General features: G+C 42.7%; 4 protein-coding genes and 2 long non-coding RNA genes across 19 annotated transcripts in view; 4 read left to right on the top strand and 2 right to left on the bottom strand.

Moving 5' to 3' along the window:
• Window positions 1–27,484, top strand: part of LOC147366568 (uncharacterized) — a 37,088-nt gene extending 9,604 nt beyond the window's left edge. The window contains exon 2 of the long non-coding RNA XR_015169384.1: window positions 27,420–27,484. This is a non-coding gene — a long non-coding RNA (uncharacterized LOC147366568). The remainder of the gene's footprint in view (window positions 1–27,419) is intronic.
• Window positions 5,078–115,066, bottom strand: SAP30 (Sin3A associated protein 30). Of its 10 annotated transcripts, none has more exons than XR_015169380.1 (8): window positions 114,439–115,066; window positions 112,776–112,901; window positions 112,159–112,257; window positions 92,468–92,530; window positions 75,628–75,732; window positions 55,854–55,934; window positions 27,311–27,484; window positions 5,078–5,194 (listed from the first exon to the last, which is right to left on the bottom strand). XR_015169380.1 is itself a non-coding variant. In XM_086414655.1 (5 exons), exons 1-4 carry the CDS (start codon window positions 114,751–114,753, stop codon window positions 92,513–92,515), a joined length of 558 nt encoding a protein of 185 aa, XP_086270781.1. In that variant the 5' UTR covers window positions 114,754–115,066; the 3' UTR covers window positions 89,762–90,223; window positions 92,468–92,512. The 10 variants fall into 10 exon arrangements, 2 of the variants coding, with proteins under 2 accessions (XP_086270781.1, XP_086270780.1); XR_015169379.1 differs by lacking the exon at window positions 55,854–55,934 and adding an exon at window positions 47,825–47,861; XR_015169378.1 differs by lacking the exons at window positions 5,078–5,194; window positions 55,854–55,934 and adding exons at window positions 23,707–25,364; window positions 47,825–47,861.
• Window positions 63,851–92,876, top strand: SCRG1 (stimulator of chondrogenesis 1). Of its 2 annotated transcripts, none has more exons than XM_086414658.1 (3): window positions 63,851–64,042; window positions 89,980–90,235; window positions 92,648–92,876. In XM_086414658.1, the coding sequence occupies exons 1-3, from the start codon at window positions 63,988–63,990 to the stop codon at window positions 92,700–92,702; spliced, it is 366 nt and encodes a 121-aa protein (XP_086270784.1). In that variant the 5' UTR covers window positions 63,851–63,987; the 3' UTR covers window positions 92,703–92,876. The 2 variants fall into 2 exon arrangements, with proteins under 2 accessions (XP_086270784.1, XP_086270785.1); XM_086414659.1 differs by lacking the exon at window positions 63,851–64,042 and adding an exon at window positions 85,370–85,559.
• Window positions 115,067–139,170: 24,104 nt separating the features above from the next.
• Window positions 139,171–141,519, top strand: HMGB2 (high mobility group box 2). Its single transcript, XM_086414653.1, has 5 exons — window positions 139,171–139,270; window positions 139,625–139,808; window positions 140,062–140,207; window positions 140,292–140,466; window positions 140,961–141,519. Exons 2-5 carry the CDS (start codon window positions 139,659–139,661, stop codon window positions 141,117–141,119), a joined length of 630 nt encoding a protein of 209 aa, XP_086270779.1. The 5' UTR covers window positions 139,171–139,270; window positions 139,625–139,658; the 3' UTR covers window positions 141,120–141,519.
• A 7,318-nt stretch (window positions 141,520–148,837) lies between these two features.
• On the bottom strand, window positions 148,838–284,823 carry GALNT7 (polypeptide N-acetylgalactosaminyltransferase 7). 4 transcript variants are annotated; one of them, XR_015169374.1, is made up of 12 exons: window positions 284,632–284,823; window positions 215,120–215,580; window positions 175,317–175,483; window positions 170,701–170,831; window positions 170,381–170,460; window positions 167,422–167,936; window positions 164,498–164,615; window positions 162,946–163,068; window positions 158,876–159,094; window positions 156,502–156,600; window positions 155,505–155,633; window positions 148,838–151,264 (listed from the first exon to the last, which is right to left on the bottom strand). XR_015169374.1 is itself a non-coding variant. In XM_086414651.1 (12 exons), the coding sequence occupies exons 1-12, from the start codon at window positions 284,755–284,757 to the stop codon at window positions 151,127–151,129; spliced, it is 1,974 nt and encodes a 657-aa protein (XP_086270777.1). In that variant the 5' UTR covers window positions 284,758–284,823; the 3' UTR covers window positions 148,838–151,126. The 4 variants fall into 4 exon arrangements, 3 of the variants coding, with proteins under 3 accessions (XP_086270777.1, XP_086270776.1, XP_086270778.1); XM_086414651.1 differs by having other exon boundaries at window positions 167,754–167,936; XM_086414650.1 differs by having other exon boundaries at window positions 167,422–167,604.
• Window positions 245,410–249,579, top strand: LOC147366564 (uncharacterized). The gene is made up of 2 exons (XR_015169375.1): window positions 245,410–245,608; window positions 249,346–249,579. It is a non-coding gene; the product is annotated as an uncharacterized LOC147366564 (long non-coding RNA).
• Window positions 284,824–288,358: the final 3,535 nt, after the last annotated feature.

Genomic DNA, 288,358 nt, shown 5'->3' with positions numbered 1-288,358 from the left:
TTCCTGGTATAGGAGCCTGCCCTGTATGACACCAGGCATATCAACCAAGGTTCTCTTTTTCCACTCCAGATACTTGGATTGGTTATCTGAGCCAGACACACATTGGATGTGGCCTTCCTTCTCTGTCTTCCTTGCATTCATGCTGGTCATGACTTTAACCCTATCTCATGTGGTCAGCCAGAGGGAAAGAGGACATAGGCTTAGACTTTGGGGTAATGGACGCTAGCCCAGGCTCTATCTGAGCCTGACCCGGACCTCTGCTGAGGTATGTGCTGTGTTCACCACTGGTAATCTAGTGGGCCTTGTTTCTACTTTCTATTGCTCCAGAAATGCCTAATTTCCAACTGCAGGGGTTCTCAAACTTCAGGATGCAGCAGAATCAGCTGGAGGGCATTTTTAGGTTACAGATTACTGGGCTGCACTCCCACTTTGATGCACCAGGCCTGGGGTGCATTTCTAACAAGTTGCCAAGTGAAGCTGATGCTGCTGGCCCAGGACCAGACCTTGAGAACCAGTGGTCTGTAGACTCTTGGGAAGGGGGTTGGGGGAGAAGGTGACTGGCAGAGCAAGATGAAAGCCCTCCTGAGATCTTGTCCTTACCACCTTAATTCCATGAACCCTGCTCCACCCCCCGACCCCAAGCCAATCCCCTAACACTCAAGGCTACTGGGGCGATCAGATCTGGAGGAGGGTGACTCAGTAACACTGGCTCTGAGTGGTGTATCTGGGGACTCTCCATCTTGAGAGGACTCCGGAGGGTTCCAGACATCTTCCTCTTGGCAGGCCACTAAGAATGTGGATGACTGTCCCTGGAGGAGAGCCTTGCCCATGCCTGTGGTACTCCTTGTGCTGGGGACCCAGGGTACACGGTCTAGAATTCCCAGGACATCTGCAGCAAGAGGCAGGATGCAGGGCAGGTTCTGATAATGAAATGCATTCACATGGCATTTGAAAGGCAGACAAGAGGAAAATACTTGTCTTTCCTCAGCTGTGGGGGTGCCTAGGAGGGCTCTGGAAGGTGGGCGTTTGGGCAGTGGCCCCATCCCATTGCCAACTGCCTGTTCCCCAGCCTAGAGGGTGTGGGGGCTCTCATGGTGGCTGTTCCTCCAGCCCTTCTATGTCTACGCTACTTAAGAGACTGTATTTTTGATTTTCAGCCTGAGGCTAAACAACTAGTTACTTGAGCAAGTTGGCCTGGCTCAGTGTGAACTGGTTGCTAGATGGACGATGCGGATCCCAGCCACAGTGGGGCTGCTTCCTCTGTCTACCTTGCTGCCTAAGCCCCACCCTAACACCCTGAACCTGCAGATAGTATTCTGGATCTGATTCTCTGGCTCAGCAATTCTTCCTGAGCACAGGCAAGACTGAATCTGTCACTTACTAATTTTTTCCAGAAGGACTTGGTTGCTCTGCTACCGTCCCACTGCTCTTGGGCACAGTGCCTCTCCCTATAGGGGGAGACCTCCCCACTGTGCCATGCTCTGGTGTGAACCTGTGAACTGGCTCCTGCCAGTGAAGTGGGAGTGGGACTGACTGCCCTTGATCTTTAGTCCCTCTGACTGCAGGTCAGCCGTGATGCAGATAGAGGCGGCTCCCCACCCAGGGCCCCAAAATGATGATGCTGCTGCAGGAACCCAGGAGGGACATGGTGCTAACACTCTCAAAAAATACTAATTCTCTAGTAGTTAGTTGAGTTCTGTGAAGTAGTTGGGATTTTAGAGGCCTCATAGGTTGTACCTCTCACCCCAGCTAAGGTTTGGTCCAAAAGAGCCAGTGGTTCTTCCAGACACACCCATGGGCTAGGTCAGGAAAGGGCAGGGAGTTACTCCAAAGGCAGTCCTGTTACCTGAAAACTCTGGGGTGGGGAAATAGGGGTTTCCAAAGGGATTTCATGGCTGTAGAATTATATCACTCTCAGTATCTGAAAGGATTCGCCAGAAATAGAAATATAAGGAGAGGCTATAAACGCGTTAATTCTTGTCTCATTTTCATTCTTGCATATTTGAAGGCCTAGGGAGACCATTCAAGTGACGGATCAAGGCATTAAATAAAATTTTAAGCAACGGTAATCCTATCCAATAGAGTTTCAGCTCCTTACTAGGTGAACTGTGGCCGGAACATTAACAGGGTGGACTCTCTGCCAAGACATCCCTGGCTCCTCGTTAACTGAGGTCTGTGGCTCCCAGAACAGTGCTCTGCCCTGGCTGCCGAGACTCGGGAAACTGGGTTGTTTTGAAACCCAGTGCTCTTAATGAAGCAGTTCCTGGCCCTGAAATGTGCGGAAAAATATCTAAAAGTGCGACGAAAAACTGGTCTGTTGAAAAGCTAATGACCTTTCCAGGGTTGATTTTTAAATAACAGATTTGTTTTATTTGACACTTTGGTAAATGATTTAATAAAATATAACAAGGTCAGAGAAATCGCTCAGTGCATTTCATGTCCTGAAGCCTGGAATATCTGAACCCTGTGCTCGCAAACGAGCATCATTATTAGTGAAAATTTTGTTGTAAAATTTTGCATGGACCGTTTTGGAGTGTCAGACTTCTAGGCGCTATCACAGAGTTGGCAAGGTTCAAGAGATCTTTTTTTACTGACTTAATAACATTTTTCTTTATTGTCTCCATAATCACCTGCTTTATGAACTGTGGCTAGAGCAGATGTTGCAACTGGTAATTTTCTTAGAACCCAAATGCATTTATATTTTTCCATCTTTTGATTTTCATCATTTCTGGGAATTGTTAGTAGATGGAAAAAAAGAGAATACATTATAAACAATTCAAAACACTAAAAACAAAATTCCTTGGACCTTTTACAGATACCACACATGCAAATAAATGTGGCTTTGCATTCCAATGACATTTGAGTGGGGATTACATTTTCCTCATTAACCTCTTTCTTAACCAAACAGTATTGTTTTTCAAGTCTGTTTTATTGAAATCAAGTTTGACATTTTAAATTAATTCACATTGACTCAGTTCAAGTGAAGAGGCAGAATGTCTTCTTTTGATCCCAGTCATTTGTGCAGTCCTGGTTGAACTGTGCAAAGTAGGAATGCCTCCTGGTTTAGGATGAAATTGGGAGGTTGATTGTATTGCTTGCAAAATCAAAACATTAGGGTACTAAGTATGTTTTTTTCTCATCCTACTAAGGAGAGAGGTAGAAAAAGCAATCATGGATGCACACCTCAGATCTGAGGTGCTTATTTTCTGAAAGTGAAAGTGTTAGTTGCTCAGTCATGTCTGACTCTTTTTGACCCCATGGACTATAGCCTACCAGGCTCTTCTCTCCATGGGATTCCCCAGGCAAGAATACTGGATTGGGGTGCCATTTTCGCCTCCAGGGGATTTCCCAACCCAGGGATTGAACCCAGGTCTCCTGCATTGCAGGCAGATTCTTTATCATCTGAGCCACTGATGGCAAGCTATTTGTAAGATTAATATACTTACTTCTAATCGAAGAAGCACCCAATCTGTCTTCCTTTGGTCATAACCAGTGATTTCTCTGCTAATAAGTGGACTTAATTTGAAACAGTGGGAGTCTTCTCTTTTCTCCAGGAAAAGTCAACAGAGTTGTTTAGAAAGACTGCACAATTTCGGTAGGAAGAGAAATCTAACGAAGTTTTATTTAAACTTGTATAAACACTTAGGCATGTATCTGCAATTCTTGCCCTGACATAGAACAAAGGTATACATCATTTTCAGTGTTGATATTTGGCAGTAGATGGTGAAATATTTTGGAGTAGGAAATCACAACCCGCTCCAGTACTCTTTGCCTGGAAAATTCCATGGACAGAGGAGCCTGGTAGGCTACGGTTCATGAGGTCACAAAGAGTTGGACGCAACTGAGTGAGCATGCACACACGGTGAAATATTTGTGGGTATTTAGGTATTCTAAGTAAAATGAGAGAGGTTAAAATAAGTCTGGGTCTGAGACACGCACCAATTTTAGGAAACCCTGTAGCAGTTGTCTTCGCTCTGCTGTTTGTACTCTCTTGTTTTGTCAGGGTTTCTTTTTCATTCCTCCATCTTCTCATGCATTGTTTTTAGCTCCTATAATCCTAGCTCAAGATGGCATGAGTTAGAGTTGGAAAGAGAAGCAACAATAGTTTTCTTAGTGTCCACAGTTTCAGAACACACCCTTTCATGATATTTGACACCGTTTTGTACGTGTGTGCTTTCTCTAGTGGAAAATACATTATTGAGAGTTTGTCAGATGATACCGTATTGCAAAATGTTTGCAAAACTGAATTGTTGACAAAATGCATGTGATTCTGAAAGGGCCTGCTTGATTGAAAGCAGTTGATTTCAGCATGAGAATACTGCTCATTCTTTTCTGCTGTTTTTCTCTTTTGGATTTTACAAAGCATACCCCTGGACTTCTGCTGGCCACAGATAGCAGTTTCTACACTGATAACTTAGAACAGATTAGAGCTAAGGTTTCAGAACTCTCTATGCCTTCTACTCCTGGAGTGAGCATTCAGGAGAATTGCTCTCCTACGATCAACTCTGGAATCAATCTCCTATGACCAATTCATAGGAAGCTGAATTCCCCTGCATGCCCGCAGTGTCTCATACCACCTACTGAGTGGCGTAATCATGAGAGGGTAGTCCTAGCATGTGCTTTGGTCATCATGATACAACTGTGCCCTCAGTAGGTCCTTTGAGAGATGCTCATTCAGAACTGATTTGCTGTTCACACCTTAGCACCCAACCTGGCTGACACTTAGCCTATGTCTGCGAATGAAACTAGAATCAGTTCTGCCACTAATTATAATAGAAACAAGGCAATTCCATCATGAAAGCACAATAGCCTCATGAAAAATTGCATTTGAATACTTGGGGATAATAATTGGGATGTTTAAAAAAATTTTTAAGCCCCAAAAAGTAGTGTATGTGATATATGGTGAGAGAGAATTCTTCAAAAGTATAATGTATTTTACATCTCAGTTGTCTTTTGGCTAACAAAGAATTAGCATCCTGAAAACTGACCAAAGAAGGAGAAAAAATATTGTTATATTTTTTCATTTTCAATACACTTTGTCAAATTACTCTCTTAATTAATAAGGAAAACCATCCACAGCAGTGTAGTTCATCTTTATTTGGAATTTCAGAAAAGTTACTGTCCCCAGCTGTCTTCTGAACTTTTCAAAGAACTTTTTTGCTGTTGAGCTTCGTCTTGTTTAAAGATGTTAGAGCTGCATTGAAATTAATATCAACAATCAGAAAGTAATATCACAGTTCTGGTTGTCATTATCCTGTTTAGACATGCTAGAACTGGATTGCCTGTGTTAGCTTAATGGGTTAGAGAAAAGAAGCATTAAGATTCATCATGATGGGGGCTTCAACTACCCTGGCATTGCCAGATGCCTCATTTTCTAAGCTCAGAACAGCTGATAAATTCATAATTCACCTTAATTACTGTTCTCAGCCATATCTGGCTGTTAGAATTATCCCATAATTTTTTTTTAATGGGTAGGGTAGGCCCCACCCATTCTAATTAAAGCAGAATCTCTAGGAGTGGGGCCCCAGACATTGTTTGTTTGTTTTTTAAATGTCCCTGCCCCCAAGTGCGGAGAAGGCAGTGGCAACCCACTCCAGTACTCTTGCCTGGAAAATCCCATGGACGGAGGAGCCTGATAGGCTGTAGTCCATAGGGTCACCAAGAGTCAGACGTGACTGAGCGACTTCACTTTCACTTTTCACTTTCACGCATTGGAGAAGGAAATGGCAACCCACTCCAGTGTTCTTGCCTGGAGAATCCCAGGGACAGGGGAGCCTGGTGGGCTGCCGTCAGACACGACTGGAGCAACTTAGCAGCCCCCAAGTGATTCCAGTGTGCATCGAGGTTGAGAATCACTAACCCACATGATAATTCCATCTTTCAGAAGGGAGAGGATTAACACTCTGCTTCTAATTCTGGCCAACTCAGAGGCCCTGCATGGAAAATCAGAAGTGACAGGAATCCTGGAAGAGGGCCACCTGGCCATCAGAAAATTCCAGAGGGATGTGGTCACTGCCAGACACACTCAGTTAGTTTGAGTTTTAAAATATCTCAGGAAATTATAAAAGCTTGACTTTGACCCTTTGGTCTCCCCTGGTCTGAGAGTCCAAAAAGAAGCAGCGGAGAGTCCTCAGAATGAAATTCTGATGCTACAATTGTGAATGATCCAAAGCAAGGGCTGGGGGCCAAGGGGAAGAAGAGAAGAAAAGGGAAGGGGGCAGCCAAAAAGATTTACTATTTTTGTGTAGGAAGCTGGCTGCTGAGATCAGATATGTTTTTCAATAGTGTATATAAATGTGAAATATGATCTGAGAAACAAGCATGGATACAAAAAAATCTGTCAAGAACATGTGAGAAAAGAGTCAGAAAGACTAAATCCAGAAGGAGTCCACCATTCCCGATGATGAAGAGGGTCATTTGACAAAAAGCAACTTCGGGAGCCACACAGGGCTGGATGGCATTTCAGCCATGTTATGTCAGCAGGAAAGGCACAGGGTGACCACACCCTCAAACTGTTTCACACTTTAGAAAGGATGGGACAGAGTTTGGTTAAAAGGGGTTGAAGAATAAGATCACTTGAGAGCAAATGCTTGCTGACCTAAATAAGTTCAAACACTTGTATGGAAATAACAAACTGGAATATTAATATAATTTTCAGATGAAATTGCTTTAATCTTTAAAAATAAGAATGTAAGATGAGCCTGAGGACTGTTCCACATTTTTTTAAGAGGAAAGTAGAAAACACCTTTGAAGTATACACTCAAAGACCTGCTGATTCTTCAGTTCAGTAATTCTAGGACGTACTTTAAAATGCAATTTGAATACATGACTTGCCACATTAAATCATACCAATGATGTAGTTAACAGAGCAGAGACAAGGAATTATAACCTTTTAAATAATCGAATTCAAATTCAGAGGTTCAATAAAGAGAATTTTATAAAAGCTGAAAACCCTCTTGGAATAGTTAAATAATACATTACAACTGACCACCCCAAAACTCTGTGGCTTATAACACTATTAATTTGCTCACAATTCTGTTTTCCTGGGCCCAGCTGGCTAGTTTTGTCTGGTGTCCATCAGGCAGCTTCAGTCATCTTCAGCTAGACTGAGGCTGGATAGACCAGGACAGCTTCAGCCACATGTCTGGTGGTCATTGCTGGCTGCCAGCTGCACTACAGCTCTGCCTCAGGGGTGCAGGGCTCGTTTACATGGTGGCAGCCTTCCAAGAGAACAAGGGCAGAAGCTGCAAGGTCAAGGCTTACAGGTCACATACCATCACTTCTGCCTCATTCTGTTGCTCAGAGCAAGTCACAAGGCCAACCCAGACCAGGGGACAGGGAATCAGATAATACCCTTCAATGAGAGTTGTTGCAATTTGTATGTCTTATCTACCATTCTCTCCTCAGAGAAATGCTTCTACACTAATATGCAGGAAATAGTTTACTTTCAGGGGATCCACAGACCCTTGCAATCCATGTTAAGGGTCTTTATTCTAACCATTGGCCTACTTAAACAAGGAAATTAAAGTCCAAAGACACTAAGGACTGTTTGTATAGGACACAAGCATTGCAGAGTGGGCTGTCACATAAGTTTCATAACTCCCAAGCCTGTGCTATTTTCATCCTGCCCAGTTGATAATCACCTCATTATTATCGGAAGGGAATTTTAGTGATTTCAGAAGTCAACTTTGACTCCCAAATCTGGACAACAATTTTACTGAAATGTATACAGTAGAATGTAAGTATTGAATATTTGATCTTATATTCTACACGTACATCCAGGGAGGAAAATTGACTGGCTAAAATAGATGTGGGGATTGAATCTGCCTCCAGTGCAGGAGACTTGGGTTTGATCGCTGGGTCTGGAAGATCTCCTGGAGAAGGAAATGGCAATCCACTCCAGTATTCTTGCTTGGAGAATTCCATGGACAGAGGAGCCTAGTGGGTCCATGGGGTCACAAAGAGTCAGACATGACTGAGCAACTAACACTACACCACTATGCTATTATTTTATTAATTTGTAAACTGGCATAACTTTATAAGTTATGGGCAGTTCCTTACATGTGGTTCTTTTTTTACTGACAGCTGTTCTTTATGCTTCAACTTACTCATGATGAAAAGTTGATTACACAGATAATTTGAGATTAGCAAGATTCTTTTCACTTTTACACCATCTATTTTGAAATGCACTCATTAACAAAAACAACACATTTTCAGTTATATTGATATTTACCAGGCACTGTTACCATTCAAGTTTTTGTTTTTTCCTCATAAAGACAATTAAAGGGAAGTTGATGTGGTTTAAATTACTGCCTTTTGTTGTTGCCAGTGGATGACTTTATGTGAAAACTGCAGATTTTACTTAAAATTTATATTAACCATTAGTATTTTATTTATTATTTTATTTTTTGGTAAATTTGGCAGGTGGATCTGGTCCAGATGGATGGAGAGAAATGAATTAGTTTTGAAACATCTAATTTTCAGAAATTATTGACTCATGAAGTTATGGGTTTTTTTTTTTTTAAAAAAAAGCTTTTTATCATAAAATATTCAAGCATGAAGAGAAATAGTAAAAAGTACAATGGACACTCATAATCCCATACTTTTAATCCATAATTGTCATTATTTTGCCATCTTTGCTTCATCTGTGTTCTGTTGTTATTAGGCCATTTTAAAGTCAGTCACCCCCAAGCACTTCAGCATACATCCCCCCAAAATGAGAACATCCCCTTACATAATCCACTTAATAAGTTAATTCCCATACCTAGTCCATATTCAAATTGTAACCTGGGCTTTATAGAATTTTTTTTCCAATTTAGAATCCAATCAAAGAGCACATGTTGCAGTTGGTCTGTCTTCAGTTTCTTTTTATCCAAAATAGCACACACACACACCACTTTCCCATGCTCCTGACTTTTAGAAGAGGCCACGCCAGTTGTCTTTTAGAATGCCCTAATTCTGGGCTGTTTGGATTCTTTCTTCATGTGGTTTAACACATTCCTTCATGTTCAATATGTCCTGTAGAGTCTCTATGAGGCTCAGGTTACACATTTGAAGAATACTCCACACACGCGAGCATGTGCCGCATCGTGCGTGACGCCAGCTGGGCACTAAGCCTGGCCGCCACGCTATTACTGATGTCCGGTTTGACCCCTGAGTTAAGGTGATGATAGTCCCATCTCTCTCTATTTGTAAGGTGGGTTTTCTCTTTGTCAATTAGCAAATCATCAGTGGAGCCATGAAAATATCCAGTTCCCTAAAGTTAGTCTTTTTTTAAAGCATACCTCACTGTACTTTCTATTTTAATAAAGAATTATATTTGGTTTTTCAACACTTTCATTGAGTTGGTATATTCACTTAAAATTATGAAAACAAATCAATGTCTGCATTAAGCCAGTAGGTAATTATTCATTCTCTCCCTCCTGTCTTTGTCATTCTTGGCACCATTCTGGCTTTCAGTGGTCATGCATACCTGGGCTAGTACATTGGCCATCATTTGGTTCCCGGAGCTGAGTGTTATAGTTTCTTCATCCACTCTTGGTATTTTATGGTTGCTCCATGCCTGTGTTCAGACCTAGAGCAATGTAAACTGCTGTAGACCTGAATGACATGTCCTGAGTAATGAAATGAGATCCAGGCAGGACCCAGTGACCAAGAAGGTGGGCTTTCCTGAAGGTAAACGATGGCTGCTGGACTCTGACCATCAGTGAATTGAGCCACACACTGGATTTGAAATGGAGGTCCCTCAAAGTGACTTCTTTTTTTTTTCTAACAAGGTCAAAAGACATGAATGAAAGCATAGCAGTAACCAAACATGGGGGTATGAAGCCTAATTAGGAATAGAAAATGATTTCTAAAATCTGTGTCTGTTCATTCTCTTTCTTCATTTGTTTTTGTTTCACTCTCATCTGTGATCCATTTGCCTTTCGTCATCTTCTACCATGGCTTCTGCAAGAATATCCATCTTGAAATGTCCAGCACGGCTCGCACCCACTTCAAACATTGTTTAAAATCTCATTTATTATTTTGTACTGCGGTCTCACTTAAAAGCCAGGTTACTGAAGCTGCAGAGCACATACCTTTAATTCCCAGGGTTAGAAGGAGAAAGAGAGAGCGTGGGAGGAGGGGATGAGCTAAAGCTGTGAGACGTTCCACAACAGACATGCCAGGAAAATAAGAAAAGTCAGAAGCCTTACAGGCAACTAAAATCTCTAGATGCAAGGAAACTGGGAAGTGCTCAAACCTGGGCTCAGTAGAGTATAGAAATGTGATGAAGACCAGGACTGGTATTTTTTTTTTTTCCCCAACAAGAGGTTAGTTACTTAAGGACCACATTCCCAGGATTAGAAGGATTTGCCTGAATAGCCAAGGGAACACTTATCTGCAGTTGAACTAGTGAAATGAAGATGCGGATTCTGTGCAAGCTGCCTGTTACAGGAGACTATATTTAGAACTTGAAATTGGCACTGGGAATAATCATATTAGATTGATATGAGCAGATGAAAGCTATATTAAGTAGGAATTATGTTTTGCTAATTAGCTTAAATTTTCAGATACTAAAATCCAGGTGTTTGGGGGAGCCATTAGGGTTTAGCATTTCCTCTAAAGAAAAACAAACACAAGACCATGTGGGGACATCTCAGGCCAGGAACTTAATCATATTCATTCAGCTTGGTTCCTTCCTTCGTGCCCAAATAGAAAACAGGGACCTGCAGTAGAAAACTGGGCTTCTCTGGTGGCTCAGTAACAAAGAATCCACCTGCAATGCGGGAGATGTGGGTTCAGTCCCTGGGTCAGGAAGATCCCCTGGAGAAGGAAATGGCAACCCACTCCAACATTCTTGCCTGGGAAATCCCATGGACAGAGGAACCTAGTGGGCTATAGTCCATGGGGTTACAGAGAGTCAGAGACGACTTAGCGACTAAGCAAGAAATATATAACATTGCATTAGTTCTCAGGTGTACAGTAGAATGATTCAATATTTGTATATATTGCAAAATGCAATATATTGCAGAATAAGTTCAGTTAGCATCCATCAACATACACAGTTACAATTTTTAAAAATTTAACTATAGTTGATTTATAATATCATGTTAATTCCAGGTATAAAACTTCAGCTTCTTTTCCACTACAGATTATAAGATACTGAATACAATTCCCTGTGCTGTACAGTAGGACCTCGTTTATCCATTCTGTATATAATAGTTTGCATCTGCTAACTCCAAACTCCCAGGTCATCCCCCTCCTCTCTCCTTGGCAACCACAAGTCTGTTCTCTGTGTCTTGTTGAGTCTGTCTCTGTTTCACAGATACGCTGATTTGTGTCGTATTTTAGATTCCACATATAAGCGATATCACATGGTATTTGTCTTTCTCCTGTTGAGCTACTTAGTACGACAATCTCTAAGTCCATCTGTGTTACTGCAAATGACATTTCATTCTTTTTTGTCACTGAACAATATTCCATTGAATATTGGTCAAGATTATTGGTCTTCAATGACCAATTCATTGAATATTGCTCAAGAAAAGCTATGAAAAACATAGACAGCATATTAAAAAGCAAACAATACTTTGCCGACAAAGGTCTGTCTAGTCAAAGCTATGGTTTTTTCAGTAGTCATGTATGGATGTGAGAGTTGGACTATAAAGAACGCTGAACACCAAAGAACTGAGGCTTTTGAACAGGTGTTGGAGAAGACTCTTGAGAGTCCCTTGGACTGCAAGGAGATCAAACCAGTCAATCTTGAAGGAAATCAGTCCTTAATATTCATTGGAAGGACTGATGTTGAAGCTGAAACTCCAATACTTTGGCCACCTGATGCAAAGAACTGACTCATTGAAAAACACCCTAATGCTGGGAAAGATTGAAGGCAAGAGGAGAAGGGGACAACAGAGGATGAGATGGTTGAATGGCATCACTGACTCAATGGACATGAGTTTGAGCAAGCTCCGGGAGTTGGTGATGGACAGGGAAGCCTGGAGTGCTGCAGTCCATGGGATCGCAAAGAGTTGGACACGACTGAGCAACTGAACTGAACTGGGAACTGAATATTCCATTATATGTGTGTGTGTGTGTATTTGAATTATAGCTTTGTCTGGATATATGCCCAGGAGTGGGATTGCTGGATCATATAGTTTTAGGTTTTTGAGGACCTCCCTACTGTGCTCCATAGTGTCTGTACCAGTTTACATTCCCACCAACAGTGCAGAGGGTTCATTTTTATCCACTCCCTTGAGCTACTTCACTTTCACTTTCACTTTCCAGCATTTATTGTTTGTAGACTTTTTAGTGATGGCTGTTCTGACCAGTGTGAGGTGGTACCTCATTGTGATTTTAATTTTCTTCTAATAATGAGCTATGTTGAGCTTCTTTTCATGTGCCTATTGACCAACTATATGTCTGCAATTAAATAATACTCAGATTAATATCATTTTCTTGTAAGGAAAAAAGACAAAGCAAAAGATGCATTTCAATCAAGACGAAAAACTTTGGCTATACCTCCCCACAAACAAGAACACAAACAGGCAGCCGTCTAAGAGAAAATACATAAGAGTTGAATTGATAATTTTTTTTTAATTTATAAAATAAAAATTTTAAAGTCACTGACAGCACCAGATGGAGTCACAGGTGAAGGAAGACCAGCCACATTATTCTGGAGCTTCCATGCAGGAGTCCTTGCCTGCAGAGTCCCTGCACCAAGACACTCTTTACCTCTGGGTCCTTGCTATGTGTGGTTTGCAGCAGTTTCCGAGAGAGGGCCTCCTCAGCCCAAGAGCTGGGGAGCCTGACAGGGGACTCAGAACTCTCACTCCTCTGGGAGAAGCTCTGCAATATAATTATTTTCATTTGTGGGTCACCACCCTGCAGGTTTGGGGTTGAATTATATTGCACAAGTGCCCCTCCTACCATTTCACTGTGGCTTTTTTTGTGTTTGGATGTAGAATCTTGGTTTGGTAGGCTCCAGGCGTTTCTGTTCATGGTTGTTCAGTAGCTAGCTGTGATTTTGGTGTTTTTGTGAGGGCATGTGAGCTCAAGTCCTACTTCACCATCTTTTCTCTACCTCCATTCTAAAACTAACATGATGTTGTATGTCAGTTATATCTGGGGAAAAAATTAAAAAATCAACTTTACTTCCTAATTTATGTATTTGGCTGCCTCACCTGCTGGGCAGGACATTAATTCCTGGCTGACAGGATTGGGTTTCTCTCCTTTGGCGTCTGAACACCCTGCATCTGGCACAGCGCCTGGCACAAAATACATACTCAACTGAACATGTGCGCATGGTTGATAGATGATTTAATGAACTAGTTCAGTCCAGTTCAGTTCAGTCACTCAGTCGTGTCCGACTCTGTGACCCCATGAATCGCAGCACACCAGGCCTCCCTGTCCATCACCAACTCCCAGAGTCCACCCAAACTCATGTCCATCGAGTCGGTGATGCCATCCAGCCATCTCATCCTCTGGAAAAGACCCAGCATCAGGGTCTTTTCAAGTGAGTCAGCTCTTCTCATCAGGTGGCTAAAGTATTGGAGTTTCAGCTTCAACATCAGTCCTTCCAATGAACTGATCTCCTTTAGGATGGACTGGTGAAGTAGTTAAATAGTGGCTAATATATGTAGAATTGTTTTTGGTGAAACAATAGTTTTTCAGGGAACACTGAAAAGGCCAACTAATTTTCCCTTAAGATGGCTCATTGAATCTTCAAATGCTCTATAACTGTATACTTGAACTTATGTTGCAAGCATAATTTTTTAAAGTAAATCTATCAATACTCATTTAATCTTATAATTGAATCTCACTTGCTGTGATGGTTAATTTTTTGTGTCAGCTTGACCGGACCAAGGAGTGCCAGACATTTGGCCAAATGTGGTTCTGGGTGTGTGCGTCTGTGAGCAGGGTTGAGAATGAGATTCACATTTGAGTCAGTAGATTGAGGAACACAGTTGGCCCTCCCTCATGTGGGTGAGCCTCAACCAACCAGCTGAAGGCCTGAGTGGAAGAAAAAAGTCTTGACACTCCTGTGAGTGAGAGAGAACTCTTCCTCTCTGACCACCCTTGAGCTGCTATATCAGTTTTTTCTTGCTTTTGAACTAAAACCGAAACATCAGCTCTTTTGGGATGTCAGACCTGCCAGTTTTTAGACTGAGATCCTACCATCAACGTTTCTGGTTCTCAGGCCTTCAGATTTGGACAGGAACTGCATCAGTTCCCCTGGGTCCCCAGCTTCCTGCTGCAGATCTAATAACCTCAGCTTCCATGATGGTCTGAACCAGTTCTTTATAATAAACTTGTACGTACACACATGCATGCATGCACGTGTGTGTCCTGTTGGTTCTGCTTCTCTGGAGGACCCTGGCTAATACACCGGCAAAAGGAAATCTAGTTTTGTCAGGTTCAGCCATAAAGTATCACAAAACTTCACATAAAAATAATACTTCTAAAGTTAATGTACTGGAGCTGCAACTTGTAGAGGAAAGCATATACAATAAAGATAAAATATCCATGAGCAGCCAAGCATTAGACATTAAATTTTATTTTTCTCTTTTCCTCCTTAAAAGAAAGATTCTTCCATGATAAACTCTCCATATAACAAATGAAAGCTTTTGTTGAAATTAAGGAAGAAGCAGGGAAGAAAAGGAAGAAGCAGAGGTAGTAAGAGGTCAGTATGATTTCCACTTTCCAAAGTCATTTCCCACCCCCACCTCCAGGAGTTAGTGCCTCTCGTGAGCAGGGGCTTGCAGAAGCTACCAGGGTAACCAGGGCACTGCAGTAACCAGGCAAGTCAATCCAAAAACTGGTTTGCCTGATTTTTGTAAACTCTCAAATGGCCACAAAAACTTTTAAAATTGATGTTAAATACTCATTTGAGTATAAAATAGTGTCTTGTTGAGGGAGGGTTTGCTTAAGAAGAGACTGTTCCAGTTTTCATATTGAGCTGCCCTGTGGATGGGTGATTCTCATCCAGAATCCAGGTCAGGACGCATAACTACAATCAAGAAACCAAGAGGAGGGACTTCCCTGGCAGTCCACTGATTTAGACACCATGCTTCCACTACAGCAGGCACAGGCTCAGTCCCTGGTCAGGGAGCTAGATCCCACATGGTGCATGCTGTGCCCAAAGAAGAAAAAAGAAACCAAAAAGAGTCTAAAAGACTTTCTAAGCATCCAACCTAAAAGTGCAATGTTTTGTCCCAATGTACCCAATATTTATTAAGAACCTACTATGTGTTTGACATTATAGAGGCTGATTTTAATTCTTTGCCTTCTCATGAATTTGGAATTTATTCCCCTAAGTTCAATCAGCTGATTTCTTTCTTTTTTTTTTTTTTTAATTTCCTTTTCTAACTGAGTCTGTATTGCATTTCAAATCTCAGTATCCAGGACAACTAGACTTTAAAAACTTTGTGTGTAGTCAATATTATTTCATCACATGGGCCAAGTTGCAATGTTTCTTTTAATTTTCATAATATATATAACATCTTCAGCTTTTATTTCTTTGTAAATACTTAACCTTCAAAGGTTAAAAATCATCACAGTTTTGAAATTTGATTTTAATCTTACCTTTTGACCTTTGGGAGAAAATACATTTAAAATCTGTTGCTCACAGAGGTTTTTATTTTTAACGCCATATTTCCTAGAGTCCACTGATACTTCATGAGATTTGTTCATTTTAGTCACGTTTTGGTATTGAACTATGGCTAACTTTAAAAGCTAGTAAGTAAGACTTCTTAATAAATGGTTAATAGGGTAGTTGTTTCTAAAAATTCACATAATGCTACAAAGTAACAATCAAGGTGCCAAATCCAGATAATTTGAACTATATTAAAAAGAAATAAAGACAAAAGTTATAGGGTTTCTTTAATGTTGTATAATGCAAAAACTCAGTAAGCAAATGTTCTTATGAACTACATTTAAAATAAAATGGTTTTCCCAGCACCACTTATTGAAGAGGCTATCTTTGCCCCATTGTGTATTCTTGCCTCCTTTGTCAAAAATAAGGTACTCATAGATGCGTGGATTTATCTCTGGGTTCTCTGTCTTGTTCCATTGGTCTATATTTCTGTTTTTGTGCCAGGACCATACTGTTTTAATGACTGTAGCTTTGTAGTATAGTGTGAAGTCAGGAAGGTTGATTCCTCCAGCTCCATTCTTCTTTCTCAAGACTGCTTTGGCTAGTCAGGGTCTTTTGTGCTTCCACATGGATTGTGAAATTTTTTGTTCTAGTTCTGTGAAAAATGCCATTGGTTATTTGATAGGCATCACATTAAATCTGTAGATTGTATTTGGTATTACAGTCATTTTCACAATATTGATTCTTCCTACCCAGGAACATAGACTATCTCTTCATCTGTTTATGTCATCTTTGATTTCTTTGATCAGTGTCTTGTAAGTTTCTGTATACAGGTCTTTTGTCTCTTTAGGTAGGTTTATTCCTAGATATTTTATTCTTCTTGTTGCAGTGGTGAATGGTATTGATTCCTTAGTTTCTCTTTCTGATTTCTCATTGTTAGTATACAGGAATGCAAGTGATTTCTGTGTATTGACCTTATATCCTGCAACTTGTATTGCTGAATTCACTGGTTAGCTCTAGTAATTTTCTGATAGTTTCTTTTGGGTTTTCTATGTAGAGTATCATGTTATCTACAAACAGTGAAAGTTTTACCTCTTCTTTTCCAATCTGGATCCTTTTTATTTCTTTTTCTTCTCTAATTGTTGAGCTAGGACTTCCAAAACTATGTTGAATAATAGTGGGGAGAGTGGACACCCTTGTCTTGTTCCTGATCTTAGAGGGAATGCTTTTAGTTTTTCACCACTGAGAATAATGTTTGCTTTAAGGTTCATATATGACCTTTACTATGTTGAGATAGGTTCCTTCTATGCCCATTTTTTGAAGTGCTTTTATCATCAGTGGATGCTGAATTTTGTCAAAGGCTTTTTCTGTATCTATTGAGATAATCATATTGTTTTTATCAATAAGTGGTGCTGGGAAAACTGGACAGCTACATGCAAAAGAATGAAATTAGAACACTACCTAACACCATACACAGATAAACTCAAAGTGGATTTAAAAACCTAAACGTAAGACCAGAAAGTATAAAACTCTTAGAGGAAAGCATAGGCAGAACACTCAATGACATAAGTCAAAGCAAGATCTTCTATGACCCACATCCTAGAGTAATGGAAATAAAAACAAAAATAAGTAAGTGGGACCTAATTAAACTTAAAGGCTTTTGCACAGCAAAGGGAAGTACAAACAAGGTGAAAAGACAAGCCTCAGAATGGGAGAAAACAGTAGCAAAGGAAACAACTGATAAAGAATTAATTTCCAAAATATGCAAGCAGCTCATACAACTCAATACCAGAAAAGCAAACAACCCAGTCAAAACGTGGGAAAGGGAGCTGAAGAGACAGTTCTCCAAAGAAGACATACAGATGGCTAACAAGCACAGGAAAAGATGCTCAACATCACTCATTATTAGAGAAATACAAATCAAAAATACAATGAGATACCACATCACACTAATCAGAGTGGCCATCATCAAAAAGTCTGCAAACAATAAATGCTGGAGAGGTTATGGAGAAAAGGGAATGCTCTTGCATTGCTGGTGGGAATGTAAACTGATACAGCCACTAGGAAAGACAGTATGGAGATTCCTTAAAAAGCAAGGAATAAAACCACCATATGAACCAGCAATCCCCTCCTAGGCATATAACCTGAGGAAACCAAAATTGAAAAAGACACATGTACCCCAGTGTTCATTACAGCACTGTTTACAATAGCTAGAACATGGAAGCAACCTAGCCGTCCATTAACAGATGAATGGATAAAGAGCTATGGTAAATTTGTACAGTGGAATACTACTTAGCCATAAAGAAGGAACACATTTGAATCCATTCTAATGAGGTGGATGAACCTAGAGCCTATTATACAGAGTGAAGTTAAGTCAGAGAAATATAAATATCATATACTGACATATATATGGAATCTAAAAAGATGGCACTGATGAATTTATTTTCAGGGCAGCAAAGGAGAAACAGACCTCGAGAACAGACCAATGGACATGGGGGGAGGAGAGGAGGGGGAAGGGGAGAAGTATGGAGAGAGTAACATAGAAATTTACCGCACCATATGTAAAACAGCCTGTGGGAATTTGCTGTATGACTCAGGGAACTCAAACAGGGCTCTGTGACAGGCTGAAGGGTGGGTGGGGAGGGAGACAGGAGGGAGGGAACCTGGGTGTGCCTATGGCTGATTCTTGTTGAAGTATGACAAAAAACCACCAAATTCTGTAAAGCAGTTATCCTTCAATTAAAAAAATTAAAATTCAAAGGCAAATTCGGAATGGTAAAGGCTGGAATGGCTCTATGAACTGTGAGATGTCAGGATGATGACAAGGATAAAATAAATGTCAGGAACTTCTCAAAAAAAAAAAAAAAAAGGTAAGTGATCCAGTTTGGATCTTCGTTATTTAACAGTTAGCTTTGGTTGAAAGGTAATTTGTATTTTTTTGTTGTTGTTGTCTTCGCTTGCTTCTTTTTTCTACAGTCTTTACCATCACTTGCTTAGCAACCAGTCTACCTGACACATTAACATGATTTAAACACCAAATCGCCTGTGAGTTGATGTCAGTCATTTAGACTGTGAATGCCAAGTGGGAAAGACGGATCAGACCCATTCATCTTGCACCTCACGTCCCTATGACCAGCATGGTGGAATGCTTATACACTGGAGACACTCAGTTAAAAGCCTTTTAACTTCTACTATAGACAGAGTGCCTGATGAACTATGGACGGAAGTTCATGACACTGTATAGGAGACAGGGATCAAGACTATCCCCAGGGAAAAGCAATGCAAAAAGGCAAAATGGCTGTCTGAGGAGGCCTTACAAATAGCTGTGAAAAGAAGAGAAGTGAAAAGCAAAGGAGAAAAGGAAAGATATACCCATTTGAATGCAGAGTTCCAAAGAATAGCAAGGAGAGATAAGAAAGCCTTCTTCAGCAATCAATGCAAAGAAATAGAGGAAAACAATAGAATGGGAAAGACTAGAGATCTCTTCAAGAAAATCAGAGATACCAAGGGAACATTTCATGCAAAGATGGGCTCAATAAAGGACAGAAATGGTATGGACCTAACAGAAGCAGAAGATGTTAAGAAGAGGTGGCAAGAATACACAGAAGAACTATACAAAAAAGATCTTCACAACCCAGATAATCACGATGGTGTGATCACTCACCTAGAGCCAGACATACTAGAATGTGAAGTCAAGTGGGCCTTAGGAAGCATGACTAGGAATAAAGCTAGTGGAGGTGATGGAATTCCAGTTGAGCTATTTCAAAACCTCAAAGATGATGCTGTGAAAGTGCTGCACTCAATATGCCAGCAAATTTGGAATACTCAGCAGTGGCCAGAGGACTGGAAAAGGTCAGTTTTCATTCCAATCCCAAAGGCAATGCCAAAGAATGCTCAAACTACTGCACAATTGCAGTTATCACATGCTAGTGTAGTAATGCTCAAAATTCTCCAAGCCAGGCTTCAGCAATATGTGAACTGTGAATTTCAAGCTGGATTTAGAAAAGGCAGAGGAACCAGAGATCAAATTGCCAACATCTGCTGGATCATTGAAAAAGCAAGATAGTTCCAGAAAAACATCTATTTCTGCTTTATTGACTATGCCAAAGCCTTAGACTATGTGAATCACAATAAATTGTGGAAAATTCTGAAAGAGATGGGAATTCCAGACCACCTGACCTGCCTTTGAGAAATCTGTATGCAGGTCAGGAAGCAACAGTTAGAACTGGACATGGAACAACAGACTGATTCCAAATAGGGAAAGGAATACGTCAAGGCTGTATATTGTCACCCTGCTTATTTAACTTAAATGCAGAGTACATCATGAGAAATGCTGGGCTGGATGAAGCACAAACTGGAATCAAGATTGCCAGGAGAAATATCAATAAGATATGCACATGATACCACCCTTATGACAGATAGTGAAGAAGAACTAAAGAGCCTCTTGATGAAAGTGAAAGAGGAGAGTGAAAAAGTTGGCTTAAAGCTCAACATTCAGAAAACTAAGATCAGATCAGATCAGTCACTCAGTCATGTCCAACTCTTTGCGACCCCATGAATCGCAGCACGCCAGGCCTCCTTGTCCATCACCAGCTCCCGGAGTTCACTGAGACTCATGTCCATCGAGTCAGTGATGCCATCCAGCCATCTCATCCTCTGTCGTCCCCTTCTCCTCCTGCCCCCAATCCCTCCCAGCATCAGAGTCTTTTCCAATGAGTAAACTCTTCGCATGAGGTGGCCAAAGTACTGGAGTTTCAGCTTCAGCATCATTCCTTCCAAGGAAATCCCAGGGCTGATCTCCTTCAGAATGGACTGGTTGGATCTCCTTGCAGTCCAAGGGACTCTCAGTCTTCTCCAACACCACAGTTCAAAAGCATCAATTCTTCGGCGCTCAGCCGTCTTCACAGTCCAACTCTCACATCCATACATGACCACAGGAAAAACCATAGCCTTGACTAGACGAAACTTTGTTGACAAAGTAATGTCTCTGCTTTTGAATATGCTATCTAGGTTGCTCATAACTTTCCTTCCAAGGAGTAAGTGTCTTTTAATTTCATGGCTGCAGTCACCATCTGTAGTGATTTTGGAGCCCAGAAAAATAAAGTCTGACACTGTTTCCACTGTTTCCCCATCTATTTCCCATGAAGTGGTGGGACCGGATGCCATGATCTTCATTTTCTGAATGTTGAGCTTTAAGCCAACTTTTTCACTCTGGTAAATATATATTATGGTGCTTACCAATGATAAACAGATTAGAGAGAGAGACAGAAAGGGGAAAAAGAAAGGAAATGGACAGATCACTAATATGAACTGTAACCCTGTTCCTAACTCTTCCTTGCGTCTCCATGTGGGCTGGGCCAGATGCTCACCCTCCCGACGAAGGTAAGACCTCTGGAAATGCTGTCTCTCATGTGCTAGAGAGACATGTGTGCAGGCACAGAGCCTTGGCAGCTACAAGGCAGCATAAGCAACACATATGCCTCTTGCAGAGTCCGTTGCCATGTGTAGACAGTCAGGCTGCAGGAGCGAGCCTCCCCCTGGGTTGGAGGGCAGCTCTTCCCTACCTACACCCAAAAGGCCAGACTCCACGAGCCCCACCCCACCTTCCCCCGCCTCTCCTTCCTGCAGGCTGCTTTGTTGGTGTCTGATGCTGACAGAGAAATTCGCAGGTAATAATTTATTATTCACTCATTTATTCAGCATTTTCCCTCCAGTGAGAAGAGAACTGCTCATATCCAAAAATATCTAATCCCAATAGGGAGTTTGTGTCCTATCAAAGCAAAATCCTCAATACATGAAATCTGAGATCTCGCCCATTTAATGAATTCCTTATAACTTTTAAATAGCATATATTATTTTAATGCTTTACCCAGTTGGAAAGTCACTGAGGGATAAATTGGCAGCACCTCTGTTTTCTTTTGAGAAAACAAATTCATAAAAATAAAGGGTTCAACATTTATTTTGTGTTATTATTTTGGCAGCTTTCTTTTTATGACCAAATTCTGAGTCGTCTTATGTTGTCTGAATTCTAAAAAGATTCAATTGATCACAGAAAAATTTTCTTAAAGATTTGCTTTGCCATTTTTTTCTCTGGCTAATCCCTGGGTGGTTTTATGCAGTACTTACTATTTAAAGGACCTAATTTATTTTTTATGGCCCATCACTAATATCCAAGATAGTATCCAATTCCTTAATTCTGAACTCTGCCTTGAGTGACAGCCAAACTAAACGAAATGAAAATATCTTGGGCAGTCTTTGTTTACATACGGTGGCAGAATTAACTCTAAGTTACACGGATCACTGCACTGGGGATACTCCGAGTCGCTGCTCTGTATGTGCCTGCCAGAAGCCTTCTACTCCCAACACTTCAGGTAAAACAAGACATTGTGAGCACCTGCTCTGAGCAAAACATGGTGCCGGCAATACACAGGTGGGTCAGGCTCAGTGCCTGATTTGACGGGCCTGCTTGGAATAGGGTCTTGACCTGTGCTGTCCCTGCTTACTCTGTCTCTGGGGGCAAAGAGTTCTTGCTCTTGCTGTTGTTCAGGAGACAGACTCCTATTCTTGTCCAGTACATCTATTAAATGTTTATCTTCGTAGGTCTGTCTGTGTTGCTGCAGATGGCAAAATTTCATTCTTTTTGATGTCTGAGTTATTTCCTACTGTACGTATATATGTACCACGTCTTCTTTATCCATTCATTTGTTGATGGACATTTAGGTTGCTTCCATATCTTGGCTATTGTGAATAGTGCTGCCCTTTCGAATTAAGAGTTTTGTTTAGATATATGCCCAGGAGTGGGATTGCTGGATCATACAGAGTTTTAAGGACCTCCACACTGTTCTCCCAGAGAAGGCAATGGCACCCCACTCCAGTACTCTTGCCTGGAAAATCCCATGGACAGAGGAGCCTGGTGGGCTGCAGTCCATGGGGTCACTAGAGTCGGACACGACTGAGCGACTTCACTTTCACTTTTCACTCTCATGCATTGGAGAAGGAAATGGCAACCCACTCCAGTGTTCTTGCCTGGAGAATCCCAGGGATGGGGGAGCCTGGTGGGCTGCCATCTATGGGGCTGCACAGAGTTGGACACAACTGAAGCGACTTAGCAGCAGCAGCAGCACCATACTGTTCTCCATAGTGGCTGTACCAATTGACATTTCTACCAACAGTGTAGAGGGGTCGGTCCCTTTTCTTTGAATTTACTGTTAATGTACATATAGTACAATTCATTTTGTGTGTGTACATTTCTGTACACTTTGAGAGATGCACAGAGTCATAGATGCACCACCATGAGGACCCAGAAGCAACCACTCCATCCCAGAGAAAGCTCCCGCTTTCTCTGCCCTTTATCGTCAGCTCCCTCCTTCCCACCGACCCCTAGCAACTGCCTCCTGTTCTCCGTTACTGTTGTTTTATCTGCAAAGTTTGTGTTTATCAGTGGGTTTCAGAAGGGAAGCATCCACTTTGAAGTCATGCTTTGTGTCGTTAGTGTGCTGGGCTCTCCACAGTCAGGGTCGTTCTCTGATGTCTGTCAGTTGGAAAGGGGAGAGCCATGGAATACTCTAAGGGCCTTTTAAGTTTCAGTCTCCTTCTTCTGGATTATGTAAGAGTGTCAGTGGGAGAGATGCGAGGGCACCAGGTGGCTGTCCATGTCTGGCTGGAGCTCAGAGAATGGCTCTGGGAGCAGGGCTATCGCCCTCACACAGAGCATTGTCTGGATACCCACCCACGTGCTTGGCACATAGCACACACTATGGAAAGGTTTTCATCAGTGAGGGATAAGGGGGAGGAGTTTGTGGGCCTATTGGCCTAAAATATGTAGGGAGCACTGACTTACATCATTGAAATAATCATTGATCACTATTGATTTTTTAAATAATTCCATTTTTACAAAGCCTTAGTTCCATTTGGGTTCAATTATTTGGGGAGAAATCTCATCTCCCACCTTCTTGTAATTAAAAAACATGTTCTTTTTAGATGATTTCAAAATGTTCTTCTCCAACTCCCAAGCTTGCTGGCTTGGCTGACTTGATGTGACTCGGCATCACTGGAATAGAAGAACATGTGTGGCTTTGGGAATTCAGGTGAAGTGGAACTGGGAGCAGATTAAGGCAGCATAGAGACACTGAACCTTGGAGGACCATTTTAACAGGAGTGTTTTAATGCTAATACTTAGCTCCAGCTGGGAGGGGTTACAAGAATTATAGGCAAATGTCCAAGTTATCGTTATGAAATTGTTGGCAGGGTTCTCCCAAAATAATCCAAGGCAAAAAAATTCTGGCCTTTGGTGACTAACAGTTTTTGTCAACAAATTCGAGTTTTTCCAGCTTCCTCTCAGTCACGTGAACCCAAAAGGCAACAGCTGGTAGGTCATGGGTCAACTGCTGTGCACCTGTGCTGGCTTGTCTCCTGGGTGGATTCACTGACTTTTAATCTGTAGAGACTTGAGTAGTCAATTAGGTTAAATTCTAGTGATTCTTTTGCATAATACAATAATGCCTAGATTCTAGACCAATGCCAAAAACTGGGTCATGTGATTCTTTAGTACAACAGGAAAATACCTTTTGTTAGTAGCCTGTTTACTCACATCCAAATAAAGAACAGACTACATTAACTTGATAAATTATAATTAAGAAAAAAATTTTAAAGCATTGTTTCAATTCATTGCATATTCCATGAGAAATTTTTTGTTAGTCCACATGATCCAGAAAATTCCCAGCTTCCTGGAATTGTAGATACATATGTGTATAGATACTACCCTTCTGTAGTATTAATATCAGGCCCACATTTGGAAGAGGGGGACAACTCATAGCTGATAATAGTTCAGAAAGTAGAGAAACTAGTTTATAGGCTCAGTTCATTTTTCCTACTGTGGACATTCATGGTTAAGGGGGCTACATCAGGTCTGTGAGTCAAATAGAATACTGGCATTTCCTTAAAATCTTAGATAAAGTAAAAGAACATCATATTTCAGAATTATACATCTTAAGTCTGTCATAGCCCTCAAATTGATGTTCATTTTTCCCAGTTCACAGTGTACAATTCCATTCACAATATAGAGTTCACTGCGTTTTTATAGTTTTGCATGTTAATCCCATTATTTTGTCACATATTACAGAGTTGAATGCTAAAGCATCATTAGACCAAGCACTTATCTCAGGTGCCTGGGACAGGGCTGAGTTAAGCCTTTGCGCTGTTCCATGTCTGTGTCAGGCATTTACCAGGCCTGCCTTGTTGTTTTTTCCGTCTTCTTTACCTTCTGAGCCACCAGGGAAGCATGCCCTAAGTGAATGTCTTGTACCAAAACTCAAATTGCCTTCTGATTGGAATCTGAGTCTCTCCTCACACCAACACAGTGTTGGGTCCCAAATTGTATACCGTTACAGTCCTAATTTTTCCATTTGACTACATCTGTCTAGGTGGATCTTCCCTGTAACTCAGATGGTAAAGAATCTGCCTGCAATGCAGGAGACCTGGGTTCGATCCCTGGGTCAGGAAGATGCTCTGGAGAAGGGAATGGCAATCCACTCCAGTATTCTTGCCTGCAGAATCCCATGGACAGAGGAGCCTGGCAGGCTATAGTTCGTGGGGTCCCAAAGAGTCGGACACAACTGAGCAGCTAACACTGCTACACTGCACTGCTCTAGGTGGAAGATGATGGAAAAATCTTGTGAAACTCCTAATGAAAAGCCTTGGAGGTTTTTACTCTCTGCACACTGAACAACTGCTTGCTGGGAATTGTTCCTTGGATTCCGTTCCTGGGATAGAATGTAACATATTCCAGCTGGCACTGTTCAAGGCAAGAAAATAGATCATGATTAAGTCGATGAATGACTCCGAACCTCTCACTGCTTCTTGGGAATTCTCCCTTTGAGCACACTGCCTAGGACAAGTCTATGTACCAAGTAAAGAATTTGTTCCATTTGACCGCAAGTGTAGTGTGTTCTCAGGGAAGGCGATGGCACCCCACTCCAGTACTCTTGCCTGGAAAATCCCATGGATGGAGGAGCCTGGTAGGCTGCAGTCCATGGGGTCTCGAAGAGTCGGACACGACTGAGCGACTTCACTTTCACTTTTCCCTTTCATGCATTGGAGAAGGAAATGGCAACCCACTCCAGTGTTCTTGCCTGGAGAATCCCAGGGACGGGGGAGCCTGGTGGGCTGCCGTCTCTGGGGTCGCACAGAGTCGGACACGACTGAAGTGACTTAGCAGTAGCAGCAGTAATGTATTCTGCAGTGTACAAGGTTTTCTCCTCCTCCTGCTTCCTCTTCTCTTTTTAACCTGTCTCCCCACAACCTCTTTTTTTTTTTTTTTTTTTTAAACTTCAGATTGGCCATTTCCTCCATAAATGTTCTTTATGCCAGCCGGATATGGGCCTGGCTAAGGTAGCAAGCACCAAGTCTCCCCTATAGCTGATTTTCCGGTGCGCAAAGGAAGATGTGAGGAAAAGAAAAGGACACCCTACACACCTGGGAAGACAGAACACTTGCCCCACACACAGAAGACAAGGTCAGGACAGTACATGTATTGTCTGTGTCAAGCACCACTGACACCACACACACACACACCCCCCCCACAATCTTGGACTAAGCCTTTGCTGTCTGGTATGGAAGCCGCAACCTTCATATAGTTATTGAACCCCTGAATGTGACTTGTCTGAATTGAGACTCACCGTAGGTATAAAATGCATGCACACTAGGAAGACTAGCATAAAATGTGAACTTTTTCCCAAATAATTTTATATTGACTGCATACTAAACTGATCACATTTTCAGTATATTGGGTTAAATAAAATATAATGTTAAAATTAATTTAACCTATTTTTCATATTGCTACTAAAAAAAACATTTATGGGTTTCCCCAATGGCTCAGCAGGTAAAGAATCTGCCTGCCAATGCAGGAGACACGGGTTTGATCCCAGGAACATCCCCTGGAGGAGGAAATGGCAACCCACTCCAGTATTCTTGCCTGCGAAATCCTGTGGATAGAGGAACTTGGTGGGCTACAGTCCATGCGGTCACAAAAGAGTCAGTCACGACTCAGCAACTACATACTAAAACATTTAAAACTCCATACATGACTTGCATTTTACTTCCATAGGACAAGTGGAGCACTAAACAGTTGCTTACCTGCTTTTGTTTCCCTGACTGGACTCACTTGTACGCTTTTAAACTTCCCCAAAACAGGGTCAGCTCGGCTGTACTCCCCTGCTACACCCCAGCCCCTAACAACCTATTAGGAGCACTTTCAGCTCTGAGCTCAGGTCACCTCAGTGAGTCCTGCCATCCCGAGGGCTGTGAGGGTTCCTGAAATTCTCGTTCCCCTGAGGGAATCCAGGGGCATCCAGTCCCAGACCAGCAGTGGTCTGTCCCTGGTGGGCCCTCATGCCCTGCCAGGGAACCCTCGCATCCAGGGCAACCCATGGCCCCCTGAACTGAGAAACACAGACCTTATACAGGAGATACGCTTTCACTCAGGGCACAAGAATTCCTTCAGGGAGACGAGAGGATGCTGAGGGGCGGGACAGAGGGCCGACAGGACGCACGGGATGAGCAGAACCTGACTCCATCTGTCCACGGAGAGTAGGTGTAACTTCCACATACTCCTCAGGACACGGGCAGGTTTGTGAAGCATCGGCCCCATCTGCACACCGGCACGTGGGGCGGAGCCTCTCCTGGCTCGAGGTCCAGCCTCGCCCCTCCCTCCCCCAAGCCCCCAGAGCTCTGCCCACTCACAAGAGGCCGGGGAGTGTCTGGTGCTTCTTTCCTGGTGACCCGCTCCATGTGTACTGTGTCACATTGGTCTTTGTTCCCCACGGCCTCTCCTCTGTCTGTCATCTTGCAGGCAGAGACGCTGACACCGGTGTTCTGGATGGACTGTCTTCACAAGGGTTCCTCACAGTGGACGGCCTGGAAGTACAGAGATGGAGTTTCCCTCTGCAGAAGGCCAGCAGTCTCCCTTCCCACCAGACAACCCTTGCCTTCCTTGAGCTCACAGTGCCTTTCCTGTAATGTCAGCTGCTGCTGTGCAGCTGTCACCCTATGGGGACTGAGGCTGGGAGCTGCCACAAGGAAAGACTGGCACTCAGACTGTTGCTGTAACTAAGCCTTTATCTCTGACCCAGGGCCCTGTGTCTCCTGCCAGCACTGAGAACACTGGCATGCTGGCTCCTCACTCACAAGTAGGGGGAATCTCAGACATTCCACAGTTCTCAACAGGACCTGAATGCTGGAAATCTAAATGCACGTGGGCAAGGAGCAAGTGTGGGAGCCTAGGGAACAAGGTGAAGGGAATGGGTTCCAGAATCCAGCTGTGGTATGTAGACTCCTAATTGCCATTAAATATTTGTTCTCACTTTTTTCTTTGTAAAAATAATCCTATCGTTTTAGCTGAGAACATTAAAATCATACATTTCTGTCTGTTTTGTAGCCACACCTGGCAAATCACGGAGTTCTAGCTGAGGAGACATAAGTGGAAGTGGAAGAGAGTGTTCCTTCATTCTTGCTCCCTTTTTCTTTTTGCTCCCTGGACTGCAGGTATAATTGTTGGCACTCCAGCAGCCATAGTGGGCCATGAGGTGAATTTGAAAATAGAATTCATGCATAGTGAGTAACAAGATAGGAGGAGCAGAAGCCCTTGACACCAGGAAGCCACCAAACCATCCATGACCATCCTGACCTCTTTTCACGAGAGAAAAATAAACTATTTTCTTTAAACCAGTGCTGTTTTGGATCTTCTAGCAATCTAATCCTAACTAATACACAAACAATTTTCAGTAAGAGTAGAGTATATTATAAATCACATTTCCTAGGAAAGGTGCCATCCTATGTCTGTTTGACAGTTAAAACGTTGAAAAGTGAGGGCAACAATTAAATCACGTGCATGTCTCCATGCAACCCAAGAGCAAACCCATTTTAAACAATTGAATTCAGTTCTATTTTATGAAGAACTTACTCTTACACATGTGAATAGTATGTCTTAGCAATACTTACCTCAACCTACTTAGGAATGGCTTGTTTCAAATATTTTCTAACACTTTGAACATAGACATTTTATCACCTTAAAAAAGATTTCTTAGGTACTTTGAAAATGTTTCATATCACTGCATGCTGCCAGCACTGCCCAATTCAGGCTGGGCCTATCAGCCAAGCTTGGCATCCGTCCTGTTGTACCCCAGTCAGCCCTGATTTTAATTTCTTGGGCCAACCCCACCAGCACCACACCCTAGGGCCTTGCCTCCAGGTGACCACTGCTGCCGTCGGCTGCCTTGTGCAGAAGCGTGGTCCTCAATAAACCCTTGCGTAGGATGTGGAGAAGGAGCAGGGCGGAGCAGCGCTAAGAGCACGCGTGTTCTAGAGTCTACCCCGGTCCCTGGGGTCCTAACCACGCTGCTGTCAGGAATGCATGGGCATTCTGTCTCCATGCCCTCACCTGACAGAGAAGGAATGATACACGGGCTTTGAGGTTTGACTGAGTAATTCATGAGGAAGAGCTCTGTAACTAGAAGGGCCGGATCGTGTCACAAGCTGTGAAGTTGGGATTCCTGACAGAAATCCAATGGGAAAAAGGCAACCAAGGGCTCAGCCTGCTGGGCATAGATTGATTTTATAGGGGTGTCAGCCTCTATTACCAGTGACTTCCTGGGGGTCTATCAACCCAAACCTACTAGGATCTTCCTTGGAGAAGGAGAATCTCAGAGGAACTATTTCCTTCTCAAACACCATGAGGAGAACTTAAATGTTTTCCCAGAGTTCCTGGTCAGGACTTTAGAGAGAAGACCAGGGTTCTGACACAGGGCTGCCAACGTCACACGCAGGGGCTCCCTGATTCGGGCTGACTCGCCAACCCGCTCACCCCTGGTAGGTGGCTTCAGTTTACATCCCATCTTTGCTGTTCACTCTCACGTGAGCCTGCTTCCATAACCAAACTTCAGTTTCCTCATCTACAAAATGGGAATACCAAAACATACTAGATGCTTGTTACCCTCAATCCCATTCCTCCTAGTTTGTCAAAAAAAAGAATATCTACAAGATCAGAGACCACTGGTTCATGTGCTGGAGACTTGGGGACTGGGCCTCACTTCCAGCATCCTCGCAGGGCCAGGAAGAGATTGAAAGCTGATTTAGAGATGTGCCCTGGAGAAACAGCTTCAAACATTGTGTAGGATGGGACTCTTGGATGACCTCAAACCAAAGAGACCGGATTGTGAAGTAGACAAAGTCTGTTTTTAGTTCCTTTGTCTCCTAATTCCAGGGCCCTTCTCCCTCCTGAGAAGGTGTCCCTTCTTGGACACCAAGGGACTTGGTGTCCCTTGGCTGCTCGTGGAGGCACTGGATTGTCTTCCCCTCCTGCAGAAGCCCAGTGGGCAGGGTAGGTCTCAGCCCCAACCGTCTCATCTCACCCATCCTCATCACAACTTCCTTATGCCCAAAGCTACCCTCAGTTCAGATGCTTCTCGAGGAAGTTAAGGAGCTAGTAAGCTTCTTGGACTTTGCCTGTTCAAGATAGTTTGCAGTTCCTCCTGTAGGAGATTTTAAGGCTAAGGCACCACCAAGAAGCCCTTTTCCTATCTTTCCTAATCCCATCTTGAACCCACATGTGAGAAGATTTTGATTTGCCAAAGAGGCGAAGTAAAAAGCAGCCACTCAGTGCTTGCCATTGGCTGAAGCCACCAGCACTGCCTGAGCCTCACTTGAGCTCTGTCGGTGGCTTGTGAACCTGTTACTAGGTTTCTGAGATTAGCCTTCAGGAATTTCTAACTTAAAAAAAAAAAGGATTTTGAAAATAGGCTGGTATGGTACCGTTTTTTTAAGGCTATAAACTATGTAAGGGTCCACTTAGCCTACCAACAGGAGAGGCAGATCTTAGCCCAAAGCACTGCCTCTGCATTCCCTGGTCTAAGACAGGAGATGTTGAGAAAGCAGGGGAAGTCCTTTCAGCCCTAAAGGTTGGGAACAAATCAGTGCTGAAGTGGCAAAATAAAACCACCCATCAAGAAAGCTGCCAAAGGACCCAGCCCACCTCAAAGGCCTCTCCCCCCACCCCCTGAAAACAGTGTAGCAAGAAAGCTGGCCCCCGCCTGCCTGCCCAGCATGGGCACATGGGACAGCAAGCACCCAGGTAGGAGGGGAAATCCCTGGTCACAGGACCCAGGGAAAGATGCTCAAGAGTGGAGATATTTGTGGGCCATTGGAGCCAAGGGGATGATGCCAGGGTTGCTGGGTTGCTGCAGATGGAGTCCTGATGCTCTGTGACAAGCTGAGCTGACTGCTGCGAGGCTCCCCCCACAGACCTCACACAAGCTTTCCATGCCCCATCCCACACCCCACCCCACAAAAAGCCCTTATCGTCTGTCACCCGGGTATTTTCAGCCACACTTGGCTACAGGGAGGAACACACAGTATCATCCTTGACTACAAAGGACATCAGGGCCAGAACTCAGGCCTTTGAGCTTGAAGATAGCCTTGTTAGCTACTGTGGAGGCCAGATCCTCTATTGTCAGTAGAGCTTCTCAAGTTATTTATACCTGCGGTGACTCACATGACATCACACACCCCCACCCCCATGCTCCTGCTTTTGGCTGCTTCCCTGTGACACCTCAGAGTGAAAGTGAGCCTGTTGTGCACAGTGGCACTTCCAGCATTGGCTGGATGACCACTGTGGGATTGAAGCCTTGCATTCTGGCAGCCTCTCCACCTCAGCCCATCTCTAATTCCCTGGGGAACTGAATCCATGGCACAGAACACTATCTCATCCTTCATTATGGAAACTCTGAAAGCCTCCCAATAGGATAAATCACTCCGTGAGACTCCTTCAACACCCAGGCTCGACCATGCCCACAAAGAGTCTTGAAGAACCTGCACAAGGAGTCTGTTGTAAGCATGTACAAATAGATGACACAATTCCAAGGCTTACACCCTCCGCCAAGTTAAACTGCTGCAGAGCAGCTGTGCAGATGTGAAGTGATGCCTGGCACCTCCGGAGATCCATAAATCAGCCCCAGCGCACTTTCATCCAATTAGAAGAGTCTTAGAAGAAAAATCCGCAAATTAAGATGTGTCTAAAACATGGAATGACATCGCCCTCCCTCTCCAAATGCAAAAATAAATACTAATAAGTCTTCATTTTGCTGGGGCTTCTTTTCAAGGGACATGAGTTTTCCAGCACCTGAATCCTGGCAGAAAACCTCGTTCTGAAGAGAGTCGCATCGGGCAGGTTGGTTTATCTTTCTGTACGTTGCAGGCAAAAGAGAGATGATTCAACCTGAGAGGCAGCTGTTCTTCAAAAGGAGTTAACGGGTAAGCCAGAGGCCAAACTTTCCGTGAAAATTATACGTTCAGGGCCCTGTCTCTGCGCAGTCTGTCCCTTTGTTCTGACTTGTTCATCTGCAGCACAGTGATACATGGCAGAGGTCAGATGGCCAGGCCAGCAGATGCCTCTCTCCAGCTTTGGTTGGCCTTGGGTGAATAAGCTTAGCTGGAGAAGTCAGGTCAGACTAAGACGGAGTGAAGTTGCATTATTAAGAATGCTGAAGTGGTCACCGCAGTAGGAGACTGAGTTTTAGGTTACTGGGGAAAGCGGAATCATCTTTGAGTCTAAACAACCTGATAACTCTCAGCTTCTCTTTAGCTGAGCCATGTCAACACAGACAATCCAGTCCACAGCCTGAATGACCCTAGGATGGCATAGAGGCTGCCACTAACATAAGTTAATTGAGCCTTTGCTTTGTGCTCAGTATGGCACTCTGTACTGAGTAGGGATAAAAAGGAAAGTGTAATTAAGTCCTCATTTTATTAAAAAAAAAAATATTTGTATTTATTTATTTGGCTGTGCCAGGTCTTAGCAGCAGCATGTGGGATCTAGTTCCCTGACTAGGGATCAAACCCAGGCCACCTGCATTGGGAGCACGGCGTCTTAGCCCTGCAGCACCAGGGAAGTTCCCCTTGCTTTCTTTTAATTCTCCTTTGCAGAGTACAGCCAAGTAACTTAGGCTAGCTCCAAAGAGACTTGCTTTTATAAGGAGACTGGGGGCTCTTCTGGGCTCCTCCCCTGTAGGTGGCCTTACCGTCTTTCACAACAGCTTTCAAGGTCAGTGTCAACAAGCATATAAACTGTTAGCTGAAGCTGTTAGAGGAGGGAGGAGAGAGAATGCTGTGTCTCTATAGAGAGGAGATCCATTTCTTCTGTGGCTGACTCTTCATAGACAGTTCTTCAATTTGTTGTTATTGTTTAGTCCCTCAGTTGTATCCGACTCTTTGCCACCCTATGGACTGTAGCCCACCAGGCTCCTCTGTCCATGGGGTTCTCCAGGCAAGTATACTGGAGTGGGTTATCACTTCCTTCTCCAGGGGATCTTCCTAACCCAGGGATTGAACTCAGGTCTCCTGCATTGTAGGCAGATTCTTTACTGTCTGAGCCACAAATGAAGTCCAATTCTTCAATAGGAGCCCCCAAAATGTCATTTGAATAAGTTTATTACCTCCTCAGGGAACTACCAGAAAGAAATGCTTTTATTTGATTTGGGAAAGTTTCTTGATTTAAAAATCTCCCTGTCTTAGAGTTGGGCACATTAAATCCTTCTACACAACTATAAAATGAAAACATGATGCTCTTTTGGTGGCTACCACTATTAGAAGCAGATAAATATATGCTCTGTGGTTGGAACCAAAATTCTATCCTTCCCGATTACAGGAGCAAAACATTTTATTGTAGAAAAGTTGGAAATTTTATGAACATAAAACTTAAATCACCTAATTATTATTATTTTATGGTTTCATCCTATTCCTTTTCTGTGCACATATATTTTCACATCGCTGGAGTCACTGTACCTGCATTTCAGCATTCTGCTTTGTACCCCTGACATTGTGTTTCCAGTATTTTCATGTTTCCTGAAGCACATTTTCAAGTTTGTGTTTCTGGACCCCTTTACACTCTTTAAAAATACTGAGTACCCTGAAGAGGTTTTGTTGGTTGTATTTATTGACATGAATCATATTAGAAAATAAAAGGGTGAAATTTAAGATATGTATTTACTATAGGAGTTCCCTGATGGTTAGGAATCCCCGTGCCCATGCAGGGAACACGGATTTGATCCCTGCTCCAGGAAGATTCCACATGCTGTGGGGCAACGAAGCTCATGAGCTGCAACTACCAAAGCCCTGCACCCTAGAGCCTGTGCTCTGCAACAAGGGAAGCCATCACGATGAGAAGCCTGCACGCTGCAACAGAGAGCAGCCCCTGGCTGCAACTCGAGGAAGCCTGTGCAGTAACAAAGACCCAGCACAGCCAAAGAAAAATAAAATGCCTCTGCAAGTTTCCTTAGTGTCTGACTTCATGGGAGGCGGCTGGTTCTACTATCTTCTTGGGTGATCAGTCTACTATGATATGTTGTTTGGGGGAAATATATGAAGAAAATCCATCCTCTATCAGATACATCATTGGCAAAGGGAGAAGTGTTTTAACAGCCATCTCAGATTGTTGTAGCTCTTCTTCTCTGACTCTGAACCACAACTGGGCAAGTGGTGTTTGCTTCAAGTTTACATAATGTGATTCTAAAACCCTTCAGTGGACTTTGCATTCCTTCCAAAAGCTGACATGTTTCACAGTGCAATATCCAAAAAAAAAAAATCACAGTAATTAGTAACACCACTGACTCATCAGAAATGCCTCCAGTATTGAGACACTATCAAGCTCTCACAGTAGCAGACACATTTTTCAAAATTCAAATTTTCTCTTGAAAGCACACTGTCACTGGCAACATTCCTTGAAGTCACTGGCTCACTGGGTTCATTTGAAAGAAAAGATATGCCAAAACTCAATCTGAATAACTGTAGTCTGTCTTTCAAGTAAAAACTGCTTAATGAAAAAAGAGGTTCATTTATCTTGGAATGTAGATAATGACACAAATGTTTATCCTTGTAGGACGTCACATGCAGAAGTGGTTCATGTGTCACAGAATATTATGCATGCTCAGAGTTGAGACTGAATAAAAGTCACAATTTTTACTAAATCTTCAAGAACATGCTTAATTAAAGTGGGCTTTTTTGGGTTCCTGTGAATGCACGGCGATGGATAATGCAACGCTGACCAACACAGCTGGATACGCAGTGCAGTTCCACACTAAGGGACCAGCAGTTTTACCCACTGTTGCCTTTGTGCCATCGGTGCAAACATCAATGCAGTGAAAAAGCAAACAATGCGTTAGCATTATTATGACCTCACAGATCCTCTGAAATATGACAGTTACATGGCCTCAGCCTAATCACAAAGAAGATAAATACTAGTATAATCCTCAGCAGCATGAAGCGGGAGCATCTTTATTCTGTATTGTCTGAGTTTTAAGAAATAATCCTGTATGACTTTTACAGTTAATACAGTGAAAAAATAATTGGCTTAGAAATACCTCCATTAAAAAAGTGCGTTTGGGGCTTCCCTGGTGGTTCAGTGGTAAAGAATCTGCTTGCCAGTGCAGAGACATGGGTTTGATCCCTGATCCAGAAAGATTCCACGTGCAGCGGAGCAACTAAGCCTGTGTGCCTCAGCTACTGAGCCTGCAGTCCTCAACAAGAAAACCCATCGCGGTGAGAAGCCCACATACTACAGCTAGAGTAGGCCTGGCTCTCTGCAACCAGAGCAAAGCCCGTGTACAGCGACAAAGACCCAGTGCAGCCAAAAATACATAAAACTATTTTTAAAAAGTAGGTTTGCATGATGTCTTAATTTATCATGTGGGCCCAAATATCCTTAAAAGTCTCCTCAAAGAGTCTTGTGAAATGTCCCCTAAAAACCCCAGTCGGTTCTGAGACCTGCAAGAGTGCTTACTTCCTGCACTGAACACAGCGGAGGAATTATGAAGGTGGAAGACAAGAACTACATGTGATACATAGTCACAAGAATTTGAATTTGAAGAGACTGGCTCTATTCTGTCCTAATTATCAGTTACATGCTCTGTAAAAACAACTTTCTAGAAATACATCATATATGTTTGACTCAACATGGCATTTTTAAAAAATAATTTCTATAAAAGTTGGATACTGGGTTCTTTATCAGAATTGTATTATGAACTGGGACTTCCCTGGTGGTCCAGTGGCTAAGACTCCATGCTCCTAATGCAGGAGGCCCAGGTTCGATCCCTGCTAGGGGAACTAGATCCCGCATGCCACACTAAGACCCGGCACAGACTAATAATAAATGGTAAAAAGAAATGTAATATGGAGTATATAATATTTCTTCAAAGAGAAGCCAGATTTAATTTACATCAATTTAACATCATTTTAAACATTTCAGAGATATAGATATGTCAATTAATATGCTTTCTTGCAAGGAAAAAGGCTAACTGGTTTACCTGAGAAGAACATTGATTAATTCGTGTAGTTTGGAGACCAGATCAGAGTGGGCTTGGTGAGGCACGTCAGGGGCTCTCTCGTCTCTGGATTCCCTCAGCCTTGTCATCCTGCCAGTTCTGGACTGTGCTCAGCCAGGGACTCCTGGTGCAGACCTCGGGGGAAGGCTTCCCTGACTCTAACACCCTGCCCCTTGTTTTCCTGTGGACCTTGCAGTGTCGGGAGCAGCCATCATGCACAATGACTGCTGCAAGTCAGCATGGCTCTAAAAACATACTCTCTGTCCTCGAAATGCAGAGAGAAAGCTGATGGCATATCAGCACACTGCATGAATCATATGAACTGTGCATCAAGGTTAAAGCACAGAGTCACAGACGTAGAGACCAAACATACAGACGCCACGGGGGAAAGGGGGTGGGCTGGGATGGACTGGGAGACCGGGGTTGACATATACACATGACTATGTGTTAAACAGATAATTAATAAGAACTTGCTGTACAGCATAGGGAGCTCTACACAGTGCTCTCTGGTGACAAAAAGGGGGATATATGTATATATACAGCTGGTTCACTTTGTTATACAGTTGAAACGAACACAACATTATAAAGCAATTATACTCAAATAAAAATTAATTAGAAAACCAAGAAACATGAGAGTTCAGAGGAGAAAGTCATCAATAAAGGCAAGGCAGAAACATCTCCCCAGGGCACGAATTCTCCTCTAGCTGTCTGGAGACGCAACACAAACCCCACTCTCTCCAGGCTCCCTGGGTCTGGGGGCTTGCTCTCCAAAGACAGGTGACCAGCACCTGCAGGTCAGTCTGGACCACCGGCACCACAGCTATAACAGGATCATCCCCTGTTACAGCCTTAATCATCCCAGGATTCTAGGGCTGATTCTAGATAAAAAATATGGAATTTCATCATTGTTGTCCGACTTTGTTGATACAAGTCCTGGATCATTTTCCACCTGTTCTGTGGTAATTCCTTCTTATTCTCGACTATTAGTATGTCTTCTAAGGGGTCTGAAACACTCTTCATAAGAGGTAAAACTAGAAGCCTCATTCCAGTCAAGAGGTTTTACATTGAAAGAGATTAGAAAATCCTCGAGCTGAATGAGAAAGGAATTTGTGGGTTCTTCTCCCTTCTCATCAAAACTACCACTTTTAGGCACTTTCTAACCTGATACTTTATTTATTTTTTAATATAAATTTATTTTAATTGGAGGCTAATTACTTTACAATATTGTATTGATTTTGCCATACATTGACATGAATCAGCCCTGGGTGTACACGTGTTCCCCATCCTGAACCCCCCTCCCACCTCCCTCCCCATCCCATCCCTCTGGGTCATCCCAGTGCACCAGCCCCAAGCACCCTGTGTCATGCATAGAGCCTGGACTGGAGATTCGTTTCACATGTGATAATTTACATGTTTCAATGCCATTCTCCCAAATCATCCCACCCTCGCCCTCTCCCACAGATTCCAAAAGACTCTTCTAGACATCTGTGTCTAAAGGATGCATATTGAAAGGATCCAAAAATATGGAGAAACAGCCTTCAAATTCCTACCACATCTGCCCTCCAGGACTCCTCAGAACACGCAGACTGAAGCTGAGGTGACGACTTCAGATTTCTCATGAGTTTCATGAGGTGAAAACTAGATGGGAAGCAGCCATAGATTAAACACAAGGAAAGGATGCCAGACTGGTTGGTTTTAACATACACCGCGTGTGTGTGTGTGTGTGTGTGTGTGTGTGTGTGTGTGTGTGTGTTGCTCTGGGTGTCTTACATAGTAAACTGTTTAAAGATTATTCAGTAACAAGACTGCATGCTCTGGGAAGCTCAGGGCAAGTTTGCTTCTTTTCTAAAGTAAGTGGGCAGAGAGCTTACAGTAGAAAGAAGATGGTGAAAGCCGTACTTGATGTTAACACAAGACAGTCTGTCCTTCATGTTCTCCTGGATTCCATGGAGAGGAATCTTAACCTCATTACCGAGCCATAGACATTCCTGGTGAATTTGGGTGTGTGGGCAGAAGCGGTGGAGGGGGGAGTCAGCAGCAGGCCAGGACCCTAACTAATCACAGGTTTTGGAGATGCTTAGATGAATGAGGCTATTAAAACCAAGGCACAAGATACACACACTACTATATGCTCAGCAGCAAAGAATCTGCTGGCCAATGCAGGAGACGTGGGAGATGTGGGTTCGATCCCACATCTGGGTCAGGAAGATCCTCTGGAGGAGGAAAGGGCAACCCACTCCAGTATTCTTGCCTGGAAAATCCCACGGACAGAGGAGCCTGGCAGGCTACAGTCCATGGGGTCACAGAGCAGGACATGACTTAGCAGCTAAACAGCAACAACAAATATACAAAAGAGATAACCAACAAGATCCTACTGTATAGCACTGGGGAAGCATAGTCAATAGCTTATAATAGCCTATAATGGAAAAGAATCTGAAATGTATATATGTATATATATATACATATATATATATGTATATATATATCTCAAAGTGATTCAGTTATGTAATATAAATATTATATATAATACACATGTATATATATAAAAAACTGAATCACTTTGTTGTACACCTGAAATATTAATAACATTTAATATTGTAAATCAACTACACTTCAATTTTTAGGAGGGAAAAAAAAAAACCAGCCCATGAAGGCAGGCTGGAGAGAAAACTGGAGAATGGTGCTTCATGAACATGCAAGCCCAGAAGCAGCGCGGCCTCTCCGTGCCGCCGTGAAGGTGCAGGTTCCGCCCGCGCCAGGCGTCCCGCGCACCCTGGCACGCGGCCCGGTGCATGCTGCGCACAGTTGCCCAGATGTGCGCACAGCTTCAGGCGCACCCATTACACGTGCAGATACTTCACGCACGTTTGTGCGCAGCATATACATTGAAGAAAACAGGAGTGCACAGAGCAGGATTGTGTTTGCTTCGGTGTGTAGGTGAACTCTGATGGAACTTGGTAGAACTCAGAGCGTTTATGAGCATGATGGATGACCCTCCGGGGGCTCGTTTCCCACCCTCCCGGCTGCGCTAGAGCGCAGGCCTGCGGTGACAGCACTGGGTACGGAAGGGACGAACAATGGGTCCTGTGAGTTCGCGGAGCTGGGGCTGCTCTGCCTGGGTGGGAGGTCCGAGCATCCGTCTTGAACAGCACATAATTCAGAGGGGAGTGGAGGGGTTCTTGTGGCATGTGGAAATAGCAACGGGGTAAAATGAGAGCGAATCATGAAAGTGCACTCAAATCACCCAACGTGCTGAGGATTGTTCATGTCAACAGATCCCCCCACTGAGAAGCTGCAAGCCTGGTGAGCTTCCCGATCAGATCCAGGGCCCATCCGTGCTAAGTCCCCAACAGCATCACCCAGGCTGGGAGGCACAGGTGACCAGCCGGCTCAGTTAGAAGATATGTAGCCTTTTCATCCCTTTAAAAACTTGTTCACTTGAACTTTTAAAATGCTAATACAGGTAAGTCAGCAGGACTGGTTGCTTCAGCTGCAAACCCAGAACAGGGCTGCCCCCTTGCTCCGCCTTCCCTCGGTCTGTGACAGTCACAGAGCCGCTGCACCCAAGCCCCCACTTCACAGGATCCCTGTTTTTCTTGATCTTAACAGATCTGGCGTGCTTTCTTCTGGCTGTGTGCAAAAAGTTCCTGACATCCTCAATTTTGTGACAGGTGGCAAGGAGGTAGCAGGAAGAGAGGACACCCTTTTGCACACTTCCCTTAGGAAGCGGTGCTTTGTTTGCTTCCTTGTTTTTGATGCTGAGGCTGTCCTCTGCTCTAGATTTCATTTCAGAGTTACAAAGCAAGAAAACTGGCCCAGCTAAAGGTCAGTGAGACTCTTTCTTGCTGCTCACCCTGGCTATGTTCTTTCAGATGTTCACAGGCAAATCTCATATGCTGGACAGAATATTCGTAAGGCCTTACTATTTTCAGAAACTATTAACAATGCAATGTAGATGGTAATTCTATAGACCTTCTTAGGAATGGTATTACTGCGCCTCCCTTGGGTATCTATTTTACCGACTGCCAATACAGAGAGTATTTGGATCCAGCCTAAATCCTTCCTTCTGCAAATCAAACATATTTCCTCTTGTTCTATTCTTAATGGAGACCAGACTTCTTAAATAATCACCCTTCTTTGTGATACTGAAGACGTACCCTCCCCACCACACATTCCACTGCACTGTGTTAGTTACCCGGCCCAACAAGGATATTCTGCAGGGAACAGGGTGTCTCTCTTTATGAACCAAGTTCAACTTTCTCCTTTCTAGTTTTATTAGCAGTAAGAACTTCTCTTCAAATAATACACTGAAGTGAAAGGTGCCACAGAAAATGCACCACTTTCAAATCCCTCAGGGGCTTGAAACTGTCACTCTTGTAAATATTTTCCAAGTAATGCTGTTTGTAGGATAACTACAGTCTGAGTTTTTCTGTCATCAGAATCAAGTGACTGGTTCTCTGATGACTTTTTTCTGCTCTGAAAACATAATGATTCTGATTGTTTCTGGCAGATTGTCTAGTCCAAGGGTAAACTTTGATTCTCTTTTTTCAAAGTGAACTAAAATAGAGTGTTCATCAATTCAACATCAGTCAGTCTGTATAATTAAATACTATCTCCTCTATTCACCGTCTATCCTACATCCTTGCTCTTTCTCTACTCTAACCACATACAGTAACATAAAGTCCTTTATTCTCAATATTTGATTCTTATGCCTAAGATTTTCTGGCTATTTATACATTTTCCCCACCAAGACCTTCTATGTTTATTGTTACTGCTTAGTTGCTAAGTCATGCCCAACTCTTTTGCGACTCCATGGACTGTAGCCCACCAGGCTCCTCTATCCATGGGATTTCCCAGGCAAGAATACTGGCGTGGGTTGCCATGCTGACCCAGGGATTGAACCCATGTGTCTACTGCATTGGCAGGAGGATTCTTTTAACACTGGGAAGCCCGACCTTTTATATGCTGCTGCTAAGTCGCTTCAGTCATGTCTGACTCTGTGCGACCCCATAGACAGCAGCCCACCAGGCTCCCCCGTCCCTGGGATTCTCCAGGCAAGAACACTGGAGTGGGTTGCCATTTCCTTCTCCAATGCATGAAAGTGAAAAGTGAAAGTGAAGTCGCTCAGTCGTGTCCGACTATTAGTGACCCCATGGACTGCAGCCTACCAGGCTCCTCCGCCCATGGGATTTTCCAGGCAAGAGTACTGGAGTTGGGTGCCACTGCCTTCTATATATGTGTCCACTAATCCCAGAGAATAACCATGTACTCATAAGATCATTATAAAATAAGATAAAACTCTTAATAACAACCACAAAAGCTGCTATTTGTTAAGTATTTCTTATAATCCAGTGTTTTTGTTAGGTGCCTCCTGTAAATTACCATATTCCATTCTTTCAGCAAAATGCTGTAAGTTGAACTATGTTCCCTCCAAAAGATACCCTGGAGTCCAGACTCACAGTACTTCAAAGTGAGACCTTATTTGGAAATAAGGTCTTTACAGAAGTAATTAGGTCAACATAATGTATCAGGGAGAACCCTCATCCAATATAATTTGTGTCCTTAAAAAAAAAAAAAGGAAATGTGGTCACGGAGACACACACATGAAGAGCGCCACGTGACTATAAAGACAACTGTCTACACCATCTAGAAACTGAGGACAGAGGCCTGGAGCAAATGCCTCCCTCACAGCCTCAGAAGGAACCATCCCTTGATCTCAAACTTTCAGCCTCCAGACCAGGAGGTAACATCTTTCTGTTGTTTAAACCACCAACTTTGTTACAGCAGCCCTAGAAAATGAATGCACAACCTTACAATAGCAGTCTTCTTCTCTTTTTTAAAATGAGAACTCTGTAGCATAAGACAATTAAAGACCTTCCCCAGATCCTACAGGCAGTAGTCGTAGGGCTGTTATGCAACAAAGATCTGTTCTGTTCCTAACGCTTGCTACTCTGTCTTGCTGCCTCCAACCTAAGCTTGCACATGGGCTTACTGTGTATACCTACAATTGCACAATCAAGGGATTTTTAAATTGCTTACTCTGAGGAGAACTTTCTGAGGACCCACTTCCCTATGTTTTGGGAATGAGTTATTGCAGAAAGCTTGAGAGGGAGGTAGAGACAGTGATCTGGTTTGGGAAAGGCAAGGTTATATAAACAAAAAGTGGACTTTCCTGGTGGTCCAGTGGTTAGGACTGGACTTCTAATGCAGAGGTTGTGGGTTCGAACCCTGGTCAGGCAGCTAAGACCCCATGTACCTCTTGGCCAAAATATCAAAACATGAAACAGGAGAGATGTAACAAATTCCATAAAGACTTTAAAAATTTGTAGTTGTCCAGTTGCCCAGTTGTGTCTGACTCTTTGCAACCTATAGACTGCAGCACACCAGGCCTCCCTGTCCCTCACTTTAAAAATGGTCCATATCAAAAACAATCTTTAAAAATAAGTAATTTTTAAACATAAGTACCTCTCATGCAATATTTGGGACATGCTTATATTAATTTTTTCCCTTGTTTAATGTGAAATTAAAATCTCGCTGGTATTTTTGTAATTCTATTTGTTAAATCTGGCAATTAAAATTCTACCCCAGAACTTTTAGTTTGGGGCCTCAGTCCGCGAGCTGGGAGCGATGGCATAAAAGTGTCAGCAAAGGTGGGGACACTGAGCCTGCTCTGCATGTAAAGTCCTTGAATTGCCTGGTAAATGCTTGGGAATGTTCAATAAATACTGCCTATTTTTATTATGGGGGCTTCCCAGGTGGGTCAGCGGTAAAGAATCTGCCTGCCAATGCAGGAAATGCAGGTTTGATCCTTGGGTCAGGAAGATCCTCTGGAGAAGGAAACAGCAACCTGCTCTAGTATTCTTGCCTGGGAAATCTCATGGACAGTGGAGCCTGGTGGGCTACAGTCCATGGAGTTGCAAAAGAGTTGGACATGACTTAGCGACTAAACAACAACTATTATTATTATAGCAATTGGGAACTACCCTCGTAGGTCTCAGGAGAAGATGCGGGGGAAGGCAGAAGGCAAGAAGATAGGAGCTGTTATTATTGTTCCAAGGTAGACTGGCACTGGGGGCTTATATAATGAGGTGAGAGACTGATGAGATATGCTGCTTTAATGTCCCATATCTGTTCTTCTTGTGCATCTCATTGGGCATTGAGCCAATGGAATGAAAAAGCAGAGAGTTCTGACAGCACAGAGGACTAGGGCCTGCAGACACAGTGGCCACTGTACTGACTCCTGAGGGGATGCAGGAGAGATTCAGGAGATGTCTGAGATACATGGGAATGGATGTCGTTTAAATTAAGTGTATTATGGCACTGGAAAATTGCTAGGAAGCCCAGCTACCAATCAAAACAACCAGAAAATTCCTTGCTGCTGAATGAAACTCAAGAAAAGCATACAGTGATCTTTTTGAACGGCTTACACCTTCTGAGTTGCTGGCTAGACACTCCTAAGGAGTCATGAGAGATCTTTTGGAAAATGGAAAGAATGCCACAAGAGCAAAAAAAAAAAATTAAGTCAAAGTGGTGGTCATGAAATTGGCAGCTCACTGATAACCCTTTTTTTCTTTATAGTTTCTTTTTTTAAAAAAGGATTTTATTTATTTTTGGCTGTGCTGGGTCTTCGTTGCCACACAGGCTTCTCTCTAGCTGTGCGGCACAGGCTTCTCACTGCCAAGGCTTCTCTTGTTGTGGAGCACAGGCTTTAGTGTGCATGGGCTTCAGTAGTTTTGGCTCCCACGCTCTAGAGCACAGCCTCAGCAGCTGTGGTGCACAGGGTTAGTTGCTCTGCTACATGTGGGATCTGCCGGGACTAGGGATCGAACCCATGTCTTCTGCACGGGCATGCAGATTCTTTACCACTGAGCCACCAGGGAAGCTCCATCTTTTTTTTTTTTTTCTTTAAAATACACTTCTACTGCTGGGTTTACTGGATGTTACAGAACCATGCAAGTATTTCCACAGCAGCCAATTCTTGTCAGTTCAGGAGTCATAAAGTATATATGTTGCTTTCTCTCTGATGACTGGCACAGGAACATGGAAAATTGGCAGAAATAGATGATGACTGACAATCTTCCATGTTCCTATGCCAATCGGAAGAGATTCAGTAGATGTGTGAGAGAATATTTATGATGAAACCTTATCAATTCAAGACACTAGGTAAAGCAAAATTTCAAATTTATGTCACTTATTTCAAATGGTTTTTGACATCAGATACTTTGAACCATTAAACAGAATCCTCCTGCTCCACAGAAGTAAACTGTTTAACAATTTAGAACTACTGTTTTCCTTCATTATCTTTATGACAATTCTCCTACCTTTCGACCTTTTTATTTCTTAAGATGTATCCTTTAATGGTGATAAAAGGAAAGGGATGAGGTTCAAATGAACACTTAGACTCATGGCAATTCTGGCAAACGTGTGGATGGGGAGGGGAGGGATGTGACTGGCTACAATTAGCACCAAGTACATGTCCGTGAACAGAGAAGTCTCTCCATAAATCCTTCAATAATTAATTAATGAGGGACTCAACCAATTTCTGCCTTCTGGACATTATCACACATAATCAGAATTTCATAGTAACTATAAAACCATATGAAACGACCAGTGACCGCAAGTTATATTTTAAAAAATTAATGGGCATGTTAATGCCCACTCTACTAAAGGCACATGTGCTCTAGTTTTCCAGTCTCACAAAGCATTGGAAAACCACAGCTGTTGATAATGCTTTCTACTTGCCAGATCCTGTAACCGTGCACTTGCCTTCAACATGGCATTTGTACCACATTAAAGCTTGGCAAGCTTAATCTTCGCTAACCACGGGCAAATGGGAACATGCTATAAAGTATAAAAATAAATTTCAGCCAAAAGCCATTATCAAGTATATGTTTGTTTGGATTTGACTAAGAACCTCTCATTTGTTCATGCACACTTGGTGTCTTTACATTCTGTGTACCGATTACTCTCGCATTGACTATATCACATGCCTAATAGTCCAGGAAGGCTCTCAGCACAGGAGAGCAGGAAAGAGAGGGGAGAGGAAGAAGTCAGAGTGAGGACGTACCTCCCCTGTAAACCTCGGGGGGACTCTTCCTCCTCTCCTGCCCAATGCACCACACTAAACGTGTTGTTGAGTAGTTGGTAGTTGATTCTTTTATATCATCAGATAGGAGAATCCACCCTTGCATGTATCTAGCAACAAGCCTCATAATAGAATAAAACTATGCTATCTGGATTTGCTTCTCAGGTGGCTCAGTGGTAAAGGACCCACTTGCCAATGCAGGAGACTGGGTGGATTCAACACCTGGGTCAGGAAGATGCCCTGGAGAAGGAAATGGTAACCCACTCCAGTATTCTTGCCTGAGAAATCCCATGGACAGAGGAGTCTGGTGGGCTACAGTCCATGGGGTCACAAAGAATCGGATGCGACTGAGCTACCAAACAACAACAACAGCCCCCTGTCGTGCTCCATCCACGCCCGCCTTCCAGTATCTGGAGACGGGAACCACATTCCAGGCATCCTTTTTCAGTGCCCAGTAAATGGACATGTGGTACGAACAAACACCAAACATGTGTACCCACTTTCTGGGTTTCAGTTGGATTTTGTTCTATCGAGGAAAGAAAGCAAAGCAACCCCCTCAAACAAACCAAAGAAACAGATCCTTTTCTTAACAGTCATCGACTCACTCGCTTCTTTATTCAGTCATTTTTGAGCTTCCACTAAGTACTAGGTGTGACCTTTGAGGCCATTCACTCCAGGGAGTGGACAAGATGACCTGTAAAAGTACTTAGCACAGTGCCTGGTATGTGGCAGGCAAGCCACAAAATTAGATTTCTTTCCTTCTCAAATCCTTATCCTTGAACTCATCAATCGACCAAAACCCATCAATCAGCCAACCTGAAGAAAACGATAAGCTGCCAATCCAGTGTCATCATCCCTTTAAATACCCCTACCCACCATGCAGTTATACACGGTGAGGTTAAGCATGTGAGTCAGGGAGAATAAAACACACACAGGCAGAGTCGTGGCTCATGATTCTTGCTTTGCCACGTTTCGTTGTAAAAGAGGAGAGGAAATGGTCAGTGAAGGGTTCCAGGATTTCTAGGCTGTATCTGAACATACACACATACACATACACACACTTTGGGGAGGTTGTGTTGTTAATCTAGGCAAACAGCTTTGCAACTGACACTAAGCATTTACTATCCTCTCTGGCTGTTTGACTGAATTTAACTTTTATTTACAAGCAACTTCTATAAATAGATACAACCTTAAAGCACTTTATGCCCCATTTTGTACCCTACTTGACATTGTTTTCCTTGACTCCCAACACTAGGTCAAAGATGGAGGAGAAAACGATCTGACGTATCATCAGTTTGTCATGATATATGCCAAATGCCACCACCAGATTGATCACTGCCACAGGGCAACCCACACTAATCCCCGAGACATCCAGAGTGAACAGACCCTGACATAAAAGCAGCTGGAGAAGTCTTTGCAGGTCCAAGATATTTAAAGAACTCATCTATGACCTCTACTGGTCAAGCTATTAAAACACAACAGCTACCATGATTTCAGAAGTGTTTTCATTCATTCATTGATCAAACACTTTTTAGCGCCTACTATGTGCCAGGCTTCCCTGGTGGCTCAGATGGTAAAGAATCAGTCTGCAACGCGGGAGACCTGGGTTCAATCCCTGGAGTGGAGCGTGGCAACCCACTCCAGTATTCTTTCCTGGAGAATCCCCGTGGACAGAGGAGCCTGGTGGGCTGCAGTCAGTGGGGTCACAAAGAGTTGGACGTGACTGAGCGGCTAATCACACATGTGCCAGGCACTGACGAAGGAATGACAATAAACAAAACAGACCTAAAAACTCCCTCCCTCTTAAAATTCAACTGGGCAGCGTTTAAACAATATGTGTTGTAAATAAGTTGATTGTGGAGTATTTTGGAAGGTAATAAGTGCTTTTAAAAAGAGGAAAAAGTAAATCAAGGGAAAGAGACTCAAAAGCATAGAGTAGGCGGAACTGGAGAAGCAGGCTGCAGAATTAAATCAGACCCTCAGGATACGTGTCAGTGCAAGGGTAGAATTAAGCAAGGAGTCCAAGGAGGCGAGAATCTTAATAAGTTAAGACATAACACACAGGAACTTCCCTGCCAATGGCTAAGACTTCTGCACTCCCAATGCAGGGGGTCTGGGTTCAATTTCCTAGCCAGGGAACTAGATCCCACATGCCGCAACTAAAGATTCCACATACCACAACTGAGACCCCATGCAGCCAAATTAATTCATTACTTTTTCAAAGAAAAGATTCATTTTAAAAAAGCCCTAACACATAGATTCTCAAGTTAGTTTAACTAGACATCGCCTGAGAGCAAGTTTCTTTTTCACAGTTTCGCAAGAGATTTTAGAGTTAGTCAGACTTGTGTTTAAGCCTATATGGGTCAGCTTTGCTGCAGCAAAAAACAACCCCCAATTCTCAATGGTTTAAAGGACAAATATTCACTTTTTTGTTTACATCTTGTACAGGCTGCAGGCTAACTCTGAGTCAACTGTGACTGGTGGGCTCAGCCCTGCTCCACATGTGTCCTATTTCAGGGGTAGAGCTGAAGAGACAGCCACCTTCTGGGGTATGTTGTCCCCACAGAGGAGGAGAGGGCTGAAGTACATCTAATTGCACCATGGAACTTACAGCCTCTTCTCATTTGGGGCATACATCAAGTTTATTCACACTCCATTGACCAAAGAAAGTCCCACTGGCCAAGCCCAGAGTCAGTGGGAGCAGGAAAGTGTAAATGTGGCCCAGACACAAGGGCAAGGAGGGAGTGGATAACGGTGAGGAAATAATACAGCGTAACTGTGGGGAGTCACTCAGTCTCTCACCTTATCCAAGAGTGAAACAGGAATAGGAACAGGCTACCTGTGAAGAATAAATGAGATATTATAAATGTACTTAGCAACGTAACTGGTTTATATGAAGGGATGAGTGAAAGTTGAAGTTGCATCATCACTCTGGCCCAATTCCTCTGGAGGGCTGGGTGGCTGTTGGGTGGAAGGTGGGGTGGAATTCCCTGGCAGTCCAGTGGTTAAGACTGCGTTTCCTTTGCAGGGGGTGCGGGTTCAATCCCTGGTTAGGGAGCTAAGATCCCACATGCTGCATAACCAAATAAACAAATAAGCCAAATGTACCTTTAAAAAAAAGTGCTTAAAAAAACCAGAAGTTATAGGGGCAAGGAGTGGATGTGTGGGAAAACTGAGAAGCCTGGGACTGAAACCTTGATCCAGTTCTTTCTCTAAATCCTGGATAAATTACTGATCTATAAAGTGAGGCATCCATCTAAATGATCTGTAAGGTTCCTTTCTGGGGCTAAAGATCCTCAGTTCAGTTCAGTTCAGTTCAGTCGCTCAGTCATGTTCGACTCTCTGCGACCCCATGAATCGCAGCAGGCCAGGCCTCCCTGTCCATCACCATCTCCCGGAGTTCACTCAAACTCACGTCCATTGAGTCAGTGATGCCATCCAGCCATCTCATCCTCTGTCGTCCCCTTTTCCTCCTGCCCCCAATCCCTCCCAGCATCAGAATCTTTTCCAATGAGTCAACTCTTCGCATGAGGTGGCCAAAGATCCTCAGTCTGGGATAAAATATTAACAGGGTTTTCTTTCCTTTTTCTCTAGAGCCGCTGCTGACTAGTTCTAACACCAGGTGGCGCTAGACAACAACTTAATGGAAAAAGATGAGGGCTTTTCTGTGGAGATTGGAGAGTCTAGAATTATTATTTTCTTATAGATTTGTTGGAGAAGGCAATGGCAACCCACTCCAGTGTTCTTGCCTGGAGAATCCCAGGGACGGCGGAGCCTGGTGGGCTGCCGTCTATGGGGTCGTACAGAGTCAGACACGACTGAAGCAATATAGCAGCAGCAGCAGCAGCATAGATTTGTTACAAAGCAGAGCTGTTGCATTTGATAGCTTTTCAGGAAGCACCACTTTGAGGAAACACCACCCCAAAACATCAAATGCTCCCTGTAGTCCTAGGACCTCATGCTTTGGGAAAGGACTCTGGGAAATTGGGAACTACCACATTTTTCTAGGGATTTTGGAATAGGAGAGGTACATTTTTTTTTTTTTTAAGCAAAAGCATGAGATCATTGGAGCTGTGCTATAAGATGATACAGATAGCAGCCATGTGATGGAATCTGGCATGGGGGAGAATTATTCAGCAGACTCATATAACAGGATGGGATCCATGTTCATGGATCTGAGACAAAAGAGTGGGAGTGAGCACAGCAATGGGTGAGATGGTGCAGCAACAGATTCTAAAACTTGGCAACTATTTACATCAAGAGGCTTCAAATAGGATAAATCATAATGAAAGATGGCTCCCAGATAAGTAGGAAGATGCTGGGGCCACTGACAGCACATGATTTTGGGAGACAGTATTACTGTTATTCCTGCACTTCAAATGCACACCCAGAAGAATAAAACATGATGGTTCCTGCCTCTTAGGTACCAAGAAGCCCCTGGTGCATGAGTACTGGTCTTAAAAGGGCCAGACTTGCCAGCTGTGGAAAGCATTGAAATGCTCCAATATGACAACTAGCCTTTTCTCGAGAAATGTTTCCTTATACATGATTTTAATGGTGGTACTTCATAATCTTGGAGTAGGAAATGGCAACCCACTCCAGTATTCTTGCTTGGAAAATTCCATGGACAGAGGAGCTTGGCGGGTTACAGTCCATGAGGCTGCAAAGAGTTGGACATGACTAAGCAGGCACACACACACACACACTTTAAAATCCAGAGGCATTTCTCTGTTGATAATGGGGACAGGGCTACATTGGATATCTCTGTACCTTTCAATCAATTTTGCTGTGAACCTAAACTGCTCAAAAAAAAGAAAAAAGGAAATCTTTTTTTTTTTTTTTTAATTTTGGCCAATTCTGGGAAGATGATGAAGTAGGAAGTTCTGAGAATCTGTGTCCCACCCTGGATAACAATTAAGCTGGCAGAATCTGTCTGATGTAACTACTGTGGAACTCTGGACAGTTTATTGAAGGCTTGCAATGTCCAGGAGACGATGTGGACAGTTAATTTTGGCCAGTTTCAGCTCTCAGCACCACAGCAGCCTTGCATCCTCACCCCCATGGCAGGCAGCTATGCCTGATTCCTGGAGCAGCTTGTCCACAACTTGCAGGAGCCTGGGTGGGCAAAGTGGATACCAGTGGTCTGTGCTCTGATCACTGGTCGCTGTTCCTGACCACATAGGTCCAGATAAAAAGTCAGTTTCACTGTTGTAGCACCTCCCCCCACTAATGCAAGTCCCTCTTCATCTGGCTTAAGTGACAGCCAGGAGATTTAAAGGAACAGTGTCCTTTTTTTTTTTTTTTTTTTAAACAGTGCTTGTTAGTGAGGTGCTAATAAGCAGACCAACACACACATACTAGAGGTCCCAGAAAGAGAAGAGAGAAAAGGGCAGAGAGGGTATTTGAAGAAATAATGGCTGAAAATGTGCCAAACTTGATGAAAAACACAAATATAAATATCCAGCAAGTTCAACAATGTCCAAGGATGGTGAGCTGAAAGTCCCAAAAAAGAGAACATCCAGGAAGCAGCAATTCAGCAGCAAATAATCACACACAAGGGATCTTTAATAGGACTATCAGTAGATTTCTCATCAGAAACTTTGGAGACCATAAGGCAGTGGGCTGATATAGTCAAAATGCTGTAAGAAAAAACCCGTCAACCAAGAATTCTGTATCTAACAAAACTGTCCTTGGAGAGTAAGAGAGAAATTAAGCTATCAAGATAAAAGCTAGGGAGTCTGTTACCAGTGGACCTGTTGTGCAAGAAATGCTCAAGAGAGTCCTACAAGGTGAAATGAAAAGACACTTGAAGCCATAAGAGAAACTCAAATCTCTATGGAAAAATCACAAGTGTTAGTCACTCAGTCCTGTCTGACTCTTTGTGACCCCACTGTCTGTGACCCCATTGTCTGTACTGGAGCGGATTGCCATTTCCTTCTCCAGGGGATTTTCCCTATCCAGGATTGAACCCAGATCTCCTGCATTGCAGGCAGACTCTTTACTGACTGAGCCAGCAGAGAAGCCCATCAGATGGAAAAAACAAGAAGCCCCTCAGATGGAAAAACATTTATCTTTTTCTCTTCCTCGAGAGCTCTGGACCCCTTTCTACTCCTCGAGGACCCTGGACCCCTTCCTCCTTGAGGGCCCCAGACTCCTTATCAACCTACCTAAGAATTAACTCTTATACAAGATGGAAACATCAAGATCTCAACAAAGGTAAATACATGGATAATTATGAAAGCTAGTGTTATTGTAACAATGGTTTGCAACTGAACTTTTTGTTTTGTACATGACTTGAGAGTATTGCATTTTAAAAATATAATATTTTACATTTTGGGGCATATGATGTAGACAGAGGTAATTTTATGATATCAACAACTGAGAGGATCGGGGTGGAGCTGTAAAGGAGTTTGGGCATGTTATTGAAGTTAGGCTGGCATAAACGCAAACTATACTGTTATAACTTTAGGATGTTAAAGAAAATCTTTGTGGTAATCACAAAGAAAATAGCTATAGAAGATACACAAAAGGAAATGAGAAAGGAATGCAAACATTTCACTACAAAAAATCAACTGAACACAGGGCCTTCCTTGGTGTTCCAGAGGTTAAGACCGCACTATCCCATTGCAAGGGGACCTACGATCCTGCAAGCCACACAACAGGCCAAAATAATAATAATTTTTTAAAATTAAAAATCAACTTAATACACCAAAAGAAACCAGTAAGTAATGCAGGAGATGAATAATAATAAGAAAAAAAGCTACAAGACATTTAGGAAACAAATAGCAAAATCACAGAAGTAAATCCTTACCAGTAATTATTTTAATTGTAAATAAACTCTTCTGTGGATCACAACAAACTGTGGAAAATTCTGAAAGAGATGGGAATACCAGACCACCTGACCTGCCTCTTGAGAAATCTGTATGCAGGTCAAGAAGCAATAGTTAGAACTGGACATGGAACAACAGACTGGTTCCAAATAGGAAAAGGAGTACATCAAGGCTGTATATTGTCACCCTGCTTATTTAACTTATATGCAGAGTACGTCATGAGAAATGCTGGGCTGGATGAAGCACGAGCTGGGATCAAGATTACCAGGAGAAATATCAATAATCTCAGATATGCAGATTAACACCACCCTTATGGCAGAAAGCGAAGAGAAGCTAAAGAGCCTCTTGATGAAAGTGAAAGAGGAGAGTGAAAAAGTTGGCTTAAAGCTCAACATTCAGAAAACAAAGATCATGGTATCTGGTCCCATCACTTTATGGGAAATAGATGGGGAAACAGTGGGAACAGTGGCAGACTTTATTTTGGGGAGCCCCAAAATCACTGCAGATGGTGACTGCAGCCATGAAATTAAAAGACGCTTACTCCTTGGAAGAAAAGTTATGACCAACCTAGACAGCATATTCAAAAGCAGAGACACTACTTTGCCAACAAAGGTCCGTCTAGTCAAGGCTATGGTTTTTCCAGTAGTCATGTATGGATGTGAGGGTTGGACTGTAAAGAAAGCTGATGGCCAAAGAATTGATGCTTTTGAACTGTGGTGCTGGAGAAGACTCTTGAGAGTCCCTTGGACAGCAAGGAGATCCAACCAGTCCATCCTAAAGGAAGTCAGTTCTGAATATTCATTGGAAGAACTGATGCTGAAGCTGAAACTCCAATACTTTGGCCACCTGATGGGAAGAACTGGCTCATTGGAAAAGACCCTGATTCTGGGAAAGATTGAAGGCAGGAGGAGAAGGGGACGACAGAGGATGAGAAGGTTGGATGGCATCACCAACTTAATGGACATGAGTTTGAATAAACTCTGGGAGTTGGTGATGGACAGGGAGGCCTGGCGTGCTGCAGTCCATGGGGTCGCAAAGAGTCGCACATGACTGAGCGACTGAACTGAACTGAAATGAACTCTTCAATCAAAAGACAGAGATTGGCAGAATTGATAAGAAACACAGAATATGACTACATCTACAAGAGACCCATTTTAGATCCAAAGACATAAATAGAATGAAAGTAAAAGGATGGAAAAAGTTATTTCATGCAAACAGCCACCAAAAGAGAACGTGAGTAGATGTATGAGGTACTAAGAGTAGTCAAATTCTTAGAGACAAAAGTAGACTGGTGGTTCCCAGGGGCTGGAAGAGAAGGGAAGGGGGAATTATTGTTTAGTAGGAATACAACTTTAGTTTTATAAGATGCAAAATGTTACAAAGAAGGATGGTGGCGATGGATGCACAATGTTATGAATGCATTTAAATATCACTGAACTTAAAACTGGGTAAGATGGGACTTCCCTGGTGGCACAGTGGATGAGACTCTGTCTGCCAGTGCAGGGGACAGGGGTTCGATCCCTGGTCCAGAAAGATTCCACATGCGGTGGAGTAACTAAGCCCATGGGCCACAACGACCAAGCCCATGTGCTATAACCACTGAAGCCCACTTGCCTCAAACCTGTGTTCTGCAACAAGAGAAGTCACAGCAACGAGAAGCCCACAAACAGCAACCAGAGAGTAACCCTTGCTCACCGCACCTAGAGAAAAGCCTGCACAGCAATGAAGCCCCAGCACAGCAAAAATAAAAATAAATAAATGAATAAATAAAATTATAAGAAGAATGGGTAAGGTGGTATCAGATCAGATCAGATCAGTCGCTCAGTCGTGTCCGACTCTGCGACCCCATGAATCGCAGCACGCCAGGCCTCCCTGTCCATCACCAACTCCCGGAGTTGGTAAATTGTATATTATATGTACTTTACACACATACACACAACTGTAAAAAAGAAAAGTAATACAGAATAGCATAACTATTTAAAAACAAACAAACAAAAAAACCCTTAGCAATTTCTTAAGCCTCCTATATGCCAATGTGGCCACAGAGCACAGCAGAAGGAACAGTGACTTTGAGGTCAGATGGGCCTAGTTTGAAATCTGAAAATCCAGCTCTACTGTATAGTCAAAGCTATGATTTTTCAAATAGTCACGTACAGATGTGAGAGTTAGACCATAAAGAAGGCTGAAGAATTGATGCTTTCAAACTGTGCTGTGGCAGAAGACTCTTGAGAGTCCCTTGGATAGCAAGGATTTCAAACCAGTCAATCCTAAAGGAAATCAATCCTGAATATTCATTGGAAGAAGTGAGGCTGAGGCTGAGGCTCCAATACTTTGGGCACCTGATATGGAGACCAATTCATTGGAAAAGACCCTGATGCTGGAAAGAGTGAAGGCAGGAGGAGAAGGGGGAGACAGAGGATGAGATGATTGGATGGCAGCATGTACTCAGTGGACATGAGTTTGAGCAAGCTCGGGGAGACAGTGAAGGACCGTGCTGCAGTCCATGGGGTCACAAAGAGTCAGACGTGACTGAGTGACTGAACAACAACTGCATTAACACCTCACTTCTCCTGTATAAAACTGAGCGGAAGAGAGCATGTTTTTTCAGCTTTGAAGGTACTCTACTGCCTGGAGAAAGTTACTTAATCTCTCTGCATCTCAATTCCACCCTTAGCATATGGGATAGGATATCAGTCTCACAGTTTAGCCATAAGAAATAAAGATAAGGTGGTTAAATGTAAGTTACTGTTCCCTTTAAACACGAGGCTGTTAGGATGCCCTTGTATGAATCTATCAGACAAGCTCAGCAGCAGCAGAGATAAATATAAGGCCATGGCTTTCTGTGGGCACCTTTTGCAAGAACCGTTGAGCTCTTATGAGATATTCAAAAATCAAATATATTAAGCTGGCCTATAGCTTGATACTAGGGATATTCACTGGTTCACAATAAATAAAGAGGAAGAAGGAGTTACACAATGCAGCTCTGTTCTAATTTCTCAATCACTACCCAACTGAAACCTTGCTTCATGAGAGATTAGCCACAGCCTCTGGGAGCAATAAACATCCTGCGTTGCAAACCCCATTTTGCCATCTCACAGAACCTCCATAAATCTCAGTTGCAAGTGAAGGCATCTCTTATTTTATCTATGGAGTGACTATTTCAAGATCATTTTTACAACAGTCATCATTATTAGTCCTTTGGCCAACTCTCCCCATCAGGGAAAGAAGACATTAATATGCAATGCTGGTATTTCTATTTTGCATTTAGGGCCTGACTGGTGGTTCAGTAGTAAAGAGTCCGTCTGCCAATGCAGGAGATATACGTTCAGTCCCTGGGTGGGGAAGATCCCCTGGAGAAGGAAACGAAAACCCAGACCAGTATTCCTGCCTGGAGAATTCCATGGACAGAGGAGCCTGGCAGGCTACAGTCCATGAAGTCCCAAAGAGTGGGACATGACTTAGCAACTAAACAATGAACAACAACCTCTGCAGAGAGTATTAGATAACCAGTGACGAACTCCCATTCCACTTCTCTGCTTTTCTAAACAAGCCCAGATTATCTGTCTACCACACCTCCAACCACATTAACCCAGACAGGGTTTCTTCAGGTGGAACACAACACAATTCTGCTCTGTTCACATTCGATCATTTTCCTGAGCCTGTGCCTGGCTCATCCTAACTGTTCCCATCTTCTCGGCGTGTCATTACAGGCTCTCAGAGAGAGCGGACTGCAGGGTCTCTTCCCTTATGTCCTGATTCTTATTCCATCCACTGATGGAGTGACTTTCCAGGTCTGGGGGCACTTGCATATGTGTGTGACAAGTTCCGGCAGCATTCCTGGAGCAGGACGATGCCTCTCACCGCCGGCCAGTGCTTGTGTTCATCTGTGGCATGCCCTTGCGATACGTTGTATTTATTCTGCCTGCACGCATTCCTGCCTTCCTAGAGGAAGAGGTGAATAAACCACCCGGCCTTTCCCCGCAAGAAAGTAATTTTTTCACCTTAGGTGGGCCATCTGTTTCTCTGAACACAGCTCTGCTTTGACTTGACTTGAATACATCTTGTCCCAGGCGTTTTGCCAGCTGTACCAAAAAAAAAAAAAAAGCTGTAGGCTCCAGGAAATGGAGCAACTAAAAGTGGTTTCCCTGTGATGTCAGGTCACTTTTTCTTTCTGAAATGTAACTTATGGAATTAACCTAAAGGAAATTGTGCATCACTCTCCTTAGGGGTGGTTTGCAGAGCGGCAGGAGGCCCTGATAACAACCAACCATGAATTTCCTAAGTCTCAGTCTCACTGAGGTATGTCACTAGATTCAGCACTGTGCCTACAAATGGAGAGGAAAACGGGGTGCTTGCATTGGACCCCAAACAGAGAACCCCTAAGCTAAAGGTTCTCCTCAACACCAGATGCAGACCCAGTCCACACACGCAGTTTCAGTATTCATTTCTCAGTCTCACTCAAATGCTTGCTCCTTTCTTTTTTTTTTTTTTTTTTGCATTTAACTTTTTACTTTATATTGGAGTATAGTCAATTAACAATGTTGTGATAGCTTCAGGTGGACAGCAAAGGGACTCATCAAATGGCTGATTCTGGTGCCCAGGTGTGTTAAGAAAATTTTCCTTAAACCATTTGGAATTAAAGATCTCTTCTTAAGCGCCCAAGCTATTGGGGAAAAAGTATTACCCAGGGCAGAAAGAGTATCAAAATATTCAGGCTGCACAGCAAAAGAAAATACTCAAGAAATACTCAAGAAAATGAAATGACATCCTATATAATGAGAAAAAATATTTACAAATCTTATGTCTAGTAGGGGGTTGATAGCTAAAATATATGAAGAATTTATTCTAAAATCCTATAGGAAATCAACCCTGAATATTCATTGGAAGGACTGATGCTGAAGCTGAAGCTCCAATACTTTGGCCACCTCATTCAAAGAGACGACTCACTGGAAAAGACTCTGATGCTGGGAAAGATTGAGGGCAGGAAGAGAAGGAGGGAACAGAGGATGAGATGGTTGGATGGCATCACGGACTCAGTGGACATGAGTTTGGGCAAACTCCAGGACACAGTAAAGGACAGGGAAGCCTGGCGTGCTGCAGTCCATGGGGTCACAAAGAGTCAGATATGACTTAGTGACTGAACAACAACAAAGAATTCATACAACTAAATAGCCAAACAAACAAACAAACAATCCAATTTAAAAATGGGCCAATTCTACTATTGGTTTATTTAAAATGGACCTACCATATGATCCAGCAATTTTACTTCTGGGAATATAACAGAAGGAAATGAAAACACTACATTGAAGAGATATCCATGTTCATAGCAGCACTGTTCACAACAGCCAAAACATGGAAACAACTGAAGTGGCCACACAATGGAATATTCAGCCATAAGAAAGAAGGAAATTCTGCCATTTGCAAGACGTGAATGGAACTTGAGGGCATTATGCTAAGTGAAATGAGTCAGACACAGAAAGACAAATACTGTATGCCCTCACTTACACGGGGAATCTTGAAAAGAAAAACTGCATTGAAAAAAGAGATCAGATGTGTGGTTACCAAAGGCAAGGCATGAGGAGAAGACCTGGAGCCTTGAGCTACTCAGAAAGGACAAGACCATGGCTGATATTTAGCCCCTATGCACTGGCACAGTGTTCCCACAGGTTAACACACAGAACCATGGCCCTGAGGGCTGATAAACAGCTGAGGTTAGACCACATATCACTGGATGGCCATCTAAGGCCACCCTGCAGGTGGCAATGGACTTGGGATGCTGGTCCATGAGCCAAGCAGCTCGAGGCTGGTAGCTGCATGGACACAGGCCCCGTGGGCCCTCAGGAGGGGACCAGGTGGGCAGGAGGCCAGCGGGGGACAGCACTGCAGGTGGGGATGGAAGCAAAGGGGCTCCAGGTACAGGCTCCATGAGCTGTAATTTTTTTTTAAGATTTTTTTGATGTGGACCATTTTAAAAGTCTTCATTGAATTTTTTACAATATTGTTTCTATTTTATGTTTTGGTTTTCTTGGCCAAGAGACATGTGGGATCTTAGCTTCCTGACCAGCAGGTTGAACGTGCACCCTCTGCTTTGAAAAGCAAAGTTTTAACCACTGGACCACCAGGGAAGTCCCCACCCAGAAATTTCTAAACATCAATAAGAGACTTAGAAATAATTAGAATGATTTGGTGACCATTTTGTCTTATATCACAGCATAAGTAGCTTCAGGATGAGTTTAGTTTAGAGAATACACAGGGAAATTTAATGTTTTTACTTATATAATGATTTACTGAAATACATTTGTTTATAAAATGTATTTTGCCATGTAAGTGGTTAAATACTCTGCACATCATCGTTAGACTGGGCGGCGGTAAGCTGGGGGATAGCAACTCAGACAGTGGAGCCTGGAAGGGCTTCACTGAACCCCTGCTCCCCACCATCCCAGAATGACCAGACTTGGGCAGATTTTGGGTTTTGTTTGATTGACAAATGAAATGTCATTTTCCATCTGTGGCTGAGGACTGCGCCCACCATACCCAATCAGGAGTTCCCAGCCACTGCTGCTCTCCTGAACCTTCCAAAGGGTCTGACCTGCTGTGCAAGTATAGACTCTGCAAAGGAAATGCTGGGTTAGTTTTCTAGTGAATTTGCCAGGACACAGAGGGCCAGGAATTCTGTTTAACACATTGCTAGTGAGCATCTAAATTGGGCCAGGCAGAGTCTGGGCACTAAAGATGCATAACAACAGAAAGGACAAAAAAACCCTACACCCAGAGTCAATGAGGAATTGTAGGTAGTCATTATTCAAAGGCTGAGGATGGATGGACTGAACCCAGGTGAAGCGTCTGACCTCAAGTCACCACCCTCTGCTCTGCCCTCCTCAGGCTGGAGTATGAGAACACGGTGATCAATTCCACAGAACAGTGGGGCTGATCTACCCCAAGATGGGTAAGCATCATAAGGACAGGCTCCAGGAAAGAACTCCTGCCATACGTTGACTGCTCCTTTGTCATAATTTAGTATCTAAAATTCTGCCATTCTCCAACAGGTGTTCCTTAGAATCTCATCCCTCAAGATTCTTAGTTAAAAATATTTTTTCAGCCGTTAAACAAATTTGGCAAACACTTGAGCTCTTGGTGAGTCACAGTGAACTAATCTGTAGGACCTCCGTTGGTTTTGGATTCAAAATTTAGGCATCTCTATTTTTCTACTTATTTGTTTAAGCCTCCATCCCTCCACATTGTAGGTAATTCAGTATGTCTCTCTCAGGGACTCTCCATTCCCCAAATTGTTCACAACCTGGGAATTTACTTAGTCCAAAGGGAGCAGTCTTGTTTCAAAGTTTCAGAGAGAAAAAACTCTGATCTGCCCATTAGCTGTTCTGATTTTACAAAACAATGTGGAATTGGCACAAAAGAGATATATGGATCAATGGAACAGAATATAGAGCGCAGAAATAAACCCATACAACTATGTTCAATTAATCTTTGACAAAGGAGGCAAGAATATGCAATGGAGAAAAGACAGTCTCTTCAGCAAGCTCTGCTGGGAGAGCATCTAATCAATGAAGTTAGAACACATTCTCACACCCTACACAAAAATAAACTCAAAATGCCTTAAAGACTTAAAAGATAGGACACCATAAAATTCCTAGAAGAGAACACGGGCAAAACATTCTCTGACATAAACCATACCAACGTTTTTTTTAGGACAGTCTCCCAAGGCAATAGAAATAAAAGCAAAAATAAACAAATGGGAGCTAATCAAACTTACAAGTTTTTGCATGGCAAAGTGAAGTGAAGTCGCTCAGTCGTGTCCGACTCTTCGCGACCCCATGGACTGCAGCCTACCAGGCTCCTCCGTCCATGGGATTTTCCAGGCAAGAATACTGGAGTGGGGTGCCATCGCCTTCTCCAATGCATGAAAGTGAAACCATAAACAAAACAAAGAGATAACCTACAGACTGTAGAAAATATTTACAAACAATGTGACCAACAAGGAATTAATTTCCAAAATACATAAACAGGTCATAAAACTCAATACTAAAAAATACAAACAACCCAATCAAAAAAAAAAAAAATGGGCAGAAGACCTAATATAGACCTTTCTCCAAAGAAGACACATAGAGAGCCAACAGGGACATGAAAAGATGCTCAACAACACTAACTAGTAGAGAAATGCAAATTGCAACTACAGTGAGGGACCACCTCATGCTGGTCACGTATCCCTATGCCTGATTCATATTGACATATGGCAGAAACCAATACAATATTGTAAAGCAATTATCCTTCAATTAAAAATAAATAAATTTAAAAAGAAGTATACAAATAGGGCTTCGCTGGTGGCTTGGTAGTAAAGAATCAGCCTGCCAATGCAGGAGACACAAATTCAGTCCCTGGCCTGGGAAGATCCTACATGCCTCAGAGCAATTAAGCCTGTGTGCCACGACTATTGTTCAATAAAATACATTAAAAAAAAAAAGAAAGAAAGAAAGAAAACAAACTTATGGTTTCCAAGTGGGGCATAAATTAGGGATGTGGAACTAACACATGCAAACTACTATATGTAAAATAAACAAGGTCCTACTGCACAGCATAGGGAACTATGTTTAATATCTTGTAATAAACCATGATGGAAAAGGATACAAAGTACACAGACACACACATATCTGAATCACTTTGCTGTATGCCAGAAACTCACACAGCCTTGTAAATCAACTATAGTTCAATTCTTAAACTAGTTCTGATTCTAATCCATTCTGTGTGGTGTCACTGCTGAGAACTGGTTCTGTCAGGCTGAAAGGCTGTCCTTTCTGCTTCAGAACCCCACGCAGACAGCAGGGTGGCTCTGAGGCCACAGGCTCCCAAGTCAATTTGCACTCACACAGCCAGCCACTGTTCCACAAACACGGCTGCTTTGCCAAGGTGCCCGGGTGTAACTGGGTTTCTAACCACAGCTGCACACTATATCTAGAACACGCTATCCCTCACAAACCTCTAGGCTCTGGTCTGGAGCCCAAGGCCCTGACCAAGACTCCCTCTTTTTTTGTAGGGGGAACTTTTACATTTTCTTGCTAACAGTGCCAGGGCCATCTCAGTGCTTCAGTTCAGTTCAGTTCAGTCACTCAGTCGTGTCCGACTCTGCAACCCCATGAATCGCAGCACACCAGGCCTCCCTGTCCATCACCAACTCCCGGAGTTCACCCAGACTCATGTCCATCAAGTCAGTGATGCCATCCAGCCATCTCATCCTCTGTTGTCCCCTTCTCCTCCTGCCCCCAATCCCTCCCAGCATCAGAGTCTTTTCCAATGAGTCAACTCTTCGCATGAGGTGGCCAAAGTACTGGAGTTTCAGCCTTAGCATCATTCCTTCCAAAGAAATCCCAGGGCTGATCTCCTTCAGAATGGACTGGTTGGATCTCCTTGCAGTCCAAGGGACTCTCAAGAGTCTTCTCCAACACCACAGTTTAAAAGCATCAATTCTTCGGCACTCAGCCTTCACAGTCCAACTCTCACATCCATGACCACAGGAAAAACCACAGTTCTTAGGAAGCTGAATCTCAGAAGGGAAGGGAAGAGGGCCTTGACCCCTCTCCTGGAAAACTCTTGATAAGTTCAACTTAGCACATGGCGGGGGATACTGAGAACAGTCTTTGTAAATCTTCCTTCACAGGAGACATGAATATCAACTCACTTGTACTGGCATCATCGACAGTATTCAGGGAATAACCCAAGAAGATCCAGAGGGCCAATGTCTTGCTGCTCCTCCAGCCAAAAACAAATTAAAACAAACAAATATATATTTTTGTGAAAGAGAGATAGAAGAAGATATTTTCCCCTGCTATAATTTTACATATTAAAGGGGGAGGGTCTCTCTATAGAAGCCCTTGTTGGATGGATCATAAGGTGTGTTCTGCTTCAGAGAGAATCAAGTTCCCAAGAATTCTCTCCTGAATTTCTTCCACTGAATTAAAGCCCTAACCACCCCTCCCACCCCCTATCCACCACCCCGCCATGAGCTTCTTGGAAGCCAGTTCTCACCTCTTAGTGAGTCAAACTCCTAGTGGAGAAATCTCCAAAACTTTTAGGTTAGGGGGAAAAATTCCAGCATTTGCCAATATGGTTTGGACTCATTAATTTTCTGACCCTAAAAAGGCTGTCATTTCTATGGAGAGGAGAAATAAATGGAACTTGTGTGATGGTCTTAAATCCATCATTCTGATACTTGAACACCATTTTCTGAAATACTTTACATTGAGTAACTTAAGACACAAATTAAAACATAGCATACTCTGCTAGAACTCTCTTGATGTGGGATATTTTATACTTCAGCCCTGCTGGTCCAATCAGTACAAATCACTTGGATTCTGTGGAAAAACTCAGTAAAGGTTCTATAAGGTGGTCACAATGTGGGGACAATTTTTGCTAATTCATTCCCAAAGGAGCTCTCTTTGGAATACCAGTAATAAAGGCAAAGGCTGACTTGCCATTGATAGAACACTGTGTAACAGAAAGGCTTTTGGGTAGAATTGTTATCATGTTTTAGGTTAATTTCAGTGAACGTATAACTGGCTTCCCTAGTGGTTCAGACAGTAAAGAATCTGCAGACCTGGGTTCGATCCCTGGGTCAGGAAGATCCCCTGAAAAAGGAAATGGCAACCCACTCCAGTATTCTTGCCTGGAGAACTCCATAGACAGAGGAGCCTGGCCAGCTATAGTCCATGGGATCGCAAAGAGTCGGTCATAACTGAGTGATTAACATACACAGTGAACATATTTGCCTTCCACTCTAATGCATGCCCCTACCCTATGAAACAGTAAGTCATTTCACTTTTTTGGCTGCTCCGCATAGCTTATGGATCTTAGTTCCCTGAGCAGGGATCAAACCTGGGTCCCAGAAGTCAAAGCACTGAGTCTAAATCACTGGACCGCCAGGGGATTCCCAGTAAGTGATGTTTTAATAGGATTATAATATATGTAAAACATATCATGTACTTAGAGATGAAATATCCAGGAAAAATATTTCCAAAGCTTATTATTTCTTGGCATTTCCTGTGTCCTACTTGATATGTATATTCACAAAGGGAGCTGCTTTACGTTATCTAAGACCCTATTGTATTTATTACTTCAACTTGCAAGTGGTTTTATTTGGATTTCCAAATGTGTAAATTTCAACATGTTTTATTAGTGAAGTTACAGCAATAAAGGAACAATTTTGAGGCTCATTTAACACCTATAAATTTCCCTGTTTGCAATGTAAAAGAAATGGCCTCAGCAGACCACATGTCTGCTCACATTTCAAAGAATATGAAATCTAAATACATTTAAATTGCTCTATATTGAGAGCTCTCTTCTTCCATAAAACACTTATGGGCTCATTGTTTATATTTTTGTAAAAATGATACCTGACTCTGAACAGATTATTATATGAAAATTATTTTTTCAAATAGCTATATTTGAGAAGCCACATTAAAAGTTAGTTGATTATAAATCAACAATTACAATCAACCTGAAAAACATTAAAAAGACATTGATCTAAATATTTGAAGATGTATGTGTATACAAAGCCTGCACACAAATGTTTATAGCACTTTTATCTATAATTGCAAAACTATAAGTAATAAAGATATTCTTCAACAGGTGAAAAAATGAACAAACCGTGGTATATCACTATCACAGAAAGTTATTTGGTGATAAAGAGAAATAAGCTAAGAAAGCTTAAGAATACATGAATAACTCAAATACAGATCGCTAAGTGAAAGAAGCCAGTCTATATAGATTACATACTCTAGGGTTCCAATTATATGACAGTGAGGAAAACATAAAACTCTAGAAATGGTGAAAAGATTAGAAATTGTCAGAGTTTCAGGAAGAATAGGTGAAGTCCAGGAGAAACAGTGACAGACTGTATTTTCTTGGGCTCCAAAATCACTGCAGATGGTAACTGGAGCCATGAAATTAAAAGATGCTAGATCCTTGGAAGAAAAGCTATGACAAACCTAGACAGCATATTAAAAAGCAGAGACAGGGGGAGGAGCCAAGATGGCGGAGGAGTAGGACGGGGAGAACACTTTCTCGCCCACAAATTCATCAAAAGAGCATTTAAACGTCGAGTAAATTCCACAAAACAACTTCTGAATGCCGGCAGGGGACATCAGGCACCCAGAAAAGCAACCCAACTCTTCGAAAGGAGGTAGGAAAAAATATTAAAAACAAAATAAAAGAGACAAAAGAGGGAGGGACGGAGTTCCGTCCCGGGAAGGGAATCTCAAAAAGAGAGAAGTTTCCAAACATCAGGAAACCTTCTCACTGCCGAATCTGTGCCGAGCTTTGGAAGCACAGAGGGCAACATAACAGGGAGAAAAAATAAATAAACAATTTAAAACTCGCAGATTGCGAGCCCTACGGTAACTCCCCCAGCAGAGAAGCAGCGCAGACACCTGCATCCGCCATTAGCAAACCGGGGCTGGGCAGGGAGGCGCGGCGCGGGCTGCATCGCTGAGAGTAAGAATTTGGCCTGAATACCCTGAGCGCTATCTGAGCGAAATAATTTGGGCTAGCAAACCAGACTGTGGGATACCTACCACGCGAAAAGCCAGCCCTAACCTAAGACCGCCAGGCCCGCGCACGGAACAAAGGACTGAACAGAGATAGCCGGCTGCAGACCTTCCCCCTCCGGTGACAGGCAGCCAGAGCCGGAAGGGGGCAATTGCAGCCCCAGAGAGACATTGTCTATAAAATTGTAAGCAGGCTTCTTTGCTAACTAAAACTTCTTGGGGGTCTGGACGGTCAACATCTGCCTGAGAAGGTGCGCCGGTTTTACATCCAGATAACCGAGTGGCGGGGAGGCGATAAGTCGCAGCATTGGCGCTCGCCTGGGAAGAGCAAATTGGCGCTCGGACCTGGGAAGAACACAAAACTCAGGCCCGACTGAGTCTGCGCCTCTGAGGACTACCCGAGTGCCTGAACCTGAGCGGCTTGGACCTGGGAGGTGCATGCAGCCCAGGGCCAGCCTCGGATTGTTCCCGGCGGAACAACCTAGAGTCCGAGCAGTGTGGACAGGGAGGCTACACGCGCCGTGAGCGGGGGCAGACCCAGGGTGGCTGAGGCACTGCGAGCCCACGCCAGTGTTATTTGTTTGCAGCATCCCTCCCTCCCTCCCCACAGCGCGACTGAACAAGTAAGCCTAAAAAAAAAAAAAAAAAAAGTGTCCTCCACCGTGCCCTTTGAGTCAGGGCGGAAACCAGATACTGAAGAGACTAGCAAACAGAAGAAGATATAACAGAGGGAAACGCCTTGGAAGCTACAGGCAATAGATCAAAACCCTGTGGTTACTACGGACTACATAGGAAGGGGCCTATAGATCTTGAGAAATATAAATCTGGCCAAGGAACTAGCCAAAAATGAACTGAACCCACAACACCCACAAAAAAAAAAACAACAACAAAAAAGTCCTAGATATATTATTATTATTTTTACGATCATTCTTTCTTCTTTTTTTTAATTAAAAAAAAAAAATTTTAAGTCCTCTATTGTTCCTTTAATTTTCACTTTTATAACCCATTACTTTGCAAAAAAAAAAAAGAGACCCTATTTTTTTCTTCTTCAGCAAACTTCATATATATATATTTTATAATTTTTTGACCTTGTTTTTTTTGTTTGTTTGTTTTTGTTTTTTTCTTCTTTTCTTTAACATTGTATTTTTGAAATTCCAAACTCTACTCTAGATTTTTAATTTTCGCTTTTTGGTATATGTTATCAATTTTGTACCTATAGTTTTTTTTTTTATATAATTTCTGTGACTTTTTTTTTTTCTTTTCTTCTTCTCTGTTTCTTTCTCTTCTTCTTTTATATAACATTGTATATCTGAAATTCCAACTTTACTCTAGATTTTTAATTTATGCTTTTTGGTATTTGATATCAATTTTGTACCTGTATTTTCTTTATAATTTTTGTGACATTGTTCGTATTTGTTTGTTTGTTTTCTCTCTTTATTTTTCTTCTTCTTCTTTTTTTTTTTTTTAACATTGTATTTTTGAAATTCCAAACTCTACTCTAGATTTTTAATTTTTGCTTTCTGGTATTAGTTATCAATTTTGTACCTGTACTTTCTTTATAATTTTCGCGACCTTGTTTGTTTTTGTTTGTTCGTTTTTTCTCTCTTTCTTCTCCTTCTTCTTTTCTTTAACATCGTATTTTTGAAATTCCAAACTCTACTCTAGATTTTTAATTTTCGCTTTCTGGTATTAGTTATCAATTTTGTACCTGTACTTTCTTTATAATTTTCGCGACCTTGTTTGTTTTTGTTCGTTCTTTCTCTCTTTCTTTTCCTTCTTCTTTTCTTTAACATCGTATTTTTGAAATTCCAAACTCTACTCTAGATTTTTAATTTTTGCTTTTATGTATTTGTTACCAATTTTGTACCTTTAAGGACCCAATCTTCAGGACCCATTTTTCACTAGGGAGTGAGATTACTGGCTTGACTGCTCTCTCTCCCTTTGGACCCTCCTTTTTCTCCACCAGGTCGCCTGTGTCTCCTCCCTAACCCCTCTCTACTCTACCCAACTCTGTGAATTTCTGTGTGTTCCAGACGGTGGAGAACACTTAGGGAACTGATTACTGGCTGGATCTGTCTCCCTCCTTTTCATTCCCCCCTTTTATCCTTCTGGCCACCTCTGTTACCTTCCTCCTTCTTCTCTTCTCTGTATAACCCCGTGAACATCTCTGAGTGGTCCAGTTGTGGAGTGCACATAAGGAAGTGACTACTGGCTAGCCCACTCTCTCCACTATTGATTCACCTCATCTCATTTGGGTCACCTCTAACTCCCTCCTCCCTCTTCTCTTCTCCATGTAACCCTGTGAACCTCTCTGAGTGACCCTCACTGTAGAGAAACTTATCATCTTTAATGTAGATGTTTTATCAATGGTGCTGTATAGAAGGAGAAGTTTTGAAACTACTGTAAAAATAAGACCGATAATCGGAAGCAGGAGACTTAAGTCCAAACCCGGACTCCAGGGAACTCCTGACTCCAAGGAACATTCATTCACAGGAGCTCATCAAATGCCTCCATACCGACACTGAAACCAAGCACCACACAAGGGCCAATAAGTTCCAGGGCAAGACATACCAAGCAAATTCTCCAGCAACAAAGGAACACAGCCCTGAGCTTCAAGATACAGGCTGCCCAAAGTCACCCCAAAACTATAGACATCTTATAACTCATTACTGGACATTTCATTGCACTCCAGAGAGAAGAAATACAGCTCCACCCACCAGAACACCGACACAAGCTTCCCTAACCAGGAAACCTTGACAAGCCACCTGTACAAACCCACACACAGTGAGGAAACGCCATAATAAAGAGAACTCCACAAACTGCCAGAATACAGAAAGGACACCCCAAACTCAGCAATTTAAACAAGATGAAGAGACAGAGGAATACTCAGCAGATAAAGGAACAGGATAAATGCCCACCAAACCAAACAAAAGAGGAAGAGATAGGGAATCTACCTGATAAAGAATTCCGAATAATGATAGTGAAATTGATCCAAAATCTTGAAACTAAAATGGAATCACAGATAAATAGCCTGGAGACAAGGATTGAGAAGATGCAAGAAAGGTTTAACAAGGACCTAGAAGAAATAAAAAAGAGTCAATATATAATGAATAATGCAATAAGTGAAATTAAAAACACTCTGGAGGCAACAAATAGTAGAATAACAGAGGCAGAAGACAGGATTAGTGAATTAGAAGATAGAATGGTAGAAATAAATGAATCAGAGAGGATAAAAGAAAAACGAATTAAAAGAAATGAGGACAATCTCAGAGACCTCCAGGACAATATTAAACGCTACAACATTCGAATCATAGGGGTTCCAGAAGAAGAAGACAAAAAGAAAGACCATGAGAAAATACTTGAGGAGATAATAGTGGAAAACTTCCCTAAAATGGGGAAGGAAATAATCACCCAAGTCCAAGAAACCCAGAGAGTACCAAACAGGATAAACCCAAGGAGAAACACCCCAAGACACATATTAATCAAATTAACAAAGATCAAACACAAAGAACAAATATTAAAAGCAGCAAGGGAAAAACAACAAATAACACACAAGGGAATTCCCATAAGGATAACAGCTGATCTTTCAATAGAAACTCTTCAAGCCAGGAGGGAATGGCAAGACATACTTAAAATGATGAAAGAAAATAACCTACAGCCCAGATTATTGTACCCAGCAAGGATCTCATTCAAGTATGAAGGAGAAATCAAAAGCTTTTCAGACAAGCAAAAGCTGAGAGAATTCTGCACCACCAAACCAGCTCTCCAACAAATACTAAAGGTTATTCTCTAGACAGGAAACACAAAAACGGTGTATAAACTCGAACCCAAAACAATAAAGCAAATGGCAACGGGAACATACTTATCAGTAATTACCTTAAATGTAAATGGGTTGAATGCCCCAACCAAAAGACAAAGACTGGCTGAATGGATACAAAAACAAGACCCCTACATATGTTGTCTACAAGAGACCCACCTCAAAACAGGGGACACATACAGACTGAAAGTGAAGGGCTGGAAAAAGATTTTCCATGCAAATAGGGACCAAAAGAAAGCAGGAGTAGCAATACTCATATCAGATAAAATAGACTTTAAAACAAAGGCTGTGAAAAGAGACAAAGAAGGTCACTACATAATGATCAAAGGATCAATCCAAGAAGAAGATATAACAATTATAAATATATATGCACCCAACACGGGAGCACCACAGTATGTAAGACAAATGCTAACAAGTATGAAAGGAGAAATTAACAATAACACAATAATAGTGGGAGACTTTAATACCCCACTTACACCTATGGATAGATCAACTAAACAGAAAATTAACAAGGAAACACAAACTTTAAATGATACAATAGACCAGTTAGACCTAATTGATATCTATAGGTCATTTCATCCCAAAACAATGAATTTCACCTTTTTCTCAAGCGCACATGGAACCTTCTCCAGGATAGATCACATCCTGGGCCATAAAGCTAGCCTTGGTAAATTCAAAAAGATAGAAATCATTCCAAGCATTTTTTCTGACCACAATGCAGTAAGATTAGATCTCAATTACAGGAGAAAAACTATTAAAAATTCCAACATATGGAGGCTGAACAACACACTGCTGAATAACCAACAAATCACAGAAGAAATCAAAAAAGAAATCAAAATTTGCATAGAAATGAATGAAAATGAAAACACAACCACCCAAAACCTGTGGGACACGGTAAAAGCAGTCCTAAGGGGAAAGTTCATAGCAATACAGGCACACCTCAAGAAACAAGAAAAAAGTCAAATAAATAACCTAACTCTACACCTAAAGCAACTAGAAAAGGAAGAAATGAAGAACCCCAGGGTTAGTAGAAGGAAAGAAATCTTAAAAATTAGAGCAGAAATAAATGCAAAAGAAACAAAAGAGACCATAGCAAAAATCAACAAAACCAAAAGCTGGTTCTTTGAAAGGATAAATAAAATTGACAAACCATTAGCCAGACTCATCAAGAAACAAAGGGAGAAAAATCAAATCAACAAAATTAGAAACGAAAATGGAGAGATCACAACAGACAACACAGAAATACAAAGGATCATAAGAGACTACTATCAACAATTATATGCCAATAAAATGGACAACGTGGAAGAAATGGACAAATTCTTAGAAAAGTACAACTTTCCAAAACTGGACCAGGAAGAAATAGAAAATCTTAACAGACCCATCACAAGCATGGAAATTGAAACTGTAATCAAAAATCTTCCAGCAAACAAAAGCCCCGGTCCAGACGGCTTCACAGCTGAATTCTACCAAAAATTTAGAGAAGAGCTAACACCTATCCTGCTCAAACTCTTCCAGAAAATTGCAGAGGAAGGTAAACTTCCAAACTCATTCTATGAGGCCACCATCACCCTAATACCAAAACCTGACAAAGATCCCACAAAAAAAGAAAACTACAGGCCAATATCACTGATGAACATAGATGCAAAAATCCTTAACAAAATTCTAGCAATCAGAATCCAACAACACATTAAAAAGATCATACACCATGATCAAGTGGGCTTTATCCCAGGGATGCAAGGATTCTTCAATATCCGCAAATCAATCAATGTAATACACCACATTAACAAATTGAAAAATAAAAACCATATGATTATCTCAATAGATGCAGAGAAAGCCTTTGACAAAATTCAACATCCATTTATGATAAAAACTCTCCAGAAAGCAGGAATAGAAGGAACATACCTCAACATAGTAAAAGCTATATATGACAAACCCACTGCAAACATTATCCTCAATGGTGAAAAATTGAAAGCATTTCCTCTAAAGTCAGGAACAAGACAAGGGTGCCCACTTTCACCATTACTATTCAACATAGTTTTGGAAGTTTTGGCCACAGCAATCAGAGCAGAAAAAGAAATAAAAGGAATCCAAATTGGAAAAGAAGAAGTAAAACTCTCACTATTTGCAGATGACATGATCCTCTACATAGAAAACCCTAAAGAGTCCACTAGAAAATTACTAGAAATAATCAATGACTACAGTAAAGTTGCAGGATATAAAATCAACACACAGAAATCCCTTGCATTCCTATACACTAGTAATGAGAAAACAGAAAGAGAAATTAAGGAAACAATTCCATTCACCATTGCAACAGAAAGAATAAAATACTTAGGAATATATCTACCTAAAGAAACTAAAGACCTATATATAGAAAACTATAAAACACTGGTGAAAGAAATCAAAGAGGACACTAATAGATGGAGAAATATACCATGTTCATGGATTGGAAGAATCAATATAGTGAAAATGAGTATACTACCCAAAGCAATTTATAGATTCAACGCAATCCCTATCAAGCTACCAACAGTATTCTTCACAGAGCTAGAACAAATAATTTCACAATTTGTATGGAAATACAAAAAACCTCGAATAGCCAAAGCGATCTTGAGAAAGAAGAATGGAACTGGAGGAATCAACCTACCTGACTTCAGGCTCTACTACAAAGCCACAGTTATCAAGACAGTATGGTACTGGCACAAAGACAGAAATATTGATCAATGGAATAAAATAGAAAGCCCAGAGATAAATCCACGTACATATGGACACCTTATCTTCGACAAAGGAGGCAAGAATATACAATGGATTAAAGACAATCTCTTTAACAAGTGGTGCTGGGAAATCTGGTCAACCACTTGTAAAAGAATGAAACTGGACCACTTTCTAACACCATACACAAAAATAAACTCAAAATGGATTAAAGATCTCAACGTAAGACCAGAAACTATAAAACTCCTAGAGGAGAACATAGGCAAAACACTCTCCGACATACATCACAGCAGGATCCTCTATGACCCACCTCCCAGAATATTGGAAATAAAAGCAAAAATAAACAAATGGGACCTAATTAACCTTAAAAGCTTCTGCACATCAAAGGAAACTATTAGCAAGGTGAAAAGACAGCCTTCAGAATGGGAGAAAATAATAGCAAATGAAGCAACCGACAAACAACTAATCTCAAAAATATACAAGCAACTCCTACAGCTCAACCCCAGAAAAATAAACGACCCAATCAAAAAATGGGCCAAAGAACTAAATAGACATTTCTCCAAAGAAGACATACAGATGGCTAACAAACACATGAAAAGATGCTCAACATCACTCATTATCAGAGAAATGCAAATCAAAACCACTATGAGGTACCATTTCACACCAGTCAGAATGGCTGCGATCCAAAAGTCTACAAATAATAAATGCTGGAGAGGGTGTGGAGAAAAGGGAACCCTCTTACACTGTTGGTGGGAATGCAAACTAGTACAGCCACTATGGAGAACAGTGTGGAGATTCCTTAAAAAACTGGAAATAGAACTGCCTTATGATCCAGCAACCCCACTGCTGGGCATACACACTGAGGAAACCAGAAGGGAAAGAGACACGTGTACCCCAATGTTCATCGCAGCACTGTTTATAATAGCCAAGACATGGAAGCAACCTAGATGTCCATCAGCAGATGAATGGATAAGAAAGCTGTGGTACATATACACAATGGAGTATTACTCAGCCATTAAAAAGAATACATTTGAATCAGTTCTAATGAGGTGGATGAAACTGGAGCCTATTATACAGAGTGAAGTAAGCCAGAAGGAAAAACATAAATACAGTATTCTAACGCATATATATGGAATTTAGAAAGATGGTAACAATAACCCGGTGTACGAGACAGCAAAAGAGACACTGATGTATAGAACAGTCTTATGGACTCTGTGGGAGAGGGAGAGAGTGGGAAGATTTGGGAGAATGGCAATGAAACATGTAAAATATCATGTAGGAAACGAGTTGCCAGTCCAGGTTCGATGCATGATGCTGGATGCTTGGGGCTGGTGCACTGGGACGGCCCAGAGGGATGGTATGGGGAGGGAGGAGGGAGGAGGGTTCGGGATGGGGAACACATGTATACCTGTGGCGGATTCATTTTGATATTTGGCAAAACTAATACAATTATGTAAAGTTTAAAAAATAAAATAAAATTGGAAGAATAAAAAAAAAAAAGTGAAAAAAAAAAAAAAAAAGAAATTGTGGACAGAAAAAAAAAAATAAATAAATAAAAAGCAGAGACATTACTTTGCTGACAAAGGTCCATCTAGTCAAAGCTATGGTTTTTCAGCAGTCATGTATGGATGTGAGAGTTGGACCAAAAAAAGGCTGAGCACCAAAAAATTGATGCTTTTGAACTGTGGTGCTGGAGAAGACTCTTGAGAGTCCCTTAGATAGCAAGGAGATCAAACTAGTCAATCCTAAAGGAAATCAATCCTGACTATTCATTTAGAGGGATTGATGCTGAAGCTGAAACTCCAATACTTTGGCCACCTGATGCGAAGAGCTGACTCATTGGAAAAGACCCTGATGCTGAGAAAGATTGAAGGCAAGAGGAGAGATGGTTGGATGGCATCATCTACTCAATGGACATGAGTTTGAGCAAGCAAGGGGAGACGGTGAAGGATAGGGAAGTCTGGCATGCTGCAGTTCATAGGGTCATAAACAGTTGGACGTGACTGAACAAGAAGGAGATATTTTAGGGCAATGAGTCTATTCTGTACTATAATGTAATAGGGGATAGTGAATACTATGTGTTTGTCAAAACCCACTGACCTTTACAGTATGAAAACTGATTCTTAATGCATGCAAGTTTAAAAAGTATATTTAAGAGGTTGGGGTATCGCAGGATGGAAAGTAGAATGTGACAGAGCAAGCTAATTATATGACAAATGTACAAAACAACCTTTCTAGAGAGTGGGATGAAGAGAAAGGTGCTGACTTGAGCAACTTTGGAAATAGACCCTATAAAACAGGGCAAAAGGCACTGCACGTAAGCCCCTTGGCCCTAGCAGGTTGCCGTTTCCAACTGCATTGTAATTTTAGACTCACTCTCGTTCCACTCCTCCTACTACCAAGGCGACAGGCTAACAGCACAATTTTGTCTTCTTTCCGGTCTCAGTTCCACTGCTTATCAGCTGGGTGAGCTTGGTCTTGCCACCTGACTTTTGGAGCCCCAGTTCCCCACCTGAAAAAGTACCTCGGGAAGGAATGTTGCTTGGGTGAAATAGGCCAAGATTTCTAAAGTGTTTGGTGAACTTGGCAATGTCATTTTTATCACTAATGTTGATACAGGTATTGTCCTCATTACCAACTGACCAGAGGCTTGTAGAGGCTTCAGCACCCACTTGGGCTCTACAGAGAACACCCATTGGCAACTTAACCTTTTCTCATTCTCGGTTTGATAAGTAGGTTGTGTCCAACAAACCACACAATTATTGTTGGGATCTGGGCTATGATTCCATTTACTGTCAGTCCAAGGCCTCTTTTAGACTGCCAGGAAACCAAAGGGCTCATTTTCAAGTTTCCTTCTTTCTTGGCCTCTTTTCCTGCCAGGGTTTATTTTCATGTGAACATGATCATTCATTCTAAATATTCCATGGGCTCCTAAAACTGGCCAGTTCTCCTCGATCCACTTCTCTCCTGAGGTCCACTTTTCTGACTTTATTTCTATGATATTTAAAGATCAGTTTTTGTCATAAGATAAAGACGCAGTGTCTGAGAAGTGTAATTGATTATTTACCAGCAGGTTTAGCTCCATGTATCAAGATTGACTGACCTCTTAAAATTTGTACATAGTCACCAAACAATTCAAAGAAATTTCTCAGTTCTGCTTTCTTCTCATTCTTTAGAAGGAGTCAGGTTGTTGGCCCTAGATTGCATTTGGTATTTAAAAGACAAGCTTTACACTGGAAGATCAATATATCTAAAATAAAAACATGGGTTTGGGGATAATTTTCCTTGTTGGGGGTCGAGGGGGTCAAGCTAACAAAAGCCTGTTTTTGGCATTCCATGTCTGAGCTGAAGATTATATAGAGGTAAATATCTGTAGCAGATTCCTGTTGAAATGAGTTATTTGTTCTTTTAAATCTCTAAATAGCCACCAAAGAAAAGAAAGGTTAAACCTTAATCTGTCTACTAGGCTATTTATTGTTCACAGGTGTCAATGATGCCTATAAAAGTATTGTCTTATTATGTCAAAGTGCATTTAAGCAATGGATGTTCTTTGAGCTGAGGGCTTCCCAGGTGGCTCAGTGGTAAAGAATCTGCCTGCCAACACAGGAGGCATGCAGAAGATGAGAGTTCGATCCCTGGGTCGGGAAGATTCCCTGGAGGAAGAAATGGCAACCCACTCCACTATTATTGCCTGGAGAATCTTGTGGACAGAGGAGTCCATGGGATTGCAAAGAGTTGACTAAGCAACAGAATACATGTGCCTTAAGCTATATTTAAAAACATAAAATACTTTAAATGGTAATTGCTGTTATACCAAACTATTTCACTCCGTTAAAGTTGCTCAGGCTTGTCTGATTCTTTGCGACCCCACGGACTGTAGCCCACCAGGTTCCTCTGTCCATAGGATTTCCCAGGCAAGAATACTGGAGTGGGAAGCCATTCCCTACTCCAGGTGATTTAACCCGGGTCTCCTGCATTGCAGGCAGATTCTTTACTGTCTGAGACACCAGGGATTATTTTGAAACAAATTGAATAATAAGTTAGACTATTCAAGAACAAAAAATAAAGATCAGGTCCAGCAGGGTGCTCATGACTTCTACGGGTCAGGGAGCCTTGCTGTGCACACCCAGGCAAAGGAGAGTGTGTGTTTGCTCTTCTGATGAAATTTTCTGAGCAGGAAGTTCCCCCCGTAAGCCCCGTCACAGTCACGGCTGCCTGTCGGGGGTCCTAGCAGTTCCCAAGTGCATCCTAATACCAACAGGAGGGCCTTTGGGAAGCAGGTGCCTTCCTGCAGTGGCATAAGCTCACAGGCCACAGCCCATTGGTGACTAATTCTGCTGTCTCCTCCAGGCCTCATGGAGGCTCCTCAGTGGGTCAATTTTCCTGTTTCACTGCAGTAGCAGAAAGCTAAGTCTGAGTACTGGAGGTTATCTTGTTCAATTCACTTGCAAAAGCCATTCTCAGCACAAACGTTCCAGGTTCAGAGGAAACTTTAGTTTTCATCAAAAAGAATACTCTTATATGGAGCTCAAAAGTAATTAAGTTAATAAAACAGGTTAATTGTTTCTTTTTAACGGATGGAAGATTTTTAGAGACATTTTCAAAGGCTATTTTGTCTCATAATGTCAACAAATACATTGTGAATTAGTTTTCAATTAGCATCATTATTGTGAAAATCCTTTTGTCGAAGATACTCACATAAAACAGGTCCTCCTTCTCTCCTGGGAGGGGACCTGTGAAGGTTGAAACTTGAGGCTGCTTCTCTCCACACCTCACCCTCAGCCACTCCAGAAGGCTTTAAGCCTGGAGGAAACAGGAGAAAGGGGCTGGTTAGGGAACAGCAGCATATCCTAAATCTGGGTGCAGGCCTAAGCTCCCAGGTGGGAATCAGGGGAAGAGTTTATGTATGTTCCCATTTTTTTCCCCACAAGTTTAAGATGTCCAATGTCTGCAATTACTTATACCTAAAACATCTTCCGAGACTTCCTCTTATTGGGAGCATTTTGCTGTTACTGTTACTTGTTTTTTAGGAAATACTAATCAGCCTGCTTTTCAAATTTAATACCAATACTTTTAACATTATTGCTTAAGTTCTATATCATGAACTGGCACTGTCATTAATTTGGGGGAATTTTTCTATTTGGTGGCTTCCCAATCCCTTATGATTATACAGTGGAAGTGAGAAATAGATTTAAGGGACTAGATCTGATAGAGTGCCTGATGAACTATGGACTGAGGTTCGTGACACTGTACAGGAGACAGGGATCAAGACCATCCCCATGGAAAAGAAATGCAAAAAAGCAAAGTGGCTGTCTGGGGAGCCCTTACAAATAGCTGTGAAAAGAAGAGAAGCGAAAAGCAAAGGAGAAAAGGAAAGATATAAGCATCTGAATGCAGAGTTCCAAAGAATAGCAAGAAGAGATAAGAACGCCTTCTTCAGCGATCAATGCAAAGAAATAGAGGAAAACAACAGAATGGGAAAGACTAGAGATCTCTTCAAGAAAATTAGAGATACCAAAGGAACATTTCATCCAAAGATGGGCACAATAAAGGACAGAAATGGTATGGACCTAACAGAAGCAGAAGATATTAAGAAGAGATGGCAAGAATACACAGAAGAACTGTACAAAAAAGATCTTCATGACCCAGATAATCATGATGGTGTGATCACTTACCTAGAGCCAGATATCCTGGAATGTGAAGTTAAGCGGGCCTTAGAAAGCATCACTACGAACAAAGCTAGTGGAGGTGATGGAATTCCAGTTGAGCTATTTCAAATCCTGAAAGACAATGCTGTGAAAGTGCTGCATTCAATATGCCAGCAAATTTGGAAAACTCAGCAGTGGCCACAGGACTGGAAAAGGTCAGTTTTCATTCCAATCCCAAAGAAAGGCAATACCAAAGAATGCTCAAACTACCGCACAATTGCACTCATCTCACACGGTAGTAAAGTAATGCTCAAAATTCTCCAAGCCAGGCTTCAGCAATACGTGAACCGTGAACTTCCAAATGTTCAAGCTGGTTTTAGAAAAGGCAGAGGAACCAGAGACCAAATTGCCAACATCTGCTGGATCATCGAAAAAGCAAGAGAGTTCCAGAAAAACATCTATTTCTGCTTTATTGACTATGCCAAAGCCTTTGACTGTGTGGATCACAATAAACTGTGGAAAATTCTGAAAGGGATGGGAATACCAGACCACCTGACCTGCCTCTTGAGAAATTTGTATGCAGGTCAGGAAGCAACAGTTAGAACTGGACATGGAACAACAGACTGGTTCCAAATAGGAAAAGGAGTACATCAAGGCTGTATATTGTTACCCTGCTTATTTAACCTCTAAGCAGAGTACATCATGAGAAATGCTGGGCTGGAAGAAGCACAAGCTGGAATCAAGATTGCCGGGAGAAATATCAATAACCTCAATATGCAGATGACACCACCCTTATGGCAGAAAGTGAAGAAGAACTAAAAAGCCTCTTGATGAAGGTGAAAGAGGAGAGTGAAAAAGTTGGCTTAAAACTCAATATTCAGAAAACGAAGATCATGGCATCTGGTCCCATCACTTTATGGGAAATAGATGGGGAAACAGTGGAAACAGTGTCAGACTTTATTTTTTGGGGCTCCAAAATCACTGCAGATGGTGACTGCAGCCATGAAATTACAAGACGCTTACTCCTTGGAAGAAAAGTTATGACTAACCTAGATAGCATATTGAAAAGCAGAGACATTACTTTGCCAACAAAGGTCCATCTAGTCAAGGCTATGGTTTTTCCAGTGGTCATGTATGGATGTGAGAGTTGGACTGTGAAGAAAGCTGAGTGCCGAAGAATTGATGCTTTTGAACTGTGGTGCTGGAGAAGACTCTTGAGAGTCCCTTGGACTGCAAGGAGATCCAACCAGTCCATTCTGAAGGAGATCAGCCCTGGGATTTCTTTGGAAGGAATGATGCTAAAGCTGAAACTCCAGTACTTTGGCCACCTCATGCGAAGAGTTGACTCATTGGAAAAGACTCTGATGCTGGGAGGGATTGGAGGCAGGAGGAGAAGGGGATGACAGAGGATGAGATGGCTGGATGGCATCACTGATTCGATGGACTTGAGTCTGAGTGAACTTCGGGAGTTGGTGATGGACAGGGAGGCCTGGCATGGTGCAATTCATGGGGTCACAAAGAGTCAGACACAACTGAGCGACTGAACTGAACTGGTGGGTCAGACAGTATAGAATCTGCCTGTAATGCGGGAGACCTGGGTTTCATCTCTGGGTTGGGAAGATCCCCTGGAGGAAGAAATGGCAACCCACTCCAGTATTCTTGCCTGGAATAGCCCATGGATGGAGGAGCCTGGCAGGCTACAGACCATGGGGTATCAAAGAGGCTGACACAACTGAGAGGCTTCACTTTCTTTCTTTCTGGTGGATCAAATGGTAGAGAATCTGTCTGCAATGTGGGAGACCTGGGTTCAATCCCTGGGTCAGGAAGATCCCCTGGAGAAGGGAATGGCTACCCACTCCAGTATTCTTGCCTGGAGAATTCCAGGGACTTAGAAAAGCCTGGCAGGTTGCAGTCCATGGAGTAGCAAAGAGTTGAACACAACTGAGTGACTAACACTTTCTATTTGTAATAAACTTTGATTGAACAAAAGACTGATAATGTATACACACACACACACTTATATATATACGCATGCAGGCATGCTAAGTCACTTCAGTCATGTCCGACTCTGGGCGACTCCATAGACGGCAACCCACCAGGCTCCCCTGTCCCTGGGATTCTCCAGGTAAGAATACTGGAGTGGGTTGCCATTTCCTTCTCATATATGTATATATGACATACACACAGACATACACACTGGGTTGGCTGAAAAGTTCATTCGATACAACCAGGAATGCTTTCCCCCCTGTTCTTCATCTAGATAATCCTGCTCTATTATAATCTTTCTAACTCCTGGAACTCTGGTCAAAATTGAATTAAAACAACAATGACTAAAGGATAGTTAACAGATGCTACAATTCCACTTCACTCCAAACAGAATGAAATTCCTTTCATGCCTTTATTTTGAGGCACAGAATAGATTTCGTTTTTAGTCATTTTATGGTTTTTTTTTAAATTTTAATTTTATTTTATTTTTAAACTTTATAATATTGTATTAGTTTTGCCAAATATTGAAATGAATCCGCCACAGGTATACATGTGTTCCCCATCCTGAACCCTCCTCCCTCCTCCCTCCCCATACCCTCCCTCTGGGTCGTCCCAGTGCACCAGCCCCAAGCATCCAGTATCGTGTGCATCGAACCTGGACTGGCAACTCGTTTCATACATGTTATTATACATGTTTCAATGCCATTCTCCCAAATCTTCCCACCCTCTCCCTCTCCAACAGAGTCCATAAGACTGTTCTATACATCAGTGTCTCTTTTGCTGTCTCATACACAGGGTTATTGTTACCAACTTTCTAAATTCCATATATATGCGTTAGTATACTGTATTGGTGTTTTTCTTTCTGGCTTACTTCACTCTGTATAATAGGCTCCAGTTTCATCCACTTCATTAAAACTGTTTTACAGTGACGGATAACATTTGGGTGAGGACCTGGTAAGCTGGGATGGTTGTTGTTCAGTCGCTAAGTCGTGTCCAACTCTGCAACCCATATCAAAATAAGACATCTAGATGGTAAGGAAAACTTGGCAAAAACACACAAAGAAACTGTGAAAGGGAAAAGATCCTCAGCCAACCGCCTTCCTGAATCACAGTGGCCATTCCTCCTGCTCCTCCTCCCTCCTCTCCTTTGCTTTCTCTGCCCTTATCTCTCTCTCTCCTTCTCTCTCTCTCTCTCTCTCACACACACACATACTCTTCTCCTAAGGTAAAAAGCACTCTGTGCTCTCTGCCTGTCTGTCTCTCTCTCTCTCTCTCTCTCACACACACACCCTAAGGTAAAAATCACTCTCTGTGCTCTCTGTAAATGCCTCAGGTTCTACACTTCATTGCTGTGACAGTCCGCCTCCCTGAGGTGCCTGTGCAGACCAGCTATTTCCTTGTCAAGAAGCTCTTAGCTCACTCCCACCTGGTTTGGAAGAATCCAGGGGGCCGTTCTCCATCTCGCAGCCCTGTCTCTCTCCACTGCCTTCTCTCCCCAGTCTTGGCTGCAGTGGCCTGGCAGGCGGGCTGGTGAGGGATGAAGCAGACAAAGGTCCACTTGTAACCTCCTTCCAGCACCTCCTCTTTTCTCCTTTTGCCCAAACTCACCCAGTGAGTTTGAGCATTTAAGGAGATTCCTCTGCCAAGAAGACCAAAGGAAAGAAGAAAAACGGTATGTACTTTTTTCCTTAAAAATCATTTTAGGTTGTTGTTTCTGCTGCAAACTACTGCTATAGAATAGGGCAGAAGTGTTTTTGTGTCTGAGTCAGAAGAGAAAGGGAGATGGAGAAAGCCTCAGAGGAAGTGATGAGAAAAATGATACTTCCCAGGTTAGAGGGAAAGAATCAGATGAAAAGAGAAGAGAAAATGTACATTTCTTAACAGGAAAGGCATTTAATTGGGGGCTTTAAAGGAGGCAGCTCCCTCACTGGTCCTTATGAAAGCCTTATTAAAGCCCCCATCTACTCTGAATCTGGCCCAATTACTCAGGACTATGTGAGACTGATGGAAGTATTATAAGCTCCTTTTCAAGGCACTAGCTGTATCTCTTTATTCCTACTTTACATGAAGTATAAAAACAGTGAGAAAGCAATGTTTTGTTTTGTTTTGTTTTGTTTTTGCTTTTGAAAATCCTGATTCCTAAAATAAGAAACTGGTATAAATATGTGAGACAAAGAGGGAATTCACGAAATTTATCCTCGGCACCCCCAGGATGGAATACAACACAGTGTCTATACTGCTACAATAAAGGGAACCCTTTTTTCCTTTGGGACTTATGAAAATTCCTCTTTAAAGGTCCTTCACTTAGTTACACAAGCTGTGAAAAGCTCTCTCAAATGCTGCAGTGATAATGATTTCAGGGAAATAATGAGAATGATGCAAGCCTGCATATTCATAGCATCCTCTAAGACGCTCGAAGGCAGATCACCTTCGGGGCGGAGGTAGACTGTTTTTCAACTGATGAGGGTCTCTTGGAGCTGACTGTGTCTGTTTTAAAGATGCTTGGAAGGCTTATTCACCTTGTAATACCACTTCTGTTCCTTTAACCTACACTTTGAGAAGTTTCAATTCAATGCTCAGTCATTCCAATATAAATCTCTTCTGGTACAGTTAATAAGAAAGAGAGGGAATTGTAAAAAAAAAAAAAAAAAAAAATCATTGATTTTCATCGGCCAGGAAAGATGAATGGAAAACATGATGGACTGGACGGCAGTTTTCATCTCTTCCAACTATAATTTTGATATTTTAAATGTCAAGCTCTGGGTTGGAATTTTCATTGCTTTTGCAGCCTTCACTTCTTTCTGGCCATGTTACAAAAGGAATCAGAAAAAGGGCTGCCCTTTCTAATTCATCAATTCTGCTTCATTCCATGCTATTAATGCCAGTTTCTAGAACAGACATCAGCTGTCTGCAGGAGCATTGCTCCCTGAAGGTCTGAACACTTTCACGACATAACCCTGCAAGTTTTGGCCATTAAATGAGATAATTTTTCTTTTTCAGTTTCCCCTTAAGTCCAGCCATTCAAAAGCTTGCTGGTGCCAAATACCCTTACACAACCAACATTTGCAATCCCCTCCCTATATGACAGTGGCAGTGATTTATTGTTTAGCTGGAAACATCTTGCCTACAGCCGTATATCCTCTGCATTGATCTTTTGAAAATAAGGCCACTATTGAGGGAGTTTGAGGGAGAACGGATGTATGTACATGTGTGGCTGAGTCCTTCACTGTTCACCTGAAACCATCACCACATTGTTAATTGGATATACCCCAATACAAAATAAAAAGCTCAAAAAAAATTTATCCAGGGTTATGATTAATCTTACTCCTTGGAAGGAAAGTTATGACTAACCTAGATAGCATATTCAAAAGCAGAGACATTACTTTGCCAACAAAGGTCCGTCTAGTCAAGGCTATGGTTTTTCCTATGGTCATGTATGGATGTGAGAGTTGGACTGTGAAGAAGGCTGAGCGCCGAAGAATTCATGCTTTTGAACTGTGGTGTTGGAGAAGACTCTTGTGAGTCCCTTGGACTGCAAGGAGATCCAACCAGTCCATTCTGAAGGAGATCAGCCCTGGGATTTCTTTGGAAGGAATGATGCTAAAGCTGAAACTCCAGTACTTTGGCCACCTCATGTGAAGAGTTGACTCATTGGAAAAGACTCTGATGCTGGGAGGGATTGGGGGCAGGAGGAGAAGGGGACGACAGAGGATAAGATGGCTGGATAGCATCACTGACTCGATGGACGTGAGTCTCAGTGAACTTCGGGAGTTGGTGTTGGACAGGGAGGCCTGGCGTGCTGCAATTCATGGGGTCGCAAAGAGTCGGACACGACTGAGCGACTGATCTGATCTGATCTGATGATTAATCAGACATTTATCAGGTGATCTATATTTTTTTAGGTTTTTCATCTGAATTGTATTTGTTAATATCAATTATTAAACACATAAAATGAGATACAATATAATTTTATTGTAAAAAATAATGCCGCTATCCTGTTGGGATAGGAATGATATCTTACAACATTAGAAACAATGTTAGTTACATAAAATTGAATCCAAAAAAACCAGTCAGTAACTATCTAAAGATCTCTTGTTATTTCCTCAGATGTTCAGTTTTTAGCTTTATTTGCTGTTGTAATTTGCATGCATTCCAGGAGGAATTTAAAGGGGAGGTCCTTCAACAGAACGAGGGGAAAAAAGAGAGCAATTTGCTTCAAACTGGTCAAAATAATTTCACTCTTGTTGGCACTTGAAAATATATGGTCTTGATGGATTTCTAAGGATGAAGGTCAGTGTCTTTTAAAGAAAAAACAAACCAATGTATCATGGGGACATACTGGTTCAGACATTTCCCCACTTGCAGAATAATAGTTAAAGCTATTTATCTGTACTTAAGTAAAGGAAAAGAGAAGACTTCAGTTCAAACAGGTAATTTATAAACTGTTTAAAAAAAAAAAAAAGCTTCAAGCAAGTACTTGCCAGGTGTGGAACTTTCCACCCTAGTATGTGACTAAGGCAGACAGAAACGCCATTCTGTGCTCTGGCCTGGACACAGCCAGAGAGGCCCACGGTGTGGCAACGTACCCACTGCCTTCTCTAGCAATTTGCTTGTTCCTTCTTTCAGCGGATGCTGTGTGAGCCCATCCTGTGAGCCTGGCCTGGAAGCAGGCCTCTGAGAGGTGAGGGAGGAGGAAAAGGTGCACGCCCTGCCTTCACGGAACTGGCATCGCCTCCTCCAGTCCCCACACAGAGGCTGGCCCAGGCCTCCATCCCTCATCTCTTCTCGTCCCAGTCTGTACTCACTGCCCTGAAGTCCTACCACGACAAAGACAAAGCAATAAATATCCCCATGACCCTCAAGTTCATACCTCCAGATTTGCATTCAGCTGTCTACTCAACATCTTCATTTCACATCTGATGGGCATCTCAGATTAACTTGTCCAGAAATTTACTCTTAAATCCCCCTCAGCTCAATAAATGTCAGTACCATTCAGGTCAGAAACCTAATAGGCATCCTGGAGTCTTTCTCTCTCACCTCATCTCTTCCATCAACTTCTTTCTCCGACATACTTCCCACCAAGAACATAAACGTTAGTTTCCCAGTGTCCCTGGCCATCTCCATTTCTCCTTCTCAACACCCTTGCCACTGTATGGGAGGCTCAAGAGGGAGTGGATATATGTGTATGTATAGCTGATTCATTTTGTTGTACAGCAGAATCTAACACAACATTGTAAAGCAACTTTATCATAATTAAAAAAAAAAATAGAAGTCCTAAGTGAGGTTAACAACTGTCCTCTCCACATTGAAACTCTAGTTGATTTTTATTCTATCTGTGCTTTTCTGTATTTTCCATGCCTTACACTATTGTTATTGCTAAGTCACTTCAGTCGTGTCTGACTCTGTGTGACCCCATAGATGGCAGCCCACCAGGCTTCCTCGTCCCTGGGATTCTCCAGGCAAGAACACTGGTGTGGGTTGCCATTTCCTTCTCCAATGCATGAAAGTGAAAAGTGAAAGTAAAGTTGCTCAGTCGTGTCCAACCCTCAGCGACCCCATGGACTGCAGCCTTCTAAGCTCCTCCATCCATGGGATTTTCCAGGCAAGAGTACTGGAGTGGGGTGCCATTGCCTTCTCCAGGTATTACTATTTTTTTAGAAAAATAATTTTTCTTAAAAAAATCTAATGGCTCTCATTAGAACCATCTAACAGAAAGAAAGCATAAGATGTTAACAGTCATGAAATGAGCTCAAGAACAAACTACACTTATATGTGGGAAATATAAGAAAGGCAATAGGAGCCCAAGTTGGCTAAATGAATGAGTTTGTTCAAAAGCCACAAGATATAGACAAAATTAAACTAGATTACCAAAAATAAGAACATGATTACATAGTAAAAAACTAGGAAGATCAAAGCTCAAAAAGATATGAAAAATGCCAATGATCTAAAGTAACAGAAAAATTCTAACACATTAAGGCAAAAAGATTAAAAAGAGATTACAGCTCTCCTCCCAACTCCTCCCCTTACTCCCAATCTTTTGAAAGACAGGAATCAGGGGAGGGAGGTTACAGAAAAGGCAGCTGCTGTTTGCTGTTGAATCTTCTCATAAATGTACACGTACATAGAAATATATATATTTTTAAGTCAGGTATGAATTAGTAATCCAGAACAAATGCTAGTTTTGACAAAAATCAAGCAAATGAACAAAAACCAGAAATTGGGATATACATTTTAAAGTCAGACTATTTAGAAAAAGTTAAATACAATGAATTAATTTAAATTAAAACAATAGTACCTGATGACATGCAAATTTAAGGATGTGGCAGGTCACTAACCTCTTCCAGTTATAAAGCTCTCTGCAACTAGCTATTGAGTTTAGCAATCTGAGAGACTGATCCTTCTCTGGCTGTAAGCATCTAGAGATGAGGATATATTATTTATTCTTTCACTAACGTGACAGGCACTGTTAAGGATGCTTGGGGTGGATACATATCAGAAAAAAGCCTGCCTTCCTGGAGCTTCCATTCAATTGGGGGGAGACACAATAAGAATATTTTATAATAATTTAGGTTTATAAATGTCATGGAAAATTAAAGCAAGAAAGGCAGATTAAGAATCTGTGAAGGAAGATAGAATTTTATTTCAAAAAATTTTTATTGTTGTTGAAATACAGTATAGTTGATTTACAATGTTGTGTTAGTCACTCAGTTACATATTCTTTTTCAGATTCTTTTTTATTATAAGTTATTACAAGATATTTAGTATACTTCCCTGGGCTACAGAGCAGGACTTTGTTATTTATTTTGTATGTTGTTGTCATTTAGTCGCTAAGTTGTGTCCAACTCTTTTGTGACCTCACCGACTGTAACTCACCAGGCTCCTCTGTCCATGGGATTCTCCAGGCAAGAATACTGGAGTGGGTTGCCATGCCCTCCTCCAGGGGATCTTCCCTACCCAGGGATGGAACCCCATCTCTTATGGGTCCTGCATTGGCAGGTAGGTTCTTTACCATTAGCACCACCTGGGAAGCCCTTGTGACCTTAGAAATAACACCAAAACCACATTCCATTTTAAAAAACTGAGAAATTATACTTCATTAATTTTAAACTTTTCCTTCTTTTAAAATCTTCAAACATTTGCTTATTTTAAATAAGAAGGTGAAAAGGAAAGTCATAGGTGAAGTAAATGTTTGGAAATGTTTGGAAAGTATATATCTAATAAAGAACTTGTGTTCAGAATATACAAAGAACCTTCACAACTCAAGAACACAATCCAACTTTTTTAAATGAGAAAAGATTTGGACAGGTCAACAAAGAAGATACACAGATGAAGAAAACATATGAAAGAGGTTTAATACCATTAATCATTAAGGAAATGCTACATAAAACCACAAGACACCTATCAGAATGTACAAATTAAAAATACTGACCATATCAAGTGTTGGAGAGGACATAGCAAACTGGAACTCTTGCAGACTGCTGGTGGGAATTTTAAATGGTACAACCACTTTGGAAAAACAATTTAGTAATTCCTTAAAAAGTAAAACATACACCTACCAGTTATTCCACTCACAGGTATATGCTCAAGAGTAATGACAGCTATCCCCTGGAGAGGAAAATCTCAAGGACAGAGGAGCCTGGTGGGCTACAGTCCATGGGGTAGCAACGTCAGACACGACTGAGCACGCACACACATGCACACAATGAAAGCTATGATCTTGCAAAGCCTTGTACACAAGTGTTCATAACAGCTTTGCAACAGCCTGAAACTAAAAAAAACTCAAATACCCATCAATAGACAGATGGATAACAATTTATAGCATACATAATGCAGTAATTCTCAGCAATAAAAAGGAGTCAGCTATTGATACAGGCAATGGACAGATATATATCTCTCAAAGTAAGTATGCTGAGTGATAAAAGCCAGATAAAAAAAGAGTGCATATTTTATGACTCCATTTATATGAAACTGGAGAAAATGCACCTTAATCTCGGGGGAGAAAACAGGTCAGTGGTTGTCTGGATGGGAGTGGGGGCAGGGAGGACTGAGACAGGTGGATGACAAGAGGGCAGGAAGAGACTTAGGGCTGACAGGTCCCCTCACTATCCTGACTATAGTGATGGTATAATGGGGACATACATGTGCCCGAACTTACCAAACTGCATCCTCTAATATCTGTCCTTTAGTATATGTCAATTTTACCTCAATAAAGCTCTTTAAAAAAAACTTTGCATAGTAGAGTTCTGTCTTAGACTTTATTATGTCTTTTAAAGTTTAATGACTGTGGTGATTCCTAGCATATATTAAATGCTCAATTAACAAGAGATTTAATTATCCTTCTTTGAAGAGTAATCTGAAAAAAATGTCAGGAAATGTAACTCTTTTTTTTAAACATCAATTACCTTATGGGGATAAAGAAGGCCTGAATCAGAAGTAACTGAGAACTAAAACACCTCACAGAATTACATTGAAAAAAATACAACTTATGTTACAATTTGCAAAGTGTAAGGTATTATTATTGGAAGGTATTATTCTGTCTATACTAGACTGTGATGTAATACAACACTGTAGTGCCTTGTTCTCTCAAATCTGAAAAAAACATACAGTGAAATAGATCTCATTTTTTTGTCTTTCCTTTCACTAGTATTTGGAGGTAAGAATTAAATTGAATATTTATAATTCTAAGAAAATATATAAGCAAAGCCAAAAATGACTAATTCAAATCAGAATATGAAATAAAATCTAAAATTCTGTCAGAGTATGAAAGAGTATTTTCAGTTTCTAAACTCATAAAAGAATCTGCCTGCAATGCAGGAGACCTGGGTTCGATTCCTGAGTTGGGAAGATCCCCTGGAGAAGGAAATGGTAATCCACTCCAGTATTCTTGCCTGGAAAATCCCATGGACAGAGGAGCCTGGGGGGCTACAGTCCATGGGGTCGCAAGAGTTGGACATGACTTAGCAACTAAACCACCTAAACCACCAAACTCATAAAAAGCAGTGAGTGTCCTTCCTCAGATGATGTGAGTAGATCTGTATCTACTAAAGAAATTGAATCAGTAATTAATAACCTCCCAAAACAGAAATCACCAAGGCCAGATGGGCTCCGTGGTGAACTCTACTAAACATTTCAGATACTTCAGCACCTGCCTACAAGATGAAATCTGAATGACTGTGGTGTCTGATTCTGGCTCCCACTATCTTGCTAGTCTTCCTTTACTGCAAACACCTCTACTCTCTTCTCGTTTAATATGGAGGCCAGAGAAGCCAAATTCAATAGATCATGAACATTCCATGTTGTTGTTCAGTCGCCCAGTCCTGACTCTGTGAGACCCCATGGAGTGCAGCACACCAGGCCTCCCTGTCCCTCACCATCTCCTGAAGTTTGCTTAAGTTCATGTCCATTGCATTGGTGATGCCATCCAAACATCTCATCCTCTGTTGCCTCCTTCTCCTTTTGCCTTCAGTCTTTCCCAGCGTCAGGGTCTTTTCCAATGAGTCATCTGTTCACATCAGATGACCAAAATACTGGAGCTTCAGCTTCAGCATTGGTCCTTCCAATGAATATTCAGGGTTGATTTCGCTTAAAAGTGACTGGTTTGATCACCTTGCTGTCCAGGGGATTTTTTTTTTTTTTTTTTTTTTTATTTATTTATTTATTTTTTATTCTTCCAATTTTATTTTATTTTTAAACTTTACATAATTGTATTAGTTTTGCCAAATATCAAAATGAATCCGCCACAGGTATACATGTGTTCCCCATCCCGAACCCTCCTCCCTCCTCCCTCCCCATACCATCCCTCTGGGCCGTCCCAGTGCACCAGCCCCAAGCATCCAGCATCATGCATCGAACCTGGACTGGCAACTCGTTTCCTACATGATATTTTACATGTTTCATTGTCATTCTCCCAAATCTTCCCACCCTCTCCCTCTCCCACAGAGTCCATAAGACTGTTCTATACATCAGTGTCTCTTTTGCTGTCTCGTACACCGGGTTATTGTTACCATCTTTCTAAATTCCATATATGTGCGTTAGTATACTGTATTTATGTTTTTCCTTCTGGCTTACTTCACTCTGTATAATAGGCTCCAGTTTCATCCACCTCATTAGAACTGATTCAAATGTATTCTTTTTAATGGCTGAGTAATACTCCATTGTGTATATGTACCACAGCTTTCTTATCCATTCATCTGCTGATGGACATGTCCAGGGGATTTTTAGGAGTCTTCTCCAGCACCACAGTTCAAAGGCATCAATTCTTTGGCACTCTGCCGCCTTTTGGAATATTCCATACAAATACTATATTTGAAGTATTATCTCCTAAAAGAGGAATTTAAACTTGCTTGGTTTGACCACAAGAGTTCAAATTAGAACCGATGGGTGGAAGCCACAGAAAAATATTTTCCAGGAAGGGAAACATTAGAACTATATCAGTGGAATATGTGGATTTAGTCAACAATTGAGTTCCCCATCACGGTAGGTGTCTAAAAACAGGCTAAAGGTCTCTTATGGGGAATTCAAGCCTCTGCTTTCAACTGAGGCTCAGATGTAACCCATGTGGGAGAAGTGTTCACAAATTACAAAAATTATGCAGAAAAAAATCAGTCCCCTAAATAAGTCCGAAACTTTTAAAAACTTAACTGTAAATATATCTATACAATATAATCTGTCAGTGTCAGGATGAGTGGGCTTTTTGTTTCTGTCAGGGTGGGGTCCGGGTTATTTGACAATGTTGTTAGGATATGCAAAGTCAAGAATCACTGTACACAACAATGATATCTGCTTTAGAAATTTACTTCAGTTTTATCATCTTAAAAGCAGTTTTCCCCTACTGAATATACTGGTAAAAAAGTGAATTTGGGGGACTTCCCTGGCGGTCCAGCAGGTAAGACTCAAGGGGCGTGGGTTCAATCCCTGGTCAAGGAACTAAGATTTCGTATGCCTCATGGTCAAAAATAAAAAACAACAAGAACATCCATGCCTGTGATGATAGTTACACAAGTCTGTAAATATTCCAAAAATCATTGAATTGTGCAAGTAAAGCAGGTGAATTGTATGGTATGAAAATTACAGCTCAACAAAAAAAAAATTTTTTAATGAACTTGAGTACTTGAAAATGCAAGTGGCTCTTCCCACTTTCTCCTTCTCCCTCCCTCACACAACTCTTATTCAATATTTCTTTGTAGAGCTCAGGAATGTCAGTTTAGAGAAATATAATAAGTGATTTTTATTGTAGATAGTCATAAAACTTTGAGAAAGACATTGAAATAAAGTAGAAAAAAAATCAATTCCTACTCTTTCAATTTAAGAGTTAATGAGGACGCTGCAGAATTTTATGTACCGATGAACTCCATCCTTTTAAAAAACCTACGAAACAAACAAACACTGACACATTTTGGATTTTCTTTTATCTCAGAGCCAAGAGCCAAAATGAAATTTACAGTACTTGCTCTCGCCGTTGGACTAACTTTGCTGCTAGGAGTCCAAGCCATGCCTGCAAACCGCCTCTCCTGCTACAGAAAAATACTAAAAGATCGCAACTGTCACAGCCTTCCAGAAGGAGTAGCTGACCTGACAAAGATTGATGTCAATGTCCAGGATCACTTCTGGGATGGGAAGGGATGTGAGATGATCTGTTACTGCAACTTCAGCGAACTGCTCTGCTGCCCAAAGTAAGGAAATGCAGTCACAAAACGTATGGTTGTAAAATGCATGCATAACAACTTTCTTAAGACACCTTCACAAGGAGTTTGCTGAAACTTGTCACCCTTTTCAATAAAATCCTATTCAGATCTCAGCTATTTTTTAGGATGATCAACATTATGTACTCAACTGAATGTTTTCATTTAAGAGACAGAGTTTGGCAGATTTTAGTTAAGCTAAATGAAAGACAAATAAAGAACACTCCAGTCTATTAAAAGGTTTTGGATAAAAGATCCCAGTGAACAGATCAAGTAACAGGATGGAAAAGTTTGGTTAATAGTGAGAGAAAAACTTTCTAGTTCTATATATGAGTTAACGAGAAATTAACTGAAGTTTCTACCAACTTGGAAAGTAGATGTATTTTAAGTATAATACAAAGGTAGATAAATCAATAAAGATTTTTAGCTCTTGATTTTAATGTAATCTTCTCCTGGTTATTGGGGAATCTCAAATACTGTGATCTTGCCTATTTCATTTGAAATTAGTTTTTCCAAATTACTTTCAACATATGTCATCATTGTTTTTCATTTTTCTAAGAAATCTGTGAGACAGAAAGGACAGATAAAACCGCTTTATCAGGGAAAGGTGCAGAGAGGTAAAATGACCAGCACCAACCACATAACTAGCTAATATCAGCTCTGACACTAGAACCCAGGACTCCTGATTTGGACCAGGTAATTTTCCTACCAAACCAGTTGGTTCTTAGGTGTTGTTCCCAGGGCAGCAGCTCCAGTATTAGCTGAGTTCTTGTTAAAAATGTAATTCAAACTTGGACCCCAGACCAAACCAGCTGGATCAGAAACAATGGAGAGGAAGCAAAGCAATTATGATTTAAACCCTTTGAGTAATTCTGATTCATCATAAAATGTGAGAATCACTTGATTAAAGAATGATATCAAGAACTCAAGTTAACTGAGTTAGGTTAGGTCCTAACTGAGTTAGGTCCATAAAATGACCTAACTTTTCCTACATAAATGAAATGCCATCTAATATTAAAATATCATACTTAAAATTTTCTTATAAGACTTGAAACTGATTTACTGAAATGTACTTGTAGTTATTTTATGATATAATTTTGTGATCATCCATTGTTAGTGGATGAAATAGAAGTATGAATATATGAAAGTAGTTTCTATCTGATTTTGGGTTACTGCTGTTGCATTAGCAACAAATAGGTAAGTATATTTCTTTTTTTTTTTTAACCTGTAAACACAAATTTTGCATCTTTTTTTTTTCAGTTGCACTGAGATATAGTTAAATATAGCACTGTTCACATTTAAGGTGTACAGCACAATGAGTTGAAAGAAATAGACAGTTGACCCTTGAACAACACATATTTGAACTGCATGGGTACACTTACCTGCAAATTTCTTTCACTAAATACATACTATAGCACTATATCATCTATGATTGGCTGAATTCTCAGATGTTGAACTACAGGTATGGAGGACTGACTGTAAAGTTATTCACAGATTTTTGGTTGCACAGAAGGTCAGTACCCCTTATTGCTGTATTGTTCAAGGGTCAACTGTATTATGAAATGATTACAATAATAAGTGCAGTTAACACAAATCACCTCACATGGTCAAAAAATTGTTTTTCCTTGTGATAACTTTAGGATATATTATCTCAGAAACTTTCAAATATATCACACACAGTGTTAGTTATGGTTATCATGTTGTACAGTGTATGCTAAGTATATTTCTACTGAGCCATAATCATAATACTACCTTGCACATACATATAATTTGATATTATTCCATGCATTTTTTCAAATGGAGTGGCATTTTATTACAAACAGCCCTCATTTTCCTAATTAGTTTATCCATATTTTCCCACCTTAATAATCCCAAGTCCTGTGGATCATATTTTGATTACACATAACATTAGTACAGAAGGCAGCATCACATTTTTACATATCACCTTAAGTGATTTTTCCAACAAGAGTAAAGTTGAGTAGCTTAACATTTCACCTTTCCCTATAAAACCTAGAAATGTATTTATTCGCTTCCCTAGAAAATTTTAAACTTCTGTTTCTTATCAGTAGATTTAAACATTATGCCCATTCCCACCCATAACAGAGAAATGAATTTTTTGGTATGATTGTAATGTTTCCAAGTCACCCAGTCTTTGCTTTTCTTTATCAATAAACGATAGCATCATGTCAATGACAAATGGGGAAAAGTAGAAGAATTGATTACCTTCTTAATCTTTGTTGCTCCTGTGGCAAGTCTTCCCACTCATTCTCATTGTACTTTGTTCACCTAAAAAGAACAGTTATGTCTGAAATCCTGGAAATCACTGTCCATTTTTAGCCCAGCAAAGACTAACATGTATCTTAATTTCCAGCTGGATTTAATTCATGTTCTACTCTTTTTCAGAGATGTCTTCTTTGGACCAAAGATCTCTTTCGTGATTCCTTGCAACAATCACTGAACATCTTCATGTATTCCAGACAAACCGCCCATAATTCCCCGCAAACAGCGCTATAATAGTGTAACACTATTTCTGGTTTCTGTGCAGTGCAATAAAGCACAGATTCTATAAATTCTTACTTGTCTAAGCAAACTTGTGTTAAATAAGTAGTAATAAAAATTCAATTTAATTTTTCTCTGTGGACATTGTTTAAAATTTTTCACTAGAAAATTTTCATCTATAAGGTATTTAATATGCTTGATAAAAGAATTCTGTTGTCTAGATGCAGAGCCATAACTGTGGATCAAAGATGAAGAATACTTTCACTTCTTCATTAACAGTTATTGACCATGTACACTTAATGGAAAGAACCAGAGATAAATTGAGGTTCTTAGAAGGGAAACTAGAAATTTTCTAATAATAGTAAGAGGGGAAAAGGGAGCCAGTATATGAATAAATATTATGCATGCCAAATACTTTAAGTGTATTTGCATTTTGCTCTTTTAAAAACAACAAAATTGTCAAGACAAATATTCTTAAATCAATCTTTCAGATGCTAACTCAAGTTTAAGATATTTGCTAAAAAATCAAGACAGACTTTGAATAGAGTTCCAGCTCCAAAATACTCACATAGCTGTATCCTTAAAACTATGCAGCATACCCATGACATGTCCCTTTTTGGGGGTAATAACAAAACATATATTAAAAGAAATGGATGTTGGATGAGAATTAAAAAGTCACACAAATTTTAAAGGTAAATAAAACAGATTCTTTCAAAGATATTTTCTGGTTGTTAGAGGCAGTATTGGACTATGCTCCATACCTTAGGAGTGTTCACTGACTGGTGGCCAGCAGAAGTAATTTCAGAAAGTCCTTCATGTTATAAAAATGTATTAAATACTTGCTCAGTGCCAGTTATTTGGGTGTGTTAACAATTTGGGAATGTAGTAATGAATAAGATGGGCTTCTCCTCTTGGAACTTGTATTCTACCAAAACAGTAATCATAACAAATATTTATAAATGTGAAGCCTGCTGCTCCAAAGAAGAAGTCTAGGATGCTTTATAAAGTATTGCTGTGGGGAAACATTTGAGAAGCATAACACTTGTAGTAAAACTAGGAGATAACCATTTTGTGTATTAAAGTGACATTATTTCATTGAAATACATCCTTTGGGGTCCCTGATCTGTTTCTGAAGACCACATCCAGAACAGTATCTGGTATTTATTCAGTGTTCAATAGGTGTTACTGGGCTGAACAAAATAATTTTGAGGTAGTCAGAATTCAGTTTCTCTTAAAAGTTGCAAAAGCATAAGTCAGAACATGTTTTCAAATAGTATGACCTCTGCAAAAACACATGAAGTGGAATTGTTTAAAAAACTAAAGTTTATTCTTTAATCAACATAGCATATGATTTGATTGAGCTTTTTCTCCTTCACTGAAGTGAAGTATTAAAGTCAAACTAACTCATTAACAGAAATCTTACATCCTTACTGGAACAGTGCATAGAATAGGTAAACAAAGAAAATTATCAGTACATCTGTTACATTTTCTACTCAGTATAGACTGTCTCTAAGGAAGACAAAAAAAGCAATTCAGCAATGGCATTTTATTAAGTATCCCGTTAATGCTGCAATCAAACCCTGATGAGAAAAACAGTATTTGAAAAAAGGCTGAATATTTAATACATGGAATTTTATAGATAATTATGATGATTTTCATCATGTTCTTTCCTTTCTGGAAATAACTTGTAATATCCAATTATATTACATTCTTTTAGAAACAAATGCATTATATTGTTTTTGTAATTAAAAAAAGTACACATTGTAATATTTTATAATAAAAAACAAAGCACACATTGTTTCTTATAAATTAGCAAATAAATGTAAAAACATGAATGTTCACACAACTTATGCAACAGTTTCTAACTTGGTCAACATGTTTTTAAAAGCAAATATTTCATCCAATTATTTAATGAATAGATATTTTTTTCAATAGCTTTTAGCTACAAGATGACTAACCTTTTATTGAAAATGTACTAACACCATCTTTCAACTGAATGAGGTATGTACTACTATCATCATCCCTACTCTGTGGACAAAAATGGCAAGGCTTAGAGATTAAGTGGTTTATCCAGAATTACATTATCAGAGCAGTAGAGCCAGGTTTTGAATATGGCCAGTCTTCCTTCAGAACTCAAGTCTTAACCTCTGCTTTACTTAATAGCATCATCTAATCTATTTCCTTTTCAGGAAAGCAAACTTACTTGTATGAGACAAACAAGACTGTACATTTCATATAGTTTATATATGCTAAATGCTTACTGAATAACAATAACAATTTATCTTTGACTTTCTATATTTTTGTTCTTACTATAAATTCCATGGTGCTGAGCACAAAGTTGATGGTTGTTGGTAATACTTACTAATATCTCATCTCTTCTTGATGAAATTTTTCTTTTCCTCATTATAATGATAGGGACGCTTTGCTTTTTTTGTTTGCTGGGATTAAGTACTAATCCTAGAGGATTATTAAAGATTGGAAGCAACATGGAGAAATAAAACAATGAGCAACAATTCTCAAAGGGAGAGAAGGACAGGTAAGAACATTCACAGATTATTCTGCAACTTTAACTTCCTTATAATTGCTCATAGATACACAGGAATTATTTTAATAATAAATTGTTTTAGCAAAGTATTATGGCAGGTGCTTCTAAAATGTAAATAATCTGTCAGTAAACACTATGGGCTTTAAAATAATTTTCACAAAAGGAAAAAAATTATCAAATTCATATATTTCTAAATCATATTGCATTAACAGCCTATACCTAAATTTTTTTCTCAAAGAATTAAAAAGAATCTGATATTTTGAAAGTATAGTAAATTGACATTGAATTAGCTCCCTCAATTTACTTCTATAAAATGATATCACCAAAATGTTCTCATTTTTGTACAGTGGTATAACTGGAAAGCAATGCATGGCACACATGTAGCCAATATACTCTCAGAATTTTACAAATAAAGACCTATAGTAAATTTTAAATGAAAAAAGTATATGTGATCTATGTTTCTAGAGTCTTAGAAGTCAAAATATAAGTCTGTTGGGTATTATGGATATAAAACTGACTTGATGTCCACTTTATACATTAAAGGGGATGTACATACAACACACATGCACACAAACATGATACACATGCACGTAAACACACGATAATCCAGCAGCAACTACTATGATTATGATTTGAGGACGACAGTTGACTATGTAGACTATAAATGTAACTGGGACATGACACATACAGTAAAGTTTAGAGTATCAGCCTTTAGCTACAGATAAATATAAGCAATTTTATGATCTCAAAAAAATGAATTCTATAGTAAATAGTACACACACTTGAAAAAATACATATACATATATAAGACATTTCTTGACACTTTTAAACTAACGTCAGATAAATGAATAAGCAATAACATGACAAAAATTTATTTTTGAACCACTATCACTTGCCTAGATCATAATCTAAATTTTGCTATCAAAGCTATGCAAATCCATGTAAACAGCAGTTAAGACAGCTGGTCTGGCCATACTAATATCAAACAATATAGATTTTAAGTTAAAAAAATTGTACAAGAGACATTTTGTAAACAAAGGATCAAGCTACAATAAGATTTAAAAATTATAAATATATACACATCAAACAACAGAGCCAGAAAATATATGAAGGAAACTAACAGAAGTTAAAGGAGAAAAAGACAGTTCTACAATAGTAGTTGGAGACCTCAATTCCTTACTTTAAATAATGGAAAGACATCTAGACAGAAAATTAAAAAGGAAATAGGGGATTTGAACAATACTCTAAACCAACTAAACCTAACAGACATATACAAAACACTTCACCCAATGATAACAGAATATACATTCTACTCAAGTGCACATGGAAGATTCTTCAGGATAGACTGAAGCATCTTTATGTTAGCACATAAAACATTTTTCTGTAAATTAAAAAAATTGAAATCATACAAACTATCTTCTCGAACCATAATGGGATGAAGCTAGAAATCAATAACAGAAGAAAAACAGAAAAATCAACAAATACGTGGAAATCAACAAATGCATCCTTAACAACAGTGAGTCAAAGAAGAAAAAGATAGGAAAATTAGAAAATAAGCATGAATGAAAATAAAAGTAAAACATACCAAACTTATGGGATGCAGCAAAAGAGGACCTCAGTGGGAAATTTATAGCTGCAAACATATATATTAATAAAGAAGAAAGATCTCAAATCAACTGAATTTTGCACTTTAACACTAGAAAAAGAAGAGCACACTTAATCTAAAACCAGTGGAAGAAAGAAAATAAAAAAATTAGAGCAGATATAAATGAAATAGAAAATGTAAAAACAATAATCAACAACCTCAAATAAAAAATAAACAAAATTGATAAATCCTAGCAACACTACTGAAAAAAAGGAGAGAGAAAGCACATATAACTAAAATTACAAATAAAAGCAGGGGCATTACACTTCTTACAGAATACCCTCTAAATTTCATTTTCTGAGAATTTCCTCTCAACATCATTTTCTCAGAGCTCTCTCATACTCTCTTTCAAGCACAATTCCACTCACCCACCTTCTCTCAGAAACCCTTCTCAAATTCCTTCTCTCAGGAATCTTCAAAATCTCTTCCTTGCCTTCAGATTCCATCAGAAATCTTCTTTGTCTCAGAATTCCCTCAGAAATCAGATTTTTTTTAACTTCAGAATTATCTCAGGAATCTTCTTTCCCTCAGAATTCCCCAAAGAAATCTTATTTCCATCAGAAATCCCCTTCTTTCCCTCAGAAATCTCCTGCTTTCCCACAGAATTCCTGAAGAAATGTCTATCTCTGAGAATTCCCTCAGAAATCTGTTCCTTAATCTCAGAATTATCTCAGAAATATACAGAATTTTCTGCAAAATTCCCTGAGAAAACACCTTTCCCTGAGAAATATCTAACTTTCTCTCAGGTATTTCCTACTTTCTCTCAGGTATCGCTGTCTTTTCTTCAGAATAACTTAAGAAATCTCCCACTTTCACATAGAAACCCCACAGAAATAACCTCCATTCCCACAAAAAAAGCCTCAGAAATCTCCTTACCCTCAGAAATCATACAAAAATCCCTCATGACCTCCTTATTTAGGTCATTTTAACTCAGAACCTCTTAATTTCTCATAGATATTTACCTTAGAAGCAGTAGTTTGTGTCAGGTTTTTGAGAAACCTTCTATCAGATTGAGTTCAGAAGTCTCTAGATTCTGTCAGATTTTACCTCAGAACCCTCTGGTTTTGTTATATATTACCTCACACCCCTCTCACATGGGACAGAATTCACCTCAGAGTATAGTATGTTCTCTCATGATTTGCCTCAGAACCCTCTACTTTCTGTCAGATTTTACCTCAGAACACTCTAGGATCTGTCAGATTTTACCTCAGAACCCTCTAGTTTCTGTCAAAATTTACCTAAGAACCCTCCAGTATCTGTTACATTTTACCTCAGAACCCTGTGGCTTCTGAAAGATTTTACCTAGAACCATATGGTTTCTGTCAGATTTTAGCACAGAACCTTCTAGTTTCTGGCAGATTTTAACTCAGAACGTCCTAGGTTCTGTCAGATTATACCTCAGAATCCTCAAGCTTCTGTAAGACTTACTTCAGAATGTCCTAGGTTCTGTCACATATTACCTGAGAACCCTAAGGTTCTGTCAGATTTTACCTCAGAATCTTCTAGTTTCTGTCAGGTATTACCTGAGAATGTCCTAAGTTCTACTGGATTTTACTCAAAACGTCCTAGGCTTGTCAGATTTTACCTCAGAACATTCTAGGTTATGTCAGATTTTTACCTGAGAACCCTTTCAGTTCTGTCAGTTTACCTCAGAATGTCCTAGGTTCTGTTAGAGTTTACCTCATATCCCTCTAGGTTCTGTCACAGTTTACTTCAGAACCCTCTAGGTTCTGTCAGATTTTACCTCAGAACCCTCTAGGTTCTGTCAGATTTTACCTCAGAACCCTTTAGGTTCTGTCAGATTTTACATCAGAACCATCAGATTTTATGTCAGAAACCTTTCAGTTCAGTTCAATCGCTCAGTTGTGTCTGACTCTTTGTGACCCCATGGACTGTAGCATGCCAGGTTTCCCTGCCCATCACCAACTCCCAGAGTTTACTCAAACTCATGTTCATTGAGTAGGTGATGCCATCAAACCATCTCATCCTCTATAATCCCCTTTTCCTCCTGCCTTCAATCTTTCCCAGCATCAGGGTCTTTTCAAATGAGTCAGTTCTTCACATTAGGTGGCTAAAGTACTGGAGTTTCAGTTTCAGCATCAGTACTTCCTATGAATATTCAGGACTGATATATTTTCGGATGGACTAGTTGGATCTCCTTGCAGTCCAAGGGACTCTCAAGAGTCTTCTCCAACACCACAGTTCAAAAGCATCAATTCTTTGGCAGTGCAACTCTCACATCCATACATGACTACTAGAAACATCATAGCTTTGACTAGACAGACCTTTGTTGGCAAAGTAATGTCTCTGCTTTTTAATATGCTGTCTAGGTTGGTCATGCCCACTCCAGTGTTCTTGCCTGGAGAATCCCAGGGACAGAGGAGCCTAGTGGGCTGCCGTCTATGGGGTCGCACAGAGTCGGACATGACTGAAGCGACTTAGCAGCAGCAGCAGCAGGTTGGTCATAACTTTTCTTCCAAGGAACAAGCGTCTTTTAATTTCATGGCTGCAGTCACCATGTGCAGTCATTTGGGAGCTCCCAAAAATAAAGTCTGCCACTGTTTCCACTGTTTCCCCATCTATTTGCCACGAAGTGATGGGACCAGATGCCATGATCCTAGTTTTCTGAATGTGGAGTTTCAAGCCAACTTTTTCACTCTCCTCTTTCACTTTCATCAAGAGGCTCTTTAGTAGTTCTTCGATCTCTGCCATAAGGGTGGTATCATCTGGATATCTGAGGTTATTCATATTTCTCCCGGCAATTATGATTCCAGCTTGTGCTTTGTCCAGCCCAGCATTTCTCATGATGTACTCTGCATATAAGTTAAATAAGCAGGGTGACATTATACAGCCTTGACTACTCCTTTCCCAATTTAGAACCAGTCTGTTGTTCCATGCCCAGTTCTAACTGTTGCTTCCTGACCTGCATACAGATTTCTCAAGAGGCAGGTCAGGTGGTCTGATATTCCCATCTCTTTTCGAATTTTCCATAGTTTATTGTGATCCACACAGTCAAAGGCCTGGTCATAGTCAATAAATCAGAAATAGATGTTTTTCTGGAACTCTTGTTTTTTCGATGATCCAACCTCTAGGTTCTATCTTATTCTACCACAAAACTCTATAGGTTCTGTCAGATTTTCCTCAGTACTCTTTGGGTTCTATCTGATTTTACCTCAGAAGCATCAAGTTTCTGTCAGATTTTACCTCAGCAGACTCTAGTTTCTGTCAGATTTTATCTCAGAATGTCCTACGTTTGTCAGATTTTACTCAAAACATCCTAAGCTTGTCAGATTTTACCTCAGAACAACTCTAGGTTGTCAGATTTTACCTCAGAACGTCCTAGGTTCTGTCATGTTTTACCTTTGAACCCTTTTTTTCCTTGAGAAATCTCCTTCAGTCCCTCAGAAATCTTCTTTCCTGCACAATTTCCTCAGAAATCTCCTTTTCTTTAGAATTCCCTCATTATTTCCTTCTTTCCCTCAGAAATCTGTTTATTTCCTTCAAAATTCCCTCAGAAATCTTCTTTCACTGAGAAATCTCCTTCTTTCCCTCAGAATTTCCTTAGAAATCTTCTTTGCCTCAGCACGGGGTGGCGGGGTGGGGTGGGGGGAGGAAGCAAGGGCATTATTAGCAACCTTACAGAAAGTAAAAGTAGTGTAAGTGAACAGTAAGAACAAATGTATGATAACAAATTGTCTAATCTAGATGAAATGGACAAATTCCTAGAAACACAAAATTACCAAAGCTGACTCAAGAACAAAGAGAAAACCCCATCTACCTTATAATAAGTAAAGGGGTTCTATCAATAATAAAAAATTTTCCATCAAAGAAATGTCCTGGACCAGATGGTCCTAGTGAATTCAATCAAACTTTTAAAGATCAATTAATGTCAATCATATTTAAATTTTTCCAAAAAACAGAAGAGGCAACATTTTCTAACACATTCTATGAGGCTAGCATTATCCTAATAGTAAAGTGAGATAAAAACAGTAGAAGAAACTACAAACCTATGATATCTATATTCATATCCCTTATGAATACAGATGCAAAAAGTCTTGAACAAAATGGTGACAAACCAAACCCAACAACATAATATAAGTATTATATACCAAGTGATATTTCCCCCAGAAATGATAGGGTGATTCAACAAAAGAAAATAATTCAATGCAATACATTACATTAATAAAACAAAGGAAGAAAGTACATGATTACTTCAATATATATAGAAGAAACCATTTGTCAGAATTCAATACCCTTTCATGATAAAAACAGGAAACTAAGAATAGAAGGAAACTTTCCTTATAAAACAAAGAACATTTATGGTATACCCACAATTAACATTATACTCATTGGTAAAAGACTGAAAACCGTCTTCATAAGGAAAAGAACAAGACACAGATGCCTACTTTCATCATTCCTATTCAATATTGTACTATAAATCCTAGCCAGAGCAATTTTGCAAGAAAAATAAATAACAGGCATCAAATTAAAAAGAAGTAAAATTATCTCTACTTAAAGATAACATGATTTTGTACATAGAAAATCTCATAAAATCCACTAAAATACTACTAGAGCTCATAAATGAATTCAGTACAATTGCAGGGTCAACACACACTATCAGTTTTCTATACATGAGTAATGAATAATGCAAAATAAGATATTGAGAAAACATTTCCACTTATAATTTCATCAAAAGAATAAAATATCATGAATAAATTTAACCAAGGGGGTAAAAGACTTGCCCACTGGAAACTAGAAAACATTACAGAACAAAATTAAAGAAGACCTAAATAGATGGGGAAACAGTGGAAACAGTGTCAGACTTTATTTTTTGGGGCTCCAAAATCACTGCAGATGGTGACTGCAGCCATGAAATTAAAAGATGCTTGCTCCTGAGAAGAAAAGCTATGACAAACCTAGACAGCATGTTAAAAAGCAGAGATATTACTTTGCCAACAAAGGTCCGTCTAGTCAAGGCTATGGTTTTTCCAGTGGTCATGTATGAATGTGAGAGTTGGACTGTGAAGAAAGCTGAGTGCCGAAGAATTGATGCTTTTGAACTGTGGTGTTGGAAAAGACTCTTGAGAGTCCCTTGGACTGCAAGGAGATCCAACCAGTCCATTCTAAAGGAGATCAGTCCTGGGTGTTCATTGGAAGGACTGATGTTGAAGTTGAAACTCCAATACTTTGGCCACCTCATATGAAGAGTTGACTCATTGGAAAAGACCCTGATGCTGGGAGGGATTTTGGGCAGGAGGAGAAGGGGACGACAGAGGATGAGATGGCTGGATGGCATCACCAACTCGATGGACATGAGTTTGGGTAAACTCCAGGAGTTGGTGATGGACAGGGAGGCCTGGCGTGCTGCGATTCATGGGGTCACAAGGAATCGGACAAGACTGAGTGACTGAACTGAACTGAAAATTAATGGAAAGACATTCCATATTCATGGATTGAAATACTTATAATTTTTAAGATGGCAATTATCAAGTGATCTACAGAGACAGTACAATCCTCATCAAAAGTCTATGGTCTTTTTGGGGGGGCAGAAATAGAAAAACTAGTCTTCTAATTCATATGTAACTGCAAGGGTCTCCAAGTATCCTAAACCATATTGAAAAAACTGGAGAAGGGAATGGCAAACCACTTCAATAGTCTTGCCTTTAGAAACCCTTGAGCAGTATGAATAGCCAAAAAAATGCGACACCAGAAGATGAGTCACTGAGGTCAGTAGGTGTCCAATATGCTACTGGGAAAGAGCAGAGAAAGAGCTCCAGAAAGAATGAAGAGGCTGGGCCAAAGTGGAAACTATAGTCCATTGTGGATGTGCCTGATGCTGAAAGTAAAGTCTGATGTTGTAAAGATCAATACTGCATAGGAACCAAGAATGTTAGGTCCATGAATCAAGGTAAACTGGACTAGGAATTGGTGTACTAAAAATGAATGGGAATGGACAAATTCAATTCAGATGACCATTATATCTACTACTGTGGGCATGAAAGAAATGGAGTAGCTCTCATCGTCAACAAGAGTCCGAAATTCACTACTTTGGGTGAAATCTCAAAAACGACACAATGATCTCGGTTCATTTCCAGGCAAATCATTCAACATCAGAGTAATCCAAGTCTATGCCCCAACCACTAATGCCAAAGAAGCTGAAGTCGAACGGTTCTATAAAGGCCTATAAAACCTTCTAGAACTAACACCAAAAAAAAGATGTCCTTTTCATTAGAGAGGATTGGAATGCAATAGTAGGAAGTCAAGAAATACCTAGAGTAACAGGCACGTTTAGCCTTGGAGTACAAAATGGAGGGCAAAGGCGAACAGTATTTTGCCAAAATGCTCTGGTCATAGCAAACACTCTCTTCCAACAACACAAGAGAAGACTCTACACATGGATATTAACAAATGGTCAATACCAAAGTCAAATTGATTATATTCTTTGCAGCTGAAGATGGAGGCCCTCTATACAGTCAGCTAAAATAAGACCTGGAGCAGACTGTGGCTCAGATCATGAACTTCTTATTGAAAAATTCAGATTTAAACTGAAGGAAGGGAAAACCACTAGACTATTCAGGTATAACTTAAATCAAATCTCTTATAATTATACAACAGAGGTGATGAATAGATTCAAAAGATCAGATCTGACAGACAGAGTGCCTGAAGGACTATGGACAGAGGTTCTTAACACTGTACAGGAGGCAGTGACCAAAACCTTCCCCAAGAAAAAGAAATGCAAGAATGCCAAGTGATTGTCTGAGGAGGCCTTACAAATAGCTGAGAAAGGAAGAGAAGTGAAAGGCAAAGGAGAAAGGGAGAGATATACCCAACTGAATGCAGAGTTCTGGAGAATAGCAAGGAGAGATAAGAAGGCCTTCTTAAGTGAACAATGCAAAGAAATAGAGGAAAACCACAGGATGGGAAAGACTAGATATCTCTTCAAGAAAATTGGAGATACCAAGGAAATGTCTCATGCAAAGATGGGCACAATAAAGGACAGATACAGCAAGGATCTAACAGAAGCAGAAGATATTAAGAAGAGGTGGCAAGAATACACAGAAGAACTATACAAAAAAGATCTTAATGACCCACATAACCATGATGGTGTGGTCATTCACCTAGAGCCAGACATCCTGGAGTGTGAAGTCAAGTGGGCCTTAGGAAGCATTACTACAAACAAACCTAGTGGAGGTGATGGAATCCAGCTGAGCTATTTAAAATCCTAAAAGAGGATGCTATGAAAGTGCTGTACTCAATATCCCAGCATATTTGGAAAACTTAGCAGTGAGCGCAAGACTGGAAAATGTCAGTTTTCATTTCATTGCCAAAAAAAGGCAATGCCAAAGAATGTTCAAACTTCCACACAAATTGTGCTCATTTCACAAGCTAGCAAAGTAATTCTCAAAACACTTTAAGCTAGGTTTCAACAGTACGTGAACTGAGAACTTCCAGAAGTACGAGTTGGATTTAGAAAAGGCAGCAGAACCAGAGATCAAACTGCCAACATCTATTGGATCATAGAAAAAGCAAGAGAATTCCAGAAAAACATCTACTTCTGCTTCATTGACTACACTAAAGCCTTTGATTGTGTGGATCACAACAAACTGGAACATTCTTAAAGAGATAGGAATACCAAACCACCTTACCTGTCTCCTGAGAAACCTGTATGCAGGACAAGAGGAAACAGAACCAGACATCGAACAACAGACTGGTTCAAAACTGGGAAAGGAGTACATCAATGCTGTATATAGTCACCTTATTTAACTGCCATTTAGAGAACATTCTGTGAAATACTGGGCTGGATGAATCACAAGCTGGAATCAAGTCTACCAGGAAAAATACCAACAACCTCGGATATGCAGATCATACTACTCTAATGGCAGAAAGCGAAGAGGAAAGAGCCTCTTGGTGAAGGCGAAAGAGGAGAGTGAAAAAGCTGGCTTAAAACTCAACATTCAAAAAACTAAGATCATGGCATCCAGTCCCATCACTTCATGGCAAATAGATGGGGAAAAGTGCAAACTGTGTCAGATTTTATTTTCTTGGGCTCCAAAATCACTGCAGATGATGACCGCAGCCATGAAATCAAAAGATTCTTGCTCCTTGGAAGAAAAGCTATGACAAACGTAGACAGCATATTAAAAAGCAGACACATCACTTTGCTGACAAAGGTCTGTATAGTCAAAGCTATAGTTTTTCCAGCAGTCATGTACTCATGTGAGAGTTGGACCATAAAGAATTGATCCTTTTGAACTGTGGTGCTGGAGAAGACCCTTGAGAATCTGTTAGACTTCAAGGAGATCAAACCAGTCAATCCAAAAAGGAAATAAACCCTGAATATTCATTTGAAAGACTGATGGTGAAGCTGATGCTCCAATGCTTTGGCCACCTGATGCAAAGACCCAACTCATTGGAAAAGACCCTGATGCTGGGAAAGATTGAGGGCAAGAGGAGAAGGGGATGACAGAGGTTGAGATGGTTGGATGGCATCACTGACTCAATGGACATGAGTTTGAGCAGACTCCAGGAGACAGTGAAAGACAGAGGAGCCTGGCTGCAGTTTGTGGGGCTGCAAAGAGTCAGACAAGACTTGTGACTGAATGTAGTGAAAAAAAAAATTAGAGGACTCACATTTCCTGATTTCAAAACTTACTACACAGTTACAATAGTCAAAAAAAAAAAAAAAAAATAGTACTGGCCTAATAGAAATACAGCCTAAAACAGAATTGAAAATATAGAAATAAACCCAAATATCTATGCAAATTGAGTTTCGACAAGGGTGCCAAGACCATTCAGTGGAGAAGAACAGTCTCTTTAACCAACAGTGCTGCAAAACTGGATAACCTCATTCAAAACAATGAAGCTGGAACTCTACCTCACTCCATATATACATAAATTGACTCAAAATGGGTCAACAACCTACATTTAAGAGCCAAAATTATAAAATTCCTAGAAAAAAAATAGGGGCTTATCTTTACAACCTTGGATTTGGCAATAGATTCTTAGGCTTGACACCAAAAGTATGAGAAAACAAAAGAAAAAAAATTAATTATACTAAATAAAAATTTAAAACTTTTTTGCATCAAAGAACATTATCAAAAATGTGAAAAGGCAATCTACAGAATGGGAGAAAATATTTGTAAATCATGTATCACATATAGAGTTAATACCTAGAATAAAGAATTCCTACAACTGAACAACAAAAACAAACAACCCAATTTAAAAATGAATAAAGGAATTGAAAAAAATACAAATCAAAACCACAATGCTATCACTTAACACCCATTGCTGCTGCTGCTGCTAAGTCGCTTCAGTCATGTCCAACTCTTCAGTCATGTCCGACTCTGTGCAAGCCCACCAGGCTCCCCCATCCCTGGGATTCTCTAGGCAAGAACACTGGAGTGGGTTGCCATTTCCTTCTCCAATGCATGAAAGCGGAAAGTGAAAGTGAAGTTGCTCAGTCATGTCTGACTTTTAGCGACCCCATGGACTGCAGCCCACCAGGCTCCTCCGTTCATGGGATTTTCCGGGCAACAGTACTGGAGTGGGGTGCCATTGCCTTCTCCCTAACACCCATTAGGACAGCTTTAATTAAAAAAAAAAAAGAGGAAATACAGGCATTAGCAATTTCGAGAAATAGTTGTTAATACAGCCACTATGGAAAAGTTTGGAGGTTCCTCAAAATGTTACAGCATTACCATGTGACTAGGCAACTCCACTCCTAGACATATACCCAAGAGAAATAAAGACATGCCCACGCAGAAACTTGTACACAAGTGTTTATAGTAGCATTAGTCGTAATAGCCAAAGGTGGAAATCAAAATGTCTAAATGTTCATTAATGGATGACTGGAAAAACAAATTGTCACACACACATACACACACACATTGGAATGTCATTCAGCCATAAAAAGGAGCAAAGTACTAATATATGCTGCATTTTGGATAAACCTTGAAAACATCTTAAGTAAAAGAAAAATCCACACAAAAGGACATGTGTTATATGATTCCTTTTACATGATATACCATAACAGGCAAATCCATAGATACAAAAAGATTAAAGGTTATCAGGGGATGGGAAGAGGTGGAATTGGGAGTAATTACTTGTGGGTGTTTCTATGGGGTGATGAAAACATTTTAAATTAGAGCTGGTGGTTGCACAACGTTGTAAATACACTTTGTTGATATTTTCAGTTGCTAAATCACATCCCACTCTGCAACTCCATGGACTGCAGCACACCAGGCTTCCCTGTCCTTCACTATCTCCTGGAGTTTGCTCAAATTCATGTCCATAGAGTTGGTGATATTATTGAACCATCTCATCCTCTGCCGCCCTCTTCTCCTTTGGCCTTCAATCTGTTCCAGCATAGGGGTCTTTCCAATGAGTTCATTCTTTGCATCAGGTGGCCAAAATATTAGAGCTTCAGCATCAGTCCTTCCAATGACTATCCAGGGTTGATTTCCTTGAGGATTGACTGGTTTGATCTGCTTGCAGTCCAACAGACTCTCAAGAGTCTTCTCCAACACCACAATTCAAAAGAACCAATTCTTCAGCACTCAGCCTTCTTTATAGTTCAACTTTCACATGCATATATGGCTACTGGAAAAACCATAGCTTTGACTATACTGATCTTTGTCAGCAAAGTGATGTCTTTGCTTTTTAATATGCTGTCTAGGTTTGACATACCTTTCCTTCCAAGGAGCAGCATTTTGTCAGAACTCTCTGCTATGACCCATCTATCTTGGGTGATCCTACATGGAATGGCTTATAGCTTCATTAAGTTACACAAGTCCCTTCATCACAAGGCTGTGACCCTTGAAGATGTGAATAAACTAAATACTACCAAACTGTATAAAGTGATTAATTGTATATCATGTACATTTCAACTAAAAAAAAACTTTATTTAGAAATAATAGAGCTTACTTTCTTAAAGAAATACATTTCAGACATTAATTTTTAGCCTTTACCTAAATAATTCCATGAAGGGTAGTTACCAAACAATTTCTTGAGCTCCTGCCACACATTCTACCCCAACAGCAGTCAAATTTTGATTCTTTTCCTGATGTTCTAACATTTAACGTAATCCGTATCCTTTCAGAGATATGAGTTTCCATTTACTTTTTCTTGTTCAGATACAGATAAGTACAACAAAGATTTCCATAGAACTCATAATTTTAAAAACTCAGTGAGAATTAAAATTTCTATGTAAAAGTTTTACTTTGCAGCTTCTTGAGTCTCTTGTCTTTGAGGGGGAGGCTCTTAAGTTCTGTTTTTCATGTTTTAAATTGCTCTAACAAAATTTAATGTCATTGGATAAATCAACACTCAACTCTCATTATTTCACTTTCTTATACAACTACATTTTATGCAAGTAATTGTATGAAATTAAGATTGAGAGGCAAAGGTTATATTCATAAACATGGATTTTAATGTCAACAAATAGCTTCAAGCTTTTTTCATCAGAAGAGGTAAAAATATTTAAGAGAAAACTGACAGAGAATAAAATATAAAAGAAGGTAAAACAGAAATCAAGTCAGAGCTATATATGATCAAAATTTCAAGCTTATTTCATAAAATTTAAGCCTACAGTCAAGTTTCTACTGAAAAAGAAATTTTTATAGATTTAGGCAAAAATATACAACATAGAAGTAATACTTTTTTCAAACAAACCACCACATTTTGTAGCTGTGTGGTTGGTTCATCTTCATACAGCTAAGAAAAAACTTCTCGTGGAGATTTCTGGAGTACTAGAAACAAGTGGTTTCTATATACTAATTATTACAGCCTCTGGCTCATCAATAAAATTGCAAGTAAATCTTTACATGGCCTAAACACCAGTATGGTGTTACTGTTCACCACATTTTCTAGCTTTCAGTACACACAGAACACTTAGAAATACACAGACTCACCTTCTGTGGAGCTAAGATGTTCTTTAAACTTATCTACATAGTGGTTCCCAAGCAGGGGTGATTTTGTCCCCCCAGAGCCATTTGACAATGTCTAGGGATATTTTTAGTTATTACCTTTAGAGCTCTACTGCATTAGTATGTGGACTCCAGTGACGCCACTAAACCTTTTAAAACACACAGGACAGCCTCCCACAATAAAGAATCATCAGGACCAAATGTTGACTTTGAGATATCCTGAGCTGCATTAATGGGCTCATGCATTTGCATCCTAAAATCTGCACTACATGTTTTGTTCTGATGTCACAAGCTATAAATTTGATTTGTAACTGTAAGCCTTTGGCTAAATACTACAATCTCATGAAAAGAAGAGGTAAAAATATTTAAGAGAAAACTAACAGAGAATGAAATATAAAACTAAATAAAACAGAAATCAAGTCAGAGCTATGTATGACCAAAATTTAAAGATCTTGATAAATTCTCGATCTCTCCAACTTATTAGTTTTAATTTGCATTGTAAACAGTACAGAACATGACTGAAAATTAAGGGGCAGTTCAGAGGTTCTTTGTATATCTGTGCCATGTAAATACTTTTTCACTAAAACAAAATTTAAAGAAATGACAAACTATTTAATTCTACATTCAGATTTCAACTTTCAGCGCTGCATTTACCTTTGCTGACACATTAACTCTTCTTTGGAAGGAAGTAGGCATCAAACTATTTGTTCTTCCTGCTATTCCGAACTTGTTAGTACTAAAAAGCACTTAAAAAATAATACTATTTAGGATATCCTTAATTCCAAATCAGATTGCCCGAGAGCAAATGGACGACATCTATTACTTTTGTTAGTTTCTCAGAACTAAAAAAAGGGAAAAAAGATAATCAAGTGATCTTCAAATTTAAACTTCAATTAATACTGGTCCCTAAAAGTCAGTTTAAAATAAAAATCAAGTTCCACAAAATAAATACACTGAAGCAACTATAATAGTAATAACCTTTATTTAAAATATTTGTTAATCTAGGAAAGCTCATTGTACATGAGCTTCCAACTAATTAGAGTCAAAACAAAGAAAATAAAACCAGAGAAAATCCTCTGTAGAAAAAATACAGAAGGAACATTTCTACACGTGAAAAAGCAGTAAGCAGTCTTAACATCTGAACATCCAAGTTTTAATTCCATCTCTCCTAGTGAACACTACTGTCAACCTTGAGATCTGACTTGTTCTTGTCATTCTTCACTGAGTAGATGAAATATGTTAAGGTGTCTTTTTCATTCACTGGAATAGACCTAAAGTGGCAACCAACTATCTATAAAGAAAAACAATTGAGGAAATTAAATTATAGATATTATTAGAATTTATAAACTAGGTAAAAAAAAACCACTGTCATCAAAAGAAAATGTGTGGTAAGAGCTATTTCCTTTCAAAAATAAATTGTATTTAACAAAACACCAACAGGACAAAAGGCATATAAGAATAAGACGTTATGAACAAGAGATAGTGTAATTTCAAAAGACCCCTTAGCCCACTCAATTAAGTATATATTAATCAGAATGTGCACTGCACTTTCTTTTAAATTTTATAGCTGAGACATAGATCAAGAATTAAATACTTTTACTTGTAAACTTCAAATATCAATGAAATAAAACAGAATGTTAAGAGTCCGCATGCATCATATAATGGTTTATGGTTTTTCTTATGGAAAAAGAACCACCATTAAGTCAGAAAAGTTTTGGTACAATAGAAATAAACCAAGAATTATCTTACAAATATGTTTGCTACGACTTAACATTCATTCATTCATTGGAAATATTCTTTGTTAAGATTCCCTGAAATTTTTTCTGTATAAAAATTATGGATGAGAAATGAGAAGGGAAAGGATGTCCACTGAAGAATGTTTACCTGCCTTCTTGCCTTTTCATTCTGCTAGTGTAACACATGCACTGCAACTACCAGTAGAAGTATATTAGACTAAACCAGGGCACTGAAATGCGTATTTAGATTCTAGAAGATAAAACTTCTTAAAGAAAAAGGTAAGAGACTTACGGAGGCTGGTCACTCAACTCTGGAATTGTTTATAAATATCTGCATTTCTGACTAAGTTATAACACTCATACTATTTGGATTTCTCATTTCTAAATAAGAAAACAGATCTTTAAAAGAAGACCAGATTATCAAAAACATCAGGTTTGATTTCTGCATTTAAAAAAATGTACATTTAAAATAACCAGTTCTTAGGTTGTCATTTGTCCCAAAATAAGAGCACTTTCACTATGTATCTGTTTATATATCAACATATTAATAATTTATCATGGCAGGAAATATGTTTATGTTATATTAATGTACTATACAACTTGAAAAGGACTTGACCTTTTAAATCAAATTTAAAGAAAAATTAGATTGTTGTTGTCTAAACAAGAAGGAAAGAAGAAATTCTGGCTAAAGCTTTAATGTTAAAAAGCATTCTGCTAAAGAAGTGTACCTTCTATTCACCTATGTTATTCAATATGGACATTTTATAAAATGTTAGTTCTCTAAATTCAAGCTGAAGAATATAAGAAAACTGATTTACATATTTATTTATAGTCTGTCAAGTAGGTTAAGCATTTTTATTTTAAACATGATAGGAGTATAAACATATAGATCTATAGATATCTTAATATGACACACACATTTCTTGGCTCTATTATTTCCTGAGAACACAAGCACTCAACTTTTCAAAATTCACTGAAGGACTGCAAGTCCTATATTCAAGAACCTATAAGTAAAAGCTTGGATCAAAGTCTTTGCGTTTTCTAGTCATAAAAACAGGGATGCTTCACATAAAACAAACTAACATCAACAAGAACAAGTTCTGAAATAGTTAAATCAGCAAGTTACAGGAATACTGTTCAGAGGTTTATCTGTAAAATCTATTCCAACAAAAACTTCAAGAAAATTCTAACAAAGACATCAAAGCTTATTAATTTATTATTATGCCTCAATTAGGTGCTCAATAAGTGTTTACTGAGTAAAATAAAATTTTAAAAGAAACAGGTTTCTAGAGAGAGAATAAAAAAAACCTTTTACTTACTATTTCTGAAAATCAGTATTAGAAGATGCTTAGAAAACTGCATATAATCTACTGACTAATCATTATATAAAGGACTTTCCTAAGTGGTAGACAAACATTTCTAGACAACTAGATTCTTCCACAATAGATTTTATTAACTTTGATTTTTCTAACTAAAATGTATTGTTATATATACTAAATTAACATCATTAGCATTTAATGACTTTTTTTGTATTAAAGGTTAAATAGTTTAAAACTTATATATACCTCAACAAGCTGTGCTTTATTAAGTCCCGGTCTGGTTGGAAGTTTGAAGTGTCTTTTGTATCTCCTAAGTGTATTCACCTGTAATTGATATAAATCAACCTAGAAAAAATTAATGTATATGAGTTAGTTCATATCATTTGCTAATGACTAATATTTGCTATAAAAAACATTTCAACTTCAACACAGTGAAAATTTAATTCCATTATTTTAAAAGGCTTTTAAATAATAAAACTAAAAATGCATTAAACGCTTCAATATTTTGAGGATGATTATTAAAGACTGGGGACTATAAGAGTTGTCAATTGACTAGGGAGGTTCAAGAGGAAGGGGACATATGTACATCTATGGCTGATTCATGTTGAAGTTTGACAGGAAACAACAAAATTCTGTAATTATCCTTCAATTAAAAAATAAGTAAATTTTTTAAAAAGTAAAAAAAAATTTATCAATTGAAGCCATAACAAGTCAAACTGCATAACTGCATGTTAACTGGCTATATTTAATTTTGCTTTCATTTTTAGAGTTTTCAAATGCTTCAAGTATTTTTAGAATTTGTTTGTATTTTTTAAATAAAACTTTCAGAAGTTTTACATTTAACTTACAAAGCTTTCACCTACCTCCGGAGTATCAATATCTTGAACAGGCGAATCTCCTCCATCATCATCACTCCCTTTTCTCTTTCTTCTGTTTCGCACACTCTGAATTAAGTTTTTATGATAATCACAAATGTAAAGATGTCTTGCCTGAAACAGAAAAGTTTCACAGACAACTTATGATTACAGGAAAATGTGTCTATGTATTAGTAAAATACATAGTTACGGTGAATTATTAAAAATATAAACATTAGTAACAGGCCATTATTAAGACAACGCACGTTTCTTGCTACTCTTAAGTCCTGAACCCAGTTAAAACATATCATGTCTAGCAATATTGTTAAAGAGGACTGGGGGGTGGGGTGGGGAGAAGTGCCAGTAATGGAAGGGAGAGAAGCAGAGAATGAGAAATTCCTACGCTCTGGATTCTGTCATCAAATTGCAGCGATGGTGAACTAGATTAGTTCAGCTTTGCCGGTTTTTTAAACAAGGGAAAAAAGATGCTGGCCACAATTTTGCTATTTGATAGTATTTTCTTTACTTAAAAGAGCATTTAAAAATATTAATACCATAGTGAATGCTTCCTAATCTAACTTAATACTCAAATTATAATCCAGACACAAAACCATCCACTTTTGACAAATAATTGATTTCACATCCTTACTAAATTCAAATTTGAATTATGAACTTTCCTGAGTATTAAATAAAAGCACTTATGTATAATACGTTTTTCCAACTAAAACAGTGTTAAATGATTCAAGTATACCTGGAAAGTTTCTCAAGAACAGAACTGAGGAACTAACTGAATAGGCAGAAAGTATCCCACATAAAGTTCTCAAAAACGTTAATTACATAGTTCTGAGAGCTGTACGGCAGCCTCTGAAATACTGGGTTTTATACATCAGCAGTTACTTCTTAAAAAAAAAATTGAGGAGTGAGCTAACAGGCTTTCACATTAAACTTTGAGCTGAAGTGCAAGTTAAGAAGATGCAGGACGTGTGATGGTTCTCACATCTTGTGATTTATTACCGCTCCCCAGGGCTCGGAAAAGTGGAAACGGTCGTTTCTAAAAACCTCCTAGATGGTCAGAGGAACAGACCTGCGAAAGGACGAAGAAAGAAACCCTGATGGCTGCCAAACGGAGGGCTGCTAACCCGCAGCGGCTGCCCGCTCCCCAAGTCTTGAGCAGCTGCCCTAGATGATGACACGGCCGCGCGGCTCGCAGCCGGGGGTCCCCCACCCCGCACCCGCGGGACCCGAGACAGGGTCCTAGTCGCCCGCAGCGTCCGGTTCTGGCTGAACTCCACTCCTGGACCGGGGAAGCTACCCGCTCGGGCAGCAAAACAAAGAAGGTGCCTCAGTTCCAGAAGGAGCCGTGGGTTGCAGAACAGCTACTCTGGGTTCTCGGCGCGGCCGCCCCCTTTGTTTCACCACCGACCCCCTCAGAGGAGGAGTGGGGGCCCTACGGGGTGGGGGCGCGGGAGCGGGTCCGGGGGGCGCGAGACTGTTTACTGCGGACGGCGGGCCGAGTTGCAGCACTTTGTTGTTTGCTTCCTACTAGGGACCCCGGAACGGGCTCGCGAGGCACCCAGGTCTGGGGCTCCCGCACCCTCACCGACACGCGTCTGCTCTTCTCCCCGAGCGCCCCGGGGGGCGGGCAGAGCAGATTCGTACCGCCGTCACTTACGCTTTTATCCAACTCGATCTTCACCTTCTTCTGGGAGATGCTCTTCTGGATCCTTTTGCTGAAGCTGGCGTTGCCCGCCGCCCGGCCGCACCGCTCGCCGTCCTCGCGCAGACAGCACAGCTGCCCGGGGCCCGGCCCTGCCGCTCCCGGCGGCCCCGCCGCCGAGACTGCCCCTGCGCCCGGCACCTCGGCCCCGGCGCCAGCCCCAGCCCCGTTCCCGGCTGACGCGGCGGCGGCAGCAGCGGCGACCACGGCGGCCACAGCGGCGGCCGCGTCCCCGCCGCGGCTCATGTCCTCGGGAGTGAAGCCGTTCATGTTCCCGCACTCGCAGCGCCGCGCTGACAGAAGCCTTGCTCTCCGCGCCGCCTGCCTCTCTGGAGATGCAGGGGGTCTCGGCGGTCCCTCGCACCTGCTTGGCGGAGACTATTAACTCTGAGCCAGGGTCCTCCAGACAAGACCACGGGGCCCCGGCCTGCTGCTGTCTGCAGGCACAGGGTCAGTGGACGGGGCGTGGGATCGGGAACTGGAATCTGGCGTCGTCTGGAGCTGGGACGCCGCTCACTGTCACATGGAGACTCTTCAGCAGTTGGACCTCGATACCTCCACCTCCCTTCGGCCCTCGATCTGCGCAAGCGCGTTGCGCCCTTGCCGTTTCGCCCCTTCCATCTGCCCGCAGGGCACCACGGGAATTGTAGTTCTCTTTTGGGAAGCCAACCTGAGCTCCAGTCTGACATCGAGCTTCATGGTTTAGGGGAACTACTTATCCCAGCATTTATCGCGCGGAGGCGGAGCTGGATTTTTTTTTTTTTTTTTTCTTTCTGTAATACATTGAGAAAACAGGGGCGTGTGGTTGGGAGGGGGGGTTGTGATGTTTTCTGGCTCTGGTAGCTCCCGGGAAGTTGAGCTGTGTTCAGCTCCTGGATTTTGCAGAGCTGGCACTTTAGACGAAGAGGTCACTTAACTCCTGAAGCGAAGCACAAAAGGCGGGAGGCGGGGGTAGGAGGGGAGGGCATGCGAGGGTAGGAAGGGAGGTGATGCGAGAGGAGGGAAGGTGTGGGGGAAAAAAGTTTCGGGCCTTTTTTGTATCTGTGAAAAAGTTTTTGATGTAAATATGTCTTTTGTGGGGCTTCCCAAGTGGCTCAGTGATAAAGAATCCGCCTGCCAAACGCAGGAGACATGGGTTCGACCCTTGGGTGGTGAAGATCCCCTGGAGAAGGAAATGGCAACCCACTCCAGTATTGTTGCCTGGAAAAGCCCATGGACAGAGGAGCCTGGCGGGCTACAGTCCATGGGGTTGCAAGAGTCAGACACGACTAAGCAACTAAACAACGTTTTTGTGGGAAACCCAAACCAAGGGAAACGGCGCTCTGGCAGTTTTTGGGTCCCAGAGGTCTCATGTCTAACCCCATGGGGTCTGGGTAGCAGCTCTGCCGACTGACGCCCGAGATGGTCCATCAGGGCGCCTGCGGGGGGCTGTGGGCAGGGGGATGACATGCGTCCTAACCTCCCGTTCGGCAGGAGGACTGAAGGATCTCCAGATCCTAGCATTGTCCGTGCGAGGATCGCGCTGGCTTGCGGGGCGCACTCTGTCTGGCCTCCTGAGGTGGAGCTCCGGACGAGTGGACTTAAAGGGGCTGCTTTCCTCCTCCAGCCCGGGCACCTCCACTTTGTCCTCGAAGGAACCTAATCACCCTTGAAAAATAAAAAGCAGAACCCCTCCGAGTTCCGGTCAGCCACGAGCTCCCAGAGACCGAAGGCGCACGCTCGGCCGAGAGCGCCCCGGGAAAGTGGCGCTTCGAACTCGTGAGCGCGCGCACGAGTGTCTGGGTACGTGTCTGTGTGCTCGCGCGTGTGAATGTACGTGTGTACGCCTGCCTGTGGAGGGCGGTGTGGAAGGTTGGGAGTGGCTGGTACGAAAGCTGCACCTTTGCTAATGGTAGCGCGTCATTTATCAGTACGTATATCCTGTTCAATCCCATTGTTTAAACAAAAATAGAAAGCAGTAGGGTTTTTTTGAAAGCTCTTTTATATTTGCTGAGTAAACTGAGTGATAGATGAGTTTTTAAAAATGTAAACTGTCATCTACCCTGATATTCATAGCCATCCAGTCCATCTGTGCACTTCCGCTCTAAGAAACAGCAAAGGAAGAAAAACTTTAAATAAATGTAGTGGGCAAAAGATGCTGAATGGTGAGTGTTGTGTTTTCTTTTCAAGCTGCACCGTCCAGTAGGGTATCTGCTTGCCTTATGTGGATATCGAGCACTTTAAATGTGGTTAATTGTGAATGAAAAACTGAATTGTTCATTTTAATTCATTAAAAAATCTTAAACTGATTTCATTTATTGGAAAACTTCTAAATATGTTTGGAACAATCTATTTTTTCGACTTAAGTGTTAAGTCTAAACTTAAAACCTGAACTGAGATATGCCAGTATATATAAACTACCAGCAGGATTTCAAAGACTTAGTAACATTTTTCTTAAGAATATTACTTTAGTAATTTTTTTACATTAATTACAAGTTCAAATTATATTTTCGCTATACTGGGTTAAATAAAATATAACATTAAAGTTGACCTGTTTCAACTTTGCAAAATATGCCTACTGTAAGATTTAAAACTACACATATAGCTCGCATTATGTTTGTATTAGATATTGTTGGCTTAAAGTATTAAAATGAAGAGTAATATTTCTTATTGTTTATGGATATAGTTTCTTAAATAATAAAAATGAGAATATATGGACAGGATGGACCAACTTCAGGGTGGTGGTCATGTTAGGAGAGAGGCCATGGATGTTATGTGGGAATGGCTGAAAGGTGGTTTCCATTTACAATCTAAAGTAAACATTTTAGGATGTTAGATTTTCTTATTTTTGGTACTTTTATATATAATTTAAAATAATTTATAATACTGTGTGGTTCTTGCCCAAAAGTTTATAACCTGTCTTCTCAAATATAATCAAATCATATGATTATACAGTGGAAGTGAGAAATAGATTTAAGGGACTAGATCTGATAGATACAGTACCTGATGAACTATGGATGGAGGTTCATGACATTGTACAGGAGACAAGGATCAAGACCATCCCCATGGAAAATAAATGCAAAAAAGCAAAATGGCTGTCTGAGGAGGCCTTACAAATAGCTGTGAAAAGAAGAGAAGTGAAAAGCAAAGAGGAAAGATATAAGCATCTGAATGCAGATGCTTATATGCTCCAAAGGAGAGCAAGGAGAGATAAGAAAGCCTTCCTCAGCGATCAAGGCAAAGAAATAGAGGAAAACAACAGAATGGGAAAGACTAGAGATCTCTTCAAGAAAATTAGAGATACCAAGGAAACATTTCATGCAAAGATGGGCTCGATAAAGGACAGAAATGGTATGGACCTAATAGAAGCAGAAGATATTAAGAAGAGATGGCAAGAATACACAGACGAACTATACAAAAAAGATCTTCACAACCAAGATAATCATGATGGTGTGATCACTCACCTAGAGCCAGACATCCTGGAATGTGAAGTCAAGTGGGCCTTAGAAAGCATCACTACGAACAAAGCTAGTGGAGGTGACGGAATTCCAGTTGAGCTATTTCAAATCCTAAAAGATGATGCTGTGAAAGTGCCGCACTCAACCTGCCAGCAAATTTGGAAAACTCAGCAGTGGCCACAGAACTGGAAGAGGTCAGTTTTCATTCTAATCCCAAAGAAAGGCAATGCCAAAGAATGCTCAAACTACCACACAATTGTACTCATCTCACACGCTAGTAAAGTAATGCTCAAAATTCTCCACTCCAGGCTTCAGCAATATGTGAACCATGAACTTCCAGATGTTCAAGCTGGTTTTAGAAAAGGCAGAGGAACCAGAGATCAAACTGCCAACATCTGCTGGATCATGGAATAAGCAAGAGAGTTCCAGAAAAACATCTATTTCTGCCTTATTGACTATGCCAAAGCCTTTGACTGTGTGGATCACAATAAACTGTGGAAAATTCTTCAAGAGATGGGAATACCAGACCACTTGACCTGCCTCTGAGAAACCTATATGCAGGTCAGGAAGCAAGAGTTAGAACTGGACATGGAACAACAGACTGGTTCCAAATAGGAAAAGGAGTACGTCAAGGCTGTATATTGTCACCCTGCTTATTTAACCTCTAAGCAGAGTACATCATGAGAAACGCTGGGCTGGAAGAAGCACAAGCTGGAATCAAGATTGCCGGGAGAAATATCAATAACCTCAGATATGCAGATGACACCACCCTTATGGCAGAAAGTGAAGAGGACCTAAAAAGCCTCTTGATGAAAGTGAAAGAGGAGAATGAAAAAGTTGGCTTAAAGCTCAACATTCAGAAAACGAAGATCATTGCATCTGGTCCCATCACTTCATGGGAAATAGATGGGAAAACAATGTCAGACTTTATTTTGGGGGGCTCCAAAATAATTGCAGATGGTGATTGCAGCCATGAAATTAAAAGACGCTTACTCCTTGGAAGTAAAGTTATGACCAACCTGCTGCTGCTGCTGCTGCTAAGTCACTTCAGTCGTGTCCGACTCTGTGCGACCCCAGAGACAGCAGCCCACCAGGCTCCCCCGTCCCTGGGATTCTCCAGGCAAGAACACTGGAGTGGGTTGCCATTTCCTTCTCCAATGCATGAAAGGGAAAAGTGAAAGTGAAGTTGTTCAGTCGTGTCCGACTCTTCGTGACCCCATGGTCTGCAGCCTACCAGGCTCCTCCGTCCATGGGATTTTCCAGGCAAGAGTACTGGAGTGGGGTGCCATTGCCCTCTCCAATCACCAACCTAGATAGCATATTAAAGAGCAGAGACGTTACTTTGCCAACAAAGGTCCGTCTAGTCAAGGCTATGGTTTTTCCAGTGGTCATATATGGATGTGAGAGTTGGACTGTGAAGAAAGCTGAGCACCGAAGAATTGATGCTTTTGAACTGTGGTGTTGGAGAAGACTCTTGAGAGTCCCTTGGACTGCAAGGAAATCCAACCAGTCTATTCTAAAGGAAATCAGTCCTGGGTGTTCATTGGAAGGACTGATGCTGAAGCTGAAACTCCAATACTTTGGCCACCTCATGTGAAGAGTGGACTCATTGGAAAAGACCCTAATGCTGGGAGGGATTGGGGGCAGGAGAAGAAGGGGATGACAGAGGATGAGATGGCTGGATGGCATCACCGATTCGATGGACATGAGTTTGAGTGGACTCCGGGAGTTGATGATGGACAGGGAGGCCTGGCGTGCTGCAATTCATGGAGTCGCAAAGAGTTGGACACGACTGAGCGACTGAACTTAACTGAAAGTGATAAACTGACTATGCCTCCTTTACAGACAATGCAATGTTTTTAAAAGTTCCAATCAAATACTCATTTATTGGCACGCCAGGATCTTTTCTGGGCCCTTGGGATAGAAAAATAATTGAGAAAGGGTCCTAATCATTTTGGGTCTCAGTCTAAATGGGGAGACAGGTACCTTAACAAGCACATGATACTTGCTGCTGTAAACGAACGTTTGTGTCCCCCACAAAATTTTTATGTTGAAACCAAATCCTTAATGTGATGAGATTTGAAGGTCAGGTCTTTAGGAGGTGATTAGGCCATAAGAATGGAGCCCCTAGGAGTGGGATTAGTGCCCTAGAAAAGAGGCTCTAGAGAGCAACCTCACTCCTTCTGCCATCCATGTGAGAAGATTGCCATCTAGTAACCAGAAAGTGGACACTCACCAGCCATGAATCTATCAGCACCTTGATCTTGGACTTCCCACCCTCCAGAACTGGAAGAAATAAATTTTGTTTATAAGCGCCCCCTGCCTACCGCCCCACCACCAGCCAACAGTATTTTTTATAGTAGCCTAGACAAACTAGCAGAGAAGGCAATGGCAACCCACTCCAGTACTCTTGCCTGGAAAATCCCATGGACGGAGGAGCCTGGTGGGCTGCAGTCCATGGGGTTGCTAAGAGTTGGACACGACTGAGTGACTTCACTTTCACTTTTCCCTTTCATGCATTGGAGAAGGAAATGGCAACCCACTCCATTGTTCTTGCCTGGAGAATCCCAGGGACGGTGGGGCCTGGTGGGCTCCCATCTATGGGGTCGCACAGGGTCAGACACAACTGAATCGACTTAGCAGCAGCAGCAGCAGCAGACAAACTCGGGCTTCCCTGGCAGCTCAGCTAGTAAAGAATCCACCTGCAATGCAGGAGACCCTGGTTTGATTCCTGGGTCAGGAATTTCCCCTGGAGAAGGGATAGGCTACCCACTCCAGTATTCTTGGGCTTCCCTGGTGGTTCAGACAGTAAAGCATCTGTCTGCAATGTGGGAGACCTGAGTTCAATATCTGGGTTGGGAAGATCCCCTGGAGGAGGGCCTGACAACCCACCCCAGTATTCTTGCCTGGAGAATCCCCATGGACAGAGGAGCCTGGCGGGCTACTGTCCATGGGGTTGCAGAGAGTCGGGCATGACTGAGTGACTAAGCACACAAACAGACTAAGACACATCCCTCAATAAAATTAAAGGAAAAGTATAGACTTAGCATACAGGAGGAAATGATTCACCTCTGGCAAGTAGAAAATGTTCCTGGAGTAGATGACATGTAAATTCACCATCCCTGATTTAAAGTATCTCTTTAGTGTATCTGTTGTCCCTACAAAGAAATTTTCTTAACAACCATGGTTCATTGTTTATTTCTACAACTTCTCATATTCAGCAGGAGGCATAATCCAAGTCAAGGTTGGAATCGTGTTTTGGGGAGCTTCAAGTCCATCGGATCCCAATGAGTCAGACACGACTTAGCAACTGAACTTCAACAAAGTTTATGTAATCTGAGGGACGTTTAAGAAAAAACATACAGAATTATGAATGCAAAATTAGATACGAGCCTTGTCCAGGTGAGGGACTCTGAACCTTATATCCGTTTGCTTCATGGTAAATCTTCCTCACAACAGACAAAAAAGAAATATAGATTAAACCTAAATAATAAGCCTATTTTTGACATCATCAAAATGTTCTTTGCTTTCTGAAAGGGTCCAAAATATTCTTTAAAAAGAATTTTTCCCTGCCTTTCTTCCCTCTAAGGCTTTTAATATGATTGAATTTTTTCTAGCTTTACTGCAAAGTAAGCAATTCCATAATTTCAAAAATATGCAAATTGGTCCTTAATCCTCACATGAACATGATTGTAAGTTCTAATGACACAAAAAGATTCAGTATGAAAAACCAAAGCCCATTTCCCCTCATCTCTCCAAATCCATGTCCCTAAAAGCAACTAATGTTAATTTCCTGTGTTTCCTTCTAAGAAAACAATTATGTGTATATAGCATAAATTGGCTTCCCTGGTGGCTCAGAGGGTAAAGAATCTGCATGAAATGTAGGAGACCCAGGTTCAGTCCCTGGCTTGAGAAGATCCCCTGGAGAAGGCAATGGCTACCCACTCCAGTTTTCTTGCCTCAAGAATTCCATGGACAAAGGAGCCTGGTGGGCTACAGTCCATGGGATGGCAATGAGTTAGACATGACTGAGCAACTAACATACCAGTATAAACATCTTTATAGAGGAATAATTTTACTTTATTGCAACTAAGATCATGCTGTTTTATTCCATGCTTTGTCCTAGTTTAAATTACAATAAGCACAACAAAAAAGTGCACACCACATAAATGTCCAGTTTAAGCAGTTGTGGTAAAATAACCATCCATGTAACTGCAACCCAGCTCAAGAAATAGAACACTGTCAACAGGGCCAACGCTCAGAAGACTCAGGGCCACCGTCTTACTCTCTCCACTCTGCTTGTAGCTCAGTGATTACCACGATGAAATTCTTAACCGCTTTTCTTTGAATTTGTGGGTTCTATGGGCTCTCCTCACCCATCTCTGCTCTGCCTTAGCACCGAGAGCTGATGGCAGGGAGTGACTGCTGGCGTGGGCAGTCCCTCCCTCTCCTTGCCAGCAAGCTGAGTGGGGAATCAGGCCCCTGTAAGAGTCTGCCTTTGACCAGTAAGAACCGCTGTACCCAAGGGAGAGCAACATTAAATAGCAGATTAGAAAAACACTGTAGCAGGTCCAGAGACAGACCAAGGGACAAAGGAAAAGATTTTTGCAGGCGGCACCACCAGTGCAGCTGACCCTGACTGACTGTTGGCACCCTACGTGCTCCTTTTCCATCATAATCATCTCCAGGCCATCAGCAGCTATGCTGACTTAGGATGGTCACTGCCTCCTTTTTCTTTATAATTTTATGGCACAGTTACGAACTCTAAAAAGACTTTTTAGTTGCCTGGTTTTGAACTTAAGGAAAGTGGAATCGCATACTTCGTTACTGTTTTCTCTGACTTCACTGATTTGAAGATCTGCTTGTACCTCGCTTAACTAGCTCTTTTCATTGTGGATGAATAAAATACACTTTATTTAACCCATCCTATTATTGATGGACATAGGAGTTGGTTCCAGTTTGAGGCCATGATCATTCTTGTGCATGTGCTCTGGTACATCTGTGATTGCAGTTTAACAGGACAGGTATTGATGAACAGAACTGCTGAATCATGTCTGAATTTCCAAACATATACCTATGGTCTGGTAATTCTAAATCCTCTAAAATTTAATGAGGTTTGCTTCTTAACCAAGAATATGGTTACTTTTTAAAAATATTCTGTATGTAGTTAAAAACAATTTATTTTCTGTGTTAGGTTAGTGTTCTATTTATGCCCATTGGGTACTATTAAATGGATTAATAACTCATATATCCTTAGAGACTTTTTTGTCTGTTTGTTCCACTAAGTAAAAATATCCCACTTAGTTTGATTTCTCTCTTTAGTTCTATCAATTCTTGCTTTATGTACGTTAAGACTATATTATTAACACATATTAAAAACTGTTATGTAAACCCAGAGCTGAACATTTTAGCATTCTGTAGTGACCTTCTGATCTTAGCTTTAATTGTTTTGTCTGGTTGCTATCAATATATCAATAGTTATAGCACCTGTCTTTTATTTGGTGTTGGCATATTTTTCCATCTTTTTACGTTCAGCCTTTCTGTATCCTAATGTCTTAGATGTGTTTCTAGAACATGTGGTTTAGCATGTTTTCTTTTTAAATCTAGCCTGATAATCTTTGCATTTTAACTAGGGCATTTAGTCCATTTGCTGCTGCTAAGTCATTTCAGTCGTGTCCGACTCTGTGCGACCCCATAGACGGCAGCCCACCAGGCCCCACCGTCCCTGGGATTCTCCAGGCAAGAACACTGGAGTGGGTTGCCATTTCCTTCTCCAATGCATGAAAGTGAAAAGTGAAAGTGAAGTCGCTCAGTCGTGTCCGATTCTTAGGGACCCCATGGACTGCAGCCTACCAGGCTCCTCCATCCATGGAATTTTCCAGGGCAGACTACTGGAGTGGGTTGCCATTGCCTTCTGCATTAGTCCATTTAGAGTTATGTAATTACTAATATATTTTAATATATTTAAATCCAACTATACTAATTCTTCACTTTTTGTGCTTTGTATTTGTTTTGCCTACTCTATGTTCTTTTTTTGCTTTCTTTTGGATTATTTTTTATAGTCCCATTAGTTAGTTTGGAAATTATATACTTTGTTTCTATTCTTTTAACACTGAAACTTACGTCTTCTTCACATTTTTTAGCCTAGTATTAATCTTTACTTTGCCCTCTTTCATTTGGGATTTTTTTTTTTCTAGCGTCTTTTGAAAGCTTTTTTCTGTCTTTGATCTTCTAGTTTCATTTAAAGTAAAATGCCTTTTATTTTTTTAATTCTTACTTGGACTTTATTGGTTTCTTAAATTAATAGAGTAACATCTTTAATCAATTTTTAAAAATTTTTCAGCCATTATTTCTTCACATATCACCTGGTGCTACAGTCCATGGGGTGGCAGAGTAAGACACAACTTGGTGACTGAACAATGAGAACAATCATCTGGGACCTTACTGTCTCATTCATTTCTGGGGCTCCAATTCCATATATATTAGACCATTCCAGTGTTTCCTCCTTGTCTCCTGCTCTATCTTCAGTATTTTTTTATTTTTAATTTGTCTCTCCTTTCTTCATTTGGCATGTTTTGTAAACCTACCTTCCTACTCATTGTCTCTTTAGGTGTGCCTAATCAGCTCTAAAATTTACCCAGAGTTTTAATCCTTTTAATTGTTCTGTTTTCTAGTTATATAATTCCAGTTTGGTTATTTTTCAAATCTTAGAAGTCACTTTTTATGGTTTCCAGTTTTTTGACAAGATTTATAAGCTTGACTTTTTTCTCATGAATAGAACAAGCATAGTGATACAAAGACTAGGCTTGATATTAAGTTTTTCTTTTGTCTGTGGTTTCTGTTGGTGCTGGCTGATTATGACTATCCTTTCATCTCATCACCTTGGATTATTTGCTATTCATTTTATTTGGAAAAGTAATTATGGAAATAATTTAAGGCACTGGATCATGTTGCATTCTTCCAAATAGGAGTTTCATTGCCTTCTTTCAGGTCCTAAGGGTGCTAATAGTCCTAAGCCAATACTTGAGGATTTCTAAGCCAAAATAATGATCCTGGTCCACATCTCCACTTTGGGGTTATGCTTCTTGGGGTCCTGTCAGACTGGGGGATGTTTCACTAGGGTTACCATCTTTAATGTGTATTGGACTCCAAGCCTAGACCCAAATGACTGACAAATGCTCAGCTTTTTTTCTCACCTCTTTTCTTAAGTTGCCTGGTTATAACTGTACCGTCTTATGTTAAAAACAACATCTGCAATCTAATACTGTTCAGAGTCTAACATCTTGGTTAGTCTATCTCTGCTGCTTCCATGATTTTCTTCTCACCAGAATGTGAGGTGTACAAAAAGCAGAGATAATTCCCAGGTAATGCAGGAGCTTGCTCTACAAATAAACTATTTGTGGCTGACTACCAAGATGGAATAGTATTAATCTTCAAAAATAAGTTGAATATAGCTTTAAATCCCCAGGATAAACCAAGAATTCTCAGGACATCTCTTCATCCATAATCCAACTGGATTATGATAAGATCCAATAAGACCCGCGCAACATTCCTGCACTATGGTCTAATCATCTGGGTCCAGGAGGAACATTTTACTAACAATTCTCTTTTTAGTATATCAAAATAAAATGCTGCTTCTCTCTGAGCCTATCTACACTGTAGGCCTCATATGATTTTCCATTAAACTACTTTGTCATATTATATTCTAGACAATAGGTTTAGTGTCATAGTTGGAGTGAACATCCATATGTGCATACGTGCTAAGTCACTTCAGTTATGTCCAACTCTGTGTGACCCTACAGATTGTAGCCTGCCAGACTGCTCTGTCCATGGGATTCTGCAGCAAGAATACTGGAGTGGGTTGCTGTGCCTTCCTCAAGGGGATCTTCCCAACACAGGGAATGAACCTGCACCTCTTATATCTCCTGCATTGGCAGGTGAGTTCTTTACCACTAGTGTTACCTGGGAAGCCCAAACATCTATATAACTGGCTCTAATTAGGCTGATGATAACTAGAACATTCTTGTTCATTATCTAAAGCCAATAATTATAGTACTTTCAGAGACTTTCTTCGTTTAAGAACATGGGAGAAAAATTAATTATATAATCATTCTGTAAGAGCATGGAGTCTGTTTAGTTCTGAAACTTTTTTCATTTCCTGAAATCTATCCATAGCAACATGGAAATGAAAATAAATTCACACGAAACAATTTTCAGCAAACAGCTGACTAACAAAACCCCAACACTCCAAATTACATGTGAATACTGTAGTAGGCAACTGAGACCAGAAGCAGTACAAGTGTATGTAGGAACTCAAGAGGACATTTTGGGAAAGAATTGAGCTTGAATAGGGTTCAAACATCCAAGAGGGTGAGACAGGACAGAAAGTTACTAATCAGAGATAGCAGATCTTAGAAAATACCAGTAAAATACCTTTCTAAAAGCAATATTATTATTTTGGAAAGCAAAGCCTTGGTGCCTGAAGCCTGTGAATAAATCAGGAAGTTGAGAACTCTGTGCAGAAGCTCTTCAGAGCCAGGTTAGGTACTGAGAGGCAGAGGAAACGTAACTTCATAAAGCTGCCATATTTTAGGGAAGTCATTTGCTATAGCAAAGGAGGAGAAAGCCCACCAGAGATTAGTTCTGTAAGGCTATTGTGGCCCTTCTTTCTACCTCCTGATGATAGTCTAGGAAAATTAAAATATAAGGATTGTTAAAGTCATATGCATAATAGTTACTGAAAGCTACAGTAAGAAAACACAATTTTCTTACAGAAGATGAAAATTTACCATAAAACAAATGGAATTATAATTTCAATATGAATCTGAAAAGCTTAACAAAACAATCATAGCTGTGAAGTAAAATCACAAAGAAATAATAAGCATAAGACTCAGGTAGCTGGGAGCCAGACAATAGGTTATTAATGTCTATATTTTATGAGAATATAATCAGAGAATTGAGTGTTTTGACGTCTTGGGGATGTGTAGTAAAGACTTAACCTTACTGGTTTGGTCTTTGCCCTCATGTCCTGGGAGGTAATTTCTAAGAAGAGTAGCTTTGTTTACCTGGGGCCCTGGGCCACGTGGTATCCTTTCTACCTCCAGAGGGCCTGGAGACTAAAAAACCAGCCATGAGGGCTGTCAACCATGTCCATATAACTGAGCCCCAGTGAAAACTCTGAAAACCAAGACTCAGATAAGCTCCCCTAGATGGCAGTATTCTGTGTGTGTCATTGCGCATTGTTTCTGGGAGAGTAATGCTGTCCATGACTCCACTGGGACAGGCCAACTAGAAGCTGGACATTTGGATTTCTGGCCTCTGTCTGTGTACCAATTCTCTTGGCTGATTTTAGTTTCCTTTTGCTGTAATAAACCATAACTGTGAGTATAACTGTTTTCAGTAAATTCTCTGAATCCTTCAAATATATCATCAACCCGAACAAAGGTCTTGGGAACCCTGAACTCTGAAGCTGGTGTCAGAAGTGAGGGTGGTCTCCTATGGACCACTTCCCTAACTTTGCAGGAAGTTTTTGAAGTTTGGCCACAAAAGAATGTATAATCAGGTTTGTAAGTCACGCCTACTGATGATAGTCTGGCCTTTCCCATTATCTCAGGCTGCTTTCTTGCTCCCAGGATCAGCATCTTTGCCCTAGGGCTGTCTTCTGAGAATGAAGACAACACTGTCAGAGCATTTCGGAAAAAGGGCCTGGCTCTCCTCTCATCAGGTCTCACCTAATGACTGACAGGATCGGTTGTAACAGATATCCTAGCTCTCTTGCCCCTCAGGTGGGTAACTTTGAGGCCTGGGTTTCATACTAATTCCCAGTTTTCCCATGGGATTACTCCAGGCAATACCAGTGGTAGCCAGCCGGCTTGATAAGGCACCCTTTATTTACTGCCTTCCCTTCTTTGTCTGACTTCCCCACCTCTGACTGGTGTTTCCTGAATCCTCCAGATAAACTACCTGCACTCAAATCCTTGTCTCGGGATTATAGAGGGCATTTCCACAAGGCTATTTCCCTAAAATCCGCCCAGGAGCTAAAGTACTTGGTCCAGTGGGTGAGCACAGGATTCAAGCCAAGCCAGCTGGAATCCTTCCCAGGGAATTTTGTTCAATCTGAAATAGGGAGATGGGAGCTCTTTTTCCTCTTTGCTTGTTTCTCCTCCCTCTCAATGTATTTCCAGTAGAACCTAGGACAAAGTAGGAACCTGCTAAATATTTGCAGAATATTTAATGCATACAAGTCCTACAATTTTTTTGCTGCCAAAAGATATCAATAATCAGGCATTAATTTAAAATGTGTGAAATACTCTTATTACAGTATACCACAGTGCCATAGGACTTCCCTGGTGGCTCAGATGGTAAAGCAGGAGACCCGGGTTCAATCCCTGGGTCGGGAAGATCCCCTGGAGAAGGAAATGGCAATCCACTCCAGTAATATTGCCTGGAAAATCCCACGGACAGAGGAGTCTGGTAGGCTACAGTCCATAGGGTTGCAAAGAGTCAGAGACGCCTGAGCAACTTCACTTTCTTTCTTTCACAGTGCCATAGCACACTGCAGTACTTGATTGAGCATAGGCTCAGGAACCAGACTGCTTGAGACTCAAGCTCAGCCACTTGCCAGTTGTTTCACTGTGTAGGTTATTTGTTTAGTCTCTCAGCTTCTTTCTCTAGCCTCTCCTCTGGACTGCAAGGGTTCTGGAACCCTGAACACGTCCTAGACTCACATGCCAGGACGTCTCCAGTTGGGTTCTGCTGACGGGAGCTCAGTAGTCAGGAGGAGGGTGGAAGGTGCTCTTCCTCTCCTGGGGCTCCAGTAGCCTCAGCAGCGCTGTGCTCCTCTGTGCTGGCTCCAGGAACAGGGGGCCCGGAAGGCTGCTGGCTTCCTGTAAAGCAGCTAGCAGACATCATCCTAATAATCCAACAGTTCACTTCTAAAAATCTCAGGAGCACACATTTGTGGGTTTTGGATAACACAGCTTTCTCTTCTGTTTCCCCAGGGCAGGGATGCTAGGTGTTCTTGCAGCACCCTCCGGAGAGCAACACTCTCTCCCTTTTGGTCCTGCAGTCCTTCTGTCAGGATTCCCTCAAAACAAAGGGAGTAACATCCCTTCTGAAATGTCCAAAGTGGCTTTTCTCTTCCTGACTGAATACGAACTGATACTGTGACCTAGGGCAACTAACTTACTCTTTTTGCCTCAGTGACTTCCTCTGTAACGTGAAGATAACAGTAGTATTTCTCTCTCATTGGCATTATTAGGATTAACTATTTTTAGAGCACTTAGAACAGTGGCTGGCATAAAGCAGACATAATGTTTGTTAAATGGCATCGCGTATCACATTCTCTCGTTAAATACATATGACATTAGCCATGAATGTTATAAGTCCAACACCCCCAGCACACATCTGTCACTATGTACAACCTGCCCCATGGTCTGCCCTTATCATTACTGCTTGTTGCAGTCACCTCTCTACCTGTCTTGTCTTCTCCTTTGCTCTTGTGTCATAAATCAGCATGTATGTTTTCAGTGTTTTTTTCTCACCTGCTTTAGACATAATATAGGCATCCAGAGGCACGGAGCTTTAAGGTTTCCCTGAAGATGTTGCAGGGGTGGGAGGGGGATGCAGGCTGGGCAGCAGCGCCGGCACTGGAGGACAAGCATTAGAAGCTAACATGAATCCAGGCTGTTGAGAGTGGAGTGCTACAGGGATTTTGCGCAGGAGAAAGGCTTGAGAAATACAGATTCTTTGGGTTAAATCTTATCCATGTTAAGATTATTTTACATTTGTATGGAATTATCCCACTGACTTCTGTTTTTGATTTTTGAGCATAGACTTGCTTTTGATTTCCTACTCAGCAGAGAGAACACACTCAGATTCTAGGTTACATTTAATCCATTCCCAAGATCCTTGAAACCTCCTCACCCTCCCACTCCTGGAACCACCCCCCTCCAAAAAAAGACACCCCCCCCCCACACACACACACAATGTGGGAATGAGAAAGGTCTTGAGGTTACTGAACAGACAAAATACTGCTGTGTCTGTACAAAGGTGGGATCATTGTCCAGAGAACTGGTTATAGAAATTCCTAGAATGACAAAGTTTTCCACAAAGTAAGATCAGTTTAACTTTCATTTCAGCTTGTCCTACTAAGCAAAGAATAACTCTTTCTTCTTTACTAATTAGTCCAATCTTCAACTATGGGTAATTTTTTTTAGTCTAATTAGAATTCTAGGCTTTGAATTTAGATGGGTGTTTTTTAAAGTGTATCTGAAAAATCTCATATTGTTTGCAAACATATTTTTAAACACCATCAAATTACTAAGCATAGTAAATTATTTAGAGGGCAAAGTTGTATGTCACTCCTATGAGTATTTACACCAGAATTTACAATTTTTATCATTACCAAACTTTAAATTGTCATTGGCTAGATACAAGATCTGCATACTATTAATATATCACAAATTGACTTTCACTGGAAATACCTACAAAAAAGTAGACAAAAAATTTTTTAGAAGATACAAAAGAGTTCTTTTCCTACTGTATGAAAGCAATATATATTCGGTTAAATATGAGCCAAATGAACAATGCTATTACCCAATTCAATAACTGCTGACTCTCTTCACTGCTCTTTTCTAAAATAGAAGAATAGTAGTCATTTCCTCTCAAATGATCCCTCTGTTTTCATACTGTATTTTGCAGTTCTCATTGTTAAAGTTTAAATTGTTCTTGACTATTTTGGATTCAGTACTCTGCAAGTGGAAAAAATAAAATCATTGGTTTTTGAGGGAAAAAAACTTTACTGAGGCATATTTTACATATCACAAATTTATCCACTCAAGTGTACACTTCGAAGATTTTTAGTTAATTTATACAGTTGTGAAACTATCACCATAATTCAGTTTCAGAATATTTCCATCTTCTGAAAAAAGCTTTGTGCCTCTCTGCTGTCAAACTGGTTTCTACATTCAGCCCTAGGGCAACCACTCTTCTGCTTTCTGTGCCTTTTCTAGAAATTTCACAAAGACACAATCATACAATATGTTGTCTTTTGTGTCTTGCTTGCCTTAGTATAAAGTTTTTAAGGGTTCATCCATGTTATAGCTTGTATTAGTGTCTGTCCGTTTTCCCCTTGATTCCTTTTTATTGATGAAGAATTCCAGTATATAGATATACCACCTTTTTGTTTATTCGTTCATCAGTTTGTGGACATTGGGATTGTTTCTAGTTTTTGGCTGTTATAAGAAAAGCTGCTATAAACATTCATATACAAGTTATTTCTGTGGATATAGGTTTTCTTTTCTCTTGAGTAGATCCTAGGAGTGGAATTGCCAGATAAATATAGGTGCAAATTTTGAGAAACTGCTAAATGGTTTTCCATAGTGACTGTATCCATTAGTACCTTGATGCATCAGTGTTCCAATTTTTCCATATCTTCACCCACACTTGCTATTTCCTGCCTTTTCGACTATAGGCACCCCAGTAGGTGTGAAGTAGTATTTTACTGTAGGTTTAATTTGCATTTTCCTGATGATTAATGATGTAAAACACATTTTCATATGCTTAGTAGCCATTAGTCATTGGCTTTTTAGCATAGACTTATTCAAGACCTGGTATCCTACATACAGGAGGATGATTTCTTGCACATGTACATATCTATGTATATACATATGTAAATATATATACATATATCCCTATATATGTATATGTGTGTGCATATATATACATATATATCGCTATGTAGGGACTCCTAGGTGCTTCACTGGTAAAAAATCCACCTGCCAATGTAGGAGACTCGAGTTTGATCCCTGGGTCAGGAAGATGTCCTAGAGAAGGAAATAGCAACCCACTGCTGTATTCTTGCCTGAAAAATTCCATGGACAGTGGAGCCTGGTTGGCTACAGTCTGCAGGGCCACAAAGACTCAGACACAACTAACCGAGCATGAGAAATATCTTTGTAACTAGGACCCCAACCAAAGTACAGCATGCTAGGCACATTACAGCTTAATACAAATGATTACTTTTATCATTTTCTGAACAACAGACCGAAGATCCTTACTATTTAACTCCATTTATTTGTGCTATCTCTTTTTACAGTCTACTTCTGTGCTGTGCTGTGCTTATTCGCTCAGTCATATCCAACTCTTTTCGACCCCATGGATGGCAGTCCACCAGGATCCTCTGTCCAAGGGGATTCTCTGGGCAAGAATACTGGAGTGGGTTGCCATGCCCTCCTCCAGCGGATCTTCTCAATCCAGGGATCGAACCCAGGTCTCCTGTATCGCAGGAAGGATTTTTACCCACTGAGCCACCAGGGAAGCCCAGAGTCTACTTCTACATGCTATAAAAACTCACAGTTCAGTTCAGTCGCTCAGTCGTGTCCAGCTCTTTGTGACCCCCTGAACTGCAGCATGCCAGGCTCCCCTGTCCATCACCAACTACCGGAGCCTACTCAAACTCATCTCCATAGTCGGTGATGCCATCCAACCATCTCATCCTTGGTCGTCCCCTTCTCCTCTCACCTTCAATCTTTCCCAGCATCAGGGTCTTTTCAAATGAGTCAGCTCTTCGCATCAGGTGGCCAAAGTATTGGAGTTTCAGTTTCAGCATCATTCCTTCCAATGAATATTCAGGACTGATATCCTTTAGGATGGACTGGTTGGATCTCCTTGAAGTCCAAGGGACTCTCAAGAGTCTTCTCCAACACCATAGTTCAAAAGCATCAATTCTTTGGTGCTCCAACTTTCACATCCATACATGACTACTGTATGTAGTCTACATACATACATAGCCTTGACTAGATGGACCTTTGTTGGCAAAGTAATGTCTCTGCTTTTTAATATGCTGTCTAGGTTGGTCATAGATTTTCCTCCAAGGAGCATGCATCTTTTAATTGCCTGGCTGCAGTGACCATCTGCAGTGATTTTGGAGCCCAAGAAAATAAAGCCTGTTACTGTTTCCCCATCTATTTGCCATGAAGTAATGGGACCAGATGCCATGATCTTCAGTCAGTTCAGTTCAGTTCAGTCGCTCAGTTGTGTCCGACTCTTTGCGACCCCATGAATCGCAGCACGCCAGGCCTCCTTGTCCATCACCAACTCCCAGAGTTCACTCAGACTCACGTCCAACGAGTCAGATCCAACCATCTCATCCTCTGTCATCCCCTTCTCCTCCTGCCCCCAATCCCTCCCAGCATCAGAGTCTTTTCCAATGAGTCAACTCTTCACATGAGGTGGCCAAAGTACTGGAGTTTCAGCTTTAGCATCATTCCTTCCATGATCTAGATTTCTGAATTTTTAAGCCAACTTTTTCACTCTCCTCTTTCACTTTCATCAAGAGGCTCTTTAGTAGTTCTTCGCTTTCTGCCATAAGGGTGGTGTCATCTACATATCTGAGGTTACTGAGATCTCTCCCAGCAATCTTGATTCTAGCTTGTGCTTCATCCAGCCTGGCATTTCTCATGATGTACTCTGCATTTAAGTTAAATAAGCAGGCTGACAATATACAGCCTTGATGTACGCCTTTCCCAATTTGGAACCAGTCTGTTGTTCCATGTCCAGTTCTAACTGTTGCTTCCTGACCTGCATACAGATTTTTCAGGAAGCAGGTCAAGTGATCTGGCATTCCCATCTCTTTAAGAATTTTCCAGTTTGTTGTGATCCACACTGTCAAAGGCTTGGGCATAGTCAGTAAAGCATAGATGTTTTTCTGGAATTCTCTTGCTTTTTTGATGATTCAACGGATGTTGGCAATTTGATCTCTGGTTCCTCTGACTTTTCTAAACCCAGCTTGGACATCTGGAAGTTCACGGTTCACATACTGTTGAAGCCTGTCTTGGAGAATTTTGAGCATTGCTTTGCTAGCATGTGAGATGAGTGCAATTGTGCGGTAGTTCGGTGGCTCAGAGGACAAAGCGTCTGCCTGCAATGCAGGAGACCAGGGTTCCATCCCTGGGTTGGGAATATTCTCTGGAGAAGGAAATGGCCAACACGAAGGAATGGAAGAGCCGGACACGATTGAGCGACTTCACTTTCACTTTGAGCATTCTTTGGCATTACCTTGGGGATTGGAATGAAAACTGACCTTTTCCAGTCCAGGATAAAAACCCACAGTATTATTCTGTATGAAACAAATAATTCTCTTAAAATTTACATAATTATCCTTGCCTGTAATTTTTTTCTCCTCCTGAGGATTTAGGATCATTTTCCTTAAGCAGGATTGCAGGAAATGAATTCTCAGCTTTTCTTTTTTTGTCTGAAAACATCTTATTTCGGCTTGATTCTTGAAAGCTTTTTCTCTACATATAGAACTTGGTTAGCTTTTTTTTTTTTCTCTAGTAATTTAAAGATGTCATTCTATGACCTTCTGGATTTCATGGTTCTGTTGAAGAGTCAGGATTCAGACTTAGTGTTGCTTTTTAAAATTTACTGTCTTTTCCCTCTGATTCCTAAGATGTTATCTGTCTTTTGTTTTCACATTTTTATTATGATTTGCTCCAGATGACCTCCTCTACTAGCAGAGATTTGACCTTTATTCTATGAGACAGAACCAACCTCTCTAATAGGTAGAAGGATAAGGGGCTGAGTATCTCAATCCAATGAGGGACTGAATCGTATGTATCCAGGCCGTGTTGTAAAGTCTTAGTAAGATGAAGTTCACATCTGGCTCACTCCTGATCCTTGGATATTGTCACATGGGCTTTTGCTTGAGGTCCTAGTGGTCTCTGTCTCCTTATCCTTGAAAGACTATCAAAGATTCATGTCTGCTTTTTTGGTGGACATTTGCTGCTGCTGCTGCTGCTGCTGCTAAGTCGCTTCAGTCGTGTCCGACTCTGTGCGACCCCATAGATGGCAGCCCACCAGGCTTCCCCGTCCCTGGGATTCTCTAGGCAAGAACACTGGAGTGGGTTGCCATTTCCTTCTCCAATGCATGAAAGTGAAAAGTTCACACTAATTCACAAAAGTAATAGTGTTTTTTTTTAAGAAAAAATACTTCATTTACTTATCATTTGTCATTGAAAATGCTAGCAGCAGCAGAAGTTTTTGTTTTTTCTTAACCTGCATTTTCATTTCTTCAAAAATTTACTGTTGAGTGACATCACTAAGTTGACTCTCTGAACAATTAGGCCTCAGAACTACTGGTCTACTCACAAGTCGATGTGCCCATGTGATAACACTTTAGTATGCTTATCCTTCTCTCATTGCCTTTGAAACAACTTGAAAATATTAAACTCCAATATAAGATTCAACTCCATCTTTCAGAAACTAGTATGTGTTGCAGAGCAATTAATAGCTTTCTGTTTTTCATATTAACTATGCCACTTCAGAGAACAACAATTATTTTATATGCAACTTACCTTATGGAAAGTATACTTAATTGTGACTATATGAGTTGAGGGGCTTCAATGATAAAAGAATCCACCTGCACTGCATGAGACTAAGGAGACTGGAGTTCGGGAAGATCCCTTGGAGTAGGAAATGGCAACCCATTCCAGCAATCTTTCTGGGAAAATCCCATGGACAGAGGAGCCTGGCAAGCCATAGTCCATAGAATCACAAAGAGTCAAGACACAACTAAGCAAGTATATCACCAGGTAATGATGAGTTGATAAACTAATAAAATTAATAGTAATTATTGATAAATTATTCACTGCTTTGTGAGGGGGAGATACAAAAAATGTATATATTTCCCTTTCCTCAAGGTTTTCTAGTCTGATTTGATGATTAGATTATGAAAAGTACAAATTTTTAGGATAAGTGACTGAGTAAATGACATGAATTTCAATAGGTAGTACAACCCAGCACACTTCTACACAATCCTGCCAGGTTGACATTGCTATAGATAAATATCAGTTTATCTGGACAAACTAGGGGACAACCTTTCCAAACAGCTTTGATCTTAGCTCATAATTAATTTATTGCTAAAGATTTTCACTGTTTACAGTTTGTGAGATGCTGAATTCAGGCAAAGTTTGGCAAATAAAGTGATATAATGGTATCATCTAGTGGAAAAAACCCTGGTAAGATCATTTTACCAGAAGACTAAGATGACTGAACAGTAGTATGTAATCCAAAGTTTGTCCTATATATTTTAGTACATTTGAGTAGCTGTAAAATTCTTCATCAAATACTGTTCTGAAATAACTGGGCTCACACTTATCAGTACTTATAACCAAAGGATTTCCTGGAACCAAGATATTTATCTTTTAATATTAATTATAATCTCTTAACCACCTAACAATTGTTAATATTAAAATATTCCTCATATTATGATCACACTGGATAAGGAAGTGGCAACCCACTCCAGTATTCTTGCCTGGGAAATCCCAAGGATAGCAGAGCCTGGCGGGCTACACTCCATGAGCTCTTAAAAGAGCTCTTAAAAGAGCTGTACACAACTTAGTGACTAAACAACACACACACATAGTGAAGGAAATGACAACCCATTCCAGTATTCTTGCTTGGAAAATCCCATGGACAGAGGAGCCTGGCAGACTACTGTCCACAGGGTCACAAAAAGTCAGACACAACTGAATGGCAACCCAACTTAGCATAGCATGATCACATACTCACAGAATTATAGAGGTTGTCCCCCAAATGTCACTTTACTGTCAACTAAAAGTCTAGAAATGTTAAATGTACCATTCAAAATCACAGCCCTTGTTGGACTGTAATTTATACATTTTTAAAAATAAAAAACATAAACACTTCCCTCTTTATCATCTTTTAGAAAGATGCCAGTATTTAAAAAAAAACAAATCTGGAAAATTAGTTTTGGAATATACAAAATTGATGTTTCTGAAAAGAAAAGGCTTTAAAGTTGACCACCTTTTCTTTAGAAATACAATCTTATTTTCCCATTTATAACCACTGCAGGATTAGGAGCAAAATGAGAAACATCTTTAGTACTATCTCTTCAAAGGACATTTCAGTTTTCTGATTAAGTCACAATAGTATGACTAATGGGATAGTGAATATACTAAGTAATTCATAATAGTGAACTAGGCCTTTTGTATATTTAATCCATTCTTTCTAAACAACGTTTGGGATTAAGATTTGTGTGTGTGTGATCCAACTCATCATCTGATGCACTTGCTCAGTTGCTTAGTCTGATCTGGCTCTTTGTGACTCTATGGACTGTGGCCTGCCAGGGTCCTCTGTCCATACCAGATTCTCTATATAGTTTCTATTAAAAAACTGTTCTACAACCAACCACTGTCTAGATTTCACTCAAATCTTATTTATGACTTCATTGTGCATCTCAATGTTACTTTTAGATCAGGAAGTACAGCAGAGTGAAGACTTACATGGAGCGTAAAAGTAGACTAAATATAGAAATGTTTTCCTGTTCTTTGCTGTGATGAAATAAAGAATGGAAACTGGTGTCAGCAGTGTTGGCTCCTTCTGATGGTTCTAAGGGAAAGATCTATTCCCGACCCTTTCTTTAGCTTGTAGATGGCCATCCTCTCTGTGTCTTTTCACATCATCTTACCTCCATACCTGACTCTATGGCCAAACTTAACCTTTCTTCTTACAAGGAAACTGGTCATATTAGATTAGGGGTCCACCCAGTTCAAGTATGACCTCATTGTAACTAATTACGTTTGCAATGACCCTATTGTCAAATAAGATCAGTTACAATTGTGCTATAAAAACACACAAAAATCCAAATTAAAAAAATCGTACTACATTATTCAAATAGCAACAAAAAGATCACTAATGCCTTAGTTTTCAAATTTATTTTTAAATTCAGTGATACTAAGTACATGCATAACATTGTGCAAATAACATCCATTTCCGTTTTCAAAAACCTAGTTTTTATTAATAAATCTAGATAAACAGCTGCCAGAACTGAGGTTCAACCGAGTAGGATAACCGTATACAAACCAAATAGGAGCACGCAGTCTAACAAATGCCAGCGAACTTACTGAGAAAAAACAGAATATTTAAAATCTGTTGAAACCAACTGTCACAGTAACATATGTGCCAACAGGAAAAATAACCGAAGTTAAATACGACACAGAAATAGCTTAAGATGTCAGTCAACGTCCTCCTACCCCGGGAAGGGCGACTGGTGACGCCTGGAAGCAGTAAGTTAAGGTCGCTCGGATGCGCTCGCACGCGCTCGCACCAGAAACTAAAACGAAGGTTCTTAACTTGCGCTTGGAGAACCCTTGAAACGACAGGGCATGCTTAAATGCGGTGGGGGTGCAGAGCGTTCACGGGATCTTCGACAGGAAGGTTTTAAAAACGACCGCATTGCAGGGACCGGACAGGGACCATCGCGGTGACAGCGAGCGGGCCTTAAGGTCGGGGTCGCAGGGCTTAGAACCCTCCGCGGAGCGATCGGGTGACGGGTGAAGGATGGATGCGAGGTGTGGACCTAGCCCCGGGTTCGCGGTCCGGGAACTAGGCCCGGATGCAGGGGCGGGGCCGGGAAGACACCGCCTACCCGCGGCCCTGTTTACCCCGGAATATGACGCCCAGACAAAGGGAGAGGGAAGAGGGGTCCCGCAGGGACTTCACAGGCGTGGCTATAGCCCCGAGGGGTTGGGAACATCTCTCTCCCCCCCCCCCCCCCCCCACCCGGTCCGCGTCACCCGTCTTCCTCTGGTCCTACCCAAGCCTCTGCGACACCCGGCGGGGCTGGCCGTTGGCCGCAGCGCACGCTCGTCAACCTGCCCATTTGTTATTCTCTGGATGGGGCGGCGACCACCGAGCCGGGAGCCAGGGCTGCGGGCCTCGCTGGGGCGGGGGACTAACAGGACCAGGGCAGCCGTCGGGGCCAGCAGGGACGTTACTTCTGCCGCCTTAGCGCCAGCAAAGCAAGTGACGGGGACCCGGAAGACCTGCCCTGCGGCTCGCGACTGGGAATTTTTAAATCTGGCTGGGTTTACCCCGCGGGCCAGCCACGCCCCCCGCCGCCTGCCTCAGCCAGTCAGCGCCAGGCCCGCCATTTTTCAAACCCTCTTCTGGCCGCCAATCAGGATCGAGTAGCACATTCCTCTCCTGACCGGTTCTAACGGGTCTGGGAGTTAACGACCCGGGCGACCCACCGAACCTGCTAGGCTGCGGCCGGGGGGACGGACCTGGCGACATACCGACCAATAGAAAGCCGTATTAGTGAGGGGGCGGGGCCTCCTCGAGTTTGAATAATCCCCAGGGCCAATCGGAGCGGCAGGGGTGTGGTCTGTGACCCGGCTCGTCAAGTTGCAGTGGCGCGGAGAAGTCTGCAAAACAAGAGGCGGAGGATTGCGTTAGCGAAGAACCAGTTCACGCCGGAGCCGGGGAAGCAGCGTAGCGGTCAGACGCGGCCGCTGCGCGGAACTCTGAGGAAAATCTTCCGCCAGGCAAGAGCCCGCTCCGGGCCCCGGGTGCGCGGTCGGCTGGCCTCCTTCCGTCATGGCTTGCTGGGGCACCGCGGCTGCTGGGGGCGAGCCCCGCTGGTGGTTTCCGGGTGCGGGCCTGACGGGCCGGGCTGCGGAGGCGGGAAGCTCGGCCGGGCCCGGCTCCGGAGTCTTTTGAACGCGGGGCGCGAGGCGGCAGCTGGGGACGCGGCTCGCGGCGTGGAAGCCCGGGGCTTTCCTGTCAGGAAGGGCTAGGCTGGGGCGGGCGGCAGGCCCGCGAGTGTGGCGCGGGGGAGGGCGGGGGCGTTTGGGCGGGAAGCAGCCCCGCCCGCCAGCGCTCGACCGCTCTCCCGCCAGGTGGACACGCCGCCTCCGCCGCAGCAGCAGCATCATGGGGAAGGGCGACCCCAACAAGCCGCGGGGCAAGATGTCTTCGTACGCCTTCTTCGTGCAGACCTGCCGCGAGGAGCACAAGAAGAAGCATCCCGACTCCTCAGTCAATTTCGCAGAGTTTTCCAAGAAATGTTCCGAGAGATGGAAGGTGAGCCGGGGCGCCCGGGGGCCTCACGCGGGCGGGTGGCCGTGACTTTGAACTTCCCCTCGGGACTGACGCGCGCGCATGTTCTATTACGAGTTTGAAGTACAGGACTTAGGGTGCTTGTTTATTTTAAGGTGACTGAGGCAAAACGGTCCTTACTGAGGAAAACCGGGAGCTAAAGAAGATCACGCTCTTTTGGAGACGGATACAGTTTTCGAGTCCTGCTATATATTCACTATTCTTTTTATGCTAACAGACCATGTCGGCCAAGGAAAAGTCCAAGTTCGAAGACATGGCAAAAAGTGACAAAGCTCGCTACGACAGGGAAATGAAAAATTATGTCCCTCCTAAAGGTGACAAGAAGGGAAAGAAAAAAGATCCCAACGCTCCGAAAAGGCCTCCGTAAGTGTCTTTTAAAACCAACCGAATTGCCTTCCCCCCGTTTTTTTTCATTCAGGTTATTACAACTCTGTTCCTTCCTTTCAGATCTGCCTTCTTCCTGTTTTGCTCCGAACATCGCCCAAAGATCAAAAGCGAACACCCTGGCTTATCCATTGGGGATACTGCAAAAAAATTGGGTGAAATGTGGTCTGAGCAGTCAGCCAAAGATAAACAGCCGTATGAACAGAAAGCAGCTAAGCTAAAGGAGAAATACGAAAAGGTGTGTTGTCCTCACTTTTTTTTTAAGCCAGTGTGAAATCCAGTAGATATTTTCTAAGTCAGTATGTTAGAAATACAAACTGTAGGAATTTGGGAGCTATACATAGTTCTGTGTTAATGGTTTTCAGCTTTGTTTTGAAAAGGTCTAGTGAGAGTTGTACACTTAGGCAACACAAGCTAATTGAAACTTTTCTTTTGACCGAAACCAATGTCTGTAGCCTTGGTAGGTTGGTGCATTCAGACTCATTTGTAGTAAAATAGGTCTCTTAGTTGAAAAGACTGACATCAGTCTAATACACCCCAGTTATTTTACATCAGCTTTCTAAGACCTTTCTTAGCTTTCTAAGACCTAGGGGGATCAAATGCTCTCAAAACCGGAGTTTTAGACTATCATTGGGGTTATTGGCCAATAATCGCAGATTGTTTACAACTTAGTGGTTTTTAAGGTTGGGTAATGACACCGGATGCTGATTTTATTTTTTTTAACTATTTCAGGATATTGCTGCATACCGTGCCAAGGGCAAGAGTGAAGCGGGAAAAAAGGGTCCTGGCAGGCCGACAGGCTCCAAGAAGAAGAATGAACCAGAAGATGAGGAAGAAGAGGAGGAGGAGGAAGATGAAGATGAGGAGGAGGAGGATGAAGATGAGGAATAAATGGCTATCTTGTAATGATATGTGTGGAGTGTGCGTGTGTGCTCAGGCAATTGTTTTGCTAAGAATGTGAATTCAAGTGCAGCTCAATATTAGCTTCAGTATAAAAACTGTACAGATTTTTGTATAGCTGATAAGATTCTTTGTAGAGAAAATACTTTTTTAAAAATGCAAGTTGTGGCTTTTTGAGGGGCTACTACATACAGTTAGAGTTTCAAGCTTCTGATGTTAAATGTTTCTAAATATTTAATGGTTTCTTTAATTTCTTGACTTGTGTATGGTAGCACAGCAAACTCATAGAAATTAGCATCAATAGCAACTTTTGGGTTTTCTAGAATGAGAATGTTGCGTTTTTTGTTTTTTGTTTTTTTTTTTAAATTTTGTAATAAAATTATATATATTATTCCTATTGTCCTTGTCTTACATGCTAAATTAGCTTTTACTTTCATGGTCTGGAGCCGTATCACTTTTTTTGTCTTTCTGCCTAATAGTTCTTAGACATGGTTGATTTAGTATGTTTTGTTAAAAGTCAAACATGCCAATATTCATATTTACACAGAGTGTTCTTTAAAAATCAGTTATGGAATTTAATGAACTTTAAAAATTTATGCAGTCTTACACACTGAGCAGGTTTTGTTCTTGACATTTATGTTCATTTGTTAGCTAACTTGACCCTTGGGTTTTTTCTTTTTAGTTGGCATTTTAAGATTTCAAAAATCGGTGTGGTCTTAAGCCTAGAATTCTGGGTAACTAAGCCAAGAAAGCTTTTGAGATGATTATTATGATTTTCCGTGACTAACAAGATAAAATTCACTAGGATTTCTGTTTACAGGTGAAAGCAGTTATTAAGAAATGCTGATTTGAGAAAGCAGTTGCTTGTATTTGAATTAGGTAAACACTTCAAATCATTATCAAGTTATTAGTGAAAGTTGGCCAAGTGTTGGCTGGAAGAGTATAAAGGAAACCTATTTGTTGATGGTTTGACAGTTAAACCTGACAATCTTGGTTACCTAGTTTTTACAATAGAAACCAAAATTCTTAAAACCCAACCATGGGAGCCTGGGTTGTCTATCTTATGCCATATTCAGAGTAAATATTTTAAGATTCATTTCTTACATAACATTGTTAAATGGGAGGTGTAAGTTATTAGCATAATTCCCAGAGCGGATGTACTCAGGTAAAATCTTCAAACTTCTTAGTGATGGCCCTCCATTATCATACCACAGTTGTTATTTGGGGGCCTTCGCGGATCGTAAAAACTAGTTTTATGTGTTTAAAAACGATTTCCTGATGTTAGGTGACTTAACACTAAAACATTGTGGGGTAAAGTATTTTAAAGACATACCCATATCTGGATCCCAAGTCCCCAGCTTTACCTAATAACTGCTGTGTGGACTCTGCCTCTGGGTTTATTTCTCTCCATTTGTATATGGGGTCAATATCTACTTTGAAGTGTTCTAATGATTAAACAAGAATGTATTTACAAGTATTTACAACAGTCCTTAATGCTTAGAAAAGATGCTAGTTTCTAAAACAAATACAGTGAAAGTCTGTTTCTTAAGAATTTCTTTAAAACTCGATTCATGAAGTAGACCTATCAGGTTCCTTGTCACTTTTTTGGGGATTTTTTTGGGACTACTTTCATTTTCTTTAAATGAACTACATTTTAAATGTGTAAGCTAAGAATGACACATTTAAAAAAAAAGCTGCTGTGTAATCTCAGCATTTGAGATGAGTCCTCATTTGATATTTTCTCTTAAGTGTTGATCAAAATTTGCAACACCCTTGTTTTTAAGACTAAATGACTTCAAGGAGTGGTTATGTTGGAAAGCATTAAAATATGGGTAAGAGTCATGTTCTATTCCAGACCAGCCAGTACTTGGCGGGTGTGCTTATGAAGACCATACCCCGCTTTTTCTTTTTAAAAACAAGTCATATCTTTATGTAAATGGGCTATATAGTGGGTAGTTTACAATCTTGATTTCCAACTACCAGCTTCTCCCAAGAGGCGACTCCAGGAGTACAATGACACATCCTTCAAGAGAGATGGGAAGCACAATAGTCACAAAGGAAGCTTACTATATATGTTGTCCTGCCCCTTAATTCTCGTTTTAGGTTCTTGGCTCAACAGAATTGCCACATTTCACTTAAATAGCCATCTGCATAGTACTCCACTGAATAGATCATAATTTAACCAGTTCCCTAAAGATAGTTATGTTTGAATTTTTTTGCTTTAAGAACACTGCCATGAATATCTTATATGTACGATTTCAGAAATTTCTATAAAAAGCATTTAAAAGTTTGCACATTAAAAAATGTGCTAATTATAATAGCTAAAACCTGTACTTGGTATATGCTGGAACCTGCTCTCTGGCTGTTAAGCTGCTGAAACTTGCCAAAATTGCTCTCAGAAGTTTTACTGAAACATACTCCACAGCAATGACTGTTTCAGAGTGCCTGTTTCCTCAGCAATGTTATCAAACTTCTTAATCTTTGCTATCCTGATATATAAAAAAATGGTTTCTCCTATTATGAATTTAGTATATTTTTTATGTTAAAGAGCCATTTGTATTTCCGATGGCCTTCTGTCTCATTGGTCTTTTTTTAGTCATTTGTGGGAAATAAGGAAAATGACCCTTTGTGAAATGCATTGTAAATATTGGTATTTTTTCTTTGTTGTCTTTTGACTTTATGATGCTTTTTTTCATGCAAAGATTTATTTTTATGAGGCAAATTTATTCTTTAGTGGCCTTGGGAGACCTTTCCCAAAGTTATCTTTGCTTTCTTATTACTTAATTAAATCTTTGATCCTTCTGGAATTTATTTTGGTACAAGAACTGAAGTAGGGTCTCAAGTTTCTTTCCAGATGGTAGCCACTACTTTTGGTCTTCTAATCTATAAAAGCTGGGTTAGAAGATCCTAAGGTGCCCTACGTATTAAAGCAGTAACTTGCAAAGTTGCTCAATGCAAGACAGTAAGCATTTTTGTATTCTGCTTTTCAACAGAAATCATTTACTGTAAGTAGTAAACCATGTTTGTCTTAGCACAAACAGCATTATCTTAAAGTTAACTTCATTACATGCCACTAAAAATGTTGATAAAGCAGTAATGACTTTATTTCTTGGGGAATAGCAAGAAGAAAGCTAAAGGACCTGTTTTGCCAATGCATAAGATATAATCCTTTTAAAAATAAAACATCTGTAGAAATAAGCCATTTGTGTACACGTCATGCCAGAAAGAGCAGGTGATCTATAAACATTTGTAAGCATAAATGCCCAGGGTAAAGGTGACAGCTACTGTTCAGCTCAGTCCTGTTGCTAAATGGAAATGTGAGTCTAAGATCCCAAATGTCCCAAAATTTTAAGTGGAACCAGAATTCTAGATATTTTTAAAAATGTGTAGTCTGAATTGTAAACATTGGCAGTGAATTCAAATGTTGAATTCAAAGAAAACATGTTTGTAGGTAAGATTCTGTCAAGGGTCACGGATTGGTTACTCCTATAAATTAGTGTATGTAAATGTAATATTAATGATATTTACTTGAGTTAGGGGTATTGGTAAAAGTTTATGTATAGGCCTCCCAGCTAAGCATTATTTTCCCAGTTGTCTAGAAACCCTCGCCCTGTATGGAAACTCATCTAACTTCTTATCCAGTTGTACAGTCTCTGAAGTCTAAACGGAATGTCACTGGGCTCCTGGGCCCTTGTTCTTCAGGACTTGGCCCAACCCTCTCTTAGCCTCATCTTAGGAGTTACCATAGCTAATAGAATACCGGCTCAGGAGCACAAATAGTATTTCACATTAAAAGCAAACAACTTTTAAGCAAAACTGCAATTCAATCATATTCATGTGTTATTCTTCAATTCTCTGTATTTCTACAGTAAAGCTGAAACAGCATATACAGAGAACAAACTAAAATACAAAGAAAAAAGTTATGAAAGAAATTAAGAGTGAGCTGATTTCAAAAAAGTGAGCTGATGAGCTTATATTGAGAATCAGATCAGTTTGAATAGGGCTCAGTTTCTCTTTTTAAGTGAATTACTTTTTTTAATTAAAAATTTTTTTTCTATTTTTTGGCTATGCCACGCAGCATGTGGGATCTTAGTTCCCCAACTAGGCATCAAACCTGATCCCCCTGCAGTAGAAGCATGGAATCTTAACCACTGGGAGGTCCCAAGGATCTTTTTTTCTGATCAGTTTGGTAACATCAGACCTGGCGTATAACCTTTCAGTTTCCTCAGGTGTTAAAATCAGATTTTTCTTTTTCTGAGCGTTAAATGAGGCAATACATCCAAGACACTTCTCTTGGTGGTAAGAAAAATAAATATTAGCTAAAAGTATGCATGATAACATGTATATATATTAATAATATAGTTGTCATAATAAGATTACCAGATTCACTTCTGAGATTCTTAACTCTCTAAGTGGAGAGGAAAACTAGTTATGTGGAAAATACAATAGAAATTCCTCCCACAGAGCTCTGGGGATACTCAATATTGGAGCTATGTCCTTGACTTCAATACTAAATTTGGGTATTTGGACAAGTTATTTAACTTTTTTTTTTTTTTAAGTATAGTTGATTTACAATATTGTATTAAGTTTCAGGTGTACAGCATAGTGAATTCAGTTATTTTGCAGATCAAATTCCATTATAGGTTGTTAATAAGATATTGGGTATAATTCCCTGTGCTATATGGTAAATTCTTGTTGGTTATCAATTTTTACCTAGTTTGTTAATCCCATACCCCTAATTTGTCATTCACCTCTTCCCTTTACCCTCTGGTAACCATAAAGTAACCACTTATTAATCCCATATTATTTATCCACATATATTTGATCACATATTCATGTGTGACTTACTGTAGTTTTAGTTGTCTTTGATTTTACAAAACATATTTGTTGAATGAAGTCTTTTGGGAATTGCCTTTTTCACTCGACACTGCCCTACTGTCTTGTTTATAACCAGTTCATTCATGTTCATTGCCTTGTAACAGTCTATTGTGCGACAATACCACAATTGATCCACTCTCCTGTTGATGGATATTTAGGTTGTCCTGGAGTTTTTGCTGTTAAAAATGACACTGGTATAAAAATTGCTATACAGTTCTCCTGGCTTTCAAGCACAGCCCCCTCCAGTGATCTTGTCCCGTAAATCCCAGCTGACTGGGGCAGCCTCCTCAGCTGCCAAGGCTTGAGCTCCGCTTTCCTGGATGGTAGCTGGGAAAGTTCTTCAGGCAGCCGGACATGCTGAACCCGGGTTCACCCTGTGTGCTTCCTTTCTCTCACGTTATCACAGTCTGCTTTGCCTGTTACCCAGTTCCTGAAAACAGCTGCTGCGTATTTTTTTGTCCAGTTTTATAGCCGTTTAGGACAACAGCATACTGTTGAGGATGGTAACAATTACTGTGCCATGGCCAGACAGGGAAGCCTATTCATCTCTATTTTTTACGGAAAGTTTCAGTTTTGTTTTGGGCACTTAATCATTAAGGCAGCTGGAGTTTATGTGCTCATATCAAAAGCCCCAGAGAAATTTCATTTAAAGATAATTGAAAGAATGTTCTTAGACGTTCTTCCAGATGCACAGTTAAATGATAAAGTAGACCACTGAAAACTACATTCTGTACATGCTGTGAGGTAGAGGTAACCATTTATTCCCTTGTGGATAACCATTTCAACCCCAGTCTAAGAAGCTTAAGTTATGATCTTAAACTCTTCACTTGGAAAGTGGAGGCAATGACATGTCACATATGAAAGACGGGCATACACACATACACAGAGCCCTATAGGGTCTGCAGTATAGCTGTCTTAGTTCTTCTGATTAACGACTGATTTTAAGACTTTGAAACCAGATAACAATAGGTACCATTTATATTACTCTGACTACATGACAGGAAGTATTCTAAGCATTTCATGTATGTTAACTCATACAATCCTGATAAAAAGCCTATAAAATAGGCACTGTTATTTCCTTCATATTACTAATGGGAAAACTGAGGCATGGAGAAGCACTGATAACTTGCCAGGGTAACACAAGTAATTTGTAATGAAACAGGGATGCCAGTACAGACAAGTCCACTGTATATGCTATTCATATGAGCAGATTGTAAACATTCTGTTATGAGAATTAAGGAGCCCTCATCCCACCACTGCTCAGACGCCCAAGGCCTGATCCACTTATAAAACTGCACATACCAATCACAGTTATCGGCATTTCAAAATCTTAAAATTGAGATTGGCAAAGCAATTATTGAATTTAGCTTAGAAACAACCCTTCTATTAATCTCTAATCCCAGGGACAGTGCTCCTCCCAAATCATTCTCTCTTTTATCCAATTTTTTTTCAACAGATTCTATTGAATAATAAGCATTCTCATAGGGCTCGGTACTTCTAAAAGTACTTTCCACATGGATGAATATTCATATACCCAATTACTGATCCATTAGCCGTCTGGCTCAGGTCATGTACTTGTCATGGTCTTCCATTGAATTATAAGTGGATAAAAAAAATAATAAAAAAACCAACACACAGCTTGTCCAGAAATGATGATATATAGTCCAAGATCCCTTCACTCCAGGCTGGTGCTCTATCACTTTTTCAGGCACAGCAGCTGAGAAGTGAAGCCACAACAATGGCTGAGAGAGTTTCCCAGACCAACATAGCCACTTACTGGAATGCTGGCAGCAGTACCTTCTCTTGAGGTGTCATGGGTTGTGCTATGAGGTCCTATAGCCCATTTCTCACTTCATTTGGGAAGGCTTCCTTATCTAGTTGATCTAGAAGATTGTTAAGACTTTACTTAAATTTTTGGTTTTAATAGGCAATGGTATAGGAGAATACACTGCCAAGGATATATGTTGCTGGGGTTGTGTTTTATATTTGGTAAGTGACTTAAAAAAACTGCTATACATAAGCAACCGGGGCAAAAATAATTCTTTATGTTTCCTTTTTAGATATAAGCTCTGAGTAGTCTAAGCAAATTCTAACCAACACTCAAGCATATACTCAATATATGGTTGTTGCTGTTATTCAGTCGCTAAGTTGTGTCCGACTCTCTGCAGCCCCAAAGGACTGTAGCATGCCAGGCTTCCCTGTCCTTCACTATCTCCCAGTGTTTGCTCAAACTCATGTCAGCTGAGTCAGTGATGCCATCCAACCATCTCACCCTCTGTCGCCTGCTTCTTCTCTTGCTCTGAATCCTTCCCAGCATCAGGGTCTTTTCTAATGAGCTGGCTCTTGGAATCAGGTGGCCAAAGTATTGGAGCTTCAGCTTCAGTATCAGTCCTTGCAATGAATATTCAGGGTTGATTTCCTTTAGGATTGACTGGTTTGATCTCCTTGCTGTCCAAGGGACTCTCAGGAGTTTTCTCCAGTACCACAGTTCGAAAGCACCAATACTACTGTATCTTGCAAACAATGAGTGTGTGTTCTCAGTCATATCTGACTCTTGGCGACCACATGGACTGTAGCCCCTCCAGGCTCCTCTGTCCATGGAATTTTCCAGGCAGGAATACTGGAGTGGGTTGCCATTTCCTTCTCCAGGGGATCTTCCTGACCCAGGGATTGAACCTGCATCTCTTGCATCTCTTGCATTCGTAGATTCTTTACTGCTGTGCCACACCCTTATAAACAATAAAGTCAAGTAATTACTTCAAACATGCAGTGTTTAGATATATATAAAAAAGGATTACAAGTACTAAAAAAAAAAAAAAAAAACCCATGGATTAAAATACAATATTTTATTTATTTCTCACCTAAAAAACAAGCAACCCAGAATTAAGATATACATAAACTTCTCAAATTTACCCCTAATAAAATTTTGAATATTTATACAATTTCTACAGAAACATACAGTGTATCAAAATCTGCATAAATCAAATTTATAAAATGAGTAGAAATGCATAGTGATATTATCAACTTACAAAGCAAGGATATGGAATTATTTCCAAAACAGCCTACAGTAGAAAATAGTCATTATGGCAGCAGCTTCTGATGTTTTTTGTGTTTGGTAAGGTTTCTGATTTCAATATATAGAGTCATTTTTTATAGAGTATCTTAATGAATTGCACAAAATACCCATTTAAAATTTACATGCACAGTTTCTGTGCCACTGTTCTTAGGCCTATGCATAGTTAACAAGGTTATAATCTATTCAACAAGGAAAATGCGACCTACTTGCAAACACACAAGTATTAAATACCAATTCTCTTAGTTTCTTACTTATGGTTGATTTATTTTGCAGTTATATAGGCATAGAAATGTATTCCTTTTTAAACATCCCTAGAGATGAATGAAAGCTCAAATGGTTGATCAGAGATCAGGAGCAAAATACAAATTGACGATTCAAAATTATAAATAAAACTCTGTTTAAGATGTTTAACTTTGACTCTCCAAATTTAAGAGCTAAGCTTGGAAGAAGCAAGTTTGTAGGCTTTTCTTTTTAAATAAATGTAGGTGCTCTTTTCTGTTTTCTTTTTTAAGCTTTAGTAAAATATATTTTTCTCTGGTAGTAGTTTGTGAATTCCTTTCATTGATCATGATAACAGGATCAGTCTCTAATTTACTTGCCATTCTCTGCCTCATTAATTTTCTTTTTATTTATTTATTTATTTTGCCTCTGATGGAGCATTTTAATCTTGTGGGGTATAAGAGACTATTTAGATATTAAAATCAACTGACCACTTGCAGTATTTGGTTTTCCTCTTGTAGATACTATCTCAATAAATGTGTGAATTCAAACAAGTCTTCTTTTCATTGGAAAAACACTAACAGAAATATGCTTCCTAAAAAAAAAAAAAATAAGAAACACTAGGGAACTAACAGATAACTGAACAGAAAGGAGTTCATATTTGTTCATGAACTGTATTTTTCAATAGGCTTTTTTAAAATTTAAAGACTGTGCAGGGAATTTCTTGAAGAAATAACTGAAAGGTCCATTCAGCCTTGACTATATAAATTGCACAGCTTAGGTTATAAGACACAGTAGTCTTGTAAGGCTTAATCCAACAAGGGTTTGGAAATTCTCACCTTGGTTAGAACAAACCTTTGATGTGTTTACAGTGGTGTTGTGTTCTTTGTGTTACTCTCATTTCAAGGTTTCAAAACTGAGAAATATTAATAGTTTTCTAAAGTGACAGGTAATGGGGAAAAGCCAATCCTCAATGTCAGAGGACTTTTCTTCTCAAGTTAGTAGGAACCCCTCCCGCCTTAGGAGTTGGGACTGATAGAGGGCAATGGAATGCCGACAAGTAGAGGAGTTAATGCCTCACAAATCTTCCAACTCTTTGGAATAGCCCTGGATTTTCCATCTTGTCATTTGTTTTTTGAGCCATACAGCATTCAATTTCAGAGCAAATGGAGGCGAGTAAATTCAGTCCTCAGACAGGTAACGAACGATTCCATCAATACCATCCTACAAATTGCATTCAAAGCTCCTGAAATAGTATACCAAGAAATGAAAGAGGCACTAAATGTGTTGAAATTCACCTTTCAAAAAAGCAGCATGACCGTGGAGGAAGGCCACCTTGGCTAATAACCTGTGGCAGTGCTTCAAAAAGATGTAAAATTAAATAAAGACATAACAGGTTGATAATCACCAAGTTACATAGGAAAGTCTGGTTACTCCAACCTTTTTTTTCAAGTGTGTTTAAAAAAAAAAAAAAAAAATCAAACTGCCTTTCAGACCCCTGAGTGTAATCCCAAAGAAGACAACAATGCTTTTAACTCTGTTCTAAATAAAACAGAGCTAAACGCACAGATTACCAACAGCATCTTAAAACAAAACAAAAAAGATGTAAACATCTACAAAGTTTAAGGTAAAAGCAGTTTTGTAAACAGTAACTGCAGATGATCATGTTATTGTAAAAATCACAGTTTGTCAACGTCCTCAGGCCCGCGGAGCCTCTGGGTTTGGAGCTGTACAGGTGACAAGAGTTGCAGCAGGTTTCAGGCGGCTTTCAGTCCTGTATAAGCTTACGTGTCAGTAGGTAGGTTACTGATTTCTTTCGTTCCTTCTAAACACTATGGATGTTATTTATCTCCCACTTTTGAGTCATTTTGCTGGAGTCGCAGTCGGAGATGAACACTTGATGGAGGACCTCTGAGCGATCCAAGCACTTTCCGGAAGGAATGTGAGTCAGCCTGTGCAGGTTCTGGAAAACAGAGGGAAACACAGCGTTACACGTGAGCTCTGTGCTGTCACTGGCATTAGACAGGTCACTTCCTGGCTTTCGTAAGAAGACAATTCAAGCAAATTGGTCAGGTGTGAAGCAGCTTCACCCCAGACTCTGGGTTTCTCTTGTCAGTCTTCTACATCCTTTTGTTGTTCAGGTGTGATGTGCTGCGGGTACCTCCAATTCAACACATACAAACTTAAATTCATCATCTTCTCCTCCAGACCAGCTCCCCTAGTTCCTATCCAGCTAATCCAGCTGTCCTGAGCTTAGGACAGCGCAGCTCAGGCTGCATGCCCGCCTTCCTTCGAGTCACCAGCTGAACATGGACATTTGCAGGACTTGGGCTTGTACCCTTTCCCATCCCCACCGCCCTTGTCTTAGTCAAGTCCTTGTCACCTGCTGGAGGTTCGATTCAGCTCGCAGAGTGCAGTCCTCAGACTAGCTAAGATTGGGTCTGTAGGGTCGAAACAATTTCCTAATAATACAAAGACCTTAACTGTCTTTTCCACTGTATGGACATTTATACAGACAGTGCAAAAGCCATGCTGGGTCAAAGAGCTGGGGCTGTAACATCAATCAAGTGGTCACGTTCTCCGTAGCCACAGACTCACAATTAGAAAAAAAGCCAGTTTCATTTTAGAATGTCCTTGATGAAGCAGTAAAACGTGTTTGTTTTATTAAGACTTGACCCTGAGAGACAGTAGGTAAGAATGGCCAGAACATGGGCAGTTGCTGGACTTGAGGGCTGAACGAGCGCCTTTTCTTGTCATGTGACTTAAAAGGACAAATCGCAGGCAGATTACAATTATGCAAACTTGGGGCTGGGGAGACATTTTACAGAAAATAAAGTGAGCCTGTCACTTCAAGGGGAAAAGAAAAACAATATAAAGCTGACAGTTATTTGTTGCCATTGATAAAACCTAAGTTTTCAAGCAAAAATTTGAGTTTTAGAAAACTTGTATCCATCATCAAGAATGTGACAGCACCACAAGATTTAAAGACTTTTCTGGTGAAAAATGGTTATATTTGTGATTTCAGGAGCAGTATATGATGAAATGTGCCATCATTTGGAAGATCTGGATGACTTAGTGAGTCGATATTTTCCAAATGAGCTGTGAAAGTGTGATGTTACAAAAGATCCATTCAAAGTTTGAGACAGACAAGTGGCTTTAATGCAACAGAAGACAAAATGTTCACTGACAGGGATTCCAGATTCCACATTGCAAATAACTTGGACACAGGTCCCCTGATCTAGGAAGATCCCACACGTGGCAGAGCAACAACCCCTGGCAACTCCAGAAGTGCACCACATCTCCTGAAGCCCGTGCTCTAGGGTCCGGGAGCCACAGCTGTTTGAAGCCTGGGCACCTAGAGCCTGTGCTCCACAATGAGAAGCCCGTGCAGCACAGCTAGAGTGGAGCCCCTACTCACAGCAACTAAAGAAAGCCTGGGCACAGCTATGGTGACCCAGCACAGCTATAAATGAATGAATGAATAAAAAGAAACCACCACCTACACCCTTGTGTAGCACAATTATCTGAAAAGGCTATTAAATTATCCCTTGTTTTCAAACTGCATGTCTAGACAAGGCTGGATTTTCCTAAAATACTCAACTAGAACAACATCTCGCATCAAACTAAATGCAGAAGCAGAATAGGAATCCAGAGTTCTTCTATTAAATCAGATACTAAAGGCATTTGTGAAACTATAAAACAGTGCCATTCTTCTCATTGTGGTGGGGAAAATAGCTATTTTTCATTAAAAGTGTTATTTATATTAACATGTAATAGGGTTATGACTATTACTTTTACATGAATATGTACAGCAATACTCATAACAGTTCTCAGGTTTAATTCCCAATTCAGAAACCCCATTAGCTGTAAGCTGTATAACAAATCTCCCTGGGAGTGTGTCAGCAGTTAGTAAGGATGTAAATGGGTCCAGAGGAGCAGAGTGAGAACTGCTGACTGAGCTGGCCTCCTGCTCACCAGTCCAGGCTTGAAAATGTTTCCAGAATTATCTTCCTAAAAGTACCCACTGTTTGCTATCACTGTGATCCTCAGCTAAGGTTGGTCACTCCCCAAAGACCATAAAAAGTTCCATGCTCTTTCCCATGGAGAACAACTTAGGGAACCAGAAAACACCCAGCTCCTAGAATTCTCTACACTAAGACGCTATGACTCTGCTCACTTGTCATTGCATTCATCCTTCATGAAAAGTCTTATCACACCTCAAGATCCCGTGCAGTGATACTTCCTACCCAAAACTCACCAGAAATAAAGCCTCCTATTAATCTCTCTTTCCCTATCCTATGGCATTTTATTTCTTTAATATCTTGTTTTTGTTTCTTATTTATTATTTTTGACTGTGCTGGGTCTGTGGTGTTGGAGAAGACTCTTGAGAGTCCCTTGGACTGCAAGGAGATCCAACCAGTCCATTCTGAAGGAGATCAGACCTGGGATTTCTTTGGAGGGAATGATGCTGAAGCTGAAACTCCAGTACTTTGGCCACCTCATGCAAAGAGTTGACTCATTGGAAAAGACTCTGATGCTGGGAAGGATTGGGGGCAGGAGGAGAAGGGGACGACAGAGGATGAGATGGCTGGATGGCATCACTGACTCGATGGACGTGAGTCTCAGTGAACTCCAGGAGTTGGTGATGGACAGGGAGGCCTGGCGTGCTGCGGTTCATGGGGTTGCAAAGAGTCGGACACGACTGAGCGACTGATCTAATCTGATCTGATCTGGGTCTTCCTTGTAGGGCACCAGCTTTCTCTTCTCTAGTTGTGGTGAGCAGGCTTCTCACTGGGGCGGCTTCTCTTGTGGAGCCCGGGCTCTAGGGTGCATGGGGTTCAGCAGTTGCTGTGTCTGGGCTCCCAGGCTCTGGAGCACAGGCTCAGTAGTTGCGGCGCACAGGCTTTGTTGCTCTGTGGCAGTGGGGTCTTCCCGGATCAGGGATCAAACCTGTGTCTCCTGCATTGGCAGGCGGATTCTTTACCACTGAGTCACCAAGGAAGCCCCATTTTGCTTATTTTTATTTCTACATGGGCTTTAGCTATTTTTTGAAAGGCCCCAGTGAATATTTATTAATAGTAACATCTGATGCACAAACTGATATTCGGTGCTGTGCCCTTTAAAATATAGTATCGAAAATATGTGTATCCCATTTTTTATCCATTCCTTCTCATATTTTTTTGCATCTGTTAACCTTCTTTTACTAGTTAACTAATCATCCCTTGGCTTTACTGCTATTATTCATCTTTCTTTGTGGAAATAAATGCTCTGTTCTCTGGGAGTTATATTAATCTTCTTCCTAACATCAGCAACTGACACAAACTTACCGCTTCTTGGTAATTATCTATGCAACATATATAATTCCCATAACTGGGAATATTCAGCTAGGCCATTAACATCGTCACTACATGGCAAACAAGTGTTTTCTGGCAGGGAGGGCATGACAACAAATACAAGATGTGTACAGAAAGTTAAGGGCTGCCAGCTTCTTTCAGTTTGGGGGAGCTTTTTCAGCTTTTTGTTTCACAATAAATTGATTTACTTTAGCCAAGTCTAGACTTCGAAAATTATAGAGTACCATTCGAATGTTGGAATCCTCAACTTGGCATACAACATTGAAAATTCACACCTGAAATAGAAACACTGCTCCCACAGAGTCAAATGAAGAACTAAATGTGGCTTTTAAAACAAGCAACAGGCAACACCTATCCTGCATTTAACAGCCAGGAGGAGAAGCTGTGAAGCCTGGAATCCAACACGTTACCTGTTCATCTCTATCGCCACCTGCTGGACAACAGGCAGCAATATTTTAAAAGTTAAACTAACCGAGGCATTCATTAAAACTATATATACTTATGTATATATAAATAAGCCATTCACTAAAATTATATATATTATCATTTAGATTAAAAAGATCAGATTTTGATATTATAACAATGGTGATGATTGCCTCAGGGAACCCTGGTTTCCCTATGTGGATAAATGAACAGTGGGTCTGCATGGACCCTGGGTGGTACCTGTCCGTGATGACATTGTACTAGAGAATAAAAGGGGTGCTCTGTTATCGAACGGTGATTCTCCAGTGATCAGGAAAATGAGAGGGAAATGCAAGCCAGTGAGAATGCAGGTTTTAACGTTTACATGTCTCAATTCCATATATTAAAATGAAACAGCATATATTTCAGAACTAAGATGCAGAATACCTTGAAGTACTGCCATTCCTTAAATTCATTCAGATTGCAGTGTGTAATCATAACTTTGGATCCATCAGGCCCCTTCGTCAAACACTGGTCATACTGCATGAGTTGATTGGCTTCATTAATTCGGAAAAGCTATTTAAAAAAGAAAGAAACCCAACTCTTATAATTAGACTCAATGACTACCCTATTTCTCTATCACATTTCTGTATGTTCAGAACTGCAAGTCCAAAGACAGGAATTACTCATTTTGATGGTAGTGAAGACCGCTTCTAACTATTAAAAGCTTATGTTCTTTAGCCTTTTAGATACAGAATCGGTCGTTAAGATTTTAATCACACCAACAGTGTAAGAAAATGAAAATGTGGAAACAGACCTGATAATGTATCACCATCTAAATTAGAGACAAGAAAAATACTCACATAGGAAGGGAAGACAATATGTGGTTGCCTTTCTCAGTCATGTCTGACTCTTTGCAATCCCATGGACTGTAGTTTGCCAGGCTCCTCTGTCCATGGGATTCCCCAGGCAAGAATAATGGAGTGGGTTGCCATTTCCTCCTCCAGGGGATCTTCCCAACCCAGAGAATGAACCCGCGTCTCCTGCATTACAGGCGGATTTTTACCATCTGAACCACCTGGGAACATGACTGGTAATAACATCCCAGCTTCTTGGGGGGAATATGTGGAAAACTGAACAATAGCTGAACAAACAAAACTGTTAGGGAGTGAGGCTTACACAATTATACACTCAAGCAAGAACATATTCTAGTCTCTTATATGAGACACAAATTCTAGATTGCGGTTGCTTACATAAAAACCAATACTGCTCTTATTCCCTCATTTAAGCAAATGCTTCAGCACTGTTGGCTTTTCACAGAATGTTTTACTTTATCAAACAATCACAGTTACCAAACTGAAAACAGGCTACAGCCTGTGCTGCGTCAGCGCCTTGGCTCCCAGTGCACACCAGCTGCGTCTGGGAGCCTGAGCCAGCGGTGTACCTGATTCCCGCCCATCCTGTGGCAGGGGCCCAGCTCCACAAAGCCTCCATTGGTCTTCCCCATGCTGTCGATGCAGTACACAGTTTCAAAGCCTCTGATCTGAAAGAAATGAACGAAGGGTCACAGGTTTAGATTCTGATAAGCTCTAGCAGGAGGTCAGAGAACTTTGTCTTGAGGCTGAGGTCCACATGGAGGGTGGGGCATGTGCAGCCTGGTACCTACTGTCCTGTTAGGCCTCTTAGAACACAGAGCTATAGTCATCTCTCAAACCACTTATGGTCTTTTTTTTTTTTTCCTACTTATCATATTTATTTGTGAAGCAATTTTGTTACATGCAAAGAGAGAGGGTTTCCTGTTGTTCTTAGATTTATAAGATTGTTTACACTTGAAAAGTCATTGGTTAGGACTTCCCTGGTGGTACAGTGGACAGAAGTCCACCTGCTAATTCTGGGGACACGGGTTTGATCCCTGGTCCGGGAAGATTCCACATACTGAGAAGCAACTAGGCCCATGCTCCGCAAGAAGAGAAGCCACTGCAATGAGAAGCCCATGCACCTCGACTAGTGAGTAGCCCCCGTGGGCTGCAACTGGAGAAAAGCCCGTGCAGCAACCAAGACCAGCCCAGTCAAAAAACAATAATAATGATAACAATTAATTAATTAATTTTAAAAAGCCACCGGTTAGATAGCGTGAAACCACTTATGGTCTGAAAGTCAACACTGGAAGGGGTTCATTTCAATGAAGGACCTTGGCCTATAAAGTTCGATAAAAGATGAAAGAAATAAAAAAAATATCATTAGTACCATTTCAGATTCATGACAGGCAGAGCAAAGGGACCTGACTACAGTGGTCACAGACACTGGCCCTAAGTATCTAGACCATCAGTGATCCTGGGAAGTAAGGCTCTCACGCCTGACAGCTGTATTCAGGGGCTGGGGTTCATGGAGAGGTGGAGGGGTAGCTATGACCAGTAGGCTGTGCTGTGCTGCTGCTAAGTCACTTCAGTCGTGTCCGACTCTGCGACCCCACAGACGGCAGCCCACTAGGCTCCTCTGTCCCTGGGATTCTCCAGGCAAGAGTACTGGAGTGGTTTGCCATTGTAACATGTGTGCTCAGTCGTGTCCCATTCCTTGCGACCCCATGGACTGTAGCCCACCAGGCTCCTCTGTCCATGGGATTCTCCAGGCAAGAATACTGGAGTGGGTTGCCATTTCCTTCTCCAGGGTATATTTCCCACCCGGGGATCAAACCCGGTTTCTGGCATCTCTAGCTTTGGCAGGTGGATTCTTTACCACTGAGTCAAATGCGGGGAGTCAAGCTATAGCTGACAAATAATACAGACCACCTATGGACAAACTGTATATACTCTAAGTACGTGGCAAACATGTGCTTCCATCTCTGGAATGCATGTTTTGTACAAAAACAATCTCCCTTTTTGGAAATACTACTACAGATTTATAACTTGATTAGAGATCACTATTGGCATCCGTTGGCAGCTGGATGTGCTTGTCGGGGCTCTGGGACAGAGGTCTGGGTTAAAGGTGGACATCTGAGAGCCATCAGCGTGTGAAGGGTGGGCTCTGAATTCTCTACTGGGCAAGCTCACCAAGAGAATTCATCCCTTCCACACAGAAGGCTCTAGGCTAGTGAGTAATTCTCGAGAGCAAAAGATAACCAAACCAAAATGAAGTCTGGGCTTTCAGGAGCTCTGGTCCAGCTGGGAGTTAAACACAGCTCATCAAAATAGAAGACGGAAATATGGGACAGAGAACTGTTAGGACACAGGAGCAGAGAGAGATCGAGCACATCCTGCTACCCAAACTACTGACCTCTTACCAAAAAGGTCAGGTCGCTTTGCCCTACCTGCTTCTCTAGGGGCTGGGGCTCCTCAGGGACAGATCCAGCCTCTTTGCATTCTTCTCACTCAGTCCCATGAAACGTGCTGCAGGCTCCAAATATACGTCACATCCTTAGATCTACATGTAGCCTCCTTTCTGGGCCCGAGGTCTCTCGGACAGCCCACTGGGGTGTCTACCAGACCATGTGTGCCCTCCTGACCCCTTCCCATGCACCCTCACTGGCAACTTCCTCACCATGGCTGCCACCTAATGTGCTGGGCAAATATCGGGTTTGGCCAAAAAGTTCATTCGGGTTTTTCTGTGACACTGCATGGAAAACCCAAATGAACTTTTTGGCCAACCCGATAAAACCAAACTAGCTGTCCACCTGGCCCACACCTTCCACTCACTTGCCTTGTTTTCCACCAAACTTCCCCGCCTCAAATTCTTCTCTCTTCCCCAACATTTCCGTCTCACTCTGCTTTCTCCTGAGCTCAGTCTCCAAACACACACATGATCACCCAGCTGACACTTACTTCTCCCCAGTCGACATTTTTGGGCGGCAGAGGGTAGTGTGAGGTGATGTCATAAGCTATTTCTTCCATGAACCATTTGAAACTCTTACAGTTGTGATCTTCTCGAAACTTCTTCAGCTCTGATATATCCCCATATGCCAAGGCCTTCGATTCTGGGCGACTGGCATAGAAGTAGTCTTTGTACTCATCCCACCAGACCTCCACAACTCTAACGTAATTCTGGGGAAAAAAAGAAATGAACATTATTATAAAAATATTTGTACTATCATAAACAGTCTCTTCCTGACATATGAAATATGACACACTCATTTCAAGAGGACTGTATATTTAATTGTGTGCAAGCGAGCTCATGACCCTGGCATGTCACTGTCATGAGTGTTCCACCAAAGAGTGGTGGACAAAGAATCTGGTATCAGTGCGCTGAAGGTCACATGTGCATGTGTGCTCAGCTGCTCAGTCATGTTCGATTCTTTGTGACCCCCATGGACAGTAGCCCACCAGGCTCCTCTATCCATGAGATTCTCCAGGGAAGAACACTGGAGTGGGCTGCCATTTCCTTCTCCAGGGGATCTTCCTGTCTTAGGGATTAAACCTGCGTTTCCTGCACTGGCAGGCAGGTTCTTTACCACTGCACCACCTGGGGAGCCCTAAAAAGGTTACATGCTCTGAGATAATATGTTCTCTCCTGCTGATGAAGCCGAGTGAAGACAGGGTTTGTGAGAAGCTGGCTGGAATCACCCCCACCCCCTCACCCTGTCCCCTGCCCCTGCCCAGAACAATCTCCTCTCTGAGCACCACACTGTTGCACCTGCAGAAACCACAGGGATAAACAACAGCTCTGCTCACTCAGACACATTCCTGCAGGCGCCTCTGCCTGTCTGGTAACAGCTATACCTGAACCACTTCACTATAGCCCAGAATTAAGTGGATATTTCCCCCTCCCCACGTCCCAGTGGTGCATCCTGAAAAGCAACTGAAGAACAATCAAGTAAGCTGACATGTGATAACTAAGACCTAACTTCTGCCGTTGTACTGAATGCGGGTATGAATGGATGTAGTCCAGACCCAGCGAGGTCCTCGCACTTGGACATCAGCTGGCAGTAAACTTCATAAAGGACTTGGGAGTCCGTCTTTTCAGCTGGGTGGCCATAATGTTTCTGCTGCTACTACTCATGTCCACTGCTGCAGTGAGAAAGCAGCACAGGCAACATGCAAAGCAACAGCAGACCTTGGTTCCAACGCAACTTTACTTACTAAAAGGGGCTGCATTGGGCCCGCTGGCCAAGGTGACCATTCTATATCAGGAGCAGGAACATCTAGTATTCAGATTCAATGTTTTCTTGGCTACAAGGTAACTATCAAAGGGTGATTGCCTGGCCACGGGCCTGTTGCTGCAAAAGCCTGTGGGCTCAAGAAGTTCTAAGTGGCAGCTTCCTAAAAGAGCACAATATTACTGCTAAATATTTTGAATTCTTGCAAATGCATCCAAAGTTAGACACAGTCCGTGTCTTCTAGGTACTCATGAACATGAAGAATTCAGGGCATATGTATAAGGTTACAGTAACAAAAAGGAGGAGCATTTAACTATTTGGGATGGGGGGACAGGGCTGGCTTGGTTTGAGGGAGTGGTTAGTGAGTTGGGGTCGGGACTTGCAGCAAAGGGCAACACAGCTATGTGACAAACCACGGTGTGTGTGGAGCCCTCAAGGAGGTCAGTTACCATCTCTGGATGCAGGATTCACTGAGAGAAAAGCTGCCTCCATTTCTCCATTTAAAGTGAAAAGTGTGTGAGTCGCTCCAGTCATGTCTGACTCTGCGACCTCAAAGACTGTGTAGCCCGCCAGGCTCCTCTGTCCATGGGATCTCCCGGGCAAGAATACTGGAGTGGGTTGCCATTTCCTTCTCCAGGGGTCTTCCCGACCCAGGACTGAACCTGCATCTCCTATATTGCAGGCAGACTCTCTACCGTCTGAGCCACCAGGGAAACTCCTTTGGATAATTAAGAAGTGAATCTGCGTGAAGCATTTAGATTTTTGTACACACTCAGCTCTCACAAAGTGCCAGCTCTTGGTGACACCAGTGTTCGTTTTTAGGGACTTTGCATGTCACCTCTCAGCTGACAGCCATCCGCATAGAAGGGTCTATGCAGGCAGCAGACATCAGATTCAGTTTCCAAGGGAATAACCCTGACGGGGAGTGGAGATGGCCTGAGGGGTGGGACGGAGGGGAGAGGGATGGGGGAGGGGGTGGGTGAGCACCCGTGGGAGACCTGAGGGCCTTTGCTGAGCAAGGAGAGACGGGAACCAGGGGCGGTGTGGGAGGTGGGAGGCGGGAGGTGGTGAAGGGACTACCTGCCTCATCTCACCTCGTGGGCTCAGCGGTCACAGAAAAAGGAACCGTCTCCAAGGAAAAGTTAATGGCTCAGCTCTGACAATGCTGAGTCTGAAACACCTGAGGACCACCTAAGACGAGGGTTCTAGGGAATTCCCTGGGGGACCAGTGGTTAGGGCCCTGTGCTTTCACTGTTCCATCTCTGGTTAGGGAACTAAGGCCCCATAAGCCGTGTGGTGCAGTAAAAAAAAAAAAAAAAAAAAAACCAACAAAATTAAAAGAAGAGGAGGGTTCTGGGAGACAGCTGATGCGAGAGGTCTGCAGTTCAGAGAAGACCACTGGCTGGAGAAACAGCCCTGGAGGCGGAGGGGACACACAGAGGCAGGGGACGGAGGTGCTGGCGACGGCTGCACTTGCTGGGCTTTGAGAAGACCCACGGCTAACCTGACAGTGATGGGTGCTGCCCTCTCATCTCTTTCTGTTCCTCGTAGCACAGGCTCTCCTGAGCTGACCTGACGTCATGAATTCCTGGTGACTGTGGGGCTGATTCCAAGGGCAGGTTCTCCTCCTGCGAGGCCGCGGGCCTGGTGTTATGTGGGAACTCTCTCTGTCTAACGAGGCTCCACGATGGTCATTTTGAAGATAATCTAGCTGGTCAGAGGGCTGTGCTGGTTCTTATAGCCTCATTTCTCCTTCAGTTATCTATTCCCTTTGGGGAACAGTCCTGAGTTGCAGCTGTAGCCAGAAATAGACTTCCTTCTGCTTTTGACTTGGTTAAGGGTTTCAGAAGATGAAGGGCACCAGTCACATGCTCTTAGAGTCTATGGCAGCCACACGGCTCCTACGTTGCTCCATCAAGGAGTAAGGTCCTGGTCCTGCCAGCAGCGGGGCCTGTAGACTCTAGGGTGAAACTCTCCTGGTTTGTCCCTCGTTTGGGGGACAAAAGATACTAAACTATTTAAAACAATTTTTTACTGTTATTTTTAAACTTTTAATTCTGTATTGGGGTATAGCCAATTGACAATGTCGGGATAGTCAACAGAGAGGGCACTTAGCCATACAAAAGATACTGAACTTTTATAAGCACTGTTCACAACTCTGACTTTGTTTACTACTCAAACTCCTATTATAATCACTTTACTTTTCAAAAAATCAGATAAGAACAATATTTTACTGATGTGTGAATGATACAAACTGGTATTTTCTTTCCAGCTATTTTCCTACAGTGTTGCTGCTACTGCTGCTAAGTTGCTTCAGTCGTGTCCGACTCTGTGCGACCCTCCATAGACGGCAGCCCACCAGGCTCCGCCGTCTATGAGATTCTCCAGGCAAGAACACTGGAGTGGGCTGCCATTTCCTTCTACAATGCATGAAAGTGAAAAGTGAAAGTGAAGTCGCTCAGTCGTGTCCGACTCTTAGCAACCCAATGGACTGCAGCCTACCAGGCTCCTCCGTCCATAGGATTCTCCAGGGAAGAGTACTAGAGTGGGTTGTCAGCTTTTACAAATTAATTTGAGGTATCTTCACAGAAAACACTTGATACAGGAATGATAATCAGAGTAGGATACAAGGAATAATCTTAAACAGTAAGAAGTTTCACAAATAAATCTAGCCTAAGTTAAAAGTGACACCCAGCATGACGGCTTCAAAGGTGTCACCCAGCCATCAGGTTGACACCAAGTGGCCATGTGGCACACGTGTCAGCTCCCAGTCTCCCCACTTTTAACCAAAAGACTCACCTTTAGGGTAGGAGAAGACCCGACATAGACGGGTGGGGGGTTCCCCTGCCAGCCCTCAAGACGGTAGATGTGCCCGACACGGGAACAAGGGACAAACAGCAGCTTGCCTCCACACTGCCAGATCTGTCAGGAAAGACACACGTGCAGCGGTTTCAAATGCCAGCTCTGTCCTGTGAAACCTAAACACTAGACACTAGACACAGTGTCCATAGGGAATTTATACGCCAAACAGATCCTGCAATGACTTCCTGTTTCTCGAGCTCACATACTAACAAAGAGGCTGCTGGGGAACCCAGGTGTGCCCGGGACCCAGGACCCCTTCCTGAGCCCCTGCAGCACCCGAGATACCCCCATGGTAACCCGCAGAGCCATACAGACATCCCAGTCCTCACACCCTCGTAACCCCCCTCCCCGCTCCACCAGCTAACATGTCTCCCATGGGGGAGTGTTCTGATCAACGCCTCACCAGCTTCTGCACCTCTGCTCCCCTCTGCCATCGCTCCCCTATTTATTTATAGTAGGAGATTATCCTTATGAAGGGCAGCTGGGGGTCATGCCCTCCCCCTCAGCCTCTCTGATGGTTTCCACTGCCTGCTGGATTAGTAACAGTGGAACAGCACTGGAGGCCCCCCACTGTGGCCCTAATATCCCTGCCCACATGGTCTTCCCCTTAATCTCTGTCTGATTCACGCATTCAGCTTCTGCCAGCATTCCTGTCTCCTGAACTCTCATATCCCCTACCCTGTGCCTTTTCCCATTCTACCTGCTTAGAAGCGTCCCCCAACCAATCTCACGCCCATCTTCCTAGTTCTGTCTTGAACACTTCCTCCAGCAGGATCCCACCAACTGCTCCTTCATCACATCAGCTGAATGTGGGTCCACCTTCTGATTGTGTTACGAGTTTAAGTAGAAGTCCCATCTCTTATCAACTGTAAGTTCCTTGACAGCGGGGACTGGGTTTCTCCTCTCATCCCTCACGGGGCTGAGCTCCAGACATTCAAGACAAGGTGAACAATTATCTGTTCAACTCAAACCGGATCACTGTTCTCTCTCTTTCTTTCAGGAAGAGGGTGGGGAGCTGCAGCTCCCGTGTCAGTGTGAGGACCCCAGTCCCTGTTGGGGTCTGCCTCTGTCCTGAAGCATCCTGTCCTACAGGGATGAAAGGCAGCTTCAGCAGTGGATGGGCAAACGGGACCCGACAACTGCTGATTCCCCCAGGGGCTCTGATAACAAAAGGCTCCAGTATGGAAAACCTTTGGGGGAGGGGTGGGGGATGGGAAAGGAGGCATTTTTATTCTGAAGCTTGCTGGCCTCCGTTTTTAGCTGAGCCGTGTACATACGCAGTCGGAGCTTGCATTTTCCCTTATTTTTTCCCAAAAGGCAAGTATGTTTGTTAGTCATTCCTTATAATTTAGAGAAATGCATCAAACAGTCCCCCCACCACCCCCCTCCTCCACCCCATACACACAACCTGAAAGAAACCAGCCTTATCGTATAGTCACAAGAATCAGTAACTTCTTGGAAAAATTGCAGTTGTTTAATGAAATGTTACCTTGTATGAGATCTCAAAGTTTTCACCACCCCAAATCTGGAGGCCTGGATCATAGAGACCCAGTTCAAAGAAGAAGTCTCTTTCGATGGCGAATAACCCTCCAGCCATGGCTGGGGACCTAAGGGAAAGAAATGCTGGAACAACTTTGAAAGACAAATGCCCAAGACCCCTTCAACCACAGACAACAAAGCTTTTTGGAATACAGTTAAGTAATGCATAGAAGAGACAAAACTGATGGCCAAACATTAAGAAATTATAAAGCCTTCACCAAGCAATTCTGTTCATAATTTCTTATGAATTCACTACAATTTTTAACTGAAATGGTATGATATATTTCATTACAAATTAGAGCATTACATCATTTCGCCATTAGAGGGCATCTTGGTTCCTTGGTTGACTTAAAAATTAAGCCTTGTGAGTTAAAACAGAATTTTTGCTTTCACTCCTCAAAAGGACTGAGCCATAAGCCGTGGCTGGCTAAATGTTCCCGCAATGATTTATGAGTCATTCCAGGATGAGTGAAACCATACACCATGAAAGTAGTATCTCATTTTTGAAATTTTATAGCTCAGGGGTTTGCCAAATAAGGGTGTAGCTCATGGGAGGACAGCCTGGGTTCATTGTAAGTTTGCAAATGTGGCCCGGAAATGACACAGGAGAATGAGACAGAGTTATTTACTGTGTCAGGACGCAGGGATGCCAGAGGGTGACTCGTGGGCCTTCCTGAGTGCGATCCTGAACTGGGTACTTTTTAGCGACAAGAGAAAAAAAAAAAGACTTGGTAGCTTTCTATGGTGAGCCCCTCCCAGCATCAGAAGTTAGAGGAGAATAATTTTCATCCTGTTCCCTCGGGAACAAAGGATTGTCGCTGCATACGAATCTTAGGTAGGTCCCTCCATTGGAGCCTCTTCATCAGCACACCTGATATCAATCTATCGCCGATTCCCGCTGATTGCACCATCAACTCACATAGTGGGTTCACACGGTGAAGCCACTTCTTCCCAGCCTCACTGCTGCCATCCTAGCCCACGGACAGAACCCTGACGGCGTCCTCTTTCCTGCCCCACCGGAGCCCCATCAGGCAGCTGGGTAGCGCCACCCTGCTGTGCTGACCCCCTCCTGCCCCAGGGCCCAGGCTCCTGTCCTCCTGCCACTCCACAGCCCTCATCCCTCAGGGCTCGGCCTCGGGAACAGTTTCTGGGCTTTGCTTCTCACCACTCGTACTCGCTGCTCCACAGTCATTCATGTAGTGAACTGTTTAATTTCTGTCTCGCCTGCTGCGTGTTCAGTGCCACGAGGGAACACAGCTCATTAAAAGGAAATGTCATCACGTCAGGGGAAAGTCATCCTCTCAAAAGGCTTTTCTTCTCAGAGTATGCAGCTGAACTCACTAAATAGCACTGGTGCATTTTCGGTTATATTTTCACACCACGTTTATTTAACTGTCATTTAACATTATTATGACTATGCCCTTTTGATCTTTAAACATATTCCCAGTTATCTCAGTACATATTTGAAAAATGTATCTTAATGTGAAAGCCAGTGAGTTATTTAAAGGGAAACCTTCCTTAAATTTTTCTAGCACATTTTAAAAAATTCTCTTTACTAGCCCATGGGTTTGGTGGGAATATACCTGTAGTCACCATCCCTTATTTTTTCCCTCCCAGAATTATTTGTGAGTCAGGTTAAACATATCAGTGGTAGGCTCTTGGACAATTTTTGGGGAAAAAAAAAAAAAAACAAAACCTCAAACAAATTTGGAAAATGTCACATAAAGCTGAAAGGTTGTATAATTTCCTTATGTTTGCCATTTCAGTATCCTGGTATCACGACATGCCCAGACCCCACCAGCTTTTTGCATGACATCGGACACTGTCCCCAAACTGAGTTCGAGCATCATCAGTAGCGCAACAGGAAGAGAGAGACCAAAAGCAGAACCATAAGATCAAAAAAATAAAATTAGACACATTTAGAAACCTACATTAGCATCTAACTAAACAATTCATTTGGGGCCACTCTTTAAAAGATGGTAAAAATGTTCTAGTAAAAAGACCAAAAAAGAGAGAAGAACATAAATTTTTCTATTTGAAGAGGCACAAGAAAGGAGAAAGGAAGATTCTGGAAAAACATCTCCTTTTAATCAAATGCTCTTCTGAGAATGAAGTCATAAAGGAATTCTGTGTAACATTTCCCAAGTCATGTATTTTTATTCATCAAATTTAACTGGCATAAAATTACTATTTAAGAGCATACAAAACAAAAGAAAGAAAAAAAAATCTTGTTACTGCCTTTTGTTGTTAATACTACCCTCCAAGGCATCAAAGTAGATACAAAACTTGGATAGTAAGTAAAGTTTACACATTTTAAACTTATAGAATTATATGTCTAGTCCACTTTCCCAGGTGGGCTCAGTGGTAAAGAACCCACCTGCCAATGCAGGAGACATGGGTTTGCTTCCTGAATCGGGAAGATCCCTGGAGGAGGAAGTAGCAACCTATTCCAGTATTCTTGCCTGGGGAATCTCATGGACAGTGGAGCCTGGCGGGCTACAGTCCATGGGGTCGAAAAGAGTCAGACATGACTTAGCGACTAAACAAAATAACAAACAAAAACCTAAAACTGCAAAGCTTTTCTTGTTTTTCACCTGTATTTGGAACTGATACCATAAAACATGCCCACCCTCCAAGTCTGCCCCCAAATGGAGCTTGCTTTTAAGAAGAAAGCAACCACAAAGATGAAAGGGTGAATTTAAACCCCTGAAACAGCACAAAGAAAGAAATCCTTTCATAGTCTGAGACAGCATCTACAGTGTTAATTATATTTATATATATATATATAAAAATATATATATTTAGCTTGGCAAGAGGTTAATAGGTTAGCAGCGACTGGAGAAAAGAAAAAAAGGTAAGTGATTTAGTGATTACCGATATGGTTCAGTTTTTGTCTTTCTCAGTCTCTTCTCTCGGGGGGTCAGAGGCACCCGTTTCCAGAGCATACTCCAGTCCCATGCTCCTCGGGCATACCCATCTTCGTCACCACCCCCTTGGGGCACAATCTCATATGTGTTGCCATTTATGACATCTATGAGCGGCACAGTGCAAATGGTTCTGTGTTGTGTTGTTGATGGATGGCAGCAAAGATGAAATGCAAGGGCGTGTGGGGACCCACGTGTTTACACCAGGACATGGGGAAGGAAGAAAAAAAAGTACTTAGAGAGAAACATTCCATGTTAAAAAGAGGAAGTAGCGAGCTTTACCGATAAGGTTCAGTTTTATGTTTTCTTTTGGCCTTTTCCTTGTGACTCAGGGGGATTCGCTTCCATAGCAAACTCCAGTCCCAGGCCCCTCTGGCAAAACCATCTTCATCCCCACCTTGCTGAGGCTCAATGGAATAGTCATTCCCATCTATGTAATCTATTAGAGGCACAGTGCATGTGGTTCTGAAACATTTACAGAAAATGAAAAAGCATTTAAGAAACCCAACACTTACTAGTTGAGCAGGTCTATCTGTATTATCTCTTGTTATTCTGGGTTGCTCTATTTTTTTTCCCCACTAAGGGACCTTAGGACTTCCCTAATGGCTCAGACAGTAAAGAATCCACCTACAATGCAGGAAATGCAGGTTCGACCCCTGGATCAGGAAGATCCCCTGGAGAAGGGAATGGCAACCCACTCCAGTATTCTTCCCTGGAGAATCCAATGGACAGAGAAGCCTGGAAGGCTACAGTCCATGGGTTGCAAAACAGTCAGACACAATTTAGCAACTAAGCAGCAGCAGGGGACATTAATATCTAATGGGAGGTCGACGTGAACGAATGCCTTAAAAAGTCAAGGAGGCTGTTTTCATAAGAGAAGGGGAGAGGGGACGTCCCTGGGCTCACAGACAAACGTTGGGGACAAAGAGCCGTGTCCTTGAACTTAGCAGCGCTTCCTCATTGTCACTCTGGTCCTACAGGCACGCTCTCTTGGTAACTTCACATTATTTCTCAGGTTTCCCTGCCCATTTTTTTCCCCTCCTTGCCCCTCCATTCAAAATCAGTGTGTGTGTGTGTGTGTGTGTGTGTGTGTGTGTGACTTCCCTGGTGGTCCTGTGGTTAAGACTTCAAACTCCCAATGCAGGGGGCATGGGTTCGATCCTTGGTCGGGGAACTATCAGGAAATTTAAGAGCCCACCTGCCTCATAAGGCCTGGCCTAAGACACAAAACAAATATAAATAAAGATTACAGTTTCTTAAAAAAAAAAAAAATGAGTGTGTGTGTGTAGAAAGATAATACCTGCTACACTTTCAGCAGTGCTCCCAACTCTGCTGCTTTTTACTTCTTTGGAAGAAGTTATTATGAAAATCTGTTTCTATACATTTACTTGATCTTCTATCCTACTTCTTTTATTGCAAAAAATTAGCTTTTATCACACATACACAAAAAAACACAAAAATCCCTCAAAACCTGCTGAATAGCATAAATAGTGGCCTGAGAATTTGGAGCAAAAAAAAAAAATACCTTTTATCTGGGCTTCATAAAAATGCTAGTGGTATATGACTAATTAGGTATAGTGCCAACTCTGCTCAGATAATTGGTACACTGCTTGTTCTCGTGTTCATTTCATCAGAAAGGGTTTTAAAAGGCATCTCCCAAAATGGAGATTACAGGTTTTTCCAACCACGGTTAAGGTGCGTTTTAGATGTTTAGAAACCAAGAGGGGAAAATCCTTGGGGCTCAGGATTTTGACACAGGGGCTTTATTCCCGCCTGTGGACTCCTGCGGGCCAGTCGAGGGTCCGGTGGAATGACCTCACTCACCCTGCCTACATCTCAGAGGACTGCCCACTCTCACCAGGAGAGGGGAAGGCTGGCTATCTCTCCTCATGAGAGTCTTGTGATTCTCGGATTTTTAAGTATGCAGTGGAAGGTGTTCCAGAGGGATCTCAGCTGGATTCTTTATAAACTCTCCCGGTTGGGGCAAATTCATGAATTTCTCTCAGTCTCGGCATCCTATTTAGTTGAAGAGAGGTAATAATATCTATTTTGCAGGGTTGCAGTGAGAACATTGTTGATAGATCCTGGGATGATACAGTCCTCTGAAAGGTCTTCCTCTGACTCAGGCCACAGACACAGGGACATGTCTTATTTCCTTCTTAAAACTTTCATTTTAATTAATTCTTTGTTTCTGGCCGCTGTGGGATCTTAGTTCCCCGACCAGGGATAGAACCCACATACCCGGCATTGGAAGTATGGAGTCTTAACCACTAGACTGCCAGGGAAGTCCCCTTTATTTTTTCTAGGTTCTGACATAGTAAGGATTCTGGACTAAAAGCAGGGAAGGCTTTGGGAACCAGAAGACTGGTACTGCTGTCAACGTTTCAGATCCGATGTAAACTGAACAGTGATCACCACGTTCCCATGGGACAGCTGTATCCACGTCTAAACTTTAAAGGTCATGTGGAAATCCAAGGCTTTGACACAGAGGACAGCTAGCCCATACTATGTAAAATAATAATTTCCAAGATCATACAAAAACAAATAGGCATAATTTCAAAGCATGCTCCTTCAAGTCTTCAGAATGTTACCACAGTGTGGAGGGGGCAGTTAACATTACTCTTAGAGCAAGCTTGTGGAGCTGGAGGAAGTCTCTTTACTGACCCAACCATAAGGAGATTCTAAGTGAGATGTGCTGGGCTTATTCCAAACGTCTAACTGCCTGCATCTGAATCGGTCCCACGTTTCCGCCAAGCTCCACTCAGGGATACAACTAGCTAGAAAATAATACTCAACACGTAACTTGATACACTGAACAGAAATGAAATCAGGATGGGAATATTATTTGTCCTTCTAGGATGAGGTTTACTTTTCAACCAGCGAAGGAAATAAAAGCAAGGTAATGTTACCTGTCCTTAGATATGGGAGCTACAAGCGGTGCATACCAGTTAACGGCCACCTCACAGTGGGCATCGAGGTATATCAAAACCTTAAAAAAAAAAGAGGCAGGGTGAAAAAAACCCCACTTACAGGACATCATCTATCACGTACAATTTTAAACTAGATGCTAAGATAAGCTGGCCATAGTGTCGATTTTGATATTTAAGTTGTCTGGTTAAGTTAGCATTTTCATTTCAATTTTAAAAAATTAAAATGGTACCTAAAAATGTACATGATCTTTTAGTTACAAAATCCAAAACAGACACAAAAGATATTGAATGTTTCCTACCTGTCCAAGTTTGGCCTTCTGGGCACCGATACTTCGTGCCTGAATTAAACCTTCTCTTCTCTCATTTCGAAATACCTTGACTAGGCCATTCCACAGTTTAATATAGTCATCCAGTTTTTCTTTTAAGTGTTCTATGAATAAAAAACTCAGTCAATATTATACATTATATTTGTGGTTACAAACCAGTTAAGCTATCATTTTTCTCAAGAAACAAGGATAGGCAACAGGTCAGTAATTTTACACAGAAGCATGCTCAATGTTAACATATAGAGAAGCAAGGTGAAGTGTATTATTAAAGTTAAAATTCTGAGCTTAATACACCTATGGAGAACTATTAATAGCCTGAGAATGATCAAAACTCTCTCTAAACATACAGAACAAATAAACTCTCTCTATGCCAACTGACATGAAAACTTAAAACAATTCAAATGTTAATATCCTATGTAGAAGCTTTCAGGCACAATAGTTCTTTGGCTTTTGGCAGAAGCAATGGTTCAGGATTTCTGAAGATGCACTGTCTATGGATAACATTACATAGCCTCTTGGAATCCACACAGGGTATAGGTTAACATTTGTTTCTGAGCCATCCTCCCCCTACAATCAGTGATGAGAGGAGTAGTCTTGATGTGATGATCAATATAGTACCCATCAAGCTGGCAAATAACAATAATAAAAAAATCCCATCTTCTCTGTAGTTTAAGCATCAACACGTGTGTGCATGTGTGTGCACTAAGTCGCTTCAGTCATGTCTGACTCTGCAACCCTATAAACTGGAGCCCACCAGGCTCCTCTCTCCATGAGATTTTCCAGGCAAGAATACTGGAGTGGGTTGCCATTCCCTTCTCCAGGGGACCTTCTGGACCCAGAGATTGACCTGTGTCTCTCACGTCTCCTGCATTAGCCAACAGGTTCTTTACCACGAGCGCCACCTGGGAAGCCCCCAACAAGTGTGTATGTGTAAACATTTATTTATAAGTATTTATTTATATATTATAAACATGTGTTTATATTTATGAATATTTATAAATTTATAAATAAATATTTACACATTTATCTAATAAATACACATATCATTTACATATGTATGGATGTGTATATGGGCTTCCCTGGTGGCTCTATAGTAAAGAATCCACCTGCAGTGCAGGAGACACAGGAGACACGGGTTCAATCCCTGGGTGGGGAAGATCCCCTCGAGAAGGAAATGGCTACCCACCCTTGTATTTTTGCTTGGAGAATTCCACGGACAGAGGAGCCTGACTGGCTACAGACCATAAAGTCACGAAGAGTTGGATACAACTGAAACGAAAGCAACTGAGCACGCACTCACACAAGTATGCATATGAAAAGAAAAGGGAAAGTCGCATCTGACTCTTTGTGACCCCATGGACTATACAACCCAAGGAATTTTCCAGGCCAGAATATGGGAGTGGGGAGCCTTTCCCTTCTCCAGAGGATCTTCCTAACCCAGGGATTGAACCCAGGTCTCTCCCATTGCAGATGGATTCTTTACCAGCTGAGCCAGAGAGAAGACCAAGAATACTGGAGTGGGTAGCCAATCCCTTCTCCAGGGTATCTTCCAGACCCAAGAATTGAACTGGGGTCTCCTGCATTGCAGGTGGATTCTTTACCAACTGAGCTATCAGGAAAGCCCTATATATTTACACACACACACACACACACATACACATACATACATATGTTTGTAATTTGGTAGAGAAAATTTGGGGTTACAAAAACAAGATACATTTGTTAAACTTTCAATCTTGGCTTTGGAGCTGCAACAGAACGGTTTTTGTTTGTATCGCTATGAGCCCATAAAACTGGTTCATCACAGCCACAACTAATTCCTGGATTCTTAAAGACGTTTCTTGAATCACAAACGTTCTTTTTAAGTTGTTTAAAATTTTAGCCCACTAATACAAAAAAAAGGCAAAAAACAGCTGTATTTAGTGATGAGCTAGTGGTTACTGGGCAAATCAAGCTGTACACTTAATACTTCACTCATTTTTAAGGAGCTTATAATTAGCAAGACACCCACACATGCGTATTCAAAACTGAGAAGAAAAAATTTTCCTTTCTCTATTTTGGCATCCAGTTTTAATGAGAATTATAAATAAAATTCTCATGCTGAGTTACTATTTTTCCCCAGAAAGTCTTGGTAATTTTCCCTTCAATAAAAGGTTTTTTTGTTTTGATTTGTTTTTAAAGCTCTTACTTTACCTTTTTTTTTTTTTTTAGTTCAATACAGCCGTAAGTTGGTTTTTTCCTAAAGCCCTTCTGGATTGCATTAGGTATTTTCACGTATGTTATCTAAATAAATCTAAAATAAATTATTATTGTCAGAAACCTGTTTCTGTTCTTTAAATCTATTTCTAGGTAAGATAACTTGGCCACCATAGGGTTTCACAGATGCCAACACAGAGGCGGAGGGATCCCAGTCCCAAATAGGAAACACCTCTCCTGGGGGGTGATCATCCTGCCCAGCTTGGGACCACTGCTGGGCCACGTGACTTGCTATAACCAATAAGAGGCACGAGGAAATGATGAGTAGTTGTGAGCAGAAGTGCTCTTCCAGCCTTCTTTGCTAAGCCCTGCAAAGATGCATGGTCTCTGCAGCCCTTTGCTGGAGGCACAGGTGGAGAGCGGTGTTCTTAGATTAAAGGCCCAAAACCCTCGCGTTTTGAGGACACTGTAACTTCCAGAAACTCGAGGCTTCTGAGCAGCCACCTCTTCTGTGTGGTTTTATATTAATTAGTTAAGTGTTTTGTCTTTCAGAGAAAAAAAATTATAACTCAAAGTTTTAATTAATGAATATACTGGGGAAAGAAAACAAACCTAGTTTTCAGTCAAGTCATGTTTACCAAATTTTGTATAATTTTACTGAGGCTAGGGCTGACAGATGTCAAGCTTGTTTTGAAATTGGGAGAAGTAATTAAAGACTTTCTGAACTTCTGTCCAAGGGTAGCCCCAACCAACGACTCTGCACTCTGAGTGAAGAAGATCCTATATATAATTGCCTTTTAAATGTGTTACAAAAGGCTGTCAGAGATTTGGAACAATAGAAGCACTGATCACACAAAAATTAAACTGGATAAAAAACTTAACCACAAAATTTTGTTCTTTCCTTGGGCCAAGCAAGAAAGCAAGATTTTAGAATGGGAAACATCTTATGATGTATCTTCACTTTTTTAAAGACTATGCTGAGCTTTTTAACTTGTATTAATAATGTAGTGGTTCTTAAAATCTGTACAAGCATGACATGGAATTTCTGTTATTTTTGTAGATTTAAGTTTTGCTAAATTTAAAACACTGTTGGCACCAACAATATCACTTAAAAACATATTATCAAATATTTATCCTGAGACAGGAATAGCATTCATAATGAAAATATTCCTACCATAGAAAATTGCAACCAAGATGTCTCAGCTAAAGGCATTTGATGACTGAAAAATTTAAAGTTATACATTCTCTCTGCTCTTTACTCTAAAATTATAAATTCTCTGCTGTGATTAGTTGAAGAAAGTGATTAGGTGTATAATGAGGAGGGGAAAAGGAAGTAAGTAGGTCATATTTCTATTTCTCTCCATGCTAATATAATGTGTGCAAGATCAAGATTCTGGTCATGTCTTTTCAAAAACAGCAGAGGTTTATAAACTTGGTTTAGAATTTGGAGAGTTCTATATTAAGTTTTGGAGGAAGCTTTTTTAAAGCCATTTTAAATGTTTTTTTTTTTCATGCTGATCATGTTCTGACTTCTTTTCTGACATCCTGGAGAAGACTCTTGAGAGTCCCTTGGACTGTAGCATTATCTATCTTTTGATATTTATGTCACTAAGAATATTTATTCAGCTTACAATAATGGATCTATTTGAAGAAAAAAAAATTAACTTAAAAGACCCCACCCCACTTAACTGGAAAATTATTGCTCAATCTCTCCCTTGTCAAGTGGAACCAAGACTAACTGATGCCACCATAGATGCATTAGCGCTCACTCCACAAGAAGAATAAAAAATAAAACACTGTTTCCAAATATCCTCAATCAAATATAGAACAAAGGAAGCTTTAGTAGATATTTTCTATTATAAACAAAATAGCCCATGGTTTCTGGTCAAATTCAATGTTTGCATCATCATTCAAATGCAAAATAAAGCTATTAAAATGTATATAGATCTCAGTATATAGATTTAGATAGGGCTTTAGGTGACATTACAACATACATGCCACTGCATTTTTTCAGTCATTTAATGAATTACCTTTACAATTAAATTTTTATAAAATCCAAGGCCCAAAGAATTGGTATAGTATAAGACTGTGATTAAATGTGCAGACTATAGATTGGGAGGCAGCTGTTAATCACTACCTGTCACCTCTGGCAAGTTACTTAACATGTCTTAGTTTCGAGTGCAAAATGAAAATGAACAATATCTCTCACAAGGATTACTGTCAGAACTAAAGAAACTAATTTACATACAATGTCTGGCACAGTGCCAACTTGTTGATTATAGATGCTATCAATAGATACCATTAATTTCTACACTATTTTGAAATTACATGTTTGCGACTGTTTATAATTTAAACTTACTTTATAGATTGAATGTCAATCCCTTAGCCATTACCTTTGTTACTGAAATCATCAATTAACACGATTTCTGCTAAGTATTTCCTTGGAGTCCTTTTAATTACACTGTGGACTGTTCTCATGAGGGTGGACCACCCTTCATTATGGAAGACAATGATGATGCTGGCTGTGAGCAGGTTTTCATCGTAATGCCAGTACTTGCATCTGCAAAAGGAACATTTCATCATGTTTATTCAGAGATAATCTGCAATGCTTGGTTCCAACTGACAATGACTATGTTTTCTGGTTGGATTAAATATTATTGACTTTAAGGTAAGTAAATGAAATTTGTTGTTCAGTCACTCAGTCCTGTCTGACTCTCTGAGACCCCCATGGACTGCAGCAAGCCAGGCTTCCCTGTCCTCCACTATCTCCTGGAGTTTGCTCAAACTCATGTCCATTGAATTGGTGATGCCATCCTACCACCTCACCCTCTGTCAATCCCTTCTCCGGCCTTCAATCTTTTCCAGCATCAGGGTCTTTTTCAATGAGTTGGCTCTTCACATCAGATGGCCAAAGTGAATGAAATATAACCTTTTATATTTTAACAGAAACCCACAGTAGAAGAGAGAAGCTGCTGTGAGATGAAGTTACTCATATTCAAGTTATTTCTTCACCAACCAGCACTTACTGTGACAAAGAGAACTTATTTGTGAATTTATGCTTCTTAGCTGGGGATGGTATTAAGGTTTGTTTTTCAGGTCTTCAAGCTCGGTTGTTTTCTGTTTTAAAACTCGAGCTTCTGGTGCAAGGGATTTATTTCACTTGCTGTGAATAAACCACTGTACTGCTGTGTTTGAAAGCCGTCCTGTTCTAATAGGGCTAAAGCATTCAGAAAAAAATTAAATGGGCTGAACTTCAGGATACAGGAAGCATTCCAAAATTAACTGCTGGATGAATAAACAAAGTTCTAATAGTGTTTAGAGTTATTAGATTGGCTAAAGGGGCTTTAACTATTTTACACAAAATTGCTTGAAACAACTGTAACGGGAAGAATGTTGCAGAAGCCTTTCTCTAATTGGAAGGAATCCCAAAACAGGGCCTGATAAAGACTCAGGGAACCAGGGGAGGTTCAGTGAATTTCACAGAACCATCACACACACACACACACACACACACACACACACACAGTCAACCCTCCATATCTGTGTGTTCTGCATCTGAAGAGTCAACCGTGAATCAAAAATACTAGGAAAAAATTCCAGAGAGTTCCAAAAAGCAAAACTTGAATTTGCCAGGGCATCTATTTAATAGTGCTTGCCTTATTTTTGTGTTTTGTTTAGTCCCTAAGTTGTGTCCAACTCTTTGTGACCCCATGGACTGTAGCACGCCAGGCTCCTCTGTCCATGGGATTCTTCAGGCAAGAGTGCTGGAGTAGGTTGCCATTTCTTTCTCCAGGGGATCTTCTGAACCCGGAGACTGAATCCATGTCTCATACTTGGCAGGAGAATTTTTTACCATTTAGTCACCTGGAAAGCCCTACATTGTGTTAGGTATTATAAATAATCAATTGAAAGTATATGGGAGAGTGTGTATAGGTTATGTGTCAAGGACTTGAGTATCCACAAACTTTGGTATTCAAAGGGGTCCTGGAACCTATCTGCTGGTGGATACCAAGGTACAATCACGCCCATACTATGCATATACAAGTGTATGTGTATAGATGTATATGTGTGTATGTACACACACGCATACACTTTTTCTCATTGGATATGGGAGAACAAGATAATAAGAATACAACAGGCAAATAAGAACAATTTGAGACCTGTTTTTTTTCTGCAGGAGTTAGTTTTCAAAACTAGCATCTGGTGCTTATTATCTTCCTCTGGATGAGTGGAAAGGAAAGAGGTTTTTTTAATTCCAAAGCTTTCCATGAAGTAATAAACAAGCTTATTCCCAAGGTTAAATTGAAAACCATAAAAGCGGTCTCGAACATTATCAGCTTGATAACCTACACCATCATTATCTAAAATAAGACCTGGCCCAATAGAGACACAAACAACTTTATCTCCAGGTGTTTGGGTCCCTTTCCAAACTCTCAGTTGTGTGTGCTCTTTGTTGCTGTCAGTCACTCAGTTGTGTCCAACTCTTTGTGACCCCACGGACTGCAGCACGCCAGGCTTCCCTGTCCTGCACCATCTCCTGTTCTTAAGAGGTTGTTTTTACAGAAATGCAGACTGAGTCTGGAATCCGTTTTTTTCTTACTTCTTACATCTGCATTTCCTTGTTGAAGGAGTCCTAAGTACATGGGATCTTCTGAGCTAGACAGTAGCTCAGCATGGAGGAGCACACGTGCTCTCTGCTCTCATGAAGCCCACGGTCCTACAGGATGGCGAGACATGAAAGAGAAGTCCGACTATGTCATTGGGGAAACCATGGTGCATTTGACAGGTGATCTCATTCAGTTTCAAGACAGGTGGCCAGGAAGGCGTCCTGGAGCCATGGGGTGAAGGGGAGACTAGAAGGATGATTTAAAAAGCACTGAGACCAAAGAAGTGGGGAGGAAAAGATAAAAGCACGGCAATGAATTGTGTGCACGTGATTCAGATAAAAAATGAGTAGATGGACGAGCTATGTCTTTGGAAGGTAGAATTAAAATCTGAAAAATAGTGAAGAAGAAAACTTACAAGGAAGGGCATTTTCAGTCGAATAGCAAATGCTAGCATATACTTATTATGTGTCAGACACTATCCCATGTGCTTTACTTTATTGACTTATTTAACCTCATAACAACCACTATGAGGTTAGTACTATTAATCTCCCCATTTTACAGATGAGATGACTGAGGCTCAGAGATGAACGGCTGCTTAATATCACTCAGAAAGCAATGAAGCCAGGACATAAATCTAGGCTGTCTTGGGTTTAACAGGAAATCTTGTTAAATGTAAAATAAAAGAAAAAAAAAATACTAGCTATACCTATCCATGAATGGTTAAGACGTGATTTAAGGTCTGAGAACTAATAATAACACTGAATATAATGTCAATACAAGGCACTCACTGAGCTTATTATGTGAGAGGAGCTCTCTCCTCTCCCCCTCTTCCCTGCCCTGTGCAGCCTGGAGATACCCCAGGAATGGACTGGGAGGGCAAGACACCCTTTGGCAAGTTAAAGCAGACTTTCCAAAGTTGGGAAGGGCCACATGCTCTTTCAGAATAACAAGTTAAAAAATACAGTAATGGCTGTACCAGTTTACATTCCCACAAACAGTGTTGGAGGGTTCCCTTCTCTCCACACCCTCACCAGAATTTGTTGTTTGTGGATTTTTCGATGAGAGCCTTTCTGACCAATGTGGTGATATCTCACCGTAGTTTTGATTTGCATTTCTCTATTGGTACAGCCACTATGGAGAATAGTATAGAGGTTCCTTAGAAAACTAAAAATAAAGCTATCATATGACCCTGCAATCCCATTCCTGGGCATGAAAGGTGAAAGTGAAACTCGCATAGTAGTAGCGAACTCTTTTCGACCCCATGGACTGTAGCCCACCAGGCTCCCCTGTCCATGGAATTCTCCAGGCCAGAATACTGGAGTGGGTAGCCGTTCCCTGCTTCAGGGAATCTTCCCAACTCAGGGATTGAACCCCAGGTCTCCCACATTACAGGCAGATTCTTTATCATCTGAGCCACCAGGGAAGCATATATACCCAGAGAAAGACATGGCCTGAAAATATACATGCACCCCAATGTTTATTGCAGCACTGTTTACAGTGGCCAAGACATGCAAACAGCCTAAATGTCCATCGACAGAGGAATGGATAAAGATGTGATGTGACGTGTGTGTGCGTGTATGAATATTAGTCAGCCATTAAAAAGAGGGAAATAAGGCCATTTGCAGGAACATGGATGGACCTAGGAGTGTCACACTGAATGAAGTCAGTCAGTCAGAGAAGGAGAATTATCATGTGACATCCCTTCTTTGTGGACTCAAAAGAAATGACACAAGTGAACTCACAAAATAGAAAGAGACTGACCGACTTAGAAAATGAACTCACGGTTGCCGGGGGGAAGGGACACTTAAGGACTTTGGGAAGGACACGCTATATTTAAAACAGATAACCAACAAAAACCTATTGCATAGCACCTGGAACTCTGCTCAGTGTTACGTGGCAGCCTGGATGGGAGTGGGGTTTGTGGGAGAATGGATACATGAACAGGTATGGCTGAGTCCCTTCACTGTCCACCTGAAACTATTACAACATTGTTAATTGGCATTAAAAGTAAATATACAAATAAAAAGCAATATGAAAGGTATAAAGATGTCCCAAGTGTGGGAAATAGAAAAGTGTGCACAAATATATTTTTCATCGCCATCCCCCCCACCGAAAAAACAAACAAAAAAATACATCGTGGAGGACTGCAGATCTTGAAAGATGTGATGAGTGTTTCTGGATAGAAACTAACCCGGGCAGGTATGTTTACTTTTGGATGGGAAGGGACAATGATCTCCCCTCAAAAAAAGAAAAAAAAAAAAACTATAAAAACAAACACTCTGATAAGAGATTCAGGCAATAATTTTCTTCCACTAGGCTTAAAAAAGCAGAACCAGATGGGAAAGATATTGATTTTGATTTATAGCAGATACTAGAACTGGTGAAAATATTTACATCATGGGAGGAAATTTGGAATTTGCTGATTTCTATGGCAAAAGATGACAGCTTGGGGAAACAAGCCAGATGAGGACTTTGAATGGGAGACAGAGAGGAGTTGAAAACATAGAGGGGATGAAGGAAGAGAGGAAGAGGATAGAATGAAGATGAGAGGGAGACCGTCGGGAGGGGACGTGCATTCCTACAGGACAGGGCGACAAGAGGTGGGAGAGAGTGAGTTGCCCGATTTCCCCATCTTCTCTCAACCATGTAAGGTGTGGAAATAACTCCAAAGATGTAAACTAGATTGTGTGGGAGCTCAGTTGCTCAGTCGTGTTCGGCTCTTTGTGACTGTGTACTGCAGCCCAGCAGGCTCCTCTGTCCATGGGATTCTCCGGGCAAGAGTACTGGGGCGGAGGGTCATTTCCTCTTCCAGTGGATCTCGCTGCATCTCCTGCATTCGCAGGCAGATTCTTCAGCACTAGCGCCACCTGGCGGCTCACACAGTAGAGGCTCTGTCTGCAATGTGGGAGACAACCTGGGTTCGACCCCTGGGTTGGGAAGATCCGCTCGAGAAGGAAATGGCAAGCCACTCCAGTATTCTTGCCTGGAGAATTCATGGACAGAGGAGCCTGGCAGGCTGCGGTCCGTGGGGTTGCAGAGTTGGACCCCACTGAGCGATTAACAGACAGTGCCACCTGGGAAGCCCTCATAAACTAGTTTACCTGCCAGTAACAACAACCCTCGGTATGTTTTTCCTATTTTCTTTGTCTTAAAAATTACACAAAGAACAATATTTTTTCAAGTATATCTCCTAAAGGCAAATACAAACAAAAATAAGTGAGATCTAATTAAACTTAAAAGCTTTGTGCGGCAAAGGAAACTATTGACATATCAAAAATATAACCTATTGAATAAGAGAAAATATCAGCAAATGATATGAGTGGTAAGGGATTTATATCCAATATATATAAACAGCTCATGTAACTCAATATCAAAAAAACAAACAATCCAACTAAAAAAATGGGCAGCAGAGCTGAATAGACGTTTTCCCAAAGAGGAAATGCAGATGATCAACCAGAGCATGAAAAGATGTATAATATCGCTAATCATCAGGGAAATGCAAATGAAAAGCACAAGGAGATATTATCTAACACCTGTGAGACAGAGGAGCCTGGCCGGCTACTATCCATGGGGTCACAGAGTCGGACACGACTGAAGCGACTTAGCACACCCAATGTTCACAGCAGCATTATTTACAATTGCCAAGATATGGAAATGACCTAACTATCCATAAACAGATGAATGGATAAAGAAGATGTGGGATAGATATATACATGTATATGTATTTACCCAGTGGAATACTACTCAGTCACAAAAAGAGTGAAATTTTGCCATATGCAGCAACATGGACGGACTTTATGCTAAGTGAAATAAGTCAGACAGAGAAAGACAAATACTTATGATATCACTTATATGTGGAATCTAAAAAAAATACATCAAATTAGTGGATATAACAAAAAAGAAGCAGACTCGCAGATACAGAGAACAAACTAGTGGTTCCCAGTGGCTGGGGGAGGGTCAATGACGGGAGAGTGGGAGGAGCTAACTACTGGGTCTAAGATAAACAGGCTCAAGGATGGATCGTACAACACGGGGATATTCTTACCAAATATTCTTACCAATATTTGGTAAGAACCATACGTGGAAAGTAGCCTCTAAAATTATATAAAACTCTTTTAAAAATGGAGAAAAAATTACAAAAGCAATACGGAATTTGTTGCACAATATCCAAACAAGAGAGACGTTTATAAAGTAAAGGTAAAAGTTCCCTCCTGCTCCTCTCCCCGGCTGTGTCAAATCTTACCTCCTAGAGGAAATCACTGTTACTAGTTGCGTTTATTTAGATTTCTTTATACTCACGCAGACATGCAAACATGTGTCTGTGTATATGTACAGATCTATTCAGATGCGTATGTACAAATTCTTCTTCCATGTGAGTATCTAATTCTTGGAAGCTATTGCATAACATTCCATAGTATGGCTGCTCTATCACCTACGTGACCTTCTCCTTACGGATGGACATTTCAGTTGGCTCTACGGTGACAGTGGTCATTCTTACATGTAAATCTCTATGCCCTTCCCTGGGAATCTTTTCTACAAAAGGCTCCAGACTGTAAGCTCAGTGAGGACAGGAACCTCATCTGTTTTGCTCACCCGCTTCTAACACAGAGCAGCTGCTCCATAAATATTTATCGGATTGCTTTGTGGATATATCTGAAATGCCTCTGGATGTGTTTTCTCCTCTGAGTAATGTCCACTCTCCACCCCACAGTGCTCCTATTTTGAGGCACTTTCAAGAATAAGTCAGTCCATATGGCAGGTGGGGGTGGGAAAGAACGGGGAGGCAGATGCTCCTCCAGGGGGAGGCTGAAAATCTGGAGGAAAGCAGGTGGCAGGACAGAATAAAAGCAGATGGATACTGGACAGAATAAAAGCAGATGACAACTCACTGACATATACACTGTTGTTACTATGCATAAAATAGATAACTAATGAGAACCTACTGTATAGCACATGAACTCTGCTCAATGCTCTGTGGTGACCTAGATGGGAAGGAAATCCAAGTAAGAGGGGATATATGTATAGGACTCACTGGAATAGACCATGATGCTGGGAAAGACTGAGGGCAAGAGGAGGAGGGGTGACAGAGGATGAGATGGTTGGATGGCGTCACCGACTCAACGGACATGAATCTGAGCAAACTCTGGGAGATAGTGAAGGACAGGGAAGCCTGGCATTCTGCAGTCCACGGGGTCGCAGAGTCAGACACGACTTAGCAAACTGAACAACAACAATATATACGTATAGCTGATCTGTTCTGCTGAACGGCAGAAACTAACACAACATTGTGAAGCAATTATGCTCCAATTAAAAAAAAAAAAAAAGCAGATGGCAGGAGGGGCTTGAGCCTAGCTTCTGTTTCTGAACTTTAGGGGAGAGGCCAGGCGGGGAGGCTGCAGTATAGGACAGAAATGATGCTGGGGATATTCAGGCAGCAGGGAGCTAGGTAGTCCCTTCCCACCTCCTGTTTGCAGTCTTCTAGCCTCTAGATGGAGCCAGAGAGCATAGATGTTTCCACCTGCTGTCAGCACAATTAAGATCCAGGGCTTCCAGGAGCCACCACGTAAGGGGTAAGAAGTGCAGGTAAGTGATGGGCTGTTGGACTCAAGCCAGGGCCTGGTCCTGGGGCTCAGAGGGTCCTTTGTACCCATGAGAGCCCAAGTGTAGATGAGTGAGCGCCCACAGTGGGGAAGCTTGAGGAGGGACACTGGGGCAGGCAGGTGAGGAAGTTTAGTACATCTGGGAGCCAGAAGTGGACGGCAGAGATGGAGGGTACAGGGGCCAATACCACTCGGACACGGTAACCTCCAATCGCTGGATGCTCCAGAAGAAAGGGCAACCCCTTGGGGCACAGGAGCAGCCGGAGGGGGTCTACACTGCAGGCTGTCAGGTCCTGTTCTGGGAGACCTTGCAGCCCCCACAGACTGAGTGACCTTTAATCACAAGCCTTCAGTTGCCCCCGTCAGCCCGAAGGCAGGCTCAGGACAAAGCTTAGCTCTTTGGGTGGCTCTGCTGACTTCCTGTTGGGAGAGGAAGCTGCTGGGCAGGGCGCACAGAGTCAGAGCCGGTGACGATGCAGAGCCTGGACCAGAAGACAGAGCTGGAAGAAGCAGCCTGTGCTGAAGTCACACTGTCTGTTCTGCAGCATCTCTCTCGCTTTACTGCCATAGAATCACGGTAAGTTTTAAGAAGGAGGACTGACAGAAATACGAGGCCATGCTGAAAAAGGAGCATTCTGTGATAGACTCGTGAGTGATTTCTCCTTTCTGGCACTCTATTTTCCAAGAGACCTTAATGGCCCTGTGGCGTCCAGGGCACCATGCTCCAGGGTGAGTTATCACAGACCTGCTCTGGCCACACATGCTCACGTTCAGATCACTGGTTTGCAGGGATTCAAGCTGCAGCGTTTTCTGTTTTTTAATTTATTTTATTGAAGTAGAGTTGATTTACAATGTTGTGTTAATGTCTACTGTACAGTAAAGTGATTCAGATTTATATGCATGTGTGCTAAGTCTCTCATTCATGTCTGACTCTTTGGGACCCTATGGCAAGTAGCCCGCCAGACCCTTCTGTCCATGGGACTCTACAGGCAAGAATACTGCAGTGGGTTGCTGTGCCCTCCTCTAGGGGACCTTCTCGACCCAGGAATTGAACCCGCATCTTGTGCGTTCCCTGAATTGCTGGTGGATTCTTTACTGCTGAGCCACCAGGGAATATGAAATATATCTTTTTCATATCCTTTTCCATTATGGTTTATCACAGGATATTCAATATAGTTCCCTGTGCTATACAGTAGGACTTTGTTTACCCTGTGGTGTTTTTCTTAAAGTAATTTTACAGAATATTTCCATGACAGCTCTGTGGGCCAGGTACTTGTATCAGAAGACAGAAATGAAGAATTTTCTTTCTTCCTTTTTTTTGGCCACTTCTGCATGACATATGGGATCTTAGTTCCCTGACCAGGGATTGATCCCGCACCCCTGAATTGGAAGCACAGAGTCTTAACTACTGGATTCCAGGGAAGTCCCCAGAATGAAGAATTTTCATAGTGACTTTTCTGTAACTTAAAAAGCCAAAAATAGATTTCATAACATAAAATGACATGCCTATTAGCAATTTTCTTCTGTTTTACACTGTCCCAGCTAGGTTTTTTTTTTTTTAAATATCTGTAGTTTCATAAAAAGCCTTTATGTATTTAGGCTTCATGAATAAATAATATCTAATTCAGCTGACTATGAAAAATCGGTTACAGCTGGAAGGTTGCTTGGCCAGCCTGAGATCTGAGCATCCTGCTGGTTTTGAAAGCTGCCTGCTTCCACTTTCACAATAGGGATTGCTGAACAGACCAAGTTCAGATGTGGGCCCCCTCTCCCAGGGATGTCTGGGGAAACAAGGAACACAGCTCTTCATTGGCTCCTCTATTCTCACCCCAATGTAAACTAGTCCCTTCTTGATAATATATTCTTTCTTTTCACTTGGCACATAAAATTGAAGCACGATAAACTATTTTGTATTTAATCATTTCCTGAAAACTCTACCTCTGTTGTCTTGAAGAGTTTTGTATCCCTCTCCTCAGTTATTAGAAACTCTAGGATGGTCTCGTTACTTTTCCTCAATGTTCTTATCAATCAGTCTTCCCTTGAAGATTAAAATTAAGACAGTACTACACTGCTATATTTAAAATGGATAATCAACAAGGACCTACTATATACAGCATGGGGAACTCTGCTCAGTGTCGTGTGGCAGCCTGGACAGGAGGGGAGTTTGGGGGGAAATGGATACAAGAATTAGTATACGTATGACTAAATATGTGGTCTTCTCCAGCACCACAATTTGAAAGCATCAATTCTTCAGTGCTCAGCCTTCTTTATGGTCCAACTCTCACATCCGTACATGACTACTGGAAAAATCATAGCTTTGACTGTATGAACCTTTGTTGACAAACTGATGTCTCTGCTTTTGAATACGCTCTCTAGGTTTGTCATAGCTTTCCTTCCGAGAAGCAAGCGTCTTTTGATTTCACGGCTGGGAGGCAAGAAACCAGAATGGTCAGAAGGCAGGGCTGATGGATGGCTGCAGCTCAGCACGCCTGTAACCTCCATCAGGTTCACGCTCCCAGTCAGTCCAATCTAAATTAAAAAGCACAGGCTGGCCACCTGTGCAAGCTTTTAAGACAAGTTCCCCAGTTCCAACCAGGCAGTTGCATCTCAACTTCGTTTTCTGGGGCTGAGAGTTGAGGGGCTCAGGTTTATCTCACGTCCAAGTGACGATGTATTGGAGGAAAGGGGGAAATTCTTAGCAGAGAAGAATGAGTTGGATCAGAAATTCTGTAGTTCATTGTGGCTCATTTCTAAGGCAGAAAGCTACAAAACACCACAGCTCTATGTATCTCCCATGACAAACAGCAAGACCATTACCTACAAAGAACCACGGCTCTATGTATCTCATGTAACAAACGGCAAGGCCTCCCGTGAGCTCTGGCTCTCTGAAAAGCCTGCTGCTGCTGCTGCTAAGTCGCTTCAGTCGTGTCCGACTCTGTGCGACCCCATAGATGGCAGCCCACCAGGCTCCCCCGTCCCTGAGATTCTCTAGGCAAGAACACTGGAGTGGGTTGCCATTTCCTTCTCCAATGCATGAAAGTGAAAAGTGAAAGGGAAGTCGCTCAGTCGTGTCCGACTCTTAGCGACCCCATGGACTGCAGCCTACCAGGCTCCTCTATCCATGGGATTTTCCAGGCAAGAGTATTGGAGTGGGGTGCCATTGCCTTCTCCGCTGAAAAGCCTATATCTGTCCTATTTCCATTTCCGCTACCCTCCTCCGGCAGGAAATGGCAACCCACTCCAGTACTCTTGCCTGGAAAATTCCATGAATGGAGGAGCCTGGTGGGCTACTGTCCATGGGGTTGCAAACAGTTGGACACGACTGAGCTACTTCACTTTCTTTCTTTCTTTCCTCTGGCAGGCAGTTTCCCAGCTTCCTGCAGGCAGTGGGGGACAGCTGTCCAGTCCTCACCCAGAACAGTTCAGTGGCCAGTGACCCTCAGACAGTCGGAGCGTGGCTGGAATTCCCATCTCCGAAGAGCCAGACGCTTCCTGAGGTTACATCGCCCTGGGGCTCTGCAGTGACCTGGGATGGTGCACACAAACCCTGGGGTGGAGACCATGCAGGACGCTCCGAGAACACCTGCATCTCTGCTGTGCTGTCCCACCACTGCTCTGGCTTATTTAGCATCCTGACAAGCCAAGCAAGGGTAAAGGGCGTGCTCTATGCTCAGAGGTGCTCTTGGGAAGACAAGGATCTCACAGGTGTCAGGTGCCAGAGTGACTCCACGGGGGCACTCTGTCCCTATGTGGAGGACACCAAGCGGGGGGCACCAGGGATCTCAGGTTTTGGGAGCACTGGCTGGTAGGCCTGCAGGGAGGAGGCCATGAAGATTCTTTCTTAAAGGAGCTGGGAAAAATTTGAGGGAGCTAAAATCCTAGCACCGTGGATCATGTTTGAGCCAAGTAAGTGGTAATTTCCTTCTTTAGTTCAGTCACTCAGTCGTGTCCGACTCTTTGTGACCCCATGAATCGCAGCACGCCAGGCCTCCCTGTCCATCACCAACTCCCAGAGTTCACTCAAACTCACGTCCATTGAGTTGGTGATGCCATCCAGCCATCTCATCCTCTGTCATCCCCTTCTCCTCCTGCTCCCAATCCCTCCCAGTGTCAGGGTCTTTTCCAATGAGTCAACTCTTTGCATGAGGTGGCCAGAGTACTGGAGTTTCAGCTTCAGCATGAGTCTTTCCAATGAAGACCCAGGACTGATCTCCTTTAGAATGGACTGGTTGGATCTCCTTGCAGTCCAAGGGACTCTCAAGAGTCTTCTCCAACACCACAGTTCAAAAGCATCAATTCTTCGGCCATCAGCTTTCTTCACAGTCCAACTCTCACATCCATACATGACTACTGGAAAAACCATAGCCTTGACTAGACAGACCTTTGTTGGCAAGGTAATGTCTCTGCTTTTCAATATGCTATCTAGGTTGGTCATAACTTACTTTCCAAGGAGTAAGTGTCCTTTAATTTCATGGCTGCAGTCACCATCTGCAGTGATTTTGGAGCCCCCCAAAATAAAGTCTGACACTGTTTCCACTGTTTCCCCATCTATTTGCCATGAAGCGATGGGACTGGATGCCATGATCTTAGTTTTCTGAATGTTGAGCTTTAAGCCAACTTTTTCACTCTCCTCTTTCACTTTAATCAAGAGGCTTTTTAGCTCCTCTTCACTTTCTGCCATAAGTGCCATTTTTCCTCTTAGTGACCGTGATCTCATTTCATCCCAGGCTTGGGAAATGCATTTCTACCAGGCTGTATGGTACATACATGGTCACACCTGAATATTCCTGTCGGGGCTGCACTAGAGTTACATGACTTGCTCAAAGTCACAGCTAGTGACAAGCCAAGATTTAGATGAGAATGCTTTGACTTGAAGATTATTTTCCCTAAACCATAGATTTACTAAGAAATACTCCCCAACATCAGGCTTCCCTGGTGGCTCAGATGGTAAAGACTCTGCCTCCAACATGGAAGACCTGGGTTCGATCTCCTGGTTGGGAAGATCCCCTGGGGGAGGGGATGGCAACCCACTCCAGTATTCTTGCTTGGGAAATCCCAAGGATAGAGGAGCCAGGCGGGCTACAGTCCATAGGGTCACGAAGAATTGGACATGACTGAGCAACTAACACACACACACACTCCCCAATATATGCTTAAAAACAAACAGGAAAATGAATTTCTATTTTCACTCAACGCCCAGGGGATACAGGGTGGTGAACAGACGGTGGCACTCAGTTGTGTGGATGAATTTCTGCCTGATTCCAGGGCCAAGGGCACCAAGTGTGTCCAGGCAAACTAAGAAAGCTGACTCTGTCACTGGGTAGCTGTCTTCAAATGATCTTTTTTTCTTGAAAAGGAAAACATGCTTGGACAGATGTGTCTACTTAATGATCTGAAATATCAAACCACAATTTAGGGGAAAAAAAATCTGGCAGGGAATTTTAGTACTGGACATATGTTCTTGTGCATTTCTCTAAAACTCCTTGGGAAATGAGAAAGAACATTTCACAGTGGAAGCCATATGCTTCCAGCTATATTGGACTCTCAGCTCACACAGGAGCTTGCATTCCATGTTCTGACTTTATAGAAGCACCAGCTTAAACACCGATAGATCTGAGCTGAGACAAGCGCCGCTACAGGAGTAAGGATCTGGGTGCTATGGCCTGGATATAATGATGCTAAGGGCATTGACCAATGCTGGTTTGCATCTGTAACTTATTAATTTACACTGTGCCTTATTCCACAAAGGACTTCAAGAAGCTTATGAAGACACACAGGATACAACAATATAAAACTTCAAAATAGAGGAGAGGGAAAAGATGAAGAAAGAAAGGCTGAAGGGAAAAAAGAGGAAGGAAAAACAAGGCTTTAAAAGCACATACCAGGGGACTTCCCCTGGTGCCCCAGTCTCTAAGACTCTGAGCTCCCAATGCCAGGGACCTGGTTTTGATCCCTGGTCAGGGAACTAGATACCACGTGCTGCAACTAAGAGCTCACATGCCACAAACTAAAGATGCCACATGCTGCAATCAAGACCCAGTGCAGCCAAAATAAAAAAAAAAAAGTGCGTACCAGAAGGCCAAGGGGTCCTGCGTGCATAGTCCCGGAGTGCCGTTCACAGAGAAGACCCTCGGATCACATCCACCCCCCTGCCCTCCTGACCTGGACGGCACGGTGGCCTTGCACCCCACCTCCGCTCCATACCGAGAATGGATGGGTCACAATTTGGCTTGAATTTTCCAGCAGTGAAACCTGGTCAGGGCTGTGTTTAACAAACCAGTTGTGCAAAAAAAAGTACAATATACTTGGCGTGCAGACCAGATGGGATTTCCCCCCCCCCCCCTGGGGGGCCTCCTTATGGTGAAGGCAGTGATGAGTCTCCTGGGCTGTTTTCATGGAGGCTGTCAGTGGAGACCAATGGCATTGTACCAAAACACAAGTCAGTGTAACAGTTGTGTGGAGACCAAGTTGGGAATTTAACTTCAACACTGATTTGAAGATCACACTTTGCAAACACTCCTTAAAATGTTTACTGAGTCATCCCCTGTTCCATGTTTCATCGCTCAGTGAGTGATTATATGCCTTCTCCATGTGCTCCAGTTTCAACAAGGAAGTCACCTTGACCATGCGGAGGACTTGTATTTTGAAAGGCAGATTTTGACCCTGGTAATGACTGAAGAAAAGGTATAAGCTTACAAGGAAGCATGGTAAACTTACTCTGGACTGAGCAAATAGTTTCCCACCAGAGAATTGTTAGGTGCTAAAGGAGTTATCAATATAGGCTGTAGAACATTTACTTATGGAACGTCTTAAACACAGGCTTATAGTGATGTTCCTATAGCAAAATGAGGAAATGTACATATATTTTATACAGGGCTTAAGAATTTGCCTGCCAATGTAGGGAACATGGGTTCAGTCCCTAGTCTGGGAAGATTCCATACGCCTCAGTGAACAGCTAAACCTGTGTGCCACAACTACTGAAGCCCGCATGCCCCAGAGCCCATGTTCTGCAACAAAAGAAACCACGGTAATGAGAAGCCTGCCGACCCCAAGTAGAGAGTAGCCCCCTCGCATTACGACTAGAGTGAAAGCCCAAGCAGCAACAAAGATCCAGCACAGCCAAAAATAAACAAACAGGTTTTTACAAATCTATTTATTTGGCTGTGCCCGATTTTTATTGTGGCACAAGGGATCTTTAGTTTCGGCATTCAAAATCTTAGTTGTAGCATGTGGGATCTAGTTCCCTGACCAGGAATTGAACCTGGGCCCCCTTGGATTGGGAGCTAGGAGTCTTAGCCACTGGACCACGAGGGAAGTCCCCAGTATGTTTAGCAGTTTACCTTCGTAAAAGAACTAAAATGCCAGGTTGCTTGTTTAGCATGTGGTATAATTGACACATCAGTTTAGTTCAGTTTAGTCACTCAGTCGTGTCCGACTCTTTGTGACCCCATGGACTGCAGCACGCCAGGCTTCCCTGTCCATCACCAACTCCAGAGCCTACTCGAACTCATGTTCATCGAGTCAGTGATACCATCCAACCATCTCATCCTCTGTCATCCCCTTCTCCTTCCGCCTTCAATCTTTCCCAGCATCAAGATCTTTTCCAATGAGTCAGTTCTTGGCATCAGGTGACCAAAGTATTGGAGTTTCAGCTTCAGCATCAGTTCTTCCAATGAATATTTAGGACTGATTTCCTTTAGGATGGACTGGTTGGATCTCCTTGCAGTCCAAGGGACTCTCAAGAGTCTTCTCCAACACCACAGTTCACAAGCATCAATTCTTTGGAACTCAGCTTTCTTTACAGTCCAACTCTCACATTCATACATGACCACTGGAAAAACCATAGCCTTGACCAGACAGACCTTTGTTGGCAAAGTAATGTCTCTGCTTTTTAATATGCTGTCTAGGTTGGTAATAGCTTTTTTCCAAGGAGCAAGCGTCTTTTAATTTCATGGCTGCAGTCACCATCTGCAGTGATTTTGGAGCCCCCCAAAATAGTCTCTCACTGTTTCTACTGTTTCCCCATCTATTTGCCATTGAAGTGATGGGACTGGATGCCATGATCTTAGTTTTCTGAATGTTGAGCTTTAAGCCAACTTTTTCACTTTCCTCTTTCACTTTCATCAAGAGGTTCTTTAGTTCTTCACTTTCTTCCGTAAGGGTGGTGTCATCTGCATATCTGAGGTTATTGATATTTCTCCCAGCAATCTTGATTCCAGCTTGTGCTTCATCTAGCCTGGCATTTCACATGATGTACTCGGCATATTAGTTAAATAAGTATCGTGACAATATACAGCCTTGACATACTTTACTTGGGACCAGTCTGTTGTTTCATGTCCAGTTCTAACTGTTGCTTCTTGACCTGCTTACAGATTTCTCAGGAAGCAGGTCAGGTGGTCTGGTATTCCCATCTCTTTTAGAATTTTCCACAGTTTGTTGTGCTCCACAGTCAAAGGCTTTGGCATAGTCAATAAAGCAGAAGTATATGTTTTTCTGGAACTCTCTTGCTTTTATGATGATCCAACAGATGTTGGGAATTTGATCTCTGGTTCTTCCGCCTTTTCTAAAACCAGCTTGAACATCTGGAAGTTCACGGTTCGCATACTGTTGAAGCCTGGCTTGGAGAATTTTGAGCATTACTTTGCTTGCATGTGAGATGAGTGCAACTGTGCAGTAGTTTGAGCATTCTTTGGCATTGCCTTTCTTTGGGATTGGAATGAAAACTGACCTTTTCCAGTCTTGTGCCCACTGCTGAATTTTCCAGATTTGCGGGCATATTGAGTGCAGCACTTTCACAGCATCATCTTTTAGGATTTGAAATAGTTCAACTGGAATTCCATCACCTCCACTAGCTTTGTTTGTAGTAATGGTTCCTAAGGTCCACTTGAGTTCGCATTCCAGGATGTCTGGCTCTAGGTTGGTGAGTGATCATACCATCATGATTATCTGGGTCATGAAGATCTTTTTTGTATAGTTCTTCTGTGTATTCTTGCCACCTCTTCTTAATATCTTCTGCTTCTGATAAGTCCATACCATTTTTGTCCTTTATTGAGCCCATCTTTGCATGAAATGTTCCCTTGGTATCTCTAATTTTCTTGAAGAGATCTCTCGTCTTTTCCATTCTATTGTTTTCCTCTATTTCTTTGCACTGATCACTGAGGAGGGCTTTCTTATCTCTCCTTGCTATTCTTTGGAACTCTGGCTCCAAATGGGTGTGTCTTTCCTTTTCTCCTTTGCCTTTAGCTTCTCTTCTTTTATTAGTTATTTGTAAGGCCTTGTTAGACAACCATTTTGCCTTTTTGTATTTTTCTTGGGGATGGTTTTGATTACTGCCTCCTGTACAATGTCAGAAACCTCCATTCATAGTTCTTCAGGCACTCTATCAGATCTAATCCCTTGAATCTCTTTGTCACTTCCACTGTGTAGTTGTAAGGGATTTGATTTAGGTCATACCTGAATGGTCTAGTGGTTTTCCCTACTTTCTTCAATTTAAGTCTGAATTTGGCAATAAGGAGTTCGTGATCTGAGCCACAGTCAGCTCCTGGTCTTGTTTTTGCTGACTGTATAGAGCTTCTCCATCTTTGGCTGCAAAGAATATAAGCAATCTGATTTTGGTGTTGACCATCTGGTGATGTCCATGTGTAGTCTTCTCTTGTGTTGGTGGAAGAGGGTGTTTGCTATAACCAGTGCGTTCTCTTGGCAAAAATCTGTTAGCCTTTGCCCTGCTTCGTTTTGTACTCCAAGGCCAAATTTGCCTGTTACTCCAGGTAGCTCTTGACCCACCAGAGAACCACCAGAACTTACACAGGACTGGGGAAACAGACTCATGGAGGGCACAAACAAAACCTTGTGTGCACCAGAAGTGAGATGAAGTTAGTTATCAAAAGGGTTATGACTCAGAGATGAGATGTTATCATAAGGTAAGTTACATAAAGAAAGCTGAGAACCAGAATTGATGCTCTTGAACTGTGAGAAGACTCTTGAGAGTCCCTTGGGCTGCCAGGAGATCAAACCAGTCAATCCTAAAGGAAATCAACCCTAAATATTTACTGGAAGGACTGATGCTGAAGGTGAAGTTCCAATACTTTGGCCACCTGATGCAAAGAGTTGACTCACTGGAAAAGACCCTGATGCTGGGAAAGACTGAGGGCAGGAGGAGAAGGAGGCAACAGAGGATGAGATGGTTAGACAGCATCACCGACTCAGTGGACATGAATCTGAACAAACTTTGGGAGATAGCGAAGGATAGGGGAGCATGGAGTGCTGCAGTCCACTGGGGTCACAGAGAGTCAGACACAACTCATTGGCTGAATAACAACAAGATGTTACTGACAGGGTAAGTTAATTCTCACCCTGAAGAAGGTAGATGCCAGGAAATCTCAAGCCACAATTTTGGGAAACACTGTAATTCATTAAATTCTGCCAAAGGAACCCAAGGACTGAACACCTCTGAGATCACAAATAAGGTTAGTCATCAGCTTGCTGCCTTTTCTCCTCGGAGGCCCTAGGTTTCTAGCAGGTCTCGGGTAGACCACACACAAGGGAGACAATTACCAGAAAAAGAAAGAAAAAAAGGAAAAGGGCAACAGGAATCTGATTTGTGTGGGGTGGCAGCTGATGGAGCAGCGGGGACCAAGGGTGTGATGAATGGTGGGGAGAGTCAAGGAAACATCCCCAGGCATGAGGAAGGGTTACTGATCCTTTGATCCGGCTGGCCCAGTGGGATTCATCCCACTGAAATAATCAGTGTGGCACTGAGTTGGTAGCTACAAGGAGCATCATCTGTGTAAAAGCTCCTGCCTGGCTGCGAGGTGATTTTTATTTTCTTTTTTTAAATTTTCTGTTAAAGATACTTCCTCTTTCAAAATATTGAGAAGTGACATTGCTACTTGAGACAACCACAGCCAAACAGAACACCACGTGGCAGCTTCATAAGCATCAACCCCTTGGGCAAGAGGGGTTGGCCCTCTGTTTCTTTACTTTTTAAACAAAAACTTTCTGGCCACATCATGTGGCATACGGGATCTTAGTTCTCCGACCAGGGATGGAACTTGTGCCTCTTGCAGCAGAAGCCTGGAGTCTGAACCCCTAGACCACCAGGGAAGTACCCTCTGGTAGCTCTTTTCTAACTAAAACCTTCCCATGAGGGCTTCCCAGTCCTAGAATTCCCCGTTCCCCACAGCACGTGCTCTGTGGGTGGCTTTACCTGAATGCATCTATTTTAAGCGAGGGCACATTTTATAAAAACATGACTATTTACACCCATGTGCATTTTGATTCAACAGGATACTGGACAGATTCTCACGTTAAACTGTGGGTGCCTCTGTGTTTCACTTCTGCCATGCTTTCCCTCCTGATACTGACTAGTTATACCATCGAATTCCATCTGATTACAGACCCAGCCCTCCCTGGGGTCTCCATCCTGTCGCAGGGGCAGAGCGGGGACAACACAGAACGGGAAGGGGAGGGCGGCTGTCCCTGGAGCAGACACTCTGCCCTGATGGGAAAAGGTTGCCATAGAGATAGATGTGAGAGCCTGAGAGCTTGGGGGTGGGTGGGAGGGTAAGGAGAAGAGGCCGTCTGGGAGGGTCAGGTGCCAACCCAGGGAGGTTTACAAATCCCAGCAAGAAAGTCAGCTCTTCCATGTGCCAGCACAGTGTTTCCAGAATTACCGAAAAAGTATCTCTAATTACCACCATTTTAGAAATAAAGTATTTCATGCGGTAGAAAAAAATTATACTTCTTCAAAATCCACCCAAGGCCTTAGAAATCAATCCTAGATATTGTGAAGCAGTTTTAAAACAGTTCTAGACGTTCTGAAGCAAATTGAGAGGTGTTCAATTACGCTTCTCAGGGAGTAAAAAGGTTTGTTTTTAAATTCCTTTCAAGGGACTTCCCTGCTGGTCCAGTAGGTTGACTCCAAGCTTCCACAGCAGGGAGTGTGGGTTCAATCCCTGGTTGGGGTTGAACTAAGATCCCACATGCTACACAGTGCAGGCAAAATAAATAAACAAAAGGAAATTTTTTTTTTTAATTCCTCTCAATAATGTAAGCAGAGAAGGCAATGGCACCCCACTCCAGTACTCTTGCCTGGAAAATCCCATGGATGGAGGAGCCTGGTAGGCTGCAGTCTATGGGGTCGCTAGTCGGACATGACTGAGCAACTTCACTTTCACTTTTCACTTTCACGCATTGGAGAAGGAAATGGCAACCCACTCCAGTGTTCTTGCCTGGAGAATCCCAGGGACCGGGGAGCCTGGTGGGCTGCCGTCTATGGGGTCACAGAGTCGGACACGACTGAAGCGACTTAGCAGCAGTAGCAGCAGTACTGTTAAGTAGACGTCACCGATGTAACACATACGCTGACCCTGGTTCCCATACCCCGAACCCCTCTGACCTGCCTGGCTATTTGCCCAAACGATGCTGGCCCCATATCTGCTGCCCCAGGTGAGCTTCAGAGCAAACACCTGCATGGTGAAGTTTCATACTTCACCGTGAAGTATGAAAGGCATGACCTAAGGCATGAGAGACGAAGCCGTCTCTGCAGCTCCCTCATTCCCTAAGATAATAGAAAACGAAAAACCATTTCCCCCTACAATTTTTATTCACATAACACTTGTTAATGGTAAGCTTCGGTTCATGGGGTCACTAAGAGTCAGACACGACTGAGCGACTTCACTTTCACTTTTTACTTTCCTGCATTGGAGAAGGAAATGGCAACCCACTCCAGTGTTCTTGCCTGGAGAATCCCAGGGACGGGGGAGCCTGGTGGGCTGCCATCTATGGGGTCGCACAGAGTCGGACACAACTGAAGTGACTTAGCAGCAGCAGCAGCAGCAGCAACACTTGTTATCCAAAAAAAAAAAAAGCATTTCTTCCCCTAAGCAAGACCTCAGAGGAGCAATTTAATTGAATCCTTTGGCTATACAAAGTCTTGTTTTCTGAAGCTGATGCCAATCTGTTCAGTTTCTCTTCTAGGGAGCAGAGACAACCGTGCTACTGCCACAGTTTGAAGGAAAGCAGTTTGTCTGTATTTACCGCCAGAGTATTCTCCCCTTAATTTTTAAAGATTTATGCGTGATATAATTCATATCCCTACATACCACCAGTAACAGCACCCTCTGTACCTCTGCAGAACTGGCAAAACTAGCAGCTGTACTCCTAAACACGTTCCATTAGCATTCTGTATTTTCAGATTCTAGAAATACGAATGTGTGCGTGCTCAGTCGTGTCTGACTCTTTGTGACCCCATGGACTGTAGCCCATCAGGCTCCTCTGTCCACAGGATTTCCTAGGCAAGAATACTGGAGTGGGTTGCCATGCCCTCCTCCAGGGGATCTTCCCAACCCAGGGATCAAACCAGCATTTCTTGGGTCTTCTGCATTGGCAGGTGGGTTCTTTACCACTAGTGCCTGGGAAGCCCTAGAAATATGCATACATGGGTATTACCTTTCTCTCCTCTTCACAGGACTTTTGTAAATAACTTGCCCACAGTCAGCTGGGCGGGGGGTACGGTACTGGATCCCACTTGTATGTGACACCTCCCAGCGCCATGTCTGCGAACTTTCCCCCTCAACAGCTGTCCATCCCTTCTCCTGCATTATGACAAGTGACTTCATGGCTGTGGTCCGTTAGATTGCACTGTGCTCCCCTGAGATGAAGACCGAAGTAAGAACCGAGGGATTCTTGGGCTTTGTTTATGGGCTACTGGACAGAATTCCAATCACTTCTCTTGAAGAACAGGGGAGATAAAATCTGAGCATATTAAGCATTCCTGATAAAAGTTGAGGCTAGTTACTAGGGAATTAAACAGATTCAATGTAGCACCTAACCACATAGATAAGTGATGCGTTGGAGCTTGAGACTAAGATAACACCACCTTCACCTGGTCGCCAGTCCCTTCGAAACTCTGGTTAGGTCTGCTCATCAACAGGGGCTATCTCAGCACTAAGTCTAATACGTATTCTAAACAGTGCAGGTTTAGAATACCTCCTGGTTCACAGCCCCGGCACTGACTGCAGCAGCCTTTGTGAGCTGTCTTGGCCCCACTCCAGCCTCCTTCCTGAGCCCTGTAGCACTAAGACCCCGAAGGAGGTGCCGGCAAGTGGGGGGGTGGGGAGAAAAGACAGATGAATGACCCTACACTGAAGCACAACGGGACCAATTTATTTCTGTTCTCTGAATGGAAACACTTAACAGTCTATGCTTTTTGGTCTTGACATTTCAAAAAGCCATTATCAGATTTTCTCTCGCGTACGAATTAACCAGTAAACATATTCAGTTTATCAGATTACCATTTCCAGTGTTCTGAAGATCTGCATTTACTGTAACAGTACACTAGGCACTTTTCCCACTAATATTTAAGTCTATAGACTAAATATTTCTGTGATTAACCTGTACTCCAAACTAAAATATGCAAGAACACAGTGGCTCCTTATTTTTCATGGATTCTCTGTTTGTTAATTTGCTTACTCCTTAAAATGTATTTGTAACTCAAAACTAGTACGTGGCACATTTTTTTAAAAGACTTTTTGTTATGTGGACCATTTTCAAAGTCTTTACTGAATTTGTTACAATATTGCTTTGGTCTTATGTTTTAGTTTTTGGCTGCGAGGCATGTGGGATCTTAGCTGCCCAACCAGGGATCTAACCCGCACCCCTGCACTGGAAGGCAAAGTCCTAACCATTGGACCACTGGGGAAGTTAATTGCGACGTTTTCGTGGTTATTGGAGAGCATGTGCAGAGAGGGGAAATGGGATCGGGTGGACACAAGATGATGCTCTTCCTCTGACACTCCTTTTCAGGGTCTGTTTAGTCCACTTATTTCTCATTTTTGTGCTTTTGGTTGCTGAGTTTGCTGTTTAAAATGGCCCCTGAGCTTGGGATGCAGCGCGATGTGAGGTTGCTGTGTGGGGTTCCTGCATGCGTGAGGCTGTGCTGAGACTGAGGGGGAAGCGTGTGTGTTACGCAGGCTTCTTGCAGGCATGAGTCCCCTGGGCTGCTGGCCATGAAGTCAATGTTGTGATGTAACAATACACATTAAGTAACGTGTGTTTAGATAGAAACACACATAAAACAAGGTGATGCATGCATTGGGGATGGAAATGTGCCAGAGGCATGTAAGAACTAATCCATGTGTTTCCTCCATGAGCGATGGTTCTGTATTCCTCGCCCAGTGGGACTCAGAACTCACCACCACGACTGCAGAACTTCCCTGGTGGAAGTGGTTAAGACTGTGCCTTCCAGTGCAAAGGGTCCAGGTTTGATCCCTGGTCGGGGACCTAAGACCCCACATGCCACACAGCCAAAAAAAAAGAACAAACCAATCAGAAAACAGAATCAATTTTGTAACAAATTCAATAAAGACTTTGAACATGGTCCACATCACAAAAACTCTTAAATAATAATAAAAAAAAACTGACTGATGCAGTCAGTTCATCAAAGTGCAGATGCACAGAAGCTCTGTGTCAGCAATGAGGACAGTGACAGTGGCCAGCCGTGAAGTCTGCCACTCTGGACCGCCCACGACAAAGGGGAAGAGTGGTGGGTGGATTTCTATTCTATGGGAAAAAGCTTCTGGCTGCCAAAATAACCTACAAGGTGTAAGAGGTAGAGACGGAATTACATTCCCTCCATTAAAATTAGATTTATGCTCTGAAAACAATTATTAGACCAGAGAATAGAACTTTAATCAGTGGAGCCATAAAAAGTCTGGGTAAGCTGGGAAAATTCTGTAAAATGTTCAGAGATGCCTTGTACAAAAACGTGCCCTGAATACTGCAGGAAGCTGCCAAAAGAACAGAAAGAGAGACTGAAGAAGAGAGACCTTTAGCGCTTAGCAGGGATAGTAACAGAGAAATGGGGCTTCCCTGGTAGCTCAGCGGTACAGAATATGCCTGCAATGTAAGAGACATGGGTTAGATCCCTGGGTAGGGAAGATCCCCTGGAGAAGGAAATGGCAACCCACTCCAGTAGTCTTGCCTGCAAAATCCCATGGACTGGTGGGCTACAGTTGATGGGGTCACAAAGAGTCGGACATGATTGAGCTACTAAAAAACAAGAGAGAAATGAGCCTGTTTCGCTAGCAAGCCTACCCTTTTAAAGGACTATGTGTTCTCTTGCTTAGGTGACAGGATAAGCTCCAATAATGCTTAGAGTTAGAAGAAATACAGGGTTAAACTGGAAAACCGATGTATGTTTATAGAAATTACAAAGGTGTTTATTGTTATGAAGTATTTATTTACATACTACACCCCACAGCCCTAATGTATCTTAATTCTTTCTTCACTTCTCTTAATGATGCAAATTATAGATTCAGTCACCCCACACTCTCCAATAAACTAATTCTTCATCTTAAGCTGACACTAAGGATGCCTCCTCCTCTTATGGAACAGGATGACTGGATAGAGGACAATGGAGAGGCTGATTTGCCCTAAGGATGGGGCTGAACACACCCCTGCATGATGAGAGACTCGCAGAGAAAGAGCTTTTGCGGGGTCTCTGCTATGCCAGCTGAGAGTGATTTCTGACCATTGGGGCTCATGATACCCACTGTGTTGTATGACTTTTATGTTTTTTTATCCCCTGGAGGAGGGTATGGCAACCTACTCCAGTATTCTCGCTAGAGAATCCCATGGACAGAGGGAGCCGGTGGGGGTGGGGTGGGTGGGTGAGCGATAGTCCATAGGATTGTAAGAGTTGTACACAACTGAGGGGAAACAGTGGAAACAGTGTCAGACTTTATCTTTTGGGGCTCCAAAATCACTGCAGATGGTGACTGCAGCCATGAAATTAAAAGACGCTTACTCCTTGGAAGGAAAGTTATGACCAACCTAGATAGCATATTGACAAGCAGAGACATTACTTTGCCAACAAAGGTCCTTCTAGTCAAGGCTATGGTTTTTCCAGTGGTCATGTATGGATGTGAGAGTTGGACTGTGAAGAAAGCTGAGTGCTGAAGAATTGATGCTTTTGAACTGTGGTGTTGGAGAAGACTCTTGTGAGTCCCTTGGACTGCAAGGAGATCCAACCAGTCCATCCTGAAGGAGATCAGCCCTGGGATTTCTTTGGAAGGAATGATGCTAAAGCTGAAACTCCAGTACTTTGGCCACCTCATGCGAAGAGTTGACTCATTGGAAAAGACTCTGATGCTGGGAGGGATTGGGGGCAGGAGGAGAAGGGGACGACAGAGGATGAGATGGCTGGATGGCATCACCAACTCAATGGACGTGAGTTTGAGTGAACTCTGGGAGTTGGTGATGGACAGGGAGGCCTGGCGTGCTGTGATTCATGGGGTTGCAAAGAGTCGGACATGACTGAGCGACTGAACTAACTGAACTGAATGAGTAACTAAACAATAACAACATCAGATTTAATACTCACCAGGAAATAGAGTGTGTATGTCTATCACCCATATCGGCCAAGAAGAGGTCCAAGCTCTCTGACTCATCTCAGCTGTGAGAGGTCCATGCCTCGCTGCACGCATGGGCTCGGGGCTCCCAGGCACCTGAGGCTCCATCTCCTCAGGCTCAGGCTCCACCCGCTGCCACACCCTCTCCAGGGTAGGGCCACTGCAGAACCCACCAGGTGGGGGCTGCCAGCTTCAACACACCCTGAAGTGTGGAGATCCATGGACAGTTTGGGGGATTGCTCCTTCACAGCATCTCCTCGGCATGGGCTGGAGGCCGGTCCAGGTGACAGGACCTCACACTGATGGCGGATCTGCCCTATCCCTTAACACAGACCCTCTGCTCGGGGACCACACCCACCTGCCCCCTGCTCTCCCTGAAGTGTCTTTTTCCAACTCAGATCTAAGCAGAGGCCCCTGCTACAAAGGGACAGGATTTTAAATGCCTCTAGTTAAAGAGAGAGTCACTTTGTAATTGATAATACACTATTATGTTTGCTTTGCTCCTAAGTAGAACACTTTATTACTGTAAATATGCTTCATAAACATGCATCACAGATAACACACTTGAATGACTCTCTGAAGAGCAGGCCTCCCTGGTCTTTTATGAGGGTAGTGAGAGGCCTGGGAGGACCAGATGCCTCCTGTGGGCAGGCACAGGGTTGGGGACCGGCTTTATCCCACCCTCACCCCTAGGGCCTGTGGCTGCAGGGCTGGAAGCAGAGCAGCAAGTGTCTGCCCTGATCCTATGTCTGTTGTGACTTTCTAAGAAGAGTGGTCACACCTTGCAGGGCCAGGGTACCCCCGCCCTGGCTGGGGCTAGGGATAAGTGATGGCGCCCACACCCTGCTAAGCCAGAGTGGCAACTGCTGCACACCAGTTTTGCTCAGCTTTGCATCTATAGACACATTAGGAAGACTCGGGGAGGATGCAGAAACATAGAGAAAACTACCCGGAAAAGGGAACAGACCTCGGTGGATGCCTAATCGAGTGGTTTCCAAACTGGACAGGGGAGCCTGGGGGTTTCAAGGAGATGGGAGGACCAGTGCACGGAGATGCTCCCCAGGGAGCCACAGGGAGAGAGGATTCTGCAGATTCTGTGCCAGAAATCAGCTAAAAACACTGGCGACTCCCTTTCTTCATGGATGGGGACACTGAGACTCAGAGTGGGCCTCGGGGGACTTCCCTGGGAATCCCGTGGTTAAGACTCCAAGCTTCCAATGCAGAGGCTATGGACTGGATCCCTGGTTAGGGGACTAAGTTCCCACATTTCAAAGTATGGCCAAAAAAAAAAAAAAGAGAGAGAGAGAGAGAGAGAGTGGACTGCGGGGAATGTGTCCTCAGAGAATTCCTGCCCGATGAGGGCAGAGACACAGAAGCAACAACCAGAGGTATGTCACTCACACATCGCACTTCATGGTGGAAACTGACAGGAAAAAGAAGACAGTTCAAACGCCCTGCCGGGTTGGTTTTGTCTTGTCAAGGACATACTATCTTGTATCATAACCACTCACATCTTAAGTTACTTCAGCTTTGACTGCATTCCTCTGATTCCTCTGTGTATCTGCTCAAAGTTTTGTAATCATTAGAACAGAAATAATAAATGCCTTGTGACTACTCAGGTATTATATAGAAGACTCTTTTTTTTTTTTTAATGGAATGGGGAGAGTAAAAATAATCAATGCATGTCCTCAAGTTGCTATATCTTCCTCTTAAAAAGCTTTTGTGTGCCCACAAACAATTACTGAAATACCACCAATACGTCTGCGTGTTCGGCCACAGGTGTTCTGAAGTCCATCACAAAACCCTCACGGCTAATAACTAACTTCATTTTACATTTATTTATTCGGCGATGTCACAGACCTCTGCCTGCTGTCTCCCCCAAAGGCTGTAAGTCTCATCTGTTTTTTCCATCGTGTTACCCAACCCGGCCCTGGTCCATCCCCCTCCACTCAGCATTGTGGTGACTGGCCCTGCAGAGCAGCGATTATCAACCAGGGGAGACTCTGCCCTGCAGGGCACATGTGGTGGAGTCTGGGGACACTCAGGTTGTCACGGCTGGGGACAGGGAGGAGCTGTGTGTGCCATGGGCATCGGGTGGAGAGATCCCAGAGATGCTGCTAACCACCCACAAGGCACAGGACGGCCCGCCTGCAAAGGCCGCCAATAGTGCTGAGATGCAGAACACGTGGCCGAGAAGCAGGACAGATTTCTGCGGCAATGAGAGAAAAACCTTTGCCCTTTTACCTTTTTCTAACTTTCTGTTTTCCTCTTTAAAAAAAGTGCAGGCTTCCCTGTTGGCTCAGTGGTAAAGGACCCCCCTGCCAATGCAAGAGACACAGGTTCAATCCCTGATCTGGGAAGATCCCACATGCCTCGGAGCAGCTAAGCCCTTGCACCACAACTACCAAGCCTGCACACTTAGAGCTCATGTTCTGCAGCTCCCCCCCCCCCACCCCCGACAACTAGAGAATACCACTTGTTCGCCATGACTAGAGAAAGCCACACAGCAACAGAGACCCAGTGCAGCCAATAGATAAATAAATTAAATTAAATTAAAAAAACCATTTTATTTATTTTTTTTTCAAGCTGGTTTTATTTTTATTTTTTATTTATTTTAAATTTTTAAAAGAAAATCCATCCTGAACCCTCAAATTAAATTAAAAAACCATTTTAAAAAGAAGCTCCTTCCACCTTAAAAAAAAAAAAAAGTTAATGTGCTGTATATACTGCAATGAGGGGCTTCCCAGGTGGCGCTAGTGGTAAAGAACCTGCCTGCCAATGCAGGAGCCATAAGAGACACAGGTTCCATCCCTGGGTCAGGAAGATCCCCTTGAGGAGGGTACGGCAACCCACTCCAGTATTCTTGCCTGGAGAATCCGCATTGACAGAGGAACCTGGTGGGCTACAGTCCACACAGTTGCAAACAGTTGGACTCGACTGAAGCAAACTTAGCACACGTGCACTTGTACAACACACCCCCGGCCATTAGTTTATCATCACTAACAAGGCAATGGGGTGTGGAAGCCAGAAGCGGGGTCCCACCACCCCAAACTTCTAGTTATACGACCTTCAACTTATCTGCTTCTGAGCCTCAGTTCTGTCCTCTGTAAACACAGAGGGGAAAAAAAAAACCTGCGCTGTTTCAGCATAGCTCTAAGAAGGGGGACTGTGTGGGAGAACACAGTAGGCTACCAGATGCCCAGCAGGCGCTCCGTAAGCGGATAAGGCGTTAACTGAGTGCCCTGTGTTCATCAGCTGCGGCAGCAGCGAAGGAGAACGGATCAGCATGGCCACGACAGTTCATGACGTGGGAGTAGAAGACAAGTTTAGACCTCATTTTAAGATGACTGAGAGGGACTTCCCTGATGGTCCAGTGGTTGGGACTCTGCTTTCACTGCTGAGAGTCTGGGTTCAATCCCTAGTCGGGGAACTAAGATCCCATAAACTTTGTGGCATGGCCAATAAATAAATAAAGCAACTGAGAAATATTTCCCCCAAACCATAGGAATAAGTGTAAATGAACTCCGAGGCTGGAAACTGCATGTCCTCGGTGATGGCACAGGACCCCAGCACACCTTCTCCTCAGCCTCCGCCCCCCGCGGCCTCCCACCAGCCCCCACCCGGCGACACCCAGGCTGCACCGCAGGGACAGTTCAGTTCAGTCACTCGGTCGTGCCTGACTCTTTGAGGCCCCATGAACCACAGCACACCAGGCCTCCCTGTCCATCACCCATTCCCAGAGCTTACTCAAACTCATGTCCATTGAGTCGGTGATGCCATCCAACCATCTCATCCTCTGTCGTCTCCTTCTCCTCCTGCCTTCAATCTTTCCCAGCATCAGGGTCTTTTCAAATGAGTCAGCTCTTCACATCAGCTGACCAAAGTATTGGAGTTTCAGCTTCAGCATCAGTCCCTCCAATGAATATTCAGGACTGATCTCCTTTAGGATGGACTGGCTAGATCTCCTTGCAGTCCTAGGGACTTTCAAGAGTCTTCTCCAACACCACAGTTCAAAAGCATCAATTCTGCAGTGCTCAGCTGTCTTTATAGTCCAATTCTCACATCCATACATGACTACTGGAAAAACCATAGCCTTGACTAGACAGACGTTTGTTGACAAAGTAACGTCTCTGCTTTTCAATATGCTGTCTAGGTTGGTAATAGCTTTTTTTCCAAGGAGCAAGTGTCTTTTAATTTCATGGCTGCAGTCACCATCTGCAGTGATTTTGGAGCCCAGAAAAATAAATTCTGCCAGTTTCCACTGTTTCCCCATCTATTTCCTATGAAGTGATGGGACCAGATGCCATGATCTTAGTTTTTTGAATGTTAAGCTTTAAGCCAACTTTTTCACTCTCCTCTCTCACTTTTATCAAGAGACTCTTCAGTTCTTCTTCACTTTCTGCCATAAGGGTGGTGTTATCTGCATATCTGATGTTATTGATATTTCTCCCAGCAATCTTGATTCCAGCTTGTGCTTCCTCCAGCCCAGCATTTCTCATGATGTACTCTGCATATAAGTTAAATAAGCACGGTGACAATATGCAGCCTTGACGTAACTCCTTTTCCTATTTGGAACCAGTCTGTTGTTCCATGTCCAGTTCTAACTGTTGCTTCCTGGCCTGAATACAGATTTCTCAAGAGGCAGGTCAGGTGGTCTGGTACTTCCATCTCTTTTAGAATTTTCCACAGTTTATTGTGATCCACACAGTCAAAGGCTTTGGCATAGTCAATAAAGCAAAAATAGATGTTTTTCTGGAATTCTCTTGCTTTTTCAATAATCCAACAGATGTTGGCAATTTGATCTCTGGTTCCTCTGCCTTTTCTAAAACCAGCTTGAACATCTGGAAGTTCATGGTTCACGCATTGCTGAAGCCTGGCTTGGAGAATTTTGAGCATTGCTTTACTAGCGTGTGAGATGAGTGTAATTGTGTGGTAGTTTGAGCATTCTTTGGCATTGCTTTTCTTTGGGATTGGAATGAAAACTGACCTTTTCCAGTCCTGTGGCCACTGCTGAGTCTTCCAAATTTGCTGGCATGTTGAGTGCAGCACTTTCACAGCATCATCTTTCAGGATTTGAAATAGCTCATCTGGAATTCTATCACTTTCACTAGCTTTGTTCATAGTGATGCTTCCTAAGACCCACTTGACTTCACATTCCAGGATGTCTGGCTCTAGATGAGTGATCATACCATCGTGATTATCTGGGTCAGGGAGATCTTTTTTGTACAGTTCTTCTGTGTATTCTCGCCACGTCTTCTTAATATCTTCTGCTTCTGATAAGTCCATACCATTTCTGTCCTTTATTGTGCCCACCTTTGCATGAAATGTTCCCTTGGTATCTCTAATTTTCTTGAGGAGATCTCTAGCCTTTCCCATTCTATTGTTTTCCTCTATTTCTTTGCACTGATTGCTGAGGAAGGCTTTCGTATCTCTCCTTGCTATTCTTTGGAACTCTGCATTCAAATGGGTAAATCTTTCCTTTTCTCCTTTGCTTTTCACTTCTCTTCTTTTCACAGGTATTTGTAAGGCCTCCTCAGACAGCCATTTTACTTTTTTGCATTTCTTTTTCTTGGGGATGTTCTTGATCCCTGTCTCCTGTACAATGTCATGAACCTCTGTCCATAGTTCATCAGGCACTCTGTCTATCAGATCTAGTCCCTTAAATCTATTTGTCACTTCCACTGTATATTCACAAGGGATTTGATTTAGGTCATACCTAAATGGTCCAGTGGTTTTCCCTATGTTCTTCAAAAAAGGAGGGACAGGACCAGCCAAACCCTAATCTAGGAGGCTCCATCTCTTTTTCAACACAAACTCTTCTTGGATTTCAATAAGAACCCCCCATGTTATTTTCAGGAAGGAGCTCTCTGCCTTCCTGAACCCCCTCCTACTGCCCTCACTGAGAGAAGTCCCGGCAGGGCTGCACTGAGTCCATCCGCCTCTAGGGGGAGCTCCCACCTCACTGAAGACGAGGCAAGAGTCTTTGAAGATCCCCCCCCCGCAGCCCCTTCCTCTGCGGGGACAGTCCTAGGAATACGGAGCTCAGATGTTCACATCTTTCTCCAGAGCCCTTTCTGCCAGTTACGTGCCTGCCGGGGCTTGCCATTCTGGAGAAGGTGTGGATGTTTTCCTTTCGATCGAAATGGCAGTGCTCCTTCTAAAAGGAGTTGCGTGTGTGCTAAGTAGCTTCAGTCCTGTCCAACTCTTTGTGACCCCGTGGACTGTAGCCTGCCAGGCTCCTCTGTCCATGGGATTTCCCAGCTAAGAATACCATTTCCTTCTCCAGGGTTGCCATTTCCTCCTCCAGGGGATTTTCCCCACCCAGGGATCCAACCCAGATCTCCTGCATTGGCAGGCGTGTTCTTTACCACTAAAGCCACCTGGAAAGACCCTGAAAGGAGTTACTGAGGTAACTAAAAATGGCAATCTTCTCCACATTAGCTACATTTGGGACTGCGGACACTCCCTCTAGGATTTTGGGATGAGGAAAGCAAAACCGTGGCCATTTCCCAGCAGTGAACTGGACGATATTACTGAAGTTAAACTATTTTTATATCATCTTAACCCATGGAATTACTTTGGCCTTTCCACAATTTAGCACTGTTCACCTTACATGTTGCAAGGATGACGAAAGAGTAATTCTATCTGATACTAAGTGCATTTCTTACCTATCTGTCTTAAAGTGAGCAAAGGTGACTAAGAAGTGCCTCCTGGGAATCCTATAAGTCCTTCTTGTTGCTCCCCGCATGGCCCCTACTTGAGAAAACATAGTGCACTGACTCCCAGGGACCTGCTGTCCTGGGCAGGAGCCGTCAGAACTGCCCAAGTGCACGGCCAGGCCCCCAGGACAGCTCTGCCCCACCCATCCCACCTCTCTTACACCCACTCACCTGGCTGACCTCCCCGGCTCATCACTGGGCCTGATCAGTAAATGCCTGTGTACCCACCCGGGCCCGGCTAGAGGTTGCTCTAATCTTTGTATCAGAACATCGCCACTGAGACAGTTGATCAAAGGGGCCGTGAGGGGTGTGCTCCTCTGCTGGTTTCCCTGGTAACTGATGAAAGTGAAGTCGCTCAGTCGTGTCTTTGCAACCCCATGGACCATAGCCTACCAGGCTCCTCTGTCCATGGGATTTTCCAGGCCAGAATACTGGAGTGGGTTGCCATTTCCTTCTCCAGGGGATCTTCCCGACCCAGGGATCGAACCCGGGTCTCCCGCTTTGTAGACAGACGCTTTACCGTCTGAACCACCAGGGAAGTCCTCAGGTAACTGATGAGCTCACCTCATTTCAATCCCTCCTATGACTGCCAACCTCAGTCTCCCCTGCCCGCCCCAGTGAAGCCTGCCACCTTGTTCTGCCCACCATCTGCCACCCGAGGTGGGATGTCTGACACCCCAGGAGCTGGCTAGTGGTGTGTAAGCTCCCCCATCCATGGAACGACTGATGTCTCAGCTGCTGACTCCAGGCTCTTTCTTCAGTCCAGGCAAGTTCAGGGTTTGGTCAGGATAATGACCAAACTCTGAAAAGACCATTAGCTCCAAAACTTAGCTGCTCCAGTGGGACAGGGTACCACTCCCCCCGACCCCTGACTTAATCTTCATGCCAGTTCTCCAGATGGGCAGGAAACTCACCCTGGAGAGAAGGTCTCCCTGGCATGGTCTGTCACCAGGCTGGGCTGCTATGGGGTACCTCATGGCACCTTCATGAACATTTCTCTTCCTAACATTCAGGGAACTGACTCTAAATCCCTGGTTGGAGGTGGAGGGTTGTGGAAAAACGAAACAAGCAATCTGGGTTTGTAATTTTTTACCAAGCAAACTGTATCCTTCTATAACTAGGTGGTGGAGCTTTGAGGGAAAATGAAGTTGTATTAGTGGGAGGGACCTCATTTACCAAACCAGGCCTCAGCATGCAGGGATGTTCCCACAAGGGGTGGAACCACCCCGACAGGCTATTGAGGAGGAGCAGGGGCTCAAAGGTGCTGCTGCTCTGCTCATGGGGAGCCTGGAGCAACAGATGACCTCGTGTCCAGTTTCTGGAGGCATCCCTCTAAACTGCTGTGCAAGCTGGGGTGACCTAAGTTACCCCAACCTCTACAATAATTCCAGTTTTGTCTCCTGTGGTCAGTAGGGCCTCAAACAACAATCACCTGTGCCCCTGTCACTCAGAAAATTCCAGAGTGCAGTGTGTGTGTGTGTGTGTTTAGATGTGTCTGTGTTCAGATGTGTGTCTATGTTCAGACATATATGTGTGTGTGTGTTTAGAAGAGAAAGAAGAAACTAGGTATCAGAACACCATTTATTTTTAAAGTTAATGAGGAAAATCTCTGACCTCACAGAAAGTGGCTTCCAAGAGCAGAAACTTTCAGGCCAGTTAGAAAGCAATACTTTCTGTATGCAAAAGCAGCAGCACGTCCATTGTGGGTCATCCGAAACCAATTTAAGATGTGCTTCCTGCATGCAGGGTTAGCTCTACGGCTGCCATACTGTACTCTGAGAAATGAGATGTGCTTTGGGCAGTCCAAGAGGGGAAAGGAGCGAGTGTGAGTGACTGTGACCTGTGTTTTTGGATGGGGTTGTGTGGAACCAGCACACATGTGCTAATAGAAACTAGGATAAAGCACCGAAGTTCATGGTGCACTTATGTGATTCACACATACATGTGCGTACATCATTTATGTGCTATGCTGTGCTAAGTTGCTTCAGTTGTGTCCTACTCTTTGCAACCCTGTGGACCGTAGCCTGCCAGGCTCCTCTGTACATGGGATTCCCCAGGCAAGAATACTGGAGTGGGTTGCCAGGGGATCTTCAGGGGATCTTCCTGACCCAGGAATTGAACCTGTGCATTTTCAGGTGGGTTCTTTACCACTAATGCCACCTGGAAAGCCCCATGTACATCATATATAGATTATTCTAATATTCGTTTTCATCTCTTATGAGCAGCTCCTTACACTTCTAGTCAGTGTTAACTGAAACCCATGGGTCACGATGTATAGAAACAGAAATTAGAAAAGAACTCCGTAGCATAATTTGAAAATATTAATAGCAACTATTTGATAAATTAAAGCTCTATATTCTAAACAAGAGCATCAGAAAGAGCCTTTAACATGGAGAACGAAGACAGCTCACAAGCACAGCTACCTTAAATAAAATTAGAGTATAAACGTCAGTGTTTTGGTATCAGGTAAGAATAGAATTACCAAGTGCATAAGGCAGGAATGTCAATGTGTAATATCTTTAAAAAAAAAAAAAGCCTCAGTTTCCCACAGACAAGCTTAACAAAGTTATTAACAATTAATCATATTAACATTTGCATAGCTCTCAGAGTTTTTGAGGTACTTTATTATTTCGCTCTGTCAATGCAACTGAGATAGCTTTCTACAAAACATAAATTCGACAGGAGTGTAGGCAGGAGGAAAGGTTAAACAGGAGAAGCAGATGAATTTGCTCAACTAGTCAAAATATTTAATTCATTTGTTTGAAACAAAATAGCTTGGATTCTATATCCCCCGACTGTCTGTCTTCTTGGGCATGAAAAGGGCAAGAATAATTTCCATGTATTTGCATCAGCAGTGAGTTCATAGTAAAGGAAATAAAACTCTACACTATTAGAAGAAAATCTGCTGCTCTGCTAAGTCTGCTAAGTCACGTCAGTCGTATCCGACTCTGTGCGATCCCATAGACGGCAGCCCACCAGGCTCCCCCGTCCCTGGGATTCTCCAGGCAAGAACACTGGAGTGAGTTGCCATTTCCTTCTCCAAGAAGAAAATCTAACAGACCACAAATTGCACTTCCTACAAAGCTGAAACTCCAGTACTTTGGCCACCTCATGCGAAGAGTTGACTCATTGAAAAAGACTCTGATGCTGGGAGGGATTGGGGGCAAGAGGAGAAGAGGACGTCAGAGGATGAGATGGCTGGATGGCATCACTGACTCGATGGACGTGAGTCTGAGTGAACTCCAGGTGTTGGTGATGGACAGGGAGGCCTGGCGTGCTGCGATTCATGGGGTTGCAAAGAGTCGGACACAACTGAGCGACTGATCTGATCTGATGTGACACATGGGCTGCTCCATCGGGCTCTGAGAGGTGGGGTGGGGCTTTGCCTGAGGCCGAAGTCCAGGCACAGCAGCTCCCAGCAGAGCAGTTCTTCTGCCCTTTGCCCCTCCTTGGGCAGTTGTGTCCTTCTTTGTGTCTCTGGACTTCCCTGATTCGTCCTTCCCTCCCCCCCATACCCCGTTCTAACTCTCATTTGCTCCCTGAATCTCCTTTGTCTGCTTCTGTGGACTCCACTCAATTTCCTATGGCAATACCAGGCCCCCACCCTCCGCAGAATCTGGATACCCCAGTAGCCTGACACTCCTCAAGTTCTCCTTAAACCTCTGGGAGGTGGTCTCCCCGGCACTGCGTTCAGCTCAGACTGTGGAGGGTGCTGGGGGCCTGCAAACGCGACCCTCCCTAAGCTTCCAGCTGTATCTCCACACCTGCTGCGGGATCCACGGGTGCCGCGGCACCTGCCTTCCTCCCAGTCCCTGCCTACCGTCCTGTCCTCTAGACTTGTAACCTTCTCCCAGGAAAGCCCCTCATCCTCGGGCCTGTCTCTAGTGTACCCCCCGGTAACTTGCCGTGGGCCCCCTCCCCTCCTCAGGCTCTCACATCACAGTGACCTTTCCCTTCCCCCACGGGTGGACGGCGAGCACCCTGAAGGCAGAGACCATACTTCTTACTGCATTCCTGATGGGCCAGCACAGCGCCTGGCTTACTGGAGATGCTCCATCTCTGCTGATCCCTGCAGAGAGCCATGTGCATTTTTTTTTATAGAAAACAAGTGTGAAGGCAGGTGAAGTCATTCTTGGCTCTAGTCTATAAAAAAAGAAGCAGGCCTCCGGTTCACTCAAAACACTGTTACTCACTCTCCTAACGAGCGATCAACAGCCAGCAAGTGAGTCAGCTCGGGGATGGGATTCAAAACTTCGAGAGACATGAGGGTGAGTCACCCCAGCAGCAGCGAGCGGTCCTGTCCAGATTTTCATCTGAAAGGACGATGGAGCGGCCACAGGAACGAGCAGGTGAGCCCTGGCAGATGCCGCAGATGGACAGATGGCCCAGAGCTGGGTGTCTAAGCATGGCAGGTGTGTGGCGGAGGCCAGAGAGCAAGCAGGCTGATCAGACCCCACAGCTGCAGAAATTCGGGGCTCATGAGGAATGTTCTCCACAGGGCTGAGTATTCAAGAGGGTGTGCATGTGTGACATGAATGCATGAGATGCTTTCAGCACTGTCTGTAGAGCATGCTCAGTTGCTAAGCTGAGTCTGACTCTTTGTGACCCCATGGACGGTAGTCCGCCAGGCTCCCCTGTCTGTGGGATTTCCCAGGCAAGAAAACTGGATCACTAGGAAAGACCCTGTTGCTGGGAAAGACTGAAAGCAGAAGGCAAAGGGGGCGGAAGAGGATGAGATGGTTAGATAGCATCACTGACTCAATGGACATGAATTTGAGCAAACTTCCTCCTTCCTCTTCCCAGGGATCTTCCTGATTCACAGACTGTACCTGTGTCTCCTGCACTGGCGGGCAGATTCTTCACCACTGAGCCACCAGGGAAGCCCGCCTGTGTAGCAGAAGGATGGTGCTAACATGCGTGGTAGATAACAATGCAGAACTTAGCAGCACTTTCTTTGCTGTTGACCTTTTTATTTTGCAGAAAAGTCTTTAAGACTGAGCACGTTCTAATTGGTGAATAACTCAACTCAGAAACTATTTATGAGTCTATGCTGAATTTTAAAGAGTTCAAACAGGAAAGAAGCCTATCCCATTTTTTTGTAAAGGGTGAGAAAGAATCAAATTTTTTAAAATCATCTGGATTCAGTTTAAAAAAATCTTTTTTCTGGGAGTTATGATGTTTGAAGATTTTGAATATAAGTTTTCTCACTAGCACAGAATTTGAAAAAGGAGCTTAGGAGCAGGTCTTGGTCCTTTTATCTGACTGGGGCCACAATCTTTGCTGGAACATGCAATAATCTCATTTCTGAGCAGTGCTCCAGTTATGCCAGAAAAAAGAACAAAGAGATGATCAGTCTGTGAAAAGGCTTGGCAGGAGGGAGGAAGGGAGATTAGAGGCAAGAGGAAAATTAGAAAGGAAGGGAGCGTGCAGGGAGAAAAGAGAGAAAGACAGGAAGAAAGATGATTGTAGAAGAGCAAGACCCAGAGAGACGGGGGCTTCAGAGGCACCTGGTGTGTCAGGGATTATCAAAAGGGATGAGGGCCTCGCCATCAATGAAAGTGCAAGGAGAAACAGGTCATGTGGACACGGCTGTGTGGGGCACCCACATTTTCCAAAAAGCAACAGAGGACCCCAAAGTTACGTAGTTTAGACAAATCGTGACCTGAAGAAAGTGCCCTAGCAATTAAAAAAAAAAAGCCACTACTTCTTAAGTTTCTAACCACTAGGCCTGTGATAAGATTCTTAGTCTATTATGTCCTTTAATCCCAATCCCAAATGCCAACCCAATGCCAATCCCAATGTGGGGGGTAGGTACTGGTAGACCCATGTTACGGATCAGGTTACTGAGGGCTGTGGGGTAAGGAGCTGGTCTAAGATCTCGTGTCTGGTAGTGGAGCCAAAGTCTGACCCCAGCAGACTCCTTCATTCACCCCTTTATTATTCATTGTCTTCCCAGATGTTCACTGCTGGGCACAGCCAAGCTCCTGGATGTCAGTTACTGGAAGGAGCTGGAGAAGACAAATACCTCGCTTTCAGGACCTTGTCATGTAGCAAACCCTGCCCTGAGGCATGTGGTCCAGGAAGGTGTGGGTGGAGGAGAGAGAAGGGCTACGGGGTAGGACCATAGCTCTGCCATCTTGCTGGGCAGACAGAAAAGAAGTCACAGCACTGAGCCTCAGACTTCACGTTCATATGTGGGAACCCTCTCAGTTTAAGTCCTGGCCTACAGCAGAAAGTCAGTAAGTACCCCTCTTTCCTTCCCCGTCAGGAGAAGGTGAGGAGGTGAGGAGAAGACCATCACAAGGTTGTCTGAGAACCCCAGTGACAGACTTGAGGTTCGAGTCTTATCTCCAGTAACTGGCAGGCACTCCAGGTGGGGACCACAGACTCTGTTTAGGGTCCCAAAGGTCTGTGCACGGCAGTTCTAGCAACAAGCTCAGCCCCTGCCAGGAGGGCTGCCATAAAATACAGGATGCACAGTTAAATTTGGATTTCAGATAAGCAAAAAATATTTTCAATGTATAAGTATATCCCATACACTATTTGGGGGTATACTTATACTAAACATTTTTCATTATTTATCTGAAATTAAATTTGACTGAACTTCTTTTTTTTTTTTTTTCTTTCTAAATGTGGCAACTCTGAAACCAGGCAAATTTCTGCCTTGATCAGGAACAACCTGTTCCCACATCCTCCCTTTTCAGCCCCCCTGAGATCCTCCAACTCTTCTCTGTACTAGAGGTTATATCTCTCACCCCCTGGTTCTCTACTTCTTCTCTTTCTTTTTTTCTCTGCATCTTTCATGCAACCCCGTTCACTCCTACCAAATCAATATATGAAGCCTCCGGAGCAGCCCCGATAGGTCCAGCATTCGACTCCATGGTCATAAAGGATGCTGCTGTGGGGTCTGTGTAATGCCTGCGCCTGCTACGTTCACCTCCTAACATGAGGACTATGTTAACCCCGCCTCACTGGGAAGACACCGGGGAAGTTCCCTAGTGGCATGAATTATGTTTGCATCCACAGTAATGGAAGATGCTTAGATCCTCTGAGTAGAATCAGTTGCTGAATAAACTGAAAGAGAACAGCTTTGAGTTCATCCAGTAGGCACCACAATCAAAAGCCAAGAGCTAGAAACCCTTTGTTTTAAATCACACTACGTGAGAAGGCCCTGAACGTGTGGGTCATGGTTTCATCTGTCTGAGGACACCTTTATACGTACTCGGGAATTTCCACTTCCAGTTTCAGGGCTGAGTGTAAAACAGATAACTAGTGGGAATTCGCTGTACAGCACAGGGAGCTCAGCTGGGTGTTTTGTGATGACCTAAAGGGGTGGGACGGGGGGAGAGGTGCAAGGGAGACTCAAGAGTAAGGGGACATATGTATGACCGATTCACATAAAAAAAACGGAAGGTGGCAAACATCCAGTTAGTTTCAGGAGCATCCCCAGCAGTTCTCCTGTCTACCATCCTACAGTGAGACAGGGAGCTTGGTACGGAGGGAAAAGCCATGCACTGAGAAAGCTCTGCTATTAAAACACTGTCAGGTAAAACCAAACAACGCACTTAATAGTGAGTCCATGCCTGGGACAGGCTCATTTCTCACTGTGGGCTGTGAGAAGGGGACGTTCTGACCAGGGCCTGTCTGGGGACCACACTTTGAGCAGCACAGGTGTAGAAGACCCCAGAATTTTATACGCCGCCCCCGAAATAAAATAACACAAATGGGGAGCTCTCCCCTTTCTGCCCATTTTGGGGACCAAAGATCCTCTTATTCCCCTGCAGTAACTGACAATCTAACTCAGTATCTATCCACACAACCATGCCCCCAGTTTAGAAAGAGGAGGAAGGGGTGCTTACTCTTCTTGTCGCAAGTCGTTGACACTGCGATCCAAGGAGATCATGTCACTAGCCACCATGTTAAATCCAAACTCTTTAATGCTGGCTTGAACTGCGTGTTTGAATTCTGGTCCCAGAACCAATGGCTTGGCTTTCTCTCCAGGCCCACCGACCACTCCGGGAGGCTCAGGCTCTTTGGGCTCAAAGTTACCGAGGACCCCCGGGCGGAGCACAGGATCACGGTAGGTGAAAGTCTGGGGTTTAAACGTGAGATATTGCCTCCGCATGATGTCCTTCTGGTTCTCTCCTCCGGGGCGGCGCTCTTGTTCATGTCTGGCCTTGTTCCTTCTTCGAATAGACTCCAAGTCCACTTCTACGCCTTCCACGTGAGGCCAGGGCACCACGGGTTTGAATCTGTCATCCCCGAGGGCTAGTCCGTTGCCCGCTCTGTCAGGCATGGGGTTATTAACAGCTCTGTCTTCCTACACAAAAGGGAGGAGGGCATAGAGTGAGTACGTGAAGGCAACCACAGCAGAGTTCATGACACCAATGTGCACATTTTAAAAACAGCCCAGGCAATGATAAAATGTTATGAATCATGGAACTAAAGCAGGCCATGAACCAGGACCCCTCATTAGAGGAAACCATTCCTGGCGAGGAACAGCATACCAGCAATTGAATAATTCTTTGTCTCTGTTGTTGTTTAGTCGCTAGTCATGTTGAAATCTTTACAACCCCATGGACTGTAGCCTGCCAGGCTGCTGTGTCCATGGGATTCTCCAGGCGAGAATACTGGAGTGGGTTGCCACTTCCTTCTCCAGGGATCTTCCCAACCCAGGGATCAAACTGGGGTCTCCTGCATTAACAGGTGGATTCTTTACCACTCAGGCACCTGGGAAGCCCAATTCTTTGCCTTACCATTCCAAAATAAAGGGGTGGATGCATTTTTTACTACTCCCCTCATAAACTCGACTCTCTACCAAAAACCCCTTAATAAAGCACATTGCTGGGCTTCCCTGGTGGCTCAGTGGTAAAGAATCTGCCTGTAATACAGGAGACCTGGGTTCGATCCCTGGGTCCGATCCCTGGGTCGGGATGATCCCTCAGAGAAGGGAATGGCAACCCACTCCAGTATTCTGGCCTGGAGAATCCCAGGGACAGAGGAGCCTGGCAGGCTATAGTCCACAGGGTCACAAGAGTCAGATATGACTGAGCGACTAACACTTTCAAAGCACGTCGTTAACAGGTTGGAGCAATGAGGTTCTAAGACCTTTGCCCAAAGCAGGCACTCGACAGGTCCTGTTGTCTGGTGTGGTTTTCCCAGTTGTCTGGTGGATGAAGAGTATGACGTTCTGTCGGTCCCACGGCCACCTGGTGGTGGTGGTGCTGGGTGTCAGCCCACCCAAGGCTGGCTTAGTGGCCCAGATGGCAGAGGACGGGGGCTGGGATATGATCTTGACGGCCCCCACCTCAGTATTTCTGCTCTGGGAGAGTTCAGCTGAGTTCAGAACTATAAAACAAGCTCTGACGACTGAAACCAAGGCTAACAGAGCTCTTAAACCACACCCAGGACCTAGCTGGCCCCAGTCCAAAGGTGGCCCCAGGAAGACCGGATTCTGTGTGCATGAATATTGCAGAAGGTTGGTCTTCCTTTCTGTCCAGACACTCCTCGTCAGCTGCACAGATCTTCCTGTCAGAAGCCCTGCATGCTTCTGTCCCTGGGGTCACATGTGAAGTTTCTGTTAAGTCAGCGCCACTCTTTGTACAGCTGTGTTTCTCAACATCAAATGCACCTCAGTGGCTTTAAATACACTGACGTCAGAGTCCCACCCCTCTGACACCAAGATTTAATGGGTGGGAGCGTTTGGAGTTTTAAGAACACTCCAGGTGTTTTCAATATGCAGCAGGCTTGCGCTCCAATGGCTTAAAGGAAGGGCTGCCGGCTGTAACCAGACAAGGAGGCTATAGGCTGTGTGTGGCTGGTCTGGAATGGGTGAGCCGGGCAGAACCAGGACTGCAGACCCTGCTAACTGATCTGCCACCCTCCCTCCTCGTCAAGCCAGGATCCCCGAGTCCTGAAGACAGTCATAAAAGAGTTCATACCGTCTGACCGACATTTTTCTACTGTTAGAGCCATTTTGAAAAGTCAAGTTAAAGACTTTGAAGAGTGCAGAAGTAAGGCTGATAGGCAGGTTGCTGTCCAGTGGTGGTTTATTTAGAGACAAGGGTCTCTTTGGAAAGTCAGCTAATTCAAATGTGAATTTAGTCAATGTCAAAGTTTTGGTAAGGGCTAGCTGAGGACTGACTTGAGAGAGTTCAAAAAGGAACTTAACAAATGTATGTTGAGAGTCCGTTGGACTGCAAGATCAAACCAGTCAATCCTAAAGGAAATCAACCCTGAGTATTCAATGGAAGGACTGATGCTGAAGCTTCAGTATTTTGGCCACCTGATGTAAGGAGCTGACTCACTGGAAAAGACTTTGATGCTGGGAAAGATTGAAGGCAGGAGGAGAAGGGGATGACAGAGGGTGAGATGGTTGGATGGCATCACTGACTTGATGGACATGAGTTTAGGCAAACTCCAGGAGATAGTGAAAGACAGGGAAGCCTGGCATGCTGCAGACCAGGGGGTCGCAGAGTCAGACACGACTTGGCAACTGAACAACAATCTCTTTGTTTAGGTAATACTCTAAGCATGTGATACAACATTCATAGGATCCTTAACGGTATATCGTGAAAGGCAAGTCTTCCTGCCTTCCCTTTGGTACAGGCACTTATAGCCAGCATTTCCTTGTGAATCTTCCAGGTATAAACATACATGCGCATGGATGACGAGAACTTTTTGCTGAACAAGGGACACAGATTTTTACTGACCCATTGATTTTGAGAAGGAATCATAAGATGTTACAACCAGTTCAAAGGTGAATCCTTTGAATGACCTGGTGAAGAACAGACAAATATATAAACATCAAGAATACTGCAAAGAACTGACAAATAGATGCAAAACTGGTCAAACTGGTCCATACCCAGAGGGCAATAACCAACTGCATTCCACACGACAGGGTTTCCATTTCAATGGACAAGACTCTTGCAGGTTACTATCAGTTTTCTGTCATTTACAGGATTGTGAAACAGGTTGGAGTTCATGCAGGGATGAGATAACCTGCAAAGCTGAGCTGGAAAATGCACCCAGTAGCCTTTTGGATCCATTTCAAAGTTTTCCCACAAATTTCATCCCATAGCACAGAACTAAGTGTAACATGCGGCACCCCGTCCGACCATCTAAGGGTGATACCTTTGTTCAGGTACATGTGGATACGCCTTCTGCGTCAGGCTTCTGACCACTGCACGCCTGAGTCAAGCAGCAGGCACTTGTTGTTGCTATTTAGTCGCTAAGTCAAATCTGATTCTTTGTGAGCCCATGGAATGTAGCCCGCCAGGCTCTTCTGTCCATGGGGTTTCCCAGGTAAGAATACTGGAGTGGGTTGCCATGTCCTTCTCCAGGGGATCTTCCCGACCCAGGGATCAAACCCTCGTCTCTTATGTCTCCTGCACTGGCAAGCAGGTTCTTTACCACTAGCTCCACCATGGGAAGCCCATGGGAAGTACTGCAATAAACAAATTAAAATAGAGAAGTCCTTATAAAACTCTAAGATGCCAGACTCAAGTTGTTGATGTTGAACCAAGAACCCCACAAAAAGGAGGAAGACTCAGTCTCTCCCTTCAACTTTTCACATCAAGGCTCCAGTGAACTAGTAACTGGAGAGGAAAAGAGTGAGGGGAGGGAAATGGGTTCAGAAAAGTAGACTGAACAGGTCATCAGCCATTCTAGGACGTCCTCTGTGGTGTCTAATATTCCACTGGAGGAAAGCTGCTTATGGGAAGAATGTGGAACACGACAGTGAGTGAAATTTGGGTACCCAAGGCAGGAGACATCTGTTGTGGTTCGGTGGGCAGGTGCTGATGTGAGACTCACGAATATAAACATTTCTCAGGCTCACCCATCTCAACAAGAGAATGTTTAATGGATTCAAACTTCACGGTCATCTTCCTTCAAAAGCTGTTTTGATCTTTCCTTTGTCTAACCTTTGACTTTTCTATTTTTGGGTCACACCAAGTGACTTGTGGATCTTAGTTCCCTGCTGCTGCTGCTGCTAAGTCACTTCAGTCGTGTCCAACTCTGTGCCACCCAGAGATGGCAGCCCACCAGGTTCCCCCATCCCTGGGATTCTCCAGGCACATTGGAGTGGGTTGCCATTGCCTTCTCTCCTTAGTTCCCTGACTAGTGATCAAACCTGGGCCCTTGGCAGTGAAAGCAGAGTCCTAACTGCTGGACTGCCAGGGAAGTCCCTAGCCTTTGACTCCTGGTATTCCATTTAGACCTGTTAGGAGCCTGCCTGTTCTCCTCCTCGCTCTAGTATCTCTTCATCTCCCCAGCAAGGTGACCAGGTTCATTTGATCCTTCCTCCCTCCGTGTCCTCAGCCCACATCTTGCTTCTCATCTCTGGGTTCACAGTCAAAGGCTTCCTGAACATTTCTACTGGGATCACCGTGGCACCTAAACTTAAGATGCCTGGGAATGAACTTGCTGTGACTCCATGGCACACACCTGCTTCATTCACTGTCTTCCCCACCTCGGGGCTGGGAACCCCCATCCACTCAACTGATCAAACGCAAGTCCTCCACTTCATCCCGAGCCTCCTGTTCCGACATCTGAACAATCACTGACTCCTGCCAGTCCCACCGCCCTCGTGGCTCCAGAATCCGGCCATTTTCTCCACACCCTCACTGTGGTGGAGTAAGATTCGTATTTTATGGCAGGACAATAAAAATTTAAACACAAAAGTTCTCCTCTGCCCTTTGTCCTCCTCTCTGCCCTCCACTGTGCATCACATATTTGCATTATGCATCAACCAGACCGCCCCCTTCAGCATAAATACCTGCTCAGTCCCAAAGAGCAGCATTCTCCTAGCATCAACAAGACAGCTCCTTAAAGATAACATTCCTTCTTGAACATGTAAGGGTCCATGTGACCCACCACAATGATACTTAGATCTGGATTGCATAAACTGTCAGTAAGACCTCATTTGATGTCCAGCCCTCTGTCTAAAATACTTACATACCTGTGCCTTGACTTCTAACAGGTGGAACAGTTCTCAGATGCACCTTCTAGATTATTATCCTCAAACCTGGCTCCCATAAAATCTCCCATATCTTTCTTAGATCAACTAACTTTTTGTGGACACTGCAAAGGCCTAGGACAGTCCACAGTCACCTCTCAACAGGATTACTAGAATAGGAAGAACAGTGGTGACTGCAAACACTCTGCCCTTAAGTGCTTCACACGTATTTATTGTTGCTGTTCAGTTGCGTCCAACTCTTTGCGACCCCATGAACTGCAACCTGCCAGGCTTCCCTGTCCTTCACTATATCCCAGAGTTGGCTCAAACTCATGTCCATTGAGTCGGTGATGCCATCCAATCATCTCTTCCCTTGTGGCTCAGACAGTAAAGAATTTGCTTGCAATGCAGGAGACCAGGCTTGATCCCTTGGTCTGGAAGATCTGCTGGAGGAGGAAATGGCAACCCACTCCAGTACTCTTGCCTGGAGAATTCCATGGACAGAAGAGCCTGGTGGGCAACAGTCCATGGGGTCACAAAGAGTCGGGCATGACTGAGCACAGGCACACACACCGTAGAGACAAAACAGAAACAGAGAAGTGACCTAATGTCAGGATCAGTACAGGGCAGGGTGAAGCGTGCCTCCAGGCAGAGCCATGCTCCTGATTCCTAGGTGTTAGTGCCTCCCATTCCAACGCTGCACTCACTGCCCTTCGTCGTTATTGTTCTGCAGCCAAAGCAGTGGTGGTGGTGGTGGCGGCTTAGTCGCTCAGTTGTGTCTGACTCCTTTGTGACTCCCAGGCTCCTCTGTCCCTGGGATTCTCCAGGCAAGAATACTGGAGTGGGTTGCCATTTCCTTCTCCAGGGGATCTTCCCGACCCAGGGACAGAACCCACATCTCCTGCATATCCTGCATTGGTAGGCGGATTCTTTACCACTGAGCCACCAGGGAAACCTGTAACCAAAGTGACTTCCCTGAAATTCAGGTATGAATAGGTCCTTTCTCCTGCTTGCAGGCTCCACACTGGTCCTCTTCCCCGAGAGAGTGGATGCTCTTCCTGGGACATTTCCGGCTCCTGCCTGTACTCACCTCTTCACCTCACTCTCTGGAACAGGAAGCACTCCAGGCTCTTGGACCACAGGGTCGCTACAAAGAAGATGTCACTGGAGTGCCCAGAGCAGCCAGACAGGGTGGATGGGTAGGGCTGTGTTCCCGCAAAACCTCATGTACAAAGACAGGCAAGTGGGAATGGATCTGCCCCTCCCCCTCCAACTCTGCACTAGACTGTAAGTTCCATGAAAGGGGAGGAACCACATCCATGGGGTGCGCCACTGCACCCCAGTGCTTCTCCTGCCATGCGACCCTCACTAACCATCTACAAATAGATGCCTGGATCCTACCATTTCTGCCTGGTTTATGAGAGGGAGCCTGAGATGAAGGATGAGAAGGGAGCACACGGACCAGGAAAGAGGGGCTCAATCAGAGAGAATACTGATATGGGCAATACTCAAGGAATTCAGCAAGAGAAGAACTTGATATCCCCTGCACAGTGCTGTGCTCTTAGTAACACTATCTAATAGTCACTGGAAAAAACTTGGATTTGCTCACTTCTCAAATCCGAAGGCAAAACCAATCTGAGAACTCTCTGCCTGACTTCAAGTCAATTAAGAAAAATCATGTCAAATCATCACCTTCTGCGATTCAAAGGATGCAGTCAGTGTAATAGTACTAAGCTCCCTGGAGAGAGAGGATACACGCTCCTCCTCCTGGATACTGAATGAGACTTGAGTTGGCTTTTTGACTCGCTGGTGTTCACACACCTTCAGAAGCACCAGCTGATTCCCTTTACAGTCGAAATCAACAGGTCACTGTTGACCAGAAATGGAAGGTGGAATCGGTGGGTCATCTTCTAAGATCAGCATGTCCATAAAGGTGGAAATGTACTGAAAAACAGAATCACCTATTCCCAGATGGAAATAGGGGATTGTCAGGAATCAGGTCAGACTACTCACTTTACATCTCACAATTTACAAAGCTCCCCATCACCCCCAAATCACCCTTATAATATCTTCCTGAGACAGTCATGCCCTGGTAGAAATAATATGAACACAAAGGAATTTAGAGCCAGTGAAAGTAATGCAGGCGTGGCTCTGAAACGCCATGGAAACCTCGAAAGCTAAGCTGGTAATGAAGAGCTCCTGCACAAACCAGAGGTCCTGAGAAGGCGGCTTCGCTCTGGGACGTGGCTGCCGCTGACGGCCGCCTGCAATTCGGTTGTTGTCCTGCCTGAGCCACAGAGCCTAGGACTTAACAGGTCAAACTAAGTTCTATAGTTTAAAAGCCCTCTTGATAAAAATTAAAAAAAATAATAAAAAAAAAAACAAAAAAAACACCTTTAATTAGAAAGATCATATCAGCATCCTTTCTCTAACTGCACTTGATCACCAGCCAAGAAGCCCAAGAAGTGGAAGAGACCAGGGAGGTGGGGGAGGGGGGTAGTCAAGGAGTTAAGAAGACACAGGGTGTGCCCATGGGCTGGGCATCCCCACCCTGCCTGCGGCAGGATGTGGGTGGGGGCGCGGTCTCTCTCTGGTACCTAGAGCTAGATTCTGAGCTCACCCTTTCCCTGCTGAAATCCTGTGCTGATAAAGACCACCACTCTGGCTCCTTCCAGAGAGCTGAGAGCTGTCTGCACTGCACTGGGGATCAGTGGTCCATTTCGGGCATGGGAGGTGGGGGGTGGGGAGTGGGGGGTTGCTGTCAAGTAATTTACTCAATCAGGGTTTAAAATGGATACACTCAAGATTAAACAGAGACCTTGCAAAGTGAAAAAGTCAAAGTGTTAGTCAGGTCCAGTAGCTCTCCAGGCTCCTCTGTTCATGGGATTCTCCAGCCAAGAATACTGGAGTGGGTTGCCATTTCCTCCTCCAGGGAATTTTCCCAACCCAAGGATTGAACTGGGGTCTCCTGCATTGTAGGCAGACTCTTTACCATCTGAGCCACTGGGAAAACCCAAATAGAGACTTTACCGGTCCCTGAATATGTAGGATGCATTTTCTTATGGAAAAGGACCCTATTCAAATACATTTTAAGACCAATGGCAATGCCTCCATTGGCAGTAAAGGCAGAACTGGAAATGGAGGAGGGTGTGACTCATCAGTGAGAAAAAGGATTACCTTCTGATAAAAATAACAAATAAATAAAATTAAAAGTTGTTTGCAGTAATATTAGTAAGTCTGGGTAATAAAATCCATCATGTTTCCCTAGAAGCGTATGGTATAATTTTAAACAAAATGTAGTTGAACTAAATTAACTGATCAAAATTGATTAAAACTGTGATAAAATTTACTTTTTAAAAACCATGTCGATGTACTGCATTTTTGTAAATGCATAAGGAAGGTAAACTGCAAATTCCTTAGTAATATAAACTTTCCATTTTCAACAGAGAAATTAAAATTACAACTGGAAAAGGGGGAGGTTTCATACAAGACCCTTCTCTGTATTAACACTATCACCTCTAATGTTCTATTGTGTAAGTAGGAAGTAAGTTCAAGCCAGCAGGTTTTTGAACTCCACCCTTCCTCTCAGGTCCCAGAATATTTCTAACACTGCCCTTCTCGAGTTGCCTTAGGATCTGTTCACAGGGTTCTCCCCAGACAATGGTTCTCAGGGTGGTTATCTGTGTGTACACAGTAGGTACTCAGCGTGCGTTTCTTCATGGACTGAACACATGAGGAATGTCTTGCTCCGGGTTGTGTCACCTATTTATTTGCTGGAATGTAAACTGGCTTTGCACCCACTGGCTGTGTCACTGCTGGATTTGGTTTAAGGTAGCATTTTTGAGTCAAACCAGTCAATCCTAAAAGAAATCAACCCTGAATATACATTGGAAGGACTGATGCCGAAGCTCCAAAAACACTTTGGCCACCTGATGAGAAGAGCTAACTCATTGGAAAAGAACCTGATGCTCGGAAAGACTGAGGGCAAGAAGAGAAGGGGTGTGACAGAGGATGAGATGGATGGATGGCATCACTGACTCAATGGACATGAGTTTGAGCAAACTCCAGGAGACAGTGAAGTAAAGGGAAGCCTGGCGTGCTGCCGTCCATGGGGTTGCACAGAATCAGACGTGACTTAGCAACCAAACAAAAATAACAACAAGAGTATTTTGAGAATCTGAGTGAGATAACTGAAAACATTACTTTCCCTATGAATCTAAACCTTAAATAATCCTTTTTTAGTTTTTCTTCTTCAGATTTGAATAAATCAGGCCTGCAAGTCCAGTTTGTTATTTCGTGGAAAATGAGTACTTTATTTAAACACGAGGAAGTAAGTCTGCTGGTGTTAGTCTGAGCCTGTAGGCCAATTTATCTCACCAATGGTCTCCTGTTAAATTTGGTCCTTGTTTTAAAACAGAAATAAACTAGAGATTCTAAATCAGGTCAGAAAACTACCAGACAGTTCTCAAGAAGGAATAAATGAAAAGAAGAAATGGGCAAATAAAGGACCAGAATATAGGTTAATGTCTACAAATAAAAGGATAATACATTAGTTATCCTTTTACAGAAAATTTTTATTTGTGAGACTGTTTAACGGCCTAGATCAAAGTTAATTACCATATACCGCTAACCAAGAGATCTATGAAACATGCAATTTAAACACCTTTATGAAATCCAAATAACTATTTTTCATGCCTTAGCTCATTAACCGAGTCACATACATTAGTTACAGATTTAAAACAATATTTCTTGTTGTGAATATATAGTATTACATTTTTAGCTGATGAGAACTGAATTTTAAGAATCAACTATAAGTACTAAACAACTGATCGGTAAATCATTTTGTAGTAGATTTCAAAAGGTGATGAAGCTATATTTGTCAAAGTTTATGCCATGATTTCAGTGGCAAGAGTACAGACCTTAAGACAGGACTGTAAAAACAAGTCACACCAATGTCATTCAAAAGCCCCATCTCCCACAAGTAATAAAAGGCAGATTATAACACCTCTCAGAAATCATAAAAGGATACAGTTGGGCAGATTTTAACTCTCTGCGTTTGGGAGATGAGCAGTTACTGAATTTTAAAAAGAAAGCTCCTAAGTGGTACTTTCATCCTAAAAACAGCATATAATAAGTTACACAAAATATTTTAATAAAAGTGTCAACATTTCACAATACAGGTCCCACCACATTATTCCCACAAAATGACCTATCTAAAAATAAGGAAAGGATTGGGGGAAGAATGAGGAGAGAAAGACAAAGGCAAAGCAAGGGGAGAAAATGATAAATTAAAATCTGTGAAGATTTTTAAACACATGAATAATGTATGTATACATACATATTATATATGCAGTGGAGAGTGGGAATATACATTTAAAAGCCAAATAGCCTAGTAGGATGAGAAGCAAGAAATTAACCCTGCTGAATAGACCCTTCAAAGGAACAGCCACAGCATTTTGTCAGGTGGAGACAGAGGACCTACTGAGCTGAACCAGCAGAAAAACGAGCCCCCCACATCTGCTCCTCCTTTGCCCTGTGGAACCTTCTCTCAGCTGTGCCCATCAGCTCCACTTTCTTACCTAGAAGCGCTGAGATTCTCCATGCTCTTTTCCAGATCATCTTTATTTATTTTTTGTATTTTTTTGGATGTGGACCATTTTTAAAGTCTTTTATTGAATTTGTTACAAGGCACGTGGGTCTTAGCTCCCTGACCAGGGATCAAACCTGCAACCCCCCTGCATCGGAAGTGCAGAATCTTAACCACTTTGGGGCCAGGGAAGTCCCCAGATTATTTTCAATATATTTTAAAAAAGCAAGTCCTTCATCAGTCCCTAGGGACCACACTGTTACAACTTTTTTTCTTTTTTTTAATCCAGGGACATGCTTATTTAATCCTATCCTTTGGTTTTTGTCACTTATATAGCAAAGAATTGATGCATCAGAAGTGCAGAATCTTAACCACTTTGGGGCCAGGGAAGTCCCCAAATTATTTTTAATATATTTTAAAAGAGCAAGTCCTTCATCAGTCTCTAGGGACCACACTGTTACAATCTTTTTCTTTTTTTAATCCAGGGACATGCTTATTTAATCCTATCCTGTGGTTTTTGTCATTAATATAACAAAGAATTGATGCTTTCGAATGGTGGTGCTGGAGAAGATTCTTAAGAGTCCTTTGGACAGCAAGAAGATCAAACCAGTCAATCCTAAAGAAAATCAACCCTGAATATTTATTGGAAGGACTGAATCGGAAGCTCCAATACTTTGGTCACCTGATGCAAAAAGCCTACTCATTGGAGAAGACCCTGATGCTGGGTAAGATTGAGGGCAGGAGGAGAAGGGGACGACAGAGGATGAGATGACTGGATGGCATCAGTGACTCAATGGACATGAGTTTGAGCAAACTCCAGGAGACAGTGAAGTAAAGGGAAGCCTGGTGTCCTGCAGTCCATGGGGTTGCAAACAGTTGGACACAACTGAGCGACTGAACAACAACAACACAACAATGAACTTCATAATCTAACACCAATCAAACCAAACAGACAGTTTAATTCTTCATTCTCCTTCACATCTGGCGATCCCAGTGAAGACACCTAATGATTTTCAAATCTTCCTGAAAACTTTCTTGAAATGTATGTCACCACCAGGATCATCAATAATGCTTAGGATGTGAAGCAAAGCATTTTACTGAGGAAGAGCAGAAAGAAGTCAGACATAGCCTTTGTGTTCAAAGAGACCGTCGGGAATACCCTTTAGAAAGCTGAGCAAGCCGTGCTTTCATCCTTCCAGGGAAGTTCTGGAAGGAACGGAGCACCCTCAAGGCAGATGCTGCTGCTGCGCATTCTGAGATGACTGAAGTGCGTCCTCGCTCTGCCCTGAAGCCTGCCTCCATCACAGCTCGAAAAACAGCACTGCCATGTAGGGCTTCAAAGCACAGACACTGATTGGTATAAGATAATCTCTTGCAAATCTGAAAAAAGTAATATCACCTCAAGGAAGAAAATACCTCAACGTTCCCAGGGCAGATACACCATTTTAAAGTATGGGACAACATTTACTACCGGGTCGTGACAAGAAATCCATTTTAGGAGGTGGTGACAAAGGAAACCTATGTACGTGAGAAAGAAAAATACAGAGTAGATCGGGGTTATCACTAATAAATGTTCTGACATTTTAGTTTTGAATGGCAGCAGGCCTGCTCTCAAGGGGTGTGCTTCTCCAGGGATGCAGTAGCTCTATCGTGAGTGTTATCTGGCATTCAGGTCAGTATTTACATGTATCATTAAAAGGCGAAAGAACCGTTCTTCTGGTTATCCAAATATTTGTTACAGGTCTACTTCCTGCTAGATGCTCTCCAAGGTATTAGCAGGGGGCCCGGGCTTCTGTGTAGAGGAAGGGAGACTGGGAGAGGCTGGATCTGTGTTTGCAGGCATTGAGGCACAGGAGTGAGGGGGGGCACGGCTGGGGGATAAGAAGCGGGGCTAAGAAGTGGGGCTTGGCAGCCATTCTAGACTAAGGCAAAGGCACAAAAGCATTAAAAAGAACATGGAATACTCAGGGAACTACAGATGGTTTGGTGTGATGAGTGGAGGGGACACATGGGGAGGAAGCAGGAGATGCGATGCCAGCGTGTGTGCACGCTCAGTTGTGTCCAACTCTTTGCAATCCCAGGGACTGTAGCCCCCTGGGATCCTCTGTCCATGGGATTTCCCAGGCAAGAATGCTGGAATGGGTTGCCATTCCCTTCTCCAGGGGATCTTCCTGACCCAGTGATCGAACCCAGGTCTCCCGTGCTGCAGGCGGTTTCCTGTACTGCAGGCCGACTCTTTACCAACTGAGCCAGCACTCACAAGGCTGAAAACGAGGTGTCTTATTAAATGCACGAGAACCTGAGGCCCGAGGGGCGGCTTCGCTCTGTGGTAGGACTCACTCACAGTTCCGAGACACATGACAGCAGCTGGGGCCAGGAGCCTGGGTCTGGGGGTGTCGGGACTCCTCGGGTTTATCTTCTCCGCAACCGTCCGATTGACGGACTGTTGAGCCCCCACTCTGCTGGCTGCAGGGACACAGCATACGCACCCCTGCTCCCAGGGAGGCCTCCATCCTGTGGGAGACATGCAATGAAATCATCACACAAACGGGGTGCCCTGGGAGGTCTGATCTGGCCTGGGAAGTCAGGGAAGGCTCCCCGAGAGGGAAGAGTTATGCAGGACAAGGTCAAGAGAGGAGGGGAGAGCATTCCAGGTCGGGATCATGTACTGCAAAGTCCCCCAGAGGCTCCCTTGGTGCCTCGCAAAGAGGGGGCGGGGAGGATGGTTGTCTGTGTGTAGACAGTAGGTACTCAGTGCATCTTTCTAGAATACCTCATAAATGATTGGAACAATCATTCCATTTCATGGGAAATGGAATGGCTCTGTGGGAAGCAGAACCACAGCTGCTGAAGAGGAATGGGAAGCACCTCTCCATGAGCAGAGGGAAGCCAGTCCATCAGAGATGCTAAATGTCACGTTCTGACACATCCCAACCAACCTTGGCCGGTCAAACACAACTGCAACCAGATCTGATAGCCCTTCACGACCAGTGGTAAAATTCTGGTGCATAATAAGTGTGGTACTTGGGACAGTCAAGTCTCACTAAATGCTTCACTTGTATTTTGCTATTAATCATTCAGGTTTTTTTTTTGTTTGTTTTTTTCCTTATTAAAAACACTCCCGAGGACTTTCCTGGTGAAGTGGTAAAGAATTCACCTGCCAATACAGGAGATCCCACATGCTGCCGAGAAACGAAGCCCGTGCAGCACAACTGCAGAGCTTGTGCTCTAGAGCCTGGGAAGGGCAGCTACTGAAGCCCCCTGCACCCTAGAGCCCTTGTTCCGCAACAAGAGAAGCCACCTCAATGAGACGCTTGTGCACCTCAGAGAAAAACCTGAGCAGCTATGAAGGCCCAGCACAGCCAGAAATAAGTAGATAAAATTATAAAACAAAACAAAACAAAACAAACATTTCCTTCTTGTACTTGGTAAGCAAGACATTTATCCTGGTATCTACAGATAGAGGGAAAAAAGGCACAGGGAAGGCAGTGGCCAAGGTGTCAGAGTACGCCCCAAGTCTACAAAGTCAGCAGAGAGCCTCCAGAGGCTTAAAAGAGAAAAAGGAATTGGAAAAAAAAAAAAAAGACCACAGTGGTAAACCAATCTGTCACCCAGCATGTTTTACTGAATGTTGACTTCCAAGGTGATGACCACAAAGGTGATGACAGGGGGAGGAGGAGGTAGAACCCTGGTGACGTAACGAGCACCTGTCTCCAGTCATCCTTGTCATCAGCCTTGGAGCTGGGTATCAGGGCTGTCCCATTTTGCAGATGAGAAAACCAAGGCACAGGGTCTGAGGGACTTTGAAAGCCACACACTCTGGGGGTGGCAGAGGCGAGACACAGACCCAGGGCCTCTGATGCCAGAGCCCACATTCTGAACCACTTTATTCTCTCCTGGGACCGAGGTACCCATGAGTCTTTCATACCTTATAACTATACAAATTGATAAATATCATTAAGATTTCTGAGGTACGAAAGCTAAAATACAGTCCTTAGAATCACTGTTAATTTCAATAAAAAATTTACTTTCAAACCAATAATATCAGCTAGAATTAGTAATAAATAGTTCAGAAAGTGCTGTTTTCATATACAGAATATTCTAGAAGATTACTTATATTTCATATATATTTCATATAAATAATCTTCTAGAAATACTAAATCCAATTAGCATTTCAAGAATTAGTAGTAACTTGCTATGAGGCCCACTAGCCTAGGTGACTATCAGGATGTAAGAAAACAGACTATATCTCATTTCATGTGACTTTATTTCTGCAGAAAGAAAAAGTGAAAGTCACTCAGTTTGTGACCTCAGGCACTGTAGTCCACAGAATTCTCCAGGCCAGAATACTGGAGTGGGTAGCCTTTCCCTTTTACTGGGGATCTTCCCAACCCAGGAATCAAACCGGGGTCTCCTGCATTGCACATGGATTCTTTACCAGCTGAGCCACAAGGGAAGCCCAAGAATACTGGAGTGGGTAGCCTATCCCTTCTCCAGCAGATCTTCCCAACCCAGGAATCGAACCAGGGTCTCCTGCATTGCAGGCAGATTCTTTACCAACTGAGCTATCATGGAAGCACTATTTCTGCAAAGAAAGATAGAAATTAGGGCACTAATTTCCTCGGGCACACGGGACTGGGCTGCTATGCCTCCTATTCTGACTTCACAGAAACAGAGAATGGTTTCAAAAATCTTATATTTGTCTGACAAATATGAAGTAAATGCAATAAGGTTTTCAAATTGAACTGAGGAAGAGTTACAGCATTCGGCTTCTAGTTCTTTCTAAACTGTTGGTCTTCTGCTCCTGGGAGCATTCAAATGTTTCTTTCAGTGTCATTTTATGTATAAGTTTATGAGCATATACCTTCTGCTCTGGAGAAGGAAACAGCAACCCACTCCAGTATTCTTGCCTGGAAAATTCCATGGACAGGGAGCCTGGTGGGCTACGGTCTGTGGGATTGCAAAGAGTCAGACACGACTGAGCACACAGCACAGAGCACAAGACACCTCATTCCTGTTTTCCTGAAAGGCAGTCTTGGTTTCAATCACATGGAGGTCCCACCAAGATCCTATTTTCAACAAATTTCCTGCATATCTACCTTGGCTGATGCATGTTGCTATGCTTCTAGAAAGCTAGTCAGTGGTGAACTTGAGGAACATAAAAATCTCTTTTTCTAAACACACATCAGTGGTTCCTAACATTTTTAGGGTCACAAAGATTTCATACCCTCTTCATGGGGAGGGGAGTACAAACAGTGTAACTTAGTAGAGTTCTTTGTAGAACCATCTAACCTGTATGTACCAACATCCTTAATAACCTTCCTTCTGAATACAAAGCTTCAGAAGTGGGAATGTATTCAAGGGGGATAATCCTAATCACAGGGAAGATATTAGGCGTAACAGTTCAGTGCAACATATACCAGCTAATATACTAGAAACAAACAGTATGTCCATAATGAAGACTAGTCAAGAAAATTATGCTGCACTTATGCAATTGAATAGTACTTAACCATAAAAATGTTAAAGAAAAATAATTCTTGCAGAATATCCTCATGATATGTTAGTTTTTTAAAAGTAGGAGACATACATTAATTATGCATACTGCTTGCTCCATATGATCTCAAATACAAAAAGAAAAACACAGAAATGACTAGAAGGAAAGTTATAAGTAGTAGTTGTCTCTTTGGTGAGATTGTAGATGATATTTTTCTTATGTCCTGGTTTTCCTTGGTTTCTATACTGAACATACGTTTGTATAAAGTTTTTAGGAATTGTTCAGCTTCCTTTTAAATTTGTTTTAATAATTATTTACTAATAAAACTTACTCACTAGAAAACAGTTCATATAATAACTTGAGATTTTTTTCTTTTGTATAAGGCAGCTGAACATCACAGTAAGCTATAAAGTTTGTTGGTAGCCAAAGAGGTTGCCATACGTGATTTAGGAATGGAACAGAGAGAGAATACACAACAAGCACAGCTTAGAGGAGACTCAGAGAAGCAGTGCTCATAACCAGAGACTCAGAGAAACAGTGCTCATAACCAGAGGTTCATACACAGGACACAGCTAGAAACATTCTTCATTCGCGGACACAACCAAACTTTAGGTAGCATTAAAACAAAAACAAAACCCAGCGTTAGCAAACTCTTAAAACAAGCACAAAAGCCAGAATGCAAATTCAATTATTAATCACTCAGTCATCTATTATCAATCACTTAAAAGCAAAGGATGTCATGAGAATTACATCTTCTAAAATAAGACAGTCAGGAGGTAACAGGCCATGTCGCGCACTGCAGAGCAAGTAATGTGAAGTTGTTTCTTTTTAAAAAGAACAAATAAATACTTTACTTCACTCTGTTCTCTACTGATCTCCCCTATACCATCTACCAGTTATATCATTCCAAGATACTTCTTTAAAGGGAGTTAAATGTAAAGATATAAATTTTAAAAATTAAAGAAGTTAAAAGTCTTTATCTTGTTTTCTCTCCAAAGCTGTAGACACACACAATAAATTAGAAGAAATTCAAGGTAATTAATGATAAAATGGATTTTACCATTAATTTTGATGTCATTTTTTATTATATTGTCTTTTAACCATACATTAAAGTATATTACATACACATAATTTTAAGACATTTCATTTCTAGTGTAGAGGATATGATAAAGTAAACAAATTATGTTGGTGGGTGCCAAAATTTGGAGTACTGAGAAATGATTTTTTCTTTTTTAGCTTTTAAATCTTGTATTGAGGTATAGCCAATTAACAATGTTATGACTTTGCTGTTCAGGTGAACAGCAAAGGGACTCAGTCATACATAGACATGTATCCATTCTCCCCACAAACTGCCCTCCCATCCAGGCTGCCATATAACACTGAGCAAAATTCCATGTGCTCTACGGTAGGTCCTTGTTGGTTATCCACTTTAAATGTAACAGTGTGTACAGGCAACCATAAGGTCATTCTCTAAATCTGAGTCCCTTTCTGTTTTGTAAGTAAGTTCCTTTGTATCAAGAAATGATACTGTATGCATGTATGTATTTCAAGATCCTCCAATAGAAATGAAGATAGATATAGCCCCAAAAGCAAAAAGGTAATGAATAGTACACTTTCAAATTACAGCCTGGACTAATTCAGATGAAACCATCAGGACTGTCTGCTGCTGACAGCACTGACTCCCCCACACAAGGGAGAGGAAGGCCAGGGGGACAGGGACACCCTAATTCAGCCCTGTACCCCCAGGTCCAAACAAACTGCTGGCAGGAGGTGTCTGAACCAGGTAAGGAGCATGCAGCCCTCTGCTTCAGCTGCATGCAGAGGACAGACTGCTGGGACAGACAGGCAGGCAGGATCGGAGAGAGTCACTTCCTTCTTCAGGAGACACAGGATGAAAGACGGAGCTGCGAGAAAGGTCTGGAACTCCGGGGTCCCCTAAGGCAGCATAAAGGCTGTTTCCTGCACTGATTTATTTGAGAAACTCTCACATGTGGTTAAAAAGGGAGTAAAATTCTGAGGACTGGATTAGAGATTCTAAACATCTGATGTTTACAAACAACAATAAAAGGTTTCTTGTTGCTTAGCCAGCTAAGTCAAGTTTGATTCTTTGCAACCCCATGGACTGTAGCCCACCAGGCTCCTCTGTCCATGGGATTCTCCAGGCAGGAATATGGGAGTGGGTTGCCATTTCCTTCTCCAGGGAATCTTCCCAAGCCAGGGATCCTGCACTGGCAGGTGGATTCTTTACCACTGAACCACCAGGGAAGCCTGGTAAAAGGTAACCTGACACTAAACATTCGGCCTGGCCATTTGCCTATAACACGAGGGTTAAAGGCTGACAAAACTGAGTTACAAAGAAAGCATTTATATTTACAATGAGGGACATGAACAAATTTTTTTTCTTTACTTCTTTGAACATACATCTTCAATAGGAAAAACAGGAATAGGATAATCAACAGAAAACTTTTTAAAAAAGTCTTTGTCAAGGACAGTTTGTCTTAGAGAAACTATACCAAGTTTACTGGTGATATGGTGGGCGCTGTGAGAACCCCCAGGACCTCTGACCCCAGCTGCAGGGGGCCCGGCTCAGGACAGTCCTGGCAGCCAGACCTCCCTGGGACCTCTGCTACAGGGGCTACGAGGCTGCCTGCCCCAAGGCCAAGGCCCCTTGTGGGATGTGGCGGCCCAGAGTGACTGTCCAGGCGGAGGTCCCAGATTCAGCCTCCCTCTCCCCAGGAGAACACCTGCGATCCGGGCTCTCTGGGGTGGGCCTGGGACTTCTATAGCCCCCATCACAGCTCAGCCTTGGGCAGCCCCTCCCTCCCAAAGCCACTGCCCTCAGAATCCCGGTCACAGAGCCCCACACCCAGCCCAGCTCAGGGCCATTTCCTAGAGAACCCAACTCCCATGAAGATAAGCGTGGTGTGTTCCTGAGAAACCCATTAGATAAGCAGAGACCACAGTTTTTACATCAGTTTCCTCCCCTCTAAAGTTGGAACAATATGAGGCGAGCATAGGGTCACTGCAAGGAAGAGGTGAGGTGTTGTATAGAAACACCGAGTGTCCGGCAACACCGCATACGTGCTAAACGGCAGGCCATTATTAAAGAGACATTAGAATGTCTTTCAAGACAGATTACTGCTTAAAGCCCTCTGAAGAACTGTAGGGACGATGCTGGAGAGAACAGACTCTGAAAATATGAAGTTACTTCCTGGTAGTTGCTCTTAAGCTCCCTACATTCCCTACCCTGACCCCCTCCCACCACCAAATTCTTGATCTTTCTTTTGTTTCACAGTCAATCCCGTTCTTGTTTCTTTACATTTTTCTCCCTGTGCCAATTATTTAGCAATGACATTACAATCAAATTAGAAAAATGTCTCAAAAAGAATAAGAACAGGTATTGGGCGGCGGGGGGGGGGGGGTTATTACCCAAAGCAAACAGATCTCCTACCTTCCAGAAATCCTGAGACTGACCAGGGTGAGACAGCATGAATTTATTTGTAAAACACAAACCTACAAGCTACTAATAACTCCTAAGACTCTGACTTAATAGATCTGGGGAGTATAGCAATTTGTACTTTTAAAAACTCCCCAGGTACAAAAAAGAACTGCAAAGAAAATCTCAACCTCTTCAGGGTTTCATTCTTAATAGTAACATAGATAGTGTAATTTCAAACATATGTATATATGAAAGAGGTAAGCAAATATATTAATAAGAACCAAGACTTTCAAAATAAGAGACATAAAAGTGTTCAGAAAGTTAGTTAAATTTAAATCGGAGTACTAGTATGAACACATGATTAAAAGAAGTCCACATGTTGCTTTGTTCTTAATACTGAAAGGACCTAGAAGCAATGACATAAAAGTGGAATTTGTGTGTCTGATGTCAGCTCTTTACTTCTAAATAGTATACCTTCCCTGGCAGTCCAGCGGTTAGGACTCTGAGCTTCCAATACAGGGAACGAGGTCCGGGAACTAGGATTCCTTCTGCTGTGCAGCATGGCCAAAAAATAATAATAATAATAAATAGATAAATAAATATCATCTTTCAAGAAAAGGAACCAGGTCCCATTGGATAAATGGCTGATTCTGGGTCTGAGGCAGGAAATTATAAGGTGAATCAACTGGGTTGTGACAGAGAGGACAGTGGAACTGAAAAAATGGTGGGAAAGTCTGATTTAGTGAGAGCTATTCCAGACACGGTAATTAAAGAGAAAACACTAAACATTTACCCTGGCTTTTCAGAAGGAGCTGTAGACAAACCTCAGAGGATGGGGGAATGGTCTGCTTCACAGAAGAACATCAGCTGGGTCTGAGGAGGAAACACTGGATCTTGGCAGGGGCTGAAGGATGTTGAAGCCCTTAGATGAGGACCAGCTGCTGGGGGACATGCACATGGTACCCAGCATCACTCCTGCATCTAACTGGCAGCTCCTACCATGAACAAGCGATCACACAACACCGTTAATAACGGGACGATCTGGCATCGTCCGCCTCCTAATGTGCCGTGATCTGAAGCACACATGACAATGAAGAAGCATTCTTACCAATGAGGCTTTACCTAAACTAAATCAGGCTGAGACACACAGAGAGGAGGTCTATTCATACAGAGGGAAGTGGAGGAGAGGGTGGGGGAGAAAGTGAGTCTGTTATTAACTGTTGATCTAAGAGGTGTTCACAGGGATGGATGTTGACTGTACTATTTCAACTTCTTGTATGCATGCATCCTTAGTCACTCAGTCATGTCTGACACTTTGCAACCCTTTGGACTATAGCCTGCCAGGCTCCTCTGTCCATGGGATTATCTATACTGGAGTGGGTTGCCATGCCCTACTCCAGAGGATCTTCCAGACCCAGGGATTGAACCCATGTCCTACGTCTCATGTGTTTCCTGCATTGCAGGCAGATTCCTTACCAGCTGAGCTATCAGTTCAGTTCAGTTCAGTCACTCAGTCCTGTCTGACTCTTTGAGACCCCATGAACTGCAGCACGCCAGACCTCCCTGTCCATCACCAACTCCCAGAGTCCACCCAAACTCATGTCCATTGAGTCAGTGATGCCATCCAACCATCTCATCCTGTGTTGTCCCCTTCTCCTCCTGCCCTCAATCTTTCCCAGCATCAGGGTCTTTTCCAATGAGTCAGCTCTTCACATCAGGTGGCCAAATTATTGGAGTTTCAGCTTCAACATCAGTCCTTCTAATGAACACCCAGGACTGATTTCCTTTAGGATGGATTGGTTGGATGTCCTTGAAGTCCAAGGGACTCTCAAGTTTTCTCCAACACCACACTTCAAAAGCATCAATTCTTCTGCACTCAGCTTTCTTTATAGTCCAACTCTCACATCCGTACATGACAACTGGAAAAACCATAGCCTTGACTAGACAGACCTTTGTTGACAAAATAATGTCTCTGCTTTTTAATATGCTGTCTAGGTTGGTCATAACTTTCCTTCCAAGGAGTAAGCGTCTTTTAATTTCATGGTTGGCAATCACCATTTGCAGTGATTTTGGAGCCCAAGAAAATAAAAGTCTGCCACTGTTTCCTCATCTGTTTGCCATGAAGTGATGGGACCAGATGCCATGATCTTAGTTTTCTGAATGTTGAGCTTTAAGCCAACTTTTTCCCCTCTCCTCTTTCACTTTCATCAAGAGGCTTTTTAGTTCCTCTTCACTTTCTGCCGTAAGGGTGGTGTCATCTGCATATCTGAGGTTATTGATATGTCTCTCGGCAATCTTGATTCCAGCCAGGGAAGTCCCTAACTTCTTGTGTATTTGAAGACAATTTTCATTATAAAAAATTTAAGAGAAAAAAATTTTTTTTAAGTTTTAAAAATGATTCTGAGGTTTGACAAATTTTGGACTAGGGACCTCATTTATGGGAGTTAGTTTTACTGCAAAAGGGAAGTAAAGGAATTGCCAGAGAAAATATATCCCACATAATGCACTGTGCAATTTTTTAATTTAATGTTTTTACTGTTGAATACCTTACTCTTGGTCACAGAGTTGTTTTATGTAAGAATTGGTATCATCTGCTTCTCTTAGATCAAAGTTTAACTACTCATGTAATTCAAGCTTAGAAATCTTACTATACTAAAAAAACTACTATTATTTATTCATCAAATTTATTGAACACTTAACAAGGGTTAGAGCAAGGCAGTATACCGTATTAAAAGAGGTGGGAAGGGCTACTGCATGACTTCTTGATGATTAGAGTCAGTATCAAGTTCAAAATTCTGAAACTCACTCATTAGGCAGCTTTCAAAGGGCTCATCTTGTTAAAACGAGAGGACTGCTTATCCTTAGGAAGCTCCATCACAGTACAAGTGGTTCCTGGAACTGATTTAGAGAAGTGCTGACACTAACTAGGACGGGGTTCTTTTTTTTTTTTAAAGGAAGAATCTCACTGTGAAGAAAATTATACTATTATTGCCCCCAAAAGATCCAGAGTCAGAAATGCAGTCTGCTGCTTTGACCTTAGTAGTGATTTTATGTAAAACATTGGACCTCAGTGATAGAAGGTGGATAGTCTCAGCTCTAAAATAGGAGACGGGAATTAGAGTTTCCAGTCCACGTCTTCCCCTAACTAGCTATATGTTGTTGTTTAATTGCTAAGTTGTGTCTGACCCTCTGGGACTCCATAGACTATAGTCCACGAGGCTCCTCTGTCCATGGAATTCTCCAGGCAGCAATACTGGAGTGGGTTGCCATTTCCTTCTCAAGGGGATCTTCCCAACCCAGGGATTGAAACCGAGTCTCCTGCATCACACGCAGATTCTTTACCACTGAGCCACTTGGGAAGCTCAAATAGTCTCAGGTAAATTGAGTCAGCTCACTGGTAAACAGGGACGGTAGAAGGAGTCTGACTTCACAGAGCTGTCAAGAGCATCAAATGAAGGGACTCTACAGAGAAGTAGATGTGACAGGTCAGGAGAGGGAGGCGAGGTTCACAGTTCCTAAAGAGGTGTTTTGAATGTGAAAGTTTTCACTGCTTCATATGCACAACTTTGAAAATTAGGTGATTTTAAAACAAATCCGTACCAAGTGGACATAGCGGGTACAGATCACAAAGCCGATGTCGAGTTCTCTATGAAACACACCAGACGTTTATGTGACTGCTGAGCCTGTGCTGGTGGGCAGACCCACAGAAGGGGAGTACAGAAGATTAAGAGGCAGTATTTAGAAACTTTAAAGCAATTTGATAGCTTAATAGTATGTCTTCCAAATCTTATACAGGTTTGAACTGTGTATGTTTTTTAAGATTTTTTTTTTTAATTTGTTACAATATTGTTTTTGTTTTATGTTCTGATTTTCTGGCCAGGAGGCATGTGGGATCTCAGCTCCCTGACCAGGGATGGAACCCACACCCCCTGGATTGGAAGGCAGAGTCTCAACCACTGGACCGCCAGGGATGTCCCTGTGTATGTTTTTTTTAATACGTTTTGATAAATTTCCATTTTTCTGTTAATTCACTTTCACTGTATGGCATAGAAATACTGGTTTGTGACTGGATAGAAATAAAAACCACCACCAACAAAACTAAGTGTGTTCCCTTTACAGAGCATGGCCTGAGGAAAACAAAGAGTCTGCCTCTTTGACTCCTGCTACAGTTCAGGTGTATCTCTCACTGGATCAACCTCTCTGAACAGTAGTAGGGGAAGAGTGGGGGAAGTCGAATAAACCTGAATGGCATGACACTGAGATAAGTGCAGTTAGTTAATGTCCTTGCCTATACAAGAAAGTCTGGTACAACAGCCGCACTTGCCAACATCTGAGTCAGATCTGGATTTTAAAACTGGTATCTGACTTTTACCCTTTCCAGATGAAGTTTCAATAGTTAACTGAACAACCATTTAATAGTTCAGTTCAGTTCAGTTCAGTCGCTCAGTCGTGTCCAACTCTTTGCAACCACATGAATTGCAGCACGCCAGGCCTCCCTGTCCATCACCAACTCCAGGAGTTCACTCAAACTCATGTCCATCGAGTCGGTGATGCCGGCCAACCATCTCATCCTGTGTCGTCCCCTTCTCCTCCTGCCCCCAATCCCTCCCAGCATCAGAGTCTTTTCAAATGAGTCACCTCTTCGCATGAGGTGGCCAAAGTACTGGAGTTTCAGCTTTAGCATCATTCCTTCCAAAGAACACCCAGGACTGATCTCCTTCAGAATGGACTGGTTGGATCTCCTTGCAGGCCAAGGGACTCTCAAGAGTCTTCTCCAACACCACAGTTCAAAAGCATCAATTCTTCGGTGCTCAGCTTTCTTTACAGTCCAACTCTCATATCCATACATGACTACTGGAAAAACCATAGCTTTGACTAGATGGACTTTTGTTGGCAAAGTAATGTCTCTGCTGTTGAATATGCTATCTAGGTTGGTCATAACTTTCCTTCCAAGGAGTAAGCGTCTTTTAATTTCATGGCTGCAATCACCATCTGCCATGATTTTGGAGCCCCCAAAAATAAAGTCTGACGCTGTTTCCCCATCTATTTCCCATGAAGTGACAGGACCAGATGCCATGATCTTCGTTTTCTGAATGTTGAGCTTTAAGCTAACATTCACTTTTTCACTCTCCTCTTTCACTTTCATCAACAAGCTTTTTCACTTTCATCAAGAGGTTCTTCTTCACTTTCTGCCATAAGGGTGGTGTCATCTGCATATCTGAGGTTATTTGAAATAGTAGAGTTCTCAATAAGTTAAACGCTAAGAATCTTCCAAGACTGAGTCTAGAAATCGCACTTTTAGAATCTGGTTTTGTTATCTCTGTAGGTGATTCCACAACTCCAATTAGTTTCTTTAAAAAATGTGTGTGTGTATGCCAAGTAACTTAGTTGTGTCTGACTGTTTCCAAGCCTACGGACCATAGCCATCCAGGCTCCTCTGTCCATGGGATTCTCCAGGCAAGAATACTGGAGTGGTTGTCATGCTCTCCTCCAGGGGACCTTCCCAACCCAGGGATCAAAAAACCCGGGTATCCTGTGTCTCCTGCATTGGCAGGCAGATTCTTTACCACTAGGGCTACCTGGGAAGCTAATGCTCCCCTAATTTAAAAAAGTGGGCCTAAGACCTTAACAGGCATCTCACCAAAGAGGGTGTCGTCAGGGAAACACCCATTTAAACCATGAGAGAGACACCACGACAGGGCTATGAGAATGACCAGACTCCAGCACGCTGACACCACCAAATACTGGAGAGGAGGTGGAGCCACAGGAATGCTTGTTCTCTGCTGGTGGGAATGCAGAATCGTATAGCATCTGGAAGACAGTCAGGCACCTTCTTAGCAATCTAAACATACTCCTACCATACAATCCAGCAACCACACTCCATGGCAGTTACCTAGGACCTGAGAAGTTATGGTCACACAAAAACCTGCACATGGATAATTACAGCAGTTTTATTCACAACTGCTGTAATTTGAAATTTGAAAGCAACCAAGATGTCCTTCAGTAGATGAATGGATGAATATATTGTGATACAACTAAACAATGGACTCTTATGCAGGGCTAAAAAGAAATGAGCTGTCAAGCCATTTCTTGACTTGACATTAAATATGTAGTACATGGGATCGCAAAGCATCAGACACGACTGAGTGACTCACACACACACACACACACACACACACACAAGCGAAAGAAGGGCTTCCCTGGCAGTTGAGACAGTAAAGATTCCACGTGCAATGCAGAAGACCTGTGTTCAATCCATGGGTCAGGAAGATTTCCTGGAGAAGGGAATGGCAACCCACTCTAGTATTCTTGCCTGGAGAATTTCACAGACAGAGGAGCCTTGTGGACTACAGTCCATGGGGTTGCAAAGAAGTCAGTCACTTCTTAAGTGAAAGAAACTACTCTGAAAAGGCTACGAATCCACCTTATGAATGTCACCTATGAATGACACCTATGAATGTCACCTCCAGATGTGACATTCTGGAGAAGATGAAACTGTGAAGACAGTAAAAATATCAGGAGCTAAAGGGAATAAAGGGGTGAGTAAGTGGAGCACGAAGGATTCTTAGGAGAGTGAAAATCTGTATGTGTCTATAATGGTAGTCATACATATGTCCAAATTCATGGAATGTACACCACCAAGAGGGAACCCTAATATAAACTATGGATTTTCGGTGACTGGTATATGTCACTGTAGATTCATCAGTTATAACAGGTATACCAGTCTGCTGAGAGATGCTGATAATGGGAGAGACTATGTGTGTGCAGGGGGTCAGGGGATATATGAGAAATCTCTATATCATTCCCTCGACTTTGCTGTGAACCTATAACAGCTCTAAAAAAGTCTTTTTTTTTTTAACCTTTCATCTCATTTATTAATTAGCTTCTCACCAAAGAAAGGATCAGGTCTGTGTACTAAATGATTGCTAGATCTACTCCGTTTGACAAGTTCAGCTCCATATTTATTGCTTCTGTTTTGTTTGTGTTGACTTTTATTACTGGACTGGAGATTAACTTCATAAAGGAAGAGATTATTCCTGTCTTTTCACTGCTGTACCCTAGTACCTAGTAGATCTTCAGGAAGACAAATGTTGATGAAAAGAAAGAGAATCACCGAAATGACCAAGCACCTACAAGCTGCTGGCTACTTAAGAGCCGGGCCCATGGCTCATTCACCTTTGCATACTGAGCACCTACTAAAGGGCTGGAAAGAGCAGGGGTCAGTGAGTGTTGATAGAACAAAATGAATGAATGAGCGGATGGATGGATGGATGGAGGGACGGGAGCACTGGGCAATTCCAAAAGTAAGATACGCTTTTCACTCTCAACTAAAACTATTTTAATGATTACAATTAACTCTTAGCATACATTTTTATTTCACTATTATTATTTACACGGCATATTATCAATCCTACAACACACACAATGTGAACAGTAATGCTCAAAATAAATGTAAACAGGAAATCTAAGTGGTTGAGAAACTTGTCAGACTTGCTGTCTTTTAGAGTATGTGTACAGAATGTTCTTCAAACAGCCCTCTATTAAAAAACAGACATGCACAATACACAACACACACACACACACACACACACACACACACACTTCACAACAGCCATGGTTGGGTGTTGTTTCTATAGCAAAGGAAACAAAATATTTACAGAGAATTTTAGGTAAATGTGATACAATCTTGTTCTCCATAATTAAAAGAATGCTCTCACATTTAAGATAAAGCTTTTTAGCTTTCAAAAAAACTTCTCACATTTATTCAATTAGAAAGTACTTGGAATGGAACTTCTCAACTAATCCCAAACGCCAACAATCTCTTCTAAGCCTGGAGCAGTTGAATAAGTTTCTTTTTCTGATATATATATATATCAGAAGCCATTTTTCATTCACAAATGAAATGACTTCTAATCTACAGAAAACATCTCTGTGAAGATTTGAGGGTAAACTATCTGTCTTCATTATCATTTAAACTTCTTAAGAGATTTCACCAGGCCCAGTGAATAGCAGAAAGTATCGGAATTTAATCTGTTTTCCTACCCTGTCTTGAGAAGCCAGGAGAAAATTTAATGAAGTGATTCAGTCAGATAAATTAAGGTTATTATGAAATTTAATCAGAGAACTCTGTGGAGCCTGATGGCTTTATGATGGTATTTTATAAACAACTGTCAGCACTGTTAGCATTTTTTTCCCTTTAAGATGGAGCCTCTGTCAGTGGGGACAGTCTTCCATAAGCAAGCTGGCAAACTGATCAGCTTGATCCTTGAAGACTGTCAGAGTGAGGTCAGGCTGAAGAATATCTGTGTCTCCCCAAATCTGCAAATCTAATTTATGATGGCTATTAAGTTCCATTCTCACTGTATATCATTAAGTACCTAAGGATAAATATGGGCATGAAGGTTTAAGGAAAAATACAACAGCAAAACCACCCCCTCAGATCACTTAAAGTGAAGAAATGTAAATGACTCTGACATCTGAGTCTTTGGCCAACGTACATATTAAATCCACCTCAAATAAGAAGGCTGTGCAAGGGAATTTTGAGTTTCTTTTCTGGAATACTATTTTAAAATGCACAAAACAGGGACTTCCCTGTGGTCTAGTGACTGAGATTCTGTGCTCCCACTGCAGGGGGTTCTCTTGGTCAGGGAACTAAGATCCCCCATGGGGTCTGGCATGGCCAAAACACACACACACACACACAAATAAAACTGTAATATTAAAAAATAAAATATAAACTAATTAAAAATACATTAAAAAATTTTTTCAATGCACAAAGTAAAACATGCTTTTCACCTCAACATTACATTCTTAAAGGTGTTAGTTACTAATTATAAGTAGGGCAAATTAATGGACTGATGCCACATGAAATAAAAATGGTATCTTTCGACTAAAGTAGGATGTATGAGGGCTTCTCCAGTGGCTTGGTGGTAAAGAATCCTCCTGCAATGCAGGAGATGGAGGAGACATGGGTTCGCTCCCTGGGGAATCCCCATGGACAGAAAAGCCTGGCGGGCTACAGTCCGTGGGGTCACACAGAGCTGGAACGACTAAGCACACACACACGGATCTGTGAAACATTTCACTGGTCTAGATGTGGACCTGTTGACTGGTTACAAGGTTTACATCCACCCTGGCACTTTTTATGAGGAAAGTGTCTGCAAGAGTAAATCAGTGCTTGGAAAAACATTAATGGAGGGGAGAGTGAGTGCTCGGAACCAGCTGACATGGAAACAGCATGTGGCCTTTCCTGCCAGTAACCACTAAGCCGGTTCCAAAGAACCGAATGTTTGGGAAAATGTAGTCGAAACAACAGTGTCGAAATAACTGACAAAGAGAGTTGTAGTTCTTAAAGGATGCTATAATTCTAACATTTCACTAACTAGAGAAATGAGCTTCCTGCTGCTACTGCTAGGTCGCTTCAGTTGTATCCGACTCTGTGCGATCCCACAGAGCTTCCTGGTTAATTCAAATAGGTGGTTTTACTGCACCACCTGCCTGAAGAAGTCTCCAGGTTGCCATCCTCTCAATGACGACTAAACCTAAAGCACTGTGAGATTTTCTATACTTACAGGACCCTAATTACTGAATTTTTCATATCAACTTCATTTTCATGTAATCTTATTCTTCTCATAGAACAAAGACTTCGGTACGTTTTAATTTTTCGCCTTTGTATGACTGTTTAGAGAGAACGATGCACGTTGTTGTTGCTGTCCAGTTGTTAAGTCTCGTGTCTGACTCTTGGTGACCCCTTCCCTGTCTTTCACTATCTCCCGGAGTTTGCTCAGACTCATGTCCATTGAGTTGGTGATGCCATCCAACCATCTCATACTCTGCTGCCCCATTCTCCTCCTGCTGTCAATCTTTCCCAGCATCCGGGTCTTTTCCAATGAGATTCACATACAGGCCTTTATTTATTTACGGTTGTTTGTCTTGCTTGCTGTTTTAAATACAAAATTACTGGTTTTACAGCTAGAGAAAAATGACAACGTCACTGCTTCTGGAACTGTGATCCAGCCTTTGGGTCAGCTCTAGAACTTTCTTTAGAAGCCCAGGTGCCAAGCGCCCCCAGGGACTATCAGATCACTCCTTGAAAAGATTCCCCATATCCAGGACATCATCTCAGGTGTTGGGATGAGCAGTGGGCCGCTGCCCAGCTAGCAGCTCTGATCCTTACTTAACTAGTCCCTCTAGGACTCAAGTGCATTTAAAAAGAGAAAAACGGGTACTTCCCTGGCAGTTCAGTGGTTAGGACTTGAGGGGGGTGCAGGTTGGATCTCTAGTAGGGAAGCTTAGATTCCACATGCCCCATGGTTAAAAAACCAAAACATAAAGTAGATGCAATATTGTAATAAATTCAATAGAGACTTTAAAAATGGTCTACATCCAAAAAAAAAAAAATCTTAAAAAAAAAAGAGACAAAAATGTGAGGGGGCTAATTCAGAACCTCTTGGACAGCTGGATTTGCAACTTCAACTAACTTCCTTTGTCTGCCCACTGTGTTCCCGGGAGGTAACAGAGAGTCCCAGTACCCGCCTTCGAGGAGCGAGGAGCGGAGGCTCTGGGGGCAGGTAGGGAGAGAAGGGAGCTGCAGGCAGTAATGATCAGGTTACAGAGGGCGCGGGCGCAGGGTCCAAACCACAACTTGGCTCCCTGGTCTGGCACGTGGCCACGGCCCAGGCAGAGAGAGTTCCTGAAGCTCAGCTGCAGGCTGGGGGCCAGGATGGGCTGGCGCGGCGCGGCTCTGATACGGAGAGCTGTGAAGTAACGCTCTGGAAACTGTCGGGCAATAATTGGGGCTGAAGGAAGAGAATGAAAACGATCAGCCAAGATGCGAGTTTGGGAGCGAGGCGGAAGGCAAAGGCAACAGGTGAGGCCTGACCCACGCAGGTGGCTGCAAACCCTCGGCTGCCCAGGAGGGTAACTCGACTCCATGAGGCCGAGAACCGGGATCCCTGGCTGAAGGCCTCTATTGAAAGCACACAAAAACGTGCGCCGGGAGCCAGCGTTCTCCTTTTCAGGGTGCGCCTGCGTCTGCCCGCTCTTTCCCTTTGAGGATTTCTTACACTCTGGTGTTTCCTCAGTGCTCTCAGTCCCCTGCAGACATCCTGCCCTCCCTCCTGGAACACACTCTGTGTCCGGGGGAGGCTGCTCAGGGATAAGAGGCCTGAAGTCACTGCCGCCTAACACAGTGATCTGGGTCAAAACACACACTGATGACTTCTCAGGATAAAACTTCTTAGGCGATCAAAATCCAAGGGCTGAAATACCCGTCACAACATGGACACTTTTGGAGTTTTTCGGGAGCTTGGTACTTCTTCTGCATTTTGAATTGAACTTTATTGTTTACAGGAACAACACCTGAACTTCTTTTAAAACACCAGGTTAGAGGACACAGTCTAATGATCACATGTTAGGTATTTCTTGCAAGAAAATATCAGTAATGATGGGTTGTGTTATTTCCAGAAGCCTCTTGATCTTTCTGTGAACAGGAGATTGTTTGGGGTTTACCAAATTTGCCAGGAGCCATAGGAAGCCCCTGAACTAACTTTATAAAGTGAAAACATTAGCAAAGAGCAGGAATCAACATCTCAATGACACATAGTGGAAGAATCCATTTAAACTCACCTAAATTCCTTACTCTAACATCAAACCTCTACAAAGAATTATGAAGACCTGTTCTTAGTAATTAAAGGAAAGGCTGTTACATAATTCATTATGGAGATGGAAGACTTTTTAAAACTAAAGTTGATAAAAAACTAGATTTGATGTGCTATATGTCAGTGCTTTAATATTTATTGGAACAGTTGTATTTTTAACTTAATTTTTATTTTCATAAAAGTGGATTTAATTACAAGGTTTTTGGTTTGGAAGACCTTCAAAAATTACTAAGAAATAACTGCCATATAGTTATCAGATCATAGTTTTCAGAATATGTGCAAAGAGTCTCCTTTAATGATTGCAAAGTATGTGCGTGCTAAGTCGCTTCAGTCATGTCTGACTCTTTGCAACCCCGTGGACTGCAGCCCACCAGGATCCTCTGTCTATGGGTTTCTCCAGGCAAGAATACTGTAATGGGTTGCCATTTCCTCCCCCAGGGGATCTTCCTGACAGTATGTAATAAAAATATCAACCTGAGACTCTTCTAAGACAATGGTGATCATTCCTATTTGTCCATCACAGTTCATTTGTATCAGAGACTACTGCTCATTGCCTGACCAGGTTTGCAAACATCGCCACGCCGCTGATTTTTTGTCATTGTTGTTCTCATTGGCTTCCAGCCCACTTCTTAACGTTCTCAAATGGCATTGGTTGAAAATCCCATGGACGGAGGAGCCTGGTGGGCTGCAGTCCATGGGGTCACTAAGAGTCGGACACGACTGAGCGACTTCAATTTCACTTTTCACTTTCATGCATTGGAGAAGGAAATGGCAACCCACTCCAGTGTTCTTGCCTGGAGAATCCCAGGGATGGGGGAGCCTGGTGGGCTGCCGTCTATGGGGTCGCACAGAGTCCTACACGACTTAGCAGCAGCAGCAACAAACCCCCAGGTACAGGAAGCAGCTCTTCATTGAGGCTACCTGAACACACACAGAGTTCAGCATCAGGGGTATCATTTTAATTGTGCAATAAAACTTTCCAGCACAGAAGGACAAATGCTACCAGACAGGCAGAGACTGTAAATAGAGAAACAGAAAAAAGGATCTTGGATACTGAAAATACATCAGATAATTTCAAATAAGGAGTCTTCTGTTTATCATTTGGTCAACTTAAACTTACTAACGAATACATATATTTTTCTCAGATATTCAATACAGTAAAAGTCGTTTAAGAGCAACACAAACTCTATTCATATACAACCCACTGCATTATTTATTATACTTAGTTTCACAAAGTGGAATTTTCCCTGAAGTGATCAAGTATGTTAAAAGGGAAAACAGGGTTGTGGTTCCAGTTCTCAGTATTTTCCATAAAAGATATTTTAAAAACCTGGCTATTGTAGTCAGTCCTAAGAAATCTACTTGTGGAGAAATAATTGCTCTCTAACACCCAATAGTAGACAGACAGACGGAACTCAGAAACGCTAAAGCTGTGCTGCTCGCCTGTACTCCATTGTGTATGTGAGTCCAGAGTCCAGCAGTCAGGCCTCAAAATGCTTTCAATCTTTCTCTCACAGCAAAGCAGCACATATTCATAGGTGAGGGCATTCCAGCAAGAGAATGTCATCATACCAAGGAAAAAGTGAGGCAAGTCAGAGGATGGGGGCCCACCAGGAGGAGTCCCTGGGTGACCTGGAGACCTTGATCTCTTCATGTCTCGGTCGGAATTTTTCATTTGTAAACAGTTAGAGGCAAAACTAAGGCTTCTCTGGTGGCTCAAATTGTAAAAGAATCGGCCTGCAATGCAGGAGAACCACGTTTGATCCCTGGGTCAGGAAGATCCCCAGAGAAGGAAATGACAACTCACTCCACTATTTCTGCCTGAAGAATTCCATGGACAGAAGAGCCTGGAGGGTTACATACAGTCCATGGGGGTCGCAAAGAGTAGGACATGACTGAGCAACTGGTATACACACACACAGAGGCAAAACTATGGAGACTGTATAGCGATCGGCGGCTGCTAAGGGCCGAGGGGATGAACAAGTGGAGCAGAGAGGACTTTGAGAGCAGCGGAAACACGCCGTGTGATGCTGTGATGATGGACACATGCCATCATGCATCTGTGCAAACCCAAAGCACACACCACACCAAGAGTGAACCCTAAAGGGAACTACGAACTTGTGGGTGATGACGTGTCGGGAGTAGGTTCCTCAGTTACAAATAATGTACCATCTGGCGGGGGATGTTGATAATGGGGGGAGCTATGCGTGCGAAGGGCCAGAGGGCACACTAAAAATCTGTACTTTCCTCTCAACTTTGTTGTGAACCTAAAAGTGTTGCTTTAAAAAGGTTCTGTTTTTTTTTAAAGACAGTCAAGATAATCTAGACTCAAGCCTCTTTCAACTAGGAGCCATAAAACCTGCCTAATTACTGTTAAAAGGCTGTTTAAACAGTCCAGAACTTGTAGGGTGCAATGAATACCAATATTGTATTTCATAGGCCTTGTTAATTACTTGCAATTTCTGTAGGTGGACATATACTAGGCTTTTTTTTTTTTTCAACTAGCACTATCTTTTTAAATTTAAAAAAATGTTTTATTTTTTTGGCCCTGCCACAAGGCATATGGGATCTTGATTAATAGTTTTTTGACCAGGGATCAAACCCACAGGCCCTGCATTGGGAGCTCAGAGTCTTAAATCAATGGGCCACCAAGAGGAGCCCGGACAAACTGATTTTTAATAAGAATGTGAATTAAAGAACTAGGAAAATATTTAATAATTACAGTCACTTACCTTAAATAAAACTGTCAGATAATCTGGTAAGTTTAATCATGTCATACTGAATTAGTGTTTTTTTTTTTTTTTAACACTGCTCCTGATAAGTTGCTTCAGTCGTTTTAACACTAAGTTTGCTTTTTGGCAAATAGTTTGCTCCATATTTTTGACTCATCTAAAACAATCCTGGCGTTACCTCTGGATGACCTGAGGTTTATTATCTCCCCATGTAGGACATGGGCTGCTCTTGTCAGCTCTGAGAGAAAGAGAAGAAGCCATGTGACTCACTGGCAGAGAACTGCATAAAATCACGGGTCCGTTCTGTCGCTGGCTACAGGATATGGAAATTTCACCAGAAAACCTTGAGCTAAATATGTTTTTCACTCTTTGAAAACTGAGAGGCTGACGAACTTTTATATTAGGTCATGATGACCAGAAATACATTAAAATAATATCAATGGACTGCAGTTTTGATACAGGCTTTTACAAAGCAGTTTCAAAAGAGCAATTCATGATGCTGCAAACAAATGCTAATGTCTAAAAGACATCAAGGGAATGGAAGTTCATATAAAATTGACCTAGTCACGTCCATCACAATGAAACTCGCATTAACAAGAGCACGTAGACTCTGTGTGTGTGTGTGTGTGTGTGTGTGTTTGCATGTGCATGTGAATGTGAGCTGGAACACATACCAGTATGGTATGGTACATTTAATTTCCTGGCAATCAAAAGAGTAACCTGAAAGTCATTTTTGCTGCCAATCCCTTTGTTGTTATTGAAGATCTACGTACAATATTAGTATGCTTCCTTACACATATGTAGGACTTCTCTGGTGGCTTAGATGGTAAAGCATCTGGACTACAATGTGGGAGACCCAGGTTCGATCCCTGGGTTGGGAAGATCCTCTGGAGAAGGAAATGGCAACCCACTCCAGTACTCTTGCCTGGCAGAGGAGCACTGTAGGCTACAGTCCATGGGGTCACAAAGAGTAGGACACAACTGAGTGACTTCACTTCACTTACACATATGTTAACAATAGTGAGAAGCAGGGTACAGTAAGGATGCCAAGTTTGTTATCGGAAGACTCAGGTGTGAATGTACCCCTATATGGGAAAGCTGGACGCACTGGCTGTGCTTAGTCATAGGTAAAATGACAAACTGGACTAGCTCAGTGGTTTTTAATTAAAGGAACTTGTCAGGGGACTTCCCTGGTGGTCCAGCTGGGGAACTAGGATCCTGCATGCTGCATTACGAGGTCAAAATAAAAAAAGGTAACTGTCAGAATCACCTATGTACCTTTTTCAAAACACACATGCCCAGGCTCACACGCAGATTTTTACCATACCAGATCCTAATGAGGGTCCAGACAGGAATGCACATTTGAAAAACTTTCCCGGTGGTTCTAGAGAACTCCTTGTTGTAGTTTAGTCGCTCACTCGTGTCTGACTTTTTGCGACCCTATGGACTATAGCCTGCCAGGCTCCTCTGTCCTTGGAATTTCCTAGGAAAGAATACAGGAATGGGTTGCCGTTTCCTTCTCCAGGGCATCTTCATGACCCAGGGATTGAACTCAAGTCTCCTGCATTGGCAGGTGGACTCTTAACCACTGAGCCACCAGGGAAGCCCTAAGAACTCCTAGAAATGGTTATTTGCAGTACAAGAACAAAGATAACCCTACATTTAGAAGATGGTCTCATGTGGCTGTTGAGTGTTTGAAACGTGGCTGGCCCACACTGAGATGTGCTGTAAGTGTAAAGTACACAGCAAATGTCAAAGGGAAAGGAGAATGTTAAAAAGTATCTCATTTTTTTAAGTATTTACTACATGCTGATACTTTGGGGGCAAGAGGAGAAGGGGACGACAGAGGATGAGATGGCTGGATGGCATCACCGACTCGATGGATGTGAGTCTAAGTGAACTCCGGGAGTTGGTGATGGACAGGGAGGCCTGGCGTGCTGCGATTCATAGGGTCGCAAAGAGTTGGACACGACTGAGCGACTGATCTGATCTGATACTTTACCTTGGCTACACTGAGTTAATTATGTTAAAATTAATTTCACCGGGGTTAAAGCTTTTTACTGGGGCTACTAGAAATTTTAAATTACATATGAGACCTGCATTTAATTTTCTCATAGATAGCACCAGAAGAGAGTTTCAATCAAGTACCTTCCACAGAAATAGTTAATAGATTTTTTTTTTTTTTTACTTTTTGGCTGTGCTGTGAGGTATGTGGGATTTTAGTTCCCCAACCAGGGATCTAATCCATGACTCCTGCATTGGAAGCTCAGAATCTTAACCACTGGACCACCAGGGGAGTCCCAATTTTTAATTTTTTTGAAGAATAAAAAAGAAAGATGGGACCAATACAGCAAATATAGAAGGAAAAAGAAATAGAGAAAGTAATTTTCTGCTTTCATTGTCTTCTGATAGAGATGTGTGCAGGGTTGACTGTTTCTCACGTGGCTGTCAGTGTGTTTACGAAATCATCAATGAAGGTGAGTTCTGGATATTGAAATTCTAGCTCCTCAACACAGGCGCCAAGCCCACACAGACTCAAAGCAGAGGTTTCCTGGCGTCCTTCCTGCCAGGAGGTAGAAGCAGTCATTTCCCAGGCTAGCATGAGCCGCGCTGATGCTGCGGTGTTTCCGTGTGCCTGTTATTAAGTATTTCCGGAATTGCCAGGCTCTGCCTGAGTGGAGAGGCACACGAGGTCAGGAACTTTCTGTGCTGGACCGCTGGGATTGGCTGGCACGTGGGGTGGAAAAAGAACTCAACTCAAGGAGCCTAAGGCCGTCTGCGCCCTCCCGAGGGCACAGTGCCGAGGTGCGCGAGGCTGCCATAGATGGGAGGGCGCTGAGATGCAGGGATGGATGCAAGGCCATTCCGGCTGAGGGACCATTTTTCTTTTGGCTCCAAGTCACTACACAAAAACATTCACAGAATCAGGGAAGATGTGGGTTTTTCAACTGGTAGAGAGTGAGACAAAACGTGGAGGTAGATGGGGTGCATGTGACACAGAAGTGTGCCTCCTTCTCCTACCACTGCGATGTTACCCAGAAGGGACAGGACATGTGGGACTTCCCTGGTGGTCCAGTGGCTAAGACATCATGCTCCCACCACAGGGGGCCTGAGTTCGATCCCTGGTTAGGGATCCCACACCCCGAAACCTAAAAGACCCCGCGTGCCTCAAAGAAGACTGAAGATCCTGTGTGCCTCAGTGAAGACCTTGTGCAGCCAAAAGAAAAGGGAGCCAAGAGATGGGCTGGCCCCAGGCAACCCCACTCAGAAGGGGCCGTGCCGAAAACCTTTGTTCCTGCGGAAAGGAACAGTAAACATAACACCAGCAACACCAGGTCAGAGGAGTGTGGGAAGAGTGACGGGACGGGGTGGGGAGAAACATGCCCTGCAGATAGTAAAATGAACTCTGAAATCACAACAACGGAAGGTTGGGCACCACTGTAGATAAAACAGACTGATGAAACAAAGTTCAGACACAGACTCAAAGGTACGTAAGAATTTAGTATTTAATAATGTGATACTTCAAAATGTTGCCTTGTTTAATGGATACTAGAGCAATTGGCAAACCATCTGGACAAAAATTAGATCCCTAAACCATTCCACTCACCAAAACACATTCTAGAAATTCCAATAACTGAGATTTAAATGTAAGAAGGATTTCACAGAAGTACTGAAAGAAAACATAGTCTTAAACTGAAGAACTTTCTAAACTTGGTACCAGAGGTAGCAACAAAACCATTTGTGGGTGTGATTACAGAAAAAATGTTAAGATCCTATCCCTCCAAAGCCACAGTAAGGTTTGGTTTTCATCCTTCTGAGAACCCACTGAAACTAAAGACAAGGCGGTGGTTATTCAGTTGCTAAGTCGTGTCTGACTCTGTGATCCCACGGACTGTAGCCCCCCAGGCTCCTCTGTCCATGGGATTCTCCAGGCAAGGATACTGGAGTGGGTTGCCATTTCCTCCTCCAGGGGATCTTCCTGACCCAGGGATCAAAACTATATCTCCTGCATTAGCAAGTGGATTCTTTACCACAGAGCGACCTGGGAAGACCTAAAGACAAGGTACAAAGAGGAAACCTGTGACGGGGAAGAGAAAGGCAGAAGGCAGAGCATCATTTTCCTGGCAGACAAGGAGCAGATGTGAGAGTGCTGCAAGAAAAGGAGGAGATGGTCTCGGTCCATGCAGACCACAGAGGAGAAGACGCAGGCCCCCAGGGGCAGAAGGGCAGGAGAAAAGGGGAAGGGGTCCCATTCTCACTGTATGAAGTGGGCTCAGCCCCTCGGGAAGGGATCTCCCAGCTCCACCCACGCAGAACCACCCTAGAACATACCTATGCTCTCCTCCCTCCAATGCCCATCAAGCCCAGGAAGAAGCAGCTGTGGTAGGTCTGCCTTGTCTAGTGCAGGGCTGTACCACTGATCTGTGTTTCTCCTTCAAGGACTTCTTCGAGGCCCCCTTCAGCACCAGCCCCTCACCCCACACTGAGGTCTGACCAGGAACAGCCTTAAAGAGCATCTGCTTCTCAAGTTCTCAGTAACGTGGGATAGCTGTCACCCTTTGGCAAAACAAAGACACCTGGCATACAATATCAAGATTGCTATGAAACAGGGATATTTATCATAAAGAATAAAAAAATTAATGCATATTATGAACGTGAAAATCAGACTTTCTAACAATTCATAAGGGCTTCCCTGGTGGCTCAGTGATAAAGAATCCGCCTGCTAATGCAGGAGGTGCAGTTTTGATCCCTGGGTCGGGAAGACCCCTCGGAGAAGGAAACGGCAACCCACTCCAGTATTCTTGCCTGGAGAATCCCATGGACAGAGGAGCCTGGTGGGCTACAGGCCATGGGGTCACAAAGAGTTAGACATGACTTAGCGGCTACACAACATAATTCATAAAAATAGGACCTGCTGAGTTTTCTCTTAGAAAAACTCTTTCCTCTCTTCCTCGCTTTAGAAGTATAAACTTAGGCAGACTGTCACTTCTCTCAAAACTTCAAAAACCACTAAGAGATAGAGGTCTGACAGTTCGCTGCCTTCTATGAAGAAAAGCAGCAACATGGCATTGTAACAGGAGTGGATGAAGAGATGTTTGTGGGGTCTGGACTGGCTGGAGCATTCCCAGGCTCTGCAGGGCAATTAACATGAAAGGCTGTAGGACGCTGCCCGCTGCCCGCAGTTAGCAAGAAAACAATGCTCCTCCTAAGATGCCCTCTCTGATACCAATGATTGGTGTCTGCTCTGAATAGGAGGGGCATTTCCATTAATTTAATACAGTGTTGAACTTAATCCCATAGACTGAAAATGACTTGCCAGTTCAGCTCAATACAGAAATAGGATATAACCCAGTTCTCTTTGCTCAAAATAGATTGCATTCTTGTCCTACAACAACTGCAAATGCTTCAAAGCACTCGAGGTTTTTTTCTTTTTTCTTTTAATTTGGATTCCACAAGGCAGCAAGTTACACTGGGAAGAGTGAGTATTTTGCAATTAATCATATTAATATCGAGACTTTCCATTTCCTACCTGTGTGACTTTGCCCAAATTTGTAATTAGTTAATTAAAATCACTTAACTTAATAATCCTACTCTTTTACTGAAAAGGATATGAGGTGGTCTACCTAAAGACATTGTTTCCGAGGTGTCTCAGTGGTAAAGAATCCACCTGCCAAGCAGGAGATGGGTTTGATCCCTGGATTGAGAAGACCCCCGGAGAAGGAAATGGCAATCCACTCTAGAATTCTTGCCTGTAGAATCTCATGGACAGAAGAGTCTGGTGGGCTACGGTCCATGGGAGTCACAAAGAGTTGGACACCACTGAGTGACTGAAAAAAAAAACAACCTAAAGACATACCATAAAAATACAATTTTTTGTATTTAAAAAAAAATTGTATTTTTAAAAATATCAGGCAGAAAAGAGAAACAAAGACAGTAAAATCAAGGGGGGAAAAAAAGACAAACATAAACTTCATTCTAAAAGGTATTATATAGTTGCTAAAAGCTAAGTGAAAAAAATCTGGCTCTGAACTTTAAAGACATTAAAACAAAGTCTAAACAATCACTTTCAAACCCATTAGACAACATACTTAATCTGAACAAATTTATTTGAGATGGATAACATCACAGATCTTGAAGGTTTATCATAAGAATTAAATGCTCTGTGAAAACACCTTGTGTAATCCTTGCTCACAGAAGCTGTCCCATAAAATAGTCTCTCTTTCTCTTAGGCTTTGCTGTGATACATTTCCTGATTTTAAGCCGGGGTTCAGAAGTGGTATTTGAGAAAGGCTATTCTAATCCCTTTTTTATTCAGAACATTACTTTTGCCTCACTGAAATAAAAAGCAACATTCAATGCACCCCATAATATAGAATTTCAGGATTATAGAATCTCTGTACTAAAAAGAATACAAATGACTATATCCCGCAAATTATGTTTGCTGCAACATCCTTAATGAGAAAACATGGCTTTGCACCCCTTAGCATCCTCTCCAGATCAGACAGCATTACTTTTCAAAAGGACTAAAACTGCTGTTAGCAAGCAGAGGAGAATATATACTATTCAAATTACTAGGTCTTACATCTGGAACCTTAAAACATGTAGGAAGTTGTCAGATCTCTAATATTAGTGTGGTAATTAGGATTACCCCCAACTTCCAAAAAAAACCAGTATGTAAAACTCATTTTTCCCTTTCTTAAAGTGCAGAAACCTACAGATTTTAGAAAGTGCATCTGAGAACAAAGTGGTTTAGAACATGGTGGCATGGATGACACGTGAAGATAACTGAAAAAGGCTTTAAAAACAACTCATCTGAGTGACTGTCTTTCTGCCTTAAATAATCAAGGAGGAATGTGGCTCTCTCTAAGAAAAAGACCTGACATTTCCTTCTCTTGGCATAAAATTGTCCTGTCGCAGAAGGCAAGAGCCTTTCAGTGGAACGCAATGTAATTAATTCCAAAGGCCTGTGACATAAGGTAGACGTGTAATTGGATAGCTAAATGACTTCTTCCATGTACAAGTAGAATTCGAATCCTAAGCTTCATGAAAATCCCTCATTTATCTAAACGGTCAGCAAATGAATTCTTTGGGTTATGAAGGCTTGCAGCAATTGATATTTTCCTATTCTCTACCAGGACTGCCAAATCTTCTATGAATTTGAAATCAATAAAATGCTGAAATATTCCCATTAAATTTGAACTTCTGTTGATTCAGAAGGAACACGATGACTCTTTTAGTGCCTAGTGTCATTTGCTGCTGCTGCTACTGCTGCTAAGTCGCTTCAGTCGTGTCCGACTCTGTGCAACCCCATAGACGGCAGCCCACCAGGCTTCCCCATCCCTGGGATTCTCAAGGCAAGAACACTGGAGTGGGTTGCCATTTCCTTCTCCAATGCATGAAAGTGAAAAGTCAAAGTGAAGTCGCTGAGTATGGTCGGACTCTTAGCAACCCCATGGACTGCAGCCCACCAGGCTCCTCCATCCATGGGATTTTCCAGGCAACAGTACTGGAGTGGGGTGCCGTTGATTCACTGTTATTACAGAACCATGACTCTAATCTCACGTCATCCTTCTACAAGAGGCTCACTGTAGAGCTCATGTGCTCCATCCTACCTTCAAATCCTCTTACCACCTTCCACTTAGCCAAAATAGAAGACAACCGAACTTGAGACTTACAAATCCTCAAGAACTTTTTGTTGTTGTTAAAAGTAAACTTGGGTGCTTCCCTAATGACTCAGTGGTAAAGAATCCGACTGCCAATGCAGGAGATGCAGGTTCGATCCATGGATCGGGACGATCCCTTGGAGAAGGAAATGGAAACCCACTCCAGTATTCTTGCCTGGGAAATCCCACGGACAGAGGAGCCTGGCAGGCTACAGTCCATTGGGTTGCAAAGAGTCGGACACGACTGAGCATGCACACACACAATACTCTAGGCAGGGACTTCCCTGGTGGTCCAGGGGATGAGACCGTGCATCCAATGCACAGGGCCCGGGTTCAGTCCCAGGTTAGGGAATTAGATCCTGTGTGGCACAACTAAGACCTGTGCAGCCAAATAAATAGTTAAAAAAAAAAAAATCCTCTGGGCAGCCCGGTGAGGGTGGTAGGATCCCCATCTCACACAAGGGTGAGGCTCTGACAGGTTATGTAATATTCCCCAATCTACCTGGAAGCCCAGAGGGTGGGTGAGGGCTTCTGCACACAAGTTTAGGCTCTGGAGCCCTTGCGTCCTGTCCCCCTTCCTCTCAGCCTGCTTGTCCCCTCACTAGGGTCCTGGTGGCAGCCAGGATGCCTCAGAGGTGGAGGACAGCCCAACTCCCACTGACCCTGCTTATACAGACACTGCTGCTGCTGCTGCTAAGTCGCTTCAGTCGTGTCCGACTCTGTGCGACCCCATAGACAGCAGTCCACGAGGCTCCCCCGTCCCTGGGATTCTCCAGGTAAGAACACTGGAGTGGGTTGCCATTTCCTTCTCCAATGCATGAAAGTGAAAAGTCAAAGTGAAGTCGCTGAGTCCGACTCTTAGCGATCCCATGGACTTCGGCCTACCAGGCTCCTCCGTCCATGGGATTTTCCAGGCAAGAGTGCTAGAGTGGGGTGCCATTGCCTTCTCCAATACAGACCCTGGGATCCCATAATTGCTGGGAGCTGGCATATTGCATATTGAGTGCATATATCATATTGATTGCAGCACTTTCCACAGCATCATCTTTCAGGATCTGGAATAGCTCAACTGGAATTCTATCACTGCCGGGAGCCAGCGTGAGGAACTCCGCCCGTGGCAAAGGTCATGAGGAAGGAGGCTCGGCATACGCAAAGGCGGGATCGAGCCTCAGGAGTCCCCCTGGAAATTCTTGAGCATCTACCCCCAAAACCAGAGTCTGCCTACTTTCTGCTTTGTGCTTTCACCTACACCTCTGACTTTATGGGGGGCTGTCCCCCACTACCTCTCTCTGAAAAAAGAGTTAACTTACAGCTCCAGTTAATAAAGTTCCTGGGTCTGATAGTGTTTCAACCTACAAAATCCTTTGGAAGTCCTCTAGCCTGCCTGAATAGGTTTTTCCGGCCACATGTGATTGCTCAGAGCCTCCCAACTGTGAGAGGCATGAGATGTTCTAAACTGTCTAAATACAGATTCCTTTGAGCAGTTAAAAGATTGATTAGAAATTGTATTGGTGAAGGGATTTTCACTTGTTGGGCCAATGTTTGCTGCTAAGTCTCCATATCCCTTACCTGCTGTGTCCCTGGCAGTGTTTGTAACCTTGGACCCTTGAGTTAATTCTTTTACTTGTTATAGCCCACCACACCTTTGCCCTATAGGAATGCAACTTTATCTAATGCTTTTGGAGGCATAATTAATTCCCAGACCAGAAGGAACGGTGGTGAGAATTATTTTTCAATATTGGACCACATTAGGTACTGTGGCACCTAATTTGTTGTTCAGTCACTAAGTCCTGACTACAGCACACCAGGCTCCCCTGTCCTTCATTATCTCCCAGAATTTGTTCAAATTCATGACCACTGAGTCAGTGATGCCATCCAACCATCTCATCCTCTGCCACCCCCTTCTCCTCCTGCCCTCAGTCTTTCCCAGCATCAGGGTATTTTCCAATGAGTTGGCTCTTTACATCAGGAAGCCAAATTATTGGAGTGTCAGCTTCAGCATCAGTCCTTCCAGTTAATTTTTAGGGTTGACCTCCTTTAGGATTGACTGGCTTGATTTCCTTGCTGTCCAGGGGACTCTCAAGAGTTTTCTCCAGCACCACAATTTGAAAGTATCAATTCTCCAGTTCTCAGACTTGTTTATGGTCCAACTCTCACATCTGTACATGACTACTGGAAACACCATAGTTTGACTGTAAGGACCTTTTTCAGCAAAGCTCAAAACAAAATAGGAATATCTCTAATGTCAAGTAGTGCCATTTTCTATGCCTCTACAGGGTAAGATTTCAGAAAGAAGAGAAAAGGCTTTTTCATATTTTAGAATTGAGTTGATTGGGAAATGAATTACTTTTATCATAAGAGCTGGTCCAAGGTTATCAAAGCCCTTGATATCCTTTCTCTTGTTTCATTTGCATGAAATTTCATGATGGTTCTAAAAAAGCATGTTATGATAGATGCATCACAAATTTATAAAAGCTCAAGTTACAGAAGTCCTGCCTGGCATATCTGTTTTGTTTAAGATAGGAATATAATTTCAGAGATAAGAATGTGAGACTCTAGGGTTACTTTTAGAGCTTATAAAAAATACGGCATTCATGGAATCAGACCCCATACTACCTGTATCTTGACAATCTCAAATGATATAGTTCCTTTTGTTTCCCTGTAAAAAATAGATAAAATAAAAGATCTAAAATTTTCACCTTCTCTGAAATACACACACCTCTCAAATGTACAAATCTGCCCCTGGATGTCAGGTGGGCTTCTTGGATGGCTCAATAGGTAAAGAATCTGCCTGCAATTCGACACTCAGGGGACACAGGTTCCATCCCTGGGTCGGGAAGATCCCCTGGAGGAGGAAGTAGCAACCCACTCCAGTATTCTTGCCTGGAGAATCCCATGGACAGAGGAGCCTGGTGGGCTACAGTCTATAGCACTGAAAAAAGTTGGACACAACTTAGCAACTGAACACATAATGGATGTCAGGTAAAGTACCAAACCTGGATATGCATTAATCTGATATTTCAACAACAGAAATGAAGACAATGTTCAAAAAGCAAAGTCCAAATATGGAAACAGCTCTGAGGTTAGGTCATTACTTCACTTGTTGTTTAGCTGCTAAGTCCTGTCTGACTCTTTGTGACCCTATGGACTGTAGGTTGCCAGGCTCCTCTGACCATGGGATTTCCCAGGCAAGAATCCTGGAGTGGGTTGCCATTTCCTCCTCCTGGGGATCTTCTCAACCCAGGGATGGAACACACATCTCCTCCATTGGCAGGCAGATTCTTTACCCATGAGCCACCAGGGAAACAAAGTTATTACACTACAGCAGCCTAGCCACCAAGCGAATCTGTTTTCCTGACAACCAACAACAACCTTCATATGATCATACTAATAGTGCCTGCGCCTGTCTGAGCTCCAAGCTCCTTTCAGAAGGGCCTGTGGAATACATGAAATGCGTTAGTCAAACACACTTCAACTCTAGACTCTCCATTATCAAAACGGGAACTAGGAGACTGCAGTGTAATTATCTATAACTTAATGTCATGCATTGTACAAGAGTTAACTTTTTCCTGTTAATTAGGGAACTATCAAACAACTATAAGTGTCTCATTCATATGTGAAGAGAAGTGAGCAGTTGGGGCTATTATTAATTTCCATATCACCTGAAGGCAGCTACACTTTTGACTTTATAATATCAATAAGAGGCTCATTTTAGTTTGGGGGTTTAAATTAAAATGTCTATAGAAGCCACATGGTGAGTCTTTTTCCATATGGCATTGTTAAATTCCACATGACATTTTTGAAGCTTCTTTGCATTCCACACCTGATCCAGTGTCTGTCTGCTGTCTAAGACCACACATCTGAGTACACCAAGCCCAGGTTCCCTTCCCCACCTCAAGAACCACATTCACAGGAAGCACAGAACACGACAAAATCCTTCATAGTGATCACAGAGTGTCCAGAGAAATTTGTCAGGGTAAGGAGGACTCCGTTGCTACACTGAGAAATTATTTATCTTCAGACCCAGTGTCCCGAGAGAAGAAAGTATATCTCTGGCTTTCACTCAGATACTGAAGGCCCCAGGACGTGAGGGGGTATTCCATGCTACTTTTGTTCATTTGCAGAATGATCCAAGAAGGAGAACTGACTCAAGCCTGTAAATTTAAATTCTGGAATGAATGGAACTGCATTAGACCCAGAGAAGTGTTTCAAATATGAAACTTACTGTAAAGTTAGCCTAGAACCCGAGTCAGTAACTCAGATCCGCTTCATTCCTTGGAAGACTGTTTTGCCTATCCGTTTAATAGATGGGTTTTTGAAAGTATTTATTTGTTTATTTGGCTGCACGGGTCTTAGTTGTGGCATGTGGGATCTTTAGCTGTGGCACGTGAACTCTTAGTTACTGCATGCAGGAGCTAGTTTCCTGACCAGGGACTGAACCTGGGCCCCCTGCATTGGGAGTATGGAGTCTTAGCCACTGGATCATCAGGGAAGTCTGTGATAGATGATTTTAAATCCCCCTTAAGATGTAACTAAAGTTGGTCACAAATACTTAGGGAAGAGGCTGAATGAGTAACACTAAGGTATAAGAGGTGCGACAGACTTGTTTAATGACACCTTGTCAAACTCAACACACAATTTCAAATCCCAGAGGCACACTTCGTACTTTGGTCTTGATATTAAAGGAGAGAAATGGCTTTATAAATACATCATGTATGTGCATGTGAAACCAAACCTTATGAACAAATTGAATTTTTAGTATTAAATGGGCATTGAAAACTGGCTCCTGCCACTTCACCAAGGGTTCTGGCTGAACTTTAGCAAAGGAAATCTAGGTTGCAAGTTCCCAGGTCACACAGCTGTTCACTGGTCTCTTCAGCAGTCCCAAAAGACGGAGAGGTCTAGCGTCAGGTCTGGATGCTCCCTCAGCTAAAAGCCAGATTTACCTCTCATAAAATCCTGATGGAAGACTCACGTGACACCCTCTCCAAAAAAGGCCTTAGATTCAAAACTTGATATGAATTTTGATTTACCATCAGCAGACACCATCTTTTCCCTTGTTTCTAACTGTAATAAATCCCTAAATTTACACTCAAAGCTACTGCAGTTATCAAAGTATTGACAAAAAAAAAGAAATTCCCCAAACTTTCCAAACATTTTCTAAAAGTTGCAACATGGTATTTACCAATCCTTGGTACTAAGACGAATTGCCCACATTAAATTTAAATTGTCCCTCTAAACCCAAGGCATGTAGAAAACACTCCTCTAAAAATACTCTGTATTAATGAGTTACATTAAATCTGACAATAAGAGCTCCAATTAGCTTACATCATTAGCTTTCTTAACCTTCTATGAGCTCTTAATGCTTTTAACACTCTGTACCCTAAGCAAATACTGTAAAATAAATAATCAAGTCATGAAGCAATTAGTTGGACCATTACAGAAATATTTAATTAGACCATCAAAAAGACCTTAAATCCATTTACAAATAAGAAAGCTGAAAACTAAGTCTAATTGCCTTTACTATAAAATTTCCTAACTACATAGTCTATGAACAAAATTTATATTAATATTAACCCAAAAACTCAGAGTAAATACAGCAATAAAGGATGAGTTTTGTTAACAACTAAACGTGTTTAGCCTCTTCTTTAAAACTTAATACTGTAGCCTACAGCTCTGGTACAATCATCTATTTTATAATCCACTCAGATACCTCCCCAGTAAATGACAGATTTATTCCCCATTCATTAGGTGTATATTCTTCAGACACCAAGTAAAAATGATATTTCCTCTTAACTGGAAAAAACATTTTAACTTTTGAGATTATAGTTAAAGCAAACGTACTACTCGATCGTTAGCCCTATTAACTAAATGCCAACAAATTGAGAAGTAATTCCTTTTTTCTACTTTGTTGAATTCTGGGTTATCATTCATCTACAAAGAAATTACTACAAATTCCATATAAAATACTATACATCACAGTTAATGATTCTTTGTCAAAAAAGATCAACAGAAATCCAGGCATCTTTAAAAAATTATGGAAAACCAAATTATACTCTTGTACAAAAACATGCTTCATCTTTGATGGCTGTTTCTTATACACAAAGGTGAGGTCTGGGGAGAGACACAGGGTGGGAGCAACTTCCTGTCTGTGATCTGAGAGTCTTGCTCAGAAATCTCTAGCTTATACATATAATTCCCATGATAGTAATTCATGTGGGTTAAAGCAGAAGATTCATGTGGGTTAAAGCAGAAGATTATTTCTGTACAGGTGCATGTTACTCGTAAATAATCTGTGTGTAAGTTACAGAAGCCCATTTAAGTTAGCTTAAGCAAAATGGCATTTATTATAAGGATGCAAGCAAATGCCATAGAACCTAATTTGCAGGAAGAATGGGTAGGTCTCGGGGAAATGAGAAGGTTCTCAGGCAGAAGCAGAATTGTTTCCTGGGCTCGTCCTTCTCTGAACACCCTTCACCTCTGCTTCTGGGAAGAAAGTCCACCTTATTCCTATCTCTGATGACTGGCTTCTTCACCAAGACTTCTAGGTTTTCTTCCCCAAACTTTGCCCTGTAAGTCAGTTCAGTTCAGTCACTCAGTCGTGACCGACTCTCTGCGACCCCATGAATCGCAGCACGCCAGGCCTCCCTGTCCATCACCAACTCCGAGTTTACTCAGACTCACGTCCAGCGAGTCGGTGATGCCATCCAGCCATCTCATCCTCTGTCGTCCCCTTCTCCTCCTGCCCCCAATCCCTCCCAGCATCAGAGTCTTTTGGTCCACAAACCTCTGGGCTCTAATGCCTGATGATCTGAGGTGGAGCTGATGTAATAGTACAAAAAGTAAAGTGCACAATAAATGTATCGTGCTTGGACAATCCTGAACCATCCCACCAACGCCCATCTGTAGAAAAACTATCCCATTGTTATAGTTGGGGACTGCCACTAAGTGACTGTGATGCTTAGAAAGCTGATCATGGTGCCGTGTCTACAAACCACCTCTAGAGGACAATGCCATGTGACTCAAAGGTCCCAGGACCAAGGCTGTGATTAATCTAGCTCAGATACGGCTGCTCCTATCAGCTGTGTCCGTGGGACAGGGCCATGCCTTCCCCCATGGAGAGCGACAGACACCAGGCTGTGGCCTCAGGTCCGTCTGAGACAATGCTATCCAGAGGATGACATTAACCACTGGCACAGACAGGAACACGGAGGGAGAGAGGCTCAGGCGGGTGCAACCTGATCCCTTCCCTAAACTTTAATTCTGCTGCCTCTCAAGGTGATGATGACCACACAAGAGCTCACCTGCACAGGCAGAAGTGACACTACCCCGGCCCGCTCTGGCACCCCAGGCCTGGAAGCTGGGCCACTGTCAACGTCTGGCGATTCTGATACCCCTCAGGACAGGCCCCATGTGTGGAAACTAGGAATTGTTCTGGGAGGGAAAACGAATATGAAGACAAGATGAGACAGCTTCAGCTTGAAGATTTAAGTAAAAAGCAACAGGACTCTTCTGCTTATAAAAATGACATCTAGGCAAGAACAGGGCTAAAGGACAGAATCGTAATGGACCAGCAGGACGGAGAACACCCATCAAACTCCAAATTCTGAACCAAGAAGACCTTCTTAAAGTCCAAACAAGAATGTTTCTAGGGCAACTGAATAAGGCTTCTTTGTAATACAAAGTACACATAAGAACACACGCCATCTTGGAATAGTAACTACTTCCTTCTCCCTCCAAATCTGCAGTTCCTACCTGCCCCCTTCCCCACCACACGCACCCACACCTGCCCCCCAGCCTGCCAAAGTCCTCCCTCTGATGATGAGCCCCAAAGTGCACTCTCCTCCACAAGCTTCTCTTTTCTACTTTGCAGGTACAATTCACTCTATTTGAATCTTGTTGTTTAGTCGCTAGCTAAGTCATGTCCAACTCTTTACAACCTCATGGACTGTGGCCTGACAGGCTCCTCTGTTCATGGGATTCTCCAGGCAAGAATACTGGAGTGGGTTGCCATTTCCTTCTCCAGGGGATCTTCCCTACCCAGGGTTCGAACCTGCAGCTCCTGCACTGGCAGGCAGATTCTTCGCCACTGAGCCACCTGGGAAACCCTCTATTTTAATACTTAAGGTGTAATATTAGTTTCTTCACATTCACCTGGTTCCACAAACTAGGCTGCTCCTTTCCCGGTGACACAGCCTACATCCTTATCAGCTTTGCTTCAAGACCAAGAACAATGAAAGACACCGACAGTCTAAGTGGCTTTTAGATGAGTCACATAAATAAAATAAACTCAAGAAAGGCTCAAGGAAATGTATAAACAGCAGTTTCATAACAGGTTTCAAAAGGAAAGAAAGGGAAGCCCAAGCTGCATCCTTAACTTGGAGGCTGTGAGGATGGAGGCGAGCTCTTTGCGGTCCTGGTGCAAGACAGGTGAGGAACCTGGAAAAGAAAGCCTGTTCCTGTCTCCTGGGGAAGATAAACCCACATCAGGACCAGCCCAGACCTGCTCTCTGAGTTCTCTCAGTGCTGCTGCTGCTGCTTCTGCTGCTAAGTCACTTCAGTCGTGTCCGACTCTGTGCCACCCCACAGATGGGAAGCCCACCAGGCTCCCCTGGCCCTGGGATTCTCCAGAAAAGAACACTGGAGTGGGTTGCCATTTCCTTCTCCAATGCATGAAAGTGAAAGTGAAGTCGCTCAGCCGTATCCAACTCTTAAGGACCCCATGGACTGCAGCCTACCAGGCTTCTCTGTCCAAAGGATTTTCTAGGCAAGAGTACTGGAGCTGGGTGCCATTGCCTTCTCCATCTCTCAGTGCTGCTGGGCTCAAAACCTTCAGGCATGAACTTTCCATACGAGGACTTTAGACCCAGCAAATACCACACTTCTCATTCAACTACTGTCTCTCCACTCTAGTCTTCCCTTCTCTCTTTGACCCTAGCTTCGGGAACTCTCTCAACCTTTCTCCCTGGACGACTGTCTCCCCTTTAGGCTTTGCCAACGGAGGCACGCAAGGGAGGCAGGGAGGCTGACAGGAGAGAACCCCTGTTTGCTTGCTATCTGAGTGAAGGCCCTTAGCCACAGCAGCATGGATGGTTCCAGAAGCTAGCATTTACCCCACTCAGCCCCCACTCTCATTCAGCCTCATGACACTCTAGAGAGACAGGAGGCCAGGGCCCCCACCAGGCTGCCCCTATGGTCTGAACCCCGAGATGCAGGCCCCCTGTGAGCTGCCAAATTCTGATAGCCTCAGCTCTTCCTGTGGCCACTCCCCGCCCCAAGGGTGGGAGCTCTTCTTTGAACCACTTAGTTTCAAGATCTCCACTGTGTTTCGTCACTTCTCCACTGTGAGACCTACGGCTCAGTGCTGCTATGAGAACCCTTTGCTTACTCCTCCAATGACCCATAACCCTTTCTGCGTGGTTGATCACCTTCGCCAACCCTGCAAAGGCCAGACCTCCTCCACGTTTCTGACCTAAAACATCAGACACAGGGAGGAGGGACTGTTCCAGTTAGCAGGGAAAAAAAAAGACAAGATAAGAAACCATTCCATCTATTAACAATCCAACAAACAACAGGTCAGGATTGTAATAACTCGTAGTAACTCAACGTGACGGCAAACTTCCTGAAGGCTTGTGTTAAACAGTGCTGCTTGGTGGGTGCCTAAGTAAAACCCTGTCCTGTTGATGAGAGCTCAGCAGACAAGCCTGAGAGTCTCAGAACCAACAGGTGACACAAAAAGTAACAGATTTTAGGGACTTCCCTGGTGGTCCAGTGGTTAAGACTTTTCCTTCCAGGTCAGGGGAGGGTGGTTTTGATTCCTGGTAGTGGAGCTAAGATTCTCATATGCCTCCCAGTCAAAAAACCAGAACATAAACAACAGAAACAATATTGTTACCAAATTCAATAGAGACTTTTAAAAATGGTCCACATAAAAAAAAGTAACAGATTTTAAGTTTGGGTCAGAAGATTCCCAGAGAAGGAAATGGCAACCCACTCCAGTATTCTTGCCTGGGAAATCCCATGGACAGAGGAGCCTGGTGGGCTATAGTCCATGGGGTTCAAAACAGTTGGACACGACTTAGTGACTAGATACCAGATACCAAAACCAAGATGATCTTTCCAGGGAAGGGGAAGTTAGGGAGGCCTAAAGGTTGAGTGACAAGTGGCTTTTGACCCCTGTTTTACAACTTTATTGTCAAAAAAAACCACGTTATTATCCTGTGGCAAAGACCACTATTCCTCGCAATTTCCTTTCTCTTCTTCCATCTCACTGATTAAGTCCTCCAAATCTCACACTTTCATCCATGTTTGTGGCTATGTAGACTACAGATCCATTCCCAGCATCCCTCAGAGTGAGGACATTTGATCAGCCGGACGTAGCTGAAGGTGATGTTACAGATGGAGCAGCCACCCCTTTCTGCATCCATCTTTCCTACTGTGGGGACATAGACCATGAGTTAATGACCGAGCAACAAGGCAGAAGGGGCACTGATGCCAACGATGTCATGCAGGGCCAACCAAGACTGGCTGGGTCATTGTGGGTATTTATGTAGCTGGGAAAGTCCTAACGTTTTAGACTTCTGTCACACTAGTCAAATCTGTATTTTGATACAAACCCCAAACATCTATGCACCACCCTCACATTCACATGGAACCAGGAGAGCCCTCCCTCTTCCCTGGGACAGCTGGGAAGACGGCAAGAGCCCTCTGTCTCAGAGACCTCCAGAGGCATGTGCTCACTGAGCAGGCACTGAAAACGGGCAAGACAGATGATGCTAATTTTCAACACAGAACTTCCCTGGAGCAAAGGAAGAATATCTGTGATTACTGCAGGGAGTTTTTGAAATAAAAGGTGGTGCTTTCGGTGTGAACATTATTAGATGCATATTTTAAAATTAGAAGCTTCACTCAACCTTGCTTATGTAAAAAAATGTATCCACCAAATATTTATGACGTGGCTTTGATTTTCTGTAAAACGTCTATAAAAGTATTTATTTGGTTTAGTGGACCTGCTTTGATTATTTTCATGATACGAAATTAGTTCCCAGGAACTGAAACATAATTTATATGCTGGACATCTAATTCTACATGAATAGAAATCTAATATGGGTTATACCTAAAACCGTGTATCTAACAGCCCAAGTCAAAGAACCACTTGTGTTGGGATTCCCTGGATATAATAAATTCTTAAATATAAATACTCAGACTTATCGGGCTGCTGAAGCAATGGGGCAAGACGTAGGACAAGCCAAGCAGGGTTGTTCTAAGAGACCTACTTGAACTGGTTGCTAGGATTTTTCTGTAATTGTGAAGTGTGTGCTGCATATAAGAATTTAACAACAGAACTGAAATCATGTTTGATGAATAATACGGCAGGATCAGAGAGCTGTTGGAGAGCAACACAGGAGCTCGCCAGAGTTTCCTAAGATGATCATGTGGTCCTCGGGTCTGAGGACCAAGGATGAAGTGCAGGCACCACCCGCAGACAAGGAGTGTTTGTCACTGGAACAGAAGCTTGTAGAAGGGCTCAGGTCTGTCTTCTCCAGCCAGTAAGACACGGCTGATGAGCAGGAGACCGAGTCATCATTATTATTTAGTTGCTCAGTCATGTCCGACTCTTTGGGCCCTCATACACTGTAGCCTGCCAGGCTCCTCTGTTCATGGGATTCTCCACACAAGAATACTGGAGTGGGTTGCCATTTCCTTCTCCAGGGGATCTTTCCTGACCCAGGGATGGAACCTGTGTCTCTTGAGTCTCCTGCATTGGCAGGTGGGTTCTTTACCACTGGTGCCACCTGGGAAGCCCTATGCAAGGACTAAACAGGCATAATTCTCATTTTTAAACATTCCTAGTATGGGGAACAATATCTGAGAAAAATCAGAAGTGGCGGAACTAAATTAGTAAAAAGAAGATTTAGTCTTTACAGCACAGAGACAACAGGACCAAGACCAGTAAAGTTAACGATGCATTTACTAAGCCTCATAATTAACCCCACAGTGGTGACTTCAAGTTCTTAACGCTCATTCACTAAGTGGAGGTTTAAAAGCTCAGACTGCTCAGCAACCACAGCTCAAAACTACGTGGACGGTGCCCGGTGAGAAAGAGCGGGAGACAGTGGGGTGCACGTCCAGCACAGACCAGAGGCTTGTCCAGCTGTGTTCACCTTCCAATCACTTCTGTTTTTCTCCATCTAACTGTTGGCTTAGCCAGGATGCACCCAAAATTAGTTAAACAGCAACTTTTATAAAGCATCTAAAAACTCAGAATCATATTGATGCTTTTTATTTTTTGGTAAGGGACAGGTGGAAAAACAACTCTGCAAATATGATTATACACGATGATGTCAGATCTGTGATTCCCAGCACACTGGCATTTCTTTTTTCTTTCTAATATCCTCTTTCCCATAAATCACCTCCATGCTAAAATGACCAGATGTTAAAAGATTAGCTTACAGAACTATATCCTAGAAACAGTATATAAATTGAAATATTTCTACAGTAAAATTTTTAAAAAGGCAATCCACAAAGTAGTGCACGCGTGGTCCACCCCTGTGCTGTGCTGTGCTCAGTCACTTCAGTCGTATCCAGCTATTTGTGACCCTATGGACTGAGCCCGCCAGCCACCTCTGTCCACGGGATTCTCCAGGCAAGAATACTGGAATGGGTTGTCATGCCCTCCTCTAGGGGATCTTCCCCACCCAGGGATAGGATCCAGGTATCCTGAATTGCAGGCATATTCTTTACCATCTGAGCCACCGGGGAAGCCCTGGATTATTGCAAAAAACATGAAGCTGTTGAATATCCTGACCTTAAATAGAGCTTGTCTCCTGCTTGCCTGTTTATGTGAAACATGTTCTTTTTTTGGGAGGGGAGGCAGATTTTTTCTTTAATTTTTCAAAATTTATTTTTAATTGAAGGATAACTGTTTTACAGTATTATGTTGGTTTCTTCCATACATCAACATGAATCAGCCACAGGTATACGTATGTCCCCTCCCTCTTGAACCTCTCACCCTTCTAGTTGTTACAGAGCCCTGGTTTGAGTTCCCTGAATCATACAGCAAATTCCCACCAGCTCTCTATTTCACACATGGTCATGTATGTTTCCCTTCTACCCTCTCCATTTGTCCCACTCTCTCCTCTCCCCTCGTGTCCCTGCCACCCCTCACCCCGCCTCGTGCTGTGTCTACAAGTCTGTTCTCTATGGACAGACACATTCTGATTAGAAGACAGGAGCCAGGCCTTGCGGTTGCACCAGGAAATAAGCCTCCCCACAACACAGACGTGGCTTCCAGTACCTCCTGGTAACTCATCTCAGAGAGCAATTCTAAGCTGAGTATGTCTGGGCTTCAGGTCTCTTCTGCTTGTGCCAAATACCCAACACGTTTCAATCCCCTACACTGCCCGGGACAGGAAGTATTTACGAAGGCTTATAAATCATTCAGCTGTAGTCCCTGTATTCTGAGAACCTCAGGGAAGTCTCTTAGTGAGTAACTGCAATCATCCAAATCTTAAGGATGCTAGCTTGCCCCCCTACCCACCCCTGCAAAGTGAGCTTTCCCCATCTTTCTTTCTGGGGCTCATTTTCCTTCACTCCAGCAGTCAGGCAGGCATCTAAGAGAGGGGTCAACACCCCCAGGAGTCCCCCATGTGCCCACCATCCAGTCTCTGGACACTGTACATTCTCCAGGTAGACAAATGGGATTCCAAGTGGTGGTGAGCAGATAGGAATGCAGGTTTCTGCTTCACCACAGACCAGTCAAAGCCTGCTGCTTTTGTTTGTTGTTTTAGGGTGTCAGTTGTCAAACAAAAGCAGCTATGAGGAGCAGCACTGGCCCCTAGATTTAAGAAATAAGTAAATCGAATACATATCTAAATGGAAGGCACTAGAAATAAATCCAGGACCAGACTTAATAAGGCATTGCACATTTTCTGATCTTTCTTTTTTTTTAATCCATAAAGACTCTGACAAGTGGACTCATGCCTCATCATCTGATGAGAGACGGTGGGCATGGAGGGAAGTGGATTGAAACCTTCACTTGCAGGGTGTTAACACACTAAAGCATCACAGTATGGTTTTCATTTTTTTTTTCAACAATGTTATCAAGTAATGTTGCATGTTCCACTTGGTAATTTTAATTTCATTTGACTTTCATCACTGCATATATGAGGCAGTTTTAAATGAAGCCCATGCCAACCGAGGAAAATCGGCAGTTCTTTGGCAGAAAGGAATCTCCTGCAAGAACACTGAATCTTTCATGTTACTTCTGTTTCTGGTCAATAGGTCACAAGAGGCAACAACTTCTTAGAGCATCTTGTCAAAAAGTGAGGCATGTAAGAGCTGTGGGGGGAGGCTGCACAGCAGTAACAGAATGAGCAGAAAGGTGTAGAAAAGGGTTGTCTCTAAATTTAGAAATGAAATTTAAATTTTTCATTAGCACCGACTCATCACGAGAGTTATGGGTGTAACTGTGAAGGCTCGGTTATCTTAATTAAAAAGAACTGGGTATTTTCAGAAAATGTGATCTCTGTGTGTTAGAAAATTCTGAGTAAGCCTGCTGGACTTATCATTCAGAGGCAACATGCTGGGTGCCCAAATGGCAGGCTGGGGTTTTCTAGCTACTCTGTGGTCAAGAAAACATAAGCCTGACATTTTTAACCTTGAAGGAATTATTCTCATATTCAGTACCCACTGGAACCCAGAAACACTGATCAACTTCTCCACAAATGTCTCATAACCAAAGAAGGAAATCTTCTGTCCAAGGGAGGAAAAACTAGTTGAGTAAATTTATTTTCACAAAGAAGTGAAAGACATAGTAGGAAAGGCATCATAATTCATTAGAAAATAAGAAGAGTGAACGTGAATATATTACCTCTGCTGTTACCTCAAGTTTGCTTTTCTATAATATTAAAAACCTATTCCTCAACGGTCACGACAACATCCTTTCAGGTACTGTCTGCATTTTATCAGCCCTTTGAAGCCATAAATCACTACACAAGATATGTCTGCTTTCAGACACAAGTAGCTGGTATTTAAGCTAAAGAAGGAGATCCAAATCAGAATACAAGTTGCAAGCCACTCTATCTTTGGGAAGTGATTTTTTTTTTTTTTGCCAACATAGAACAGAGACTTTAGCGTTGACTTTTTCTCTTCACGTTGCCAGTTAATCGAGCAGAGGTCGAGGATGATAACTGCGTCTAGGGAAACAGGCCTGCGCACTGCAAAACGGCGTACCAGGCTCTGCTGTGGCTTCTCCCATTCAGGCGCAGGTATGGCGGTACTCTTCCAATGGCAGTGATTCATGGAAAAGAAAGTGAAGCCAGGTTCACTAAAGCCTTCCTCAGATTTCAAAGGGGACGATGAAGAGAGGATCTAAGAATACCCACGCGGAATACACATCCTCTGGCCCACTCTTCAGGCCATGCCAGCGCTTCTCAAGCTGAGAGGCAAGGAGGACCTGAGCAAAGCAGGGCCTTTGGGGCTCTACCATCCTTGCAAGTTTGAGGTTGCTTTTCAAAGTTTTCCAGGTTAACAACTGTGTTTATGTGCCCTCTACTTTATTTATTTCATCCAAAGTCTTTTTTATTTTATATTGGAGTATAGTTGATTAACAAGGTTATGTTAGTTTCAGGTATACAGCAAAGTGATTCAGTTATACACACACAAGTATCTATTCTTTTTCAAGTTCTTTTCCCATTTAGGCTATTACAGATTACTGAGCAGAGTTCCCTGTGCTATACTATAGGTCCTTGTTGGTTATCCATTTTAAATATAGCAGTGTGCACACGGAAGGAAAGCTATGACAAAGCTAGGCAGTGAATTAAAAAGCAGAGACATCATTTTGCCGACAAAGGTCCATATAGCCAAAGCTATGGTTTTTCCAGTGGTCATGTATGGATATGAGAGTTGGACCATAAAGAAGGCTGAGTCCCAAAGAACTGATGCTTTCAAACTCTGGTGCTAGAGAAGACTCTTGAGAGTCCCTTGGACAGTGAGGAGATCAAACCGGTCAATCCTAAAGGAAATCAACCCTGAATATTAGTTGGAAGGACTGATGCTGAAGCTGAAGTTCCAATAATTTGGCTACCTGATGCCAAGAGCCGACTTACTGGTAAAGACCCTGATGCTGGGAAAGACTGAAGGCAAAAGGAGAAGACAGTAATAGGGGATAAGATGGTTAGATAGTATCACCAACTCGATGGACATTAGTTGATCAAACTCTGGGAGGTAGTCAAGGACAGTGGAGCCTGACAGGCTGCAGTCCATACTGTCATGAAGGGTCGGACACAGCTTAAGAGACTGAACAACAAGCGTGTACATGGCAATTCCAACCTCCCAGTCTATTACTCCTCCTCCCCAGATCCTTACATTTATTTTTTTAACTTTTTATTTTGTCTTGGGGTATAGCTGATTAACAATGTTGTGATAGCTTCAGGTGAACAGTGAAGGAACTCAGTCGTACACACACATGCATCCATTCTCCCCCAAACTCCCCTCCCATCCAGGCTGCCACACTTACATTTATAGAAGTTATATGTGTCATGGTTTGGAGCTAAATGATAATTACGAAAAGAAGACTACCTCCATTTCATACTGAAAATGTACCAAGGTATTTGGAAGCCATTCTCTTTTATTAGCACAAATTTGGAATAGAGAATTTTAGAAAACTATTTGCTAAAAGTATTATTCTCTTGACCACCCACTAAGAGCTCCCTAGACTGTAAACAAATTTATTTTAATTGACCACCACAATGGAAACACTCTCCTGCAAACTTCTTTTATAAACATTGGATTTCGAATTCCTCAAGTCCATTATGAAGGGCAAGTTAATGAAATTGCATGCCTGTATTTCCCCATTCTACCAAGTCTTTGCTTAAGCACTAAAATCTAATTATATATTTTACATGATCAAAATTTCCAATCTTGACAGTGATCATTTAGCTTAAAAAACTAAACCCTCTACCATAGTAGAAAAATCTGCATATGTAATGAGATTTCAGTCTTTTCTATTCCATTATCCTAAAAAAGCACTTTGTCATCATTTGTTCTGTACCATAAATGAGCTTATTTGCCAAAATATCAAATGGATTTTTAAATTCATTTTAAACACCCTGACAAGAGTTAGTAGATTTTTGAACATGGGGTTTTAAACACTTTCTTTTACAGAAAAGATGTAAAATCCTATGGATTGTCAAGGTAAAAACACTAAGACTTACATGGGATACCTTGCTATATTAGAGACTATGAAACAAATTGTCAGACTAAATTTTAAGAAGCATAATGATCAAATTGTCTATAAGCTATGGTAAAATACTAAATTTCGTGATGAAATACTGGGAAAAGTGGGTTGGATTTAAATTGTCCCAAGTAAGCAGAATTAAAACCTCTATCTAATAAGTCAAGAATTGCAGAAAATGTCTCATATAAGTTTTCAAATGGCTGTATAAAGTAGATCTTTGATTTTTCAGATACAAGAGCCATGACTAACCAACTCCAGTCCAATATAACCTATCACAGGGTAAATTTTTCTAGGCAAACATTTTCCATCATAAGCATATTTTTCTTAGCAGCAATAAACAATCAAGCAAACAAAAATATCTTAATTAATTTAACCCCACTAGGTCCTTAAGTCATTTTTGAAATGTTTAGGCAAGTGACTAATGAGCCATAAATCTAAAATAGCAGTGGAATCTCCCTTCCAGTTTTCCATACCTGGACATCTTTACCCAGGTACCTTTGATATATTCTGGCAAAAATGAGGCTCTCATGACTCACTTAAGTGTAGGGATCATTTTGGTTTCTTCTGGGGGGATAAAGGAGCTATTTTATAGAATAAGAGATACTAATAATATGTATATGAAATATTTGGGCCTCCCAGGTAGCTCAGTGGTCAAGAAACTGCCTGCCAATGCGGGAGACGTGGGTTTGATCCCTGGGTCAGGAAGATCCCCTGGAGAAAGAAGTGGCAACCCACTTCAATATTCTTGCCTAGAGAATCTCATGGACAAAGAAGCCTGGTGGGTTACAGTCCATAGGGTCGCACTGAGTCGTATTTAAAAAGACAAGAACTACAAATGCAAAAACCATGTGTAAGCTAGATAATCACTGAATGCGCAGTTTACTATTGAGCAGAGTAACATCCCTCCAAAGGACCAAATGTATTCTTAAACCCAGGGACCCAATAAAAGATTTTAAAAAGAGAGATGAGGTCATCTTTGCTATACTATTCTCATGCAGAACGGCTCCCAACAGTATGTGATTTAATTTTAATTCATCCAGTTTAAAATATTCTCGGTAATAACATATTCCGACTGCTTGGCCTGGAAGCCTCTTAGCAGGCTCGTTGGTACTGATATAATGCTGCAGCTAATTGTACCTTCTAGATTTGGGAGACTGGGCCGTTCTGCGGCAATTCTACAGACCTAATTAGATAATGCAAAGTTAATTTTTTCCTCAAGTTTCGGTGTAGCGGTTCTTACACTCAGTGAGCTGAAACAGGCCTCCCTACTGGTGCGTTTAAATGCTTCTCAGGAGCCACTCTTTAAAACTCTCCGAAGGCCAGGGAGCCCAGGAGGGAATTTATAATGGTGCAGAAATGAGAACGTTTCTCATTTTGAAATATTCAGGATCTTGGCAAATGAAGCAACTGCAAGTTAGTTCTCCCCTCTCCAGAAAAGACTGAAGGAAGCCTTGGGTAATTGCAGTTCAGCATGTCTTAGTGCTGCTTTAGGGATCACGGGACTGAACCAGAATTACACTGTAGAGCTCATTTCATAAAACTAGCACTACTGAAACTCTGAGCACACAGTTTTGTTATTGTTTCTTCCTTTGGTTACACATCAGCCAAATTAATGTATTATTAAAAACTAAAAATTGCCTAATAGCCTCAATATAAAATTCCTTTCCTTCCTAATTCCAAATATTAAAATGTTGTTCCAGCCACTGCTATACAAGTTACTGGATTTCAGATTAAAAGACTGCTCCAAATGCCTAATATGTATTATCATCATATTTTAATATAATGTATATAGTATACACAGCATATATGATCAAAATTACATGACTGTGGTTCAGCTTAACATACATGTACATATGTGTCTATGTCTACACATGGGTTGGGGCGGGGTAGGGGGCGGTGTGGAGAGGCACCTAATTAAGGCAGAAGAGAGATAACCCCACTTTCCAGGTGGCTCAGACAGTAAAGAACCTGCCTGCCAATGCAGGAGACACAGGTTTGATCCCTGGATCGGGAAGATCCCCAGGAGAAGGAAATGGCAACCCATTCCAGCAATGTGCCCTGGAGAACTCCATGGATAGTATTATTGCCTGGCAGGCTGCAGTCCTTGCGGTTACAAACAGTTGGACAGGACTCTGTGACAAAACAACCAACCTACCTCATTTGTGGGCAGGCCCTCTCTGGTAGTCACACTTTACTTCTCCAGTAAAACCCTCCTCTCTGATTTGATCTGTCGTTTTCCCCTGGGAAGGTGAGTGTTCCCTGCTTGAATGTTTCTCCTGAGCCGGTGTACCTGGGCATCCTGTTAACTGGATGCGCCACAGGCCCTCCTCATCCCTGGGGCCAGCAATCGGTGCAGGCCCCAGGGGCTCTTGCATCCTTTGTTCTCCTTCTCAGCAGTTCTGGTCGAGAAACACTCTCCAGGTCATCCTACTTCTGTCTATAGCACTGATTCCCACTCTGGGCTCCGTGTAACCTGCAGAAACCCCAACTCCACTGACCTGGAATCACTTTAGGCCCAAAACACACAAATGTTTTATCTTCAGCTCCCAGCTCTACTCATCCTCTGGACCACAACTTTGCAGTCTTTACAGAGACTCATCTTCTAGACCAGACTTTCAAAAATCCAGTCCCTAGACTAGCAGCTTCACCTGGGAACTAGTTACCATCGCAAATTCTCTGCCCGACCCTGGACCTCCCGAATCAGAAAGTCTGGGCAGAAGGCCAGATGACCCGGGTTCTAACACACCCTATGGGCAATTCTGATGACTGTTCAAGGTTGAGGACTACAGCTTCAGACAGTTTGTTCCTTTGGAGGAACCAGCATCTGATCCCCACCACCTCGTCCAGCGAGCGCAGCTCCTGCTCCCACCAGCCACAATGGTAATTCTATAGTCATCACCTTCCTCCCAAAGCACTTGTTTTCCTGGCCCCCTCCTGTTTAAAGCTTGGCAGAAGCCACAGACAGAGTTCTCTCCTCACTGAAATCCGGCCTCGGCATTGTTCCCAGATCACCCTGTGGAGCCAGCTCGGAACATTCACAGTATTCAGTGTTTCGGGCTCAGACTCTGTTTCTCTCTCCAGGTTCTCTTCCAGGCACCTGTCCCCAGGGTCTGCAGAGATCCTTTCTGCTTCTGCACGCCCATTCCCTATCCCCATGCACTTGACCTCCAACCCTCCCTCCCAGGGACCAGCTGTCTGACCGCCCGCCAGTCCACCCCAGGCTGGATGCTGCTTCCCTGAGACCTGGGACCAGCAGCTACTGCAACCCTCCTTTCACCCTCTGCTACCGTTACTTGTGCATCTGGCCCACAAACTTGACAATCTAGGACCACGCGTAGCACGATGACCACATAATTCATCATCTGACCCGGAGCGTCCCTGAGGACACCCAGCATCCTATCAAGTGCTGCCAGCCCTCCAGACGGCTCAGCACCACCACGCGGGCCTTCTGTCTACTTCTCTTGCATTCTGGCCTCTTCCACCCTCAGGGCGGCCCTGCCTGTCCCCTGGGCCAGCCAGGCTCTGCCCAGAGAGTTGCAGCCAGGCCTCAGCCACCATCACCCCTGCCTTCTCCTCCCCACCACTCAGCCTACACCACCTCACATGCTTCTGTCTGTCTGAAATGAACACTCCAGTATCTCTGTGGCCCCCTCCAGCACAGCCCACAGGAGCTCATCTGTGTTGTTAAAATCTGCAGGGGGGGTTGGGGAGGAGTGAGAGGAGGGGAAAGGGTTAGAGGGCACAGCTGGTCAGGATGCCTGAGAATGACTGTGTACACGACCTTGGGCAGGGTTCATGGCTCTGTAACTCAGGGGCCTCCCTTCTACAATGAGGATTACATGAGACTGCGCTAGAGGGTTATTACTACAATTAACATCACACAGGACTGACTGTGTTATCTGTTATCACCACGCATTTTACTGCTTTAGAGAATCACCAATGACCAGAGCACACGATGGTATTGAGGAGACAAGAGGGGTTTGAATCTTCCAATCAGGGAGTCAGAAGCAGAATGTCACCACACCCCAACTCCACCTTGGAGGCTTCCAAAACGCTGCTCTTCCTGCTCCACCAGAAACACCCCAACCCGGTTCCTTAGCCTCCCATTCAGCGCCTTCAGAATGTGGCCCAGACTTACTCTTGCAATCTTAGGTTCCACCACTTGTCATGAGTAAAACCAGCCTCCATTTGGTCTCACCAGATTCCTTGCATCCAGAACACTCTTCCTTGTGCGAACCCCACCCTGTTCCAGGTGGAGCCAAACACTGGGGTCTGGCCTCCGAGCACCCACCTTCTGCAGCTGTGGTGGGACCTTTGGGTGGGGGTGACACCCCACTGTGGGTGCAATAAGGGACGGAGCCTGTGTCTGGGACACCCCTACGTCTCCAGCGCCCAGCCGGGTGCCTCGGGGGTCCTCCATTCACTATTTAGGGTAGATGGAAGGGTGGAGGTTGGGAGGTACGGTAAAAAGGCCTGATTCATGAATGAAAAGAAAACTGCTATTTTTATAGACAAATACCTTCTGTGTGGTCATTGGATCAAGACCTGAGTAAGTAACATCTTTACTACGTCAAAAGCTTTCCACCTCCTCTACAGCACTGAGTCTCCGATGCCTGGAGCGATGCCTGGCGCTGAGTAAATGCTCGGTGGGTATGTGACACTTCTACTGAGAGAGTGACTGCCGTGCTTTACAGCGCAAATACTCTCCCAGCTCTCACGTTGTTAATACACCTTCTACCCTTTCACCCTTCCCTCTTCCACCTTACAGAACCCAAATATAAAAGCATTCCTGAGATTCCCTGGTGGTCCTGTGGCTAAGCCTTTGAGCTCCCACTGCAGGGGACCAAGGTTCCATCCCTGGTCAGAGAACTAGATCCCACATACTGCAATTAAGACCTGACGCAACCAAAAAGAAAAAAAAGTCATTCCTTTCATAGCTTCAGCCTGTGTCCATTCTACCCTAGAGAAATTTCAAATTCTTGATTTCACTAGTTTTCTTCTTCTGTCAGATTGTGCATTCTTTCTTTAGGGATGAAAATCAGAATCCAAAATACGAACAAAGACAACAATTGAGGTTGAAGCTGAATAATCACAACCCAGTTCCAATGTTCGAGAGCTGTTCAAATCTTGCTGGCCAAGCTTCTTCTTCTTTTTTTTTTTTTAATAACTCAAGTTGGAAATTACAAATAATGTTTACAAATGGCCCAAGCTCAGAACTCTGATGTTCATTAATGCATTATTTTCTCTCTCATCTCTAATTTACTATTAACTGATCTAATGTAGTGTTTACCAGAACCAAAGTGAAGCGGGTACCTTATCTCCCTTTTCAAGCAGCTGGTCCCATCACGAAATAGTTTCCCAAATTCTGTTTCCACGCTTTCTTTACTAGTAATTGTGCACTCCCTGAACGGCTGTTCTGAGCCTTCTCCACCTGCTAAGGGAACATCCTGTGGCTGCTCCCAGAGTGAGGTGTCCTTACACAGACACCAGAGTAAGGAGGGGAAGGAAGCAAGGCCATGTGGGTGCTCGAGTCTTTTCTTCAACTAGGATGTGATCCCTTCAGAGCAGGGCTTTTCCTTGAGGCCATCTTGGTGCTCTCAGTGGGGTCTGGAGCAGGGGGTGGCGGTGTGTCCCAGAAATTAGAATTGTATTTTGGGTATTCATCCCTGAAGAATGAATGTACCATCCGACAGAGGAAGAAAAGTAATGAAATCAAGAATGTGAAATTTCTAGAGCTGAATGGACACAGCCTGAGGCTGTGAGAGGAATGCTTTTATAGTCAGGGTCTGTATAGTGGAAGAGGGACGGTGAGGAAGTAGAGTGTGTATTAGTAGCATGGACAGAGTTCTGTGAGAACTGGGGGAGTATCTGCACTGTACTCATGGCAGTCACTCCCTCAACAGATGTGTCAAATACCCATGGAGTGTTTGCTAAGCCCAACCACTGCTCTAACAGGACTGATGTCTGACCTTCCACCACCGGATGGAAAATACTTCCACAGAATTGACAGGCACAGAAATTCTTAGGGACGTCTGCATTTTCAGGGCGCCCAGCCCTGCAGGGGAGAGACGTGGATGAAGGCTGCAGCACCGTGGAAGGGGAGGGAGAAATTCCACGAGCAGGAAGCGTGACTCCTGCCTCTCAAAGACTCAGTGCTTCACAGGCACCTTTAAGAAATGCGACAGCTTCAGAGTCTCAACCCAGGAGAACGCATGTACGCAAAACTGCATTAATTTCAGGAAGCCCGTAGAACCCAAATTTCTTAGACTTGGTAACATGGGAGGTTTTCATTGCAGGAGTGGGAGAGGACAGCAAAACAGAGAACGACAGTGACAACACAGTGAGACAACAGTGACCTCTTCTGACGCTACACTTCTGCTAAGTGACAGCTCCACCCCTAATAAATGAGCTTTTGTTTGAAATAAAATATCATGGTCAAGGCGGAGAAGGCAATGGCACCCCACTCCACTACTTCTGCCTGGAGAATCCCATGGACGGAGCAGCCTGGTAGGCTGCAGTCCATGAGGTCGCTAGAGTCAGACACGACAGAGTGACTTCACTTTCACTTTTCACTTTCATGCATTGGAGAAGGAAATGGCAACCCACTCCAGTGTTCTTGCCTGGAGAATCCCAGGGACGGGGGAAGCCTGGTGGGCTGCCGTCTCTGTGGTCGCACAGAGTCGGACACGACTGAAGTGACTTAGCAGCAGCAGCATCATGGTCAAGGGCAGAATTTTTCTGGTTGAAACTGATCACAGCTGAGATAAAAGGCTTTGCTAGGGTATAACCTGACCAACTGGGTAGTCAATTCAGTCACAGCCTCATTAACCAAGGCTCCTTTCCACTGGTCTCAGCTTATCACATAAAACCTCTCCATCTAGCAACAGTTCTTGAATGAGTCCTACTCTGCACGCCCTGAACCTAAATGGCATTAACAGTTTGACTTAAGCAACATTGGTACGTACTGAGAACCACCAGTTCACATGCAGCTTCTCACCAGCACTGAATTTGTTATAGGAGAAGCACAGATCTTTCAACATCTCCATTTTAGAACTTTATTTTTGGAGGCTAATGATTCAATGTTAAACACTCAGGGCTGGAACCTTGGAGAAATGGTCTAGGAGATACTGTAATTTATTTAATTAAAGGAACTGTCTACACTTTGGAAGTGCTAAACAGATGGTTGTAGTACAAGCTGACCTTAAAATATTCTGAGAACAAAGCCTAAAAAGATAAGCCTTCACATTAAAACTGCAAAATGTAACATTGGAATGTACAGATTTCGGTCTTCAGAACCTTCCATGTAATAAACAACCTGTCACTTTGCTATCACTTATTGGGTGCCTCTGGTCACCTTCCTTCTCCTTCACTCCCATGTGCAAACACCTAGTCCTGGTGCCTCTGCATCTCCATTGAATCGCTCTTGAATTAACTGACTTTTCTCCCCTTCCCCTGTCACTCTGCCAATTCCATCAACATCACATCCCACCCGGGCTATTATAACCTCCAACAGGAATTCCCATCTGCTCCTGCTCTAAACCAATACCACCAGAGTGATCTCTTCAAAGCACAAATCTGATCGTGTCTCTCCTCTATATAAAAATCCTTCCACGAGCTTCGTCTTTGGAGTTGATGGCTGCTCTAAAGACCTGATCCCTGGCCTGGTCTCCTGGCACCCTCACTCTTCATGTCCTAATGGTTGTTGTTCAGTCGCTCAGTCATGCCTGACTCTCTGTGACCCCATGAACTGCAGCACTTCATGCTTCTCTGTCCTTCACTATCTTCTGGAATTTGCTCAAATTGCTCTCCATTGAGTTGGTGATATCTCCAACCATCTCATCCTGTTGCCCACCTCTCCTGCCCTCAATCTTTCCCATCATCAGTGTCTTTTCCAATGAGTCGGCTCTCTGCATCAGGTGGCCAAAGTAATGTTCTAACTCCACTGGTCTTATTCTGCCTCCTCAGATCACCATGCTACCTCCTACCTCAGAACCTTTGCACATACTCCTCCCTCTCAGGCCTGCCCCCCACCCACTCCCAGATCAACAGTGACTCTTCTTCAGATCCTCAGACTCTAACTCAAGGGCCATTTCTTCAGATAAGGCTTTCATGCCCAAGCACCACCATTTGTTACCCGCTGTGGGTTTTTTTTTTTCCACAGCATGTGGCACAGTTATTATTTATAGGCCTATGAAGTCTTGATTGATGTGATTTTTGACCCAGTAGCCTACATGATTCAAAAGGTTAGGGAAAAGGAGTATTTCCCTATCAAGTAGCACCAGGACGTAGGAGGTACTCAAAAAAGTTTGTTGAATAAATGAAAACTTATCCAACAGAGTATGATTTGAATGCTAAGATCACGTTTCACATCATTCACATCAGAGAAACAGCAAGAGGCCCAGAGATGAGAAAGTGACAAGAAATGTGTTTCTGTTGTCTTGACCATAGGTGACCTGTTTTGCTGATTAGATCTAAAGGAGGAAGTAGTCCAGAGGAAAAAGCACCCGGCTGCAGAAGACTTTTGTGCCTGGAACACTGAAAGATTAAGGCAGGAAGCTACATGTGGTGAACCCACCAGGACCAGCTTGCTAGAGTAGAGGCAGAATTTGTATTTGGTAAATGGGATTATTCCAGACTATCTCAGGTCATTTATCAGAATCCAGAAAGCCCTATAAATGGACCAGCATTAAGGAGAGGCAGATGTTTCACCATGGGTGGAGTATGTGTAATCATAAAGTAAAAGACCAAAAGGGGGAAGGGAAACTCAGGAGTCTTCCCTAAGTGAGATGTCCTTGGGCAGCTGCATCTCAGAAGCTCTTGGTTAGTTTTGAGCAGTAGTACCTTATTTGCACTCTTATGACTTATCCGTTATATCTTCAACTGCTTAGTTAACATATACCTGCAAACTTAATAAAGACATTTGGCTCTCCAGATACATAAAGCAATCTTCTTAATGTTAATTGTTTGAAAGTCTTACAAACCTAGTTTTGGCAAAGCTAGTTTCTGTCTTTGGCAAATGACAGAAATTATACTGGATCCACCGACAAGCTATATTCAATAAGCTGGACCAAAAATTAAGTTATAACCACCTCCTATAGCTATTAAATGAGCTCGAGGCCCAGTCCCTGTATTAGCAGTAATTAAAATATTTCAGTATTTCAGGACCTTGGGGCTGACACTCCATCACCCCTTTGTAAGATTTTGTCATCTGAATTACAGGACATTCTGAATATGGCTAATTCTGTCACTCTTTCCTCAGTTTCTCGCCCAGGAAATGGCGTTTAAACGTCTCCAGCTCTGTTAAAGGCCATTTGTGATCACAAAATACAGTATTCGGTAGTCCTTGGTAAGTCATTTTGAAAGCAAAATCATAAAGAGGTCACCATCACTCCACGAAAGTTGAAGGGCTTAAAACGACAAACACATTCAAAAGGAAAACTGGGTACTTTTTATTATCCTTATTTAAATGACTTCAAGGGAAACCCCCCACCCCTCCAAGACGTTACAGAGATCCCAGTGCCATTAAGTCTTCAAATAGACGCTACAACTTTAGAGTACATCTCAAGAGTAAATCTAACCCCAACACAGGGGCAGGAGCTGACAAGGAAATCTCTTCCTACGATTCTTAGGGTTGAAAGGATGCCTGCTCACTCAACTTCCAGACGTTAACTTTTCAGAAGGAAAGTTAATAAAGGGGACCCCTTGGATGCAATGCAGATGCTGTTTGCAGAAGGCGCTGGAAGCGGCACGTCTCCCACCCCACCCCACTCTCGGCCCCTCGCCCCGCCCCGCCCCGCCGCGGCCCGGTCGCCCCCTGCCCCCGGGAAGGAGGGGCGCGGCCGCAACGGGGGGCGCGGCCGCGTCAGCGGTCACCTACGTCCCGGGGCGCCGATGGAGCCGCCGGGGAACGTCGGGCGGCGGACACCGCGTCCGCAGCCCCTCGGCTCAAGTTAGTTTGGGCGCTCGGCCGGAGCCTGGGGGGGGGGCGGGGAAAGGGGTGTTCCGGCCCGACGGGGCGGCCGGGAGAGGGGCTGCGGGACTGGGGGGCCCGGGGGTGGGCGAGGGAGGCAGGTCCCGGGCGAGGCCTCGGCCGCTCCTCGCCGGTCTCGGCGCCGGAGCCTAGGGGGCGGCGCTCTTCTCAGGGCCGGGGGCGGGGCCGCGCGCTCCCATCCCGGCGGACGGTGGGGGCGCCGAGGGCCGAGCAGCCGGGGGGCGCCCGAGACGCGCGGGGGCGGCGGCTGCCGGACCCCGGGGCCTGGTCCGCACCGGGCGGTGGCGGCGGCCGCGGCCCCCTCGCCTCCGTCAGGCCTGCACGCGCCACAGGCCGCAGCCCGGACCAGCCCCGCGTCCCCGGCCGCCGCCGCGGCGGTCCCGGCCCGGCCCTCCTCCGCTCCCGCCCGCGGTCCCCGCGCGGAGGGCGGCCGCCGAGCCTCCGCCGCAGCGTGGGGCCGGGAGGCGGGGGCCGGGCTCAGGGGCCCCCCACCCGCCGCGCCACCTGCGGAGCCCGTGCGCGACCCACCGCCCCCGCTCCCGCCAAGCGCGCGAACAAAACAAGTTGCAGGTCGCCGTCGCCGGAGGGGGGCGGGCGGGTCACTCACCCTCATCCTGCTCAGCGAGCTCGGCTCGTCCGGCCGCGGGGACAGGGAGGACCAGAGGACCACCAGCCCCAGGAAGCTGCCCACCACCAGCAAACTGCGTAAGAGGAGCCCGATCTTCAGCCTCATCTTCCTCCGGCGGCGAGAGGCGCACAGCCCGGCGCAGCCGCCGCCGCCACCGCTCTCCCCTCCCCTCCCCTCCCCTCCCCTCCCTCCTTCCCCCTCCGCGCTCGCCGCCTCCGCCCGCCCCCGCCGCCCGGCGGCCGCCCTCCCCGCCGCCGATCTGGAACTCCCCTCGCCGGACGGGCCGCCCCTCCCCGCCCTCCCTCCCCGCCGCCGGGTCCGCAGTCCCTGCTCCGCCGCTGTCCGCTCGACCCCTCCAGGTCCTCCTACCTCGCGGCTGACTAACTTACACTCTTCCCCAGGGCTGTCCTCAGCCTCGGCCCCAACCGCTCAGCACTTGAATGCTGCCCGTTTCTCCCAACTTTTATTGTCCATTGAGGCTGTAACTCCGGCCCTAACGCCTGTCCCCCCCTGCCCCGCGTTCCCCCAGCCCCCGCCGCGGGGCCGGCAGGAAGGGAACCAGGAAGTCGGGGCTGCAGCTGCTGCTGCAGCTCCACGTGGCTGATTTATCGTCGGGAGGATTTTTTTTTTCTTATTGATCGTTCTCGCTTCTTCACACGGCTCCTTAAGGAGGTGGATTTGTAACCGCCAGGCCCGGTGTGATGTGCAAATATCACCGGACCGCAGAAGCTCTCTTGGAAAGCAGACGTGTCGTACGTCGTCGCCCTGCCTGGAGCTAATTAGAAGAAAGCCAACCTGGTGCTAAATCAGCAATATCTTGTTCAAGGGCTCAGTTTTATATATCCCCAGGACCGAGGATTTGGGGGGAGGAGGGCTTAAAAACAATACTTCACCCTCATCGCCTCCTAATTCAGTCCCCATTTTTGCCACTCATTGAGGTTCCTTGATTTGTGTTTTTTAAAAGCCTTTCTGCCTGAAACTTACATTACCCAGGAAGGGATATTGACAAATGTTTACTCATATGCCCCACCCAGAGGAAATAATTTTTGTGCCCCTGTCTTCCAATAAAGATGTCAGTCACCTCACCGCACTGCCGAGTGCACATGATTATGTTATCCGTGTGAGATAGCCTAATTGCCTAATGCAAGCTGAACAGTTTGATATTTTATCCTAAGTTTGGGGAAGGTAAAGATGGATCCTTCTTCCTGTTAGTACAATTGTCTCTTACCTGCAGGTACTTTAAAACAAGTATTTTTAAAACAAGGTTGTTTAAATCTCTAGAATGACATAGAGAATTTGAATCATCAGGCTAGATAAAGAATTTGACCAGACCAACTCCATATGCTTCATGACTTGGGTTATAGTACCTAGTACACTGAGGAATTCCATAGATGCCCTCATGTCAGAATTTCCACACAACGTTTGCACTGAACAACAGCGGGAAATGTAGAATGGATGACAATATGGTCAGGTCTGTTCTTGGCTGGATAATTGTGCACAGTAATGCATGTTAGCCCAGTACATATAGCACCTGGAGTCCTGGCAAGGCTTGAATACAAATCACTGTCTGACTCAGCATTTTTATCAACTGCTTAAATCAAAATCAGTTGTTTTTCCTATACGACAAGGGAGACTTTGCTGAAGACCTTTTTTTTTCTTTTTTTTTAAATGAAAAACACCTGAAATATTTAATTGATAAAAGTATTAGTCATCTGGGTCATGGAGAAAGTTACTGCCCACTCCTGGGTCAATTCAGGTTCGTGTGGGGATCTAAGCATTATCTGTACCCAGGTGACTCTGACCCAGCTGATCTGTGCGCCTCCTTTGGAGAAACAGTGAAAGGAAGGCGTGCTTGGGGAAATTTTTATTTAGATGAGAGGTTCTCAACCTCTGGAATCTAATGCCTGATGATCTGAGGCAGAGCTGATGTAATAATAATAGAATGCACAATAAACGTAATGCATTTTCAGTTCCGTTCAGTTGCTCAGTCGTGTCCGACTCTTCTTGACCCCACGAACTGCAGCACACCAGGCCTCCCTGTCCATCACCAACTCCCAGAGTTCACCCAGACTCACATCCATCGAGTCGGTAATGCCATCCAGCCGTCTCATCCTCTGTCGTCCCCTTCTCCTCCTGCCCCCAATCCCTCCCAGCATCAGGGTCTTTTCCAATGAGTCAACTCTTCGCATGAGGTGGCCAAAGTACTGGAGTTTCAGCTTTAGCATCATTCCTTCCAAAGAACACTCAGGGCTGATCTCCTTCAGAATGGACTGGTTGGATCTCCTTGCAGTCCAAGGGACTCTCAAGAGTCTTCTCCAACACCACAGTTCAAAGGCATCAATTCTTCGACGCTCAGCTTTCTTCACAGTCCAACTCTCACATCCATACATGACTACTGGAAAAACCATAGCCTTGACTAGACAGAACTTTGATGGCAAAGTAATGTCTCTGCTTTTTAATATGCTATCTAGGTTGGATCATTCCCAAATCATCCCTCTCCCCACCCCAGTCCGTGGAAAAATTGTCTTCTACAAAATCAGTCCCTGGCGCCCAAAAGATTGGGGACCGATGACTTAGATAACTGGAAAGCTGGAACAGGATGATTTCTAGACCTCACTTGGGCTATTTACAAATGAGGAGGATTCCTCCACAAAACTGCCTTCCCTAGACAGAGTCTGGGCTTGGAGGAGGTGACCTTCAAGGGGTCTTAACTCCAGTCACAGGAGGGAATAAGTCCATTTGAAACCAGCAGCTAAGGTCCACCAGGAGTAACGAAACCTTTCATTTGTCCTCTCCTTTTCACAGTCAGAGGACGCAGTTTTTTATTATTAGGAAAATAGGAATGTTTATTTGTACTGTTACGAGCACAGACAGGCAGGTGTGCACACTGAAAGTGGTCCTTATCACTTGCTAAGGTGAACAGAAGGAGTTTGGGGCAGAAATGGTATTCAGAGAAGACCCTGTCATCCCCTGTATGTTTTGCACAGAGAACTTAAAATATGTGTGAAAGGACACAAAATTAGAAGTTGACCAGTGGGTGTGTAGCTGTAAAAGCCCACAGTTCCTCTGAGCCCTAACTATGTTTAAAAGAAACTCTAAGTATAAAATACATGCCTATTGGCAACATTTGCAGCCAGGCTGCCTCAGCAGAATTGACACAGCTCTGCTTAGAAAATGAGCTGTGTGTCCACAGCTTAGGTCAGGGTCAGTTACCCTCTCTGAACCTAGGGCTCTTATCTGCCCAATAGTGATTGCAGTACCACATGGTCAAAAGGAGTAATGGAGGTCAAGTACATATGCAAATATAAGTTCAGATAGAGGAATGAGGCTAGTCCCAGTGTGTGAGGGTATAATTTTTTTTTTTTTTTAATGAATACTGTTGCAATTGTTTTTTAGTCAGTCAGTCATTTCCAACTCTTTAATCCTACAGACTGTAGCCGGCTAGGCTCCTCTGTCCATGGGATTCTCCAGGCTAGAGTGGTTTGCCAATTCCTTCTCCAAGGGATCTTCCCAATCCAGGGATCCAGCCGAGGCTCCTGCATTGCAGGCAGTTTCTTTACCAGTGAGCCACCAGGGAAGCCCAAAGTTATCTCTTACTGCATAGCAAATTACCTTCAAATTTGGGGTTTTAAAACAACAAACTCTGACTGTTTCACACAGTTCTGAGTCAGGAGTCCAGACTGACTCTGAGACCCTCCTCCCAGCT

The sequence above is a fragment of the Bos grunniens genome, chromosome 8 (genome assembly GCF_055505025.1).
Source record: "Bos grunniens cultivar Pamir isolate PY7600 chromosome 8, Bosgru_T2T1.0, whole genome shotgun sequence".
NCBI classification, from domain to species: Eukaryota; Metazoa; Chordata; class Mammalia; order Artiodactyla; family Bovidae; genus Bos; species Bos grunniens.
The sequence above is the reverse complement of the archived record's forward strand: the minus strand, read 5'-3'. Positions and strand labels throughout refer to the sequence as shown.

Excerpts from the sequence above, each read along its gene's own strand:
- SCRG1 (XM_086414659.1), top strand. The coding sequence starts at position 85,490 with ATGCCCTCCTCCAGGGGATCTTCCCTACCCAGGGATGGAACCCCATCT. Across the intron at positions 85,560-89,979 it reads TATGGGTCCTGCATTGGCAG|AGCCAAGAGCCAAAATGAAA; the intron begins GTAGGTTCTTTA and ends CTTTTATCTCAG. Across the intron at positions 90,236-92,647 it reads GAACTGCTCTGCTGCCCAAA|AGATGTCTTCTTTGGACCAA; the intron begins GTAAGGAAATGC and ends ACTCTTTTTCAG.
- SAP30 (XM_086414654.1), bottom strand. The coding sequence starts at position 114,753 with ATGAACGGCTTCACTCCCGAGGACATGAGCCGCGGCGGGGACGCGGCC. Across the intron at positions 112,902-114,438 it reads AGATCGAGTTGGATAAAAGC|GCAAGACATCTTTACATTTG; the intron begins GTAAGTGACGGC and ends TTTCTGTTTCAG. Across the intron at positions 110,149-112,158 it reads ATAAAGCACAGCTTGTTGAG|ATAGTTGGTTGCCACTTTAG; the intron begins GTATATATAAGT and ends TTTTCTTTATAG.
- HMGB2 (XM_086414653.1), top strand. The coding sequence starts at position 139,659 with ATGGGGAAGGGCGACCCCAACAAGCCGCGGGGCAAGATGTCTTCGTAC. Across the intron at positions 139,809-140,061 it reads AATGTTCCGAGAGATGGAAG|ACCATGTCGGCCAAGGAAAA; the intron begins GTGAGCCGGGGC and ends TTATGCTAACAG. Across the intron at positions 140,467-140,960 it reads TAAAGGAGAAATACGAAAAG|GATATTGCTGCATACCGTGC; the intron begins GTGTGTTGTCCT and ends TAACTATTTCAG.
- GALNT7 (XM_086414651.1), bottom strand. The coding sequence starts at position 284,757 with ATGAGGCTGAAGATCGGGCTCCTCTTACGCAGTTTGCTGGTGGTGGGC. Across the intron at positions 215,581-284,631 it reads GCTCGCTGAGCAGGATGAGG|GAAGACAGAGCTGTTAATAA; the intron begins GTGAGTGACCCG and ends CCTTTTGTGTAG. Across the intron at positions 163,069-164,497 it reads ACTTTGAGATCTCATACAAG|ATCTGGCAGTGTGGAGGCAA; the intron begins GTAACATTTCAT and ends CTTTCCTGACAG.